This window comes from Macrotis lagotis, chromosome 4 (genome assembly GCF_037893015.1).
Source record: "Macrotis lagotis isolate mMagLag1 chromosome 4, bilby.v1.9.chrom.fasta, whole genome shotgun sequence".
Classification (NCBI taxonomy): domain Eukaryota; kingdom Metazoa; phylum Chordata; class Mammalia; order Peramelemorphia; family Peramelidae; genus Macrotis; species Macrotis lagotis.
This window is the reverse complement of record NC_133661.1, coordinates 8,775,999-9,064,356: the sequence shown is the minus strand read 5'-3', so window position 1 is coordinate 9,064,356 and position 288,358 is coordinate 8,775,999. Positions and strand designations below refer to the sequence as shown.

Genomic DNA, 288,358 nt, shown 5'->3' with positions numbered 1-288,358 from the left:
TGCTAAATTGTTAAATTTTCAGTTGGATCTTGAGGCCTTGAGAATCAGCAAACAAAACAAATCAAGGCTTGATTTATTGTTCTGCTGATTGTTGAGACTTATGAAAGTGATGGAGAAAATGTTAATACAGACATCAAACTGAGGAGTAGGTCTTGCATACTTTGTTATGCAAATGTTGTTTTCCTTGCTGCTTTGGAAAGATAATTGTTAAACATTTGCCAACACACCACTACCTTTGGGCCATCTCCAGTCCTGATTCACATCTGACCATTGGACCCAGATGACTCTGGAGGAGAAAGTGAGGCTGGTGACTTAGTACAGCATCCCTTCACTACAATCCAATTCATGTGCTTGTCATGGTATCAGCTCCCTGATGTCGTGGTCTTCTTCGATAACAAAGGACATACATGGGCAGCTAGGTGGTGCAGTGGATATGAGTTCAAATTTGACCTCACACACTTAATAATTACTTAGCTGTGTGGCCTTGGGCAAGTCACTTAACCCTACTGCCTAACTTAAATACAAAAGACAACCAAAAATCGAAGGACAAATATCATCAAGGAAGAGACAGCTTCCCTATGCTCTAAGAGACATATGATGCCACTACCCCTCATTCTGGTAATGACCCAACCCTATCTGCATTGGAGTCTCAACCATGTCTTCCCATAAGTTTGACCTCCATAGTCCAAATCAGGTTTTGAGGGTCTTGTTCATACTCTGTTTATATTGAGAGGAGACGAATGGAGCCCCTCTAGAACACAGACTATTGATCAGTCATGCCTTACTCTTGCCATGTGACCACTCATCTTTTATTTCTTTGATTACACCACCTCCATAATTTCATCTCATCTTTACCTCAAAGACAAAATCCTAATGGACAGAAACAAAATAATGGGGCTAAAGGAGCCAAGGATAGGTTGGGGGGGGGTAAAGGAATCTTGTTTGAGATTTGAATTGAGAGACCACAAATTGTTTAGTTTCTTAGGTATTTTCCTCTAAGATACAAGGTATTTTATGGAATCCTTAAAAAATTGCATTTTGCTGAGTCTGACAATAAACTGAAAGTGTATCAACAGGATTCTTGATTTCAAATCAAGAAAATATTGTTGAGGACATTTGATAATGTTATCAGGAATCAAGTAAGGAAGTAGTTTATTTCTAATACCAGCTTAGGAGCGGTTTGTCCTCAGTCGACTTTCTGAAATAATATCCTGTTATTTCACAAAGATCACTAGATAACCCTCTCTTCTTTGGAAACTGTCTGTATACTTCTTGCAAAGTTGTATAAAGTAAATGCTCAATTATCTGGGGGATGGATAGCTCTGTTACTACTAATCCATGGCAAATCTCATTTCAACTTCTTATTAACATTCTGACCTACTCTATTTAGATACCCTGTTGACATAAACAGTATCTCTATTTACTCAAGTCCAGTCGGAGCTGGGAATGAATGATGGGTTTTTTAAATCAAAACAATTACCATGCCAGCACAAAGAAGGGGCCACCCAACAAATTCTCTGAGCTAGGTCAGCTTTAATTTTAGACTACTGCTCTGAGAAGTGATATGATCTATTTCCTACATGGATGGAGGAGCAAGGATAGAGATGCGGCAAAGGCAGAGTTTTTGAGCTCCTCCAAAGTCAAGTAGAATTGATTTTACTACCTGGACTAGATTACATCAGGTTTTGGTATATGCAGTAATGGTAAAATATGTAAATTATAGGCTATGAAGTGCTTGGATACCATATGTAAAAGTGAGCACCAAAAAAAAAAAATCCCAAAGAATAAATGATTAATGAATTACCTATAATTTGAGATAATCTATATTAAACCAACCTATAGTCTTGGGTAGTTATGTGGCATAGTAGAAAGGGTGTTAGGCTTGGAATCAGGAAGATTCATTGTCCTAAATTAAAATCCATTCTCAGACACTTACTACCTATATGACCTTGGGTAAATCAGTTGTTTTGGGGCTTTTTAAAAACAAGGTAATGGGGTTAAGTGACTTGCCCAAGGTCACACAGCTAGGTAATTATTAACTACTTGAGTCTGGATTTGAATGTAGGTCCGCCTGACTCCAGGGCTGGTGCTCTGTCCACTGCACCATTGAATTGCCCCTGGGCAAATCAATTCTTTTTTTTTTTTAAGGTTTTTGTAAGGCAAATGGGGTTAAGTGGCTTGCCCAAGGCCACACAGTTAGGTAATTATTAAGTGTCTGAGGCCTCATTTGAACTCAGGTACTCCTGACTCCAGGGCCCGTGCTCTATTCACTGTACCACCTAGCTGCCTGCAAATCAATTCTTGAAGAAAACCATGACATCAGGGAGGTGATGTCATGACAAGCACATGGATTAGATTTGAATGGGGGCTGTGCTAAGTTACCTGCCTCACTTTCTTCTCCAGAATCTAGATCCAGTGGCCAAATAGGAATCAGGACAACTGAAGATGGCCCTTGATGCAAGGCAATCAGGAAGATAAAGTGACTTGCTCAAGGTCACACAGCTAGTCAAGTGACTGGGTGGATTCGAACTCTTGTCCTCCTGATTCCAAGACCATCACTCTATCCACTGTGCCATCTAGCTGCCACAAAGAGTTGGATATGACTGAAACAACTGAACAACTAAAACTGAATAAATGAGAACTGATTCCGTCAATTAAAGATGGCCAGATAGAGGAATACTTCCTTAAAACTGTGATGGTAGGCTTAGAGTATCATTATTATTCCCTTGATCAATGAGACTATCTCCATCAAGGAGGATCAAATCTATTCAGATCAATCAATAAACATTTATCTATCATGTAGTAGGTACTTTGTTAAATTCTGGGGATACACAAAAAATGTCACGTACAGCATAGACCCTGCCCTCAGGCAGCTGCCAGTCTAAGGGAGAATAACAACCAGCTTCGATTCAGCCCTTAGGCTTGCAATACACTTTTGATGTTATCTTTGATCCTTATCTGGGGGTAGGTGCTATTAAATAGCCTCATTTTATATGCCAGGAAACCGAGACTGACCAAGGTTAAGGGCCTTATCCAGGGCCATCCAACTGGTGTCAGAGGCAGAACTTGAGCACAGTGCTCTACCCACTAAACCACCTAATGAAGACAAATCCAAGACTGGTTATGATGCTAGAACCTTGGGGGCTATGAGGGAGGAGAGGGCAGGAGTGGCAGGAAGGAAGGGGAGTACTAGCAGGAAAAAGAATGAGAACATTCGGCCCCCAAAGCTGCCCTTAGACATGACTCTCCTTTCAGAAGATGGGATTCATCTATGCCAAAGTCATGGTTTGGGCTGGCAACAGTGGAAACTCCAAAGGGTCTCATCTTTCAAGCCAAAGAGTAAGAATGAAATATTGCCTTCAAGTGATCTTAGAAATAACTTGATCCCTCTCCAGGACTAACTAAATGCTTCAACCTCCAGACTTGGCTTTCATGGGGTACATTCATGCATGAGACACATTCATTGCTCTGAATGTTTAGAGACCATCTTGATTACCCATTGAATATTAGTGCTCTGTGCCAATGCTGGGAAGAAACACACTCCTCAGCATCCAGAGGAGATACACCAGGGATAATGATGGCACCTGTAGCCAAGATGGCAGGTACATGTCTGGCCTGGTGCTTGTTAGGGGGCCTTTTAGGGACTACTTAAACCATTAATATACATATTCATAAATCATAGAGAATTTTTGATTGGTAGGAAAACATTGGAAAGAAGAAGTAAAAAATAAACAAAAAAGAGTAAAGTACTTTCACTAGGAAAAACTACCTTTGTAAGAGGCACAATGTATCTGAATGCCACTTTGTTAAGCTTTAGGGTTTAATTTCTTTGTAAATAATTCTCATTTAATTTAATTCAGTTCTATCCAGTTAGCCTAGGAAGGCCAGATAGCACTCTCCTGAGTCATGGAGTGACTCTCTCTCTACCCAGATTCCTTGTTATAATAATAATAATAATAATAATAGTAATAATAATAATAATCATTTGTTTTTCATTCTTAAAGAAGACCACAACATCAGGGAAGTGATGTCATGACAAGTACAAGAATTGGATTCCAGTGAGGGGATGCTATACTAAGTCACCCACCTCATTTTCTCTTTCAGAGCCATCTGGGTCCAGTGGCCAGATATGAATCAGGATGACTGGCAATGGCTCTGGATGTAAGGCAATCAGGGTGAAATGACTTGTTCAAGATCATACAACTAATGAGAGTCAAGTGTCTGAGGCTGAATTTGAACTCCTGACTCCAAGGCCTGTGCTTTATCCATGGCACCACCGAGCAACCCACAAGAAGAGGCAGGTTTGAAAGCATGGAAGTGACCCAGATTAAGAAAGACAGAGAGAGAAGGTGTTTATGAGATCAGGGACTGCTTCTCTTTAGAGTTTGGCTCTGGGCAGAAGTTGATGTCTCCTTGCTCTGTATGGACTCCAAACATATACACATCTAGATTCTTTTTTGTATTTCTTCTTTTTTTTTCCTTTTTTCTTTTAAGGCAATGGGGTTAAAGTAACTTGCCCAAGGTCACACAGCTAAGTGTCTGAGACAGGATTTGAACTCAGGTACTCCTGAATCCAGGGCCAGTGCTCGATCCAACACATCTAGATTCTACAAGCATTTCTGGGAAAATTCTTCCCAGGGGTGTTTGCTGGGTGTTCCTATGCTCTATACTTTCTGAGAGAGGTCTGACTGTTTCATCTCTTTCAGGGGGCCAGCCATCCTTAAATTGCATGTCCGAGAGTTTTGAGATTTTCCTTTCCATTAGTACTATAATATTTTGATACACCCTGTTTTTCAAAACCATATGAAAGTGAGTCTTTCGGTAGTTTAGAACTCTATCACGATTGAAACCTGTGGCTGATCTGAGGATCCGGGATCTCAGGGGTCATCTAGTGCAACCCACCCTAAAACAAGTATCTCATGTCAACAGTCCTGAGAAGTGATCATTCAATCTTGCTTGCAGACTTCCAGGATTGGGAGGGGCTATGTGCTACAGTAAGTAAAGAAAATGTATAAGGAATAGAATGCTGGTCTTAGAGTCAGGAAAACCTGATTTCAAGTCTTATCTTGTCCTCTATTGGCTATATGACCCTGGGCTTCAGCTCTGAAGTTATGTCATTTTTTTAGTATTCTAAATAATTTTTTAAGACTGTCTGTAGCATTTGAACAAAGACCAAAGACTATTACCTTTAATTTAAAAAAAATTATCTTATTATATAATTTTGCTATCTCTAATACTTTTTTTCCCCTTAAGGATATGATTTCTCTTTCATCACACTCAATTTAGATCAATGTATATGGTGGAAACAATGCAGAGACTTCTGTGGGGGATGGGGGAGGGAAGCAAGATTAGGGGAAAAATTGTAAAATTCAAAATAAATACATTTAGAAATTAAAAAATGACTGTCTATAGCAGAAAAGATGCTGATCTGCCTTGGGAGAAGGGCTTTCCTCATCCAGGACTTCCTTATTATTTATCATACATATCTAAATGTTTTAAAAAAGATAAAAACTCTCCCATTTCTCTACACTATGAAGTTTACAAAGTGTCTTCCTGGCAAATATTGTGGTAGGGAATGATGGAGATTTTGTTTGTTTATTTGACCAGGACCTATGATTTCATTTGTGTGAGAATTTCTAATGGGGAAAAGCCCTCATAGAAGATGAACTGAATACTGAGATGGGAAATGATTTATCCAGAGTAAGACAAATATGGGAAATTGCCTTGGGTCTTCCTGCTTTCAAGGTTGACCCTCTTCTCACTACCCCACCTTGGAAGGCTATCTGATGCAAGGATGATTATTTCCATTTCACAAATGAGCAAACTGAATCTTGAAGACAATGAGTGACTTACCCATAATTACCTAGTTATTGAGTTCTGTGGTCAGTATTCAGAGTCAACTAACTCTCCATAAGAATATACTGTCTCTCTGAGCAGAATGCTAGGACATTAATCTATGAATTAGGCATCCACCAGGGATACTTTTCTCAATACATAATCTCTCTCTCACACACAGATAAAGGTAGATATCAGCCATCCTTTCTTAATAACAGTAATAATAATAATAATAATAATAACCAAGAATGTGGTTTTCAATTGGGCATTTTATTTTACCTCGATCTAATTTAATTCTGGAAATATTCATTCTTCCACTTCATTTGCAACCACTTTTTCCAAGCTGTCATTCAACAAAGTTAAAGCCAAAGTCTCCCACTGGTTTGCATGCACATGATCACTCAGAGAGGAAAGCCCTTTCCCTTGTTTACTAAACTGTTTCTAAAGTATAATCTATAATCTCTTTCAAATAAACACAACCTAAATGCAATAAACACTTGAAAACATAATCATCTTCTGTATCGCAGAGATACAAGTTAAGCCATTGTATCCCAAACAAAGGCTCAGTTACAAATGAAAATTTAATGTAGCAAACAGAATTATAGCTAAAGCTTCCATTTCATTTTCAATTCCCATGCAAATTATCCCCTGAAAATGTATGTCCTGTGTCTAAACAACTCTTTACTGGTAGGATGTACTGACATATGAGAAACAGTTAACAGAAACAACAAATCTCTGTACATCCCAGAACGTTTGGGTTATTTGGGACATACGTAAACTTAAATACTCAACCCAGAAGGCACTAGACAAAGCAAATACCAAATAATATCACAAAAATAAAATAGATCATACTTTTAATGGACAGGAAATGCCTCATTACTTCTGTGGGAACCATTCCTGAATCAACTATAGTCAGACCACTGACTTGTTGGGACAAAGCTCAAAATAAGGACAAAACAAAAAAAAAACACAAAGAAAAATGATATCGTATGGTATTTAAACCACTTCAAACTGACCTGTTCAATCACATTTCTGATATGAAAAAAAGATATAGTCAGAAGGTTTTCTACACCATTTAGAATAACTTCATGTGGATGCTTAAATGGGAGAAACATAACAAATAGATCCAAGGCCTAAAACATGACTTAGTCAACAAACTCTTGACCTTGTGACATACTCACCAAACAGAGAAATTTAACAGCCAAGGGCAACACAGCCTTAGAATATAAATTTTGCAAAATCTTACAGTGAAGGATAGTGGGAGATTTTAAGTACTAAAACAGAAGGAAACAACAGAAGATAAAACCAATTTTAAGAAAACTTAATGAAAAACAAACTGGAATGAGGACAATGAATAGACAAAAGAATGAAAAGATCTGCAAAGATTTTTACAAGAAATTCTTTTCTCCATAAAGAGTAGAGCCATCACATTTGGCCTCTAAACCCAAGTCTTGAATGAGTTTATAAAGAAGGTAGAAATGCCATTAAAGAGAACAAAGATGGGGAAATATTTCAATTAGATCAAGTAAGTACATATAGGGAAGATCTTTACTGGGGATGATATAATTGTGTAGACACTGAAGAATATATTCACAAATTCTCTGAAGAAAGGGAATACACACACACACACACACACACACACACACACATACATACATGCAAGCCATCCAACCCCAGACATCTTGTCCTCTGCCCTGAGAATGCTGTCCTCCTAGTCTTACTACAAATAATAGCCTCTACCCTGTTTGGGGATTCTGCCATTGAGTGGAGTTGCACTGATTAGGAAACTCTAGCCATGATTTATTTCATTCTCTCTTCTCTGGCCACCACCTCCCCAACTGCTAGGCCATGTCCTAAAGGAACTTCTGCTCAGCAGTTCTATTCTCCTACATGATAAATTCCTACCCCAAACTCCATTTCAGAAAAGGTCCCGCCTTCTTCAAGTTATCTGATCCATAATGGCTGCAGCCTTGTCACTATTTATAACATAGCCTTCCTCCTCCTCCTCCTCTCCAGATCTAAACTATGAATCTTTTTTTTTGATAATAAACTAATATTTATGTGTGACTTTCATAGAGTATATCTCATTTACAGATGATGACATAGAAATTAAGTTATTCACCTAGAGTCACAGAGCTAGTGTTTGGAATATGACCTCAGTTCTCTCTGAAGTGCACTCTTGTCCAAGGAGGTTGACCAGGATAAGGGAAAAAAAATGGGAGACTATGTTACAAAAACATCAAATGAGAAAGCTAGAACTGGTTAGCCCAGAGAAGAGAGAACAGGTGATAACTGTTGGAGTATCTTCAGAGATGTCATTATAGTAGAGGATTTGTTCTTCTTGGCCCAATCAAAAGTAGAGTCAGGAGAAGTGGGTAGAAGGTGCAAGCATAGTTTCTTCTCCTTGTAAGGAAACTTTTTTTTTAAGCTTTGGAATGTGGAATGGGCTGCTTCACATGGCAGAGGGCTCTCCCACAATGGAAGTCTTCAATCATCAACTAGATGGCTAATTGGCAGAGAGGATTCTGGTTCAGGGACAGGTTGGAATAGATGATTTCTGATGTTTCCTCCAATTCTGAGATCCTATGATTCTGCTTAAAAACATTTAGGAGGTTGTTGTTTGTCCTTCATTTTCTAAGAGGTGATGTTGTGACATGCAAATGAATTGGATTTGAGTGGTGCAAAGTCACCAGCCTCACTTTCTCCTCCAGAGCCATCTGGGTCCAGTGGCCAGACATGAATCAGAACGACTGAAGGTAGCCCTGGATGCAATGGGAGATCTTGGCCTTTTGAAGCTAACAAGTTTCAGTTTAACTGAGGCAGGACTTATTCAGTGAGGTTGCTAAGTTTTAGGGGAAATCCTGGATGCGCTCTCTTTTCCCCCATCTCCAGGCTCCTGATTTGCTCCCCAAGGCCATCCAGGTCCCTCTGGGGCCCGTGCAGGCCTGGAATGCCCAGAAAGCCAGGCTAGGACAAGCCGCCGGGGCTGGGGCCGGGGCTGGGGCCACTAAACCATGAATCTTGATCAAATCAGCTCTACCACTGATACTCCCTTATGGCCCTACTCAACATCCCTGTAAATTCGGAGACCAAAGTGATTCTCCCTGGACATCACAACAGTTGCCTCTGATTTTATATTTGGATCTCCAATACTTAGCATAGGGCTTGACACACAGAAATGGTTTAATATATGGTTTTATTTTCTTTTATCAGTTAATCCCAAAGTCATGGGACGAAAAAACACTGACCTCAATAATAATGATAATACTATTAGTAGCTGTCATATAAAGTGCTTTTTCTTGCAGCATTTCATTTAAACTTCATGACAATACTATGAACAAGGAAGTACAGGTATTATTACCCTCATTTTACATGAGAAAAGAGAGGCTCAGAGAGTTTACATGCCAAGCCCACTAATAAGTGTCTGAGGCAGGATTTGAACCCAGTTTTCCTGATTATAGTTCTAGTATTCTGTCTGTTACTAAGTGAAGGTCAGTTGCCTTTTAAAATAAATGGAAGCATACAATGCTTTCATTGTATGCTACATTGGCAAAGAAAAAGGTCCTTACAGAAACAAAAAAAACCCCATAGGTAAATCAAGGTCAAAAGACTAGAAAAATGAAAAGCTGTGCGATGGGCTTAGTTCACTTGACCCCACATGCTACTTCCTCTCTCTTCTGATATTCTCTCTCTCTCTCTCTCTCCCCCCAGATTAAGAAAATATTTCTAACAAGCTCATCTTTGGCACATCCCCCACATGCCTCCCTCCACCACTTCCTAACTCTATAACTTCAATATTCACACTGTATCTGAAGAAGAAAACAAGAGTTAGTTCCCAGAAATCTCTCTCAAATGCTCTCAATCATGAACAATTATCTGTATAAAGAAAGATCATCTTTGCTGTCAGTCTCTTTAAAAACTATTTTTTCCACCACCACATCCAGAGAGACAGTTTCCTCAAACAAACTTTTCTCTGCATAGTCTTAGAAGTGTGCTATCTGAGAAAATCTTCAGGATGAAGGAGAAGCAGGAAGATGACTCTTTTTCTCCAACCCAGACAGTGAGAGAGAAGGTAGCCTCCCCATCTGATGTGAGGAACCACATGTTCCCAGACTGAGGGCAAAGGAGGAGGTTGGCTAGTTTACATTTTTCATCCTTGGGCAAGCCACAGATAGATAGACCTCAGTCTGGTACAATGAGTCCAAATCCTTGGCAGGTAGTTTATGTCAAAAGAAGAGAAGAGAAAGAACAAGGGCAGATGGCCATCTCTTTTTTAGAAATCACTAGGATCTCTGCCAAAATCGGGGCCAGAGCATTCCAAAAAATGCCAGTGTTAGATGTTAAATGTGTTAGATGAATAAAGGCCTAGGTCACAAATTTAACTCTTTCAAATAAATGAATTTGAATTTCTGAGCTCAGAGCCTATTTCAATATTGATGAATGCAAGACTTTAAGTTCAGTAGAGAGGAAGATTGGCAATGAAAGTGCTAAGCACTTTTAAATTATTATCTCATCTGATCCTCACAACAACCCTTGAGGGTAGATACCATCATATTTCCACTTTACAAATGAAAAAAACTAAGTTAGACACCAGGTGGAAATGATTTGAACAGTTAGTTGCACAACCAGTTAAATGTCTGAGGCCAGATTTGAATTTAGGCTCCACTGCCTCTTAATCCAAGAATCCCACCTAATTTATAAAAAGGAAATCTGAATATCACTTCTGAAATTTAGATAGGTCTTTAGAGGTCTAGCCCAGCTTCCCCCTCAATTCAGAAATACTCTGAATTACCAGCAAAGAGCAACAACAAAGACTTGCCATTCCATTTTGAAATAACTCCAATTCTAAGGGAGGTCTTCCTTTTTTCACAACATAATGAAGTATTCTGCAATATCTACCTGATGATCAAAGTTATGCCTAATTTATTATTTACATGGCCACCCTTAGCTCATTTAGAGTCATGATACAGTGAGCAAAGAATGACTTCTGAATTCCAAAGACCTGGAATCTGTCCTCCCTCTCTTGTCAATTTGGGCACCCTCCAGCAGGGTCTTCATTTTCCCATCTCTAAACTCAAGGGCTACAAGAGATGCCCTCAGGTCATTTCAGCTCTAATCAATTCATTCTCCTGCCATCTTACAGTCAAGCATTTTCTAAATCTCTCTCCAGACTAAATATTCCTCATTCCACCAACTATTCCTCACATGGGATGGTTTCCTGACATTGGACACAGCCAGAGAACCTTGCCCAAGTTCAAGCTGCTAATTATATGATGTACAATGACTGCCTTCTCATCTAAAATGGAGGAGTGGATGAGATGATCTTAAGGGTCTTCTGCAGCTTTCAGCCCTATAATAGTATGAAAGACAATGAGTACAGAGAGGCTCAGCACTAGTATGGTGACCACCAAGGGATACTTGTTTTTTTTAACTGCAGAAATTCATGAAACAAAGAAAATCAGTCGACAGCAAAAATATTTAAAGTGCCCTTTGTTCTAGGTGCTGGGAATGAAAAAACAAAACGAAAATAAAAAATGACCTTCAGCCCAGTCTTCTATGTGCACAGTCACAGGGTTGGAATGGCGGAAATGGGGGAAAGGATGTTAAGAATTAGTTATCATCAAGTTAATCAAGCATTGATTTCAGATCAAAAGTGTGTCAGGCACTATGAGAAGTCCTGGGTATAAAAAGAAAATGGAAACAATCTCTTAAGTAAATGATCTTAGATTCTAGTGTGGAGACAACATGAACCCATATAAATACATATAAAAGAGACAGGAGGTAATTAGTGGGGGTGGGGCAGGGAAGGATGGTTAGATGAACTATCAAAATACTCTGAACTCTAGATTTTACCTATTCAAATTGTGAGATTTTTGTGTAATAATCTAAGAATTTGTGTACTCCTGAAAGAAATCAACTATTTCACTGGTATTCACATGAAAAAAGAAATCAAATTAGAAGAAAAAGAAAAATCAAATAAAAATGAAAGGATAAGACTTTTTGGTCATGAGACCAATACTGTAGCAGATGAAACACTTTTGCCATATTTTCAACACACACACACACACACACACACACACACACACACACACAGAGAGAAAATGATACACTAGATAAAGAACATTTCAGCTGGATCCACAGGATAAAAATGGAGACTCCGGATAAGATAAAATCTTGATGAATTAACACTGTCAAAACATTGAGCCTCAAGGCAAATTATCCCAAAGAATCTTCCTGCTTGTGGCTGCTCCAGACTTGGGCGTGGAATCCATGTTGGGATTGCCCCTGCTTCTTCAGAGACTTTGTTGGAACAGTTCTAATCTCCCAGCCCTATAATAATTGGCAGGAACCAACTTGGTCCAGCCAAAGAAAGAGAGCCAAAAGGAAAACTGGAATAGATGGCCAATATGAGTGACTAAAGCAAGCAAGAAAAAATACAAGAAAATGGCCCAGAATTTCTGAATATGGAAAACAAAATATCAATTGAAAGAATCTACACTTTGCCTTCAGGGGAAAAAAGAAATAAAAAAAATCTTATTTCAAACTCCAAGCTACAAGTCATTAAATTGAAGAATTCTGATAACAAAAAATGAATTTTCAAAGTTTCTTGAAGAAATTCCTTCAAATATAACAATCTATCGGAATGTTACCAAGATGGAATTTTATGACCCCAAAGCAAAGGGGTTCAAGAAGCAAACTCAAATGCCAAACTCTGAAAACCTGGGCTTAAACATCAGCAAAAAGATGACAATAAAAAAGAATAAAATCTTCACCCCCCAAAAAATCTGTGTGAAAAATATTCAATTTGCAAACCTGAAATTCAAGAAAGGTATATAAATACAATTCCCAAGGAAAGAATAAATTTTGAAATAAAGTGCCAATATGTGGAAGTTATTTTTAAAAGAAAGAACATTGTTAGAAATGGTTTTTTTAAAAAAGGAATCCCCATGTTTTCTATCTCCAGCTTTGAAAACAATAATCAATTCAAATCACAAGGGTGTTACCATGCCCTGATTCACCATTCCCTTGGAGCTTCCTTCTAAAATATCCCTTTCTGGCCACCATTTCCCTAAATGTTCTCTCTTCTCTTATTAGTATGCAAGTTCTACAAGGGTAGACATTGAATTCTCATGTCATATTTGTATTTTGAGGATTTAGCACGGTTAGAGAAATAGTAAATGATTATTAAATTGAATTAAAGCAAATTACTCTCAACTTCAGATAGAAAATGTGGATAATGGTTTTCTTTTTTTTTTACTTTAAACACAAATGACCTCCTAGCCATCCTATATGATAGGTGATATGTCTCAAAGGACAATTCAAGTAGATTCTGCTATATTTCCAATGAGTCATGTAGCCATTTGACAATTATTTAAGCATCCTCTATGTGACAGTTACTGTGATAAAAGCTGGAGATATAAAGAGGCAAAAAATAGTCCCTTCTCTTAAGGAGCTCACAATTGAATAATGGAGTCAACACACAAACTGTTATATATAAACAAGATACATATGCAAGGACAATTGGGCATAGAATGGGAAAAAAATGATAGGTTTATCATGTATTTTTTCCATTTTATTTTAGTTTTTTTCCAATTATATGCAAGGTCATCATGTATTAAGAGAAAGGGATCATAATGATCTTTCCTAAGAGCTTTTTTGACACTCACAAAATGGAAAAAATGAAGAGTGCTCTATAAGCCTTTTGGTTGGATCCTCTTTATAGGCAATCATGGAAGAACAAGAATAAGGTCCTCACAGAAAAAGGTCCAGATGGGTTGTAACCAGCCTTGACTGAGGGAAAATTCATGTTAAAAGCTCATGAAATCTATTCAAATGGAAATCCAAAAGTTCTCTGGATGCTAGAAGCGATAGGAAAATTGGTTGATTTAAGCTGAGAAAGCTTTTTAAGGCCTGTCTTCAAGTCTGGCTTAATGAAAGAAAAGGTATTATCAAGTGAGATGATATAAACAAAACATTTTGGACATCTTAAAATGGTACCTAAATGTTATTATTATTATTATTATTATCATTATTACATTGTGATTTTTGTCAAGGAAAAAGAGTATTCCATAAAGTTGGATCAGTTTTGACCAGGTTGTGCAAAGGGTGGAGTAAGGTGGTGAGGGGAAGGAACAACCAAGATGAATGGGATGAAGTGCAGAAAAGGGGGAGATTTGCCCAACATGGAAAGTGTGCTTGCAAGATAACTGCAGAAAAGGCAGGTGAAGCCAGCTGGCACCAAGATAGAAAAGCAATGGTCATGAGTTTGTATTTGATCCTAGAGTGATGAAAAGGCATGGACATTTTATAAGTCTATGGAGAGAAATTCCAATGATAAAAACACAGTCGTCCATGAATACTCATCCAAATTGCTGCTTTGTTTGCCTTTTCCAAAGGCGATTCCATTTTCCTGTGTTTGCAAACTTCAAGGAGAATGTCATACTCTCCACATCCACTCATCCTCAACCCAGCACCCTTGAAACTTCAGTTTGCATATTGGGACAGAGCTTTAATCTCTTGGCTTGGTCTTCATATTTTAAGAACTTCCAATTGAAATGATTGCAGAATACATATGGCTAGAATAACTTGTGACCTTGGGACTGAGTGAGCAATTTCGACATCTTTCCCATCCAGATAAATGTGCAGCAACATCCTGGGTTTATCGAAAAGTCCCACATGCTCTGGAGGCCCCCGACCTCTCCAGAGGGATTCTCGGGGTCATCCAGTTTTGATGTTTAAATGAAATAATTATTTGGCTTCAACTCTCGTATTGTTCCCCCCACCCCCAATTAGGCCCTTAATCCTTCCAAGTTGTTCAGGCTGTTGTACTTCAGGGAAAGTTCTCAGGCCAAACTCTTTAAGTTAATCTCTCAGGCTTCTGAGCATCCTTCTATAAGATGGGGGCTCTGATGAAATCTCCTTTGCTAATTTGTTATTGTAATCACAGATGTGTTTCTGGAACCATGCTCCCCTTGCATGCAAACTAACAGAATCCAGGCCAGAAGCAAACAGTCAGCATCTTTTCCACTATAATTGGTCTTTTATGATATTTTGTACATGATAAATGAGTTTCAGCAAAAAAAATATTATAATTGGATGGAAAAAACTAATAGATGGGGAGAAGTCATCTGTGGTCCCAAGACATTTACAGTAGCCTATAAATGGTTCGAAGATACCATTTCTTAGCTAAGTAAAACATTTTGATTTTATGGAACAACTCTTTAAAAACCTTGAAGATTTTATTTTTTATTTAAGATCATCCTAGGGATAATTTTAACTGATTTTTTCAAATAATAAAAGCAAAAAAATGTGGCCTTTTCTTTCTGCTAGGGTTGGAGGAAGATTGTGTTTACTTTTGCAACATGCCTCTTGCAGTAATGAATTTCATGGCTACACATTTTTAACCTACACCAAGTAACTTGATTTCTCAATTGGGGGAGTAGAATAGGAGGAAGGGAGAGAATTTGAAACTCAAGGTTTTGGAATAAATGTTAAAACTTGCCTTTGCATGTAGCAGGGGTAAAATTTTAAATAAAATAAATAATAGAATATATATATATATATATATATATATATATATTAAGCACTTTGCTTGTGTCAGGCATGGTGATAATAGAAACTTCTTAAGAGTAAGGAGGGTTTCATCCTTGTATGGCACAATGACTGGCATACAGGAGGCACTTAATAATAATAAAAAATGATAGATAATTTCAATTCTATCTCTTTGAGTTCTAGAATGATGATGATCCTGGGGATGGAATTGGATATTTTTCAGTTATTTCCAAACCATTTTCCTACAAATTACTCTAAGGCCCTAGAAAGCTCCAGCATACAAATGATTCCCAGGCAATTTTCAACCCTCCTCCCTCCATATGAATAAAAGGCATGAGAAATTGTGAGTAAAGTGCAACATGGAATCCAGAGGCCTGTGCTCAAATCCTGATGCAGATACTTAATAGTAATGTGACCATGGGAAAGTCCTATGGCCTCCAAGCCTCAGTTTCCTCATCTGTAAATGGTAGCTACCTCTGTCACATGGCTCTTGTCAGGATAGGGTTCTGCAAATCTTAAAGCAATATATAAATGTGATTTCTTATTATCTAGCTTCTTTGTCTCTTTGTGGATCTAGTGTTTTATAATTATTAGGCACATATAAAAAATTACAATGAAAGCATTTTTAAGGTCTGTGAGACTGTATCTCTGTGACCCCACGGAAGGAGCTTTCTATTTGGATTCAGAAGGCCCAAGTCCATATCTTAACTCTTCTATTACTACCTGATGACTCCTACCTCTCAGCCTCAATTTCCTACTTTGTCAATTGATAGTCATCATGGGCAATCTTAGCCCGTGATTGTGAAGAACAGGATTCCAAGTCAGAAGTTGTGCTCTCGGTCTAATCTCTGTCACCTCACTGGGTGACTTTGGACAAGCTTCTTGATCTTCCTCTTCCTCAGTTACTTCCTCTGAAAAGTGAGGGGACTGGACTCCATCACATCTGAGGTCTCTTCCAGGTCAAGTATGTTGGTGAAGTATGTGGTAAAGTGTCCTGGATTCAGAGTTGATGGGCACAGACTGTAGTCCCAGGTTTGTGACTACTACAGACTAGGTGACCTTGAGATAGTCAATCTATTTTTCTGGTTTTCCTCAACTATAAAGTAAAAGGGTTAGACTTGGGGGATCTCTCAGGTCTCTGGCTATGCTATGACTTCATGACTCCAACAAATTCCTCTTCTGATGCCCCTTTACAATGGGAAGGTGGAGGTGACCCAAGGAAACAAATGCCAGTCCAGTCAAAGAATACTGCAGACTGTCTTTTCAGAGTTGAAACCCTATGTTACTCTCCCCTAAAGCTGTTAGCATGAAAAATCATCAATGTCTCTGTTATTGACAAAAAGCTCTACTTTGAATAATGTTTTTCATATAAATTTTAACTAAATTGTTTAATGCTGCTCACCAGTGCATTCACCAAATGAAAAATAATGGGATTTGAGCAAGTATAAAGCCTTCTTCAAGAGGAAGTATATGGTCTACCTTTCTAACAAAGATAATTGGAAATGGGCTTTTTCTTCTGTTTTATTGCCCAATTCGGACTCATTTAAAAATAATTATTCTTCTACATGAGTGCTGAAGGCTGGTTGTATGAGAATTTTTTGAGATCTATCTTCTCCAATCTTCAGTCTGTTGGCATTCCATGAATGTTATTATTTTTATTAGCCATATAGCTCATGATAATCTAGTGCCAACTTAGTGGCAGTGAAGGCCCTCTTGGCCAAGGCTACTACAGGAAGCTACTGTTAAAATATAAATCTCCAGATGAGAGATTTGCTGTTTAGGCTCCTCCTTGGTGCTGACTCTCAGATCAGAAAGTTCTCTCATGGCATCTAATCCATCTCTGCCTGAAGAATCCCCACTTCTTTTTTTTAAAGACATGATTATCTGGTCTCTAACTGAAGTCCTCCAATGGGGAGGGTGGAGATGTGCTGCTCCCCAACATTTTCTTGGAAAGTTCTAATGGCTTGTGATCTCACCTGAATATTGAAATGAAATTATTTCACTTCTGCTCTCCTTTCTTGCCCTCTTCCCTTTATCTCCTTGAATACAGACATCAGCATCACACCTTTCCCCCCACTGAGTTAACTCCTTTCCCCCAGACTCTTGGGACATATGGTCTGATAGCAGGGTAGGGGTTAGGCATTGACTCAATCAATCCCCTCTCCAACTCTTAGTCATATTCTAGCCCATTCCAGTGGTTGCTTCACCATTATAATCCTCTTCTGGACACACTTCTTAGAGTAAGAAGAATTGGTTTGAATCCTAGTTCTGTTCACTGCAAACTGCATGACCTTGGAAAAGTCACATATCTTCTCTGAGTCTCAGTTTCCTCATCCATAAAATGAGTGACCTGGACTAGATGACATCTAAGGTTCCTCCCAGTTCTCAACCCAAAGACCCAACATGGTACCTTTTAAAGAAGTGGCACCTACTTAAGCCTGATTGAAATGGGCTGAATGAACTTCCAATTCTGTTTCCCTCTACTTCCTCTGTTTTTTGAATCTTCAAGCACTGAAGTAACATCTTCTCTGACAGTACATCACATTTAATCATAATCTCTCAGCTGAACAGACACATTATCACTGAAGGAGGGCAAAAGGCGATGTGGTTACAAGATTTCACTGCAGCCCATAGGGATCATGAGCACTATTTCCCTGTGGTGGACTGGCATGACATTGAATAGAATGTATTAGATCAGATGTCTTGATGTGAGTCTTAGCTAATCTGATCACAAGATCTTGGGCAACCCTGATCTTCAGTTTTATCAAATGTAAGAGGAGGGGTGACAGATTTAATGAACTTTAAGACTTCTGACTATCCTGATGAGCCCAAGGCTACTGTGGCTATCCTAAACAGAAGCATATTTGGGTCAAAGTCAATGAAGTCTTGGAATGGAATGTTGAATTTTTTTCTGAATTTCTCATGAGACCAAAGATCAGATTTTAATTTGAGGAATAAAATATTTTAGAATGAGGTAATCCTGACATGTCAAATAATTAAGATAAAGATTCATAGCTAAAAAGCATCTATTTTAATATCATAAAAAGCATAGCCAAGATTTGAACCAAGGTTTAAATTGAAGGTAACAGCAGATTCTTAAATGGAGATTTTCTTGGTAGAGGTGGCTTTCTCTCTCTGTCTCTCTGTCTCTCTCTCTCTCTCTGTCTCTCTCTCTCTCTTTCTCTCTCTCTCTCTCTCTGTTTTTGCAAGGCAATGGAGTTAAGTGACTTGCCCAAGATCACACAGCTAGTAATTATTTAGTCTCTGAGACCAGATTTGAACTCAGGTCTTCTTGACTCCAGGGCCAATGTTCTATGTAGTGTACCACCTAGCTGCCCCCTTACACAACAGATTCTAAAAATCAAAGAAACATAGGCTACTGAAACAGACCTCTGAAACTCCAACAAGAAAAGTTTCTTGTTTTCTCTCCTACAAAGAATCCCTACAATATCCCCTGGATCTGCAATCTCTTCCATGTGGATGTTGCCTCCAATGATGCAGATATCAATCCCTCCTTGACTGTCCAGTTCTTGAGATTCTTTGTCTAAGATCTCTCATATGTTCACCATAGGAGTACAACTAAAATTTTGGATACCTTCTTAACATCCCAGCACCCATGACCTGCCCATTGGTTTTCCCTGAATCCTACCCTTGAATGTTCTTTTTCAATTGTAGAGTTCTTTGATAACATGCTTTTTTTTCTTGTCTTTCTTCATAGTTCTCTATTTATTTTACACTAACTGTGTATCTATCTTCTTTGACCTTCTGGTTGGTATGCATTTTCAATTCTTTAAAATAACTCATCATCACACAACAATACTGGCAGATTATTGGTGTCATGGTAACACTCCTTCCTATAGTTGCGTGCTACCATGTTATAGTAATTAGTTTGCTCAAGTCAAGAGGATAGTATCAAGACTTGAACTCAATTCTAAGATCACATCGGCCCCTTCCCCTTCCCTTTCGCCTTCCTTAAGCTGTTTACCTAAAATCTCATCCCCATGCAGATCATCTCAGGTTTTGACCCTTAACACTTGTTTAATTCAAACCTTCTTTGATAGCGGGCTCTCACCCTTCCTGGCAACTCCACTTTTCATCAGCAGCTAGGTTTTGGTTTGACTCTATGGAAATATCATGTCCCCTTACCAGGTACCCACCAAGGTTTTCACTTTTCAGCTTCCTTTTCTGTGTTTTTGTCCCATAAGATTGTAAGCTCCTTGAGGACAGGGATTATCTCTTTCTTTTTTGTTTCCCCAGTATTTGGCATTGTATCTGACATATCATAGTCGTAATTAAAAAGTTCAAACTTGAATTGTTCCGCCTTCTTTAGTTTTAGGGAGTTTATTTTTGGCAAAAACTTGTAAGTCTTGTGATAGTTCTGTAGCCCCAATTAGCACAGTTCCTAACATTTAGGCAGAGGTTGTTCTTTCTGCCTAACTTTATGTTTTAAGTCTGATCTGTGTGTTATCTGATCTATTAACCCTGGTCTATTTGTTATTGCTTGTGTAAACTCATGGGTCATAAACGGTAAATGATATTATAGCATCTATGGATAGAAAGGCACTAGGAGGGGGAAGTTCAAGAAGGAGCAGCTTTTTTTTCTTGAGACATCTCCTATTGGGTCTTTTACTCTGAGATCTCTGTAAAGACCTTCTCTGTTGCAGCTTTGCTCCTCAGAGATGTGTTAGAAAATCTTATACTCCAATTCTCAGATTTTCTCTCCTTTCTTGACTTAATTGACCCTTGATCAATGATCCTTGGAGGCAGGATCACATTTCCCAGTCTGTTAAACAGATTTGCTCTCTGAAATCCTTCTACTTCATCCAGTGCTTCAAAAAGTTGTTTCCTACCCTTAATCTAGATGAATTTCCTTCTAGTAAAATATTAGGGCTAAAATGGAGTAATTTCCACCCCATTCTTCTGCTTTCTAAGCCAGACAGACCAAAGTACTTCTAGAAGGCTAGTAATTAATTAGCCCCTCAAACACCCAAGGGACATTTGTTTACTTTTTCAATAGCAGAACTACAAAGATTGCTGGAATTTTCAAAGGAATTTTTAAAGCAAAATTGGTGAGACTTTAAAAAAATCATATTTCAAAATTGAGAGGTCAAGGAAATCTGTCCTAGAAGGAGGTAGGTAGAACACTAGGCTGAAAGTGAGGAAAACTTAAGTTCAAATGTGACCTCACTCAGTTACTGGTTGTGTGATTCCAGATCAAGTCACTTTACCCTGCTTGCCTCAGTTTCCTCAGCTGTAAATTAGGATAAAATAGCACATATTTTGCAGGGTTGTTATGAGTTAAAAATGAGATAACCTTTTTTTTTTTCCTAAAAAGTACTTGGTCCATATAAATGCTTCTTCCTTCCCTCTTCTCTACAGCTCATCTCTTTGAAGAGTCCACGTAATTACTCCTAGAAGCATTAGAAGACTGTTTCACTGACATCCCACAAAGCCTCGGTGGGTCACGGAGGTGATCCTGACTCTCAAAGGTTCTGCCAATAGGCTCTGATTCCTCCTGATAAGTTGGGAAAGGTTTTGTGAACTGTCTTCTCCTGTATGTGTAGGTAGATCTCGATAGATAGTGATTAGATGATACCTATGGATTGTATATATGTTAGCTAAGGGCCAGCTCAGCTATGTTCAGGGAGACCCTATATCAAATCAGCCACAGTAATTCAAGAAACCCAAGGGGTTGGGGTCTGCTCTAGTGGGAGGATGACCCACACCCCTGCAATCTCTGGTTTTTCCTCAGAGTTTCGTGGAGAAAGATAACCCTCAGGAGAGATAAACTCATGGTGTAGGGAGACTGAGGATCCCCATGATGATCAATGTCCATGTGCTCAGTTTATAGGGTCAGAGACTTAAAGCTGCAAGAGATCTTCACATCTAACCCCACTCATTTTTAAAGATGAGAAAACTGAGGCCAGATGTCATTAAGTGATACAAGGCATTTTATGCAAATACTATTTTCTCAGTAGAATTGACTTTTCTTGATTATTCAGTGAGATGAGACTTACTAAACAGAGGAGGCCCAGTGGGTGTCTATTCCCTAAAGATCCTGGGTGAGTTGTCAATTTAAAAACTTGGAACATGTTTTCGTATAGGAAAACTTGTTGCGAATGATTGTGAGGTTTGAGTCCCTGACGAGCCCACAGGTTCTTGCTTGAGTCTTGTTGAGGCTAAGGGTCAGGAGCAGTGAAGCCTGGGTCTCTACCTGGGGTGGGGGGGGGGAATGTTAGCCCACCCTTCCTGAAGCAGATTCAGCAGAATCATCAAAAAGACCTTAGAGGAGACTGAGGCAGGACCCTCACTTTAAAGAGAATAGTGAGGCCCAGAGTTTGATTGACTTGCTTGGGTTTACAACAGTAGCGACTGTCTAAAGTAGAATTTGAACCCATGTTTCTGGCTCCAAACCTAATATTTTGTTCACTACCCCTCTGGTTATTGGTTAGTCCATCTTCCTCTGACTCACCTTTTAACCCTCTTATGGGAAAACACAAACCGAGTGTCTAAGGAGACAAGTCACCCATGAACTTTAGGGAACAGAAACTCTTCATTAATTGGGCACAATCTGCATAATAGCGCTCACCTGAATCAAAAGGGATTGAGACTAAAGTCCATTGTTTATTTCCAGTCACTTAAAACCCAAGGACCTGAGGGAGATGTCTGCTCACCAAACTAGTTATGAAAAAGATCTTTTCATAGGTCACATTCTTCACATCTAAATAGGAAACCACAACTCTACAGCACGTTTTGTGAAATAAAAGCAAATGACATAGAAACACAGAATAAAATAACAACTTAAGTGATATTTAAATAAGAGCAAGAAGCAGGAGAGGCAGCCAGTGCTCTGGGGCTGAGTCCTCAGGTTTTCATAAAAACTGACTTCTCAGAGTGGCCGAGCTCCAGTTCTATCTGAAGTCTATCTGGAGGATCCAGCTTGGGGAGCTGCCTAAAAAATCATCAAGGCTATGGGATGAGGGCTCAGATGTCTCGGAGGCAGGATTGGAACCCAGGGCTTTGTGGGTCCTAGTCCTGCAACCCCCCACCCACCCATGACAGCATGCAGTGGAGAATAAGATTTGTCAGAAGTCCAAGTCTCATGAAGTCAAAAGCACTAACATGTACACAAGTAATTAGGGAACCCAAAGCAATTTCTTCCAATCAAAAACAAAGACTCCTAGATTAGAAGGGACCTCAGAGGTCTAAAAAGGGGGAAATGACTTGACCAAGGTCACACAGGAAGTAAGCATCAGGTAATATTGAACTCAGGGCCCTTGACTTTAGAAGCACTATTCTTTATCCTATACCATTTACCTCCTCAACTCTGCACCCAGCTAACGGTTCATTTGCATCATTTATCTAAGGAGAGAGAATGAAAAGGAGGAAGAGAAAAACAGGCAGAGAGACTGAAAGAGAGACAGAGAGAAAGAAGGGGGGGGGAGACACAGTGGTAGAGATAGAGCAGAGAGCAGACAAAGAGACAGACAGAGAGAAGAGAGAAGAGGGAGGGGAGAGGAAAGGAAGAGGGAAAGAGAGAATGAGGGTATCTGAGAGATGTAGAGCTAGTTTGTTTTGTTTATTTTTTGTTCTTCCCATTTGTTTTTCTCGTGTACATAGTTATCTTCATCTCTTCAGAATCATGATGAATTTCTCTAAGGAGGCTTTGTTGTATCTTGGGGTGCCATGGAATTAGTACCTTGTCATCTCCCAAGGGGAACATTTGGAGACGTTTAGCACTGACAGGAAATCCTGGTTGGATGGAGCCCTGGGATTCTCCACGTTATCCCTGTTATGTCTCATGTCTGATTGGTTATTGAACAAAGCTCTTAAGGGCCACAGCGGTGAAGATCATCTCTGGGAATTCCTGGAAGAGCTGAGTCTGCAAAGTGAGAGGTCAGAAGCTGTCTTGCAGCAAGTAAAGAATGATTTGTGTAGGTAGGCTCCAGAGAAGGGAGGCTTTGTAGTGGCACTTTAGGAGATGGGAGAGTATGTGTGAGAATGCGTAAGTGTGGATGAGAGTGTATGAGTGTGTGTGTGTGTGTGTGTGTGTGTGTGTGTGTGTGTGAGAGAGAGAGAGAGAGAGAGAGAGAGAGAGAGAGAGAGAGAGAGAGAGAGAGAGAGAGAGAGTGTCCTTTTAGGCAATGGGAGATTAAGCATGTGTGTAGAGCAAAAATGAGGGAAAGACTGAAGATGCAAGGGATGGAACTGGATGTGGGAAGGGAAGGGAGAGAAATGGACACTGGCTTCTTAAGAAGAAAGAAGAGGAAGGAAGAGAATCTCTCAACTTTAATAATAAGTCCCAACGCTAATCAGCACTGGGAGAGAGCTTCCTCATCAGTTATGGCTGAGCCATGTTTTTTTTTCCTGCTGTATTTTGCCATTTTACCAAGCTCACATGATTCCACATCATAAGGACTTCAAATACCCAGGAAGCCCCATTTGAGTGGGCTGCTGAGAAGATGCTTCAGTAAGACTGCGAGTAGTTTTCCATGGGCACCATCTTTTAAAGAAGTAGGAATGATATGAAATAGGAAACAGAAAGAAGCTTTTTACTCCAGAGAAGAGGAATTAGCTTTCCACTAGAAACAGAGATAAAATGGAAGAGATAAATTGAGAGGAAATATCAGAAAACACTTTCCTAACATTTAGCTTTCTTAACACTAAGCTTAAGTAGACCAGGAACCTTGGAAGGTTGTGAGCTCCCCTCCCTGGAGGACTTCAAGCAAAGGTACAGCTGGGTGGTGCCATAGCTAGTGAACTGGACTTGGAATCAGGAAGACCTGAGTTCAAATCTGAAAAGTCACTGTATGACCCTGAGCAAGTCACTTCTCCTCTGTTTGCCCTAGTTTCCTCAGTTGTAAAATGGGACTAACGATGGTACCTACTTCTTAAGGTTTACTGTGAGGGTCAAAAGAAGATAATAATTATAAATAGCAGTTTGCCAGTTGGCCCATAGTAGGCATTTCATCGATATTGGCTGTGATTATTATACAGGAGGGCTTATCTTTGGGATAGAGATGGGGTTAGCTGGTCCAACTCTGCAATTCTGGGGTTCCATAAAAATGCTCCTCGGGGGACTTTGTCCCTTTCCCTGAACCACCTTCCCAGGACAGAGAAACTGAACCCCAGGTGGGAAGTGGTCTCCTTGAATGTTCTCTGAGCACATGAAGAACTGGCTCACTGCCTGCTGGTGTCGAGGCCCACCCCAGTCCCTCTGGGAGCCCATGGGTAAAGGGGGTCCAGAGGCGGTCAAGAAGAGGTGACCTGGTCACCCATCACCCAGCTGGGCCACTCCTGTGCCTCTCAACTTGGCCTGGACCAAGGACATGGCCCAGCGAGTGTCTTATGTGTGCTCATTAGAACTCGCAACAGAAATACAGACGGAACAGGAGCCCCAGGAGAAAACTCTTCAAGCATTTCCCACAAAATAGTTCAATTCATTTGCTGTCAGGGGCCAGAGGAATTTCTTGAAAGGAGTTTCCTTGCAAGTTAATGAATGTAATAGGCCGGATTTCAGTGGGATCCAATTCTCCATGTTTGTTGAAATTCTTGGAATTGGAGGCCACGGGCTGTTGTAGCCATTCAAATTTCATGGAAAAATGCACATTTGTTGTCCTTTAAGAGTATTTACTTAATGGAAGATGTACATTTATACAGCTTCTGGGCATTTATTTTATAGAAAAATAGCTTTAAATCTTCTCCAATTCGTTTCTCCACCTGCCAACTTTCCTCGTAATACCCACAAGGGCCAAAGAAATGTCTCAATGTTTCTGTCTGTTATAACCAAGGAAAACGGATTAAATGTTACATGTTTGATTTAAGAATACAGTTCTTGTCCTTCCTAACTGACAGCGTGTCCTAACTCTGTCTGGGCAGGGGAAGTATGTGTCTCCAAACCTGAATAGGAGGCCCCTGGAACAGAGAGGACGGCCAGACTGAGCCGGGCCCATTACAGGCCTTTCCTGTGACAGCTGCATTCCCAGAAACCTTTCCAGACTGAACCAGACAGGGTTCCATACCTGCCAATGAAAGAGTAGGCTGGAAAACTCAGCTGCGAATATTCCACTGAGACCTTTCTGGGTGATGAACCTCCAGGGCTGCATTCTGTTAGCCCCTAAAGAATGGAGTGGGGACGCCTAGAAGGTGGAAGCCCAGGCAAACCCATCCCATAGATGGGAAGACTGATTCACCAAGAGCTGCTAAAACAGGAACACAGAGAGAGAGATGTGCGTCTACCCATCTCCAGGACAGAACTTCTGGGCATCCTGGCCCCTTGGGCTGGCAGGCTGGTAAAGCCTCTGGGCCCCTTCGCAGAATCATCTTGTTAATACATAAAATAAACACAAAGGAAGCCAATAATGCCAAAGTCCCAGACCCCAAAGACATGCTAGTGAAGCAATGGGTGTAATGCTCAAAGGAAAACCTGGTCACACACTGCCTGGGTAGCCCTGGACAGATCACTTTACCTTGAGAGAGACTCCCAGGATAAAAAGTGCAGAATAATTGCTAATCTGTATTGATAGATGAAGTTTCATGGAATCACAAGTTTAGTTCAGAGGGACATCAGAGGATATCCAGGCTAATCCTTCCTTTTATAGTTGAAGAAACTGAGGCTCAGAGGGATTACCTGATTCGTCCAGAACATAGAGCTGGTAAGGGTCTAAAAAAATCAGGATTTGCACCCCTCCCCCAGGGCTTTGCCCTACACCATCATGTTTGCCCTTCAGGGTTTCCTCCTAAGACTTTGCAATATCAATAAAATCACAAATCTTGTACAAAAATTAAAAATGCATACATCCTATGTCCCCATGCCTAGAAAAGCTGGGCTTAGTCAATGTATGTGCAAATAAATATTCACAAGTCTTCATATTTAGAGGGTGAGGGGTATACGTATATGTGTGTCTGTGTGTCTGTGTATGTGAGTGTATGTGCACGTCTATGCGTGTGTGTGTGTGTGTGTGTGTGTGTGTGTGTGTGTGTATGGGGGCCTCTCTACCAGTAAGAAGCCAAGAGGGCTGCAGACAGCAGACCTTACAGAGCGTGAGGGAGCCATTCCACCTGGGCCACGTTAGGGACTTTTCTGTGTTAAGGAATACACCAATGGGTAATAACCTTTGGCAACAGCAGCACATTCCTATTAGCTGAATAGGAACGACGTGAGATCATGGGCCCCACGGGTCTTATTTGGAACTACAAAAGGAGAGCGGCTTGGGTTTCAAAAGGCCGGTGATAAAATTCTCAACTACTGCTCTGCTCCCCTCTCTTCCTTTAGCCCTGCCTGCTGCAGGAGGGGGCTGTTCTCTCTCCCATGCTGTCTAGCGAAGGGTTCAAAGGCATTGTGAAATGAGAGGAACTTCAACATACGCCGGGCTTCAAATGCACCCAGACCAACGCTTCGTGCAAAGAGAAGCCAAGTGGAAAAGACCAAGAGGGAGATTTTGTTCCCCTACTTCAATTTTCAGAGCACATGGATTTAATTATCACATAAGGTGGGAAACAGGGCAGTCAGAGTGGCAGAATCCCTAGAAGCTTGGGAGTGGCTTCAGGGTCCGAGGGCCTGTTTCAAATCCTGCTGCAGACACTTTTTATGTGTGTGATCTTGGACAAGTCACCAGCAAACCTCCCTGGTCCTCCGTTTCCTCCTCTGTAAAGGGAGGAGTGGTCAAATTCAGTTGAATATTATTTAGAAAACAAGTTAACGTAATTTTTGTTGTTTTGTAATTTTACTTATTTTGTTAATCATTCCTCAATGCCATTTTAATCTGAGGAGTTCTGAGGGTTGGGATCTGGAAATATGATACTTCTGGACTATATAACCACCATGGTTCCTTCCAACCCTCAACCTATAATCCAATGTACTGGCATCAGAGAAAGGAAAACTTGGGTTCAAATCCTCCCTCCCTGGGAGGATTTTTTAAATAAAAATGTTTTCTTTAAGTTTAGGGAATAAAATAAGCATTTTTATAACATAGTATAATAAAAAAGGATGACTGCTCATGGAATTACATTTCCATTATATCCAACTCGCTATTCCTTTGAAATAGGTAATAAAGTTATCATGTGGATTTTTTCCCCCCTAGGGATGGTTCTACACCCTCTTTAGACAAAGTTGGCATCGTCATCAGGAGAGATCTTAGATACTGTTTTCCCTCGTCATCTGGTGATGGATTCCTATGCTCCAGTCACAGTCTGCTCTGGCTGCCCATATAAGACCGTTGGCTTGGACTAGGCTGTCAGTCTGAAGTCATGCATGATCTGGGAACAATAACTGAATCTGTGACCTCAGCCTCATTAGTTCCAAACTCAGAAAAGCATGGAGCTTCAGGTTACTAACCATCTCTTCCAAGGGAATTCTGGGCAGGCCAGTAGAGTCTATCAAAAATAAGACACACAATGTCTCCTCTAGGTCACAATGGAATACAAGGATTTCTCTAACTGATCCTAAGTTTTTCCATGTCTCTTTGGAAAGAAGATAAGTGAATACTGTGAAAGGACCTGAGAAAAGAAGATTCAAGGAGGAAGACTAGGTAGGTTCAGGTATCTGAAAGGTCACCATAGAGAGAGAGATTAGCCTGGTGTCCTTATCCCCACAGGAGGATAAGAAACAGTGAATGGGTTGAAGTAGAAAAGAGGCAAATGGAGATTGACCATTTTGGGGGGGATGAAATAGCTGACAATGAGCTATCCTGAGGCAGAGTGGCTTGCCCCACGAGTTAGGGGGTTTGTCTTTGCCAGATCTTCAAGCAAAGGCTGGATGACTACTCATCCCATATGTTATAGAGAGCATTTTGGAGGGATGGGAAGGATGTGGGTGGGTTAAACTAGACGGCCATGGCTAAATCTCTGGGAAATGGATTTCAAGCAATTACCTGAAATGAGACTGGAGGAACAGATCTGCTCAGGTAATGTAAAGTTATCAAGCTGAGGAAGTTTCTGGAAAATTGAGATTTAAGAAACAGTTCACTTTTTAATCAAGCCTCAGGGGGCAGGACCAGAAACACCTGGTTTGGCAATCAATATGTTGAACTCTCTTCTCAGCTTTGCTCAGTGAGACCCTGTCATCAGAGCCAAGGCCATGGCATCCATCCTAAGGTAACCTCATTGCTACCCTCCTCTTCATCCCAGTGCCCATTTTGAAAAAAAAAAAAGCACTTTCCGCAAAATACTATGCAAGTCAGGATATATTTGTGGTCTTATTCCTTCTCTTAGTATTGTTCCTACTTCTGAGAGGCAACTGAGTGAGAGGCAAGAGAACCCACTAGACTTGGAGAGCTCAAGGATCCCATCCCTACACTGCCCCTACACAGCTGTGTGGTCTTGGGTAGATCATTGGCCCTCTGCCCTCATCTGCAAAACTGGATGCAATGATCTCAAAGGTCTTTCCCACTCTGTCTCAGGGTGAGGTTGAGGGCCCTCCTTTATAGACCTGGGCTGAGAACCCAGGTTTCTGTCTGAGAGTCTTTGTTCTTTCCATGACATCTTTCTGTAATTCTGGGAACAAGGTGCAACTTTTCATAAAAAGTAATGACTGGGAAAGGGGAAGCCTTAAGTCAGCTATGATTTGTAAAACATGTTCCAGGGAAAGTTGGGATGAGGGTTGGGATGTATATCAAAGAGAGGATGAGGAACCTCTACCAGAGTAGACAAAACTGTTTTTTCCCCAGGAAGCCCAGACATCCATCTTTTGCCCCTATTGCCACAAAAGAGGCATTTGGAAAGAAATTATACTTGTCCTTTGGGGTCATACTGAGGGAGATCACATGTTCACATCTGGGCTTTTTGTAAACAACATAAATACACATCTGAACCCAATAAAAACCTGGATCTTACCCTCTTGAGAACTTCCAATCAATGGGGAAGTAAAGAGCAAGCCAAGTCAATGTATTATGAAAAATATGTGATCCTAAGTAAGTTTATTTTCTACATTTAAAAATATTATGTGGAGTAGGGGTCATCCTTGGGTTTCAGAAAAGATGGGGCAGTGGATATAGAGCCTGGAGTCAGGAAGACCTAAGTTCAAATTCAGCTCCAGATACCTAGCATCTGTGTTACCCTAGACAAGTCATTTAACCTCTTTTTACCTACATTTTTTCATCTATAAAATGGGTCTGACAATAACACTTACCTCCCAGGATTGTTGTGTGGATAAAATGAGATAATTATAAAGGTGCTTAGCACAGAGTAGGGACTCTATGAATGCTTATTCCCTACCCCTTTTGTGTTCCTCTTTCAAAGGTTTGCTGTGGAAATCAAATGAGATGGTCTATGTAAAATTCTTTGTAGCTCTGAAAGTGCCATTTAAACATCGCCAAATATACTTAAGAGTAACTTGTGACTAAACCGTGATATTATCACCAACTTCTGACATGACAGCCAAAGACTTGAAAGGCATCTTTAAAGGACCACTTGGTGACTTTAAGATTTACTTTGTTTCCCTTCACATCTTTGGCTGTCACCTGATGGGATTATTCCAGGTCTTCTGACTTAGTTCCAGGCTCTCCTTGTAATAAGATTCCATATTGACTTGTCTAATCTTTAATCTCCCCATATACTGGTTCATTCCCTACTACCTACAAACACTTCCAGATCTCCTCCAAACTTAAAAAAAAAAATACACCCTTAATTTGACCCTACCATGCCCTCCAATTTCTTATAGGAGTGTCTAATGACATCTTCCTCTTCTTTCTCAGTCATACTGTTAGAAAAAGTTGTCTATACCTATTGCTTCTATTTCCCCTTCTCTCATTCTTTAATCTTCTAGCCAGCTTTTGGCCTCATTGATCAACTGAAATTGCCCTCTTATCAGTGATTTCTTAATTATCAAATATGATTGTCTTTTCTCAATCCTTCTCCTGATGGCCTTTGACGCTCTTGACCATTTTCTCCTGCTTGATCTTCTCCTCTTTCTGAGCTTTCCTGGTTCCATTCTTTCCATTCCCTTTCTGTGTGATCTGATTGTTCTTTTCTCCTTCACTGGTAGATTGCCACTTGCCAACAGACTCACCAGCAATAAATGCCAGTGGTGGCATATGAAGCTAGGGTTTCTACCTCCAAAACCAGGAAAAAAGACAAAAAAATGTCCAGGAGAATACAGATTGAAACAACATGCTGAAGTAACAATTCCATCCAAGCAAGTTCTAACACTGAATACCTGGTCTCAGGGGATATTGCCAGTTGACTTGCTACTTCATGATGCCATCTCCCACTACATATAAAGGATGCTACATCCACAGTTTATCAGTGGCAGTTTCCTGTAGTGATGATGGATCACATTCTTTCTCCCTCCACCACCATGCCCATCCCTGTCAGGGCCCTGGTTCCCACTTCTATGGATTTGCAAGTTGCCTAACTGGAGTCGAGGCTATATCTATGGCCATTAAAATAGAGACCATCTTGTGTGGTCTCCACAAGAAACAGACCCATGACCTTGGCATCAGGAGCAATGTGTGTTACCCAACAATACCAGTATGACTAACAATAGCTTCTTGTCATCCAGTGGTAACCTCAAAGACATGTGGTAAAAATCACCATTGAGACATCATCTCAATGGGATTTCAAGCCTTTCCTTACCAAGAAGTTGTCAAAACAGCCAACCTGTATGTCCCCTTGCCAAGGTCGGCATGGGAAAATGTCTCTAAAATATCAAGGGAATGTTTCTCCCAAGCTGGGCTGATATGACTATTATTATAGCCATACCTGATTTGTACATTATGAATTCAATTTGCAAGAGTTTGAATGAAACAAAGTGCCAATCATGCAGTTGGATTTTTGTAGCTAGCAACCCATCCTTCTTAAAGCTTGCTTTAGGTCACAAGACTATCTGGGAACCAAATTAACAGCATCCACCCCATTCTTGTTCCTCATGTGAAGGTGCTTTAGTGGAGCCCCTTCAGAAAGAGGCCCCTAGTTTTGGTAATCTCAAGTCCTTAGTGAGGAGAATGCCTGGTTTTAATTAAGGGCCCATTCTAAAAATAACTCCTCAGAAACAAGGGGCAAAGCCATCTGGGCTATCTCGACAAGGATCTCATGTTCTGAGAGATTCCTTGACACATCCCATGGGCTAGGTCAGTTAGGAACACTTAGCCCAAACCACATGAACAGGAATTGGAAAAGTCTAAGCAAAATCCATCTAGATAGGAAATTTCAACATATACTTGAAATGCTCATGAATAAACTGATACTATGTTTTTAATATTAACGTTCCCCAAAGGGCAACAGAAGGACATATGGCAGACGTGAGCAATATGTTACCACTGAAAAATTCCAGGAGAAGTAACCCAAAAAGCTTTTGCAAAGGAGATGTATGAATGGAAAAGAAGGCTGGCTGTGCCTGTCACTGGTGCCAGGAATAACTGGTCCATGTCTCCAGTTCCTTATGTGGGACCAGGAAGATGTAACATTCTTCCCTTGATCAAATAGCAAGGATGGGTGTGCTGCCAAGAGTTCTAGAACAGGGCTTCTTAACTGTTTTTATTCACAATCTCCGAGGTAGACCAGTGAAGTCTGCAGACCCTTACTCAAAATCATGTTCTTAAATGTTTTAAACTGTTTTAAAGCAAAATAGGCAGGATGGCAAAGGAACCCAATCACATGGAAATAAAGATGTAATTCCCATCCATATTCATTTACTCATTAAAAGTCTATCCATGGTTAAGAAGGTCAGATCTAGAGGAAAGCCTCAGTAGATCCTATAATGGAAGATTATAGAAGACTATGGACAAGAGTTATTCATGATGAGGAAGGTGACTTACAACCCAAACTGCTAAAATGAAAGTTCATGTATGAGAATATAGGTCTGTAGATAAATCAAAGTATCAAATATTAATTAATCTGAATTGAATGAAAGAAAATAAAAACCTATATGTGAAAGATTTTTTTAGAGAAGAAATGACATAAGAATTCCTTTATAAAAGATGTTTTCAGTTTAAGATATTGGTAAATCTATCAGTAAAAGCTAAACATTAATGAAATCAACAAAAATGGAATATTTTAAATGAAAAAAATTATCATTTTTCTACATGAAAAATTCAGAGCTCTTCTATCTAACTATATAATAACTGGCTGTCTGACAAAAATGAATGTTTAGCAAATGTGAAGAATGCTGTAATCTCATGGTCTCACAGAAATTATAATATAATACCAAAACAATATGGACTCTATCTTCTAACAAATAAAGCCTTCAACATAGCCGAGGAAAACAATCTTAAAATGTACAGGAAAGTGAACCAAAAAATTCAGAAAATATTTAGAACTGACCTTAGGTGGGATGCTACTGAGTGGATTCCATGATTCTCCATTCAGAAGGGAGGGGCTGACGATCTTGTAACTGTCAGGATGGTCTCTAGATTTTGTTGACAGTCCAGAGATTCCCAAGGGGTTCTCCATGCTTACATCTGTAAAGACAAACAGTCCACAGGTTTATATCTTATTGAAGGACAGAATGGCAGCTTACTACTGAAATGACTTGATTTCCCAAGATTTATAAAATTACAATGAGAAGGAAATTCAACCTCATTTTACAGCAAAGTAAACTGACATCCGTAAGAGCTAGGTTACTTGACCTAAAATGGCATTTTGGGGATTCCAAGCTGTTCTCTGGCTCCAAGTCCCATTTTCCTTTCATTAGCCTGTCCTTGCCTCCCCCATGGTGCCTAAACTGAACCTTGAAGGAAGGGAAGAATTTCAACCATCAAAAGACAAGGAGAGAAACATGTTCCAGTCACAAGGGGCAGCCCACACAAATTTGTAGATGGAGAGGGAAGGGAACTATGCCACCCAAAGCATTAACTTGTACACCCCTTTTCACCTAGTAATATGTATCTACTAGCCCTAAACCCTGAAGAAATGTCATGGTCTTCTAAAATAAAGGGCAAATATCACATTCTTTCTTACCACAAAAAGATCTGATGTGAATATTTTTGTCCATGGAGGTCCTTTCCCTCTTTCTTTAATTTCTGCAGGTTAGGGCAGCTAGGTGGCACAGTGGATAGAGTACTGACCCTGAAGCCAGAAGGACCTGAATACAAATTCAACCTCAGATACTTGCCACATTTTAGCTGTGTGATCTTGGGCAAGTCACATAACTCTGATTGCCTCATTTCCAGGACCATCTCCAGTCATCCTGATTCATATCTAGCCACTGGACTCTGATGGCTCTGGAGGAGAAAGTGAGGCTGGTGACTTGGCACAATACCCCACTCACTTAAATCCAGTTCATGTGCTGGCCATCATCATTCACATCAGCTCTTTTTGTGGTAAGAAAGAACTAGAAACTGGGGAGATGTCTTTCAATTAAAGAATGGCTGAACCCATAAAGTTGTATGAATGTAATGGAATGCTATAGCACCATAAGGAATGACAACAGAGATGGTTTCAGAGAAACCTCAAAGACTTGCATGAACTAATGCAGAAGGAAATGAGCAGAACCAGGAAACAATTTGCACACTAATAATGTTTGTAAAGACAAACAACACTGAATTCTCTAAGAACTCTGATTAGTGCAATGAAAAACCATGTTTCCAAAGGACCAATGATGAAGTCTGAGAAAGATTATAGACTGAAGATATAGAAAAAATTGACTTTTAAAATTTTTTTTTGACATGGTTGAGGTGGAATTTGTTTTGGTTGACATTGTATATTTGGGTTTTTTTGTGTTTTTTAAATTTTTTTGCAAGGCATAAATGTTAAGTGATTTGCCCAAGGTCACACAGCTAGGTGTCTTAAGCTGGTTTTGAACTCAGGTCCTCCTGACTCCAGGGCCAGTGCTCTATCCACTGCACCGAAAATGTAGATTTGTTGCAAACATTCTTTTCTTTTTCTTTTTTAAATGGAGAGGTAAGGTGGGTAAGAAAGAAAATAAATGCCTATTAATTGAAAAAAAAAGTTGAATTCAAGCTTTTAAAAAATTATACAATGGATCCATCAGGTTGGAATGTAGAGGGCCAGAAGGGGAGTTGAGCTCAACAGCCCTGGAAAGATAAGAAGGAACCACGTTGGGACGGGCAGGCTCTAAAGGCCAGGCCAGGAATGTACATTTTCCCCACTGGGGAGCAGGCAGCCAATATGAGGCTAATTCCCTTTGGCCACACTTTGCTGAGACTAATTTGAGCCGCTTCAATGAGTCACTTACATTCAGGGTGAGTCTCCTCCCCTCCTTGGTCTTGGCTGCTCGGCGGCCAGGCAAGGCATGGCCAGAGCATGAGGTCCACCCAGAGGGACCCTGCTTTCTGTTCCCCCAGCTGATGTGGAGTTCAGTCTTCACCAATCAAGACACCCTGTGTTTCACCCCATCTCTATAAAAATATCCACAGAACCTTTTTCTTTCCTCGAGAGTGCCCCTATCTTTTTTTTCTTCACCAAATCCAGTGCGAGCTTTTAAACAAATGCTGCTGATGAGGTCAGCTCCTGGCTTTTTCATTAGATCCTATTCTATCCCATAAGGTAAAGGATGATCCCAGACTTCCTCTTCTGCAAGCTCCATTTCTTCAGCTGGTCCTCATCATTTTTCGGGTCTGACTCATAATCATGCAGTTTTAAGTTACTAAGGACTGCACATTTATTGGGCACAAATGGTATTGAAATTTTAATCCTAGACATTTTACAGGTCCCCAAATACTTTTAAAGCCACACCATTGTATCATACTTTTGGTGGAAGTCTGCAGTTAGAATTCAGTTTAACAAGTTAGACCAAGATTTTACAAAGGATTAATACTCAAAACTGTTGGCGGTCGGAAATTAATTGTCTCTCCAGAAACTCAACTAGGTATTGGATGACTCATCAGAAGGCTCCAGAAACAGAAAAAAGCAGAGACCCAAGACAGAGCTGGGGTCACACACCCCAAAGGGCAGACCCCTCCAACCATTCCCTCTTTGACATATTTATACGTGGATGATTAAAGAAGAGAGCCTTTCATTACAGAGGTGACATTTATCACTAAATGATTCTGAAGGCAAAATTAGGCCTAACATCTAGTCAGATGTGAACAGAATTATCTGACTTTCCCTCTTAGCTACAGTCTCCTGCCATCTGGAATACTAGAGAGAGTATTAGATTAGAAGGGAGAACCTGGATTCAAATCTTCTCTGGTCACTTTAGTAAAAAGAATGTATCTGAAGTCTGAGGACTTGCCTCCATCTCTTAGACCCAAGTGACCTTGGGCAGGACACCTAATCTCACTCAATTTAAGTTCCTCATCTGTAAAATGAGAGGGATAGAACAGATGACCTTTAAAGTTCCATCCAGCTTCTTCTACTTTCTGAGCCTCGGTTTCCTCATCTGTAAAATGAGAGGATTGGACTGGATGTTAGCTGAGGTCTTTCTAGTCTAAACAGAACTTTTGTGTAGACTTTGTGTCAGTTTTCAACATAGGTTTTTGGGAGAAGAGAATTCTTATTAGTGATTAAGTGAAAGTTAACAAGGATTTGCTAACCCTAAGTCAGAGCTGTTTAATGCAGTAGGGTTTGAATCAGCACAAGACATGGGCAGACACAAGGACAGACAACCTTAGCACTCTGGCTTTTGTTTGCCCCCACTTAGGGAGTTCTGGGGTACTCATTGCTCCTGTAGCTATGTCCTGAAAAAGGTGAGAGCTGTATTTATTAGGGAGAGGCTTAATGGTACTCACTCATTTGGGAACACACATAGAGGGTGAATGAGGACTTATGTATTTATGATTCACCCACATACAAATACATGGATTTGTATATGTGTAGCACTTGGGTTTTAGCCTTCTCTATCCTATCTATCTCTGATCATCATACTTAGAACTTCAATAGTCATGTTGATGTCCTTTCTGTCACCTTCTCAACTCCTATGAAATAAGAATTCCCATTCTTCAAGAAGTGGGGTTTGCCACATCTTATCCCTCATCATCCTTGGAAACAAATACATCACACCCTATTCTATCCTATAATGTAAAGGATGATCCCGGCTCTCAGGGTTTCTTTTCTTCAGCTGGTCCTCAGAATTTGTGGGGAGACTGTCTCATATTCAGTCAGGTAAAGGCTGCCCATACTAGCCCCCAAAGTCGTCTTTTCTGCTCAGAGATGCTGTGATGGACTACTTATGAACTCAGGAAGAAGCAGATGGTTCTGTGGCTGGCTGAGTATTTCCAAAGAATACTCAAATTCAAACTCAGTCTGGAAAGTCCTTGAATACTGTCTAATTCTTCTCTTTGCTAGAAGGTCATAGGAAAAGTTAAAGGGAGTTGCATTGGATTTAACTAAGGCTGCCTCTATATACCTAATGCCAAAAAACAGTCTGTTAATCATATAGGTCATATACAAATATCCAAATATTTAGAGAAAATATGCAGATGGTGAAATACTTTAGTTCTATGATCCCTAAGGGCAGAACAAACAACAATACATTTGAGACTACACATAGGTTATAGTGCTGGAGATACAAAGAAGAGAAAAAATGTGGTCGCTGCCCCCTCCAGTCCCATTAAAGAAGTGGGAAGAGCTGTAAGACTGGCTGGAGTCAGAGAACTGGGGTTTGAATCCTGCCTCTACCCCCTCATTACCTCTGAGATCCTGGGCAAGTCACTCAACCTCTCTTGGCCTTAGTTGTCTCCTCATAAAATGAGAGAGCAGTTGGTGGTACAGTGGACAGAGCAGTGACCCTGGACTCAGTAAGTCCCGGGTTCAAATTCGTCCTTGACACTTACTAGCTGTATAACCCTGGGCAAGTCACTTAATGCTGACTGCCTCACCAAAAAGAAGAAATGAGGAAGGCTTACCTAGATAGCCTCAGAGGTCTATTATAGCTCCAGCCCTATGATCCTTGAAGATGCTTTTGTTTCTAATTTCCACAGTGAACTTACTGAGGAGACAGTGATGGTCTTTGTCAGACTTTAGAGACTGAGGCAGGGTGAGCTTTCTTTATCCTCAATGTATACCATTCCTGAAGCCATGTCTGATCTCTCAGAGTAATACAATATCCTCCTGGAGGTGTTTGCCATCACAATCTCTCTTGTGATAAGGTTTGCTTATGTATTTATACACTGAGTATTTCTTTAACATGATGCAAATAAAAATGTTATTTGTGCAACATGGCTAGACAGAATGGATTCCACACAGCTGGGAGATATCAGGGTTTATTTTATAGAGTCATCTCAGTGACAAACCATAAAAGCAAATCTTGAATGATTTGTACATAGTCCGAGATAACCAGGCAAACAAAAGAAAATATGACCTGATAAAATATACAGTTTGCATACATTTTATATTTTACAATATTTGGGCACCAACAGAACACAGTTGGCTCAACAAAGACAGAAACAGTTTACATTAGCAAAGAAGACACACTTTGTCCCTATTTACAGAAATATCCTCTCTCTTGCACTTCTCATTTTTTAAATATTTTATTCTTTTGAGCTTCATAAAGGAAACAGCCTTTTAAATATTTTTATTTTTAATGTTGATGACTTCTGGAGTAATCAGCTCTCTCTTCTTTATGAGTAGCATGACTCTTTTTTCCCCTATTCATCCTCTCTTATATGACTGCTTCTCTTTAGATAGAAGGGAAAGGCCAAGGCCATTTACATCTTCAAACATGGTGGCTTGTTGTAAATCAACTGGAAAGTTGAGGTGGGGGAGGCTGGGGTGGGGGGAGAGGCTGTGCGGGTTGACCTTGGGAATGACTATAAGTTTCCTTGAACCCTATAACCATATCCCAGCTCTTCTGTTCATTCTTATTTTTGGTAATTCCTGGATCCTTTATGGATCTCTTTCCTAGTTCTCATTTCTCTATTGTTTCTGTTGTTGCTTACCTATCCCTGCATCATGAAATGTCAACAGTCAACAGTCCTGATCCATCTGTGCCCTGATTCACTTTCCAGCTTGACTATCAGGTCCCAGAGCATGCTCACAGGGATATCTGTTTTCCATCCTGCTCCTTCCCTGTTTTCTACCCAGAACTCATCAGTGCAAGCTTCCACCCAAGCAAATGGGGAACTTCTCCTAAAAGATCATTCATTTGAAGTTAGAGAATCCTTAGAGAGCACAGACAAAATGAACAGAATGAGATGCAGAGAAGGGAGTTAGAAGAGACTGAATTTGAACTTGGTCATCTGACACCAAACCTGTTGCTTTTCCTATTAAACTGAAGGGAAAGGGGAAGTGAGCCCTGCCCCTCATTTTGCTATGTTCCCCAGTGCCTTAGGTCCAATTCTATAAAACCTCTGAAGACTGGCCCAGATTTAATACTTAGGTAAAAAATATTAAAACTGAAAAAGTCACAAAGAAGACCATCATGGAGTTTCCATTCCTGTTAAGTCAGACCTCAGTGGATGTCTGAAGGCCACGGGGGAACATGGGTACCAGGAGATCTTCAGGGAGGACAAGATTGCCATCAACTTAGGATGACATTAAGAAGAAAAATCACCAACAACATAATCTGCCCATATGGTTGAACAGGAAGTGGGTCCAATCCAAGAGTCGAGGAAGAGCTGAACAGAGAAAGGGCCTGGCCACCTTCCCCTTTGGAGGGACGGCCTCTTGGTCAGGCCAGAAGAGAAGCAGGATGACCTTTGCTCTAAACTTCAAATTATCTTTAAATTGCTAACAAAAAAAGAATGGCCTAAGAAACTCATTCATCAGGTAGTCTAACTCAATGCTGGCCCAAAATCCTGTGGATCAAACAAGGGGGCTCATTTTTTCAAGGCAATGCCAGGGTAAAGACAGGCCAGCTGACAACAAAAGAACTCTTAAAATGCCCCACTTTTTCAGATTCCTATCTGGACCCTCAGCAAGATAACACTGGCAAGTTTCAATCCATCTCTGACAGTTACTCAAGTTGAAATTTATAGAGAGATAGAGTTAAAGAGAAGAGATAAAGGTTAAAGAGAAGAACAAAATGAGAAAAGGTTAATGAAGCAAGATCATGAGGCCAACAGGTTTGGGAAACTCAACTGTTTAATGTATTCTCAGGTGACTGGAAGGTGTGTCAGTGAAGTTTCCTGCACCAAATCTTAGGTGCAGTGAATAAGGTGACTCATGGGATCAAGACCCAGAGGGACCTTTAGAGGTTAGGCAGTCAGACCCCTTCATTCACAGATAAGGCAACTGAAGCACAGAAGTAGTTCAGTAACTTACTCAAGGTCCCATGGGAATGAGAGCCATCATCTTCTCTAACCCCATTACACAGATGTGGACCCCGAGGTCCAAGATTAAGTGAATGACTCACCCAAATTGGCACAAATGAGGAAATGACAAAGCCAGGATTTGACTACTTGGGTTCAAGATGCAGGAAAACAAGCAAATGTAATACACATTGTTGGTTTTTGTCCTTTGTCTTCAAAGAGGACTGATGACATCCCAAGGGCATGTCTTCAGTTATGTGTGAATTAAACTTAATTAAGTCACAAAATCATCAACTTCACTGCCTCTTCTAGAGTCATCAAAGTCCAATGGTAGGTCAAAAACCAAGATGACAACTGCAATGGAAAATTAAATGTAATAAAGGGCCATGGAAAGATAGATTAAAAAGCAATTGGAAACTAAATAATCTAATTCTAAGGAATCAGTGAATCATACAACAAATCATTGAAACAATAATTTCTTCAAAGAGAATAACAATGAGACAATATACCAAAATTTATGGGATGCAGTCAAAAGCAGCACTTGGGGAAATTTTATATTTCTAAATGCTTATATGAATAAAATAAAGGGGAGATCAATGAAATGGTCATGTAACTAAAAAAGTTTTAAAAAGGACAAATTAAAAATCCCCAATTATATGATGAAGTTGTGAAATTCAAAAGAGAAATTAAAAAAACTTAAAGTAGTAAAATTATTTAAGGCAATGGGGTTAAATGACTTGCCCAAGGTCACACAGCATGGCATTTATTAAGTGTCTGAGGTCAGATTTGAATTCAGGTACTCCTGACTCCAGGGCACTCTATCCACACTGGGCTACCTAGCTGACCCAAAAGTAGGAAAATTATTGAAATAATAAATAAAACCAAGAGTTTATTTTATGAAAAAATAAAATAAAATAGATAAACCTTTGGCTAATTTGATTTAAGGAAGAAAGAAGAAAAACAAATTACCAGTATCAAAAATGAAAATGATGAATTCACTATCAAAGAAGAAACTAAAGAAATATTTAGGAGCTATTTTGCTCAACTGTATGATAAAAAATCTAATAATTTTAATGACATGGACAAATATTTATAAAAATATAAGTTTTCTAGATAATAGAAGAGGAAATAAAAAATTTAAATTACCCCACTTTAGAAAAAGAAGTTGAACAAGCAATCAATGAACTCCCTAAGGAAAAAAACTCCAGGGTCAAATGGATTTACAAGTAAATTTTACAAAATATTTAAAGAACAATTTATTCCAAAACTATATAAACTGTTTGGAAAAATAGGGGAAGGGGTCCTGCCAAATTCCTTTTATGACATAAACATGGTGCTGATACCTAAACAAGGAAGAGCCAAAATAGAGAAAGAAAATTAGAGATCAATTTCCCTAATGAATATTGATGCAAAAGTTTTGAATAAAATATTAGCAAAGAGATTACAGCAATTTATCATGAGGATAATTTGCCATAACCAGATGTGATTTATACCAGGTAGGCAGGGATGGTTCAATATTAGTAAAACACTCCAGATAATTGACCATATCATTAACAAAATAGAAAAGGAATTATATGATATCTCAATAGATGCAGAAAATGCTTTTGAGAAAATACATCACCCATTCCTTTTAAAAACACCAGAGAACATAGGAATAAATGGAGCTCTCCTTAAAAAGAGAAGTAGTATCTATTTAAAACCCATCAACAAACATTATCTACAATAGGGATAAACTGAAAACTTTTCCAATAAGATCAGGGGTGAAACAAGAATGTTCATTATCACAAGTATTATTCAATATTGTATTAGAAATTTGAGCTTTAATAATAAGAAGAAATTGAAGGAATCAGAATAGACAATGAGGAAACAAAACTGTTATTCTTTGCAGATGATGAATCCTAGATAATTAACTAAAAACAACTTGAAATAATTAACAACTTTAGCGAAGTTACAAAATATGAAACAAACTCACATAAATCATCAGTATTCCTCTATCTAATCAACAAAGCCCAGCAGCAAAAGAAAGAAAGAGAAATTCCATTTAAAATAACTGGACAATAGAAAATATTTGGGATTCTATCTGCCAAGCAAACCTAGGAACTATATGAACAAAATTACAGAACACTTCACACAAATAAAATCAGATCTAAAAATTTGGAAAATTATCAATTGTCCATGGGGAGATGAAGCTAATATAATAAAAATGACAATTTATTCAATGTCATACCATCAAACTACCAAAAATTATTTTATAGAGCTAGAAAAAAATAGTAACAAAATTAATCCAGATGTATAAAAAGTCAAGAATATCAAGGGAAAATACTTTTTAAAAATGCAGAGGAAGGTAGTTTAGTCATATCAGATCTAAAATTAAATCATAAAATGGTAATAATCAAAACTATTTGGTAGTGGCTAAGAAATAGAGTGGTGGATCAGTGGAATAGATTAAAGTAAACAAAACAAAAAATAATAAATGACTACAGTAACTATGTATGTGTAGATATAATCCAAAGACTAGTTTCTGGGATAAGTACTTACCAAATGACAAAAATTGCTGGGAAAACTGGAAAATGATATATCAGAAACTAGGCATAGACCAACGTCAAGACAAGGTCAAAATGGGTACATGATTTAGTCATAAAGGATGATACCATAAGCAAATTTGTAGAGCAAGGAATAGTTTACCTGTCAGATCCTTGGAGAAGGCAAGAATTTATGATAAAACAAGATATATAGAACATTATGAAATGCAAAGTAGATATTTTTGATTACAATAAATTCAAAAGGTTTTGTGAAGCCAAGATTATAAGGAAAGCAGAAAAGTGGAGGGGGGGGTGGTGGTGGAAATTTATAGCAAATGTCTTGATAAAAACTTCATTTCTCAAATTATATGGAAAAGTGAGTCACATTTACAAGAATAAAAATCACTCCCCAATTGATAAATAGTCAAAGGATATGAATAGGTGGTTTTCAGACAAAGAAATCATGGCTATATATAATAATAAAAGTAATTAATAATATAAAAAGGCACTAAATCACTATTGTTTAGGGAAAGTCAAATTAAAATATGCCACTTTATACCTATAAAATTAGCTAATATGACACAAAAGAAAAATGAAAAATGGTAGAGGAGATGTAGGAAATTTGGGATACTAATACATCATTGGTGGAGTTGTAACCTGATCCAGTCTTTCTGGAGAGCAATTTGGAAACATGCCCAAAAGGTTATAAACTGGGCATATCCTTTGATCTAGCACTACTAGGTCTGCATCCCACAGAGATCATACAAAAGAAAAAAGAACCCACAAATACAAAAATATTTCTATAATTCTTTTTGTGATGGGAAAGAATTGGAAATTGAGGAAATGCCCTTCAACTGAGGAATGTCTGAACAAATTGTGGTATACGAATGTATGGAATCCTGCAGTGCTATCGGAAAGGATGAGCAGATGACTTTCACAAAAACCTGGAAAGACAGATTAAATAATTCTGAATGAAGTGAACTGAACACAGAACACTTCACAGCAGCATATTGTGTGATAAGACTTAGCTCTTCTCAGCAATACAAAGGTCCAAGGCAATTCCAAAAGACCCATGATGGAAGATGTTGTCTACATCTAGAGAAAGAATGATGGAGTCTAAATCAGATTGATGTATACTATTTTCACTTTTTTTGTTTTATCTTTCTTGTGCTTTTTTCCCTTCTGTTCTGATTCTTCTTTCACTACATAATTCCAGGGGAAATCTATTTAACATAACCTGTATCAGATTACTTTGCTATCTTGTGGAGTGGGAAGGGAGGAAGGGAGGGAGAAAAAGTTGGAACTCAAAATCTGAAAAAAATGAATAGCTATATTTCCATGTAAATGGAAAAAATAAAATACTATTTGTCAAGAAAAATTAAAGAGGCCTGGTGATGACCTGGATGTAGTGGATGATTTTGGTATTTCTGATGCCTAACTAGGTTCTAATGCTTCAGTTGCCTTCATGGTCAGTGGAACAATTGTTCTCCTCTTCTCATTCCATTGAGGAAGTTTTTCCATATTTGGGGTAGACATTCCTCTAAGTTACATTCAGGTTTGAGGCCTGTTGGTAAACCTCAACCTGACTTAGGTCACCTGTGGAGATGGATTTCCCTCAGTGTAGCTACTGCACATGCTTCCATTTCATGAGAGTTGGGTGGTAGGTGAAAACCAATGGTGGATGAGCAACCCTGAAAAGGACTTGGCAGCTCTCACACCAGAGGTACTAGTCCTCCCTGAACACCCCATGTAATCCAAATAGAAGTAGATATAATGACCACATTTCTTAGAGACCAAAACAAAAACTCAAAATTTGTGGACAATTAATTGTTCAGGTTTCGTTATGGAAAGATCATTGGTTCATAGGTTTAAAGCTAAAAAGGTTATCCAGGTCTCTAGGAATTCTTAACCTGGGGTCTTGTGTTTAAAATATTTTTCTTTAATTTTATTTCCATATGATTGGCTTTCTTTGTAATTAATTTATTCTACATATATATATATATATATATATATATATATATATTTGCATTAAGAAACATTATTCTCAGAAAGGATTCTATGTTTTGCCAGACTGATAGTCATAGGGTCACATTACAGAAAAAATTGTCATAATGCTTGAGCTAATCCAATAGCCTCATTTTACAGATGAGGCAACTGGGGTCTGTGAACACAGAGTAACCGCATCCAAGGACACACAGGTGTCAGAGTTAGAAAATCAAAAGTCAAAATCTGAAGGAAAAAGGAGAGATTCATCTGCCAGCTTCTCTTAGAGATCCAAGGTTCAGTTTATGAAATAAGCAGTTGTTTTAATTTTTTAAAAAATTTTAGATTCAAAGACTTGGAACCATAGCAAAAAGATGATTGTTGGAGAGTATGTTTTGGGAGGCTGTGAGGGGTAGCAGCTTGAGTGTTGGGCTTGGCATTGGAAAAATATGGGCTCCAATCCCAGTTCTACAACTGACTGTGTAACATTTAGCAAATCATAGGATTCCTCCGAACCTCAGTTTTCTCTATTTAAATTGTGATGATCATTTTTGCCTGTCCTACATCACAGGTCTCTTAAGAGGGAAAGCCCTCTTAGATGGAGGATTAGAGGCACCTCAGCTGAACTTCTCAACATTCTCCTCCAAACACTTTAAAATCATTCCTCAAATTATGGAGTGGCAGAGCCAACAAAAGTTAAGGTGAAACATCTTTCCAGGCAAAGAGCATTCAGGAGGTTAGCTGGAGAAGTCTGAGATATTAGGATGGAACCCAACCACAAGGTGGACAATAGGAGCTGTCAGCCCAAACACCAGAAGGGGAGCCCATAAAGATTAAAGGGAATTCTTTACCACTGGTGCTGACTGCCAACTCTACTGCCCATATGCAGGGATTGATCAGAAAGGAAAAAGAGACTTGGTTAGACTCTCAGGGAAAAGTGGTGCAGGGGACCAGGACCCTACCTAAAGACCAGAGTGCAAACCAAAAGAGCCATGATCACCCCTCTCCCCAGATCAGACCACATTGGAAGCACAAAAAATTTAAAGAGCTCCCCCTAACCCCCCAAAATTAGCTCTGAATACAAAGGCACAAAGAAGTTTGAAGCTTGGGTCAGTGTCTCACCACTCCCCAGAGAGCAGAGTACAACTATAACATAAAATTCAAAGTCAAGAAATAGGTTGGAAAATGAACACACCACAACAGCAAAAAAAGAATTTGAACAACAACAACAAAAAAATACACTACTGTGACAGGGAAAACCAAGACATAAATTTAGGAGACAATAATAGTGAAAACAGCTACAAACAAATACTCAAAAATGTTGATTGGTCCTAAGCCCAACAAAAATTATTGGAAGAGTTAAAGAAAGAGAAAAGAGTGGTAGAGGAAAACTTGGGAAAATAAAAGTAATGCAAGAAAATTATATAAATAGAATTAAAAATTAGATTACAAAAAAAGGCCCCAAAAGTCCTGAAGAAAATAACACATTCAAAAACAGAATTGACTTATGGGTAAAATAGGCACAAAAAAAATCACTAAAGAAAATAAAAAAGCAGAATAAGCCAAATGTAAAAGGATATATAAAAATTCCACTGAAGAAAGAAACAAACAAAATTGGTCAAATGGGAGAAAATACAAAATTTCTCTAAAAAAATAATTACTTAAAAATTAGAACTAGGCAAGTAGGTGCTAATGAGAAATCAAGAAACAATAAAACAAAGTGAATAGAAAAGAAGAAAATGGGAAATGAGTCATCAAAAAAATAGCTGACCTGAAAAATAGATCAAGGAGAAAACATTTAAGAATCATTGGACTACTTGAAAACCATGGTCAAAGAAAGAGCTTAGATATCATATTTCAAGAAATTATTGAGCTAATTGCCCCCAAATTTTAGATCCAGGTGGTAAAATAGAAATTGAAGTCATATACCAATCACCTACTAAAAGAGATTCCAAGGGGTGGCTAGGTAGCACAATGGGGCAGCTAGGTGGTGCTGTGGATAGAGCACCAACCCTGGAGTCAGGAGTACCTGGGTTCAAATCTGGTCTCAGACACTTAATAATTACCTAGCTGTGTGGCCTTGGGCAAGTCACTTAACCCCATTTGCCTTGCAAAAACCTAAAAAAAAATCCCAAGTTGCAATCTTCCAGGAATGTTGTAGCCAATTTCAGAGCTCTCAGCACAACGAGAAAAATACTTCAAGCAGTCATTATTTTTTTATTGTGAAGTCACAATGAGGATCATACAAGATCAAGTAGCTTCCACATTAAAAGATCAGAGGGCATGGAATATGATATTCCAGAGTGCAAAGAAGAGAAGATTATAACCAAGAAAAACCCACCCAGCAAAACTGGGTACAATTCTTCAATGGGAAAAAAATTAAGATTTAATGGAAGGTAAGAGAAGCATTAAAATGTGAACATGAAAGAGCAAGATCATGTTAAACTGTTACATTCCTCAATGGGAAGATGATGCATGTAACTCCTATAACTTTATCATTACTAGGGCAGTTTAAAAGAATTTAATAGAGGGCATGGGTGTGAGTTGATTATGTTAGCATGATCTACAAAAAATATGAAGGAGTGAGAAAGAGGGATGCACCGGGAGAAGGAGGAAGAGAGCAGGAGAATGAGGAAACACACAAGGAATAGGTTTTATAGTGGAAGGGGAAATGGTGGTGAAAGGCAAGCTGGGCAATGCTTAAATCTCACTCAGTAGAATTGGTTCAAAAGTGAAGAATATATGTATATTTACATATATGTACACACATAATACACACACACACAAACATAAAAACCCAAAGTATGTATGTGGGCATATATGGGCATATTATACACTCACACATACATACACACAGAGTTATGTATAGAAATGTAACTTGCCCAATACAGAAATAGGAGGGGAAGGAGACAAGAGAAGGGGAAGGCGATAAAGGGGAGGGCAGATTAAAGGAGGTGGTAGTTAGAAGCAAAATAAACTTTTGAGGAGGAACAGGTGAAAAAGAGAGAAGAAGAAACAGAAGAAAATTGGATGGAGGGAAATATATAGTCAGTAATCATAATAATCAATGTTACTGGGATGACCTCACCCATAAAATGAGAGGTGCATAGCAGAATGGATTAGAAAATAGACTTTAACAGTGTGTTGTTTACAAGAGACATACGTATGATAAAAAAAAAACCACACAATAGAGTTAAAATGAAGGACTGGAGCAGAATCTGAAATAGCTGAAAAAGGCAAGGTACCAATCTTAATCTTGGACAAAGTAAAAAGCAAAATTAGGCCTAATTCAAAGGAAAATCAGGGGAAATATATTTTTCTAAAAGGTATCATAGACAAATATAGAAAAAATTTACAAGAAGTTTCTCTGATAAAGGCATCATTCTTCATATATATACATACATATATATATATATATATATAATAATGAAGAGAGAGAATAAAAAAATAAAAGGCATTCCCCAATCAATAAATGGCCAAAGGATATAAACAGGTATAATTTAGAAAAAGATATCAAAGCTCTCTATAATCATATAAAAAATGTTTAAATCGCTATTGATTAGAGAAAGGCAAATTAAAACAACCCTGAGGTATCACCTTACACCTCCCATAAATGATAAATGTTGGAGGGGATGAGGGAAAATAGGTACACTGATGAACTGTTGATGGTACGTATATGTGTATATGTGTGTAAATACAAATGCTCATACATACATAAACACAGAATCATGTATAGAAATGTAATTTACCCAATAGAGAAATAGAAGGGGAAGGAGACAAGAGAAGGGGGGGGGGTGAAATGGTCCAACTATTCTCAAGAATGATTTGGAACTATGCCTAAAGGGCTCTAAAACTGTGCCTAGACACTACTAGACACTACAGACCACTACTTGGTCTGTATACCAAAGAGATCAATGACAAAGAAAAAGGAACTATTTGTTCAGAAAATAATTATAGCAGTTTTTTTTTGTGGTAGCAAAGAATTGGAAATCGAGGGGGTGCCCATTCACTGGGGAAATGGTTGAACAAGTTGTGGTATATGATTACGATGGATTACTATGTTGCCATGAGAAATGTTGAGGGTGGTGGTTTCAGAAAAAAACATGGTAAAATTTATTTGAACTGATGCAAAATGACATGAGAAGCACAGGGAGATCATTGTCCACAATAACAGTGATGTTCTAATGATTAGCTGTGAAAGACTTGGCTGCTCTAATGAATACGATAATCCAAGACAATTCCAAAGGACTCATGATGAAAAAATGCTATCTACCTCCAGAGAGAGAACTGATGAAATCTGAGTGCAAATTGAAGTATAATATTCCTCACTTTATTTTTCTTGCTTTCTTTTTGAAATAAGGCTAATATGGAAATATGTTTTGCATGATTTCACATGTATAATTGATATCATATTACTTGCCTTCTCAGTGGGTGTGGGAGGAAGTTGGACTGAGGGAGAGAATTGGAATAAAAATTTTAAAGAATGTTTAAAAATAAATAATAATTTAAAAAAAAATTTAAAAGAGGAAAGCATTCAAGAAATGTGAGTTATTGTTATATATTTCAAATCAGCTTTTGGGCATTGTGTGGTTGTAGCTCCCAGCACCTGGCTCAGGACTCTGCAGAGAGCAGACAATTTACAAATATCTGCTGGGTCAGTTGAATTTTATTTAATCCAGAGGTTTGTAAACTGGAGTCAATGGTCATATTGAGGAGGGTGGGGTTTGTCAACCTGAGTGGAGAAAAATAGGATGTCTTCTATTTACTACAATCTTTGTATTTTATTTTATGCACTTCCTCAACTAGGCAACAAACATTTATGAAGTACCTACTGCCTGTGCTAAGTGTAGGAGATACACAGAAAGACAAAAGAGAGCCCCTGCTCTCCGGGCTCACCTCATCCCATAGGAAGCCCAGGCTTTTTCAGACTGACAGCCAGAGGGGCCCAGGACTCAAAGAAGGTTGAAGACATTCTGGTTGGACCAAGCCAGGCTTGGCTTCATCGTATGATGGGGATCAAAGGCCAACCTCAATTTTTCTCCTTTAAAAAGGAGGTCCAGGTCTTGGAGACACCTGGGAGAGAGCAGGCTTAGGTACTGGCCTCTCCTTTAATCAGTGCAAGGTGAAACAGTGACTCCACCATGCAGGATCTTACCTTTCTCTAGGTGAAGTCTTTGGGAGCTGCCTAGGACACTGAGAGCAGAAGCAACTGGCCCAGAGGTTGGAGATTGAGGTCTGAAGGGGATCTCTGAAGTCAAACTATTCAACCCTCTCATCTAATACTTGGCACAAAAGATCACACAGGTAAGAAGTACAGTAAGTTGATTTGAACCCTGGCCTTTTGACTTTAAAATGCATTGCTCTTTCCCCATCCCATTTATCAAAAAATGGACTGGAGTTGTCATCTGGAGTCAAGGGATAACTATAATTTTGGAAGCACCAATATGAGGAGAACTAAAACCATTCCCTATGAAAATAGGGAAGAAACAGAGACTGGAAAAATAGTCTTAGGGAAATACAATCACCTTCCAGAATTGGAAGGTTTTCATGCATAAGAGGGAGAAAACCCATGTGGCTTTTCCAACGGGACCATTCTAGGAGGTCAGCCTCTGTTTAGGTCCTATCTAACTCTAATGATCTTATGAACTCCCTGTCCTGGCCCTCCAAAAATCCCACCATTACCTGGCTTCAGTGACATCCCAGGAATTCAAGAGTAAGCCTACCTCAGAGAAGCAGCTCCCGATGTACAGACTGAACTGGAAGGATGATGTCAGTGGGCAGTTAGGGTAATTTTGGCCCCCAACAAGTATTTCTGAGAGGAGGAGCTGAAGAATTACACTAAAGTCTTGAGCTTGTTTATAGTAGATCTGACCTCCTGAGATGTCAAGAGCGGGGAATTTCAGTTTGGGAACTTTCAAACAATTTGCTGTCAACAATTTCCTGCCTTATCAGGAGCTCTCCCTCATCTCTCTGGGCTTGCTCAACCCCACACCAAAGAGCAGAATGAACCTATCAAATGCCGATCTCAAGCCAACGGTTTCCAGAGCTGTCTTTGGCACAGCCTGCATTGATGATGAAGTCATTGCGCTAATGAATTCCGCTGATATGTCATCCAAATGTTAGATATTGTGCAATAACCATCTTCAGGAGCTGTCACTTGGTCCTTCTCTTTGGCTAATCCAATTTCTAATCCTATCCTTGAAAGGCCCTGGGTTAGAGAGTGAGGCCCAAAGGAGCTGTTACAGGATTTAGGGAAGGTTGGTGGAGTGAGAAGGTATGGGGATTCTTGGGATAATAAGGGATTTGGATTGAAATAGCCATGAATGCTTCAAAAGGAGTGACCAGAAATTGGTGGGATTTCAATACAAATTGGTTTTACATTGGACATAAATTAGTCTAGGTATGCTTCTCTAAGACAGTGCTATCTTGATGTGAATCTCAGAACCCTATCATCTTTGACAGATAACCCCAAAGGGCAACCCAGAGATTGTGGAGGGTGTGAGCAGGCTACAACATCTGTGTCCAAGAAGTAGAGCAAGGGAGATGTTTGAATGCAACGAGGAAAGAGGGTGGGTCCATCTTCTCAGGAGGCATGGGATTCAATACTCATACCAGCACCCGCGAAATGGAGGAAAAAATAAAGCACTCCAAGAATATGGAGGAGGCTGCTGGGATCACCCATCTAGAGTTGAAAGGGAGACCCTCTCATTTTACAAACAAGGAAACTGAAGTTCCAGAGAGGAAGTGATCCATAGTAAGTGAGAGGGCTAGGATTGGAGGCCAGACAACAGATCAGAGGGTCCCAGATCTATTCAATTCAATTCAATAAATACTAATTAAGTATCTACTATGTGCCAGTCACTGTGGGAAGCCCTAAGGATTCAAAAAGAGACAAAAGACAATTCTTGTCCTCAAGGAGCTTTCTATCTAATGAAGAGACAATGTTCAAACAAATATATATTATACAAAGCTACGCAGCAATATTTTTCTGTATCTATGTGACTCTACTATAGATTTAGATAGCTATACATAGCTTTAGCTACATATATATGTATATATATGTTTATATATTCATACATACATATACAGGATAGATAGGAAATCATTAACAGAGGAAATAAGAGGGATGGGGAAGGCTTCCTATAGAAGGTAGAATTTTGGCTGGGACTTAAAGGAAGCTAGGGAGGTCAGTGGTCAGAGTGGAAAGAACCACTGAGTCCAACTCTTTTTAAATTTATTTATTTTGAATTTTACAATTTTTCCCCTAATCTTACTTCCCTCCCTCCACCCCCCCCCCCCCACACACAGAAGGCAGTCTGTTAGTCTTGAGTCCAACTCTTTCATTTTACAGATGAAGAGGCTGAGAATGGGGAGGGTGACTTGCCAAATAGAAGCTCCAGAATTTTATCTGGGTGCTTGGACACATTATTTTTTTTCCATTATCCTATATTGTTGCAATTCCCATGTGATACAGTCCTGGACAGCGGAGTCAACTGGTTTTATCCCACCTTTGATGCTTACTATTGGTGTGACATTGGGCAAACCATCAGCTGGGTCTTAGTTTCCTCATCTGTGGGATGAGGAAATGATGATGAGTGGGGAGGAGAGGCATCTAGTGGCCCTTTTAGCTATGGAATTCAGATCTTGAGAGATGATGGATATCAGCCTAAGCAGATGGAAGAACGACTCATGCCCATGAGAACCCAAAACTCCATTAGTACGTTCCTGTCATCCTGTGACGTGACGAAGACAAAGGCACACATACACTCATGTTTTATTTGTTATAGCAAAATGAGAACTGGATTTGGAATGTCTCCTAGTCAGAATCTTAATCTGTGTTTCCCAGACAGTTTCCAGGCAATACCATTAATCAAAGCTCCATGTGAACATTTTGATATTATTTAGTTCTATCTCTAAAGTATTTAATCACATATGTAAAAATGCATTGCCAATTCATGGCCCTCATTAAGAGGCCACATGGGGGGGGTCCAATAGCAATCAGCACTCTGCCAAAAGTAAATGGGAGAATCTGCAGGAGCTCAATGGTTGGAAAGGAAGACAAGGAAGGCTTCTTGGACATGGGTCTCTGCACCAGGAGAAGGGTGAACCCCTTTGAAGCAGGGCCCCCCACTCTGTTGGGTTCTCAAGTGATGAGAGGAACCAAGAGGTCCTCAAAGCCTGCTCTACCATGCAGACTTTCAAGAAATAATTTGCAATGAATGGGCCAAGCCCAGAGCTCACCCATCTTGGACAGAAACCTCAGGGAGACTAGTAGCCGGTCCCAAAACTCAACAAGGGAAGGCATAGGCTGGATTCCCTTTAGGAAATTACAAACTCCAAGCTCAAAGTCTCAGCCCCAATTGGTATTTTTTTTTAGGTTTTTGCAAGGCAAATGGGGCCCAAGGCCACACAGCTAGGTCATTATTAAGTGTCTGAGTCCGGATTTGAACCCAAGTACTCCTGACTCCAGGGCCTCCTAGCCGCCCCTACCCAGTATTCTTTAGGGAATCTTGGAATTGAATTTCTAAAGACCTGAAGCTAAGTCACACAAAGGGCTACTTAGAAGTGTGGGGTTAGGGGGGAAAAAGCTATAGGACATTATAAATAAAAGATTATGCAGAAGTGGTATAAAAGATGTCATCCAAGAAATATCTGAAGAGAAAACAAGGTGGGGAATCATAGAAAGCAAAGGGGGATCCCTGAAGGTCCAAAAGAATAGAGGGATCCCCATACAGCAAACTAATGGTGGCCTAAGGGTAAGATAAGAAGAGCAGAGTATCAGGGTTGAAATGAAAGGGTTGAAATCTGTACCTTTGGATGGATAGTTAATGACAGACCAACCCACTGAAGTTGTGCCTGCATGGTTCTGTTATTAACTAGTTATGGAATCCTTCACCTCTCTCAGACTTTAAAATGATGGGGTTGGACTCAGTGATCTCAGAGTCCTTTCCACTCTAAATTCATCCATCCCATGACCTTATACATATCCTGCTAGAGCATCATGATGCCAGTTGGCAATTCGTTGGTTCCAAGCATTGTATGTATATTATCTCCTTTGATCCCAGAGACTAGAAACACATGGCTGGTGATTGGAGTAATAAAAGTCAGTCAGTTGACACTGTGTCTGCCCAACACTTGAAAGGGAGCAAAACTGGAAAAGTGAATTCAACTCAGAGATAGAAAGGAAGATTTGTTATATTGATAGGAACAACTAACATTTCCAGGGAGGTGGGTGGGGATTAAGGATTGTAAAGACTTTTCAGGCTTTATCTCATTAGTTTCAAGATTCTTGGGGTAATTTAAGTTTGATCATCCCTACTGGACAGAGGATGAAACTGAATTTAGGAGGATTTAAATGTCTTGCCTTCAGTCATTCAGTCAGAGGTGAGGTTCAAATCCAGCACCTGCAGCCTTCATGGTCAGCCTCCACTTCATGGGATCCTTTCACTTTCTCAATCTTTCTTACCAGTCTTTTCAAGGACCCAATCTCTGCAGCCATAAACTAACTTGGGACACAATTTTCCTTTGAAGGTGAGCAGCACCCAATGGCCAGATGGACCAACAGAATCAAAGATTTGGAGCTGGAAGAAGCCACAGAAGCTTCATTTTGCTGATGAGGAAATTAAGTAGGGTTTTACAAATCTCAGGCACTGGAAGCTTGGTTCCAAGCTCCAAAATTCTAGCAATTTCTAGGAGAACCCTTACCCCCATTTTACCAGCTCCTAAGAAAGGTAGATTGTGTCCTGGTAACCTGAACCATCCAGAGCCCAAGCAAGGGAAAAAGTTGAAAGAACAAAAACCCCTTTCTCCTAGATAATGTGTCATTCAGAGAATCTCTTCCCTAAGCAGGGGGATCATCTTCACCTTTGGCTTCTGAAGAACAACAGCAGCAAGATGATGCTGGGCTGAGAAAAGCCTTCATGAAGGAAGCCACCTGCCTCCTTATATTCATCCTAGAACCTATGTCTGGCACTGCCAAAAGCCCCAGACAGAATCAAAAACATTTCATAATAGAACTTCTCTCTAGCACATGGTTTCTATGTGGGAGGAAAAGAAAGGATACCTCTGGAGCTCTGGGCCTGGCCTGGCTTCCCCACATATGATCACCACCGCTGCTGCTGCTGCTACATCACGCGGTGAGGCGGTGGAGGCGTGGATGTGGTGTGTGTGTGTGTGTGTGTGTGTGTGTGTGTGTGGACATGAAGCTTGCCAGTGATGCCTGCTCAAATATGCAACTGCTGTAAAATACGGGACGGGGAGCCAAGCGCTCCTGCGGAGAGCCAAGCATGTGAGTAATGCTCCTCCCCAAAAGGAGGCCAGCCTCCCAAACCCTGGCTTCCAAAGGCACCGGGCAGTGGTTGTGAAGGACAGCAAGAGAGCCCCTCCAAGCCTTTACCAGACAAGCATCCACTAGACTCCTACTAGAATAAAGGATTCCAGGCCAGAGTATGAGAGGTCTATGGTTGAGAGGGATACAGAAGCATCTGATCTAACCCCTTCCAATTTTACAAATGAAGAAGCTGAGGCTCAGCAGGTTGCCCAAGGTCACACAGGTCACAAGCACCTAAGGCTAGATTTAAACCCAAAGTCCTCACACTAGATACCGAGGATACCAAGACCCACACTGGGGAGAAGTCAGCACATATATAGATAAATAAATGGAAATGACATTCCAAACAAAGAAAAGGAATTATCTGGACACACTTTGAGAAAGATGAGAAGTCCTAGGAGGCTCTGCTGAGAAGACAGTGGGGAAAGTCAAGGTGCAGGGAGACAGGTGGGGAGCAGCCAGTAAGTCACAGATACATTGAGTAAATCAGCCCAAAAAAGACAGGGTGGATTCAAACCCGGAAGGCTTTCCAAGCTATTTGCATTCTATCCTAGGGGCATTAGATGAGCAGGTGTGTGATTCACAAGGAAGTCTCTCTGAGCCTCACTGCCCAAATCTGTAAGATGAGGCCCCCCCACCATGCTTGGGGGTAGTAAGCAGCCCTAGGATTCTAATTTGATCCAGAACTCTCTAACTCTATGTTATCAGTGCAAATTAAGGCCACATTGACAGAATTATCAGCAGCCCTTTCCCTCCATGTTCCTAGACTATTTGTAATTCCATATGGAAAGGGGTTAGATTTGTTTTTTCAGTCCATTATCACCCTTGTAGACTTGGATTGGCAATTTGAGATTTGAATCTAGGACCTGAATGGAAAACTTCCTTATCAATGATGAGTCAACAAGATCAGTGACTAGTCTGTGCTTGGATGCTTTCTTGGCTTATTTAAGATACTTCCCTGGAATTCACCTCCCTAAGGAAAGGACAAGACTCCCTGAAAGAAGGCTAGAGGGTTCCTGGGCCATACATTCAGGCTTCCCCAGAAGCCAGGCTGGCTACCCATTACCAGTGCTTTATTTTGGACCCTATTGTCATTCAGTCATGTCCAACTCTTTCTAACTCTATTTGGGGTTTTTCTGGCAAAGATACTGAAGACATTTATTCTCCAGTTCATTTTACAGATGAGGAAACTGAAGCAAACAGGGGAAAGTGACTTGACCAGGATCACCTAGTTAGTGTCTGAGGTTGGATTTGAACTCTGCTCTTTGGATTTAAACTCTAAGTCTTAAACTCTATCCACTGCACCAACTCATTATATCTTTGTCATTTAAAAGCCAATATCCTTCGGGGTGATCTCTCTCTGCCTTTAGCCCAAGGTCCAGGATATCAAAGTCCTGATATGGAAGTAGCTTAGCATGGAGGTGGTGCAATGGATAGTTTGGAAGCACTGAGTTCAAATCCTGTCCGAGACACTTGCTAACTGAGTGACCCTAGCCAAGTCCCAACCCCTCTTTCCCCAGTTTCCCCATCCCAAATATGGACCAAACAATAGCCCCTACCCCTCAAGGTTATTGTGAGCATGCAATGAGATGACAGATACAAAGCCCTTGCAAGCCTTAGAGAAAAGCGTGTGATTATTCCTCTTGGGAATCAAAGAAACCATGCTGCAGTGCTAGCTCAGCTCTCATGGCCCGGAGTGAGTCTCTCTGCTTCTATTTCCTCATTTGCAAACTGAGTCCTTGGGCTAGATGCTGAGCGGAAGGGTGAGGCTTGGTCAGCTGGGCCCCACGGACAAGGGACCAATTGTGGTCTGACATCGGGAAGAATATCCTAATAATAAAAGCTATTCCCAAGTGGGGATGCTAGGAGAAGGGACTGCTTGGAGGGGGAGGGGGAGAGGCTGTCCAAAGAGGAGGGGATAGGGGCTGCCAGTCCTCCAGAGGTCTTCAGGCAGGGGAGAGCTGCCCATAGAACAAGGATGTTGAAAAGAAGATCTTATTTCAGGTAAGGTCTAGACATTGTGGTCCCTCCCTTCCTGGCACCGTATAATCTAGGCTGTCTCTTTCAGTTCTAACATTCTGTGAATTAAGTCCTTCACCTTGTCTGAGAACTTTATTGAGAAATTCATATATGACAAGGATCCAAGTTTGACTACTGGTTTCCACACTACTAATGAGGAAGGAAAGCAAAGAGGACCAGGGGCCATTAGGGCAGGGGACATAGGACCTGGGATCATCCCCTGGGCAGTCTATAAATTCCAACCACTTGGACAAGACCCTAAATGACTGTCTTCCATTATGTCTCCATCAGTCAATGTGCTCCCTGCTGGGGATAGGGGGACTAAAATGGTGACTGTCCCGACTACTGACAGATTCACAAGTATCATGGGTACATTCTGAAGGCATGGTCATGGAATCATTGAGAGCTGCCCAGCATGGCCGTGGTCTAGGTCTGTGCCATAGGAGAGGTTCAGTGGCCTGGCCCCGTCAAGCTCTCTTAATCACCTGCAACGGGCCCCATTGGATAAAGTCAACTCTATTGAGAATTTACAGTGTGACACCAATGAGGGGGATTTTTTTATGGCTTCTTTCTGAATAGCTGGTCTTGTTTAGCACGTTCTCCGATGCAGCTCTGGCTTATGCTTTAAACCAACTTTATGTGAAGAAGATAAAACATATTTCTCAGTCACAAATTACCCCCATAAGCCAGGCCTTATTAGCTGTGTTTAGGAGGTGTAAGTTTGGGTTTTAACTTCCACTAACAATTTATTACCACTATTTCCTTAGCCTGAAAAACTGGGAAAATGAGAATAATGGCTCACATTACAACAGACTGCATTGTGATACTGGGTAGATTAATTACGTGACGTTTTTAAGATGCCTTGGAAATAGAAGGCATTATCCACTAATAGCTTAAATTTATAGAAGCTTTCTGGTTTCCCAAGCCCCCCTTACATGCATTATCCAATTGGATAATCACAATTACTCTGTGAAGTAGATGATATACCTATTATCTTTGATTTGCAAATTATTAAATAATAGATCAGAGAAATTAAGTGACTTGCCCAAGATCTTGCCTCCCTGTCGCAGAAGGGCCATGGCTGGATAAGGTAGGCCCATCCTGAAGCCAAGGTGGCATGGGGGGATAGGGGCACGGATGAGTCAGAAGTCTAGTCCAATCTCCCTGGAAGCATCTGACCTCCTGACCCATTAAAGACCAGCTCTCTCCCCTGACTTGAACTGCCAGACCTACAACTGGTTTCCCACTTCTGTCTCCCTTCCTTGGATACTGACACAATGAAAACCAAATAAAGCTTGATATCAACTCTAACTGACTTTTTGGTTTACCCTTGCTCAAAATTCACTTTGGTCCTTTCCCTTCCCTTCACCAAAAGTTGCAGAAGTGGATATGGTATGTAGTTGTATGGGGGTAGGTGGTATGTGGCATGTGTCTCCATGTATGTGTATGTAAGTGCATATGTGTATATGCATGTGTGTCTCTGTGGGTAACCATGGACCAGAGTCAAGAGATGCAGCACCAGACTGAAGAGTCTATGTTAAGGAGTAAAGCAGGAGGGGACTGGGTCAAGGGCTTTGAATGACAAACAACATCTTGTATCTCATCCTGAAGACAATAGGGAGTCAGTGGAGTGACTGAGGAGAAAGGTGACATGATTGGATCTGGAAAATCAAGAACCAAGATGGTGGCATAACCAGAAGTACAGCCAAAGGGGCTGAGTGGGAGATAAGTGGAGTGGGGAGAGACCGTGGTTATGAGCCCCAGGGTCTGGGATGATGGTAGAACCTTTTCCAGTATGAGAGAAGATAGGAGGGTGAGAAGGGTCTAGGGAGAAAGAGAATATGTTTTGTTTTGGATATGCTGAGTTTAAGATATCTACTTATACATCCAGTTTGAGATGTTTCTAAGGCAATTGGAGTTTTGAGATTGGAGGTCAGCAGAGAGACTGGGACAAGATAATTAAATTAGAGAATCGTCAGCATAGAGATTGTAATTAAATCCATGAGAACTACTGAGATGACCAAGTGAAATAGGGAGAAGAGAAGAGGAACAAGGACAGAACCCTGAGGGACACCTAAGATTAGAGAGTATGATCTGGAAGAGGATTCAGCAAAGGAGACAGAATAGACAGAATATAAATCAGGATGACTGGAGATGGCCCTGGATGGGAGGCAGTCAGGGTGAAGTGACTTGCTCAAGGTCACACAGCCAGTAAGGTCAGAGGCTGGATTTGAACGACCATCCTCCTGATGGTCAAGGGTCAAGATGGGAAGAAGAGCAGTTAGTGCTAGGGAGAAGGGGTCCAGGGACCCCCATCACCCAAGGTTGATAGCACATAAGAACATGGTTTGGTCAGCCAGTGAGTGACAGAGAGTGAACCAGACCCCTGACTCTAAGACTAGCTCTCTAGCCACAAATCTCCTGAAGTGAAATAAATAATAATAAGGGAGTTGAATGCTTGCTAGAACTTAGACCTAGGGATAAGCCTCAGGTGTCACTGGCACCTGAGGGCCCTGGACTCAGTTTTGACCTCAGCTAGGTAAATTTCTTAAGCACAGGTTGCCTCAGTTTTCTCATTTGTAAAATATGGATAATAGTAGCCCCTCCCCTTCCCAGAGTTGTTCTAAGGATCACAGTATCCCTAGTGCCTGACCAAGGGATGCTCTATACATTTTTATTTCCCTCCTTTCCTCTTCTATATCTCTCAGGTGACATAGAAGGAAACTGAGGCCCAGCGAGGGGAAGTGATTTGAGAGCGTCAAATAAGGAGAAGCAGAATTTGAACTCATGGCCCCTGGTTCAAGTGTTCCCACCTACTTTGGCAAGCCTCGTTTCAAAATAATCTTTATTGGATAAAGGGCTGCCCTTCTCCTTAAGGAAAATCCAAAAAATAATCACCCAGAGGGTTGCTAGAAGGCGTTTCACATCCATGTAAACTTCAGGAAGAAATAGAGCCCCAGCCCACAGCAGAGTTGTCCTTCATAAAGGTGACGACATTTTATGGCTCATGGATTCACTCCAGGTCCAGCAGCTAGCAACATTGGTATTAAAATAAAAATTAAATTACCATCATTCCTTTAAAAGGAGATTCTTATCTAGACTCATGTAATTAAAGTCATATTGACCTCTCAGGGTAGAACAGATTCCGGGTTGCCATTTGAAAAGAAAATTATGTCGTTATAATTTCTTAGATTTTATCGATTACAAAAACATGTCTACTGTTACTATTTTCAATTTGGAAGTGAATCTCAATTATAAACATTAGAAGTTTGTGCTGGCGACCAACCTCTATTGAATTGCTGTTTGGGTAGGAGGTAAAATACCACATTCAGGGATGGTGACTGCCCTCCAATCTCAATCCCTTCTATTGTTTTATGTGCCATGAAAACAAGGAGATCAAGGCTGTTCAGAACCACCTGGATGCCTCAAGGTTCTGGAGCTGATTGCACCTTCCTCAGGCAGGGGCCGTTACTTTTCATTGGTAAGTCAACAGTCTTCCATTGAGCAAGAAGAAATGTCAAACTGCAGACAGACAACTTTTCGAATACCATCAGGATCAGCTCTTGGGCATGTAGTTGGTGGGAATGTTTCCTAATGGTGGCTGGCTCCTTGGTTTCCATTAACAAACATCCTCCAGAATTAACCAGCTAATGATATTCTCCGACAAGTTTTACATCCAGTTTTCCCTGACTCTATGTATAGTACGATCCAGCCATGGCTAACAGGCTTTGAAATGTTCACTTGTTGCCATATGTACTCAATTGGGGAGGGGCAGTGAGGAGAGACCAGGCGGTTCAGGTGTCCATCCTTCTGAGAAGTTTCTCAATGGGTCAAGAGCGAGCAAACCCACATCTCATTTTCAGGGGTGTTTCCAAAGTAGAATCCTTTCACAGCTAGAGTCAGACGAGTTGGGAAAGGCATACTGAGGAAGGAAATGAAGAGGAAGCCAACAAAGTTGATGAAAATGAGTGAAACTGAACCAGTGTTAGCATATTATTCCCTGTGTGAAAATGACCCTAAGTCATCTCAACAGATGGAAATTTAGATTCTCAGAAGAGAAAAATGAAGGGGTGATCATTCATTTTTTTCAAAATAAGTCACCCTGGGATTTAGTCAGTAAAGTACAAGTTTTCTGATGGAATTAAAATAAGTATCAAACTTAGGTAAATCTCTTTCCAAATTTCTTGAAAATGAAGTGGCTGAATCACACTTCCCATCTCTTAGAAGAAGGTACAGAACAAGATATAACAGCCAACAGGTTTATTTGTTTACTCAACTATACTCAGAGGCAATGGAAAAAAAAAACTAGAAATACATAAAAGGACAAAAGAACTTTAGTAAAATATTTAAAATTCATAAAAAAGAGGAAAATGAACTAAGGAGAAGCCAAGGAGGTTGAACCAAGATGGTTCCCCACCCCTGTGAAACATATCTAAACAATGCACCAGACCAAGTCATGCCTAGGAAGGCCCAAAGAAAATCCTGATGAGTCATTTTCCAGCCTAGGTAAGCACAGGGAGACCCAGAGATCTGTAGACACTGGATGGAATAACAGTCACACCGAACATTCTAGTAGAGAGAGAGGCTGTGTACCACATCAAGAAGTGGCCCTAGATCCAACATAAGGGACCCCACCGAGCAGGGTATAGAAACAGTTCTCAGTTGGCAGCTGTGACTTGCTACCTGTTCTGCAGCCCAGATCTAGGGCTGACAGAGAAGAGGACCAGGTCTTAGGAAGGTATTTGAAAATAAGGAATAGCCACTGGACCCAGACCATATGCCAACAAGGAAAGTGTTCAGAGGCAAATGGCTGTACTGGGACCTGCATCTTAGGAACAGAGTGGCTTTCTGCCCAAACTGAAGCCTTCAACAAATAACCAGTGTAAAACTCCCCAGAGGAACTTGCAGCTTTGTCTCTGAACTGGCAGAACTTTTCAATAGTGACTGAGCCCAGTGGCAGTCTATTAAATCCTAATTAGAGCAAAACTATAATTGTGTTGCTCAGACTTAAAACCCAGGAACTTTCAAAGCTCACAGACTTTGACCTGGATCAGAATACTCTAGAACAAAGAAGCTTCCAAGTCCTCAGTCTGAGCTGTCCCTTGGGGTCCTGGAATAACTTAACACTCAATATTCTAGGAAAGTAACAGCCGAATCAGCCCAGACATTCCTTCCAGTTAGTGTGCAAAACTCATCTTTAACATAAGGTCCAGGGGCAGCTAAGTGGCATAGTTGACAGAGCCCCGGCCCTGGAGTCGGGAGGACCCAAGTTCAAATCCAGCCTCAGATAATAATTACCTGTGTGATGTTGGACAAGTCACTTAACCCTATTGCCTTGTTAAAAAACAAAACAAAACAAAACAAAAAACCCCATAAAAGGTGCATCGTGGCATAATAAATCATTTCATACAGATTGAAAGAAAATTTAGAGATCATTGGACTACCTACAATCCATGACCATAAAAAGAGCCTCAACATTATATTTGAAGAAATTTTAAAAGAAAATCACCCAGAAAGTATTTCCCAGGCACTTCTTGAAAGAAACCCAAAATGAAATCCCCACATAACATTAAAAACCAACATTCAGAATCTCCAGGTCAAAGGAAAAAAATACTTCAAACAAATGTAGAGAAAGAATTTAAGGACTAAGAAGTCAAAGTCAGGCTTATACAAGATATAGCAGCTACATGCATAAAAGAGAGAAGAACTTGGAATAAAATATTTTTATGGATATATACATATATATGTATACATATATGTAGGTATACAACCAAGAACAACTTTCCAAATAAAACTTAGTAAAATTCTAGGAGGGAAAAAAAAATTGAATATTAATGAAATTAAGAATTTCCAAGTATTCCTGATGAAAAGACCAAAGCTAGATGCAACTTTTAAGTGAAAAACATGAGTTGAGAAACTTAAAAAGGTAAACATGAATGAAGAATCAGAATAGACTAAACATTTCACATTCTAATAGGAAGAGATAATCCATGCATCCCCTCTGAGCACTTTTATCAAGGGTCATAAAGGGAGTCTATTAAAACAAAAGACTTTGAAGAGTAGAACACTTGGGGAAGTAAGGGAGAGGAAGGATGGGGAAAATTATCTCACAAAATCAGGTGTACAAGCAAAAATTGATACAGTGAGGAAGAGGAGAAAACACACGTAACCTGAAGTCCAAAGATGAGGCTCCAGTCCCAGCTCCAACTTTGCCTTGCTGAACGGTGGTGACAAAATTGCTTCCCACTTCTGAACTTCAGTCTCCTAAAAGACCTACATCATGAAATTCCACATCAATGTGAGCTGATACTATCAGGCACTTGATGTGCAATAGAGGAAAAGAGAGGAAAGACTCATTACATGGTCTTGACCTCCAGAAGCATGCCATTGGGCTAGGAACTTGAGGTCAGAGGCCATAAGAAAGTCAGTGAATAGGAGGGTATCGAGTTTAGCCCATGTCTAAATGCTAGGTACAGGTTCCACAGTTTGTAATGAAGGAGCTGAGGCTGGGTGAGGGGAATCAGGAAGGTCTGAATATTAAAAGAAGCAGGTGGGTGGTTTAGTGAATCGAGGGCTGGACCTACAGTTGGGAAGACCTAAATTAAAATCCAGCCTCTTATACTCACCGGCTTGACCTTGGGCAAGGCATTTAATCTTTGCTCTAATCCACTGGAGAAGGAAAGGGCAAAGCACAGTATCTCGGTCAGGAAAACCCCATCTGAGGTCACAAAGAATCACACAACTGAACAGCAACAAAAGCATCAAGGACAAAGCTATTGGTCCTTTGGCTGTATGGAGGAAGTATGGAGGATGACAATGGCTACTAATGGGTAAACATGGTTGCGGAGGGCAAGGTTATGAAGGCCAGACCAAGGAAATTAGAAACTGATAAAGTAAGAAACTAGCAAGCGCTAAAGGTTTTTAATATAGAAGAGAACTTGGTGTCTCTTCCACCATGGTGAGGCCCATATTCTGACCATAACATATGGTGTACATAATGGACTATGACAAGAGTTTCCTAATGTCTTTCTGCAAGGCTCCCTCCATTCCAGTCCATCTGCCACCCAGTTGCCAAAGTGATATTTTTAAATATTATTAAGAATATTAAAAATGATATTCTTACATATTGTAGATCTGACATCAATTCTACTCAATAAATCCCAGTGACTTCCTAGTACCTTTAGAATCAAATATAAATTCCCACCTTAGGCTTTCAATACCCCTCTCAACCTGGTATCAACCTATTGTCCTGTCCTCTTTATCCATGACTCCCCTTCCTCCTGTCTATGGTCCAGCTTGGAGAGAGTTTTCTCTTTGCTTTTCACACATCTCCCATCTTGCTGCTTAACCTTGAGCAGCCCTTAAGTCTGGAATGCCCTCCTTTCTCACTTCTACTTCTTGGAAGCCCTACCCACCTTTGTCACAAAACCTTTCCAGATCCCCTTACCTTCTAGCACCCCCTTTCCTAACCACCTTGCATTTATGTTCTGTAAAGTATTTATTCTCTGTTTCATGCCATGGACACACTAGCTATGGGACCCTGGGCAAATTCAATTCAATTAAAAATATTTATTGAGCACTTAGATATTGGGCTAAGTGGTAGGTATACAAATAAAAACAATTGACAACTCCTGCCCTCAAAGAGCTTACAATCTACTGCAGGGAAACCATACAAAATGGTAGCTGGGAAACAGGGATGGAAGGCACCAGGGAGCATCCTGTTCTGTGAAGCCCAAAGCAAGCAGAGCTGCAGATGAGAAGTGAAGAGGTAGTTGGAGAGTCCAGATCCTACTTTCTCTAAAGGAAAATCTTGGGAGGAGTTTGGAGCTCCCCCCTTCACAGTCTGGAGGCAGTTAGGAAGGGGTTGACTATCCAAAGTGATGAGATTTCAGGTGATCAATTTATCTCAAAATTAAGCAAGTCACTTAACTTGTCTGCCTCAGGTTCCTCATCTTTTTTTTGAAAGATTTTATTTATTTTGAGTTTTACAATTTTTCCCCTAGTCTTGCTTCCCTCCCCCCACCCCCACAGAAGGCAATCTGTTAGTCTTTACATTGTTTCCATGGTATGCATTGATCTAAGTTGAATGTGATGAGAGAGAAATCATATCCTTAAGAAAGAAAAATAAAGTATAAGAGATAGCAAAATTATATAATGAGATAACAGGTTTTTTTAAGTTAAAGGTAATAGTCTTTGGTCTTTGTTCAAACTCCACAGTTCTTTCTCTGGATACAGATGGTATTCTCCATCACAGATAGTGCAAAAATGTCCCTGATTGTTGCAAGTCCATCAAGGTGGATCATCACCCCATGTTGCTGTTAGGGTCTACAATGTTCTTCTGGTTCTGCTCATCTCGCTCAGTTCATGCAGATCCCTCCAGGTTTCTCTGAATTCCCATCCCCTCCTGGTTTCTAATAGAACAATAGTGTTCCATGACATACATAGACCAGTTTTGTACAAGTGATGTTTTTACTCAGGTTCCTCATCTTAAAATGGGAATAATGAGGATGAGGATGAGGATGATGATGTTTGTCCTTTGTTTTCCAAGAAAACCATGACAACAGAGAGGTGATGTCATGACAAGAACATGAACTGGATTGGAGTGAGGAGGAATTGGCTAAGTCACCCGCCTCACTTTCTTTCCTGAAGTCAACTTGGTCCAGCTATGGATCAGGACCCCTGGAGATGGCCCTGGATGTGAGGTATATAGGATTAAGTGACCTGTCCAAGGTCACAGTTAGTAAGTATATGAGGCCAGATTTGAATTTAGGTCCTCCTGACTTCAGTATTAGCACTCTACCCACTATGCCACCTAATGGCCCCCCCCCAGGGCTGCCACCACCACCTCCACTGCTTCCCAGGGGAGTTGTGAGGAGGAAATTTGTAAAATGCTTCCGAAACCTTCAAGTAAAAAAATAATAGCTTGAAAAGCTCACTGTTATCATGGCGCATCAAAGCAAATGGTTTAATTGTGTAATCAGACAAGAGGACATAGTATTCTTTTTCCTGGTAAATAAAAACCATATAGTGGTGGTTCAAAATATTGGGGAAAAAGAAAGGATGAACAAAGGAAGGAATGAAAAAGTGCTTATTAAGCACCACTATGTGTCTCAAATATACAAGAAAATCATGTAAATTATAAAGTGAGGGAACATGTAGCAGGCTAGAAATAGGGCTAGCCCAGGACTCAGACTCGGCTGTTCATATTGTGAACAGACAAAGGCCTTTCCACACTGAAAGCAGCAGGCAACCCGAGTTTGTGACCACTGGCCTAGGTTCCCCGAGGATTTTGCCTAACTCAGTCTACCCCTCTGAACTTCTATTTATATAAAAAGTTCTTCAGGTCGAGAAATTCTAGAACTTCCCTAGAGGAAAATACATGACAAAATCCTCCCCACTTCTTTCTGTCATTTCTAAAATGTTTCAGGACCCCGTGTAACAGACACCATGGACCCCATACTCAGAGTGATCCAGGTTGAGAGCAGCCGGCTGGGCAGGAGCCAATTTTCTTCTCCTTACTGGAGCGTCAGCATCATGCTATCCAATGTTTACAAGGTTACAATTAGTTCTAAGTCAAACAAAGGCTTTTCTTCATCCCCTCCAAGGCCTTAGCATCCTGCCAACAGGAGGAAAGGGGTCACCAGTGTGAGCTGTAGAGAATCCTCATCAGGGAGAGTTGTGTTTTTCAACTGCCTTTCCCTTTCAGATGATCTCCATTGACCCAAGTGTTAACTGTATTTCAGCACTTGAAGACAAGGTCTGTTTTTGCCTTTCTTGATATACGCAGCCATATCCCATACAAAGTAAATGCTTGGCTGATGCTTGTGGACTGACCCCACAGATTCGTAAGTGTATAATTAATTTCCTTGGTCAGACTGTCCAATTATACTCTGATCAACTAAGAACTGGAAGGGGCTTTGCAGGTCTAATCCAGACCTCAAGATCTAGTCTATCATCTTGGACTAGAAACCAAACAGAGCTGGAAAGAATCTAAGAATTCTATTCCAGACCTCAAGATCTAGTTCAATTTCCTATTTTTACAAAAAGAGATAGTGAGGTTCATAGAGGTCCTAGGATGATAAGACCAATCTCCTCATTTGATACAGGTGAAAACTTGGGACCCAGAGAGGGAAATGGTTTTGCCCAAAGCCACAGCACTGGTAAGTTCTAGCATGAAGGATCAAACCTACTCCTCTGGCTCCAAATCACAGATATTCCCGCTACACTACTGCCCCCTCCCAATCCCCTTCTCTCTAAAATGCAGATCTCAAGTAAAATCAGCTTTCAGGTGTTTTCTTGCTCATAAATTCTACACTTGTCTTTTCCTTCACTTTTATAGCCAAGAAACTTAAAACATCAGTGGATGGTTCGTTAATCTTTTTTTTTTTTTTCTTTAAGGAAAATAGTAGAAAGTTGAAGTCATTTTACTCCATGGTCAAGTTTTGACTCATTTGGATAAAATGTATTTTAAACAAATCACATTCAGTTCTTGTTCTTTGGGTAAATTTAGTACAAAAAGGAAGTCACTTTAGTAAGAGACTCCCATCTACTTTTTGAATGGCATAGTAGCAAAATTCGGCAACCAAAAAATTCATAGAAAAATTTCAAAGATTTTCACCAGTTTGTAAATATACTTTTTCTAAGGGACCCTAAAAGGACTTTGATGATATTTCACAGAAATTGGAGGAAAATGTCCTTCTTAGGAAGTGGCCCCAGCTCATAGGTTACCACACACACACACACACACACACACACACACACACACACAAACACACAATTGGGGATACACACACACAAAGATGAGGATAGAACCTTTGTGGTAACAATGAGAGTTTCTATTTCTACATCTTTATAAGAAATAAAGGAATGAGGGGGCGGCTAGGTGGCACAGAGGATAGAGCACCGGCCCTGGAGTCAGGAGTATCTGAGTTCAAATTCAGCCTCAGATAATAATTACCTAGCTGTGTGGCCTTGGGCAAGCCATTTAACCCCAATTTCCTTGAAAAAACCTAAAAAAAAGTCCTACAGAAATAAAGGAATGTCCCTAAATCCCTCATTTCATCTTCCAGTTAATCTGGAGAGCAAAGATACATTCTTATTTTGTGAAATGAGGAAACTGAGGTCCAAAAGGCTTGGCCAAGGTCCAATGGTAAGGCCATGTGTCAGCAGTCCACATTCAAAGTTCTTCTTGCAGGAGCATATACTTGAAGTCCATATGCCACAGAATTAACTCATGATACTTCTCCATTCATTGAGCAGCTACATTCAGGATTCTGTAGTACCCATCCATGGTCCAGTGCCCAACCAAGAGAACTGGGCTCTTCTACTTGACCCCAGAAGAGAGGACAAAGAATGATGGACAGAAGCTTTAAAAGCCAGGAGAAACTTGGCTGCACCACAGGACGGAACCCAGGTGACTTCACTGCTCTTCTTGTGTATTTAAGGACAGGAGAGGCAGTAAAAGTCTGTAATTCATGGGCCAGAGGGGTCCTTCTGAGAGTGGGAATGAAGTCAGAGAAGCCAGAGCAAACCAACTAGCCGGACAGTCATGGCCATCTCAGAAGTCCAAACAAAACAAACATAACCCACAGCTTTTCCAACCATGGTAGGGTCTATGTGCTTTGAAGAAATATTAGGGGGAAAAAAGAATGAGTCACCAATGGAGGGGGAAACCAAACAGATGGATGTCAAGCTGGGTAAAATCAACTTCACCCAAAGGCATCTGTCTTAGTTCTATAGAGATGGCAGGAAACTCGGAGTGCCTTCATCTCTGAGACTCCGAGGGCCTAGATTCTAGTCCATCCAAGTGTGAACATGTAATGACTCCATTTTCTCTTGCTAACTTTGTCCATTATAATCAAGGATAATTCTATCTGCTAGGAAGCTCTTCTTTATATCCGCTCCAAATCAGCCTCTCTATTATCCCAAATTCTGCACTCTGAAGCCAAGTAGGACAAGTCTCTGCCTGTTATTCGGTCCCCTTAAGCCTAGTACCCCAGGACAGATCCTCATGGATCCAAAGGGAAGTAACAAGTTCCCCTGCTCTTTGACCTAGAGATGACAGGGAAGCAAGGAGTTAAGAGTTGAGACTGGTTGCCATTGGGATGTTCATTTCACAAATGACAAGGATGTTTAGAGGAAGGTTCCTTTCCAGGTGAGCTCCATTTTGATGTCCTTCCTTCCTTTCTGAAGAGGACCAATGACATCATGGCGTGATAGTTTGACCCCCTCATAATATAATTCAACCGAATAGGGTGAGAAAGATACAGGAGGGGGAAGAGAGCCCCGAGGAGCAGGCTGGTGGGGTGGTGCAAGGGCTCCCATCCCAGCCATGGAGTTCAAAGTCTGCCTTCAATGCCCATTAGCTGTGTGATCCTCAGAAAGCACCCATTTCCCTAACTGTGAAATGGGAATAATCAGGAAAGCTAGTATTTACATTGTGTTTAAGTCTAACAAATGAATTCTCATTTCACCCATACAATAACTCTTATTATTATTATTATTATTATTATTATTCCTTTTTCAAATTAGGAAACTGAGGCTTAGAGAAAAGGGACTAGGCTAGCATTCCACAGCTAGTAAATGTCTGAGGCAAGATTGGAACTCAGGTTTTCCTACTTCAGTGCTCTCGTCACCATATCTCCTAGAAGCTTCAACATTACCTCACAGGGCGGTTGTGGGGGTCAAAGGTAAAGTGCTCTGCAATCACAAAATGGTTTGGAGGCTAGCCATCAGAATTCTTTCAAACCACCATCATTTCCTTGCTGTGGTCAAAGATCTGGCCCTTCAGAATTAATCTGCCGTAGAACCTAGCAAGGTGGAGAGGTCGGGTTTCTGCCAGACAGCAGGCTCGCACTCCACTCACCGTCTGGTGCCATCTTGTTTGCCTTTCTCACTCGGTTGGAGTGTTGGAGTCTCTGATCATGAGCCACCTCAATAGCCCAGCGAGGTATCAGAGGAGGATTGTAAAGGGGCCTGAAAGACCCCCCCATTAATCAAGTTCAGACAGCACTTTAGCTGGCAAGCAAGTGGCTTCCAGAATGCGGCTCAGATTCCTTCTCCAGCTGTTTCTGTCTCTCTGCCTCCAAGGACACATGGACCCTAATCCTTGCACCCTCTCCCCAACCCATTTAGCCAGACTGTCCTCATCCCAGCAGCTGCCATGGCAGAGATTAGGTCGGCCTGCAGGGAAGGCAGCTGTCTGGTGGCATTTCTGGGGTGTAGAAGCCCCAGATCTGGGGACAAGGAGGCTCAGTATGCAGGTCTTCTGAAGAAACTTGATTTACAGAAATTCATTTTACTCATAGTATTTCCCAAGGGCATCTGTGTAGTCTATAACTAGAAGTGGATTTGAGTGTTGCTTAAATGTAATGTAATATTTCCCAGACTCACGGGAGCCATATTGAACCCAATTGTCCCACATATTAACATCACCTATGGATGGCATGTTGCATTTTTCTCATTTTTGTTAAAATAGTTCCCAGGTCCATTTTAATCTGGTTCAGAGCCTCTCAGGAGAGGTGTACACCTCTGCTCTACAGTTTCCTCACAAGGACCCTCTCTGATTCTCCACCTGTAATGTTTCTCCCAACTCCAGTTAGAGGTTGGAGCTGAAAAGAACCTGTGAGATCATCCAGAACAACCCCTTGAAAAGCCTTCAACTTAGAGAAAGAGCCAGACCCAGACCAGAGCCTAGGACCTCCAATTTCATATACATGTGCTACTGCACCACTGCCTTCCATTAGAAAGCAACAGAAACAGGATTTGAATCCAGCTCCCCAAATAGTATTACACCATGATGAAGACAAAAAAAAGTCCTGACTTTGAGTTAAAGGACTTAGTTCAAATCCCCACCCCCACTCTTTTTCCCTGTTAGCCTCTGCTGCTCAGATTCCCCCATAGTAAAAGGATCTCTAAGCAGCCTTCCAGCTCTCAAGCTTATGATTCTCCTATTTGTATTCTGTATGTTATTGCCATCTGGGTCTAGGGCTTCTCCCTTCTAAACCATACCCTCGACAGGCATTGTATCGTAGTGTCTTCCACCATCCAGTACCATCCAACAGACATTTAAGAAATATCAGTTGAATGAAGGAAAGATTCAAATGCACTAAACCATCCATGGACTGAAAATGAAATAAGACATGACCCAGTCATGAAGAGACAAGCTGGGCAGAAGCAATAAAGAAATTCAATAAAATGTCATTAAATGTCCAAAGGAAAGCCATGAAATGTTGTAAATGGGAGTTTGTTAAGGATGAGATCATCCACATAGACAAGTCAGTATGTGGATGAAATGGTCATTTGAAGCAAGAATTCAGTGTAGGTAAAGCAACACTATTCACATATTCTTTTAAGGCATCCTGGGTGAGTGGTTCTAAATTGTACTGCCCCCCCCCCCCCCAGTTATTTCCCCTCAACAATCCCATCGGAACCCACTGTCTGAATATTCTTTCTGCAGAGGATAGCCCTTATAAAAGGAAGTCTTTGAAAAAACTGGTGTGCTAATGGACAGAAACCACTTTCTAAAATGTTCCCAGTCCATCCTATCATTTTTCACCTTCTCAGCCCATGAGAGCTGATAGAAGAGAGCCTGGACATGGAATACTGGCTCACTCGACTCCCGAGGGAGGGCAGCCTGAGAGCCTCCCTATCAGACACTTGCTATAAATGAAACATCTCAAAATGTTCCCCACACCTGCTCGTCTTGTCTTCACAAATGACTGCTCAGGCAAGAACCACTTAACTCCAGAAGGACTCACTTCTAGGAATCAGATACAGAAAGTCCAGTTGTCTTTATTAAATAGCCTAATCGGGACCAATAGCTCATTAAGTGACTCAATAAAAATATTCTTTCCTTCTTCCTTCAATGACATGGCTCGATGAACACAACATGCATCCTCTAGGGCTACAAATCTGACCAATAATCAATTGCATTTCCACAGTTCCAGATGGCCCGACAGCCATGATGACAAGCTCACATAGAAGTGGGGCCATGAAGCTGGACGGTCACAGAGTGACTTAGGAAACCACACATTAACCTATGGATGGTATGTTGCGTTTTTATCATTTTTGTTAAAATAGTTCCCGGGTTCATTTTAATCTGGTTCAGGGCCTCTCGGGAGTGGTGTAGACCTCTGCTCTCCAGTTTCCTCACAAGGACCCTCTCTGATTCTCCATCTGTAATGTTTCCTCTGGCCTCCAGGGTCACTCTCTTTTGAAATGTTGTATAGAAGAGCCATTCTTATGGGTGTGCTCACACCCTACTGAGACTGAGCTCTGTGAGGCCAGGGATAATAACCTAGCTACACTTAGTCTCTCCGCTAGTATGCTGTGTTGCATGCAGCAGGAGCTTAATAAATGTTTCTTGTTTACACAGTAGATTTATAATGATCCTCACTTTTCAGAAGAGGAAACTGAGATTCCAAAAGGGTCAGTCAGCAAAGGTCTGAGTTGCTTCTTCCTGCCTCCTGAGGTTCTTTCTGTTCTACTCGGAACTGCCTCAATGAGAGTGGATATACGAATTCTGTGGGGAGTTTCTTTAAACTTCAGACCAGAATCCTTAACCTAGGGTCATGGACACCCAAGGGGTCCATAAATTTGGATGGAAAAGGGATAATTTTATTTCCACCAATTTTTGGTTTCCTTTGGCATCTGGTGTATTTTATTTTATATATTTAAACTATGATTCTGTGGAGTCCAAAGACTTCACCAGGCTGCCAAAGGCTCCATGAGACAAACCAGGTCCAGAGTTCCTGCTCTAGGCGGGGCACAGGGTTAGGCCTTAAGTGTCCCCCCAGTTAAGGCAGAAGTAGAACATAAATGCACAATGGAGAATAGAAACGTGCGTCATTAGAGAGCGGGTGATTTGTGGGGCTGGAAACTTCAGGGTGGGTGTGCTTCCTCCATGAAGCAGATCACCATCCATTTACGCAGCTCACATAGCCTGTGCAGGTCCCCACAGCTAGGAACTACTAGAAGCCAGTCTGTGTCCACTCCACTGATTCCACTCAAGATTGGGGGAGCAAATAAACTCTCACTAGACTTCTGGACGTTTACTTCATCTCCCCTCCCAAGGGGTGGGATCAAAGGCCTTGATTTTGCCTCAGTGAAGGACAGACCTCCCCATGCTTTGGTGGCCAAGGGCCCAACATCTAAAGACGAGACATATTTATCTTATCGGTTAGGTTATTTATAATTTAGGGGGAGGAGAAAATTAAAAGAGTTACAAAATGAGCACATTTGGCAAATCCTGGGGTCACAAGATTGAGGGAAGACCCTCCAGGGTTATGCCAAAAACCTCTCTGGAGAGGAGCTCTCAGCCAGGTTCTTCCTTTCTCTATAAAATGGGGCGGGGGTCATCTACATAGACCCTAGGGCCCCTGACAGCTTCCTCCCTGGGACGGGATTTAGAACTGCAGAGATGATCTATCCACCATTTTGCAGATGGAGAAACTGAGGCTTAGAATGTTTTCCTCGAGGTCACACGAGTTATAGTAAGGGGAGGCCAGGGATCCAAGCCCAAGTTCTCCCACACCAGGAGGTACCATGGCCTCCCATTTACAGGTCAAATCTCAAATGGACAGATTCAAAAAGGAAGGAGAGTTTGGGGGGCTCTCATGTCCGCTGGTGCGCCGTCTGGGCACGAGCTGTTTAAGGACAGATTCTCCCAGGACGTCTTCCTTCTGGGGGATCTGAAGCGCCGGCTTTCCGGAGGCCGAGGCCGAGGCCTGTCCTGAGACATCCCAGAGCTGCCCCTCTAGGAAAGGGCCATCTGGGATGCCTCCCTGGGGGTCTCTTCATCTGTGTCTCTCGGTGGCACGCACACACACACACAGATACTCTCACACACATGCACACACACATGCACACACATGCAGACTTCCCGGGCTGATGGTGCCCCTAGTGGCGGTGAGGCCCCGGGGCACTGGGAAGGCCGAGTCTCTGCCCACACCTGTTGTGGGGGGCCTCCCTCCCTCCCTCCCTGCCGGTGCTCCAGGTGGGTCCATAGGGATGCCCCCACCCCCCGTATTCGCATCCTGCCTCCCGGACCAGCCTCCCCACAGGCCTTTGGGGCTGGCGCTGGGTGTGCGGATCCAAGATTGGGGGGCATTCCCCGGAGGAGCCTCTGGGCAGCGTGGGTGACGCGCCCAAGGTCACACGGCTCTGAAGCCGGTGCCCCCTCCCCAGCCAGCTGACGCGGCCCCCCGAGAGCGCCCCCTCCCCAAGGGGCAGAGGAGCGGAGGCGCGGAGGGAGCGCGCGGGCCGGGGTCCCCCCGCAGCGTTGGGGTTCACAGGCGGCTCCCTCCCAGGCCCCTCTGGCCCTGGCTCCCCCGCACCGGCCGGGGCCGCCGGGTGGGCAGCTCCGGCCCGAGGGGCAGGGATTCTAGAGGGGAAAAGCCCCTGGGGCCCGGCCCGGCCCCGGCCCGGCCCGGCCTGACAGGTGGCCCCGGCCCGGCCCGGCCCGGCCCCGCGGAGGAGACTGAGGCCGGCGCGGGGTCGGGTCCGAGGCTCCGCGGCCCCGGCCCGGGCGGGCTTACCTCGGGCGGCGCGGGCGGCCGGGAGCAGCAGCAGCAGCGGCAGCAGCAGCGGCGGGGGCCCGCGCGGGCTCCGGCCCCGGGTCCGAGCGCCGGGGGCCCGGGCCGGCGGCCGCATCGTCGGGGCGCGCGTCCGGCCGGCTCAGAGGGCGGGGGGCGCCATGGGGCGCCGGGGGCGGGCGCCGGGGCGCGGGCGGGAGCCGGGGCGCGGGCGGGGGCCGGGGCGCGTGCGGAGCCCTGGGCCGGCCCGGCCCGTCGGGGAAGGAGCGGGGCTGGGGATGGGGCCGGGAGGGGCGCGGGGCGCGGGGGCGGAGCCCGAGGCCCCGCCCCCGCCCCGCCCCCGCCCCGCCTCTCCGCCGCGGAGCGAATGAGCGGCCCCGGGCTGCGGCGCAGGCCCCGCCCCCGGCCCCCGCCCCCCCCCCGCCCCGGGGCCCGCGGCGGCTGCTCCGAACAACGCCCCCTCCTCCGCCCGCGCGCCGCCCCGCCCCCGCCCGGGCCCCGCCCCAGGCCCCGCCCCAGGCCCCGCCCCCGCGGGGCGCTCGCCGAGCTGATGTGGCTGCGGGGCGGGGGAGGGGCTCCGCCGCCGCCCCCCTCCGCCCCGGCCCCGCCCCTCCCCTCTTCTTCTCCTCCTCCTCCTCCTCCTCCTCATCTCCTTTTTCTTCTTCCTCTTCTTCCCTCTTCTTCCTCTGCTTCCTTCTTCTTCTTCCTCCCCTCCTCCCCCGTCCTTTTACAGGTGAAGAGACTGAGGCTCATGGAGATGGCACCCCGTCCCCCTCACTAGCACACATGTATAGGAAGAGGTGGCACCACGGGCTGTAGATGTAAAGACAGAAAGAACCCAAGAGGTCACTGATGCCAAAGCCCCCATTTGGGGAAGGGGGAAACTGAGGCCCGGGGAAGTGACTCACCCAACGTGGCCCTTGAACCCAAGGCTTTGAACTCCACATTCAATACTCCCTCTGCTGTTTCCAGTTGGATTAGATCATTTGAGATCCAAGAATCCCATTTTCTCCTGTTTGAAGCCGCCTCTCATAGTTTGCGCTGGATTTCATCCCTCCCGGAGGTCTCTGTTGCATTTGGATGGTTTTGCCCAACAGACTCCATCCTGAACATTCGAGGACCAGGGATGTTGTTTCCAGACACACTCCCTCTAAAGTCTGTAGGTAAGAGCACGTCTGACTTTACATGACAGATCTAAATAGAAGGACCTGATCAATATTAGACTGAGAGCTCCACGAGGCCAGGCATTCCCTCCATCATCCCGTCTTCCCAGCTTTCGGTGTGGCCTCTGGCACATCAATGCTTTGGGAGATGATGGAAAGATTGTCTTTGGGAAATGCCTCCTATCTCAAAGGCCCATCTTTATTATCATCCAGGCTCTTAGAGGGGGGCATCCTCTTTATGAAGAACTGACGTTGGGGGTCACCTTAAAGACAGTGGCAGAAGTAGCAGGGCATGGGGTGGCCTGGGTGGGCTACTTCAGGCCAAGCTATGACATGGCAGCCACTGCATCTGAGATGGAAGACAATGATGTGGGAAGTTGGAACTTTTGATTGGCCAGGTCACACTCTTCACTGGCATCCCTGGAATGCCAAGAGGGTTTTAGGAAGACCCTTCCCCCTCCCTGTCTTAGCTAGGACTAGATAACCCCTTCCCCTCCCTCAGTGAGTTAGGACTCCCCCTCCTTGTGTTGATTAGCACTGGGAAGCCCCTTCTCCCTGGGTGAGCTAGAATTAGGAAGACCCTCCCCCTCCTTGTGTTAGCTGGCACTCAGAAGCCCCTTCCTCTCCCTACGTGACCTAAAACTGGGAAACACCTCTCCCTCCTTGTGTTAGTCCCTTTCCCTCCCTGTAAGAGCCAGAACTAGGAAGCCCCCTCCCCCTCCCTGTGTGAGCTAGAACTCCTATAGTGTAGTCAAAGAGGCGAAAGATAACCACCACCTGCTTCTTTGGAGAAAATACAGCAAGGTGCTGATTAGCAGGGAATGATCAATCTACATGCATTCCAATGCACCCTATTGGAAGTGACAATTATATAAAATATGGCCATGAGTTCCAGCCCAGTGGTAATGTGCAATGTAATTCAATCAATAATCATTCATTAAGCTCCTACTGTGGGCCAGGCCCTGTGGTGACAACTTCAGGGCATTCCTATTTTCAGTACTGCTCTGCCCACAGACATTTGCACAGGACTGCCCAGCATGATGTGTCCTCATCAGAGAAGATGCTAGGCTCTATGAGTAAGGCAGAATGGAAGCATCTTAAAGGAAACATGACATATCTAAGTTCAGGGTAACTCTCCCCCCCCCCCCCAAGGTGTTCCCATGGACCACTTGTACCCAACCTGTGCTAGAGCATTCCAAGCTCATATGGCTGATCAGCCACAGTTGGACTCACTATAACTCATCTCTAACATAGTAAAGTCAATTTTGTTCATCTTTGATAACAAGGAACTAGAACCAACCAGCCAACCAGCTCACATCAACGAGATCCTTGATTCACCCATGTTATCAGGGTACTAGTTCCAGTTCCACTGACCATATCAGCATCACTTTCAAGAATCTGTCATTTCATCATTGTGAGCACTCTATTCATAGAGCAGATTGCAGCCCATATGCTACTTTTCTTCTTGGGTGATTCTTGTCTGTGCCCTTTGAGGACCCATTCAGAGACCTTGAGTACTCTATTCACTAGTGTTGATTGCAGCCCACCCCCCACTTCCCTTCTGGGTCAGTTCTTGTCTGTGTCCTTCCAGGACCCATTCTAGAAGCCTCTGAGTTACTTAGACCTTTCTTAGGTACCAGTGCTGCTCTTGGTTGTCCACATTGTGCTCTCTCAGGTACATTTTCTGGGTGGAATGTCTTAGCTCACTTTTCCAGTACGTATTATTATGGGCATGTTACACACACCATGTGACTCTCCAATGACTTTTTGTATCATTGCCCTGATATTCTGGGGTTCCATGCTGTACAGTCATCTGGTCTCAGTGGGAGAATTCTGGTCTTAATGAGAATAGTTTGGAGTCGAGGAGTAGCTTAGGATGGTTGACAACACAATCCAGTTTCCCAAAGGCCACCCAGCCTGTCCACTCCATCTCACCCAGTTTCCATCCATCACACTTGTTTAAGAAACAGATGTACAGATGGGCTCACTCAGTGGGGCACCTCTCTGAAGTGCACAGGGAAACTGAGTGATAAACGTTCTTCATCCACTTGCTTTTCTTGTGTGGATTGCAAGGAGAATTCCTTTTAAGAGTCTGTGCTTCTCATTGAGAAAGTCTGGAATATTCTGTAACTTGGAGCTCCTCTCTCCCCTTCTCTCAGTAAAAATTGGACACTATGAAAATAATTCACATTTTTCTAGAGTTTTAAGGTTCATAAAGGATATCCGTAGTGATGAGTTGTGATAGACATAGAGATATTATCATCTCCATTGTACAGATGAAGGAACCGGTGCTCAGAAGAGCTGGAAAACTCACCCAAAGACATGTAGAACCTCAGTAACAGGCCCATGCTTCCACATAGAAATCTGAAACCCAGGAATGGTAAATGCTCCATTATAGGTCCAGTTCAAGTGCCAACTCCTCAATGAGGTCTTTCCAGTTGTCCAGCCCACCTAGGGGAACTCTCCTTTCATCCCATTTATTTTGTTATCCCCTATGTAACAATAGACCTGGTGGAACTCTATTTTGGGGCAGCCATGTTCTCTTTTCCACTAATGGGCCCTTCCTCTGGGCTTAGTCAGCAAGCATTTGTTAAGGACCTACTATGTGCCTTACTATATATATTATATAATAATATAATAATTATATATATAAATATTATATAATTATATAATTTGGAGATAATTAGCAGAGTAGAGGTACTAATTAACATTAAAAAGGGCTTTTTGTGGCAGATAGGATTTTAGTCATGGCCAACTCTTCTCTAAAGAGCTCTCTAATTCATTTAATCAATGTCTGTCTCAGTTTCATCATCTATAAAATTGTGGGGCATGCCAAAGTATTGGAACCATTGATTGAGCAAGTCAAGATGTTTCAGATTCCCTCAGTAACCTCTACCCAAAAATCTATCTCTCATGATCAATGTTTAGTCACCCATGTTTAGACAAAAAAAAACACAAAAGAAAAGAGAAAAGAAAGAGTCCAACATTGTTTACCAACCAATTAGTCTACCCATCAACAAATATATATAAATGATTACTAACTAAAATTTTTTTAAAATTATTTTCAATTTTTAAACATTTTTATTTGAAGTTCCAAATTCTATCCCCCCCTTCCCTCATCCCAATGGTAAGCAATCAGATATAGGTTATACATGTGCTATTATCTAAAACATTTCCATTTTAGTCATTTAATACAAAAGATTCAAAAAGAAAAAGACTGAAAGAAAGGAAGTGAAAAATAGCCTACTTCAATCTGTTATTATTCAATATTAGTTTTTTCTCTGGAATCAGATAATGTGTTTCTTCATTTGTCCTTTGGCAATCTCTTGGATCATTGTATTGCTGAGATTGGCTAGGTCATTCACAGTTCTTCATCAAACAATATTGCTGCTGCTATGTACAACTTTCACTTCACTCTGCATCAGTTCATGTAAATCTTTCCAGGTTTTTCTGAAATATTCCTACTTGCCATTTCTCATAGTGAGATAATATTCCATTACAATCATATACCACAACTTGTTCAGCCATTCCCCTCCAAGAGCAGCTCTTTGCTTTCCAATTCTTTGCCATCCCAAAAAGAGTTGCTATAAATATTTTTTGTTCAAATAGACCCTTTCCCCTTTTTATTGGACATCTTTCAACAAATATTTATTATGATCTTCCTATATACCAGAGCTAGGGATACAAGGAAAAAGGAGAAACTTTTTCTGTCTTTAAAGAAGTTATATTCTAATGAACACCCTCTCCACACACACTCACACACATATATTATTCATGCACACAGAGGAGATGGAAGGATGTTGCAGAATATAGGACATTAGAAAAGGCAACAAATGTGCCTACTGCCACATGGGAACCTCTACCACGGACGCCAGGGTGGAGGAGAAGAAGAGTGGACTGTCCCACCCTCCTCTCTACCAAGGGAAGTGCCAGAGATCATTCCAGACCACATGAATTTGATATTCAGAGAGAGGAAGGAGAGATTAGGGCACATGGGCTCTTTCTGGATTCACTGGTTGATACAGCCCCTCACCCAGCTGTCATTCCAAGGATGGAGGGACATTTTATATGACTCTCAAAGCACTGAGCTGTCCCAGAGAACTGCCTGGGAGTATTTAAGGCATGGAACTCCCTTATTTGGGCACATATGGTTTTATCTCTCCACTCCCAACTTAGAGATTGAAAGATCCTTGTGGGTAGAAACTGTTTCTGTTTTCCTTTGGTATACCCTTCCTGGGACTTAGTAGGTATTTAAAATTTGATTCCTGAGTAGGATGGAATAGCTTAAAATTCCTCACCAGGAGCACCTGAGTCCCTAGCCAGTCTGGTGCCAGGAGAGGGCCATGCATGAATGCGCATCCTGTCTCCTCATTCACAGGATGTAGCCATGCCATCTCATTCAGGACTGAATTGTTAGGTAATGCTGAAGGGTCAGGGGCCAGGCCCCATTCACTGAAGTCTCATTCTATTTTCAGAGAGAAGCTCTGTTGTTCCTGCCGGTTAAGAAGCAATGACCTCCAGAATGCCACGTCCTGTGTGCTCTTTTGGCCCAATCCCTTCCTGGACCTTCACAATGAACAAGGCTCTGCTTGTCCAAAGCCCCGCTCTGCTGAACACAGATCCAGCTCACTGGGATGGAACATGAATAGGCTACTTCCTACCCAAGTATTCCATAGGGAGAGGCACCGATGTCAGAGCTGGGGGACATTAGAGGAGTATGAGATCACTGGATCAAAGGGTCAGGGAATTCCAAGCAGATGGGACCTCAGAGATCATCTGGTTCAATAGCCATCCTGTTACAGACAAGGAAACTGAGGGGGAGAGAGAGGAAATGCTTGACCAGGGTCCCCTGGGCTCCAGAGCCGTCCTGCAGTGAGGCAGTACACTGACTAGACCAAACCAGAGCTCCCCAAACTACCCAGGAAAAAAACAGCTGTGGTTGGGGATCTTTGTGATTCTAAGGGATCTCAAGGAAGGAACCTTATCCATGACTCTATGATCATAAATACTTCTATATCATTTCATTTTCAATGGGGACCACTGCAGAAGTTTTCCAACCACCTGTTTGGATGTATAATCATGTCTAGATATGGATATGTACTATGTTTAAATTTGGGGGTGAAGGAATACAGCTGTAAATTTGGGGGTGAAGGAATACATCTGTAATTTCAACCCTCCAGTGTGGGAACTCTTCCATGATGTAGACTGACCACTTTTCTGTAATTCTGGAACTTAAACAGTTGCCTGGGACTCTAAGAGGTTAAATCCCATGGCAAGCATTTGTCAGTGGCAAGACCTGAATCCATAGTTCAAGATTTGAAACCATAGTTTCCTAATTGCAGATTTAGCACTCTTTCCACACTGGTCCATTTCCTCATCTGTTAAATAGACAGATTGAACTAGGAAATGTCTAAAATCCTTGCTGATCAGGGAGTCCCAAAGAGAGCATGGTGATCTTGTGTCCTGACTTTGTCCTTACATGATGTCTGAGGTGACCTGTCCCTGTTCTCCTTTCAGTAACATTTCCTTTGGCCTCTGACAGGGGCTACAGCTGGCCTTTAGGGGGATGTTCCACCCATGGTATGTTGGATCTGGAGCTGGGAGACACCTGGGAAGGCACACACAAGCAGTCCTTCATCTGGCAGAGTAGGAAGTGATGCCATCTCCCGAAATACCCAAAGGGACCAGTGCTAGCTGGAAGCACATAATGTAGATTCTTCCTTTTCAACAGCCAACTTCTAAAAAGAAAACAAAACAAACCCCTTATAATCCAACCAAAGACTGACTAGTCTGTGTGCCTCACTCTACTGGGTAATCTACAGCAGAATTAAGCATCTAAGAGGGGACTCCTGCCAATGAGACAAGGATGACATAGACACAGACAGGGCTTCAATCTATTCAGAAGATTGTGAGAGTAATATCCCAGCTAGAATAATAGGAAAAAGGAAATCATCTTAAGACCCCATGGTTCGTCCCCTTCATTTTACAGGTGAGGATGAACTCAGAGACACTAAAGTCCTAACTGTTCATTGTATCACCCAACTGCCTTGAAATGGACCTCCCCACCTTAATCAATGACCTTCAAATCTGGCAAAGAATCTGAAATCTAAATTTGAACCCACACCTCAGGGAGAGTCCAGGAGCAGGCTGGCAAGGTTTCAGATGATGGAAAACCAATTTCAAGTGATTTGATTAGGTTGGATATAGTAAGGGGGCTGGAGAGAAGATTAGAGCATTTAGGCTTCAAAATTCTCCTTTGTGAAAAGGTACAGAAATTCCCCAGGTATGATTTCTCCATTTCCCTCCAATACAATGCCAGGGACTGCTCTTCATCTTTTGCTTAGCTTGCATCTGTGAACCAAGTGCTCTCATTACAACTAGGTCAGCCTTTGGGGAGGGAAAATCATCTATAATATAATGGCATCTTATCTGCCTGAAGAGAAGTACATTCACATAATTAGAATTCTGTTAAGAATTGTCTTCCCAGTTTCAATAGGCATATAACAGCAAAACCCATTCTTAAATGGTCAAGTGGTTAAACATATGCAGAAACCATTTATAAAAGAAGAAATATAAAACATCAACAGCCACTGGGAAAAGATTCAAATATCTAAAACCTCTAATCAGAGAAATGCAAAAATACCCTTGGACAATGATTCTTCCTGCCTGTCAAGCAAGTGAAGATACCAAAAGACTCTTTGTTGGGGCAGTGGTGGAAGGGCAACTTCATTGCAGGAAAAACTGTAAATGTTTTCAACAGTTCTGGAAATTACAGAATCCAAGGAAGAAAAAAATGAGTCATTTACAAATTCTTTAAAGGGACCTTAAGCAGTAAACAATGGTAAAGTTTATTATTAATAGCATATTAATTTAACCTGGTGGTTCACAACACCTATTTGTCATTGTTGTTGAAAAGGGAATGGAGAACAAAATCACGGGGAAACAATGTCCTAAGAAACCTTGATTATAACACATCTAACAAGAGTTCATCTAGTCTCTAATGTGAAGATTTCCAGGGAGGGGAAATTGTGTGCTAAATACTGTGCTATAAGAAATATTGGACCAGATAGTTTCAGAAAAACCTGGAAAGACTTACATGAACTGATGAAATTGCAGAACTAGGACCAGAAGAACATTGTACAGAGTAACAGCAAAATTGTAACGATGATCAATGATGAAAACTTAGCTCCTCTGATCTAAGACAATTTTGAAGGACTCATGATGAAAAGTGCTATCAACCTCCAGAGAGAGAAATGTTCGACTCTGAATATAAACTGAAGCATTTCTTTTTACTTTATTTTTTTTAACTTTTTTAAATTTTTTTTTGTAACATGGCTAATATAGAAATAGGTTTTACATGATTTCCCAAGTTTAATTGATGTCACATTTCTTGCCTTCTCAATGGATGGGGGAGGGGTGGATTGGGGGTTGAGAATTTGGAACTTCATTAAAAAAAGTTATAAATAAATCTGTAAAAATAATTTTAAGAGGAACAAATTAGTCTCCGTAAGGCTCCCCCTCATTACTCTTGGGGCTGCCCTCTGGGGCCAAACAGAACAAGTATACCCCTTCCTCTGCACAGTAACAAATACTTCAAGATAGCCATTATGTGCCTTGGGAACTTCCTTTTTTTAGTCAATTTTGAATAATGCTTGAAAAGTGATGAAGTTGTTCAAAAACTCTAACCCTGAGATTCAAGAAATATACAGGAGGTGAGGATTTTGGAAGTTTGTCGGAAAGTATTTTCTGTATCAAAACAAAATGCAAGACTAAGTTTGCTAGCTTTATGTGTCACTTCAGAGATTTACATGTTCGTACGGAGTTAGAGATTCCCTTGGAAGTATTAATGGATTGGATGGAGATGATAAAAAGGATGATGAACATGATGATGAAGGTATCCAGCTATGTCTTGAAATCCATGATCACAAAATTAAATATTAATTCAGTTCTCAAGGTAGCAGTCCCCTCAGGAGGAGGACTGGGAAAAAAAGGTAGAAATAAAAGGCCCTTGCACGGTCACATTTCAAACAATTATAAACCAGAGACTTTAGAGCTACCTGGCACTCATTAAAAGTAAGATCAAACAGAGAAGTAGTCTGTCTTTCACACATTTGAGGACATGAGTCTGGCAGGATCCCTTGGACAGTCTAGTGAAACAACAATGCCTTCTCAGAATCATCTTTTTCCCCTCCGAATTGTTGGTTTACCTTGGTAGCAGAGGCGTGTGGTGTATTTCCATGACTGAACAGTAGTTGTTGCAGTGAATCTTAATGTTCTAGGTCACACGCTGAGGGAATATTCACTAATGACTCAGAAACCCCAATCTTGCAAAGGAGCTGGGCCTTCAGTTATGGGCCAGGCAATAGCACCTGAGGAAAAGCAGGGCAGGAATGGACCACGGGGTTAAAGGGCTGAGTAGGAGCTCAAGATCTTTACAGATTGAGGACTGACATGGCCAAAGTAGGGTATCTTTTACTGGTGAGTCATACAGGTGTGAGACAACCAAGATTCCATTAACAGCCATGGATACAGGAAAAGAAGACAATGGAAATACTTGTGTTTCCAACAGGTCGCTAAGTGTCAGGATCCTTCTGAATGGAATAGAATATCCACCCACCTTTTCTTGCAGTGGCAGAAGGAAATAGAATGACTTGTTTCCAGGAGGTCTCTAAGAGTCAGGGTCCTTTTGATTAGAATAAAATATTCATCAACCTTCTCTTGTAGTGGGTCACACTCCCAGGGTTGACTAAGACTAAACCCAATCCATCATCAAGACAAGGACTGGTTGCTCTGGGTGACTAGGGTCATAACTGGCTGGAGGTTCAGGCATGTCTTCTTCAAAACATACACTTCCTGAATCTACCAAGTCTTTTTTTTCCCCTATCCACTGTTATTCTAAAGCAAAGACACTGTTTGTAGCAGCTCTGTCTGCCTAAGGATCAGAGATTCAACTAGGCAAGGAAACCAGGGCTCTGTTCCAGACCATCAAAGGGCAGGCTCTTACAGACCCTCAGCTGCACAGAAGCAAAAGAATTTAGCCCCCAGTTAGCAAAAAATCTAAATAAATGGCTTAGTTCCTAGAGGGGGTGAGTTCTTTTCCTGCTATATATACCCTTTCTCCACCCTCACCTACTTTGACCACCTGATTCTGCTCTCCCAGGAACCCTGTCTTTTCTCCATGGAAGAGAATTGTGTTGGTACAATGGCTGGTCTGCCCCAGGGGCAGAGAATTCTATGACTTTGCTAAGTCATCATCAACAGACCATAAATATGAAATCAAAGAGTACATGAGAGGTCATTGAGTCTGACCTCCTTTTATGAACAAGCAATGTGAAGGGGTCTGCCCAGAGCTACACAGCTGTGAACTATCTAAGGTGGAATCTGAGCTGACTTGATGTACAGCACTCTACCTCAGTTTCCTTAACTGTAAATGAGGATAATAATAGCACCTACCTCCCCTCTCAGGGTTATTGTGAAGTTTAAATGAGATAATATTTAGTAACTGGCTCATAGTAGAGGCTTAATAAATACTTGTCTTCTACCCTATCCACCACAATACATTGCTTCATGACAGACCTGTCCACAGAAAGCGGCTATCATCTGACACTTCTCCTCACGATGCTTTTAACTATCCAGTGCCCCAAGGAGAGTGATACTAAATAAATATATTTATGCATATGGTGCCAGGAAATGAGTGGGAAATAGAACATTTCTTCCACGGTCCATTCCCCCAGTAAGTCTCCCAATGATTCATGGTAGGGCCCATTACCATCACAAATAAAGCTAGGAATGGTTTCCATATAAGCAACATTCCTTATTTTGGGCATATTTCATTTTCTAAAATTGTCCTTTTACTGAGGTTGCTAATTTTGGTAACATTTTAAAGTAGAAAACAGAAAAACATCCAAGGAAGAAAGAGGGGCGGGAGTGGGAAGAGGACAGGCTACATTTTTTAAAAAATGCTCACACTTGCTTTGTCACAATGTGCAGGCAGCAGTTGTGTGGTATGGTTTCTGGAGGTGTTTCCAACATTGAGGGAGAAAAAAGAAAAACATGAATCAGAAGAAGTGGAAAATAGAAATACCAGTTAGTAATAATTCAAAAAGTCATTTAGAAGAGCCTTCATCACAAAATAAAATTGGATCATTTTAAAAAATGACATTTCCTATTGTAGTAAGTCCTGCTTTGTAGGATACCAAACATTCCTGAACAAAACCTAATCCTATCAAAATCCATTTCCATCATATTTGTCCATCATTGGAGGAAAGAGTGAGAAAGAACCCAGTGAAAAATGAGCTGGCCTTGGAGTCAAAAGCCCTGAGTCTGAATTCTGGCTCAAGCACTGACAATGGACTTCAATGAATTTCAATTTCTTCATTTGTGAAAGAGATAATTGGCTACATGATCCCTGAGGTCTCTTTCCATTATGCGTTCTGTGTATGTTTAATTCTATCATCACAGAATTGGAGGTGGAAGGGACCTTGGTGATCATGAATTTCAAGACATAGCTGGATACCTTCATCATCATGTTCACCATCCTTTTCATTATCTCCATCTTCATCATCATCATCATCACCATCACCATCATCATCTTCAGCCCAATTGTCCTGATAACTTCTGACATTGTTCCATGATTTTATTCAATGACAAAATCAATCATTTCATACTTCTGTACAATTGTTAAGCTGAATAGGAAGCATAACAATGACAGGAGGGCAGCCCAGCCCAGAAACCTTGATCTGAGCTCCAAGAACATCAAGTTGAGTAGAGCAAAGTCATGATAATAAGGACTCGCATTTATCTCACCCTGAAAAGATTTAACTGCTTGTGTACAAAACACTTGACCAAGGCTGACAAATGGTCAAGCAGACTGTTGGGAAGACCTCTGGGGAGGAGAAGCTGCCCCTTCTCAAGGGATATCACCATGTTTGGGGATATCTCTAAATTGTGAGATGGTCTTCTCCCAAAAAAATCAAGCTAAAAGTTGCCTCTAAGGAACTTGTACCATACCTATTTTCCCTAGGTTTGCCCCTGATGAAAGAAGGAAGGGAAGAAATGAACATTTATTAAAGCCTGGGTTATGCACTTTACAAATATATCATTAGATTCTCCCAACAATCTTAAGAGGTAGGTAATTCTATTATCTTCATTTTACAGTTGAGGATACTGAGGTAGACAGTATCCTGAGGTCAAAGGACTTGCCCAGGGGTCACAAAGCTAGTAATTGTCCCAGGCCAAATTTGAACTAAGCTCTCCCTCCACTTTCTCATGTAGATGATGACAATCAGAGCCAAATTACCTCTCCTTCACATTTCAACCCTTCAAATACTTCAGTTTATATGCCCCCGGTGAATCTTGTCTTCTCTGTTAGCTGAACACCCCCAGTTCCTTCAATTTCTATGGCCCTATGCCACCCTGATTGCTCTCCTCTGGACATTTTTCCATTTGATCATCGCCCTTCTTAAATTAGTGCCAAGGTTGATCATAACACACCACATTGTGGTCAGATGTAAGATGGCAGTATAAGGAGAACTAATGTCTTTCTTATCTCTGGGAGCTCTGCTACTCTTAAGTGGTTCAAATTCACATTTGATTTCCAGGCTGTCTAATTGCACTGTTGATTCAGTCCAAGCTTGAAGAACATTGACATGCAGGGCAAGTTTCCTCATAATGAGAGCTGCCCCACTTCATGGTGGGTCACCTTTAGAACTCTTCTTTGGTTGTCTCCAAATGGAGACTCAATGCCTATTCATTGGGTATATGGCAGTGAGGATTCCTTCCATCTGTGAATGGGACCAGGTCGCCTGTGGGTTCCTTTCCAGCTCTCAGATTCTGTGAATGTAAGACCATACTCTGTATGAGGAAGTGCCTATTTTTATAAAGAGAGATATGGGATGAATAAAATGTCATCATCTCAACCAAAACTGGATGCAGACATATATTGAAACCCTTTTTGACCTGCCATGTCTCAAGGTTGGGAATATATCAAAGGTTAGACAAGAAGGAAACCATTCTTCTTGAAGAGGTCCTGAGCTTATGGGACATCAGTTGGTGTGAGGTCAGGAGACAGCAATAAATACTGGAGTGCTTGCAGACCCAGAAAACCTTACTTGGGACTCACTGGGCCAAAACGATGATATTGTAGGAGAGGAAAATTGGACTGGAGACAATAGTGAAGAGGGTAAACTGTACCATCCCCCTCAACCTTCAGGAGGCCAAAAAAGTGGGAAGAGGAACAAGTGAAGGTACCGCAAGGTTAGTCAAGAAGTGATGGCCAGAAGGAATAAGTGTAAACTCACTGGAAAGTGAGCAAGTTGGGGGAAGAGGAGCCAAAAGAGTCGTCTGGTGACTAACAGTTCTTGACAGAACTAGTTAAGTCAGGGATGGAAGTAGGAAATGGTTGTCTTAAAGGAGTAAGTGCAAAGAAAGCTTTGTCCTAGGGCTGCTTCACCATTACAAGGTGTTCAGAGGTCATTAGCTCAACTCCTCCAGTAACCAGCAACTGCCCCAATCTGAGTCCACAGGTCTCCTAGGCAAAGAAAACTTGGTATTTTGCGTCCAAGAGACATCCTCCCAGGACTCACATCCTTGCAATTCTTCTCAGTTCTGCTCTAGAGATAGAAGAAAAACAAGCCTTTTTGCATAAACAAGGGTTAAGAAGGACATGAACACCGGAGAAACTGGAGATACAAATGATTTTCTATAATCCCTAATAGTTCAAAGTCAGGTTAACCTCCCTACAGAGAGCTCAGTCCCACCACCACCTCAGGAGCTAAGTATGGTGGCGCTGAGTCCATTTGGTCAGAGTTCTAGTTGATCCTACCCAAGGACAGTCAGCCTGACTCTATCCCACTAGGAAGAGGGATCCCTGTAGACTTTTTAGGTTGTACTTGAAGGGAGGATGGATAGATTAGGTGGTCAGAGTGAGATGGGGAAGGATCCGTGACTTGACCTCAAGTCGTTAGGTCTTGGCTAGGTCCCTCAGGTTCTGTGGGACCATGGTCAAGTCTTTCTCCTTCTATAGTCCTCCAATAATTTATTTCTAAAAGAAAGGAGTTGATGGTCCCTTCTAGTATGACATGTTGAGCTAGGAAGGGTTTTGTAAATATGAATTAGAGATTTTCCTTTGTTTCATTTTAAGAGTTGAGGAAGTCATGATTTCAATCCTTGTCCGTTGATTTTTCACAAATTGATAATCAGTTATGTGTCTGAGCAGGGGCTGACATGTTTGTTGGCTGCTGAGGAGCAACTTAGCTAAATCTACAGTTTCAGCATGAATTTTATGACCCAGTTAAGAAGTTTTTGGCATCACAACTCTCAAGATCCACCTACTTCACCATAGAAAAGAAATCTGAATAGCTTCAGAGAGGAGGAGATTATACATTCCTCCTGAGCAAAGTACTGAGACCTAAAGTGTGGATGGATGGAGAACTTCCCTTCTGTGCCCTTGGGCCCAATGATCAAGAAACAGATTTGTCTAGTGGATGATGTAGAGAACATGAGCTGGACAGCCGGTCCAGTATGCTTTCCACTGTATCATGCAGTGCCTCAAAATGTAAAGCTTTACCTGCTATAGAAATATTGTTAATTGAAATTCAGTGATGAACTGGATATAAAGCAATTAGGAACTCAAACTGTTCATTATAACCCTAGTAATCATCCAGATATTTATGCACCAATAACTGCTTGTGACTTTTCCAGTGGTTCTCCATTTTAGGAACAGTCATGCTTGAATTAGATAGACGAGGCTTCAGAACTTAATAAGAGGTGAGAAAACAAAAGTAATGACACAATCATTGTATTCGGCTAGGAAAGGAAAGGATTGCACATATATAAATAAATAAATATAATATAGGAATATATTATATAAATGTTAATATATTATAGGATCATAGTTTGAGGGGAGGATAGAATCAAATGAATTTTTCTTTTATTTTTTTCAGGGAAATCTAAGTGTGTGAGTGGGCAGTAGGGAAGGAAACAGTGAATAGAGCAAGGCAGAGGAATGTGGAATGAAAAGTGCTGGGTTTCAAAGCAGGAGAAACCTAGATTGGAATCTTACCTGTAATATTTATAAGTTGTGAGGACATGGGCAAGTCCCTTAATCTCTTTGAGTATTATTTTCTTTGTCAGTAAAAGGGAAATAATACCACTGGTGGAACTCTAAGGGCTATTGTGAGATGCGTAGGAAACAAATCAGGTCAAGTGGTTTGTAAATCCCAGAGTCATAGAACATGTTAGCTTTCCAGAAAGTAGACCAGATGAGAGCATTTCTAGGTATAGCCTGAATGACTTGGGCTTCCATTTTCACAGTCTGAACACACACACACACACACACACACACACACACACACACACACACACACGGAAATCTAGAGAACTCCTAGCTTTGTTAGAATTCAGGAAACATTTTCCATCTCTGTAGGTTTTATTTCCAATAGGCAAGAAAGAAGAGAGAATCTGCAAGTTGGCAGTCATTAGCCAGGAATATTGATGGGCATTCAGTCTCGCTTTGCAGATCTGCCCCTTTTTGAAAATTTCCTATCTCTCCCTCTGGCCACCCTGTACTGTGATCTCTCCAAATCACATTTACACTATCAAAATACTCTTATCATTCCAGAACCAACAGGGGTCCCTGAGCCTGCTCTGGTTGGATGCAGATGGAATGCTCGCCCCAGCCCGGTTGTTGCCCTTATGAAATCCCCACTGGGCACAATAACCCTAATGGAGTAGCCCAGCCTAAGATTTGCAAAGAGATTTGGGATTTTTCAATCATCTCTAAAGGAGCTGCTCACCTAAGAGATGGTCCTTATGTAAACTGGGAATGAAGATTAGATGCCAGAATAAAGAGAATGCTGATTCTACATCAAAACTGAAGATGCTCCAAACTTAGGGGTAGATTTATAATTATTATTATGAGCAATTATTCAGAGAAACCTGCCCAGGGTGCTAATGTTTGACCGTAACCCAGACCATCAACAAAATAGCCATGTGGATCTCAGGTAGCACATTTGCCTCATGGGCATTTATGTTGAAAAGGTACTGGAAGAAAGTCTTGAAAATAATTCTGGACTGCAGGAAAGGATCCCATGGGAAGACCAAAAGGCACATAATCCTGGAACTGGACTGAAAACTGAGAATCAAGGACTTTCATCAGTGATCTGAGGCCTCAGAGGGCTCATGTCACAGAGCATGAAACTTGGACCTCTGACTTGCCGAAGGTCAAGGCAGGGAGCTGGAGTCCCTCTAGCCTATGTCCAGAATACCACTGGAGTTGTGAGCACAGGAACTGTAGGGGCGAGATGTCATGACTCAGAGCTGGAAGGGACCTCAGAAGCCACCCAGCTTCAGAAACGGGAAGTAACTTACCAAGATTAGACAGGATAGAAGGCAGAGGAGCCAAAACTGCCTTCTCTCCCCTTTCTCAGGATGCCATTCCTCTTGGTGACCTCAGGGAAATCTAGAGAAGCTGAATTCAAATACTGTCTCACACATTTTTCTTGTGTGAATTTTGGGGCAAAAAAGTTAACTTTTCTGTGCCTCAGTTTTCTCATCTGTAAAATGAGAGGTTTGGACCTGACTTTTAAGATCCCTTCTGGCTCAGAATCTATGTCTTTTTTTTTGTTTGTTTCTGAAATCCCATTCCACAAAAGAGCTATTATCTTTTGATATATATAGTCTATTACTGTTCTTGCCTGAACCAGCTGAGGTGACTGTAGCTCAGATGGATCTGAGACAGATTAGGGAAAAACTAAGAAGTAATACAATTCTTATTCCTCCATTTACTGAAGTAGGAATTCTTGGTTTTTGTAATACAGATAACTGATTCATTCTATATATCCCATTTATGTTTGCCTGTTTGTGTCTTATTTCCCCAATTAGATTGCTCCCCACCCACCCACCCCAGCACTGCCTGTACCTCAATGAAGATGCACCCAAGGTCTTGTAACTAACTAAAATTGAAAGCAGGATACTCCAGAATCAGAGAGCAGGAAGAATTTGCTTTGTTTTAGTGCCTCACTGAGTTTCAGCTTCCAAATCTTTAGATGGTCCCAGAGATTCCTTTGAACCATCATTCTCTAAGGTACACATCATGGAATTTACTGCCCCCACCTCCCACCATTTCACAGAGGAGTCCAAGAGGAGGAAAGTGACTTGGCCAAGGTCACATTATAATTTGTGCATCCAGGATATAGTCTGACCAGAGTCTGCCTTCTGCTGTCTTCCACAATTTGGTCCTTTCTGACTTTTCAAGTGGTCTTACATCTTACCTCCCTCCTCCTTTCATCCAGTGACACTAGCCCCATTGCACTTCCTCAAATATAACACTCTCCCAAGTCCAAGTATTGCAGGATCTATTCAGGAATGCTCTCCCTTCTCATCTTCCCCTCCCAGCTTCCCTGGATTCCTTCCAATCCCATCTCAAATCTCTCCTACAAGAAGCCTTGTTCAATCTCTGGTAATGGTCCTGCTTTCCCTGGGTTGCCTCTCACCAAATTATTTTATCAGTGGCCTATTTGTACAGTCACTTGTACACTATTTACCCCATCAGACCCTCAGCTATGTGAAAGACTGTCTTTTATATCCCCAGAACTTAGTGTACTGACTGACTGGCAATCATAGGAGCTTAATAAATGATTGTTGGCTAATTAAAACAAAGGTATTAACATGAGGGAGGTCACAGTTGCAGTCCATAATACTCTCAACTGGCCCCAGCAAGATAAAATATCATTGGGAAATACTGACTAAAATAAATAAAAATCCAACAGAACCCAGAGGACCCCCCACTCTGTGGGGTTCTAAAGTCAATCTGCAACCCCAGGGATCTTTCGGGTTGGAGTCATGGTTCCCTTTCTATTTGTATTTGACACCACTGGTCTAGGGCAGGAATTCTTGTCTTTTGAGGTACAGATAACTGATTCATTCAATATATTCCATTTATCTTTGCCTGTTTGTGGCTTATTTCCCCAAATTAGATTGTTCCATCCCTCAGCACTGCCTGTAGTTCCCTGCACATTGTTGATGCTCCATAGACATTTGTTGCATGAATGAATGAATGAATGGATGAATGAATGAAACATTCCACCAGCATCTTCCAAACATTGATCTGGGGATATCAAAGTGTCTGGAAAAAAAAATCAGAAATAATTAACTGAAAATGGGCTGAATTCTCTGGCCACTGGCTGCCCTTTTAATGATCTTTGTAAAGTCCTGGACCATCTATTAGCTTACCTCAGTCTGATCCCTGTTAACAATCCAACAAAGAATGAATCAGGGACATTCCTTCTGGAGAAATTGAGGAGAGAGACAAGTTTCTTGCTTGTAGTTTTTTAATGAGTTAGAAATTCCAAGCCTGGCTGTTGTCTCTTGGCCGCTATCTTCCCCAGGCTTGATTCCATTAGGTGGGGCCTCATGGCCCTCTCTTCCTTGTCTAAACCTCACCAGATTCCCCTGACCATAGACCACAGAGGGATGGAAGCCCTTTCTATCTCGGAAATGTGACTCAGGCTGCCATTTTCCACTCAGCCTCTCCAGTGGTGCCTAGAGGTGAGCAGGACCTGCCAAGCTAGAGAAACTTCTAGTGAGTGGCCAGGATGGCCAGCAGAGTTGTGGTCTCAGTTCCACTCCTTGTCTGCCTATACTTTGAATGTTTTATTTTAGTCTTAAATCTAATATTCCATTAGCTCAAAAATCTATTAATTTCTACTTGATTCCATTCTTGTTGACCTTCTTTCAAGAACGGTGTTTACGTGATAATGTAGTATCATTTTCTGTTTTGTGTATGTGTTCCCTTTGGTCAGCAATTTGGAGGGATACTATTTTGTTTTCCTCTCCCTCATTTGTGCCTTTGCCCAAGTGGTACCCCAGTCTGGTGCATCCTCTCTTCTTGCTTCACAGAAACCCTCACTTCCATCAATGCACTTGGCAATCATTAGCCAGGAATATGGATGGGTATTCAGTCTCACTTTGCAGATCTGCCCCTTTTGTGAAAATTTCCTCTCTCTCCCTCCGGTCACCCAGTACTGTGATCTTTGCAAGCACATTTACACTACCAGTGTCCTCTTATCATGCCAGTACTAACAAGGTTCCCTGAGCCTGCTCTGGCTGGATGCAGATGGAATGTTCACCCCAGCCCAGTTGTTGTCCTTCTGAAAATCCCACTGGGACATACTAACCCCAATGGAACAACCCAGCCTAAGATGTGCAAAGAGACTTGGAATCTTGTCCTGCACAAGAAACTTTCTGAAAGGTGTAAGCTGGCTCTCTCCCCAGTTATTAGTACCCAATCGCCTTGTTTAAAAAATGTATGTGTTTTTTTAAGTGATTAGGGCTTTTTCCATTACTCTATTCCTCCCACTACATCATCACCTCCTTTTGCTATTGCATCTTCATTTTTTTAAATTGTAGTTTCTTTCAAAGAGGAAGCACTTAAGTCTTGTTGATGAACTGATTCACAGATACAGCACCTTTTCCTCTCTTTCTTGAGTCATCCCCAGCAATAAATATATTAAAACATGGATGAAAACAAAAACCACCTGGACAAAGTAAACTCGACAGGATTACGTTTTTTGTCTTCTGCATCGACTTCCCTTATCATATGTTATCTTTCTACATAGAATGGACACATCTTGAGGGCAGCAATTGTTTTGTTTTGCATTTGTACCCCCAGGGTCTAGCTCAACCACTTATATATAGTAGATGCTCAATAAATGTTTGGTTTTTTGAGGGTTTTAATGGCCTCCTCTCATTGAATGAGGTTTATTTTACGAGGTGGGAGAAAGGATGTTGTGCCATGAACCTAAGGTCATTACCCCCAGCTCCAAACTACAGAGGAATTCCTCATCAGACATCCAGTGATGAAGAACTATCAGATGTCTTTAAAGTATGCATCACTCATAGTTAAAAGAGCACTGACTTTAGTCAGAAGACCCACATTCAAATTCCACCTCTGATGTTTACTTACCTGAATGTTTTAGACTAGACCCTTGACATCCCTGGGACTCAACTTCCTCATCTGTAAGATGAAGGACCTAGACTTAGTTTTCTGAGGTACATTTCAGCTCAGAATCTATGATCCATCATCATTTTGTGTCCTAATACCCCCTATGGCCATCCTAGTCTGACCATGGCTACTTTGAGTCTTGTAACTGCCTTCATGTTAACAGACTGAGGACTCATTTTCTAAACAATAGCCATCTCAGCCTCTTCATCAGGGCTCCATTGTTGGCTCCTTAGAGGTATTTTTATTTTTGACAACTGCCTTATGATTTATCTTTCAAAGACTGCAATGTTCCCAACTTCAGGAGAGAATGGTACAAACCATATTTTCTTATTACAGTGATAGAACACCATAAAATCACTTTTACATTTAAATAGTTTTGGCAGAGTCATTACCTGGAAATTATTTATGAAAAAAAAAAGAGGTCCATTGATTTTCATCTTTTGACAAGGACCTGTTGCAAAACTAGAACTCATTTGGAAATAGAATCAACCCATTTGATTAGTTCCAATTACATAAGCATTTATTTTGCATTTATCTATTTCTATGCAAAGGGTCATAGATTAGAGTTAGAAAGGACCAGAGAGACCACTGAATCCAACCTTCTCTTTTCCAAAGAAGTGACTTACCCAGGGTTCCATAGGTATTTAAATACAATCAGTTCAACCAGCATTTTAAAGTCTCTTCTATGGGCCAGACTGTGAGCATGCAAACACTTCAGAATTAGAGTTAAGAGGGAATATGAGATAATGAGACCGTATCCAAAAGAGCTTTGCACAGTCACTAGCATTTAGTGAGGCTTAATAAATGGTTATTCCATTCTATTCTATTGCATTGTGAAATAAAAACAATCCCTGCCTTCAGGGAGTTTACATCCTATTGGAGGAATAGGTCATATATGTGGAAGAGCAAATGCAAGAGAACAGAACACCAGCCAAGGCTTCTTGGAGTAGGAGGTTCTTGAGCTGAAATTAGAATTTATCCACAATGTTTTTTCTCCATGGGAAGTAAGGAGACACCAGGATCCTTATTTCTTTGCTCCCTGAGTGGGCTGAAAATCGTGTGTGTGTGTGTGTGTGTGTGTGTGTGTGTGTGTGTACGCTCACATGCATGTATTTGCGGGTGTATATTAATGGGGAGGCCTCTATTCTTTTCTCATAGGATGCTGGAACATTTCCTTATCTCCATCCTGTTTACTTTTTAGCAGCTCCGACCTACTTCATTATTGCCTTGAATTCACCCACTTGTAATGGAAGTCCACTTCTCTTGTTCTTCCTGCACCATGGGTTGGGTTGTAGCTGGTCACTGCTTTCACTGTGAGGTCTTCAGATCTGCTAACCTTGGACCTCAATCCCTCCCAGTGTCCCACTTCCCATTGCAGATATTCTCACATGACAAACAATACCACCAATAAGGTGGTTCTCTAGAGTGCTCACCCTTGTTTCGGTTACTGTGATTTCAGTCTCTCTTTAGAACCAGGGCACACTTTTCTTTCCAGCCTTGATGGTCCTTAACTGTCTTCACATCAAATCTGGACCATTGATGAGGGATTTTTCTCTCCCTTATTCACTATATGGGCATTTCAGGACTCCCCTGATTGCTTCCAAAGGGCACCTCTGTCTGCTAACCTTTAAGAAACAATAGATCATGATCATTTTTGTTACTTATGCAGGATTCTGACCTGTTAAATGTCACATCCCTTTTAAAATTCTCTTTTTTATAAATTCAGATTTTATCTGCATTGATCAGCTTGCTTCTGGGAACTTTATTATCTATTAACTTTATCATCTATTTCAGGCCTCACCTTGCCCATGTTAGCAAAGGTTTGTTCAAAGGAATTGAAATGAATAGTCTAAAATTCAATTCAACAAATATTTATAAAATACCTTTGTTGAAAGATAATACAAAATTCCTTGGCACAAATTTCTTCTGATCTTGAAGACCCTCATTTTGTTTTACAGCAGATCTTCATTTTAAGAGGTATTCCCATCAATCAATAAGACTTGCATACCTTACAGGTAATGACTTGGAGCAGGAATGAGGAACCATTTTTTCCATCAAAGGTCATTTGGATATTTATAACATCATTGGTGGATACAATAATATTAACTTAAATAAATATTAACTTAAAATTAGCTTGCTATATTTGGTCAAACATTTAATTAATTCACTCCTGATAAAATCCTAGATTTATTGAATTTGGGGTCCTGCTGTTCCCCCCCCCATGGTTGTCATGGCAGTGCCAGCCCATGGACTGGACATTCCCCACCAAGAGTGTTGGCCAGGGAGCCAGGAGACCTAGTTTCAACTACTACCTCTCCTTTTTAATAAGCTATCTGACTTTGTGCAGGTCATGTAGACTCTCTGGGCCTCAGTGACTTCATCCATTCTCCTTGTACTACATCTTCTTGAGGAGTGGGTTGAAGATTCCTTGTAAACTCTCAGTCCAAAAGACTTGTCCCTTCTTAGATTCAAACCCTCCAGAACAGTAAGCTTGCTAAATGTTCCCATCAGTGCCACAGATCCCAGTCCATTCAGGCTGGTCCCCCCACCCCCACCCCAAGGGGTCCTAATGTGCTGAGGAACTGGTAGGTTGAGATTCCTTTAATTAAATTATTTAACTAATTAAAAGAGCTAATTGTTCTTGATTTTGCTGAACTTTGGCTGGAGGAATAGATAGGCAGGTCATTCCTTGGTTTTTCTCCCCCCAGGTTTCCAACCTCACCTCTTTTTGGATCTGACAGAAATTTGATGATTCTCTCCTTCCAACTGCTACTGTTCTATCCCTTTCCTCTAAGTCATTTTGTATTTATTTTGTAGGTTAGAGGCAGCTAAATGGTGCCCTGGATAGAGCTCTGGACATAGCATCAAGAAGAGAAAAGACATGCATTAGCTGTGTTGACCCTGAGCAATAATCTCTCTGCCTCAGTTTCCTTATCTGTAAAATGATAGTAATAATAACAATAATAATAATAATAATAATAATAAACAACACCCAGGTAGTTGTAAGGATCAAATGAGATAATATTTGTCAAGTACTTTGCAAACCTTAAAGTTATATATATATATATCTATAGATATAACTATGTCTCTATCAAAACAACTAAGTATCAAATATCTATAATACTAATATATATTTAGCTATTTTGTATGTACTTATATTTATATTTCTCTTCTGAGCCAATCTCCTTCAAAAGTCATCTATGTTTATAGATTCCATTTTCTCTCCTCTCTTGTAACCCCTTTGCTGTCTGTCTTTTGACCTCATGACCCAACTGCCCTCCTGAGACACCATTGATCTTAGTTGCCAAATCTAATGACCTTTTCTCAGGCCTCATCTGTTTGAACTCTCTGAAGCAATCAACAGTATTGACCATTTTCTCTTCTGGAATATTCTTTTCTCTCTGGATTTTTGTGACCCTATTCTCTCCCGAGTCTCTCCTCTCTAATTCTCTCTCTTCTTTGCTGGATCTTCAATAGGATTACACCCACACTCTGTTGTTGTCTCTCAAGGTTCTGCCCTGGGCCTTCTTCTCTTCTACCTCTAGACTCACTTGATGATTCATCAGCTCCCCTGGGTTCAATGACTATTTCTATGTAAACAATTCGCAGGTCTATCTTTCCAGATTCAGTGTCTCTCCTTTGCTCCTCTCCCAAATCACACTCCATCTAGTGAACATTTTGAGCTGGATATCCCATTGGTACCTTACATTCAATGTGACCAAATTCATTGTCTTTCTCCCTATTGGGAAGGGTATCACCATCCTCCCAGTCACTCAGCTTCTCAACCCAAGTGCATTCTCAATTGCTTGATGTAAATCACCCATTTATCTCATTATTTCCCAAGACTTGTTTCTATCTATACAATATTTCTTCCATCCATTCCTTTCACTGCACCCACAGGGTCACCTCTGGCTCAGGGTTTCATCACTTCTCATCTACACTTTTCCAACAGTTTTCTGATTGGTCTCCTTGCATCCAGTCTCTCCATGCTCTTCCAGCCTCACTAGCGATTTTCTAAAATGTAGACCTAACCATGTCATATCCATCCATCTCACTTACAGACCCCAGTGCCTTCTTGTTATCTTTAAGTTCAAATACAAACTTCTATGTCTGGCATTGAAAACTCCTCACAACCTGGACCTTTAAGCCTTTCCAAGCTTCTCACATGGATGACACTGAGTATTCTATGGATGATTCAGTCTAACTCCTTCGTGAATAAATATCCTAGCCATCTGACATATAGGCATCCAGCCTCTGTTTGCAAACTTCTAGTGAAGACAGAGCCACTGTTTCTCAAGACAGTTTTTCAGTTCACTCTGGATGGCTCTCATTCATTTTTAAAATTATTATTTATTTATTTTTGACATTCATTAAAAAGATTTTGAGTTCCAAGTTTTCTTTCTCCCTCCATCCTCTCACCCACTCACCAAGAAGGCAAGCAATATGATATCAATTATACATGTGAAAACATGCAAAATCTACTTTCATATTAACTGTGTTGCAAAAAAAAGCAAAAAAAAATAAGAAAGAGAAAAGATATACTTTATTATACTATTTGTTCTCAAAGTTGATCCCTTCTTTCTCTGGAGAGAGATAGCATTTTTAAAAACATAAACATATTTATTTATTTATTTTTACAACTATATGAAAATATAGTTTTCAACATTCTATTTTTTTTGGTAAGACTTTGAGTTCCACATTTTTCTCCCTCTCTCCCTCTCTCCCTTCCCTCCCCTCTCCCCTTGACAGTGAGCAATCTGATATAAGTTATACATGGATAACTATGTTAAACATATTTCCATATTCATTATGTTGTGAAAGAAGAATTAGAATAAAAGGGGAAAAAGCATGAGAAGGACAAAAACAAACCAAAAAACAAAAGGATTGATTTATGCACATTTTTTAAAATGGAAAATAGTATGCTTTGGTCTGAATTCAGACTTGGATAGCATTTTTTTTATCTTGGTTCACTATATTGATGGAGGAGCTTAGTCTTTCAAAGGTGATCACCATTACAATATTATTCTTACTCTCTACATTATTCTCCTTGTTCTGTTCATTCAAATTGGTATCAATGCATATATCTTCTCAGTCTTTTCTGAAGCTATCTCTTTTGTCATTTCTTCTATGTCACATTCATGAACCATAACCTACTCAGTCAATTCCCAATCTCTGGGTCTCTTCCAAATTTTCAATTCTTTGACACTATAAAAAGAACTGCTGAGGGAAGTTTTGTTTAAACAGATCTTTTTCCTTTTATCTATTTGGGACAGAGATCTTGTAGTGGTCTTGTTGGGTCAAGTGTATGACTGGTTTTATAACCCTGTGGGTATCCAAATTATTCTCCAAAATGGTGGAACTAGTGCACAGATCCACCATGTGTCATTAGTGCCTTGATTTTCCACATCATATACAAAGAAAGGCAAAAAAAAATCCCTGCCTTCAAGGGCTTCACAGTCTGGGGAGACACTATGTAAATAACTTTATAATAAAAGATATGTGCAGATTAGGTAGGTAAAGCCTCCACCTAGTTTTACATTCTTGTTTTAATTTTATTTTCCCCTGACATTCCTTCAATTACTTTAACACAGTTTTCATGTCCCCTCCTTCATCCAGCTTCTCTGTTCTGACTAAAGGCACTAGATATCGTCAGAATGCCTACTGTTGTTGGACCTGGAATCAAGAATCAGGAAGAGCTGAGTGAAATCATACCTCAGAAACTTATTGGCAATATGACCTTGTTAACTAACTGGCAAATTGCTTCCCTGCCTCAGTTTCCTCACTTATAAAAAAGAGAACAATAGCACTTCCCTTCCTGGGTTGTTTTTGGGATCTCATGAGATGGTATTTCTAAAGCACTTGGTCCAGTAAATGTTAAAACAAATGCTTCCTCTTCAACCCCTTTTCCAGACTAAATATCCCCAGTTCCTCAATTATTCTGCATATGGCATAACCTCTGGTCAATTTTTCATTAGATAGCACAAAATCATAGACATTTGAAATATTAATGTATTCAAATGAACACTTCACTACAGTAATTAGTATCTCCAGAAAGTTCATTCTAATATGGATTAAATATTTTTCAGGCCTAGGAGAATAGGGAATCTCCCAGACCCTTCTGTTACTATCACCCCATTCAGAGCATTAATTAACTGCCCTCCTAGACATCAAGAGAATCGACCCCAGGTAATGAGATATGAGGTTAGAAGAAGTCAGATGAAGGAAGCAGGGCAATGGTTATCCCATCCTTCCCTTGAGTAGCCTGTACAGAAGGTAAATGGTCAAACAGACCAGTGACTGAGGAAAGGAGCTTCCCATGGACACTGGGCAGGAGGGATAGAGGGGGAGAACTCTAGTTCAAACTCTCCTTTCTTCCAATGTGATTATTTCTTGTTAATATGCTGTCATCCCCGCCCCCCAGGTACCACCTTCAAGGATCACTTTGGTGAAGTATCCCATTTAGGAACTTCTGGAGCTCAAAACCACAAGGGTTCCAGAAGATGGCAACCCCTAGACTAATGATAAAGGGATCAGTAGACAGAGAAGAGGACCATTGGGAGAAGATGGCATTAGAAAGCCTGGGTAAGGGCACTGCAAATTCTCTTTAATGGTTTAATGACTTTGGAAAATTATTTGCAGGGCTGTAAATGACTATCGGCATAGTAATTGACTAAATGGTACCCTAGTGACACTTGCAGGATATGGCTAATTGAATAGAAACCATATGCCAAGGCCCCACTGGGCAAGGAGTTAGTCATGGTCTGTCCCAGAGATGGAGTTACATTGAGGGTGGAGGTAACAGAGCGATTCCCAGAGCCCTAGGTTCTCATAACAAGATGGAATGAAGATTGAAGATGGCACTTTCCTTGTCTCTTTCAAATAATTTGAATAATGAGGTGCACCTTCCAGTGTGTCAAGCCTCTGAAAAGTGTTCTCCAAGGTCCTCAGGGTGTTCGTCAACATTGTGAAAGAAGTCAAAGAGCTACTTCAGAAGAGTCATTGGTTTTACTCTTCCCTAATTCACTTATCATGCAATAGTGGGCATTAACTCTATTTGGTTTGCTGTCTACTTTCTCCTAGACTGGAGGCTTCCTGAAGGTGGGCACTAAGGCAGCGCTTTTGTATTATGTATTCTTTTGGAAGGAAAAGAAGATCTAGACCTACTACTTCATTGCCATGAGGAACTCTTAGTAAGAAAATTCCTTCCCATTGAGTAAGGTTGATAGCTGGTCCATAACTTATTATCTTAAGGAGGGACACTGAGTCCCTGGGACACTGAGAGGTTGAATCTTTCCCATAGTCACACAGTAGATGTATGTCAATGGCTAGGCTTGAATCCAGGTCTTCCTGATCCAAGGCTTGCCCTCTGTCATCTATTCCGCATGGCTCCTTCCATCACCACACTGTATTGTAGAATCTTAAAAAGGATTTTAAAGGCGTGTTGAATTAGAAAAACAGGAATGACTCTTTTATAAGGTGATTGGCAGAAGGTGGAGTTCTTTTTCCAATTCGAGACACACTATGCATTCTTGAACAAACAACTTAGAGAATTTTTCTACTTTTCTCTGATCTGGTGAGAGCATCTTTCATTCTGAATTCTGCCCTTTTAGCTTCAGCTGCTGATTCTAGGCTGTCACCATGACGAAGCACCTGAACCTTCTTGCTCATAGCACTGGGACTCTTGTAGTGCTGCTTCTTTCTACTTATTGCAAGAATAAATGTCTCTTCAATAATGCATGATACCCATAGACAGTCCACATATGTATTGTATGGCTCATGTCTTCAGTAACATGTTTTTAGACCAAGTAAATATTTTATAGGTTATAAATCATAGATGTGTTTAGGAGAGTATAAATATTTTAGAGATGGTGGAGGAGCTGAAAAGTTTGGAATTTCCTTCTTTGTATCGTAGTGTAGTTGTGACCTAAGATTGACCAGTCCTATATAAACAGATCTTAGGGTCAAACTCATGGTATGGCATTATGGGAGCCTTGGAATTCACAGTTTTGTCCTGCCTTATGTGTTTGTAGCAACATCCACATTCCTGCCTGTGTCTGTGTCTATGTCTAAGTCTGTATCTATGTTCATGCCCATGCCCATGCCCATGCCCCTACTCCATTTGTGATAATGTCAATGGCTATGTTGATGTTTATGTCCATGTTCCTTTCCCTCCAAGACCCTCAAGTCACCATTTTGGACTCTGACAATGATGGAGCATCTACCTCTCAAAGTCAAACTAGGACACATAAATAAACCCATATGGCAAGAGAGCTGATCAGAAACAAATGTAAGAAATAGCTAACAAGGTCCAGATGGAACAAAAAAAATTAATCCTAGGTGGCTGGTGATGTTGCTCCTTAATTTTTCCTAATTATGTACTGTCTGACAGATTAATGACTAAGGGGGGGGATCCCCAAGCAAATTTCCATCACACTTATGCTCGATATTCCTTTATGATATAGAGGAACAGTCTTCAATCGGTAGGTTAGGACTAACAAGCAGATCTCAAAGCTTTAGTTCATTGAATTGTGGAATTTTAGAGCAGGAAGGGACTTAAGAAACTTTTTTATTTAATGAATATAACAGAAATGCTCACTGAAACTCATTCCACAAATGGTCATCTAGTCTCTCCTTGAAGACCTGTAAGGAAAGGGAACCTACAAACTCTCAAGATACCCTAAACTGTTCTTGGACTGATCTAATTGTGGAGAAATTTCTTCTGGTCTGGTGTTGGTAGTGAAACAAAGTACGTACAATTCTTCCTTCATGAGACAATCCAAAGGTAACTAGTTATGAATTTTCTCTTCTCTAGGTTAAACAAGTCCAGTTTCTTCAACTAATGTTCATTTGACATGGACTCAAGGTCCTTCCCCTTCTTGGTTGCTCTTCTTTATAGGTGACCAGTATCCATTTAAACAGGGCTTCTCAGAATTGAACCCAATACCCTAGATGTGACTGGACAATAGGACTATCCCCTTGTTACTCCTGCAGGTTGGATTTCTCATTCTATAGACCATGGGCACATGACATTGATCACTCTTATTGAGTTTGCATTCACTAAAACACCCCAATTATTTTCCCAAAAAATAAATGTATTTTGTTGTACTTCTGAAGTTTATTTATTTGTCACAAGTGTGACTTTGATGATTCCTATTCAATTTTATCATATAGTGGCTCTCCAAATGGACTGTTACTGCTGTGTTCTTAATCTACCCATTTGGGGCAGTCTTAGGAGAGAGAGAGAGCCTCAACACCACCACTTGGCACACAGGTCCTCTAGTCTGGAATTACTGACTGGAGAGATTATTGGCCTTAGTATCAGAAAGTCCAAGGTTCAAATACTACATGTGTGACCCTGGAGAAGTGACAGCCTATCAGAGCTCCAAATCCTTCATTTGTAGAATGGAGATTTGACAAAATGACAGCTAAGTTCACTTTCGGTTTAAATCTATGGTCTTCCCTCTCTTCATAATGATCTTAAGGTTTTGGAGAAAGGTAAACTAGTTTCTTCTGATCACCTTCCTACTTAAGGACTATTATAAAAGATCTGCCTCAGATAGGTAAGGCCACTAATGGAAGAGTAGAGTGTCGAGAATTTCATGCCCTTCTCTTCCTTTCAAAGACCAAAGAGGAGGAGAGTTTGGAAGAGGACTGTAGTTGATTTTTCTCATTTTGATTCCAGCCTCTTTGGAATATGTCCCTGGAAAGTTTCAATGAAACACAGGCAATGGAAGGAATGGGCAGTACCCTAGGGAGCACCATGAGAGGCAGGACAGTAGATAGAGAATTGAACCTGGAGTATGGAAAACCTGAGCCCAAATCCATCCTTAAACTTTTATGAGCTGTGTGACCCTGGACAAGTCACTTAATCCTTGGCTTCTCCAGTTTCTTCAGTTGGAACTGAGGATAATAATAGAACCCATTCTAAGGGTTGTTATAAGGACCAAATGAGATGATAATAATAATAAAGTGTTTTAGCACATAGTAGATACCTAAGAAAGTCTTGTTTCATTCCACGTGCTCTGTGGAATGTCTCCCAAAGGTAGCATGGGGTGGGCAAGCCGATCAGCATTAGATATTGTATTCCAAACTCTATGGCATATAAGCATTTTACTGTGTCTTTGTCTCTGACACAGAAGAAGTCTGAGGGGGCTCCCCTCATGTGTCATCAACTAGTTGCCTGGATCTTACTATCAGTGCAAGACAGGCAAAGGGGGCCCAGGCCAGACCCACTTCCCAAATACTCTTTTTGTTTAAATTGAGTTTCCATCCCTTGCTTAGATGTAGGCATCTTTGGACTTCCAGGGAAGGGGATCAAGGGCAAGACTTGGCAGAATTTGGTCAGGAACCAAAGTTAAGCTTTTTTTTAATAACCTGTTTCCCTTTTCCATATTGCCCTTCACTCCCCTCTCCCCTTCTTCCCTCTCTTCCTATCTCTGTCTTTCCCTCTCCCCCTTTCTGTCTCAAAACTGAGATATTTGGACTTTGGGGGGGTATCTGTTCCACTCTCCACAATCTTTATTTTTAATTGAAATTTTATTTCCTTTTCCAGTGACACGCAGAGATCAGTTTTCAACATCCATCCATTTACAAATTCATGAGTTCCTTGTTTTTTCTGCTTCCCTTTCCTCCCCCTCCCCATGGCATCAGACAGTTTCATAAACGTTATTCAGGTATAGTCGTCTTTACCATCTTTTCACATTAGTCGTGCTGTAAAAGAGAAATTAGGACAAAGGGAAAGCAAAAAAAATCATGAGAAAGGGAGGAAAAATGAAAAGAAATTTGGAAAAAAGTGAACGGAGCATGCATTTATTCTGCAAGTGTAGGTCAGGACCTTGCCCCCATTCCTGAGTCATCCATCCCATTTCTTCTCCTCCCTAGGAAAGAGAGAGGACAATCTCCTCAGTCCTGGAGCCCTCCCCAACTGCCTTTGACTGAGTTATGGACTTCATGGCTTTTATCTCTGGGTGTGATGGAATTGTCCATAGCAGGGCTCTCAGGGCTGTCCTTGATCTCTGAACTTCTGAGAAGAGCCACCTCCAACCTAGTTGGTCATCTCACAATGTTGTTAATCTGCACACTCTTAAAGCCCAGTGGCTCAACCTAACCTGTTGGGGAAGAGGGGGCTGGTTGCCTGAACTTCATTAAGAGCAGCTGCACCCTTTCTTCCCACCTCTCCTTAATTATCTCAGGTAACTGTTGCCTGCAGAACATTGTTTTCCCCCTAAGCTTTGTAGAAAGAGCTTGCTCCTGGGGAGAGAAAATGAGAACTGAGTCACTGTATCTGAGATTAGAAGATCAAGGGCTGGGGTGGACTTTCAGGATTATCACGTTTCACCTTTCATTTAAAAATAAGAAAATAAGGGGCAGCTAGGTGGTGCAATGGATAGAGCTCCAATGCTGGAGGACCCGAGTTCAAATATGACCTCAGACACTTAGTACTTACCTATCTGTGTGACCTTGAACAAGTCACTTAACTCCATTACCTTGCCAAAATAAAATAAAAATAAGGAAATCAAGTCCCCCAAAGGTTAGCTGTCTTGTCCAGGGTTCCATGGCTACTAAATATCCGAATCAGGGCACTGATTTTCCTGATTCCAAATCTAGTTCCCTACTCTCTCATTAAGTTCCATCTTTTCCTTGTTGTTCTGCTCTTCCCAAGTAAAGTCAATCCAAACCAACACGCCACCCCCTTTGCTATCTTTCCTTCAGGGTTTCAGTGATTTCTGAACATTCTTGCCACTGTCTTTGCTAGGTTTTTCCTTCTCACTTTCATAAAGCTATTGGTCTCACTTTTATAAAGCTATTTTTTAAAGGCAAATTGGTTGGTGTTTCAGCCCCTTTCATTGTCATTTGGAGACTTCACATTTCCAGAGGAAGCAAATCAGTTAATAATACTAAAAACATTGGGCCTTCATTTGATGTTTCCCAGGCCAGAAGGGAAGACTTGTGGAGGGCCAAGGAGAGAAGAGAGAAAGAGGGCTGCTAGGTCACAGTCACTCAAGAGGCAGGGGCACACTCAGTCTTCAGAATGGCAAGCCACATTTTTAACTTAGTCAACTCAGTTGAGGAGAGGTCTAGGCCTTAGGAGAGATCATCCTCCATCTTTCATTGGGGGGGGGAGAAGAAAAAGAATGGGTGACCCAGGAATGGGGGCAAGGTCCTGACCTACATTTGCAGAATCCTGCAAAACAAGGATTCTGGCCAGGAGTGTCATGTAGAGTGGCATAGGGAGGAAACAAAGGACTCTGAGTCGAAGGACCTGGGTTGTTTTTCTTACTGCCTATGAGGCAGAGCTGGGAATCAGGAAGATGTGAATTCAAATCCAGCATCGGATGCTGACCCACCTGGAGAAGGCACTTTGTTTATGGGGACAATGATAGTACCTATCTCAAAGAGTGGTTGTCTTGGTTAGGAGAGATCATGTTTTGAAAGCCCTTAGCACAATAACCCTAGTACATAGGAGAACCTTTAAAAATGTGATGGTTGAGACTGATCCTCACTAGGTCTCAATTTCCTTATCTGTAAAATGAAGGGTTTAAACAGACAGATTTGGAGATACATTACAGTTTTAAACTTATGGTCCTCTGAAATTTGGTTCCCAGTATGGTGTGGTGGAAAGAATCATGATTTTGGAGTGAGATCATGAGTCTTCATCCTAACTCTAATACTTTGAATCTGTATAACTTTGAACAAGTGACTAACTCCCCCTGGTCCCTAGGTTCCCCATCTGTAAACTGTTGAATGAGATACCTCATGGGTCCCTCCCCATTCTAAATCAATGGTACTATATTTGAGATGGTTTTACAGGGAAGGGAAGAGTCTTCTGGATGATTTCCCATTTCTGAGATCACCACGAGAAAGATGACCCATTAGGGAATCTGGAAAGGCAATAGAAAGGCAAATTAAACAACTATGACATACAACTTCACACCTATCAGATTGGTTAAGAGGATAAAAAAGGAAAATATCAATGTAGGAGAGGTTGTGGGGAACTTGGAACATTAAAGATTACTGGTGGAGTTGTGAACTGATCCAGCCATTTGGAAGAGCAATCTGGAACTATACCTGAAAAGCAATAAAACTAATCATACCCTTTGATCCATAAAAACAATACCAGGCCTATATTCCAAAGAAATAATTAAAAAATAGGAAAAGTCTCACAGGTTCAAAAATATTTAGAACAGCTCTTTTTGTGGTAGTGAAGAATTGGAAATTGAGGGGGTGCTCATCCACTGGGGAATGCTATTGTTCTATAAGAAATATTGGACTTTAGAGAAGCATGGAAAAATTTGCAAGAACTGGTGCTGAATGAAGAGAACCAAGAGAACATTATACACATGAGCAACAACATTGTAGGATGATCCACTAGGATGGATGCAGCTCCTCTCAATAGTTCAGAGATCAAGGACAACCCCGAGAGACCTGCTATGGATAGTATCATCCACTTCAGAGGAAAAAAACTATGGAGTCTGAATGCAAGGCATACGATGTTCACTCTTCACAGATGCTATACCTAGAAAAATCACCTAAGGAATGACTTCAACCAATTTACTTCAGCAAAGGAGCAGGATATAAAATAAACCAACATGAATCATCAGCATTTCTATATATGAACAATAAAGCCCCAAGGGCAGAGATAGAAAGAGAATTTCCAGTTAAAGTAACTGCAGACAACATAAAATACTTAGGATTCTAACTCCCAAGGCAAACCCAGAAATATGAACATGATTCTAAAATACCTTTCACACAAAGTCAAAACTCAACAATTGGGAAAATGTCAATTGCTCATGGTTAGGCAGAGCTAATATAATAAAAATGACAATTTTACTTAAATTACTTATTCTGTGCCATACCAATGAAACTATCCAAAAACTGTCTTATAGAACCAGAAAAAAGAGCAACAAAATTCATCTGGGGCAGCAAAAGGTCAAGAATATTAAGGGAACTGATGAAAAAATGTAAAGGCAGGTGGCCTAGCTGTATCAGATGTAAAACTATATTATAAAGCATCAATCATCACAACTGCCTAGCCCCAGATCAGATATAGAGTAATGGACCAGTGGATTAAAATAGGTACCAAAGAGGCAGTAGTAAATGACTCTCTATATAGAAATCTACTGTTTGACAAACCCAAAGACATTAGTTTCTAGGATAAGAACTCACTATTTGACAAAAACTTCCAGGAAACTGAAAATAGTATAGAAAAAACTAGGCAGGGACCCACATCCCACATCCTATACCAAAATAGGGTCAAAATGGGTGTAGGGTTTAGACATAAAAGGAAATACCATAGACCCATTAAGAGAACAAGAAATACTCTGTCGAAACTATGGAAAGGGAGAGGGGAGAAATTTATGACAAAACAAGAAATAGAGAACATTATAAATTGCAAAATAGATGATTTTGACTATTTAAATTAAAAAGGTTTTGCATTAATAAAACCAATGCAGTCAAGATTAGAAGGAAGACAGAAAGCTGGGAAACAATTTTCACAACTGGTGTTTCTGATAAAGGTCTCCTTTCTAAAATACAGAGAACTGAATCTACTTTATATGGTCATTCCCTAGCTGATAAATGGACAAAGGATATGAACAGGCAGTTTTCAGAAAAAGAAATTGAAGCTATACATAGTCATATGGAAAAAATGCTCCAAATCATTATTGATTATATAAATTATGCTCTATTCCTTGCTTTTCACTTCCATATTTTAAATTAGGCTCTAGAAATATGCATGGAAAGTGCAGAAAAGGAACCCAATAAACAACCTTGTCCAAACTCTCTCCTTACCTTCCTTTCTCTCTCTCTCTCTCTCTCTCTCTCTCTCTCTCTCTCTCTCTCTCTCTCTCTCTCTCTGTCCATCTCTCTGTCTGTCCCTGTCTGTCTGTCTTTCCCCATTGCTAATCTACATGAAAGCTTTAACCTGTTCCATTTCTGCTCCAGGCCACTTGGACCCTTCTTAGCTTGGTGCCCCTTGCTCCCAGGGGCTCATCATCTCTTTTTGTGCCTGTTCTTGGGCATTAGCAGGGCTGTACACGAGAACTCCTGAACTAAGAAAATCTCCCAACCTCAGCCTTCTAGGGTGGCAGAGATTAGGGGCCTGGACCACCATGTCTGAGGCAGCAAGGCAATCTAGTGGATAGTGGAGTCAGGAAGATCTGAGTTCAAATCTAACCTCAGACACTGTGTGAGCCTGGGCAAGTCACTTCACCCTGCTTGCCTCACTTTCCTCATCTGTAGAATGACTTGGAGAAGGGAATGGCAAACTCCACTATCTCTACCAAAAAAATCCCTATGGATAGTACTGAGTCCACAGGGTCATGAAAAACACCAAAAGGCACCCCATCTGGCCTCCACCATTTCAGAGACCAGGAAACGAAGGTCCATGTAGAGACAGTGCTAGGCCAGTGCTCCAGAGTTGCTCCTCGGTTTGTCTTGTTAATGTCTCTTAAATGAAATTTGCTCCTTAAATGTCAATCAGGATTGACAAAGTATAAATAGGAGCAAAGCAATAGTGAGGACAGGATGAGCAGTGCTGAGTTCCACCAAGGGGGAGCCTCCCCTCTGCCTCCTCCCCCAAGCACTGCCCTGGCTCCCGCTCCCCCTCACCCTCTCTGGCTTCCCCTCCCTCACTCCTCTAGTCCTCGTTTCTGGTGTCCTCTCTGCGGACCTCCCTCCTCAAGTGAACATGCTCTGGACTTGAGAAATCCTTCTTCTGGCTCCAAGTAGGGGTCCACTCAAGAAGCAGTTCATCACAGCTCTTGAATGAAGCATCCACGCCATCCACACCCAAGGAAAACCCCATGAAGAAAGATCTCACTGGCCAACCTTTGCTCCCCAGTTGGAAACCTGAGGCCACTTCCCCTGTATTTACTTCTTGCCAAGGTCCTTGTTACCAGGGTGTGGGCCTGACAGTCATTGGCAATGAAAGATGCCACATACAATGAAGAAGACTGAACTCTTACTTCCACTGAAATCACAATGGAACATCAATATATAATTAAGTCTAGACAGCCATCACTCTGTAGTTTTAGAAAAAAACTAACCGTGAGAATCTTATCTGTGAGCTTGCCACAGTGGCATTTTATTCATGTGGCAATGAAGTAGGCATGGCCACCAATTCCTTTGTGTCCTCTATAATGGCATTAGTCATGGATAGTGATCATGTTCCTGGTAGAGAAGGGTAGCCCTGATTCTTTGTCCCTCAGCTTCTAGGAGCAAATGCACCCCCTCTGCCTGGCATCCCTGGGCAGGTGCAGCTGGAGGAACTCTGGGGGTTTCCATGGAAGTATCTGCTTTTGAATCAGAGGAGTCAAGTACTTCAGAAGTATCTGGAAGCCTAGATGCTCCTTTTCTAAAAAAACAACTATCAGTACTGTTTAATAAAGTGATTCCATCCATCCACACTTCCTTCCCAATATCCTCTTATTAGCCAGAGCTTCACTGAGCAGTTTGCATCCCCAGAGAAGGTGGCCTGGAATGCATCCTGCAGAGGCCATGATGGGGCAGACTGAGGCAGACTCACCTGGGCTATCCCTGCTGGGGGAAGGGAGTGTTCACCATCTGGTAGCTTCCCTTTTCAAATTAATTATCCTTCATGGTGAATGCAGCAATTGGTTTTGCTTGACTATACATGTTTGCAACGGGTTTTGCTTTTCTTGTTTTCTTTGTTGGAAGAGAAAGAGAGGGAGAGAATGTGGACCTGAAAACAAAATTGGATTTCAAAAAGTAAAATAAAATTATCCTTGCTTACTAATTAGGTGCTAAGCTCTATCCCTGAGTTAGTCTGCAGCTGGGAGTGGCCTATTTAAAATCAGTACCTAGGTCAAAACTCTGGTGATCCAGCCTGAATGACAGATATCACTTACATTGTCATTGCTCCTCTTCAGGAAAGGATCATCATCATCATCAATAAAAAGAACAACAGCATGATATTAACTCTATTCCCAAGTTTGAAATATAGAACAATGTCTCTTCCTGGGGCTATGAAGGCTAGACAAGCTTCCTTTCCACAGCAGTTCATACAGATTGAGAATAAGCTCACCCTTGCTGGAAACCTTGTTCCCTATTGCCCAGATGTGGTCAGTAGGAAATCTAGTGAATTTTCATGGAGATAGATAATAGAAAAATCTGAGGTAGCAGAGAAGGAAATAGAAGATGGCCCTCTCAGTCCTCTTTCTTGTCCTACCATATTTTAAGGGGCAAGATTATTTCTGGAGTTGCCATCCATGAACACTTGTAAGCTGACTGAGAACCCCCAATCATGAAAGCAAAGACATATGGCCAAGCTCATCTACCCAAGGTCATCTACCACATTAGTCATAGCCATGACCCTCTGAGGGCTTATGTGGTTGGTGACCACTGAGGCAGAAGCACATTCTAGAAACATCCTCTTCCTGTGGCAATCTCTCTCCTTTCCCTGCAAAGTCAATGAATGAAATATGTAAACTATATGTGAGGGAGAAGCAGACAAATAGGGAACAGTTTCTGCCTTCAGGGAGCTTACACTCTATTGGGGCAAGCAATACAGAGAGGGGAGTGGGAACCAAGGATTTGAAGGGTCACAGGGTTGGTGAGTGGTGATCTTAGGGCCCTTAATTGGCACATCCTTTCAGGAAGCAAAGTAGCATTGATTTCATTGTGTTAAGAATAAGCTGCAAAGGGGGAAAGTGGTGAAGAGATGGTAAGTGGTGGCTATGGGGCAGGGCCGAATGGATGGCAAGGTGGTATAGAAAGCATGTTCTAGGGCGAGATAGATGGATGGGATTCTTGCCTATTATGACTCACCAAGCAGGACAGCTCAGTCCCAGAGTGATGTGGCACAGTTGAGAAGATTCCTAAGGAGTATTCCTCCTTCTCTGGGAGTTTCCCCACATGGGGAGAAGGGGAGCATCAGCAAGGCAGATGGTAAGATACTTGGGATGAGAGGTTATCTCCTTATAACCTGTGTGGCACCATGAACCAGACCCATTACTGAATAGAAAGGGAATGGAGCCAGTTCCAGGATTGAGTAACAAGATGGAGGCAATTCCCTCACCTTGGTTCGTTAAGTCATCCAATCACCATATGCATTATGTGGACGATCCCTCCATTGTCTGGATTCCAATTTCTCTTTATCTGTGAACATGAGACATAATTCTTTTCCTTCCTTTCCATTTCCTAGGTCCTCTGCATGGATGATCATGAGATGACTGACAGAACACAAGTGAGTGTAAATTCAGCAAGTCAAGACCATGCCTCAAATTTGAAATTAGAAAAGCATTTGGTCATTGATACACATAGAATTGGGGCAATAGACATCTGTGAGCTCAAGAGGACCCATGGCTTTAACACCAACAATGCAGAGATCAAGAAAAAACCTATGGTTTATGTGTAAGAAATAGTCTGAATTGTAAAAACAGCAACATTCTGATCACTTTAATTTTCTCTTCCCTGTCTGTCAAATAATGGACTTTCATATACCTTTCTGTCACAGCTACCCCATCTTGGCCTTCTCTCCCCTTTCTTCTTTGTTCCTTGATATGTATCTGGTACACTGCATTCTCAGTCTGTTGGTCAGCTTTAACGGTCATCTTCAACTGCCAGAGTCCATAGTCATTTCCTCTTGCCTCCATCCCAACCAGTGTGGATATGGGAATGTCTCAACTCTTAACCAATGGGATTTCATCCAACCACTTTTGAACCCCTGGCTCTTTCACAAAGAGTATTTTGACATCTGAGTAAGGAAGCATGTGCTGACTCAGGCTCTGGGAGTACAGAGCTTCCAGGAAGTTTGGTTGGCAGAAGATGTTGGCTGGAAAAGCCAATTGTTTTTCCATGATTCCATTACTAACTGGTGGAAAGGACAAATAACCAAATTAGGAATTTCTCTTTCAAAATGAAGCCACAGAGATGCACAGCACATCAACTTCACATTGCCGTGGCTTATATATCTCAAACTTAGCCAGTTGCTTAGCTTATAACTGTGGGCATTTGAAAATAATGTTCTGGCTATCTCCATTGGTTTAGGAAGGTTGTGGTCACTTTGGATTCAACATATTCAAAGTCTTTTTTCAGCTAGGGAACAGATACAAAGACCAAAGTGATAAAGAATGTATGACTTCATGCTCAAGGTTCTACAGAGCAGAAGCAACAGGTGCACAACTCAGTAGACAGCAGCTCTAGACAGAGGAAAAGAGTGATTGATACTCATTAGAGAGATCAAGAAAGACCAAGTACAGTGAGGAACATTCGAACAGAACTTTAAGAGAACTGGGCTATGTGATACAGTGCCTAGAACCTGGGCCTTGGAATCCCAAAGACTCATCTTCCTGAGTTCAAAGTCAGCCACAGATATCACCTGCATGGTCCTGTGCAAGTCACTTGATCTGTTTGCCTCAGTTTCCTCATCTCTAAAATGATTGGGAAAAGGAAATGGCCAACCACTCCAGTGTCTTTGCCAAGAACACCCCAAATGAGGTCACAAAGAGTGAGACATGATTGAAATGATTCAATAAGAAACATTAGTCAGGAAGGGGAATACTCCAGACATGGAGGCAGGAGATGAATGACCTTCTGAGTCTTGAAAGAAGCCAGTGGTTGCCTCTCAGAAGTCATGTGGTCTCCAAAACCACAGCATCAGAAAATTAGAATCAGTCTAGTCCAAGCCCTTCATTTTTACAGGTGAGATCCCTGAGTGTTAGAGCAGTGAAAGGGCCTGCCCATAGTCCTGGGAGTCACAGGGGGCAGATCTGGGGCTTCTGACTCAATACCCAGGAGCTGAATTTGAAATCCTGCAGCTGAGGCTCCTAGTAGTCTACCAGGTTCCTTCTCTGTAAAATAAAGGATCTAGACTGGTCTATCCCTAAGAAGCCCTCCAGCTCTACTGTTGTGATGCTATGACAATGCTAGAAGGGCAATAAAGGTCAGCTGGTCCATCTCTACCATGTAACAGATGAGGCAATTGAGATCCAAAGAAAATTTAAATATTTTATTATTTTCCAACCACATGCAACAGTAGTTTTCAATAATCATTTTTTCTTTATATACATATATATGCATGTATATATATATATATTTCATTTGTTTTTCTAACTACATGCAGTGATAGTTTTTAGCAATCTTATTTTTGCAAGGTTTTGAGTTTTACAATTTTTCTCCCTCCTTCCCTTCCTTCCCCCACCCCATCACTTCCCTGGGCAGAAAGCAATCCCAAATGGACTCTACATGTGTAACTATGCTAAACAGAGATCAAAATCGAATGTGTTGTGAGAAGAATTGGATCCAAAAGGAAGAAAGAAAACATTAGAGATAAAAAATTACAGCACATAAAACAGCTTTTAAAAGTTGAAGATAATCTGCTTTGGTCTTCATTTAAACTCCACAGTTCTTTCTATGGATAGGGATGGTATTTTCCATCATAAGTCCTTTAGAATTGACTTTGATTATTTTACTACTGAAATGAACAAGTCCATCATGGTTCATCATCACCCTGTGTTCTTAGTTCTCATCGTTTTTAGGTTTTTGCAAGGCAATGGGGTTAAGTGGCTTGCCCAAGGCCACACAGCTAGGTCATTATTAAGTGTCTGAGGCTGTATTTGAACTCAGGTCCTCCTGACTCCAGGGCCAGTGCTCTATCCACTGTACCACCTAGCTGCCCCAATTCACATAAATCTTTTCAGGCTTTCTGAAATCCCATCCCTCATGGTTTCTTATAGAATAATAGTATTCCATCACATTTATAAACCACAGCTTGCTCACTCATTTTCCAGTTGATGAACATCCCCTCAATTTCCAATTCTTTGCCATAAGAAAAAAGCTGCAGGATTTTTACCCTTTTTCGTGATCTTTCAGGATACAGATCCAGTAGCGGTATTGATGGGTTAAAGGGTCTGGACAGTTTGATTGTCCTTTGGGCATAATTCTACATTGCTTTCCAGAAAGGTTGAGATCCAAGTGTTCTTTATGCTAGATACAAATAGGCATAACTTGAAAATACTTCACTTTCAACATTAAGATTAAAATGAATAGAAAACTGAGCTTAAAACTTGCACAATTCTCCAGGCTTTTGCAGGAGGAAGGATCCCGGCCATCAGGAATAAAATCCCCCAAAGGCTGGGTCTAGTGTACCAGTTCAGACTTTCCCTAGGCCTGGATTTCAGGATTGAGTTTAACTTCACCTGAGACACACAAGATGGACACCAGACTTACTCACTGGTTAGCCAATATTTACTCCTTGGCATGACAAGCAGAAACCCAAAAAGACAATCACCGTTCCATGGATTTTTGAGAGGAAAGGGCTGTGGAAAAGAATCCTCAAACCAACATTCCGCATCTCATCTTTTTTTTCTCTTTTTGCCTCAGGCATCTCAGTTAATAACTTTGCTTGGAAAAAAAATCTCACTAAAATTTTCTTCTCGGATTGACATTATTTATTCTTAGATTATGCTTTCCTCATTCTTTTTTAGATTAATTTTTTTCAATGAACAAAACCCTCTTTTCTTTCCACTCACCAAGACTTGCCCACTGGGGAAAAAGGAAAACAAACTCCTTGTAACAAATATACATAATCAAGCATTCCCACGTTAAAGGCCACCATATTTCATGAAAACTGGTGGTTGTGTTTGTAAAGAAAGGGGTTAGGCCATTACTGGCAGATCTGAATGTTTTTGACTAGGCACCAGTGAGAATCTTGATGTTTGTCATGTAATAGATAGCACTCCCTGATTTTCCAAAAGGGAAGACAAAGACCAAGAGTCAAGTGGCCCCTTGGAAAGAGTAGCTTTCACTCTTCCTCTCCCGGATGCCGCTCTTGGCTCAGGCCCCATGTTTGGAATTTGGGCTTTGTCTTCCAATGGAAGACAGGGACATTTTAGTTTTTGTCTCTAGTATCTCCTGGGGCACACCTGGAACTCATGAATACTGAGCAGAACTGAAGGTTCTTCCCTCCCTCCCTTATCCAAGTACCAATCCATCAGTTTCCACATCTGTCCAAGCCAAACCTCCCTTGCTAATGTCATTAATAGGAGAGCTTCTCATCATTGTCTCCCTGGACTATTACAATAAGCACCTTAATGGGTCTTCCTACTTCAAAACTCTGCCTTCCCCAATTGTATCCTTAAACCACTTCCAGACTGAAAAGTGGACTATATAGAACCAATGATGATACGCATGCTAAACACTCTTCAATGGCTTCCTAGTGCCTCCTGAGTCAAATTCATATACTTTTGTCAACTTTTGAGGCCTTCTCAAATCTGATACCACCTACCTGCTTTTCTAGACTTTTTCAAATGATTTCTGCCTCTGTAGCTTCAATGAAAGGGGATGAGCCAACCAGACAGTCAAAAAGCAGTTAAGTTTTTTCTGTGAACTATCCACTCTCCCCGGTGACCCCCAGAGCAAGCCCTTTACTTTCTCACCTCTGTTCTTTGCTCCTGCTGCTTTCTGTATGTGGACTAGCCTTTCTTCTCTTTGCTACTTATGAAGTTCCTTCCCATCCGTTAGACTCCAGCTGAAATGCCAGCCCTCCTAGGAAGTCTTTTGTCAGTTCCCATCAATGCCAAGGTTTCCCTTCTAGGACGTTACACAACGCTTTGTTGTACATCAGCCTCTAGGAGTGAGGTTACCTTCCTACGGTTCTTTGGTGATGCCTCACTGTGGTATAGAGGGGCTCCTCTGTCTGGGAAGGCTTTGGCAGTGAAACACAAACATGATGGACTTCCTACCACATTGGAATGCTTCCATGCATAGTCCTGGGGATGGTGTCTGTGGCTGCCTGGGTTCTTCATCAGCTCAGCCTCTAGATCAGGGCTTTACACTACCACAATGAAGTTGGGGGGTGATGCAAGGACCAAGATTTCTGTTGGAGGAGGGAGTGTAGAACTGACATTAATGAGATTTGGACATTGCAAGCTCCTCCTATGCAGGATGATACCATCTCTAGAACCTGCATCTCCTCCAGCACTGAGGACAGGGCTCTGGAGAAGTAAATACTGTTTCTCACACATAATATCCCATTTTCAGGTTCATTTAGAACTGTGTTCTGGAGCTTTCACTCTGGGCCACTCTCTGCCAAAGCTCCAGCCTACATTTGAGACTGAGGGAGACTCTAGTCTGAGGATGTCTGAGGGACTTGAGATATTCTGGTGATTTCTATACATGCAGCTATTATCAGATTTCAGGTTTCCCCTAGTCCTCCTTCTTCCTTTCCTTTCTTCATCCTATAGTTTTACTTCTTCTGTTTCTCCTTACATCTCACCTCAGGTAAAGTCAATCCTGTTTGGGGAAGGGAGACCCTCAGTTGTCACCTGTGTGTAGGAGGGGGAGGGAGAGGGAGGCCTTGAATCTTCTCTGGCTACGTGATTCTCCCCATCTGCAAACTTAATTAGGGCAGGCATTCCTTCCATACCCAATGACTGGCACCTATTAGATCTGCTCTTTAAAAAATCTGTGGTGGATTATATTGTATCGCATTGCACTCCCTCCACTAGACACCTGGAGAAATGAACTATTACCCACTATAGCATTCTGTAGAGAGAATTCCAGGATCAAAAATTCCAAGGGGCATGTGATCTCAGAGGTCTCTACTCTGACTCCCTTCATTTCTTAGAGGAGTAGAATGAGTCTTGGGAGGGGGAACTAGATTTTCTAAGCTTGGAGCCATGAATAGCAGAGCCCAGGGGACCTTCACTTGCAAAGTCAAGGCTCTCTTTCCAATTCCATCTCTTTTTTTTAGGTTTTTGCAAGGCAAATGGGGTTAAGTGGATTGCCCAAGGCCACACAGCTAGGTAATTATTAAGTGTCTGAGGCCGGATTTGAACCCAGGTACTCCTGACTCCAAGGCCTGTGCTTTACCCACTACACCACCTAGCCACCCCTAAATTCCATCTTTTTAAAAAAAAATAAAGGCAATGAGATTGAGTGACTTGCCCAGGGTCACACAGCTTGGCATATATTAAGTGTATGAGGCTGCATTTGAACTCAGGTCCTTCTGACTCCAGGTCCAGTGCTATATCCACTGTGCCACCTGGCTGCCCCTCCAATTCCATCTTTACCTAAGAATCATTGGTAGAAGGTAAGGGAGCTGACAGGAAGACCTTGGGAGAATGTCTAACAAATATTTTGTATAATTTATGATGGAAACTTCACTTTTAATCAGAGAAAAATTAAAAAAACAAAACAAAAAACACCCAAAACACTGAGATTTTTAAAATCTTTATTTCCATTTTGTTTTAAAAACTAGCTTGCCTTATAACTTCCAAAATATACATGTATAAATAAAGAAATCTGGAACAATCTGGAAGGACAATATAACAATTCTGTAAGTAGCCTTTTTTTGAAAACAAAGATTTATGGGGTAGAAAACACTGGTTTTGCCCCTAGCTGTACATAGACTATTTCTGTCCACGAAACTGATACTTGCTCCAACTAAGGTGTCTCATATTGATAGAGGGAAATGATAAGGCATAGGTCGTCAATGAAATGTCACCTCTAGGGTACTGAAGACAGCTCAACCTGGATTAGGCTGCTCTCTGCGGGGCATGCTAACCCACCTTGAAAGACTGCTGCTGTGGCTGGTGGTGTCATTGGGCAAGCAGGCTACTCGGAAGGGCTCCTCAACAGGACTGAGGAAGAGCCAGTTGGGGGTGGAGGAGGTGAGATTGGGGTGGGGGCAGGTAAGGTGGCAATGCTTCTAAGAAAGGATAGTCTTAGTTCCCAAGAAGTTAATGAAAACAACTCAGACAAGAATCGAGGGCCCCTGTATTTTTTATATACCAGAAAGATCCTAAAATCTTCCTGGGTCAGAAGGAGCAGACAGTGAGATTCCAAGGGGAAAACACCTCATGAGCACCCAAGCTATTTTGCTGCCTTGGTCATTCCTCTCGGTGCTTGTTTTGTTGCTCACTTGGTAATTCAAGGGGGGGGGGGTCTTCCACAATGAAAAGTCTCTAGGCTAAATCAGGGTTTTGGGGTGATGGAGATAAGGCTTTAATTGACTTTAATTGGCTATGCAACTTTTTTAGGTCATTCCAGATCCCTGGAGTCGCAGCTGTGGGGCTGGTAGGTCAATCTGTGCTTCTCTGAAGGATCTGATCCAGTAGTTGCTAGAGAGGGTGAAGGGAAAGGAGAGGTCACAATTCTGAGGCAGGATCCTCAGAGACTGGGTGTGGCCAAGCCTAGCAACTTCTCCGGGATCCCTTACCTTTTTAAAGACTTCAGCACGTAGTCGGTTACTCTGCAAAATCACCCTTTTCTTTTGTTCTTCCTTCTTCTTTTTCACTTCAGGCAAATTATTATAGATTCTGGAAGGTGGACAGAGAATGGGTGACTAGACATGAGAACAGGTCTCCTTGGCATGGCAGTCACAAAGGCAATAGGGCAGCCCATCCAAGTTGGTGATGTCATCTGCAGGCTTCCCCTATCAACCCATACATATTGCTACTGATTTATGACTCGGAGCCATACAACTGATACTGGGAGAGGTCTCAGAGATATTCCAGTCTAACCCCTCATTGTGCCTATGGGGCTACTGAAGCCTAGAGAGAAGAAATGAGTTTCTTAAGTAGCCGGCATGAATAGTGATGTAGGGATTGGAATCTCAAGTCCTCAAGCTCCAAACCCAGCATGAATAAATATTTTAGGATCCTAGATTTAAAGTTGGAAGGGACCTTAGCAGCACAAATCTAATTGGCACATTTTACATGTGAGGAAACTGAGGCATAGAGAGGTTGAGACTTGCCTAGGAGAAAACAGTTACAAAATATCTGAGATAGGTCCAAATTCATCTCTTGCAGACTCCAAGTCCAGATCTGATTCACTAGGTGACATTTCTGCCATCATGGTACCTTGGAGAAGAGGCACCATAGGGGATTAAACACTGAACTTGGAATCAGGAAGACTCATCTCCATGAGTTCAAATCTAGTCTCAGACACTTATTTTCTGTGTGATCCTGGCCAAGTCACTTAACCCTATCAAATGAGCTGGAGAAGGACATGGCAAATCACTCTAGGATCTTTGCCCCGCCCCCCCCAAAAAAATGCCAACATGGGATCATGGAGAGTTTGACATGACTGATCAATATTGCCTTGAGAAAAGACTTGTCCAAGGGACCACAGCTACTAGAGACCAACTTGAACCCATTTCTTGATTCAATGTCTACCAAGGTATTGCCTCTTACAATCAGCAATAATCTGCAATTTAAAGGGAAAACACATTTTCACTGGCTAACCACAAACTGCGGAAGTAAGAAATTCTATGAAAGTTATTAGTGTTATGACAAGCAACAGCCAGATTCAGTGCAACGTGGTGGGGGTGGGGAGGGAGGAGGACTTGGGCTCAAATCTCGTTCCTGTTATTTAGTACTGAGTGATCTTGACCAAGTCACTGATGTCTCTGAGACTCAGGTTTCTCATCTATAAAAACGGGATTAGATTCACTTCAAGGTTTCTTTCATCTCTGGAGATATGTTCCTCTGTGTCTGATTTTCCTTGGTACAGATACTCCCAGAGGACTACACATGTCAGCCAAGCAACCCATCCTTCCACTTTAATATGTTCTAGGTACCATGGATAGACTTTAAGGATACAAATCTCAAGAGTGAGGAAAAACAACCTACTTCCCAAGAAGCTTATGCTCTGATAGAAACAGCAACAAAAGGACACGTGTCTGTTTACATACACACAAATCCACATATACATGTATGTGAGTGTCTATAGGTACAAATGAATATAGACATCTATGTGGCTATATAGACATTTATACTGTACATATGAAGGAAAAACCCCAAATAAATGCAAATATATGGATGAATTATTCAGAGTACCAGAGAAAGTTGAAGAGATGGATGAAAGGGTTTATTTAATGTGAGAGGAAATTAATTTATGTGCTCCCAATATTCACTAAAAGAGAGTTAGAGGTTCTATAGTAGAAATAACACTGGACTTAAAGTCACAAGAGAACTGAGTTCAAATCCTGATTCCTGCTCTCCTGATCATATGCCCTAATCTCTCTGAAGCTGATTTTAATTAACCTTTAGTGGGAATTAGAATCTATGTAAGCCCTCTACCTATAGGAGTGCTGTGAGAAACTGCTTTTGAAGCTTCATGTTCTAGAAAAAATAAGATTTAATGATATTAGACAGAAGGAGGGATTCAAGAGATATTTATTTCCTTTCCTAAAGCTTTCTAGAGAGTTTAGGGATTTGAGCTAATAAAGGTCTGAAAAATCACCTAGTCCAAATCAAAGCCAAGGAGGGTTATCACTCACCAGAGTTACACAGTGACTTCGGCAGAAAATCCTAGAATCTCAGAATTAGTGGGACCATTAAAAATCATCCAGTCCAACCTGGGACCGAATAAAGAAATCAGGTTCCCACCTCAAACAATAACATCAAGCTTTCCCTGGAAGGTCCAAGTGACCAATCCTAATTCTCTAGGAGGGACAAACCCACCCTGTCCCAAGTGAGCCTATTCCAGTTTGGGGAGGCTCAAAGTATTCTCATTATTTTTCTTTACTTTTAGCTGGGACGATAATAGGTAGTGTTAAGTAATGCAATAAATCTTGCAAAATTAGTCTTTTTCTGTCCCAGTTTTTTTTTGTCTCACACACACACACACACACACACACACACACACACTGACAAACTCGCACTATCTCTTCTGATCTTTACAACCATCTAAAACTGTATTTACTTAATAGTATTTCCATTTTACAGAGGGGAAAACTGAGGCTCAGAGAGGATGACTGGTCCAGGGCCACAACTATTAATGTCAGAGGCAATATTCTAAGCCAACATACTATACCATCTTTTACTTTTTCCTGGTGAATACTCATTTAGCTTCACTTGATGAACCATAGGTACAGAGATATCCCTGCTGCATACTTCTCCCACAAAACACACACACGCACGCACGCACACACACACACACACACACACAACACTTATGGCAGCTCAAACCACTCAAATTGTTAGAAGAAGCAATGGGGTGGAGTGGAGCAAGCTATGTACTTGAAGGCAAGATAATTTGGTTTGGACTCTTCTTTCATTTTGCCTATATTTTGTATCTACTCACCTAGGTACATGTTTTGTCTCCAGAGATAGAGTTATTTTATTCTGTCTTTGTATCATCAGTACTTGGCATAATACTTGGCCAATATTAGGCATTTAATAAATACTTATTTGGTTGGTTGATTGAATTTGGTAGATTCCCTTTTGTCTTACTTTCCTCATATATAATAGGGAAAATAACCCTCCCCCACAAGGTTAGGGAAAGAGCTTCGTAAATCTTAGAGGGTTATAAATATTAGTTGTTGCTATCAGAAGGTATTTTTGATAGGTTGAGTCAAAATATGCCTCTCAGTAATGTTTATCATTGCTTCTTATTCAATGAGTCACAGATATCACAATGGAAATGGCACACAGATGCCATCCAGCCTAATCTATACTAAACAGGACTAAGCAATAGATCCCCAAATGCTCATTCATATTTGTTTGTGTGACTCCACTGATGGGGGCTCCACCACCTCCTGAAGTTTAAGAGAGTTCTCATCCTGGGAGACCTGTGATAGACAATGCCATCCATATTTGGAGGGGAAAACACATGGAATCTGAAATGCATACTATGTTCCCTTTTATAAACTTCTCTTATGTTTTCCCTTCCTATCTCATGATTTTTTCTTTCCCTTTAGCCTTAAATTCCTCTTGCACAAAATGACGAAGATGCAAATATGTTCAACACAAATGTAGAGAAGTACAACTTTTACAGACTGTTCACTGCCAAAGGGAGGAGTGAGGAAAGGAAGGGTGTTAGAAAAATGTTTAACTCTGAACAGATGCTGAGTGAAGGGAGAAGAACCAAGAGGATATTGTCCATGTTAGCAACAAGCTTGATGGATGCAACTCATCTCAGCAGTTCAGAGAGTAGGACAACCTTGGGAGACCTGAGATGGATAATATCCAGACAAGGAAAATCAAAACAAAACAAAACAAACTACAAAATCTGAATTCACTTTTTAAAAATTTCTTTTATGTTTTTCCTTCCTATGCCATGGTTTTCTTTCTTTTCCCTTAGTCTTAATTCCTCATACAGAAAATGACTATTATATGAACGTGTCAAACACAAATGTACATGGATAACGTTCACTAGACTGTTTGCCGCTGAGGGGAGGGTGGAAGAAAATTGCATAATTTATAAATATGCAATGATGGTGGATGAATGTAGAAAAACTTTTATAACATATAATTGAAAAAATAAAATCAATAAAACAAAAGTTACAACAAAAAACTGTATAACAAATGAATGAAGGCAAATGAAGATTGAAAAACGATTACAGCATGCAATTGGAAAAATAAAATAAACTACCAATAAAAAGAGAAGTTCTTCCTGACATTAGGCCTAAATTTGAATCTCTAACTTACTTCTGCTACTCTCTGGGCCCCAAAGAGCAAGTCTTCTCTTACTAATCATATAAAATCAGCTTTCTGTTGGGCTATACAATATAGTCTTATTCCCATCTTCTGACCAGAAACTATCTGGCAAAGATAGTTGCAAAGATTTTGTCTTTGGTAATTGGAACAAGTGAAACAATATGAATGTCTTGTCCGAGATTATTTTTCAACCCTTGTCATATCCAAGTCTCTGCTTAATTCGTTGTTGCTGTTGTTCAGTTGTTTCAGTTATCTTTGACTCCTGACCACATTTGGGGGGTTTTCTTGGCAAATATACTGGAGTTGTTGCCCCATTTTCTTCTCCAGCTCATTTTACAGATGAAGAAACTAAGGCAAACAGGTTCACAAAGTTCATAAATGTATGAGGCCAGATATGACCTCATTAAAGTGAGTCTTCCAAATTTCAAGCCTAGTACTCGATTCACTTTGTCATCTCTCTCTCGAATAGTCTTCCATAATTTTATACCACATGGGAACTAGAAGGTACCAAGTAAGATGGACTGATTGCCCAGGCTTTGCCTCTCAGAATAGCCAGATCAGTCTGGGCTATTAGGATAGCCCATGTTCTTCCACTTGGGAGAAATCTCTCTAGGCCACCTGGGAAGAGTCATCACATCATGGAAATTATTCTTTTAAGGATTTATGGCAGGAAGAAAAGCAAACTGAATCATTTGGCTCCATAGAGTGACTTTGTTTTTTCAGGTTATGTCTGTAAGAGGACCTTGAAAACAGCCTATCTCAGTGGCCAGAGGTCAAGAAGCCCTTGAGTCAAAGCCCACATCTGACATTAATTGGCTGTTGGATCATGGGCAAGTCACAGTCTCTGCGCCTTAGTATTCTCCTCTGTAAAATGACTCAGTAGTACATCCAGCTCACAGGGTATGGTGATGATCAAATGGGAGAGCAAATGGAGAGCGCTTTGCCATCCTCATTGTACTCTGTACTTGTGAGTTATTATTAAGTGAAGGCAATCCACTTTGGAAAGAATAGTTGCTTTGTCCAGTACTCAGTACTCTTGGTCCCTGGTACGTAGAAGGCTCTCAAATTTGATAACCAATGGACTGGTTCTAACTAGCTAGGTGATATGAGGTAAGTGAATTGTCCTTTGAGAGCCTCAGTTTACTCAAGTGGAAAAGATGTGCTCAGAGAATAATTCAAAAGTCTAGAAGGATTTGTATGAACTGATGCTGAGCGAGATGAGCAGAACCAGAACATTGTGCACCCTAACAGCAACATGGGGGCAATGATCCACCTTCATGGACTTGCTCATTCCATCAGTGCAACAATCAGAGACAATTTGGGGCTGTCTGTGATGAAGAATACCATCTGTATCCTGAGAAAGAATTGTGGAGTTTGAACAAAGACAAAAGACTATTACCTTTATTTTTTATTACCTATAATTAAAAAAAACTGTCTTATATAATTCTGCTATATCTCATACTATATGTTTCTTCCTTAAGGATATGATTTCTCTCTCATCACATTCAACTTAGATCAATGTATACTATGGGAATGATGTAAAGACTAACAGAATGCCTTCTGTGGGGGCTGGGGGAGGGAAGCAAGATTGGGGGGAAAATTGTAAAACTCAAAATAAATAAAACCTTTCTAAAATTAAAAAAGAGAATAATTCAAATACAACAAATTTGGGGTTTTAATGGACCAGAAGTTCAATGAAAGCTAACATTGGGATGTGGCAGTTACCCAAGGGAATGTGAGTTAAATGTAGACCTGTGACTTTATCAGTGAAATATATGGAATTATTCTCTATTGATATAGAATAATACTCCCATCTCCAACCTTCTTATGAAGTAGTTGGAAGGCAATTAGGAGTTACTTGACTTGGTCTGAGTTATACCAGTCAGTTTGTGTCAGAAGGAGAACTTGAACCCAGGTCTTGACTTCAAGATTCAGTCTCCTTCCAGTACACTACACTGCCACTGGGTGCTTTCTTAGACTGTATTAATAGAGGCATCAAAATTCTCATGAAGAGTGCACCAATCACCCTGGCCACATCTGGAATATGATTTCAGCTTATACAAAGGGCAGAGACCAGAATGGGAATGGTGCTATTGAGAACAGGTGGAAAAACCCAAGACAGCACTAAAGGAGAATATGGCTTCACTTACAATGAAAATGAGCTAGTTGGCTAAGATTTGTGGGATGTTTTCTACCCTGGGAGGTAGATCTTGATAGTGTTATCATTCTCATTTTGCTAGAGACCATGAAGCTCAATTCAGAGAGGCTGTGACTTGATAATAAGAATCTGGGACAGGAATGCTAACCTAGGTTCCTCCTGATTCCCAGTTTAGGACTTTGCCCATTCTATCTGCTGTGCCACTGCAAGCCTTTGAAGATTGTTCTGGTAAAGAAGGGTAAGCCTTGTTCCGTTTGACCCTAGAAGGCAGAACCATGAGAAATGACTCAATCTTATCTGGCGGTCTCTTCCATCTCTATGATTCTAACTAATTTTAATTTTGATTTGTCTTCAAAACGAGAGATGACTGATTTTTCCACTGAATCTACAGGGAGTGGTTCAACCTGGAGAAGCAGCATGGTATCATCAGCAGGAAGGTCTCAGAGATAGAAAGATCATCTCTGATATCTTGGCTTCAAAATCACTTAGCCTCCTGGCATTCTGGGAAATTCTCTGAGCTGTTACCTTAATATAAATTTCCTGGGAATTCATATTACCAATGATGTCACATATCTACTATCTATCCAATTTGGAGATGGTTTTGAGAGTAATGGTTCCCTCAAGAGCTCTTCTTCTTTGTCCTCCCATCCACAAGCAAACTCCTAGGAAATGAGGTCACTTAAATGCAGGCACTGCTCCTATTTCCTCATTCCCCCCCCCAAAAAAAAACCGTCTCAATTCCTTATAATCTGACTTGACCTCTTGACTCTCCAGAAAGGCTTTTTGCTCAAAATTAGGAAAGTTTTCTTCAGTCTTCATCCTTCTTTTTCTTCTGAGACTTCTCAAATGCTCTCCTTCCTTGGCTGCCATAATGCTGTACTTTGTCTTTCTTCTGCGGTCTCTGTCTGATGTTTCCTTCACTGACTTCCTCATTGTCATTCTCCTCTTTTCCTCCCTCACTCCAGCACAAGGGGCCCCCAGCTTCTGTCCTCGGCCTTTTATCCACATCCTATATTTTATTTCTTGGGGATCATCTTTACTCCCAGAAGCTAAAAGCTCATTCTTCCATGAATGACTCCCAAATCTACAATGCTTGACAGTACCAATGGCCTTTGGGCATTTCCACCAGGATGTCCATCGGGCTTCTCAAGCTTAGCAAATCCAAAATATCTTCTTCAACTCATACTTCTTCCACACTCCCCTGACCTATTGAGGACCCCAGATTTCACCAGTTGAGAGTCATCCTTGACTCCCCCTTCTGCTTTACCCATCCTATCCAGTCAGTTACTAAGTCTTGATTCTACACCTCTCCCATCCCTCCCTTTCTCTCCAATCACTAGAATATCACACATTGGTACAAGATTTCATTCCATGACACACAGGCGCACACACACACACAGACACATCTCCCCCTCCTTGTTGTCTCACCGATTAGTCTCTCTCCTCCCATCTATCCTCCACAAAGCTGTGAAAAGTATCTTTGAAAACAGTAATCTGTCCAAAGGACCTTCCTTCTCCCTACTGTAAATAGTATTCATTAGAAATCCCTCCGACTGACATTTAAAGGCTCTCACAGTTTGGCTCCTGCCTACCTTTCTAGGCTGATTTCTGGCCAGAACTTTCTCTGATGCTCCATCAGGCTGTCTTTGATCTGAAGTGACCTGAGTGTCAGGTGTCACTAAAGATGGCAGCACACCTGGGAGGATGGTCCTTCATGCATTTTCATACTCCAGACGAACCAGTCTCTCTGCTCTTTCGGCATTCCATCTCTAGTTTCTCCATCTTTGTACAGGCTCTCCCTCTCGTCACCTGTTTCTTCAAGTTTTAGATCATGGGACCTCCCATGTCAAGCTTTTCTCGATCTTCACAGTGGTCATTGATTTCCCTTTCCTCAAATGACCTCGGAATTATTTATCTATGGGCCTTCCCCATCTGCCCAGTAGAATTTAAATTCTAGAGAAGGTAGGCACTGTTTCATTTCTATCTTTGTATTCCAAGTGCCTAGTACAGTGCCTGGTCCACAGGAGTTTAATAAATGCTTGTTGGATTGGACTGAAAAATGACATTCCCACCTCAGATCAGGCAGGATTGCTATAAGACAAATACTCTCTAACTTCCAGAGTGCTGGAGAAATGAAGGCTTTGACTGTTGTCATCATCCTCTTCGTCATCATCGTCATCATTGACATCATGACTTGTTGTTATCGCCTTGACAAATGGAAGTGTTTCCAATCCGGCGGCACTTTGGAGGCAGATGCCAGCTCACTGTGACTCACACTGCTAATGGAACAGGTAAGTTTATCCTCCCTCTCAGTTAATTACCCGCAGCCTCACTGCAGATGATCAAATTTCACCAATTACCAAGTAAACAATTTAATTCGATCAAAATCAAAGGGCGGTACCTGGAAAAGTGTGTTCATTTTTATTAATGCAGATCAGTGCACTATGGATTAGGGATAATTATTATAATTTCTCATATTACTGCATATTTTGTCAGACTAATGAAATTTCAGTCACAAGAGCTTTCCCTTTGGTGTTCTGTTATTTAATCCTCACTCGGAGGTAGCCTGAACACCAGGCGTTAGGAAAGATGGTGGCAGAACTGGGTGGATTCCTAAGGTGAAACTCCTGGGAAAGTACCTGGGACCACAGACCCAGCGGGATCTTAATCTGTTTCCCCAGCTTGGCATGATAGAACAGGGAAAGTGTCAAAGTAACCTGCCTTCCATATAGACCAGACTTCACGGAACACTAGGCAACTGGGTGGCACAGTGAACAGGGTAGTGGATCTAGAGTCAGAAAGATTGGAGTTCAAATCTAGCCTCAGACACTTATGTGACCCCCAAGCAAGTCACCTAATTTTTGTTTGACTCAGTTTCCTCATCTGTAAAAGAGGGATAATAAGAAGTGTAACTGTGAGCTGATATTTCTAAAACACATTGCAAGCCTTAAGGCATACTATAAATGCTGCTGCTATCATTAAAATTCGGATTATTTTGGTCCTTCTATTTGCACCAAACTTCAAAAATTAATTTTCAAGAGCTGGTCCTTAGCTGATGTAGAGAACAAAAGATGATTATCAATTGTGTAATGTGCCATCAAGATAATGGAAGGGACTGGGAACAATGAAACAGGAGGCAACATGGGTAGCTACCTCCAATGAGGCTGTCCGCCACATGGAAAGGGAATTGTCTTCTCTGCCTCTGCAGGCAGGAGTAGCAGCATGTGTGGAGGCTGCAGAGGCAGATTCTGACTTGGTGTAGGAAGAACCTCCTAATAATTAATTATCTGGAAGAGGAATGAAGGGTCTTGGGGCCAAGAGGGCTTCCTGTCATTGGAGGGACACCCTTGGGAGGTAAAGGAGTGACTCAGTGGCTTCTAACTGTTTCACGGCCAAACAGAAATATTGGCCCAGAATTCTAATTCTGGATCAGACAGAAGCAGATTCTGGTTCTTAAAAGTCCAAGTCTGATCAAAGCCTTTTCCTGCCCAAGATACTTCTGTAGCTCACTACTGTCTCTTTGTCAATTAATATCCACCCCAAATCATTTTGTATATATTTTACACTTGCTTATCTGTGTGGTATCTTCCAAGTAGAAGGGAAGCTGGTAGAGGGCAGGGGCTGGTTCATTTTTATCACCATCATCCAGTACAGAACCTGGTTCATAGCAGAGGCTTAATCAAACTTGGTGAATGGAACCTGAGTGTGAGTTATGAGAGGAATTTCCCAGAGCCCAAGGGTGGGCTCCAAGTTCCTATAAAGCCTCTCTCATTCTTCAGATTTGTTTTGGAGTTCCTTGGACCCCAGCCCCATCACTGCCTCTTGCTATGACCAGACTCAGTTTAACTGATAGATGTAACCCTGACCCAACTGGCTTGGTAGTTCTGGGAGGCAGTGAGGTCCCTCATCCTCCTGCCCACCCAGGCTGGGAAGGAAAAGCTCTCTTGTTAGCAGTTGTTTAAAATACAGGTCCACCCTCTCTAAGGATCACCCAAAGTAGGACCTGCTTCATGCAGAAAGAAGTCTAAGTACAAGTCACTCGGTACCTTTTAGATCTCATATGCATCTCCTTCTCTGATATACACCTCTCCTTTGGCTTGAACAAGTTATCTGCAAATAAACACACAAAGGAAGGACCAATTAATATCACCAGGGATTGGATCATCCACAGAACCGACCCCCTAGAAGGCTAATCTGATCTTGTTCTTTCTTGTTTCTAATGTATAGTACCAGCTGGCTCACTGGCAGGCCGATTGTCATGACCAGAAGAGCCAAGAGGGCTCATTCACCCTGATACCCTTCCACAGAACTCCCCTTTGGCACACCACCCTAAGATGAATGGAAAACCCCTCCCTCAACTTCCCACTTAGGGAGAAAAAAAGTAGGGCTTGCTATTGTGGTAAGGGTCCAACCATGGGAGAACATGAGGGTTATATGGAATATCCAACTGGGTTCTGCTATTTTGAAGCACTTGCATCCTTTGCCCTTGCAGACCTCTCTGGATCTTGGTTTTCTTCTCTGTAAAATAATGATTTGGACTGTTGGTGGAGCTGTAAGTTGTTCCAACTATTCTAGAGAACTACTTGGAATGACGTGGGGACTAGGAGTTCTGCCAGGGCACAGAACCCCCAATGGAGTCAAGAGCAGAAAAAAAGACACAAAAGGGACAAGTCAATGGCAGAAAAAAGACACAATGCAGCAAAATTGTGATAGGAACTTTTTGAGGTTGCAAAGAATTGGAAACAGAGCAGGTCTCCATTGATTGGAGAAGGTGGGTATTCTATATGGAACTATTAGTGCCTCATAAACATGGGCAAATCTGAAGAATTCAGAGATACAGGGGAAGACTTGTATGAACAGAAACAAAATGGATAGAAAACAATATATGCAGGGATCTTAACCATGCAAATGGAAAAAATACTGAGAAGGTAGAAATCTGTGTGTGTGTGTGTGTGTGTGTGTGTGTGTGTGTGTGTGTGAGAGAGAGAGAGAGAGAGAGATATCGATCATAGGAATACCAAAACCTAAATCTCTGAATCAACAGTGGTGAAAACAGTGTGCCAGTATCATTTGGTGCACGTCTGCATGCATGTAGATATGTCTATTATTACATGTATGAACACAAAGCTGAATAGACACGTGTGAATGCACACATGTGTGTATATGTGTATCTATCATGATTCTGGTCATTATACAAAGCCATTAGGACAGTTGAGAACTCCTAGGACAGAAGCTTCCTGCAGAAAATTATATTCATCCACTAAAACAGAAATGGAGACAGACATTACTATTCCTTCCGAGCTCACATTAAAGTGAAACCCAAGTTGGACAGTGTTCCCAAGAGATAAAAACCAACATGGAAAATTGCAGTTGTGGAATTAGCATAATTTCAATTGAATTGCAAGCAGGGATCATTGGAAAAGTAAAAAGTCGGATACCAGATTCAGTGCTTTTGTTTTATTTTCAAGAGGGGAAAAAGTAAATAGGAGCTATTTCGTCCTTGCCTGGCCTGCTGAAAACTGGTCTCCAATCTGAATTCTGTCTCCAAATGAGACTTGCTGAGAGAGCCTTTTAGCCTTTTCTTAATGGCCCCATAACTTGGAGGAGCTTGGTGGGGTGGAGGGCTCCTCTTTCAGCACACCCTTCCCCAAGCTCTGTGGGGAACACACTTCTTGAGAGGGTGTTTACCCTTTGGCAGCTGCTGAACTTGGACCTTGCTGAGAATCCCAGGCCCACCAGGGATGGGTCTGTGGAATTCCAAGCTGCCAGAGGAAGACACAGGGGGTGTTTCCGTTTCTCCCACGGTGGTTCGGCTGTAACACTAGTTACTCTATATTTGAACATATTTTATAAACCACAGAAAATCACAACAGAGGGGAAAGTATGTTCCCAGGTTGAGAGATTATTTGGCATTCAGAGTTATCGAAAACATTTGTCTTGGAGACCTTGGGTACGATCCCTAAAGGGAAATGATTTGCAATGAAATGACCCAATCCAATCCAAGAAACTTTCATTAAGTGCCTGCAACTATGCTTAGCCACTGGGGACATCAGAGAAAATAAAAAGAGACCCCACCCTCAAGAAACTTACATTCAACTAATAATATGGATAATCAATTTAGTAAATATTTTAAAGGCTCCTACTGGGTGATAGGCACAGTGCAAAGACAAGACACAAGCCTTGCTTGGAAGTTCCATTTTAATAGTGAGTTAACATTCCACTATTCTTGGGTAGAACAAAGAAGGTCAACCCTAAGATCTTTAAAAATACTCCCCAGAGTCTCAGTTTCCTCTTCTGGAAAATGAGAGTTTGGTTCAGATGATTCCTCAATTATAGATTACTGATCTTATGATTGAATGTATCTCTCTGAGAATTTGGTTTAGGGTATGGTGGGGAGATGGTCCCATTTAATACATTATAAACTTGACCTCTATTCAAGACAGACTTGCTTTTAAATGTCCATTTGGGTGCTTATTAGGTGACCCTGGGCAATACTTCACCTGAGCCTCAGTTTCTTTTAACTGTAAAGTACTTTAGGAACCTTAAGGTGTTATGGATGCCATATGAGATAGCTGTCTGATTCCCCTTGGCCAAGGTTTTAAAGGAATAGCCCAATTTATAGAAATAGCACATTCTTATTTAGCCAGGACCTAGAACATGGTGTTCACTAAATAAAATAAACCTAAGAGATATCTTTATGAAATTAAAATACCAGATGAAGGAAGACTTTCAGAAGTGTATACCAATCAGTTAACCAGCTTATTAAGCATTTTCTACATGCTGAGTTCTGGGGATACAAAGAAAGCTAAAAGAAGTCATTAACACATTTTTCAAAGGAGATTCATGTGTCCAAATTCAGTGAAAAAGAGAGAGGGAAATGTCTTGCCAGGCTATACTTCCCCTTATTATTCCAGGCTGATGGAATCTCCTTTTCATAATATTAGTGGAGTAAATGACCAATTTTTGTTTTTCTGCAAAATCCATTTTTATAGCATGACCTTGGTCTCAAGCCCACTACTGCATGAAAAAATATAGTCCCCATCATTAATTCTGCTTGGCAAGGTTCTCTTTATTTATGACTTAGTCTACAACTCAGCCCAAGTAAACAGCCAAGAGTCAAGGCTCAGGGTCCCTCTGGCTGGCCAAGGACACCAGAAGAGAAAGAAAAACGAATGAAAGTGATGTGAGAAGGAAGGATTGACAAATAGTGGAGAGCACTCTGGACTTGGAGTTAGCAAGCCCTAGATTCAAATCCTGCTTTAAACATTGACTAACTAATGTCAAGCAAGTCACTTGAACCCTGTGAGCTATAGTTTCCTTATCCATAAAATCAGAATCATAATAATCCCTATCCAAAGGGCTGATTCTGAGATTCAAATAAAATGTTGGTAAATTAATCTGTAAAGACCCTATGTTATTGTGATAGCGATTGAGGTGGCATTGCGAATTGTACAGAGATATTCAGACATAGAATTTGAAGGCCAGAACCTTGGTCTGATGTAATCCATCTCTAATAGGAAGAGGGATGGTACATTCTGGCTGGTCATCCTGTCCCTTCGTCATTGAAATTCCTGGGCCAGGGTCTAGACTCACGTTCACAACCCATAAGCTTGGCAGGTCAAGCCACCCAAACTAGCTAATGAAGTTTTTTTATTAAGGGTTTACCAGTTGGGAGGTGCTGTGGCAAGCCACCGGCTACAAAAACATGGAGATGAACCGTATCTAGCTCCATCTACCTTTAAGGTTCTAGGTTAACCTAAAAGTACTGGATGTGGTTTTCTAGTATTTCTATAGCTCACAAGACCCCACCGGTATTCTTCCCCATTTATCTGTTATATCATTTAGCCAACCAAACTCCCAAAATGAATATTTAATAAGTCAGAAGAACTCGACTTCAAACTGGAGTTATGCTAGCCTACAAGTCCAATGCCTGGGGGTCCAAGCTTAAGACTCCTCTTAATTCTAGTGTCTTCTTTCTATTAATTATTTTCTCTTTGTGCTGTATAGAACTTTTTTTATATATTTACTCATTTGTGTGTTATCTTGTCCATTAGACTATAATAAGGGAGGGACCACATGTGGTGAAGGAAGATGGAAGAGAATAAAAATAAGATGAAATGAGGAGGAAGAGGAGGCGGCGGGGAAGAAGGGAGGAGGAAGGTTCCTTGAGGGTAAAAACTATCTTTTTCCTCTTTTTCTATTTCTAGGGTTTGGTACTTGTTAGGCATATTAGTAATAATTGATTGTTGATGAGGCAAAGCTCCTGGAATCCTTTCTTTCCTGTTCATGGGGCCCTCCTGAAGTTCCTCTTCAACATGGCAGCTCTTTTTGCTTGGCTTTTCATGGAATTCTGAAGCTTCCTTTCCTCAGGGAATAGATCCATTGGTCCTCAGCACTGTCTTCAGCTGGTCTGGGGATGCCATTAACTGAACTCTCCAAATTCCCAAGGTGACCTGGTCAAGTGGAAGGAAAAGAGAGAGGCCTCCCAAGGGATATCCTCCCAAGTCCTTGCCTGGAATGCTGTCCTTCCTGAGTGGGCCTGATCAGAAGGGCTGGAATCTGAATGGGCTGGTATTTCTTGCCAGCCCCACAGAGCTGGCATGGCAGCCTCTTCTTCACCAGTTCCAACATACTTCCTAGGAGATATTATTGCACTTCACCCAATGGCCTGGCACACTCTATGACTTCCCAACTTGATTAACTTGGTTAATTCACACTAGTTTAATGCCCTTTATTTTCTGATTCAGGAGTTTTCACTTGATTAAGGTAGTGATTCGTTTTTTTTTAATTTAAAAAATTTTTTTTAGAGTTTTATAATTTTTCCCCCTACTCTTACTTCCCTCCCCCCACCCCCCACAGAAGGTGATTTGCCAGTCTTTACATTGTTTCCATGGTATACATTGATCCAAATTGAATGTGATGAGAGAGAAATCATATCCTTAAAGGAAGAAACATGAAGTATAAGAGACAGCAAGATCTGACAATAAGATATCAGTTTTTTTTCCCTAAATTAAAGGTAATAGTCCTTGGTCTTTCTTCAATCCCCACAGTTGTTTCTCTGGATACAGATGGGATTCTCCATTGCAGATACCCCCAAATTGTCCCTGATTGTTGAACTGATGGAATGAACAAGTCTATCAAGGTGGATCATCACCCCCATGTTGCTGTTAGGGTTTACAGTGATTTTTTTGGTTCTGCTCATCTCACTCAGAATCAGCTCATGCAAATCCCTCCAGGCTTCCCTGAATTCCCATCCCTCCTGGTTTCTAATAAAACAATAGTGTTCCATGGCATACATATACCATAGTTTGCTAAGCCATTCCCCACTTGAAGGACATTCACTTGATTTCCAATTCTTTGCTACCACAAACAGGGCTGCTATGAATATTTTTGTACAAGTGATGATTTTACCCCTTTTCAAGGGTATAGAACCAGTAATGGTATTGCTGGATTAAAGGCTATGCACATTTTTGTTGCCCTTTGGGCATAGTTCCAGACTGTTCTCCAGAGAGGTTGGATGAGTTCACAGCTCCACCAACAATGTAGTAGTGCCCCAGATTTCCCACAACCCTTCCAACATTGATCATTGTCCTTTCTGGTCATATTGGTCAGTCTGAAATGTGTGAGGTGGTACCTCAGAGAAGCTTTAATTTGCATTTCTCTAATAAGTAATGATTTAGAGCAATTTTTCATATGGCTATGGATTGCTTTGATTTCCTCATCTGTAAAATGCCTTTGTATATCCTTTGACCATTTGTCAATTGGGGAATTTTTTTTTAATTTGACTCAGTTCTCTGTATATTTTAGAAATTAGTCCTTTGTCAGAAACATTAGTTGTAAAGATTGTTTCGCAGTTTATTACATTTCTTTCCATCTTGGTTACAGTGGTTTTGTCTGTGCAAAAGCCTTTTAATGTAATCAAAATCATCTTGATTGTTTTTGGTGATGTTCTCCATCTCTTCCTTAGTCATAAACTGCTCCCTTTTCCATAGATCTGATAGGCAAACTAGTCCTTGATCTTCTAGTTTGCTTATAATATTGTTTTTATGTTGAAATCCCGTATCCATTTGGATCTTATCTACAAGTTTCTGCCATACTGCCAATTTTCTCAACAGTTTTTATCAAAGAGAGAGTTTTTATCCCAGTAGCTGGACTCTTTGGGTTTATCAAACAGCACATTACTATAATCATTTCCTGCTATTGAACCTCATCTATTCCACTGATCCCCCACTCTCTTTCTGAGCCAATACCAGACAGTTTTGAGGACCGATGCTTTATAATAGAATTTTAGATCAGGTCGGGCTAAGCCATTAAGGTGGTGATTCTAAGGAGGATAGGATGAGCAGTCCAATTGACTTTTAATTTCTCTGTCCCAGAGCTTCAAGAATGAGCTCAGGTCCCATATCCTATGCGGCCTTTCCCTACCCTGTCATCAGTGCTCTCCTCTCACCCCCAACCTGCTTCTCAGAGGCCATGTTAGGTCGTCCCAGAAATTCACAAGGACTGGTCCAGTTTTGCCTTGGTATCTTTTGGGTCTATAGCACAGTGCTCGGGTTATATTAGGGAACACCTGTGGAACTGAATTGAATTAGCCATCCTCCCCAACACTGGTTTGGATGTTATAAAAAATACTTCACACAACTTCCAAATGCAGATGCCGCCAGATGGCTCTTTTTGTGATTCAGCTCCTAGGAGACAGTTTAGAGGAGGGATGGGAATGTGAGGCTTCTTTGAAATACTCTTACTGTGAAGCCACCATGGTTATGGTGTCTAAACCCAGATAATCTTGATCTGCCATATTCTACCTGTTTTACCATAGGCCAATTGCTTTTTCCCCCTTTTTGGTCTTCTATCTCAACGGATCTTCACCTTTACATGTGTGTCATGGAGCCCTCTGGCAATCTAATGAACTATTCTCAGAACAATGTTTTAAAGGGCATAAATACATGGACTTATCAAGGAAACCAGCTATATGGAAATATAGTTATAAAAATATTTTTTAAAGTATGTTTACAGAAACCAGATTAAGATATGCAGATGTCACTTCCTCATTTGTAAAATGATGTGTTTGGACCAGATGATTTTAAGAGAGTCAGAGCCATCAGGAATAAGAAGTGATAATATCCATCCCCAATCAAGCCCCTATTCTTTTTCCTGGTGAGAATATCTCTAGAGTATCGTGGTCAGTTCTAGGCATCTCAGTTTATAAAGAACATGGTGAAGGAGGCTTGTGCACAGATGAAGCATTCAGGAAGGTGAAAGGACCATAAGTCCTTGCTTGTAAAGATCGGTTGAAGGAATAGGATGAGAGAAGAGAGACTCCAAGGAGTAGAGTGGGGGATGTGAGATTGGTCTTCAAGTCCAAGAAGGGCTGATGTGGCCGAGAGTTCAGAATTGTTTTGCTTGGCAGAATTGGGGTCAGTGACTGGAAACTAAAAGGGAAGTTTAAACCTGATATCAGAACATCCGTTCTAACCCATAGAGCTGTGATTCAGGGAGAATAGGTTTGAGGGAGTAGAGGGACCTCATCTTTAGGACGTCTCCAAGAAGGGTCTGGATGGACTCTGGTTAGATTGGATGTCAGCCAAGGTTCCTTTGGACTCTCTTCCTTTGAGACCCTTTCTAGTTCTAAATCTGGTATTCACCCCACAAAGGAAAGAAAATAGGACACCCCTTTCAAAGAAAAAAACCAAACATTCTTGTGGATTTTCTTTTCCTAAAAAGAAAATCCCCAAGTGCTTGTGTGCTTGAAGATCACCAGGCTGTTCATTAGGAGGATTTAAAGGCCCATAAACAGCTGGCGGCCTTCTCGCTCCAATAATTCCATCATGGTTTTCAAGATTTAAATCCAGTTTGGGGGGCATTGTTTCCATTTGCCTCCTCACAGTCGGGTCTCCCATTTGCTCTGTGTTGTCAACAACCAAGGAGTCGATTCTGTACTAATTAGCTCTCTTGAAACGAAATAGTGCACGTTGGCCAGGCTGGGAGGCTGCTTGCCTCCAAAGGACTGGTGATCAGCAAATGTTTTGCTGGGTAAACATTCTCATTTTCCCCAAATCACTTGCAGCCCTTGGTGAAATCCTGAGCTCTCCGATGACAATGACAAATGATAAACAAGTTGTTTGAGAAGCTGAGAAGGTAAAGGGATGCTGTGCAGATGTCTGGATTTAGATGGAAATGATGCTGCCTACCAATTATCTTCTTGACATATGCCAAACATTGAAGATGCAGCAGCGGGCTCTTGGCAATTCTAGGCCAGGTCTCAAGGGATTTGACCTTCTTCCCAAATCATCCTTTTCCTAGGGAGCAGGAGAATGGATAGAGAACTGCAAAGCAAAGATCTCTCCCATGACACTGAAGGTTGGCCTTCTTGGAGAGTGTTTCATTTTTGTCTTTGAATGCCCACAGCCTAGTTCATGATGGATTTCTAATAAAAAAAATTGCCTGAATGATTGGTGAGGCTGGTATAAATCATTGCCATTTAGGAGAGATGAGTCTACTTATATACATGTCTATCCATGGAAGAGACCCAGAGTGGGTATCTCAAGCTCAAATTTAAGAAAATTTCTGACCTAGAGCTGAAAGGGATGGCAGAAGTCATCTAGATTGACTGATCATTTCCCAGATGCTGAAGGTCATACAATGAGTAAGTGACTGAAAGACTATCGAACCCAAGATTTCTGACTCCAGATCTTCCCCCTCACCTTTTTCAACTATGCTATGAATTTGACTAAGTAATTAATATTAATGATATTAACAGATTGCATTTGCCAAGTAATTTTAAAGTGGTATCCATATATCATCTTATTTGCTTTCCCCAATATCTTTAGGAAGTGGGTGCCATTATTATTCTCATTTTAAAGATGAGGAAATTGAGATTCAGAGACATTAGAATTGAGGATCACTCAGATCATAAATGTCAAAGTCAGAATTTAAACGGTGGTTTCTTCTGACCCAACCATGCTTACTGCCACAAAATGATCATTGGATTGAAATTAGAATTAACACACAGAGAAGTCTGGGGAGGGGTTGGTTGAGGAGTGGGGAAGGGAAGTGATAAAGCAGAATCTACTCAAGATCTTCAAATGAATGGTATGGTCAGAAGCCTGAGGATTCCCCTAGAGACAAGAGTACCAGATAAAGTATATGAAAAACAGCAATAATCAGTGATGGTTTTGTATCAAAATGATAGGAACTACAGATTGAAAAAAATGAGCATCTACTCTAGACCCGATAAACAGCACAAAGTGGCTAGAATTACAGACCAGAACCAAAACAGATGGCGAAACAACTCTTTCCAAAACAGATGACAAATGCTTGTACTGAAGGTATAAATTCCAAAATATTCTCTAGGATTCAATGAATGTTTTGGGACTAGAATATCCTCCCAGACAGACCCATTAGCCTAAGCCTCCAGACAAAAGAGTGAGCCATAAAATTTTAAGAACAATATTTTGAATTGATGTCACCATGCCTTGTACTCATGATCCCCAAGATACATGGAATGAAAAAGCTTTCAAAACAGATAGCTGAAAAAATCAAAACCACATGGGAAGAGGAGACAAACATGTCATCATCAGGGAATCTGATCCAAGGATGCTTCAAGTGAGCCCACACACTCTAGTCTATGGCATAGAGGATGACTTTTGGGGGGAGGGATTTTGCAAGGCAAATGGGGTTAAGTGGCTTGCCCAAGGCCACACAGCTAGGTCATTATTAAGTGTCTGAGGTCGGATTTGAACTCAGGACCTCCTGACTCCAGGGCCCGAGCTCTATCCACTGTGCCACCTAGCCGTCCCTGTAGAGGATGACTTTACAATCAAATATAAAGAAGTCATCTTATCTACCTGTGTAATAAACTGCAGAATATCTAATAGAAAAGATTAGGAGGAAGATGGTCACTCATAGCAGGATTTGATCTCCTATTTGATCCCCCTCAGAAGAGATGGAAGTGAGAGATAACAGGGATGGTGATACATAACAGTTTACACATAGATTTTCAAGCACCTTATACATATTGTTTTGTTCCATTTTCACAAGAAGCCTTTGATGCAGCAGTGCAAATATTATCCACAATTTTCAAAAGAAGAAATTGAGGTTCAAAGATTTTACATGGGTTATTAAAGGTAAATCAACTGAAAACTAGCCTTCTCTGGTTTCAGGCATACTTACTCACAATTAACTTTTATTTTCATTACACTACAGTGACTTCACAAACCACTCTTCTTTCTCCATTTTGAGAGGTTGCAATTAGGCCTTGACTGCTACTCCTTATCATCCCCTCAAAAGAGCCCCAAATCTGACACATAAAGCAACAAAAAAAGGCAATAAGAACATGAGAAAAAGATTATTCCTACATGCTTATTTTTAACAGAAATTTTTAAAAACCAGAATACTGTGATCCTGACCAATAGACAGTTACTTCCCCAGTTTTCAGGGGAAGGACTTTGACTGGGAAAACTGAATAGGGGAGGGGTGGAAATTAGGTTTAGACTAACACATCACACCACATGCCAAGACAAGCTTTAAATAAATATGTCCTTGATATAAAATATATTACAAACCAAAAGAAACAAGGATTAAATGACTTTTCAGATCTATGGGATAGGAGAGTTTTGCTTAAAGGAAGTAAAGGAGGAAAGCACACAAAATAAAATGGACAACTTTATTTATATACAAGGAAAAAGAAGTTTCACAAAAATAAAAAATGGTTACTGGAATTAGAAGCGAAGCAGGTAACTGGGAAGATGAATCTTTGTAGTAGTAGCTATTATTGTAGTACCTAGTTTAATAGATAGGGCTATAATAATAATAATAATAAAATAATAACCCCAGGAGGCAGATTTCAGTAGAATTTCAACTTTACAGATGAAGAAACTGAGAGACAACAGATAAGTGAATTCCTCAGAGTCATAAAACTATATTAAGTGTCTTAGGTAAGATTTGAATTAAGGTCTTCTGAACTAGGTTCAGGGCTCTATTTATTATACCATCTAGTCATTCCTATAATGATAAATAGGATAAAATTTTCTATATTTGCATATATATTCATATAAAAAGATATTCATTCATATATGTATATAAATACAGGCAAATACAAGCACATTGAATTTTTTACGTTTCTAAGACTGAAGGCCAATGCACAAAAAACGTGAAGTGGCAGTTTTCAGAGGATGATGTTGACTATCATATTTTTATAAAGACTCTACATATCTAATCATTAGAGAAATGCAAATAAGGAAACTTTGAAGTTTCCTATCAGGCTCATCAGACTGACAAAAAGGAAAACAGGCACATTAAGGCCCTATTGGTCCAGCCATTCTGGAAAACAATTTAGAACCCCCCCCCCCCCCCAAAGACATTAATCTACCTTGTCTTTGTTCTAGCAACATCTCTACCAGGTCTATATCCCAAAGAGATGAAAGGAAAAAGGAAAAGGATCTCTAAGCACAAATTTATTTACAACAATTCTTTCCTTTTTTTTAGTCACCCCAAATTGGGAATTAAAGAAGAGTCCATATATTGGGAAATAGCCAAACACATTATGGAATATGAATAGAATGATATGTATTGTGCCCTTAAAAATGGCAAAATGGTTAATTTCAGAGGAAAGTGGAAAGACCTCTATGAAGTAATGCAGAATCAAGTGAGAAGAAGGAGAAAAGCAGTTTACGAAACCAGAGAAAAGCACCATTAAAGGACTTAGCCTTTATCAGTATAATGATAAACCAAAGGTCCAGGAGACTGAAGATGAAAGACGATACAATAAAAGTAAACTCAGGGATTTGGGCCAGGACAGGAAGCAGGAAGGGCCTGGGAGAAGACTCATTAAATTAGTGTAAACAAAACAAATCACAGGCACTAAGTCCTGTCTTAAAAGATCAGAAAAAAAATCAATACAAATGAATTAAATGGAGGAAAACTGATACACAATTATAACCTTAAATGCAAATGAATTAAACTCCTTAAAAAATAAGAGAATGGCCTAATGAATAAAAACTTCCAACACGTTTGCAGAAAAATTCACATTTATACCATAAAGAAACAGTGAAAAGGTAGTGCTAGAAGAAAGTTTATTATGTTTCATGAGCTTGCCCCAAAGCAGCGTTTGCAAGTCTGATTTCAGTTAAAGTAACAATAAAAACTGATGATTCCAAGAGACATAAACAGGAAAATTGCATCATGTATAAAGGTACCCTAGACAATGAAACTATCGTCGCCAAATTCTACACGTATCAAATGATGGAGTATTTAAAATCTTAAAGGAAAAAATATTGATAGCAATGTACTCATTGTAGAGAACTTTAATATTTCTCTTTCAAAACTGTCTAAATTTAAAAAGCGAAAGAAACAAGGGAGAAAATACAGGGTCGAAAAACTGCTGGAAAAATTCTATTTGAAAAACCAAGGGGAACTTTTAAATGGGAATAATAAATAATACTCATATTTCTCAGAATCACTAGCACCTTAACAAAAATGATAATTGTCATAATGATCGATGTTATAAAAAATGATGTGGAAAAGTAAATAAATGTAGAAAAGCAAGAGATAGCAAACCCATTTGTAGGAACCATGACACAATAAGAATAATAAAGGAAATGTGAGCAAGAAATATAGACCTAAAATGAAGGCTGAGAATGACATCCTGAATAATTGGTGAGTCAAAAACAGAATCAGAGAAGCAAAAAAGAGGCACTAAAGAATACTTTGGGGAAAATTTTTGTCAGAACACAGATATTAAAGTAGAAAAATGAGCTAAATTGAGCGAGTTATTTAAAAAACCTAGAAAATCATCCAATATTCTCAAAATCACTACAAAGGAAATCTTAGTTTAGAGAAATAGAACCATAAACGATAAAATACTTTAGATCTGATGAATAAAATAACTATTTTTCTGAAAAGATTAACAAAATCAAGCATTTGTTAATTAGAGAAAGGATAGGACAATTAAATTACTAAACTAAAAATAAGATAAAGTCATGGTAAATAACCAAAAAATCCAGATAAATAATACGAAATATATAATTAGAGAAATAGTCATTTATAAAATAAATCATTTTGTTGGATTAAAGGGCAATCTGTATCCCAAGAATGGATCAGAAAAGGGGATCGGCATTGAATAAGGAAAAGAAAAACTTGGAAGTGATCTAAGAAGACTAAACTTGGGAAGGAAAAATAGGGGACAACACATTCAACTGAGATCAACGTGTACCATGGAAGCAACAGACCGCCTTCTGGGGGTGGGGTGGGGGAGGGAAGTGAGATTAGGGGGAAATTGCAAAATTCAAAAATAAATAAATAAATAACTTAAAAAATAAAGGAAAAGAAAAATAGGAGATAACTTCCAGAATGTTTGAAAGACAGTCCCTTGATTGTCAATCTGAAGGAGGAAAATGATGGCAAAACTAAATCCTGAAGAAACAAGGCATTCAAGAAGAAAGAAGTTAAAATAAGGTAAGTTAAGTAAACAAAATTGGTAAAATAGACTAAAAGATCAGCAAGTGGTAATAATATAATTATAGTAATAATATTTATATAGAACCTACATGCCAGATATTTGGTTAAGTATTTTATAATGATGATTTCTTGGATCTCACAACAACCCAAGGAAGGTAGGTGGTATCATTCCCATTTTATAGATGAGGAAACTGATAAGTGATTCATCCAGTGTCATGGGTAGTGAGTATTTAAGGCTGAATTTGAATTCAGCCCTTCTTGACTCTGGATGCAGTGCTGCATGTCCTCTGGCTCGGCCGAATTTCAAGGAAAAGGAGGTGAGAGTTTCTGTCAAACTGTTAATGCAATCTTTTCATTGTTGCCAAGTAACTGATTTCTCTGTTCAAATTTAAGTCTCCTTAGAAGAATGAAGGGGATCAAACAATGCTTCCTAAATTGCAGATTATCAAGGCAAATGAAGTAATTTGGACTTGAAGAATGTAAAATTTTTTTGGCAAGGCAGTGGGGTTAAGTGACTTGCCCAAGGCCACATAGCTAGGTCATTATTAAGTGTTTGAGGCTGGATTTGAACCCAGGTACTCCTGACTCCAGGGCTGGTGCTCTATCCAATGTACCACCTAGCTGCCCTGAATGTAAAATTCGTAACTCATTTCAAGGAAAGAATAGACAGAAGACTCTGAGCTTGACTCTGGAAGCCAAATTGAACCTATGGAGAAAGGTGATCCTGACAAACAGCTTGGTCTCTCCTTCCAGAAAATCACACAGAGTGGAAAGCTATGGAAGAGAGTTATTGGTGAATATACTGGGACTTCCAGTCATCTTGGAATCCAAGTTGAATGAAAATACATTTTCAACAAACGGTCCCTATTTTAACATTTGTTTTGGGAAATGTGAAATGGACTCTGACAGATTTGGAAAGTGAGCCTAACCAGAACCACAGTATTAATGAAACATAGCACCCATCACCTGAAGAAAATTATAGAAAGATTCACCATTTCTCACTGAGGAGGAAGAGGATTGAGAGACATTCTCAGAGCACAGGATAAATGAGTCGAAAATCTACAGAAAATGCTACCAGTATAAACGGATAGAACTTCGCCAAGCCACTGGAAAGGCTGATCACAAGTACAAACCCTAAGATTTGTCAACTGTAACTGAAAGCACAACCATCCAGATGGAGCCCATTCAAGAGTGCAATCCAAAGACCCATCTCAAGACAAATTCAGCCAAAAATATGTCAACAACAAAGCACAGAACAAATGGTGAAATCATACGGAATTTGTTTGTTGAAATGGAAGAGTTTTATGAGGGTAATTGGGAATCGGGTCATCACAGAAAGCAATTATGGAAGGGGACCCTCCTTGGTTAAGCTCATCACTCCTAATCTCATCATCACACCATTATCTCCAGCCTTGACTTACCCCTCTACTCTCAGCCTTCTCTACTCTCTTGGTTGGAGGGCTTGGAAAGTAAACTACCAACTCCTCTCAATATCTTCCTTTATAGGAGGCAGAAACTGGTCCTATGGCCCCCTCCATTCTGTACTTGTCTTTCAGCTCCTTGGTATCCTTGGAAAAGGACATCTTCCCCCTTCCCTTTAGGTTGTCTTTTATGCTTTGTCTCCCTTCATCAGAACACACGTTTCTAGAAGGCAGAGACCATCTTTCTTATTAATTGTATCCACAGTTCTTAGCCCAAGGACCTGATACACAGTAGATGTTGAATAAATGTCAACCAATGAATTGGATTGGTGATTCAAGAAGAGATATCTTTAAGGATACAGGACTTAGGGGTGGATGCAGATTACATCAAGAAACAGTAGAAACTAGGCAATACAGCATTGCAGAATGAATATTTCATATTGCAGAATACACATTGAATACACACTGCATGTCTAACAAGCATGACCCATTGCTAAGAATCAGACATTAGAAACTCACTTTCTTTCATGGAGTGACATGCAAGTCCTCAATTCTACAGGCCTTAAAGTAGTTTTGAGGACTCAAAGGATAGACCATATTCTTGTGGGATCATTATTACATACCAAATTGCTCCCCATAATCTCTTTTATATAATACTATGCATAAAGGAACTTAAAATGGATCATAGTCCATTGAAATACTTTAAAATAGCATCTTTATAGGAAAAGAAAACAGAGAGAGTCTGGCATGCCTCCCAAAGTTTTGAGAGAGCAGATTTTCATGATAGGTAGGTTTCCATGAACCAAAACTCTATAGGGAAAGCAATTCCCCAGGTAACAGGGCCCCTTAAGAATAAAATGCTGAAGAAACAAAGAGAAATAATTCTGGAAAAGAGGAGCCTTTGAATTCTCCTTATAGAGTTGAATAGAGGAAGTGGAGATAAGGGTTTTACTCTACCTTGCAACAAGAACCATTGTTTTATTGGCTATAGGGGTCATCTCACCTTGTAGGGTTTGTGATGAACATAAATACACAGACTGCCATGAAGATAATTAGAGCTTATGCATCAAGATATGTTGCAGACAGTAACTAAGTAAACATATACCTTGATTCTCAGTGACTTCAATGAAACAGTGGTCACAGGGGAGAGAGGTGAAAAATATGCTGGAAAATATAGTTTGACAGGCTAGAACATTGGGCAGAATCTAATAAGGTGAAAATTAATCAGGATAAATGCAAAGGCAGAGAATTTCAGAGCCATGTCTCCCCCCTCTATTCTCTTCCCACCCCTACCAGTGTTATATTGGACAGTGATACGACTCCTTCTAACTTTGAGATTATGTTATTCTGTAATTCTCTTTGCTTCATTTGAGCATAAAAATATAAAAACACCAACAAAAAGGTTTGTTCATTTTTCAGAAGTCTTATGTAGGCATATCATAAGAGTCAGAAGCTACTGAACCTGATCAGCCCTGAATGGTATCATATGAAATGAAAACAACTCTGTCTTAACAGATGGGAAATGGCCAGGCCCCCAGAATGCCATTTCAGGCTCAGATACCTGAGCAGGGGTAAAATGACATCTGCTTAGAGTAACAGACAAAGTCGATGCTGAAAAAAAAGGATGAAAGTGAGAAAAAAATTACTTATTAAAATACAGCAGTTTGGGATGGCTAGGTGGCGCAGTGGATAGAGTACCGGCCCTGGAGTCAGGAGTACCTGAGTTCAAATCCAACCTCAGACACTTAATAATTACTAGCTGCGTGGCCTTGGGAAAGCCACTTAGCCCCATTGCCTTGTAGAAACCTATAAAAAAGTAGAGCAGCTCTAAAACTTCCCTTTTAAACAAACTCTTGACTGAAAAATGGGAAATGGATACAAGCCAAGGTGTTGACTACTATAATCACTAATTTTTTTAGACTAATCATTAGTTTGGGGAACTTCTAGCATAGAAACTCCATTCACTACTGTATTATAAGGTTTGAACCTAAATAGTTCTGAATCCAAAGCCACACTGATCTTCCATTCCCTACAACAGAGGCTTTGTCTCTTTAGAGACAACTGATCGATTTAAAATGCCACAAGGGGGAGATCCAAAGAGCCCAGAAACTATCTTCATCAACAGTCCTTCAAATGGGGAAGTCAAGGGTATCACTGTTTTAATGTATGAGTTCATTTGCAAAATATTAAGTAGATGGAGGCGGAAAGATTACAGTAAAGTTTCATTCAACAGTGAAATATTTGAACCTGGGAAAAAAAGTGTTGTGTGACACTGAATTAATTCAAATGATCACCAAAGGATTTATTGTTGACACTTTATATAAAGACAATACATGGACTAAGAGAATCATTTTGCTGGAATTTCTAAAATAATCTATGCTCATCATTAAACCAGAATGATGTGCTGCTATCTACAAATAGTGACTAGATAAACCAGTAGGCAATTCATTGGGTAGCTTGTTTTTGAAGAAAACCAAATTATTAAATGTATAGAGGAGAATAACACTGGAGAGAATGTATGGATGGGCTGCGATATATACTGGCGAAGGACCATTCATATCATTGCAATTATATCTAAGTTTTCCCCTGCACCTAACAAAAAGGTATTTATGCAGGGTCTTGATTATATATGCTAAAGTGAATTAAATTGTACTAATAAGTGATATCATGGGGGGGGTATTGTTATTGAAGGTCTTTGCCAGTGTTTTTCCTATATAAAAGTCCAAAGAAGAGGAAAGGTTTTTTTTTAACTTATGGATGACATTGGATGCCTTGAAACATCCTTTAGAATACCACTAAAACGCAAGTCAAGATCATCTACAACAAGGGGAAGAGAATGGAGCTGCCAATAGGACGTTGTGCCTATTTCCCAGACTGTGAGATGTGGTTGGACAGAAAGGTCACGGTATCTGTTCATCAGTGCATTACAGACATATACTGCATGCACCTGGACAATGAGCTGGACCTAGAGTTGTTCAGTAGGAACAATCTTGGCTGGATTATATTTGAGGAACTACAGAGGTCTCTCGTGGATGTGAAGAAGCTTCCTGTTATCAAAGCCCATTTTTTAACATTCATCTTCTCACGGGGAAAATTGTGGATATAGCACATTTTTAGGTGATTCAAAGGGCAATGTAAAGAAACACAAGAGGTCTAAGGAGATTGTGGCCAATAACCAAGGATGACTTCCAGGAAAGGTAGAAGTCCACAAACTGGAAAGTCCGAAAGAAGTTGAGCTGCTGAAGGGACTTGAATCCACGTTACATGAAGATTGATGGAAGAAGTCAGGCACGTGTGGTTTGGAAAAGAAAGACTTGGAGACATGAGAGCTGTCTTCAAGTATTTGAAGAGATGACAAGCGGAAGAATTAGCGCCATTCTGTTTAGCCCCAGAAGACAGAACCAGTGCTAGTGGGCGGAAGTTCTGCACAGTCACATCTAGATTGGATGTCAGGCAAAACTTCATAGCCATTGAAGCTCTCCAAAAGTAGAATGGGTCAGGTGGAGTCTAGATGGCGGGGTGCTCAGGTTAGCCAATGCACCCCCTCCTAGGAAATGGTCAAGATCCAATTCTGATTAAGGAAATCCAGAGAAAGTCATAGCAAGTTATTTTGCTAGCCTAGAGCAGTTCAAGAGGAGGAGGAGGAGGAGGATGAGAGAGCGAGAGAGACAGAGCAAGATGGAGATAGAGAGACTGAGACAGAGAGACAGAGGGAGAGACAGAGAGAAAGGAGGAGCAGGAGGGAGTGAGGGAGAAATAGAAGTAGAGACAGAAACAAAGAGAGGTCTGCAGATGACACCAGGGCGAGGACGTACCAGGAGCCCAGTATAGCGGCAGCGGAGGGGAACATTCTAACACCCAGGGAAGGGAAGGGTACTGAGATCGAATCTCATTGCAGGAAGCCCCAGAGCAGTACACATTCCCAGAGGCCTATTGAGCCAGTGCTGGGATCAGGAAGAAGGGCTCCCTGGCAGTGCCATTCATGACCCCATGCTGGGTCCCAGGGCCGGTGATCACCAGTGAAGGAAGCCCCAGATGGATATGGAGCAAGGAACAAGAAGAGCCACCAAATCTCTTCTATAGCACAAACATGACCTTGATATCTAAACTCGTGAGAGTTCAAACAAAGAATGCTACAGACCAATTTTCCTCATGAATATTGAGGCACAAATTTTAAATAAAATACCAGCAAGGAGCTTATAGCAATATAGCACAAATATCCTACCCCACGATCATGTTGGATTTATTCCAGGAAGGCAATGTTGGCTCAATATTAAGAAAACTGTAAGCGTAATTGAGCACATCAATAACAAAAACAGCCCCAAAATCATATGATTATTTCATAGATGCAGAAAAGGCTTTTGAAAAAATACAACTCTCGTTTCTGTTAAAAAACACTCGAGAGCACAGGAACAAATGGAGCTTTCCTTAAAATGGTAAATACTGTCTATCTCAAACTGAGAACACGTCTTCTCTGTAATGAGGAGGAAGTTAAAGCCTTCCCAAGAAGATCGGGACTCAGGCAAAGACGACCATTGCCACCGCTATTATTCAACCTTGCATTAGAAATGCTAGCTATAGAAATAAGACAAGAAAACTAAATTGAAGGAATAAACAGTCAGTGAGGGAGCCAAGCTATCACTTAGTGTAGATGATAGGATGATACAGTTAGAAAAGCCTAGTCAAAACAAGGAACAACTTTAGTAAAGTTTCAAAGTATAAAGCAAACCCACATTTAGTCACCAGCATTTCTATATAATTCCAACAAACCCCCGTAGGAAGAGGGAGAAAGAACAATTACATTTAAAATAACTGCAGACCATATCAACTAATTTGGAGTCTGCTTGCCAAAACATCCATAGGAACCATATGAACACAAAACGTTTACAGTTACAAAACATTTCACAAGGGGCAGCTAGGTGGCACAGTGGATAGAGCACTGGCCCTGGAGTCAGGAGGACCTGAGTTCTAATCCAGCCTCAGACACTTAATAATGACCTAGCTGTGTGGCCTTGGGCAAGCCACTTAACCCCATTGTCTTGCAAAAAAAATTAAACAAAAACATTTCACACGCACAAAATAGAAATTTAAATGGGTGGATAAATGTTCATTACTTGGGTTGAGCCAATGTGTTAAAAATGACAATTCTACTTAATTTACTTGGACAGTTCTATACCAATCAAGCTATCAAATAGAATAGAAAAAGTAATAATAAAATTCATCTGTAGGAATAAAATGTCAAGAACATCAAGGAAATCAGTGAAAAAATGGGAAGGAAGAGTGTCTAGAAATATCAGATAGCAAACCATACTACAGAACTTTAGTTATCAAAACAATTTGGTAATGGGTCATAAATGGAGAGTTCATCAGTGTAGCAAATTAGGCAGGTAATGTATAAAAACAGACAAGTACTGTCGCCTAGTATTTGATAAAACCAAGGATTCTAACTTCGGGCAAAATATTACCTATTTAATAAAAATTGTTGGGAAACTGGGAAGTAATTTGGCAGAAATTAACGTGGACTGACATCTAGCACTGTTATCAGGATAAACTCAGGAGGGGTTCATGATTTTTACAGAAATTATGATATAATAAACAAATTAATGGAGCAGAGAAGAAAACTGCCAATTCTGTGGATAAAGAGATTGTGGCACAGACAATACCATCAAGATATAGACAGGTTCACAGGAAGAAGAATAGATAATTTTGATTATATAAATTAAAAGGGTTTTACATAAAAAAAACCAAATGCAGCTAAAATTCAAAGGAAATCAGGAACCTGGGAAAACCATCAACAGCAAGGTCCTCTAATAAAGGTTTCATTTCTCAAATATATTCTGAATTTAGAATAAGAACCATTGTCTACCTGATAAATGGTTAAAGGATATGAATAAATAGCTTTTAGAGGAAGAAGTCAAATGTTATCAATAGCCATATTGTGGGAAATAGCCATCTCACAAATAATTGAGAAATTAAAAATAAAAGCCTAAGAAAATAAAACTAAAAACTCAAAACCCTAAGGTACCCACCATACTCATCATATTGGTTAAGCTGACAAAAAAGGAAGATGACAAATGCTAGAAAGGATTTGGAAGAAAAACAATACTAATACACTGTCGGTGGAGCTGTGAACTAGTCCAGTCATTCTGAAAGACAGTTTTGGAACTGTGTATATATCCTTTGACCCAGTGATACTGCTTCCATAGCCCCAAGAGATTTTTAAAAAGAGAGAATAAAGAAAAAAATCTATAGGTGCTAATATATTGGTAGCAACTCTTTTTTTTTGTGGTGGCACACAATTAGAAATGGGGAGGGTGCCCATTAATTGGGGGAATGGATGAATAAGCTACACTATATGAATATGATGGAATACTATTGTGCATAAAATAATGATAATATTGTAAAGATAATTAAGTTAGAAAGACAAGTATTCTGATCAACATAAAAACCAAGCACAATTCCAAAGGAATTCCAATGAAAAATTCTATCCAAATAGAAAACTGATGGACTTGAGTACAGGTAGAGAATACTGTCTTTTCCTTCCTTCCTTCCTTCCTTCCTTCCTTCCTTCCTTCCTTCCTTCCTTCCTTCCTTCCTTCCTTCCTTCCTTCCTTCCTCCCTCCCTCCCTTCCTTCCTTCCTTCCTTCCCTTCCTTCCCTCTTTTCCCTTCTTTCCTTCCCTCCCTCCTTCCTTTCCTTCCTTGTTTTCTTTTCTTCCTCCTTCCCTCTTTCCTTACTTTTTTTTCTTTCTTGGACATGACTGATATGTTTTATATGATTAATCAATTTTCAATAAGTTTTCTTTTTCTTGCTTTCTCATTGGATGAGAGGTCAAAGAAAATTTAGAACTGAAAAAAGTAAAAAAAGCCTCAGGTATAAAAACAAAACCTCCAAAGGCCCTGGATGTCTTGGGATAGAGTAGTTCTCTACACTTCTCTGACTTGGCATTCTTCAGAGAGTCTGGAAGAGCACTTTTCACATCAGTTGGAGAGTGGATTCTTGTCCAGGATGGCTTTAGACTGGGACTGAATTTCTTTCCATCTCTGAATGTGATCTGTTTCTGTGACTTTCCGTATGTAGATGGCGATGTCAAATCAAACACATCTCTAAGCACATGTAGGACTCAAAAAGGTGAACTTGAGGCAGCTAGGTGGCACAGTGGATAGAGCACCGGCCCTGGAATCAAGAGTACCTGAGTTCAAATCCAGCCTCAGACACTTAATAATGACCCAGCTGTGTGGCCTTGGGCAAGCCACTTAACCCCATTGCCTTGCAAAAAAAAAAAAAAGGTGAACTCATCAGCAGCAAAATGGAGGGATTATAGAGGAATCTGAGTGATGCCCTGGTACCTATGGCATGTGAAAGACTCCAGCATATTGGGTGGTTTCATAGAAGGACATAGACAGAATTTCTCAGTAAGAAAAATCCTGTGACTGCTGCTACCTGTACTGGTGAAGGAATGCCCACATGGAGTAGGTCCTAAATCCATCAAAGTATCAAAGACAGGCATCAGAAACTTCAAAAAAATGAAATGTGACTGACTGTACAGCTACACAGAGTGAGTTCACTCTTCTAATGAAAGATTCTGATTCACTGAGAAGACTAAAATGTATATTGTCACCCTCAGTACTAATAAATATTAATGACAGTGTCCTCACTCTAAGATAAGAAAAAAGCAAAGAAATTCAATCAGGGATGCGTCATATGGAAATCCCTAGGGCCACTTCTGAAAGGAATAAAACTTGAATCTTGTTAGGGTTTATGTTAAAATGAGAATCTTCTCAAAACTCTTAAAATCTAATGACCCAAATTCTTGGTATGCAGCTGTAAGAAGTATACATCTCGAAAATTGTGTTCTGTTCTTGGTGTCACATTTTCAGGAGAATTAAAGGGAGTTCAGAGAAGGGCAGCTGAACCTTTCCTTCTATGAATCACAGGTGCCAATGTGAGGAAAAGCCCTGGCAGGTGTTGGTTTCCCCACTCCCTTCTCCACCCTTTGCAAAAGCACTGGGGTGGGGAGAAAGTTTTCATAATCAGACCCATCTGTCCCAAAGGAAGATGAAAATTCATACTGGAAAAAAGTGGGGGTGCCTTTATGAACCTTAAACAAGATGGTGCTAAGAAGGTTGGGAGACACAGTGCAGGTGCTGGGAGAGCAGAAGAGATAAGACAGATTCATAATGAGGGCGCCAGGAGAGGAAAACAGAAAGTCAGGAGATCATCTAAGAAAGAGGTATCCCCAGTGACTGAAAAAATTCTTTTGTGAGAAGGTGGACCTATAGAATCTGAGTGTCAAACAGAAAAGGGGTACAAAACCAGAAGCACATTTTGACTTGGAGGTGAGAAAGAATTGTCAGGCTCCTACCTGGGGTTCCTGTGTCCCTGCACTACCAACAAACTGTTAGAGAGCTAAAACCTAGAACCAGCTGCTAGAGGCAGATTGAGATGTAAGGAGCAGCGAGTCTAGGAGAACTCACCAAAGAGTGATGGAGTGTGGAGTGTGGATGACCCAAGTCCCTCCTGGACAACACTGTTGGACGACTTTTGGAGGGATGTTCATCTATTTAAAGGTGAGGGAACTTATATCTGAATCGTTTCTTTGTTCTTTACTAGAAAATAGAATGGTTCTATATTCCGAAGTGAGTGGAAGTGAGTTGGAACACTTATAAGGGGAGTTGGAATACTTATAAGGAAGGTTGGAATGCTTACAAGGGGGGCTCATGGTCACCTCTGGAAGAAGAAAGGTTTCGCATGCTATGGAACTTTCACCTAAGTTACGTGGGTAAAATTCTATTAACTGAGAGGAGAAGGGAATGGGAAGGGATACTGGGGAGAAGGTTGCATTTGAGTTGGGACATGCCAAGAAAGAAGGCTTAGAATAGATGAACATACAGTTATGTTCTAAAGAGAGAGATTTGCTTTCTCATTTATGAATTTTTCACCAGTAAAAGATGAAATCAAATGAAACAAGATAGCTCCTCCCAATAAGAAATCTATCGTCTGATGGTATGACTGAAATACAAATCACTGACCGGCAACCCCAATGGAAAAAGCAATCCCAAGACACTTTTGCAAGAGAAACTGATGAGCTGGTATCCAGTCCCAAGATGCAGGTGCTCTGAGCATGAGAATACTCAATGAGCATTTCCAGAGGCAGCATCACTTTTTTTTGTAGGGCTCCTGCCAAGGGCCTGGCTCTGCTGACAAGTTTATTAGTTCACAGTTCTGTTTGTTCTTCTGTTGCCTCAGTCATGCCTTTCGGCTTATTTGTATGGGTCAAGTCATCCCTTCCTCATCTCCCTGTCTTTGCTATTTTCCCCGGTTATTTCAGACTGTGACATCTGCTCGGCATATTCCAGAGTAGACATGACTGGGCTTTCTTTTTTAGGTTTGTTCTTTTTCCATGTGCCAACACTGCGGCATCCTAACAGATGTCAAAAAGAATGGACTCCACTCCTGGAAAGGGAAGCAGACCTCTAAGCCACTCTAGCAAGGCATATCCTGCCATATACTATCAAATCTTTAGGAAGGACCCTTGGTTGAGGAATGTGCCCTAGAGAATTGCCTTCATATCTCTTCAGGGCTCTGCCAGCCTAAAGAGACATCCCTTCAGGGTTCATATCTTTTGTGACAGTCCTAGAAGCCTAGGAAAAAATTGTAGTTTGTATAACTAGTTTGGTTTTCGATATAATATTCTTGTTGCTAGATGTTGAGACCAGCATACAGCCACATATCCAAAATGTAAAAAGGAAAGCTGTCTCTATAAGAAATGGCGCCCCAAATCCGTTATGCAAATCCAGTTCTTGATGGAATATTCACAGATGATCCTTAATGGAATATTCACAAATTATCAATGACCTCTTAAAAAGCTGTTCAAGCTAGTCAGTCATCAGATGAATATAAATCAGAACCCGCATGAAGTGCTCCCTTTCCTCTTTCCAATTTGCAAAGATGTTTTAAAATGATCAAATTCAATGATGGTAGGGCTGTGGGGAAACAGGCACACTAAAGCTAACATTTCTAACAGGACTCTAAACTGCTCCAGTCTTTCTGGAAAGGCATCTGACATTAAGTAATAACAGTGACAAATTTTATACCCATGGACCCAGGAATGCCACTATTCAGACTATACTCTTAAGGATGCTAAAAATGAGAAAAAGATCAATATTTACAATTCCTCCTAATGTTAAAAATAGATGAAAACCCTTGTTTCAAATGATTTGAGAATGGCTGAACAAACTGTAGTATGCTAATGTGATAGAATCCGATATTTCTATAAGAGGTTGGTTGCTTCTTGTCTTTCCTTATCAAAGAAGACCATGATGACATCACTATGTTTGAGACAAAAGACAGTGTGTCCGACTGTGACTGATCAGACTGATGCGTGCTCAGAATGCTCTACCACAGGTCGGGCACAGATAGTCCATGGGAACATCTGGGGTGGGCACTCACAATTTACGGAAGTCCCATTTTCTTTGAGCTGCTTCAGTTCTGCCTTCCTCATAAAGTGCAACCCTGTCGCTGATGAGGGCATGCCATGCTGGGTGGGCTTGGCCCAGGGTCCCCCAAGCTGAACAGTCAGTTCTAAACTTCTTCAATGTGACCTTCAGGGTGTCGTGGTATTTCTTCTTCTGACCCCCTTGTGAATGCTTGCCCTGTTGGAGTTCTATATAAAATAAGTTTTTTGGGGGCAAGCGTACACCTGGCATTCTAACAATGTGTCCAGCCCATCATAGTTGTCCTCTCTGTAGTAATAGTGGAATGCCTGGCCATTTAGCCGAGAAAGGCCCTCAGTGTCTGGGACCTTCTCCTGTCAGGGGGTCTTCAGAGTCTTCCAGACAATTTAAATGGAAGTGATTCCAATTCCTGACATGGCGCTGGTAGACTGTCCAGGTTTCACAGGGTATAGCAATGAGGTCAGCACAATGGACTTGTAGACCTTCAGTTTGGTGGTCAATGGCCCTCAGTGTCTGGGACCTTCTCCTGTCAGGGGATCTTCAGAGTCTTCCAGACAATTTAAATGGAAGTGATTCCAATTCCTGACATGGTGCTGGTAGACTGTCCAGGTTTCACAGGGTATAGCAATGAGGTCAGCACAATGGACTTGTAGACCTTCAGTTTGGTGGTCAATCCATTAACAGGGGAGGAGAAGAAGAGATACAGAAAGATTTCATTGTGCTTGGCAGAGAACAGGTTCTTAATATGAACCTGTGGAACTGCATTGAAGTCTAGGGAAGAAAGCTCCATGATGAGCCTCTCCCTTTACAGGGGATCCTTGGTCAGGAACCATAAAATTCCTAGCTGAGGAATCATCACCTTTGAGAACTCAGGGGAACTCCAACAGAGCCCACAACTCCAGTGTCAGCCCCTATCAAAAGCTTTCCCCTTGGTTTTTGTTCAGTCAGTTCAGTTGAGTCCAACTCTTCATGACCCCATATGGATTGTTGGTTTTTTTTTTTTGTCAGAGATACCAGACTGGTTTTCCATTTCATTTTACAAATGAATAAACTGAGGCAAGCAGAGTTAAATGGCTTTCCCAGAGTCACAAGTGAGTAAGCATCTGAGGCTAGATTTAAACTCAGGTCTTCTTGTCTCCAGGTCTGTACCACCTAGCTGCCCCAAGCATTCCCTCTAACTCCCAAATGTTAGCATTCTCTCTGTCTCCAGTGATCATGGACACATCTATCTGTTCACCTGTTACATTCACCCCAACATACATATGAGTTTCTTGACAGCAAGGACTGTTTCTCATTTGATCTTTGGGCTGCCAGAAGTCAGAACTCAGTATGTATTTAATAAATGATTGGAATAGAAAAAATAGATACCAAAAATGAGATGGGAAAAGGAAATGGCATCCAACGAGATGCTTTTGCTTAATATAAAGACAAGATTAAAACATATGAATAACTTGTAGCTTATGATTTTATGTATGACTTAATTTTTATCATGTTTATGTAAATATTTACTTTTATTGATGATTACTAGGGTTATAATAAAAGCCTTCATGACGTTTTTATTTTTTGGAGACATGCAATGACTTTGAAGTATGCTTTGGTTAAAGGGCATTGCTTCAGGGGGAGAGAGGTTGGTTAAAAAGCCCATTTGCTTTGTTCTGAAAGTCAGTCATTCCATAATTTAGAACTGAAGGGACCTTAGCATTCAAGTTTGCCCAGTGTCCCCATTTCAACTGAGAGAACTGAGGCCTGGAAAGGCTTCACACTTCCTGAAGTCCATGTAGTTGGTAATTCAACAGATGAACCTTTTTTTATATAATATGGCTCATGAATCAATTGGACTCAAGGTGCCCAGTGGCCAAATCACACACCCATGGAGGTATAACATGGGACAGAGGAATGACCATTTACTAAGACCTGAGTTCAAATTCTGATTCCACTACTACCTGAAAGCCCCTGGACAAGGGCTCAGTTCTCTTTCTTGGATGGGATACACTCTAAAGCGGCTTCCAACCTTAAATGACATAATCTGGGTTTAAGCTCAGGTCCTTTGACCCCCTACTCCACAGGTCCTTCCCCTAATTTACCACTGGACATAGAAATGATCATCTCATTCATGCCATTGTATCCTGGAATGATTATGGCAAAAGAACACTGGGTAAGGAAGATTGGAGTTGCAATCTGGCCTCAAACATTTATTCAAACATATGCTTCACCTCTGCCTGACTCAGTTTCCTCTTCTGTAAAATGGGAATCACAATAGTAATGATTATTGTTGTTGTCATTGTAAGGGTGCTGTTGTCATTGCTCGTTAGAATGTCATCTCCCCGAGGGCAGCTGACGTTTTTCTCTTTGCTTGTCTTTGCACCATTGATCTTTCCGATAGCTTAGTACAGAGCCCTCAGTAGCTATGCGTTTTGCTTCCCTTCCTCGGCATGCCAGGTAGGAAAAAAATCATTGGCAACTTGGTCTTGTCTTGATAGAACCATCCCATAGTTTGTTCTCATTTCCTTCTGCCCCTAGGACCACAGGCTATTTAAACTAAACCCTTCAGTTGTCCAAGGAGAAAACTGAGGCTCAGAGAGATTTCAGTGGCTGGATTCAAAGATGAGAAAGGCCCTCAGCATCTGGGATCTTCTCCTGTCAGGTGATCTCCAGAATCTTCCAGACAGTTTAAATGGAAGCGATCCCAATTCAAAGATGGCAACTGGGCAAGGATTCATGAATCCCCCTTGTGTCCATGTCAACTGTGAGACTAGAATTGATGCTTCTCCCCCTCATCAGCCAATGGGACGTTAGGCATAGTGGAGAGATCCTTGGGTTTGGAGTCAGATGAATTCAAAATGGATTCAAATACTCCTAACTTCCACACTAGCAACCACCCCAAGGACTCCAGTTGGTGTTCCCTGCCTGCCACACTCTCCCTGTGTACCCCAGCCCAGCTCTGGGGGCTCTGCCATGGCCATGACAAGCTAGTACCCTCTTTCAAGAATATTTTCCTTTTTTTAAAGAAACAGATAACAACCCAAAAGCCTCCTTGACACCATGGCCAGGGGTCGCTTGAACATTCAGGCTACTAATGAAGTATGCATGTAAAGAAAACATGGAATTTGGCTGCTCTCCTGTGTCTGGAAGACACGTGGAAGACAAAAATCTTTCTTGTCTGTTCATTTAATGTGACCTTCCGTCTTCTACTCATCCAAGGCTAAAGATTCGGATGTTTCCTTGTTTAGCTGATCTCCAAAAAGAGACAGGAAGGGAAAGTCAACCAACTCTCCTCCAGGAGAGAGACATTCAAAGGGACGGTCAGAAGCAGAACAGGACAGGTCTGATGGAGCCAGTTGCTACTGTTTTTTGACTGCACTGGACATTCACCGGGCCCTTGACGATCTCCTTTAACAGCGGCAATCATTATAATGATGATGATGATAAGAATAACGGACGATTATTCGGCACGGTCAGGTTTGCAAAGGATATTATCCCATTTGATTCTCATCAATTCTATGAGATGGGAGCAATGGTTATGCCCATTTTACAGATGACAATAGAGCTCAGAGAGAAGGAGGGATTCTCCCAGAGTCATGCAGCCAGTATCCAAGGCAAGATTCAAAATCAAGTCTTCCCGACTCCAAGTCACTTCATATCAACAAGCATGTTTTAAGGGTCTACTGTCATGGGGTGGGGGCAGGGAATAAGTATATAAATGGCCCCTGTCAGGGTCATTTAGTGTTAGGGACTTAAATGCTATCTCATTGGATCCTCACAACAACTCACTGCCATGACCATTTCCATTTTACAGGTGAGGGAACTAAGGCAGACAGAGACTGAGTGACTTGCCCAGGGTCACACAGCTAATAGTGTCTGAGGCTGGATTTGAACCCAGGCCTTCCTGACTCCATGCCAGCCCTCTGTGTACTAAGGTATCATTTAGCTGCTTCTAGTTAATTCATCTCTTTCAGCCTCAGTTTCTTCATCTGTAAAATGAGTCGGGCTCTATGACCTCTCAGGTACCTTCCATCTCTATAACTATGATCCTAGGAACTGGACTGAGGTGGGATTAATAAAAGCCTTGTATACGAGGTGGCATGTGGTCTGAACCTTGACAGGAACAAAGAATTCTAAAAGTTGAGGTTAAGGAGGGAAAGTCCTGGAAAGTGGGACTTCCTGTAGGGGGAGGCAGGAACCAGTAGACTGGTTGAACTGGAATGCAGCTGTGTGACATTGGCAAGTCACTTAACCCCATGACCTTAAATTAAAAAAAATAAAGGCTAACTCTTCCCTCCTGGAAAGAGGTGGGGGACTCTGAAGCAAAATACACAACAGGTGTATTCCCTGTAAACAAGGATGAGCTTTGGCTGGGGAAGGAGAGAGGACGATTGTATTCTGGAACCCAAACCAAATGTATCTTGAGTGTCTAGAAGCTTGGGCTGTTCTTGGAGGAAGACAGAGCCTGGGTTCAGGTTCTGCCCCTGCCTCTCCTGCCTATGAGACCCTGATGCCATAGGTCAGCCAACCTCTCTCTGCCCTGGACAACTTCCTCATTTCAAAAAGATTTGCTGAACTTCAGTGATAGAGGGAGTCTTCTCACTGGGAGTGACCTAGACCAATGAAATCTAGTGAAAGATTTAGTAAAAATGCATTAATAAATCTCTAAATTTCCAAGGAAAGAACGATGAGAGAAGTGATAGCTAGAAAGGAGGCAAGCCTTGTGGCTCTGCCTTAATTCCCATGACTGTCCAATTTTATCTGCATTTCTAGAGAGCTCTTCATGTGCTTAATCCACCCATCGAAGGGCATTTATTAGGCACCTATTGTATACTGTATTATATGAAGGCCTGGGGATTCCAGGGAAGAGCTCTTTGTTCTTGACTGGTAAGATGCTCATTTTCCAAGGTGGGCTCTTGGTGATACACAGCCCATAGGTCAGGCTCCCTGAGTGGCCTTTTTTAACAGCTTCCTGCTCCTGTTAACCACTTCGAGAATCCCAAGAATATTTTCTGGGTTGTGTCTCAGGTCTCTTTGCTCTCCCTGGATTCTCACTATCACACACACACATCTCAGGTTGCACCCTGAAGGGTCACAGCAATCTCCTAGAAGGTGGTGGGCTTGAGGTCCAAGCATGGGATGCCAAAGTGTCCAGGCTTAAATCTGGTGGATTCCCATCAGAGCTATCTGAGCATTCTGAGGGGTCTGTAAAGTGCCCAGAGCTCAGAGAGGGCGGAGAAACAGCCTGGGATCTTGTGCCAGAGTGCCCAGATCTGAATCCTGCCTGGCTAAGGCTCCTGAACCTCAACTTCCTCATGTGCAAGAAGGGGATCACAAGCCTTCTGCTGGGCTCCCAGGCCTGGACTGGAGCCTGATGACCCTTGAGTGCAAGCCAGGAGCGCTCCCTGGAGATTTCAGGAGTGGGCTTCTGGCCTGGGCACCTCCCTGGAGGGGGGGAACGAGCCCCTTCCACTGGGCATCAGGAAGTCTCCCTCTGTCTCAAGCCCAGATCTACCTCTTGTACCTTCTTCTTTCTCCTCCACTGGGCCATGACGAGGCGGCAGCTCCGAGTGTGCCCAGCTCCTCCCACTGGCCCTCGTACGGAATGCCCTCAAGGCTCATGAACTTCTTAGATGTCCTTCTCTGGCTAATCTCCAGCTGATCCAGGTCCTTCTTGCCCTTGGGTCTAAGAATTGAACAGTCCAGCCCTATGCCTAGAAACCATACCATCATAACATAGATGTAGTCTCATTCAGACAAGCCAATCCGTCAACAAACATGGGTACGTACATGGTTGAGGACCTTTATTTAGATCTTTTTATTTAGCTTTTTTGATTTTGTTTTTTGTTTTCTGGTGGAGCAATGGTGTTAAGTGACTTGCCCAAGGTCACATAGATAGGAATTTTCAAGTGTCTGAGACTGGATTTGAAGTCAGGTCCTCCTGACTCCAGGGCCAGTGCAGTGAATAGAACACTGGCTAAGGAGAATGGAAGTTGGAATCTAGTCTCAATCACTTGCATTTACTAGCAGTGTGACCTTGGACAAGTCACTTCACCCTAGTTGCCTTGCATCCAGGGCCATCTCCAGTCATACTGATTCCTATCTGGTCACTGGACCCAGCTGGTTCTGGAGGAGAAAGTGAGGCTAGGGGCATAGCACAGTCCCCCTCACTCCAATCCAGTTCATGTGCTTGTCACAGCCTTATAGGAAAAACATCAATTAAGTACTCACTGGTTACCAAGCTCATACAAAAGCTGATCCCTGCCCTGAGGGAGCGCCTGGGCCCATTTTGATGTGTATGGTCACTCCAGTTCTGAGACCAGTTCATCTGGGCCTCATCTAGCCTGGACTTTGGAAGGGAATTTTGGACCTCCTGAATTTCAGCCCAATCTCAAGGGTGCCAAGATCTGCCGGGGGTGGGAGCCTGGCATCTGGTATGTTTGCTATTACTCCCAGCTTGTCTCCTTCCCTGAAAACTGGACCAGTGCGTGAACCTGCTTTCATCCAGTATGTTTTATCCAACATTATTTATTGTTAACATAAAGACGCTCAGTAGCACAAAGCCTTGCCCCAGTGGCCTCATCCAGGAATCCCCAACCAGGTTGGGGTTGGACCATTGACAATTTTATTGTCAGTTATCAGCGCAATCTGTCCATATTTCCAAGGCCCAGAACAACTGAAGGAAAGGCCATATCCAAAGAACCACGCCATTGTAGACAAGTTGGGTCTACAATGTTGGTTGATATCTACCCCCACCACTTTCTTCTCCCTGGTTACCCCACAACTGGTCCAAGGCCCTCCCAGAGCTCCTGCCCGATGTTTCACAGCTAAGAGGAGGAGATGGTCAGGCCAGGCCATGGAAGCCCTGCTGCCTTCTCTCAGGATGGAGAGGCTTAGCCAACAGTCCTGGTGACAGACAACAACAGAACGGCAACTCCTCACATAGGGTAAATCCCATTTGTGTTTGAGGGCAAGGGGCAGAGGCAGAAGGATAGGCATTGGTGGAGCAGGGAAAGGGTGGCCTGACTGTCAAGGATTGCAATGAGGAAGGAGAGTAGGCCTTGGAGAGGGGCACCATAGTGATCAGTGTTCCAGTCCAGAGGGGCACCACAGTGATCAGAGGATGCCAGCCCAAAGGGGCACCACAGTGAACAGAGGGTGCTGGCCCAGAGGACACCACAGTGATCAGAGGGTGCCAGCCCATAGGTGGTTGCCTTGTGGATAAGACTCAAGAGGCCCCCAAGAAATGGTGGTGGCTCCAAGGAAGAAGGCCCCTTGGTGGCTGCCCCAGACTTGGTGACCTGTGCCAGTGACAGCTCAAGGACATGTCTGCTTCCCTCTGCTTCCCAGAGGGACATATTTCATAAGGAAGAGAAAAGCTCCCCGGCTCTAGGAGCAGCCCATGGAGCAATGACAGGGAGGCTTTGCTGCTGGGATGCTCTGGCCGGGGAGGGTGGGGTCTCCAGGAAGTATCCCCTCTGGGTGGCCCAGGTCCATACATGGCTTGGCAACCCCAAAGGTGAGAATACAGTCCTGCTTTTCTCTCCCCAGAAGTGTCTGGTCCGGATCTGGCCCTGCTTCAGGAGGGGCGTCTCCCCAACCTGTTATCTCGGGTTTCTGGAAATGGGTGTTGGGCAGGACCCCTAGCCAGCGGGGAGGACTCACCACTGAGAGGATGAGGGATGGTGTACTGCTTCTTCTTTGTTGTCCGCAGGGGCAGCGGGCTTGGCTTCCTCCTGGGGCTTTCACCTTGTTGGGCTTTCCTCTGTTGGGCCATACTTTCGAGCTTTCTCAGCCGTTCTTGTGAGCGAGAGATAAACTGAGGTTTGTGGACCTCAAGAGCTTCCTGGGGGCAACAGAGAGGAGGTTTTATATGGGAAAAGGCCCGGAGAGACAGGCTGGCCAGCCACCTGTGCTAAGGGGAAGTCTGGAGAGGGCATGGTTCAAGGGCTGAACAGTACGCCCCAGCCTCACCACTAGGCCACGGCCATTGGGGGCAGCCAGCAGAGCCTTCGTGGTGGCTGTGGGGGCCGAAGGGGGCTTGCATCTGGCCCAGCAGGGAGAGAGAGAGTACCAATTGCCACCCCATTAATTTCAAACACATTTATCATCCACAATGGATGAAGCCTGGGTGGTCCTTGATGTTTATGACAATGAGGGAAGGGTGGAGAAAGAAGGGAGGTATCTGGAGTCCTCCTGGGCTGGAGTGGGTGGAAGAGGCCTAAGAAAACATGCCGATTATTGGGAAAAGAAGAAACTGGAGCACGTGCGAGACATAGCATTGTGTCCACACGTGAGGGAATGAGCTCATCTTTTCAAGGGGGAAACCCAAATACTTCTCCAACAGATAAGAGGCTATACTGGTTGTGGAGGGCTGTACTTGGAGCCAGAGAAAATCTGGGTTCAGATCCCAGCTCTTCCATTTACTGCTTGGTGATTCAGAAGGAGTCATTAGCCCTCTTTGGGTCTGTTTCCTTATCTTTGAAATAAAATTGGGGGAAGGGGTTGGAATGAACCCATTGCCCATTGTCAACTCCATCATTAGTACCAGAGGGCACAAGATCAAACAGGAAACCGTAATGATCATTAGATATGATGCCTTCATTGGGACAGATTTGCCCAAGATGACCAGAAAATGGTCAGAGTGGGCAGGGTCTCTTTCTCCCAATGCAAGGACCCTCTTGGTGGTCATCCTGGGTGTGACCCTGTCTAATAGTCTACCAGGAAAAATGAATGGAATGGCAGAAGTCCCCTCTAAGGCTTCCCCTCCCCACTATGTCATGGGATGAGCACATCCAAGGAAGACCAAGGAGAGGAGCCTGGGAAAGAACCATCAGATGTGCTTCCCAGTGACTTCCTGGGAAACATTTCTCTTCCCCCAGAAAGAGGCATGGTGGCTTTTACCCTTAGAGTCAGGGAGTGGGCAGGAAAGACACTGATCTCGGGTTCCAGGTGCGCCTCCTGTTCCGGGGGTAGCTCTGCCTTCTCCGGGCTCATGGGCTCTGAGGGGGCCTCTGGGGCTGCTGGGGATGCCGGGGCCATCCCTCCTTCTTCGCTGGGACTCCGGCAGGCCTTGAGTTTCACAACCAGGTCACAGCATCTATAATCCCCTACAAGAGAAAGGCACAAATCCATTTAGGGCCCCCTGGGTGGGGCTGCCCCAGGCCTGAGCATATTAGACACCGAAAGCTGGCAGATCCTTAGTGGTCTTGCCAAGCAGAAGGCTCCTGCCTAATCACTGCCCTTCTCCACTGCCCTGGGTCCCAGGAATCACCACTCACGTTAAGCTAGATTCTGGGGTCTACTAATGAGACTTTTCTGGTATCTCCCTCAATTTCTGCCTCTTCAGTCTCTCCGAAAAATGCATCATTCTATTCTGTGCTCCATTCTCAAAGCATCCTTCCTAATTATTCCAGTTCAGTGCGGGGGACAGCGTATTAATCTCTCTTCTGTTTGCTGCTCTAATGGCAGAAGACAGCAAGGGGAATTGGATTATTCTTCCTTCTCCTTGACTTGTCCCAAATCATCCCCGACTTTACATGTTCATTGGAAGGTTTTCTTCTGCAGTATTGTTAATGACCTTTCTGAGATCTAGACTGGCATCACGATAGGAAAATGTCCAAGAAATCAGGGCATCCCTACAAGTGAGGCACTGGGATTGGGCTTGAGCCCGGTCTCTGTCCCCAGGGGGAGGAGGAGGGTATCACTCACCAATAACTATGTAAAGGGTGCCCAATAAGAGGGACATGGTGGAGAAGAGAACCGGACTTGGAGTCAGGAAGAGATGGGTTCAGATCCTGCTAATGGACACAAGCTGGCAAGTCACTTAATCTCTTAGTAGCCAGGCAGCTCTGACTGACAGGACAGGTCCTGACCTGCCCACACCTGCCCCAGACTACAGACCTGATGAGAGGCCATGATGGAGCAACTTCCCTTGGAGAGGAAAGGGACAGGGAAGGGCTAGATGGGAACCATCTAGTCCAATCTTGCCTCCTGTTGAATCTCCAATCCTTAACAAAACACCGGATACACAGTAGGAGCTTAATAAATGTTAATTGATTGATTGATTGATTGATTTGTGCAGGGAAAACCTGCAGACTTGAAGGCAGCCTTGGGTTTAGAGCAGGGAAAAGCTCAGAAAAGTTTTGCTCATGAGCCAGTGGAATGGGGCATGAACAAACAACCTCCCACCATCTTAATTGCCTGCCATAGCTTCTCCACTTTCCTTCCAAAGGGCAGCCATGATCCCCGCATCAAAAAATGGGATTCCAGAAGCAAGGAAGAAAGCTCCAGTTTCTACTCAGCACCCACTCAGAACCCTTGCCCCTTGCCACAGGCTCTCATCTATGGCCTTTGTACTAAGACATTTGCGGCCCCTCACATAAGTTGGGTGATGGGCTTTGAGACTAACTGTGGCCAAAAACCTCAAGGGACCATCTTTGGAGAGCTTCTCAGAGCTCAGCTGGGTCCACCCCATCTCTGGGACTAAACCAGAAGTCTTTCCACTCCTCTAGGACCTACTTGAGCTGCTAGAATGGCCTTTGAAGCTCCAGAGTCACCTGTATACCACAAAGAGGCATAGGGGTAGGGAGAGAATGAGAGAGAAAAAGGGATAGAGATAGAAGGAAAGAATGAGGGGGAGTGGAGGAAGGAGAAAGGAAACGAAGAAGATGGAGAGGGATAGGGAGAAAATGGGTGAAGGAGAGAGGGAAGAGAGAATGAAAGAAATTGGAGAAGAAAGGGAGAATGAGAGCAAAAGGGAGAGGAAGAGAAGGAAGTGAGGGGGGAAGGGAGATAAAGAGAGCAAAAGAGGAAGAGAGTAAGGGAGAGAGAGACAGGGAAGGGGAGTAAAAGGGAGAGGGAAAGGGAAAGAGCAAGTGAAAGGGAGGAGTCACAAGGAGAGAGGGGAAGAGAGAGGAGAGAGAGAAAGAGACAAAGACAGAGAAAGAGAGAGGAGAAAGAGACAGAGGGAAAGAGAAAGACCGACAGAGACCGAGAGAGAGAGAGAGAGAGAGAGAGAGAGAGAGAGAGAGAGAGAGAGAGAGAAAGTTAATCTATAGTTTAAATGCTCTATTTTGAGCTCCATGAAGCTTCTTGGCCCTTCCCTGTCCCCTTTGCTGTAGTCCTTCCCCTCTGAGATGGCTTTTCTTCCATTCTGTAGAGATCCTGGCCATTCTTGGGTTGCCTCTGGGGTAGCTCCCATCACCTGCAGCTGGCTCCAGTGCCCCTAGTCCCCAGACCTTTGAGAGCAGGTGGGTGCCATCTGCTTCCTAAGCCTCATGGAGAGGCCTTGGATTCCACCTGGGTTACCTGCACAGGGGGCTGTGGCTCAAGCTGAGTCCTTCGCCAGGTTGTCCCAGTGATACCCAAGCTAGACTGAGCATCTCCCCCTCTCGTTTACCTCTTAATAGCTATGTTATGGACAGGAAAAGTCTACTGCCTACCTTCTTGGCTGCTTACCTTGAGGAAAATGACTTTTTATTGGTGCCTCAATCTTTTCCTGTGCAGAGGGAGGCAAAGCTTTTAGGGGGCAGAGATAATCAGGTAAGGGGGCTTGGGATTTCAGAAGGGGCTGTGGTTGGCTCTCTGGAGATTCCAAAGACTTGCTAGACTGATAATCATCATTTGGAGAGCCAAGAACATCGGGAACAAACTTGTTTGTGGGTGACAGTCCCACTGGGGATGCAGACAAAGCCACACACTCCTCTCCTTCTGGTATCATGGTACTTCCAGAAAAATGCTTTTTTTTTTCCTACCAAAAATAAAATAAATAATGCTAAAAACCCCAAACCAGATGGAGATCCCCTTGTCTTGTACGTTGAATTCTAATGACTCTCCACAGATGCCTCAGAGGTGGGCACCAGGGACCTCTGCTGCGACTCTAAGGTACCTGGCAATCAGTAGGCAGCTCTGTGACCCCCAACCCATTTCCCCCTTCCATTGTCTACACAGCTACAGGGCCTGTCTCTGAAGTTCTGTAAGGGCAGAAGGGAGGGGAACAACACTCCAATGAGGTGATGGAGGTGAAGCCTTCAGTTTTCCTATTATTCCGACTCCCAAGACACAGGGTGAACCTCAGAGCTTAAACACAAACTCGGGGTGGGGGAGATGGAGTGTGTTGGAATTGGGGGGGGTTGTTTTCTCCACCATTGTCTTTATAGCTGGGGAAGGATACACAACTTCCTGGCAGATGGGGTCCAATCTTGTCAAATGCTTGGGAAGAATAGTTAGCAAAATTTGTTTTTTTGACTATTATGAACATGAAAATTGACAAAACACTATCCCATTGGACTACATCAGAGAGAGTGGGTGTTTTCCAAAGAGCTCTAAAGAACCAGGAAATACCTGGGGGTGAAACCTGTCCCCAGCCCTCAACGTTACTATGAAAAATCACAGGAAATCCATTAGCCTTTTTCAGTTTCCTCATTTATAAAACAGGGATATTTATATATAATTCTATATAGGTATTTCTATATCTCTGTAAGTCCAGTGACATATTTGGACCTATGGGAGCTCAGACCAGTCACCTCTCCTGAACTCAGTGGCCAAGAGCCAGTTCTATGGTTCCATCTCATAGGATGAGAAAGCAGAGACTTAGGAGGGTGGGGGCGATTCCCCCCCAAAGGGACACAATCTTCAGACAGTCTCCAAATCCATGATTCTTTGATCCTCATACTTTCAGTGTGCACCCCCCCCCCCAAGGACAGGGGTGAGGCTCATGCCCAACTGACAAGGTAGGCATTTAAAAGTCTGAAAACCTGGGAATCCCACAATCAAATGTTCTAGAGAAATGCCAGCCAGGGTTGTTCTTGTATTTGGCCCAGACCCATCATTTTATCAGTATAAGGTATTCCCAGGTAAGGACATTTTCTCCATCAATGCAAATGAGCCCCCTTTCTGCAACTCGACCATAGAGATTTGTCTGGGATTCTGAGAAGGTCAGAAACTTACCCAGGGTCACTCAGATAGTATGTGTTGGAGGCAGGATTCAAACCCAGACCTTCCTCATGCTGAGGTCAGTTGCTTAACCACTTTCCTAAGCTGCTTTTCTATTATTATCTCCTTTCAACATCTGCAGCTCTTCCATATAGGACACCACTGGATTCACATGACCTGGCTCCTCCTGGGCTGTGCCCGTCTGTCTGTTCCCTGGGCAGTGGAATGGTCCTGAGAACTTTTCTCCTTGAGTCGACTCCTTCTGCTCCTCTCACAGTTACAAATTAATGACAGGACTTGAACCCAGATCTTCTTCACTTCCTGGCCAGCCCTCTATTTCAAGGCACTATAGACAGACAATTCTTTGGCACAGATTAATGCTCGGAGAACCAGCTGTGGAGTCAGGAAGGCATGGGCTAGCTTCCCCACTCTATACCACCCCTGCCTCCAACATATACCAGGCAGGTGCAAGTCACTTTACCTCTCAATGAGTGCCCTGGCAATTTTAGAAAAGATGCCAATCTGCCTTGGTAGAGGCTGTTCCCTCACCTGGGAGTTTCCTATATCAAGGAAAACACAGGTTCTGCCTTGCTCTCATGGGCTCTGCATCTTATAGGCTCCCAGCAGTAGTTGAGAAAGACTTTGGAAAGATTCCATTCCTTCTTTTTACAGAAGGGGAAACTGAGGCACAGAGAGGTTATGCCTCTCTGGCAGAGGGGGTCCAAAACTTGTCAAATCCTTGGAAAGAATAGTTAGTAAAATTCATTTTTTTGACTAATATGAACATGAAAAGTTCCCAAAACACTATCCCATTGGACTTTAGGTATACTATACATCAGAGACAATGGGTCATCAGGGTCTTTCAGGTCTTTTCTTTTTAATGTGAACTTTCTAACACAATATGTTTACATCCCAACTCTCAAAACCCTTAGAACATGGGCTGCTGTAGATATTGAGTTTGGATTGTCCGTAAGAGTTAAGCTTCTCAAGTCCCAACTTTTATATTAAAAATGTAAACTGCTTGATGAAAAGAACAAAAATAATGACAATAAAACCCCAAACCATGGAGCTGAATATGGTGTAGTTACAACAATAGAGATAGGTCTCAGACAAAGAGGGACCCGCTGCCTCTCTTCATTGTGGAGGGGGAGAACCGTGGAGGGGAGAACTATGGATGTGAATCACTTGTATACATACTGGCAGACTCAGTTGCTGTGGTGTGATATATTGGTTAGTTTTGCTGAAATGTTTTTTTTCTCTCTCTTATTTTAAAGGGACAAATGTCAGGAAGAGGGAGGATATGAATATTTTTTTAAATCTTAAAAGCCAAACAAAACACACTTGAAACTCCTGGAGAGAGAAGTCTTCCTAATCTGCCCCACCTCCTTCCTATCCCCATAATTCAGCCTGATAGTAGGGAAGAAGTCCATGAAAGGGAATTCATGAGATCTCCAAGTGCGAGTGGAGTGAGAAGAGTCCAGGATGGACCTTAAGTTCCAAGAAAGGTTCACTTACAATTCAAACAGCATTGGATCCCTGTTGTTCAAGGCCATGGGGGAGCAGAATCAGCTCAAGGGTAGAGATGGGCAGGAGTTACCCACTGAAAACTAGCACAAGTGGCTACAAAGGAGGCTAGAAAAGAGATGCCTGGGCAGGACAGTCAGGAGGAGCAAGAACTAGCTTCAGGGGGCGGCTAGGTGGAGCAGTGGCCAGAGCACCAGCCCTGGAGTCAGGAGGACTTGAGTTCAAATCCGAGCTCAGACACTTAATAATTTTCTAGCTATGTGACCCCATGCCCTTAAATAAAAATAAAAGAAGCAGCTTCAGATCTTTTGAAGACTTTTGTGAGGAGGGGGTCCTGACTTATTCCCCAGAGGGCAGAACAAGGAACAATGGCTGAAGATGACAAAGAGGTCAGGCTAATTTGGATGTCCAGAATAAAACTGTTGGCTGCCCAGAAGAGCTCCTTCAATGGGTGGGAGGTCCCTCCTCCTCAGGGGTCTTCAGGTGAAAGCTGGATGACTACTTCTTGGAATATACAGATGTCTTTCCTTTAAGAATGAGACTAAAGATTCTTCAACCCCTTTCTAAACTCTGGATGATTCTGGGATTTGGTGTCTACAAGAGGAAAAATAGAAAAAAAACTATGAAAAGCAGACATGAGAAGTCTAAAACCACATTCCTCCAGGGGGCAATTCAACATGGAAGCCAAGAGACATGTGTTTCTCAATAGCCCCTGAAGGTTTCACTGCCTCACAGAAAAAGACAGGAATATGACTGATGCTTTTGTCCTATCACAGAATTTGGGATTTGGAAGAAACCTCAGAGGTTACTTATACCTCACTTATATCTCCTTTCCCATACACCTCATCCAGCCCATGACTGAACACTTTCCAAGTAAGGTAAGAGGAGACAATTTTTCACAGACATTAAGCCTCAGTTTCTCTTTGCCACTTCTATCAGTGCTTCTGGTTCTGACTTCTGGGTCAAACAGAGCAAGGGGGTTCTATACTATTGAAGACTATAGTTAATTTGGGGGCTGGAACCTTTTGGGGGTCATAGACCTGAGAGTTTGGTGACATTCAAGGCTTTAAAATTCATAATATAAATTTTGTAATATTATAAAGGAAACCTATTATATGGAAATATAATTACCAAGTTGCTTTTTTAAAAGAAGTTTGGAGTCTCTAGGTGAAGAACCCCAGACTAGAAGGACAACTCTAACATAGTGGTGGCTCCTCTGTAAGGGAGCCCCAGAGGAGGGAGTGCTAATGGGGCAGCTTCCACACTGAGAGAAGAGGGATGTTCCTATATCAATGGGAAAGATGCAGTGAAGGACTTGGACCATGAAGAATGTAATTTGATTATAATTATGACCAAAGAGTTAACATAAAATAGATCGTAAAGGAAAGGTCCAACCAGAAAGGGGAAGGGAGGTTGACTGTTTCACCTGGGTGAGAAAGGATAGAAGGATGGATAGTTCAGCAACTGAGACGCCAAGAGAACGAGAAGAGGGGGATGTTGGGCAGATGGGAGAGGTGATTCACGGAAGGACTTGGACAAGGGTAAATAAGATGGGACTGTGGGAAGGGATTGCCATCTCTACCATATGGTGATCAAAATTTCCTTAAAGTTCTGAAATGTGATTAGGTTTGGGGAGTCTATTTAGCATTTCTAATTAAATTTCTTCCTTTTTGAGAAGAGATATTGGTAGGAAATGAAAGTTTAAAAAAATTGGTTGGGAGTTAGAGTCTGTGATCATCAGTGCAAGAGCCTGCCCTGCTCAGCCTGGACACTTTCCCTCCAAAGACCCACAAATGTGTCTTTTGCAGGGGCTCTGCACGTGTGCTGGGAGGGAGGAAGCCACAGAGCACACCTGGCTGGCCAATTCCTCTACTTTCCAACTGGTCCAATCATGAGCCAGCCTATCTGGCAGCATGGCCCCATGGCTTTTCAGCTCACTCCCTGATGCTTGAGTCAATTGGGGGAAGTCCTTTCCCCTCTTTGGGTCTTGTCTTCCCCCTCTATAAAACCAGAGGGTTGGTTCAGATGATCCCTCTAGCATGGAATCTATGAGCTTCTTCCCCAAGCGATGTTGGGCAAGTCACATTCCCGTCCTGGCCTCAGTTTCCTCATCGGTAGAATAGGAGAATTAGGTCAGAGGATCTCTAAGGCCTGTTACAGATTTAAAGCCTCTGGAATCAGTGAAGATTTGACCTGCCTCCATGAAGCATCAGTTCAGGATCCCCACTGCTTACCCCCAAACTAATTCTTAATGAAACAGAGATCTTGATTGTTTTGACTTTCCTATCGGGGTTCAACTTTTGAAATAGCCCAATAGGAGCAGATCATCCAAAATTGGAAGCAAATGAGCAGAGGAAGGCAGAAATGGGGGTGTCCTCAGGGAGGGGTCTGCCAATAGGATGTGTTGGATTTTCAAAGACTGGCTGCTTGTTTACCCTGGGGGTCCTAGACAGTGAGCCGCACAGTAAAGGCCGAGGGACAAGAGAAACATGGCAGACATTGAGGGCATCCAGGCCACTGGTCACTCCATCCGTAAGGGAGCCATGGGATGGAGGAGCACTGCCCGCCAAGAAAAGCCAACAATGAGGCAGAGCTTCTCTGACTCGTGACAGATGGGAGATAGGGCAGACCCGATGGCCCAGCCTTTATCCCCTTCCTGGAAGAAGAGGTTTGGCTGAGGAGCAGGGCTACCCTTCCCTGGAAGAGAAATCTATTCCCTGGGGTTTTCCAGGATAAGAAGGGTCTCCTTTGGGCTGAGGGAGGGAAGTCAGGACTTGGTGTAAACAAAACAACCAGCCTCCCCCCCAGACTCCCACCAGCCAGCCCAGCCTCCAACGCTAGGAGCCTCCCAGGCTCACACCCCACACAAAGATGAGGGAAAGACCGGATGGAGACGAGAGACTCACTTTTCCTGTTCTGGGGTAAATTTCCAGGATACTGTATGGGGAATAAGGCAGGCGGCTCTCCCTGACAATGCTGGGCTTGCACAGTGAATTCCCAGCAAAGTGGAAATCCACAAAGCCCTGGGAGAATATCCACGGCAGTAATTGGGCCAGGAGTCGGCGCTGCTTTTTCTATTATGTGGATGCAGAGCCTGGAGGTGGAGGGAGAGACAACGCCACATGATGGGGTGCAGGGGCCCAATAAAACTGTGTGTGTGTGTGTGTGTGTGTGTGTGTGTAGGCATCCATTCACCCACACACTCAAACACTCACCCAGACCCACACATACATGGACACACACACATTGACGCTCAGACCCTCACACTCACCCACACCCACATATACATCCACACCCCACATCCACACTCACACCCAGACCCCCAGACCCACCCCCACACGGAGGAATCTGTTCCTAAGAACCAGATGCATCTTAAACCTAGCTGTAAAGCCATCTGGAAGAGAATGAGACTGCAATAATTGAAGGTATGCAAAGCAACCTCCCATCTCCCAGCTCTGGGAGCTCAGGTCTTTTATCTTGATTCAGATCCAATTGGCAAACAAACGAAAAGAAAAGTTCTGCCCAATCTCAAAAATGAGTGCTCTGTTTCCACAAGAGGCAATGCAGCCTAGTGGTTAGGGTACAAGCCATGGAGTCAAGAAGCCTCAGACCATCTGGAAGAAAAGATGGATGGGTTGGTTCCTTTGACACTGAATCCTAGAAGATCTTGGGCAAGTCACTGCTTCTCTGGGCTTCGGTTTCCTCATCTGTAAATTGAGTTGGCTGAGCTGCCTCAAGTCTCATCCGGTTCTAAAGCTGGTCCCAAGTCCCTAGCACATGTCTGGTGTGTCACTTCCCCCCTTGGCATCCCTTCTGCATAATGAGGTGCAGATGAGGAACCAAACTTCATCAGACAATGGCGTTTTCCCATTGGGAATTCTCCAAACCCTAAATAACTCTTCCCAGTGGAATAAGATTATTCCTTATCACAATTTTTTCATCCTAGCACAGTTCACTTTAGTTTTATTCATTATATGGACACACATATATATATATATACATATATATACACACAGACACATGTATGTCTTCATATATACATGCATATACATAAAATAAAGAGGTATAATATAAAATATATAAAAATATAAATATAAAAATAAAGATATGTTAATCTATGTATATATCATATATATTATATATATATATATATATATATATGTGTGTGTGTGTGTGTGTGTGTGTCTGTTATTGCTGGGTCATTTTTCATTGTGTTGGACTAGCCATGCCCCCATTTAGGGTTTTCTTAGCAAAGATACTGCAGTGACTTGCCATTTCCTTCTCCAACTTATTTTAGAGGTGGGGAAATTAAGGCAGGGTTAAGGGACTTGCCCAGGGTCAGACAGCTAGGAATGTTTGAGGCAGGATTGGAACTCAAGAAGAGGAGTCTTTCTGACTCCAGGTCCATCACTCTATCCACTGCTCTCTATGTCTATGTCTTATGTACAGAGAGAAGGCATGCATTTATTTGTCTTTTTTTCCCCACAGGAAAGTAGTGCATGCGAGATGGACTCCAAGCTACAGTAGTTTCTGCCTTTGTGAAGGGCTGAGGCAGGGGATCAAATGGAAGTTCCATTCTCTTTTGCTTGCATTTGGTGCTTTTGATTCTATTAAACCCAATTCAATTAAACTGCTCACTAAAAGGGTGAATGGAGCCCTGATCGATGGGTGCTCAGAAGGGAAGGGGAGTGGCCAGTAGGTGGTGGCGTGAGCCTAAGAAATCATTGACTTCCTTTGCCATCCTCATCCCAACCCAATCAAACTTCCTTTCTCTTCTGAAACTCTTGCCTTCCTTCAGCTGCAGTGATGGAAAGATCACCTGAATTGGCTCCTCAAGTCTTTTGGTCCCCGCCCCCCCGGATGTTTTAATCCTCCAAAGGATTACCTAGTTTCTTCTGACCCTTGTGCCCATATGAATCCCTGCATGGGTAGAGTCTTCTTTTATCTCTCTCACCATCTTCTGCCATCGTCATTGTTATGGTCAAGTCAACAGAGAGCTGCCCAGCCCCTCTGAATAGGCCACCACTACCTATCTACCCCATCTTTGTCTCTTCTTTCTCTAGGAGCCCCTGGGGTTCCACATCATCCTTCCTTGCGGGATGGTGGCTCTTCTTGTTCAGAGTGACCCACTCCCCTCCTGTTCCAGGAAAACTGGTCGTGTTCCTTAGCTTCGAGTGTTCAGTGTTCCTTCTCCTTTGTCCACTCCAGGTAACACTCTTCCCCCATCCAGACTCTCGGAACCCATCAGAACCCTTTGTAGAATTCTTCTTCAGATGCCATCCTTCAATGCTTTTTTTTGTTGAAACTCTTCTGGACCTTGTTAAGGAGAACAACCTATTTCCCCCAGCAAGCAGAGAGTGCAGAGTCATTCTTTTTTATGTTGCAAAAATGATTTTTTATTCCAATATGTACTGGACTAAATGACCTCTGAAGTTCATTCCAATTTTGTAACTCTGTGAATATTTTCTTTTTTTAATTTTGCATTTTTTCACATTACAACAATAGGCTCGTAAAAGTAAATCTAATTCCTCCTTCCCCCCACAAAGATAGAGAAACCTCAAGAAAAATAAAGGGAGAGAGAAAAAAAAGTGTGCTTAGGTCGTCTGTATTCAGAGGCCATCAGTTCTGTCTTTGGGATGGGTTGCATGTGTTATCATAAGTCCATCAGAGAAGTGGGCAGAGTCATTCCTACAAGTCTTCACTCTTGATAGATCAGCCAGCTCCTTGGTCAGGGCTCAGAGATGTGATGATTCCTACAATGTCTCCATATTCTTGCTAAGATGGCTCTTCTGTCAGTCCCTAAACATTCTTGTGGCCAACTTCCCTGGGAATGTTGCACTAAGGAATAGGTCAACTTTCATTCAGTTAAGCAATTATTTATAAGATGGGGTGGGATACAGAAATGGAAACCAAACAGATTTTGTCCTCCTGTCCCCACCCCAGTACCTACCATTCCATCGAGAAACTATATTCTATATATAAATGGAAATAAATATGTCGATATAAATGAAAAAATTATTCCAAAAGCCAGAAATCATCCAAGATGGGAAGGGGGTGGGGTGGGGAGGGATGGAGAACACCCCTGAAATGCAGCTTAGAAATATCATTTTGTGATGTTTCTCCTGGAATTCTGCAGCAGGACTCAAGGGGAAAGAGAAGAGGACATTCCAGAAAAAAGACAAGACAAAACAAAAAGAAAGGCTGCAGAGTGGACAAGGGTATTGTTGACTGCTAAAGATGCTATGGGTTCACTAGACCCCATCCATCACTTCAGGTTATTTCCAGGACTTTCTAGAGGACCAAGTGAGATGTGCCTGGATTTCCTGACCAAGGTCTGAAGGGGTCACACCTGAGCCTCCCAAGAGGGTTGAGGCAGAGGATCAGAAATTTAAGGGACTTCCACAATGCCTTATCCAGGCTCTTACTTTGCCCAAGAGGCAAGTGAAGCACAGAAGGATGTAGTGAATTATCCACAGTCTCTCAGTTGGTTAGAAGAATTGGGATTTGAACTTGGGGCTTTCAGTCAAAATCCAATACTCTTGGTTATGATAGTAGATTTCTTGAGAAAATGGCAAACACCTCATGTTCATCAGTTTGAATCTACTGTCCTTTATGATGAGCATTATTGGACTTCCATTGACCCTTTGGGCAATAGGATCCACCCTGGATTTAGTCTGGCTACACATCTGGATCATCCAGTCTCCACTCAGAGAGATGTCTTGGTAAGGTGGAAGCAGGATGAATGTAGAGTCCAAGGGCCTAGATTCAAATCCTAACTTCGGTAAAAATGATGATAATGATCAACTTAGCAATTCAATAGTACTTAAGGTTTATAAAACCCTTTAAACACATTATCTCTAAATATCCTTACAATGAATAAATGCTGTTTTCATCATCCTCATTTTTACACCTGAGGGAATTGAGTCAAACAGACAAGTTCAGTGACTTGCCCAGAGTCACAGAACTAATTAAGCATCTGAGATTAGCTTTGAATTCAGGTCTTGCTGACTCTAGGTTCAATACTTTATCTAGTTAGGACTAGATATTTGCTGCCTGTTTGACCTCAGTTTCCTTATCTACAACATGGAGTTGGCTGGCTGACTGATAAGGCTAGCTTCCAGTTTGAAATTCTCTATCAATTGCTTTTTGGGCTTCAGTTGGGTAAACTGTTCATCTCCTGGCTCTGTCCCAATGACATTTCTGGATCATTGTATAGCATTTAGCTCACTGATTCCTGGGCACCGATGTGTGTCACCAGCCTTGCACATCCCAGGTCCAACTCTACCTTCTGTCCATGGGCCACCTGGAACCCAATCCTGCTAAACCAGAAAAGTGTTGTCCTGCCCTTCACATTCCATTAAAGTGGCTGGCACAGCCGAAACCCAGTGGCATCTTGTCATTCTGGGCTCTATTCTTCTGTGGTTGTGCCAACTGGGGCATGGTCATGACCTTGTTTGAACTTGATACTCAACAGGAGAGTTAGTTCCACTACTTTGCCTCAGTTAGACCATTTTTTAAGACCAAATTCCACCCTCAGTCATATATGACAGAAGGAGCAAATCTGTTGGGGTGGAATCCCACTGTCTCGAGTTGATTTTTCTGAGGACTGCTGACATCCAGGCTTTTTTGGTTAACTTTGGGCCAGGACAGTTAAGATCATCTGCCTGAATATAAATGAAAGAGGAGCCAACCCCAAAGTTAAGAGAGGAAGGAATAAAAAGGATAGAGAGGCATAGCATTCTATCTAAAAGAAGAGAAGCCAAGGACTAATGCAGCTGCAACCATGACCAGGGCCCCTTCTCTGGTCCTGGGGCTGAAAGGCAGCAGATTCAGCTGCAAGAGTCATCATTGCTGCCCTAATGAGTCAAGGAAGTAGAGGGAATCTTGCCGCCAATTGAGATGTATGCACCATATTTCTGTAATCATTTGAGTGATTTGTTATTACTAATGGTTGGTTTGGGTTTGGGTTTTGTCTTCTGTTGGTTTGTTTATTTGAAATACAAGTTGTTGCCAGTGGATGGTACAAAAATAAGCTATCAGAAAGAGCTAGAAGTCAAAGGGACCCTACCATTATTCTATGTGTGGGATGTGGGTGGGGAGCAGGGGTTTAATAATTGCTTTTCCTGGAACATTTCCAACAGAAAACACTGAACAAAGCACAAGTCAAATACACACACACACACACACACACACACACGTATAACTATACATATATATATATATATATATTAGCAATTAAAATATTTCTTTAGATGTTCGAGTTTTCTCTTCAGCGATGTGGTAAAGTGTGAGGGATGACTGGAGGTCTGGTGAGTTAACTTGAACTTTGATGGCTCTATGTGACCTTTAAATGGGAAAACCCCAAAATTCCCCAACTTATTTCAATTGATGGAGGCTGACTGAGGGCCTGCTGCAGAGAGCCTAGTGCAATCCCACATGAACAGTAATTTCACTGACAAACGATGAAAAAGCCCAAGCACACTGGATGGTTTGTTTCTCTATAATTTGCCCTGCAAGATGCATCCGTTGTTTAGGAGAGGAAATTTTAAAGGGCAGTGACCTCCGCCTCCTCTCCTCACCATGCCCCCTAACACCTCTAGAGCATGCATTCCACCTCAGTAGAATTGCTCAAAGAACTAAAATTATATTATCAAACAAAAATCGGTGACCGAGTGGATATTCTCTTGGTGTCAGAGTTCTGTCATGGCCTCCTCCAGCCCAGGGAGGCCCCCTTCTTTGCAACTTACATTCTCATGACAATTGCCTTGGCCATTGAAAAGTGAAGGAACTTGCCCAAGGTCACACAGCATGGCAAAAACCTGCAACTTCTCGCTCAAAGTCTCAGCTCTCTAGCCATTAACCTCTCTGCTTCTCACGTCCTGTAATTTTCCAGATTTCTCTGTTCTTGAAAATAACTTTGCAAGTATCCAGTTGATTGAACTGTAAGGTCCAAAAGTTATCCATAGGAACTTTGGAAATTTCCAAGAAACCCTGGGGTCCCTAATGATCCATATTTACAGGTCTTATCTCATGTGACCCTTCCAAGGACCCAGGAAGTCAGGTACCATGGTTATCTACATTTCCCAGATGTGGAAAAAGCGAAGAGAATAAGCCAGATGTGCCAGACCCTGAGCTGAGCTCTTTATAAATACAATTTCATCGGATCCCCATGACAACCCTGCAAGGTAACTACTATGATGATCCTCATTTTACAGTTGAGGAAACTGAGGCAAATAGAGATTAAGTGAGTTGTCCAAGTTCTACATCTAGTAAGTGTTTGAGGTTCCATTTGAACTCAAATCTTCCTGCCTCTAGTCCCAGCACTCTATCTGCTCTACCGCCAACACTGCTCCCCAAGAAAGGCTGAGTGGTCTGACCCGATTTACCCAGCTATGTAGTGTAAGCAAGATCTGGGACTAGGTCTGAGATTTAAAGATTAGAAGAGACATTGGGTGGCATTGAGACCAACTCCCTCATTTGACAGATAAAGAAATTGAGGCAGAGTGGTTAGGTGATGTGTCCAAGGCCTCACAGAAAAGGAGGTCTGTCTTTTGATTCTGATTCTGGGACCCTTTTGGACCACTCGCCACTGGGTATGTAACCCATGTTTCTGTCTTTTAGATAGACTCTCCAGCTGTCCCTTGGGGGGGGCATGCCCATACTCCTGCCCTCAGGCCTCAAAACCAGTCCAAGATGCTCAAACCCCTTGGAGCTAACTTGCCATTATGCTCCCCTCCCATCTCCAGCTCCCCCCTTACACACTCATACTTGTTGTCTCCCCTATTAGAATATAAGCTCCTTGAGAGAGTAGGGGTTGTTTCGTTCTTTGTACTTGTTCCCCATTGCCCGACATTACCTGGATGGTTCTTTCCTTCTGTCTAGACAATATTTATTTTCTTTTGTTCTCTCCCTTTTCTCTTCCTCCTAATAATAATAATAGTTATAATAATAAAATTTTGGTTGAACTTTAAGTCTTATAAAGTATTTTTTCTGGCCAATCAATAATTTATTTAGAATCTATTGATCAATGACTATTGGCCAGGCCCACTACTGGGCTCTGGGAATAAGTAAAAAGAATGGAACTATCTCTCCTGGCAAAGGGCTTATGTTTTTATGGGGAAGGTCATGAAGATGCATAAAAAGGCATGTTCCCCAAGTAGAAATCTATTAAATTCAAATAACAAAGTAGACACAAAGCAGCTGGAGAAGCCAGGGGCTGCCATTTTGGGGACCAGACTATGCTTCATGCAATAGAACCACATCAGGTAAGGAGGGAGGAAGGGCATTCCAAGCAAGAGAGATGTCTGGGGCAAAGACATGGAGATGAAAGAGGGGATGGCAGAAGAGAAAGGACACTGGCTAGATTGCAGGGGCCCCTGTTGGAATGTGGGGGAAAAGAGGGAGAGAGCAACAGGCAATGCGACTGGAACACTAAGAGAGGCTCACACTGTGAAGGGTTTACAAGATAAATAGATGGAATGCTATTTTACCTACAGCAAGCCATTGCAGTTAATTAAAAGAATCACATGGTTGGATCTATATTTAAGGAAAATAATTTTGGTAACAGTGTGAGTCTGGGGCACACCAAGAAGCTCTAGAAAGAGAAGTTTTATCCCAATAGCCTGTGGATTAATCTCTCTAAGACCAAGGAGATGTGGAAAACACTGCGCTGAAGAATCTGTCAGACGGTGAAGGGAGAATCAAAAGTGTCAATAGCTCCATCTCCTTAGGACAGGCACTGAGCAACACAAGTACTTGGGAGAGAATACGGCAGAAGAAAAATAGCATCCTGGGAAAATGCCAGGAGATACGAACATCCCTGTGTGTTGAGGAGGTGCAGCTGTAGAGTCATCCAGCTTCAGGATGCCGCTTTCTATGGTGCCTGGAGCTGAAGAAGCTTAGCCCGGGTACCATGGATGGGAACAAGACAAAAACCACTGGGGGGGGGGGGGAGATGGTGCTTTTCTAGCATAGACAGAAGGTTATCTGGTTATTTGGTCGTAGAGGAAGGCAGGTTTGGACTTATGCTAATAAGGATTTGATTTGAGCACTGATTCTTGTGACTTCTGTGCTATTTATATGTTTAATGAATTGTCTGTCAGAAGGCTTGCCTGGCCCATGCCCAGGCTTCCTAACATGGAGGCACTTCTGCTGGGCTGGATGGTTGCCTTTCCCACCACCTTGACTTCCAAGGTCCCCAGGGCTCAAACTCTGGAGACCTTTAGAGATTGCTGCCTGCCTCTGGAATAGAAAGAGACAAACCAAATAGAAGAGAAGCCCACCACTGCCAGGCCCATTTCTAGGATTAGAAAAAAAGTGGGTGAAGAAATTATTCTCCCTTCTGTTTTAGTTCATGGTGCCTGCATTGTGAAGCAATGGTGCTCTTTGCCCCCTAGATCCAGCAAAGGGGGACATACTGTCCCCGTTGTAAGGGCTTTGAAGACCCAGGCTGATCAGTTTATGCATCCATGCAAAGGAGTGAGGAACACTGGGAAGCAAGCTGCTGCCACATTAGATGAACTGGGCATGCCCAGGGCAAGTCAACTTAGATCTGCTTAAAGAAACAGGTGATGGGCAGACAACACAAAATTAGGAGTGGGGAAGGTTGGAAGGCTAGAACATTGAGCCAAACTAAATATGAGGAAATATAATAAGGATAAAGGGAAAATCTCATACTTCAGTCACAGAATTCAACTCCACAAGTACCAGATCAAGGAGACATGGCTAGACAACACCTCATCGACCAGTCCATTGGCTAGGCAAGCTTCCAGCAAGATCTACTCTGTTCATTCCTTATGCTAGGGACATACAGGTAACAAAAGGAAAAGGTCCTGCCCTCAAGGAACTTCCATTCTATTGTCTTCCAGTCCAGTTCTTCCCGTGCTTCCCTGCTGTACCTCCCCAGGTAAGAGCCCAGGTCTTTTTCCATTCTTGGTCTTGAGGAGCATCAGAAAGAAATGATTGAACACCAGCCCTGGAGTCAGGAGGACCTGAGTTCAAATCCGACCTTAGACACTTAATAATTGCCTAGCTGTGTGACCTTGGGCAAGTCACTTAACCCCATTGCCTTAAATAAAAAAGAAGAAGAAGAAATAGGGAAGGGGGAGCTCTGAGCTGTATCAGGTCCTGGTGATACAAAGTTAGGTATAACCCAGGGTTCTTTTAGAAGTTACAATCTCTTACACACCTACAAATACAGAATATAGACAAAATATATACAAGGTCATTTGGATGGTGTCAGGCACTAGCAGGTATAAGGGAGGTGATATTTGAGTCTAGCCAACTATCTGAAAAAATCTGGTGCTATTAGAGTCCAGAGTAACATAGCCATGGGAGTTGATGAGCTCTGGGGCTCCTTCAGTCCTCCTGGCTCCCAGGGCTAGAGAAGGTCAGTTCTGATGAATTCTGTCCTCATCAGTCCACTCTGGAAGTAATATGTTCCCTTCTGTTTGCCTCTTTTTAGGAGAGATGTTAAGGAGGGTAGCCACCATGGGGAATGGCTGCATGTTTGGACCACATAGGGACTGGCGTAAAAGATGGAGCCTGGAAAAGACTCAGAGGGGATGCCAAGGCTGTGTTCGAGACCCTGAAAGCCTATTACCACAAGGGAAAACCAGACTTGTTTGGCCCCAGGAGAGGATGAGGATTACAAGGGGGAGGGGAAACCAGAAGGAACTAATGATGACTTGGTCAACATTTCTTCACAATTTACTGTCCCAAATGGGGTGACAATCTTGGAGAGTTCAAAGAGGAGGCTGATTAATTACTACTTGTCTCAGAAGTGTTTAAAGGGAACTTTTTCCTTTCCTGGCATCCGTTGGACTTGATGGTTCCAAATATAGCGAATCCAAAGAGAAGCTGAGTTCCAAGCCCCGTTCTAGACGGCTGTGGGGGCTTCCCTCCGTGTCCTTCAGGAGAATTACGGAGGTGGACTGAACAATCTTCCAGATCTCAATCAAGTGGTCAAATGCTGTAACGGAATGGATGGCTAACTTGTCTAGGTCAGGTACTGCTGCCCCCCAACTGAGACTGGGACCCAGAAGGCAAGGCAGCTCAAGGTGAGAAGCTGACAGAGAAAGACAAAAACAGCCCCTGCCCTCAAGAAGCTTACCATCCAGTGGGGATATCATTTGCAAACAACTCTATGCCCACAAGATTCAGACCCAGGACAATTAACTGAGACCTAAAGGAAGATGGGAAACCAGGAGGAGGTAGCCTTGCCGATATGGGGGAAGAGCTCCAGAGAGGGCAGATCCTGTATGACAGCAGCAAGGACGCAGTCACGGGCTCTCAGGGTGTGTAGAAGGGAATGAGGTCTAAGATAACTGGAAAGGGTGCAGGGGGTCAGATTTTCAAGGACTTTAGGAGTCAAATAGCGGGTTTTGTATTTGTTCCTGGAGCCAGGAGGGGAATTGAATGGGGTCAGCAGATGACACGGTTGGCCCTGTGTTTTATTACTTTAGTGACTGAATGGAGGAGGGAATGTAGTGGGGAGACCCCGAAGCAGAAAGACCCCCCTGCAGCTATTACAGCAGAGCAGGTGTGAGAGGAATGGGATCTGGGGACATCATCAGAAGAGAGAAGGGGGAATCATGGAGAGATGTTAAAAAGACAGAATCATTAGGGCTTGAGAAAAGACATTAGAAAAAAAATTAATGGGCTATGGGGATGACAGGTGAGTGGGCTAGCATTTCCATCAGAGGACTGGGGGATACCCTGCTACAAGGAGGGCCCTGGTCAGATCATGCATGTATCCTTGACATGGCAGTCATAAAGGAGGCAGAATGGCACAGTACAAGGGATCCTAAACTTGGAATTATGGGATCTGAGTTCCAGTTCTGCTTCTTCCTCACCTTGATGCCACTGGACAAGTCAGATGCTTTTCTCCCCACAGACCTCAGTGTTATCTCTCTGTTGAGATGACCTCTGAGGTCCCTTCTAGCTCTGCTATAGGACTGGGAAGCTAAGTGACTTTCTCATCCTTTCAAGATGGCCATTCTGTTGCCAATGGAAGCCCACCTTCAACTCTGAAATAGTCGAGTTTGGAACTACTTTCTTTGGCAGTGAGTTATACAAGTTTCCCATGTGCTGGGTAAAGGCTTTGCTTTCTAATTTGAAAAAAAAGAAGAAAGAAAGAGAGAGAATCCTCAGTGTGGCTTCTTTTGCTCTGAACATTCATTCATTTTTCGCATTTTGGAACAAGATAAAAAGAAGGGTTGGTGTTTTCCCCAGGCCTTTCAGAACTCTGAATACCTCAATCAAGTTTTCTCTACAGCTTTTCCGTGCAAGGGAAATGGGCCTGGGCTCTAGTGGTAATGCCTCACTCTACCTTGAACCATCCCTCTTTCCTGGCTTGGATGTTTTCAAAGTTGTTTTGTGTTCAGGAGGCAGAGAAAAGCCCAGGGCCTTTAAAAAATAGGCAGCTGGGGCTTCTGTAGAATTGATGCCTCTTATTTTGTCAAATAAAAACGGTCTCATGATATATGGATAAACATTTTTAAAAGATTGTTATACCATAGCAACCCCCCCAAAAACAACAAAAGCCTATGCACAAGAAGTATTCCCAGGACCTCTGGAGGGGCATTGGCTTCTCAGCATCATCGTCTCTTGCTGATATGAGAGAGAATAGAACCCCAGGAAAATGGTCCTCAAACTGGAGGAGCCCTCAGAGGCCATTAAATCCAAGCCCCATTTTTTTTTATGGATGAGAGAAATGAGGGAGACTAGAGAACTTCTGTGATTTGCCTCAGGGTACACAAGAACCAAGTATTTGAGGCTTGATTTGAATCCAGATCCTTTCATGCCAGAGTTAGCGCTGTGCAGATTTTCCAGACTTTAAAGTATATGTATGAGGGGGAAGGGAAGACAACTTCAGAAACGCATGCCTCTTGGACGATCTTTGAAACTCCCAGATTCCCTCCAGAGGGGTTGGTTTGTGGTTTCGATGGTGCCAAGGGTGAAGAAAGACAGTTAATCAGTTCCATGGTCTGATTCCCCAAACTGGAGCTGCTGTGGTGGGAGCAGAGGAGGGGAGAGACCCATCCGGGTCGCCACCTCCCCCCCAGGCATGATGAGCCACCCAGGCAGAGGAGTTAAGTGACCGAATGCCACAGGACAGATTGGCCCTCCAGAAATGCTTCCGGGGACTCACCAGATAGAAGCACTACCTCTTTCCCCTGGCCCAATCCAAGGGACCCTGATGGACAGAGCCCTCCGTCATAAGTCCCAAAGCCTGAATCCTTGTTCATATGAGGTCTCCCCCCATTAGAGAACATTCTCAGGACTGAGTCCAGGGCCCAGCAGGTAGTAGGTGCTAATTGACCTACTGAAAAGAGAATGAGGGAAGGTTCCCTCCTATCTGAAGCCATGCTCAGCTGGGGACCCACTCCTCTTTGATCCACAACCTGAAAGCCAGTCAAGACCAACCATTCTCTTGCTCCTCAAATGTCTCTTATTCTCTCACTGCCAGACCTTGGCTCAAACTGATGTCTGCGTGTGGGGCCTCTCCCCTTCCTTTTTGTCTTTTGAAGTCACAAAGTCCCATTCACATTCTTTCTCCTCCAGGAAGCCTACTTTGATCTCCTGAGAGGGGGTTGGGGACCATAAACCCCTTCAGACTTTATTTCCCTTTGTTTGTATTGATCTAATACAGCTGATGGAATGCTCTGGCTTAGTGCTATCCTGTGCTTTGGGAGAGTGTGGGCTCCATGGGGGCAGGAGTCATGTTTTATCTAAACTGTATCTATACATACAGTAGGTGCTCAAGACTTGTTGAATGATCTGCCAGCTGTGTGTACTGGGGCCATTCACTTACTCCTCTCTGAAAATAATATCAGAGTGATGCAGCGGATAAAGAGGCACACTTGGAGCTAGGGAGAGCTGGGTTCAAAGCCTGTCTCCACCTCGCTGTGTGATTCCGGGCAAGTCACTGAGCTTCTCCAAGACTCATTTCCATTGTGAAATGGAGGTAATAAGAACACCAAGATTGTCGAAAGGATCAAAATGTATGAACATAACAAACTTAGACTTTTATAATACTGACTATTCTTGTGCTTAGTTCCTCAAATCTCAAGTGAGGTAGGTGAAAATTCTTGGAAAAGTATGAAATTCTTTAGGATGTAAGAAATAATGATGATGCTCTTAGTCTGATGTTCACTATGGACTTGAGAAAGTTCATATGTAATTTGGTCCATCCAAAGAACATTTACTGGGCTTAAGCATTCAAGGGAGAAGAATGCCAGCTGGCACACCCTAGGAACCCTGGAATAAAATGCACACAAGGCAAGCCTGGGACTGGCTGGATGCACGTCCTATCCAGTGACCCTCTTCCATACCAGCCAGAAAACTGATTCCTATGCTCATGTGGATTTCCCTGGTGGTGTCTCTCCATCATCGATGCATTCTATCATTCTAATTGAATGTCACAACAAGAGGCATTCAAGACAAGTAGAAAGTCCTATACCACCTCTGCCTCAGGTTCCCTACTCACAAAGTATGAGCTCATTTTACAGATGAGGAAACTGAGGCAAACAGCATAAAGTGACTTGCCCAGGCTCACACAGTTAGGAAGTGATTGAGGCTGGATTTTCACTCAAGAAGAGGAGTCTTCCTGGCTCCAAGACTCCAAGATAGAGATTCACTGTGCCATTTTGCTTTCCTTCCGCAGCTATAAAAGGTAGAAAAAAAGGTAGAAAAATAGCAATACACACCGCCCATTGCTACGAGGACCCACTGGAATAATATTTGTAATATTTGCCCCATGTACAGTAAGCACTAAATAAACAGCTTTTTCTTCCTTCTTTCCTACAAAAGACCAACCCCAAGACTCACTCGAGTATTCAACAACCAACTTGTCTGGACACAGAGAAAGATGACAAACAAAACACTTGCCCGCATCACCCAGTCATAGAAGCAATCAATACAAATCCAAGAACAATCTTTATAATAGATGTGACCATCCTGCATCTTCGCAAGCCTTGATCCTTGTAATAATACACAATGAAACCTTTTCAAAACAGACTTGACAGAAGAAATCTGGGCCATGTGAGAACAGGAAGGGATCCATTCACATCATCTCTAGCCTTGAGCCCGTGAAAGAGAAGGCTGCATTGCCAAACTTGTACTCACTTACAAAAAACCAAAGTAAAACAATCACTTTGCCCATCCTCACAAGTTTGCCAAACATCCCAGAAGGACAATAGGCTCAATTCTGTCCCAGCTCTGTTTCAGAGTTACAAGTATAAAGATCATCAGAATAAGGCAATGATAAGCATGGCCTAGTAGAAGCATTTGAATCCAGGGAGATCTGGGTTCAAATCCTGCCTCTCTCTCTCTCTATTACCCTGCTCCTTGATTCCGGGTAGGTCCTTTACTTTAGGATAGGAGTGTCAAACTTAAATAGATACTGATCTCTACAGGCTGGTACTGACTTAGAAAACTACAAATGAACATTATCAAGGCTGTATTGTATTCTTATCTAATTAAACATTTCCCAGTGACATTTTCATCCAGTTGGGGCCCAGTATTTCCAGGCTAGAGGGCGCCACCTCTGCTCAAGGTAGCTCTCTGAGAGTAGAAGTGATATAGGAGCTCCCTGGGTAAGGGGAATCAATCCCCTCACAAACACCATCACCACCCCCATGATCCACAAATAAGTAAGTTGACCTTGACGATGCAACGTTTTACTAACTCCCCAAAGTCATTAGTATACATATCATTATCCCCATTTTATAGATGAGACTCCAGAGGGGAAAGTATCCTATTGAAGAAAGATTCAATAAATGCTCTTTGCCCACTAGCTCTGGCACTTTTTGAAATGAAAATCCATTCCTCAAGCTTTCTTCAAAACTTTGCAAAGGAAGGTTAAAAGGCATGCCCCCCATGCACTTCAGGAATGGCCCAGACCACTGGAATCACAGGATCTGGAGCTACAAAGGATGCAACAGATATTTGTTTGGCAGCCTCTGTGCAAAAGACACAGAGACCAAAGTGAGAGCCCCTGCCTCATTCCAGAGGATGCATGTGGACATACAGAAACAGTATGCCAATAACCCAGAGGCCTGTTGTAGGAGGGAACACCTAGGCTCTTCTTGAAGGGGGTGCCCCAAGGCAGGGGAACAAAGCTGCTTCTAAACATGTGAGACCTCCCGTGCAAAAGCGTGGAGATGGGAGATTGCCTGGATAGGAACAGCTGGCAGATACATCGACTAGAATAGAAAATGCATTCAATGGAGGCAAAGGGGGTGGGCTGGGGCTGTTTTAAAATTCTTGACTGAGGAGTTTGTATTTTATCATTAGGACCAGTTAGGGAGCCTTCAGAGGTCTGGTCCAGGCCCATCATTCGTTTTTCTGTGGTCCCTGGGTGGGAAGCCAGAAAACCCTGGGCCTTTTAAAGGAGAGTCTTGGGCTCCTTCCATAGCCCTGCTGGGTCCATCGAGGCAGTCCCAGTGTGGTGGGCCACTTCACCCAGGTGCAGACAGATCTGCTGGAAGTAGCTGAGGAGTTGAAGTGGGGGTGGGGGGCCGACCAGCCATTGTCTGGGTCTGCAAGATGAGTTTTTGACTTCCCACAGCTGTCTTTCTCTCCTCGTGGCTAATAGGAGTCATGTGCCCAAGTTGAGATACATGTGATTTTCCAGATTTTTCTAAAAATAAAGCACAAAGGAGGAAAATGCTTTCCCCCCCCTCTATTTAGGACTATAAAAAATGAGAAGAGGATGCTCCACCCACTGGATCTCCTTAAAAAGAAGCAAAGGATCTTCTCCTCCATGTTGTTATAACTGACAATGTCGCTGTCCATCTCCCTCTCCTTTCTTCCCATGAAAGAGTCTGAAGTCTGAGGTCTTCTTCAGGCCCACCCAGGGGACCCCTGTCAGCACATCCTCCCATCACACCTCCTGTCTTCTGTTTGCCACAAGATCGGAAATTGGCTCATCAGAGTTTTTCAGTAGTCTTTGGATCTCATATTTAACTAACAAGTTGTGTTTCAGTAAAGGGCACTGGAAAGTCAGTTTCTGTTACAGAATCCTCACTTCTCCCTGGGAATCCTGGACAGGTTCTCCTGGGAAAAACACAGCCCTGGATGGAGCAAGCTCGAAATTAAGAAAGGAGGAATTCATTTAAAGGGAAAAAATAGCTCTCTGCTGAAACATTAATGATGTTATTCAAAATGTGGATGCTATTGACCTGAATTTGGTTTGTTTTGGTTTGGAAAGAAAGTGATTAAAGGGCCACAGACATTGTGCTGGGAGAACCAGCAGGGGTCCTAGTTGAAGGCTGTAGAAATGCAGAGGACTCCAAGAAATCAGAAATTCGATTTAGTTGGCCTGGGCCTACAGAACAGAACTGGTATAATAAGTGCAAGTTATAGGGAGGAAGGGTTCAGTTCTGTGAGAGACAATCAGAGGGACAGAAGATGGGGGGCCAGGAGGAGGCAGGGAAAAAAGAAGAGAGAGAGAATGATTAATGACTCTATGAAATCCTCCTCTGTCCATCTCACCTCAGTCTCTTGAAATTTCTCATTCCCTTCAGGGCTCTATTTCATTGAGTGTTATCTCCTACATGAAGCCTTTCAGAACCCCCATCACCACCCCCTTTTGAATATTTAGTTCCTCCCCCCACCCAAACGGTCTATATTTTCTAAATTCACAGCTAATACTTCTCAGCATCAAGATTTTTTTTCCTTCAGTAAAAATGGAAACTCCATGATTCAGGGATTCAGTTTTTTTTTTTGTCTTTTGTGTCTTCATTGTTTTGAAAATAGTAGCTGCCTAAGGAAGTCTTTTTGAGACATAACCAAAATAGAACGATCACAGGATGTGCTTGGTCACCTTCCTGACCCTGCAGAAGCTGAGTTATGGCCTCTGTATTGGTGAATGGACTGATCCTCTGAGGAGGGCTCAGGCTACTTGACCTCAGAGTTCTTTTCAAACTCTAAGAGTCTGTAAAATTAGAATCTATTCAATAAAATCTTGTGGTACTAAAAAAATAAATCTTAGATCTGTCCACAGCTAATTAATTCAATGGAAACCTCAGAGAAGGGCGAGGCTATCTAGATTTCTATAGGCATAACCCACCCTCCCCCTGCCACTGGGACCCATTCACGTTCTGACCACGTGCTTTTCAAACTCCTCCTTTGGCATTTCAAGGCCTTTACCATTGAGGGTCAGGAAATCTTTTCTAGACTGATCAGATCTTGACCTCTCCTACATTTATACAATTCATTAGATATCTATTAAGCCTCTGATAGAGGCTAGGCCCTGTGCTGGATCAGCCAAGCCGTACTCTTTCTGGCTCAGACCCCACACACAATAGTTCATCTTTCGTTTTACTGTCCTTCTCACCTCTCCTCCAGTCTCAGGATTCAGCTGAGGTGACAAGTCCCCTAACAGACCTTTCCTGATTTCCCCTTTTGTTATCATTCCTAATTATAATGCTTTGCCTTTATCTTCTTTATAGGTTGTATATGCCTATTTGTATCCCTATATTTCCCTCTAGATTATAAACAGAGGGTAGGGGATATTATATTGTCTTTGTATTCTTAGTGCCTATTATTTTTAGGATCTGACACACAGAAGCCTCATGTTGAATTGAAATAATTGAATTGAATTGTCAACCCCATAAGGACAGGAATAATGTCTTTTCTCCTCCTCCCCCTCTCCTCAGTTGCTGAGGTCTGTAGAGCAAACATGGTCAATGCAGGTTTCTAATCAGGAATCAGGCTGGGGAGGAAAAAAAGAGAGAATAAAGAAGGGAAGGGAGAAATGACTGAAATGATTCAACAATAAAATTCTTGAAAAGGAAATGCTGGTCTTTGTTGTTATTCTTTGCTTAGCAATCCGTGCCAGCTTGTCCTAATGTCTGTTGAGATATCCTGGGAAGAGTTCGACTTGCCAAGAAAAAGGTCCATAGGTTCTCAAAAATCTTTTTTGTTGAGACATGGTAAACATTCTGTTTCAATGTCTCCAGCACTCTATTCTAAAATCAAATCATCAAGTTTTATACTATATGCTAAGTATGTATATATATGTATATGTATATGTATATGTATATGTATATACATACTACTATATGTGAAGCCCTGAAGATATAAAGAAGGGCAAAACCCACCAAAACCACTTCCTCACATCTTATTTGGGGGGAAACATTCAACCTACTATGTACAATTTATGTTTTGGGGTAGTCTCAGGGGGAAAAACACTAAGATAAAGGAGGACTGAAAAAAATTATTTTGCATTAAATGAAATGTTAACTGAGTCTTGAAGGATACGAGATAAGCCAAGAGGCAGAGGTGAAGAGGGAGAAAATTTCAAGCTTGGGGCACAGCCAATGAAAATAACTGGAGCTGGGTCATGGAAGACTGTACAAGTGACTGCAAAAAGACCAGAGTCATTTGCAGAGTAACCCAAGTTAACGATATGGAAAGATGATACACCATCATTTTCCAACAGAAGCATGAGAGGACATCCTATAGATGTTCTTGGAAGGGATTGTCTGGTTAAGGGCATCATTTCTTTTTTTGTTTTTGAATTCTGCCAAATATATTTGTTTAAATAAAAAGGACCTGTAAGTTGAATATACAGATAAACCAGAGAAATGTGTTGACTACAGGGACTTGAGTTCAAGTCATTTTGAATCAATTCAACATTTACTGAGAGCATATTAATGTTGGTGATACAAAACGGAAAAAATAGTCCCTGCCCTCAAGACATTTATATTCTACCAGTGTAAATAACTCATAAGTCAGTAAGAGAATACAAAACAATTTTGAGACGAAAGTACTGACAACAAAGAGCTCAGTTATGACCTCACAAAGGATGTGACAGTTGAACTGTGTTTGGGAAGATCCTCAGGTACCATGATTTTTCAACATTAGATTTTTTTTTCATTTATAAAACAAGGTAGTTGGAACTGATGACTTCTCAGGTACCTTCCTGTCTCTAAAAACCCCATTGTCCTCTGACTGAGTCTGGAGTAACAAGGTCAACAAAGACCAGGATTGATCTATATTGATGCCACCCCTTCCTGATCAAGGTGAACATCGATGCTTAGATTCCTCTTGTTTATAGAATGTTTCCCTTGTCTAGACCCAAGAGGTCAGCAAATACCACTCTCTCAAATTGTTTTCCAGTTCCCAAGTCCTGTTCTAGAAGGAAGTTGGGGATTCTTTGAGCAGAAGTGAGAAGGGAGAGAAGTCTAGGCATGGGGACCATGTTCTCATCACCCACTCTCTCTAGCTGATTTCCCTGCAATGGCACAGGTCGGTTTTCTGAGCTCTATGGCATTATTTCCATGGCTCATTAATTAGAGTTAGCTGCTGAGGAGGTGTCTTAGAGTAGATGAGGACTATCACTGCATAGAATACTTAGGTAAATCTCTACAGTTTAGGGGGGAAAGCATTTCTGTGAAAAGGCAGTGAGGAATAGAAAATATTTGTTTTTCAGGGTCCTTAAGTTTAAAGCCATTTGGAGTGGGAATGAGGAAACAATAAACCTGAATAGTCTATAATTTTGTTGTTCAGTCATTTCAGTCATGTCCAATTTTTTTGTTATTCCATTTGGGGTTTTCTTGGCAGTGATATTGGAGTGGATTGCCATTTTCTTCTCCAGTTCATTTTACAGATGAGGAACTGAGGCAAACAGGGTTAAGTGACTTTCTCAGGGTCACACAGCTAGTAAATATCTGAGGTCATATTTGAACTCAAGGAGATGAGTCTTCCTGATACCAGGCCTGTCATTCTATCCACTGTGCCATCTAGGTCATTATTATGATCTATAATGATACATGATATTTAGAGTCCCAGGCCAATTTCGAGTTACATGTCTGCCAGCTGAAGTCAGGAAAAAAAATTCCTGTCCTCATGCAGTTGGGCATCTGGCTGGCATGTTCAGAACAAGGTAGCAGCAGCTGGTCATTGCCAACAGTCATTAGGTGCATTGCCTTGGAAGCAGGTGCATCACCAGAAGAGAGCATCTGCTCTCAACTCAGTACTCAGGCTACCCCACCATTACCCACACACATGGACACACACACACACACACACACACACACACACACACAATCACACACTCACACCCTTCTGATTCTGGCTCCTCCACTCAGGAACAACTTCAACTTAGTCCAAGTACCCAGTTCAGGTAATGAGACTCATGTTCTAATGAACAGTCTACCACATTTCACATCTTTTCATTCCTTTCTCCACAGATCACAGTCTGAAGCCTTTGGTGCTGACTTCATCACAGCTCAAGAGGAAAGGAGAAGTTTCTCTTTGCATAAATTATTTCTGCTATGAAACAATCAAGGATTTTGATCCGTCTGATGAAAATCAATCTATTAAGTACCCATGTAGAGGGAAGTGACATGAATCTCTAAGATCAAAGGCCATTCCCCAAGAAAGAATGGGTGAAAGAGCATGAGAAGAGAGTTCTCAGAAGATGAAATGTGAATGATTAACCTCCATGAGAAAAAATGCTCCCAATCATCGAGAGAAATGCAAATTACATCACTGAAATTCATCCCATAACCAGAAAATTGGCAAAAATGATAAAACATGCAGACAGATAGTGCTAGAGGGGACTATGTGAAAAGAGACATATTGCTTCCATCTTGGTGAAGCTGTCAGCTAATTGGTCTAAACATTCCAAGCTTCAGTCTTATGTCTAAAAGGAAGGTGTTAGATGAGACCAACCCTGAGGTCTTATCATTAGTCTTATCAACTACAGATTTTGCCAGAGAACTGTGCTAGTCACTGGGAAAGAGCAAAAGATTTACTAAGCCATGGTCCCTGTCTTCACAGAGCTTCCAGTCCAGTAGCAGATGAAACCCAAAGTCAAGATTCTAAGCCAGAGGAAATGTGGAGGAGTGGAAGAAGACACTGGCTATGTGAACACTTATGGCCCTCTGCATCTCTTGGAAGGAATGCTAATAACCTGCAGTGTGTCATCTTCACAGGATGGTTGTTAAGGATCAGAGGAAATTCATTTATTTGACTCCAGAGGGCAAAACTTGGAACTGGGTAAAAATTGAGAAAGAGGTCCATCAAGGCTTGGTGTGAGGCCAAAGTTTTTAATAATCAGAGCCATCCCAAATGCAGTGTTCTGCTTGGAAAGGTAGTGAGGTCACCTTTCATAGACTCTATCTCCCATGATGTTTCTGAAGGGATATTCCCAAAGGACAAATCTAACCCAAGCCCCCCACACACACACACACTCATTAACCTTCTGGCTGACACAGACAGACCCTGTAGGCCAGATTAAAGAAATTGGAATTAGCAAAATCTGTTAAAATGATATTGTAAGAGGAGAGGGGTCATGAGACCATGAGCTGGATAATTGCTACTGAGTTCTCTTCCAATTCTGAGATTCTGTGAAAACACAATGCACTTGTGGGAGAAAGGTGAGTGGACTCTGCTCCTAGTCATATATCACAAGGTGATGAAAGACAGGAGCAAAGATCCAATCCAAAACAAAATATTCATAAAAATCCAGAAAGAAAATAAGTATCCAAAAGTAGGGAATGGCTGACTGTGGAGAATTCAGAGAAACTTGGGAAGATTTGTATGAATCAAGGCATAAAGTGAGTAATAAACAGAAAAAACTATAATAAAAAATGGTGACCTCAAAAGCAAAAGGATTGCTTACCATTTGGGCTGGGGGGAAGGAGAGATTGAGAGATAGAATTTGAAACTCAAAACTTACGAAAATGTTAAAAAATTATTTTAATATGTAATTGGGAAGAATAAAATGTTTTAAATCAAATCAGAAAAAAAGAAAAGTGACATATAGAGTGAAAATAAATGGGTTGAGATATTTTAATAAAGGCTGAATGAGTGAAGTGGGTAAAGCCATCAGATTCTGATGGGGTGCCATGAACAATTTCATTCCTGGAGACACTCTCTAATAAGTCAAAGGAGAAGGATTAGCCATACAAAGTCAGACACAAGCGGATGACTCTCAGATTTCCTATTCCAGTCCTAACCTCTCTCCTGACTTCCAACTTCCTATTAGACACTTCTAACTGGATGAATAATAGACATCCCACATTCAGCATGTCTAAAACTGAATTCATTGACTTTCCCATAAACTCTACCTTTTCCAAATGTCCGATTCCTTTAAGGGCACCTTCATCTTTTCAGTCACTTTACAATCAAAGTAGGTGCCATTCTTGATTTCTCACTATTTCTCAGTCTTCACATATCTAATCAGCTGCCAAGTTCAAGTTGATTTCATCTTTGTGACATCTCTCAACTAATTCCCTTTCTTTCCTCTGACACTGATACTACCCTATCACTTCACACTTGGATTAATGCAATAACCTGATAGTTGACTACCTGCCTCAGGTCTTCATTTAGTCATCAAACTGAACTTCCTAAAATGAAGACCCATTCAAATCCATTTGCTCCTTATTGCCTCTTTTGCCTTATTGCCACAATAAAATCCTCTGTCCCTGGAATCTGATTCCTTTCTACTACTTCAGCTTTTCTATACCTTGCTCTTCTTAAAGTAGTCCAGAATCCAATGACCCCAGGCATCTTGCTGTTCTTACAATATGATGACTCAAAGGTCTTTGGAGGCTATCCCATATTCACAGTTCCCTCCTCATCATTGCCTTGTGGCTTTCTTTGAAGTTTCACCTGCTACAAAAAGAGCCTTTATTGCTCCCCCCTTAATTGCCCTCCCTCTGTTGATTATCTCCAATTTATCTTTTATGCAGATCTGGTTGGTCACAACTATTCACATGATGCCTTACCCATTAGACTGTGAGCTCCTTTAGGGCCTAGACTGAGTTTTTTCTAAAAAATTCTACTTTTTTTGTATCCCCAGCTTAGCACAGGGCCTGACTCATAGTTGAATGTTTAAGAAATGATTGCTGACTTGACTTAAATCACTTATTAAGTGTTTACTAGGATCAGGCGCTGTCCTAGGTGCTGGAGAGTCCCCCAGACTGAAAAAAATCTCAGATGCTTCCCAGGCATACGTTGCACATATAAAACATATGCTTAAAAATCATATTCAAATATATATTTTCCTAATCATTATAGTATTGGGGACTAGCTAACAAAGCAAAACGAGGTGTACATATCTATCTATCTATCTATCTATATATATATATATATATATATATATATGAATAATACACAGCTTTTTTAAAGCTGTGGCACAATTTTAAATTGTGATTTGAGTTCAGTTCTGTTTGTGTGAGTTGGAGTGAGTAAAAGAGAATATGTTTGCTTGTGTATAAAGAAAGACTGGAAAAGTATGTCTCCAAAAACTGATGCAATGATCCTTAGTTTCCTTTTATGTAAGGTGAAATCAGTTGATGTAAATGGCCTTGAAGATTATTTCTAGCTTGAGATGGAGGATCTCTGAGTGCCCCATCTCTTCCTAGTTCTCTAGCATACGTGATAATATATATTTCCACCCTAATATAATCCTAATATATCCTAATATATTCCTAATATATCTCTACCCTCAGGGAATTTCCTCTTATAATAAAAGGCAATTAAATGGCTGGCATAGTCATTGACTTTGGCTGATAGCACAGACAGCATTCTATGCCTACAGGTATCCACCAAGAGGAGGGGAGGAGGTTTCATTAGTGAAATATTTCCCATAAACCCAACTTTTCTCACAAGTCCTCTCTAATACCCACTCAGTGGGACAAAATAACACAGAAACTGATGGTTCCCTTCACCTTTAGCCCATGTTCTGTCCTATAAGGGTAAAAGTCACCTTCAATTACCAATTAACCAATGATGGAAAGGTCACCATTTTCTAACATTTAGAAATAAGACTGTGTCCGCTTCTGCCTATTTTCTTATTCTATCCATGAGGACATGAGCAAATTAATCATTCACCTTTAGTTGTACTTAGAACAATGACAGATTATGGGTGCTTTGAGCGATATTACAAAGAGGAACCATTTGTTTATACACTGGGGAATTAGTTGGTTTTTATTTATTTTGTAAAAGATCTGAAGTCTATGTGAGGACTATTTAGAAAAGGCTAAAAGAAAGAGAGAAAATCATGAAACTTTTTCAAAGCTATGAAAGGAAAAATCCTTAAAAATCTATTTTTCCTACAATCTATTTTATCGCATTTGTTTTTAACTCAATTTGTTAGTTGGAGATGTTGAATATTATACCCAAGCTACCGATCAGGTCTCTGGTCTCTATGAAAGAAAGAGCCCCCCCCCCCCCATCAAGGATTTTAAAACTAATTTCCATCAGGTATATGGCCTAAATAGTTTTCTTCTTCTTTCCTACCACCTACCTTGTTATTAGGAATCTTACATAGCAATATACAGTTCGCTGGTACAAAAGTATTTCAGGTGGAAGCTGGAAAATAAGAAAAGAAGACTGGAGGAAGGGGTTTAGAGCGAGTCAAAAACAGGTTGAGGACATAAGCCCTGGGCTTTGTTACATCATCAGAGGTGTGAAGGGTTCACAGTTTCCCTGGGTGTCCTGGACAGTGAAGTAACCCATAGGGGATAGATTTGAACAAAGCCAGACTGAAGCAAGCTAATTAATAATCTGGCATCCAGGATCACAGAGAGATAAATATAGGTTGCCCCCAAGATCTAAAATGCCTTCCTTCCTCACTTCTAGCTTCTAGGATGCTCCTCCAAAGCTCAGTTCGAGTGCCACCCTTGAACCTGGTCTTTTCTCACTTCCCTAACTGTAATGCTCTCTCCATCTTGGAATTATTATTCTTTGTCACTTTGCACATGTTTGGCCAAAGTCATCTATCAAGGTACCTGTCCTATCTCCCCAGTAAAATCTAAGCTCTTTGAGGCTAGGAACTCTTTTCTTTCTAATCTTTATAACTTCACCACTTACTTCATAAATTCCAATTGAAACCCTAAAGTTTCACCTTATGTTCTGCAAATGGACAAAAATGACAAAGAAGTTAATGTTGGTGGCATTATGGGAAGATAAACACCCTTGTGCATTGGGGTTTATTTTGTTTTTTAGTTTTTGCAAGGCAATGGGGTTAAGTGGCTTGCCCAAGGCCACACAGCTAGGTCATTATTAAGTGTCTGAGATCTGATTTGAACTCAGGTCCTCCTGACTCCAGGGCCAGTGCTCTATCCACTATGCCACCTAGCTGCCCCTACCCTTGTGCATTGTTAGTGGAATTTTGAATCTGTATAACCATTTCAGAAAACAATTTGGAATTATGCAAATAAAATGATTAAACATCCAAACCCTTGGATTCTACCACAAGGCTTGTATCCCAAGGAGATCATTGATCAGAAGAAAGTTCCCCCAAATAATAAAATCCTTACAGAAGCAACAGAAGCACTTTTTGTGACAGCAAAGAATTAGAAACAAAGTAGATGCCTGTCACTGGAGATCTGGCTAAAGAAGGTAAATGAATGTGATAGAATATTATTATTTTATAAGAAATGACAAAAATGATAAACATATGTAGAAAGATTGTCATGAATTGGTGCAGAGTGGGATAAACAGAGCCAAGAAAACAATATGTATTGTGAGGATGGCAGGGCATTGTTGGTCTTCACAGGGTGGGGGTGGGGGTCCTTTGAAATCCATTACAAAGGGGGAATGGGCCCAGTCAATCACAAAACTGGGAGAATTCTCCTAATCCCGTTCCAAAGGTGACAAACTCAAGATTAGAAGAAACTAGTCCTCAGCTGGTCAAAAATGACCTAGAGATCTTGACCTAGTACACTGGAGTTTGCACAATTAGGTAATTGAATATTATCCCACACACCCCCTCTGACAATTGGGGTTCATCAGTATATCATGTGTCATATGATGTGGGGGGATCATATTAGGGGCATATCATGGAATGGGTGAACCTCTTAGATTGTAACTCAAGTTTTGAGAGCCTATGAAAATCCAAGAGGGAGGGGAGTTTCTAAAGACTATAAATTATCTGATGTTCAAATGTGACCTCATGCATCATGCTAGGTGAAGTACCCATATCCTTCAGGATTCATGAATAAAATCTACTATTTTCTCTCACTCTAGCAGGTTTTCCTTTCATTCATTTATAACAGTATGATTATACAAAAATGCAAAAGGAAAGAATTACTACAAAATAATCAAAAATGACTCAAAAAAAAGTCACAAAATTGGGAAGAATTCAGAAGACATCCCTAGCCCACCCCCCACCCCTTTGCAGAGTCACATGTGTGGTACATTGTACATAATTTCAGATTTGTCTTTTGATGTATTGATCAGAATAGCTGAATTTTTTCATAAAAATATTTGTTTTTATTATATGGTTCTCTAAAAGGGGAAAAGTGCGTGAGGTATACTGAGGAAATTTTTGATGCTTAAAAGGTTTCAATGCTTTATGAAAAAACACAGTTACTGATGACTAAATTCATGAATAACAATATCCATCTATCTATCTGAAATCATTGATATCTGTATTTGTCTACATAAGGATAAAATGCCAGGTTTGGAAAGGACCTCAGTGAAATGCTATCTATCATCATCACCTGATCTCAGATTAGCCTTAAACTGAGACTTGGGACAGCCGAGGTCTGACGATTAGACAATGGCAAAGACAAGACTATCACTCCAGACTTAGACATAAAGCACCGGCAATCATAGGAGCCTAGATTTAAAGATGCAAGGGAGTTAGTCTTCAGGGTCTAAGCTCAGCACTCTATTCATGCTACTACACTAGCTTTTGGTGTGATTCACAGGTAAAAGTGGAGAAGAATTTCATCTTCCCCCTGGGAAGAAAGCAACTTCTACAGTGAAATTAGGAACCACTTTCCTGCATTAGTTCACATATAAATTAAGATGATGAGGATGTTTGGCAAAGGTTCCTTGCCCATTTACACAAATCTCCTGTCATTTATAATGAGCAGTTTTATTGAAATCCATCCTATCATTCTCAATCTACCTGGAAATTGCAAATGAAACTCACTATTGGGGAGAAAAGGGTATGTCCAATGACATCTACCTTCTGAACAAACCACCAATTAAGATTTATTCCCTAAGGTCATCTCATTTTTCTCTCCATATAGGGTAAGGGTGGGGGGGGATTTGAAACAGATAGAGGAAACTCAGCTACTAATGTAAGGATGGGAATAGAGGGGAATAAATTTCTGAAGGAAAATGACTATAAGTAATACTAAAATCAATGTGTCTCCAAGTCCATAAAAGAGAATAGACTAATGATTATTATAAACCTGGGAGGAGCAATGGATAGACCAATTGTTCTAGTCAGGAAGACTGAGTTCAAATTTGATCTTAGATACTTCTTAGCTGTGCAAGGCTTAGCAAGCCATTTAGCCTTTATCTGCTTCAGTTTTCTCACCTGTAAAATGGGGATTAATAATAGCACCTATCTTCAGGATTGTTACTGAGATAACATTTAGAAGGCGCTTTTGCAATTTAGCATTTATATAAATGCTAAAATCTATTATTATTATTATTATTATTATTATTATTATTATTACAGCTATGTGACTATAGGCAAGTCATGGAATTTCCCAGCAGTCAACTCAGCAATAGCATAACCTGCAGAATAGCTACCCTTTGGGATGGTTTCAGAAAAAACTTAGAAAGTTTTCTCTGAACTAATGAAATAAAGTGAGCAGAACCAGGAAAATATACACAGTAACAGCAGTATCTAACAATCATCGCCTGGTAAAGACTTGACTACTCTAATCAATATAATGATCCAAGATGATTCCAAAGGACTCATGATGAAAAATCTTATTCTATATCCAGAAAGAGAGAGAAAACTGAGGAACATTGGAGAATGAACATTTTTTACTTTATTTTCCCTGTGTTTTTTTTGCAATGTGCCTAATATGAAAATAAATGTTTTAGGACTTCATGTGTGTAACATACATTGCTTGCCTTCTCAGTGGATGGGTCTAAGGCTGAATGGAGGGAACGAATTTGCAGCTTAAATTTTTTATAAGAATGGGGAAAATAAATATAAATTTGAAAAAGTTAGCTAGCCTTTACCAATTAAGGAAATTTCTTTAGTAGCCATTTCCTACACCACTGGGATCATATGTTTAGTCAGGAAATAAACAAAATCTTTAATAAAATGTATAATACTGTTATTTTTGTTCAGTCATTCAGTCATGTCTTCATGACTCCATGGACCATAGCATGCCTGACCCTTCTCTCCTCCACTATCTCTTTGAAGTTCATGTTTATTGTCTCCTTGGCACTGTCTATCCATCTCAATCTCTGCTGTTCCCTTTTTCTATGGGCTTCAATCCTTCCCAACACCGGGGTTTTTCTCTAACAAGTTTCATCTTGTCATTATGTGGCCACAGCATTTAAGCTTAAGCTTAAGTATTAATCCTTCCAGAGAATAGTCTGGATTATTTTCTTTAAGTTTTGAACAATTGGTTGATTTTACCTTCTTGTTGTCCAAACAACTCTCAAAAGTCCTCTCCAGCACTACACACACACACACACACACACACACAGACACACACACACACAGACACACACACACACACACACACACACACACACACAATAATAGTAGTGATAATTCACTTGTGGCTTGTTCTATAAGATCTCCTAAGGTCTTCCCTTTCATGACAATCCTGTGGATGGAGGGAGCTGACCCCTCTAGAAAACTTTAAGACTTGCGAAGGATCTCTCCACATTTCAGTTGTTCTCTTACATATTTTACAGATGAGGATATTAAGATTCAGAGACACATACTGACAAATCTGACCATCAATCAGCATTTCTTAAATACCTACCATATGCCCACTGATATACTAGGTGCTCAGGATACAAGGATGAAGGATGAAACAATATCTCCTCATAGGAGTTTGCATTCAAATGATGAGGAAGTGGGGAGGGGAGACCGAGGACAAAGGTCAGAAGATATTACAGAAGTGCAGAAATTCAAATTTCAGTACAAAGAAATTAAAGCCATGGTTGTTTTCAAGGAAGAACACTAGGGGGTTGGGGTGGGCTGAAGAAGATGGTGATTGAGCCAGGTCATGAGGAAAGCAGACTTTAGGTGGAAGGGCACGCTAGGCTTGGCATACGGCTAGTGCCATCTCTGTGATGGGATATGGGAGATGACAGATCAGGTGTGAGGAATAAAGAGAAGACCAATCTGACTATCAAAGAGTTTGGGAGGGTGAGTAATATCTAAAAAGACTGGAAAGGAAGGTCAAGATCACTTTATAGAGAGCTTGTAAAGTCAAATAGAGGAGTTCCTATTTTATCTGAGGCAATAGGAAGTCACTGGTGTTGGCTGGGGCATCACAGGGCCAAGCCTCTACCTTAAGGAGTGCATATGTAAGTCATATTTGTGAGTCATCTGCATAGAGATGATAGTTAAACCTATAGGATCTGATGAGGTCACTGAGAAGAGTACGTAGAGGGAGGATGGTCCAAGACAGAATCTTTTTTTTTTCAGTTTTTGCAAGGCAATGGAGTGAAGTGGCTTGCCCAAGGCCACACAGCTAGGTCATTATGAAGTGTCTGAAACTGGATGTGAACTCAAGTACTCCTGACTCCAGGGCTGGTGCTCTATCCACTGCGCCACTTAGCCGCCCCCAAGACAGAATCTTGGGGAACATCCAGTTAGGGATAGTGTTGTGGCTGATAAGTGATCAAAGAACATGGAGGAGTAATTAGTCATGTGATAAGAACTAGCAAGGAATACTGTCACTAAAACCCAGGAAAGAATATCTCGGACAAAAGGGTGATCAACGGTGCCGATAACTGTGGAAGGTCAAAAAACAGTGAGGATAGCAAAGCAATCTGAAGATTTGGAAATTCAGAGCTTTCAATTCTGATGAGTTCAGAAGCCAGAATTCTAAGAGCTGTGTGTGTGTGTGTGTGTGTGTGTGTGTGCAAGAGAGAGATAAGAAGAGGGAGGGAGGGAAAGAGGAGAAGGAGAAGGAGAAGAAGAAGGAGAAGAAGAAGGAGAAGAAGAAGAAGAAGGAGAAGGAGAAGAAGAAGAAGAAGAAGAAGAAGAAGAAGAAGAAGAAGAAGAAGAAAAGAGATGAGATGAGATGAAGAGCAGAGGAGAGGGAAAGAGAACAGAGCAGAGGAGAAGAGAGGAGAGGTTTGCATGGGAAAGACAAGGAGGATCAAGAACAATATTTTGAAAGAAGGGTTGGATCTAGGGAAGGTTTTTCCCTTTTTTAGCCTAGAGGAGACTTGGGAATATTTGAAGTCTATAGGTTATTAGATAGGAAGAGGTTGAAGATTAGGGCAGAGATGACTGATGCTGTAATCTGATGGTAAAGATGGAGGCCATGGGATCAGACACCCGGGTGATGGAGATGGTCTTGGAAAGGAGAAAGCAATGGAAAAGACGAGCAGATGATGAACTTTCTGAGAAAGGAAGGGGGAAGATATGGGGTCAGGATACGAATTACCATTATTTGGATTGGGTGAAAAATCAGATTAATTGTACTTCAAAATAGGAGACGTTATTGGGTTAATGGAAGTAAAGAGAAAATTTGGAAGTGGCCGTGGAGAGAGAGGAATTTCCCAAGTTCCCCTTTGGGGCTAGGAGGAGAGGGGTAGGAGAGAAGGTGCTGGAGATGGCTGCTTTTCCTCCAAGGTGCTGGAGGGAGGCCGTGGGAGACAATAGTGGTTAACCCACAATCAATCGCCAGGCTATTAAGTGTCTGAAGCTGGATTTGAAATACACAGACCACAAAGAAACCTGGAAAATTCTTTAAGAAATCATGGAAAATGAAGAAGGGAGAAGCAGTAGGGGAGACATGCTGAAGGAGACAAGATGGAGAAAATGGAATGAGGATGAATGGATGGATAGAGTTCTGATAGGCTCTTGGTGGGAAAGAAGGATTAAAGAAATGTCAGGATATTTGGTGCACTGAAAGAAGAAAGGAACAGGTACACAGTGACCATGGATCAAGATTTCTAGGTCTCTTTCTACTAAAAGCTGGCTGCATGACCTTGGGCAAGTAATTGAACTCCTCGGGTTTCAGGAAACTCTCAGATTATAAACTGAGAAGCAGGTTTTTTTTCATAGTTAGCACTCAACAACCTTAACTTGGAAGGGATATCAGAGCATCTTCGAGGTCAACTCCTTCATTTGGTGGATGAGGAAACTGAGAACCAAGGAGGTATGAAGTGATTTACCCAAGATACTAGATTTGGAAATAGATGGAACTTCAGAAGTCATTTGGAGTCAGGAGGACCTGATTGAAATATGACCTCAGAGGCTTAATATTTACGTAGCTCTGTGACCTTGGGCAAGTCACTTAACCCCATGGTCTCACAAAAAAAAAAACAAACCCAAAATGGGCAAACTGATACCTATGGAGGTTAAAGGATACCACAAGTTGGTAAATGACAAAGGAAGGATTTGATTCATAGGAAGTTCCTTTCATAGATGACATTTCAGGCATGTACCCTCCCTGCTTACAAAGTAAGAAATTAAATAAAATATAAACAGCTAGTAAGCATAGTAGTTTGTATTGGTGTTGGAGGTTAAATTTCTAATAAGACAGTTAAAAAACCAGCCTAAGCAAGCTGACTAGGAAATTAGATTTGAAGGGGGGGAAAAAAAAGAATACCTTCTAAGGCTGAATCTGCATACTTATCAGTGGGCCTATTGTTTGCCAAAGGTATTTGAAGTGGGATTGGGTTCATTTCTCCAGAGTCTTTGACATAAAGTATGATAAAGAAAAATGTTTATAATTCACTATCATACAAGTTGGTTTTTTGAGAATTAATTAAGTTTAAATAAACAATAAAAAAATGAGGCAGATGGATTTTTGGAATTTTGCTTCTCTAATAACCAAGGTAACATATTTGGCTTGACCCATTTCTTGATAAATGAAGTGGGGTGGGCTGTCACTGGCAAACTGACAACAAGTCCTGTTCCCTCTTGTCAATAAAGCTACAGAATTCTCACTCCTTGCATTGGATGCCATGAAAAACAAAACCTGTCAGCATCTTCATAAAATGTCTCCAAGCATTCAACATGCATACTCCTGTCAAACTTAATTATGTTTTTAAACATTTCTAGGGCATATTATCATTTCTGAGTGTTTTACAATCAGTTTTATTACTTAATAAAGCTTTTAATGTACAGTAAAAATTATTACACATATGCAGCTTTTAAATTTTTACTACCGTTATCTTTACATAATTTTCCCAAGTGGAGGGAAAGAAATAGTAACTTGTTTTGAGGTCCTCCAAATTCAAAACTTTCCACCAAAGTTTACAGATGGGAAGCAAGGTAGATAAGTCTCTGTTCTAGCCCATGAAGGCCAAGGACAAAGTTCAGGCGAGTCATGCCCCCTAGGCACAGCCAGGATGGCCTAGCTCAACCAAAGTCTGTCAGCACAAGAGAATGAGAAAGGAAAAGCTCCAAATAGTTTGCCCATTAGTGCGTGTCTACCTCTTCCCTTCCTGGGCAAAAATGAGAAACATGCTCATTATTTCTAGAAGCACCAACAAAAAAATCACTCTTATTCCCATCAAGCTTTAAGTTTGCAATGGACTTTTCTATCAGTTATCCAAGAATCTGTCCTCCTACAGTCCAGTTGGGTGTACCTTCCTTCCCTCAGGATACACCCAATCCTTCTCTGCCAGAGCAGAATATTCTCCAGTGGCTGTGGCTGAAAAATATTCATAGGCTCATAGACTTAGAATCTTAGAAGCCATTGAGTCCATTCTCCTCATTTTATAAATGAGGAAATTGAGGCATAGAGTATCACTCAGCTAGTGATTGTCTGAGGAAGGAAGGGTATTACCCATTAAACCATACTGCCTCTTCAGTTCATCACTTGGTGGTCAACCTCTTTGAGATGAACTACTTGAATGTTCTAAGATAACAGATGCCCACTTCTTTACCAAGTCCAAATACCAAACTTTTCCACATTCCTAAGCTCTGTCAGGGTCTGTCATCTGCTGGCATCATTTTTGGGAACCCTGGACTAACCCCCATCCCATGACATGAAGTAGGAGAAAATCAGGAAGAAAAGATTAAAAACAATCATCAATCATGGCTTCTCCATCTGGCTTCCATGGTCACATATGTGGCTAATGGAAGAATAGCAAATCCAGCCCCCCATTCAGATTCTTCCACAAAGCCAGATGTATTATCTCCCTAGTGCCAGATATGCAGATGGTAAACTGAACATTACCTTTCCATACCCATGTTTAATCTTGTATCAAGTCAGCACACAATACTCTTTGTTTTGGTCTATTGTTTTGACCCTGCTGTAGACATTCAAGAATTATTTTATGATATATAAACCATGGGATGGCACTAAGTTTCAACCTCCAATACTGGCCCATCAGCACTGTTTTTGATTATGAATTAAGGATCTAACTATTTAAAGGCTTATGGGATTCTGAAAAAAAAAAAAGATCGACACGTGTGTATTCTGAAGAGTCATCCATCAACCTGGAAGGTTCTACTTAGATTCTGCCAAAGGTGAACAAATGTGTCTGCCACTCACCTGCTGCGTAACTCCAGCCTGGGATGTGAATGGACAGTTTGTTGGGGTGGCTAATGGTGTGGTACAAGGCCATACTTTCTCCTTTCATCTTCCCCACTGTTAAGTGATTAGTTCCTTTCTCAGTGTCTGAAAACTCTTGGCTTCCTAGGGGACGTGTGCTGCTCCAAGAACACGAGTAATTCCTCGAAGAGATTCTCTGCCAAGGTGGGCTTTCCTTTAGGCATCTGTCTTTGAAGTCTGTGGCCCAGGTTGTTGGGGCTCTCTTCTCACTTTGCTCTGCGAGTTTCTGGCTCAGTACATTGTCTCCCATCTCGTCCTCCTCTGTATTAGTCATGCGATCTACTCCATCTGGTGTTATTCCATGAGAACTACAATTCAGGTTGAGAGACAGAACAGATCTGTGCCTTTTGGAGCCTGTGATGGGAGGCTGCTCCAGAGGAATAGAGAGAGATCTGTCCAAGTAATGGACAGTGTTTGCACATGGTTGAGACACTTGCAGGTGAACACAAGAACTAAACATAAGAGGAACTTTCTCCCCATGACTTGGGATGGCTGGAGGGATCATCACATTCTCTTTATTCTCAGGGTTCAAAATCCAACACAACTGCCTATGAGAGTCAGAGGCCTTGAATGGACTTGCCAACCTATTTTCAGAAGCCTCGTGACCATGGAAGAGTTTGTGGGGATGTCCCGGTTCCCGATCATTGCCCAAAGTCGTTTTGTCCCTGAGTCCATCCTTGGCCCCGCATGTGGAGCACAGGGGGTCAACAGTGGTACCCCACATCAGGGTGTCGGTTGGAGGACTAACACGTCTGGCTGTGATGGTGATGGAGGAAAACCCTCTTCTTGGGTTAGGATCCGGATTTTCCTCTTGGGGAGGCAGCTTGGTTCCAGATACAGTCTCCTTGGAGGACATTGTGATTCCCATTCTGCCAGGAAGCAAGGAGAAGGCTTGGTCAATGTTAGCTGGACTGGGACTAGCCAAAGACTGGTTCATAGGATGAATTTTAGGCTGAACCATCATGCACTGCCCTGGCAAGGCTGGGGCATTCTTTTGCAGTCTCTGTTCATCAATCATTTGGGAAATGAGGAGGGATGAAATCATTTTTGTTTTCTGTGATGCCAGAGTCTCCTGTGAAGGACAAGATACCCAGATTATTATTTAAACCCTTCACTGTAGCAAAGCCTCAAATCCATCTTTCCTAAGCCAGCATGATGCCCCAGAGCACTGATCCATTCCTAATTTCTCTTGCCTTGTTTTCTGTCCAAGCAAGAACATGGATCTAAAACCCTATCTCCCAAATTACCCAAAGTGTTTTGGGGAAAGAAATTGAAGAGTTTGGTGCAGAAATTCAGTATGCCTCAACCACGGTGACTGGCTTTCTCAGCTGGGCAGCTTGGGGGTTTTTAAGGTTGACTGTCAGCTTTCATTGTCAGACTCCAACACCACCACCCCCTCAGCCCCTTGGCCTGGAGACATCTGTGTTGATCTTCTGCAATATTAAAATGTTTCTGCCTGGGAGCAGAGTGAGTAGATGGTGATTCTGTGTTAAGTTGGTTAAGTGATTCTGTGGGAGTCAACTCAATACTCCTGCCAGCCAGGTCGGCTATGGTGATGGAGAAAACCCTCAGCTCCTATGCCTGCCCCTTCCCCCACAGATCCAGGGAAACAGAGAGGCTGTAGTATCCTGGGTCTCCAGGCTCATACCCTAGCCAGATCGCCATGGCTTAGCGGCCCCAGAATCTCTGGCTTCTGGAGAAGCTCAAGGCAGTCATTGAACAGGAGTGATTGACAATGGCTAGAGCCTAATTTTTTCTGACCCAAACAATTATATTATCTATCGGGTTAGATGAGAAATGGGTTACTCTGACAAGACAAATACAGTGTGCTCCAGTGAAATGAGGGCTTGCAGAAGGAAGGATTTTGGATCTGTCGACTTTAATAATATAGATGATGGGCTATATTCTACTTTTAATCAACAGATGGTACATTCTGGGGCTCGGGTGCTGGGGAGGCTCAGAGGAAGCACTGAGATTGTTACCTAGAAGGCCTAATCTGGCCAGGGCAGGTCTGCTGAGAGCAGACAGCTCTCTTCCTTATCTGAGTTTATTTAGTCTGTTTATTTAGAAAGCAATGCAGAGGGGCATGGCAAAAGCCAACCCTGCCACCTACGTTTCTGGAATGCTCACTGTCGACAGAGCTCCATTTTCACAGTCATTACACTGTTTTCTTGTAAAACTCTCTATGCAACTATCCACCATCCAGAATTATGTAGCTGAATTTATTGACCACCCACTGAGTGCAGAGATGCTCGGGCTCAGGAAGCTGGGAGGGATGATTGATGGATGATGAAGTGTGGAACAGCACAAAGCAGACAGGGAGGATTGGATATCACAGGTGGCCCTTTGGGGAGGAGAAAGAGGAGGAGAAAGAGGAGGAAGTAAGCTCATATATGAGATGAAGATATTCAAAAATTCAGGGGGAAGGGAAAAGATGGATGGGTTGGGAGTAAGAGGACCAGGATTCAGATTCTTAAATCTTCCATTTACTGAAGCCCCAGCTTAGGCGCCATCTCCTAGACAGGGTCTTCCCTGCTTATTCTCAGTTGCTGCTACTCACTAGGCTCTGTGAAATGGGATCATTGATGCAGAGCTGGCAGAGCCCTCCTGACCAAGAAGGGAGGAAAAGGCCAGGGAGGTCAGCTAGCTTGCCCCAAATCACCCAACTAGTGGGGTTTGGGGCCAGGAATCAATCTCAGGTTCCCTGATTAGAAACTCTTTGAATAATCCTAAGAACTAATGATAATAAATAGCAGTCATCGAAAATTTACAAAGCACCCCACATGCATTATCTCGGTTGATCTTCACAACCACCCCTGGGAAATAGGTATTTGTTACTTGTTGTTATACACAGTTGAAGAAACTGAGGCAGGCATAAATGAAATGACTTGCTTAGGGTCACACAGCTAGGAAGTAGCTGGGACTGGATTTGAATTCAGGTCTCCCTGCAGTGGAAAGAATGTTGGGCCTAGTGTCAGGAACACTGATCTTCCTGAATTCCTAGCTGTGTGATCTCAGACAAGTCACTTTATGCTGTTTGTCTCAGTTTCCTCATCTGTAAACTGAGTTGAAGAAGGAAATGGCAAACCACTCTAGTATCTTTGCCAAGAAAACCCCAAAAGGGGTCACAAAGAATTGGACACAATTGAAAACCAACTCCACAACAACCATCTCAGCACATTTCCTGACTCCAGTCCTAGCCTTGGCATTCACTGGGCCATCCAGGTGTCTCCTTATTATTCCTCTTCCCTCATTTAGTTCAGGTGAAGAAACTCAAGTCTCTCCATGAGCCAGTGAGAGCATTTTGAGAAGTTCTATTACTCTCAACTATAGAGACGTTACCCAGAGAAACAGGTAGGTGTGAGGCTGTGAGTTTCTATTTGGAAAGGATTGTAGAGGCATCTGGCCAACTTCCTACATTTTACTTTCAAAGCAGAATCTAAGACCTCCTGTATGCTAAGGGCCCGGGTGCCTGGATCTAGAATTGAAAAGGATATCAGAGACCATATGGTTCAAACTCCTCTTTTTAGGAAAGAGAAAACTGATGTTTGGAGAAATGAAGTGATTTGCCCAAGATCTTATGGTAAGAGGCAGAATTTGAAGCCAGGTCCTCTGATTTCAGAGCCACATTCTCTCTGAGGTTCTTTCTACTGCTTTCCAATTATTTTGTATTTGCTTTGTTGATGCTTAGTATTTAGCTGTTGGGTTTCTCCTTGAGGCAGGTAAATGGTATAATGGAGGAAGCCCTGGATCTGGAGTCAGGAAGTCTTGAGTTCAAATTCATTGTATTACTAGCTGTGTAACCCTGAGAGATCACAACAGCTCCTACCTGTTGTGAGGATCTCTTAGATCACTTCTAGTCTTAGATCTATGACCCTGCTGCCCTATGAGAGGTCTTTGATCCTATCTTGGAACTAAAGTGACGAGCTTGGACTAATAGGCCTCTTAGTATCCTACCACCTCCAGCCCCAGGATCCTACTTGGGTGAAATTATGCCTCTTTTCCTCATCTAAAAATACATGGGTAGGGGAGGTAAATGATGACCCCTAAGAACCTTTTTTAGGCCTAAATCTATAATTTGAAGGTGGATAAATTAATTAAAAAGATGCAAAAGGATAAGTTCAGAGCAATAGTTCTCTCAAGTGATTCCTGACTTTCTCTGAGACCTGTTGTAGTTTGTGTTCCCCGTTTAATAAAAGGAACTCCCTGGGACTTGAGGAATGCTGTTGATACTACATCAACAAATATTGGGACCTACAAGACCACCAACTCTAACCCCTACCTGACCAAGGCCCAAACAACCTCTTGGAGAGCCATCAACCCCCTCTCTGCTGGAGACCTCCAGGAAGGATTTATCTACCATCTACCATGGCAGCACATTTCACTTTAGGAACTGTTCTCATGGAAGGAAGATGGTGGGTGGGGGTTGTGATTGATTGATTGTGATTGATTTCCTAACATCACATTCCAAGTTATAGGTATTATCCCAAGTTTTGGAGGCTTTCCTTTCTTTCTCTTACTGTCATGGGGCCTTGGGGTTGTTCATTTAGTATAACAATTAAAACAGTTAGCATTTATATAGCAATTGATGTAGAGAAATACTTTACATTTATTTATTATGTATTAATTCCTTTGACCTTCACAATTGTCCTGTGAGGTAGGTACCATTGTCCCCATTTTACATATGAGGAGCTGAGACAAAAAGAGATAAAGGGACTTGCCCAGGGTCTGGATTTGAACTCAGATGTTCTTGATTCTAATTCCCATGTCTTATTCAGAGCATCATCTAGGTCCCTAACTCCCACATTATGACTAGATTATTTCCTTCTCTCATCATCCATATCACCAAATCAGGATGTAGATTGGAGCTACCCATTGCATTTTATAATGCAGAATCCATTGTCTCGCATGGTCTGATGAATGGCCATTCATTCATTCAGTCATCTCTACTTGGAGGCTGCCAGGGAAAGGAAGCACTGCTTTTTGAGGCAGCCCATTCTGCCTTGGGGCAGCTCCAATAAGATGGATGATTTTCTCTACATCAAGCCTAAATCTGTTTCACCACCTACCTCCTGGTCTTGATTCTTTCCTCTAGAACTAAGAACAACAAATCACATATCTTCAAAGAGAGGGCCATTGAGTCCAAACCCTACCTAAGCAAGAGGCCCCTCTAAACCTTCCTGACAAGGTGAGCTGAATGGTCCTAGGCTTGATGACCTTCAGTCTTGGTGGACTCACTACACTTGGAGACAACTCATTGCACTTTTGGACAGCTCCCACTGTTATAGGTGTCCAGAATTTGCTCATTACAACTTCTGGTCATTGCACTCAAAAAGGAAAAAAAAAGCTGATGGCTACCCTTCCTCTATACATCATTACCATTTCCTACTGCTCCCAACTATAGCCTGAACCTTCCCTGGTGACATAGTAGCCAGTATGAAGACCACATGTGAACATGGATGCAGTCTTCTAGCTTGCTTAGAAGCCCACCCATCTCCAGGTGCTGCAGGACATCATTTTGTTTATCTCTTTTCTAAAAGTTTCAATGTTTTATTTTTTCTGTTTAACTTTCTTTTTGGCAGCTTTTCATGTGCATTATAGTCATTGTAGAGATGGCTCCAGTTTCATTTCATTCACTCTGCATTAATTCATCCTGATCCCCCCGTTTAGCTCATGTCTTCTTATTCATTATTGCTTATTACACAATAACATTCTAGGACATTTCTTCGTCCTAACTTTGCCGCCATTCCCTAGTCAATGGCCAGTCACTTTCTTTGCTGTGCTTTGCTGTCACCAACAGGACCGCCAAAAGTCTCCTGAGACGCTGGACCTTGGTTTCTATCTTGGAGTCTATATACACAGCACTAAATGTTCCGGGTCAAAGAATAGTGAAGATTTAGTTACTGTTTTTCGTAATTCCCAACTGGAACCCAGAATGGTTACGTTACTTCACCATCAGTGAGACAACATATCTGTGTTCCTATAGTCCCTGCAACGTTGCTTCTCATCTTTTTTTTCTCCTTTGCTGATCTACACAGTGCAAGGTGAGTTCCTAGGGGTTTTCATTTATAGTTTTATTATTAATATTGACTAATAGTATTAATATTAATATTTTAATGTGGCCATTTATGAAAGGAAAATCTTTTAAAAACTTATCTATCAGATAATGAATGGCCTGTGGAATTACAAATTTGTCAGTCCCACTCCCTATTTCTGGCCCTGCTCTTTGGAGGCAAGCACCATAGCCTTTCAAATATTTGAAAACATTTGAGATCAAGCTAAATAGTGCTACTACTGACCTAAATGGTAATTAATGTGCATCAAGAGACCTCAAAGCTGGAGCTGATGAGATGTCAGCTTTAGTATATATGTACCACAAGAAAGGACAATGGGAAACCCTTTCCAGGTATTATTCTTATTAGATGTGAACCCAGGCATTAAATCTTAACTTAGAAGCAAAACTAGACAAGGTTCTTTCTTCTTTGGGAAGAAATGACTAAGTCTGAGGTGTACTATATCTCTACTCATATCCCCAAGAGCTATTCGGTATATTTCTTAACAGAATTATGCTTTAATTACATCATAAAAACTTTTCTCAAATGTGACATGCACCTGAGTAGAGTTGGAGAGGATTGTAAGACAGGAACCTCAAAGACCATATATCCTACCAGGCAGAACGATTTCTCCTCAGTGGAGACCAGGGAGGGCAACCTGGCCATGGGCAGTTACAGGGAAGGTGAGCAGAGTCACAGGGCACAAGTGTCATTTCCTCTCCAGGAACGATAGTTTTGATTTGATCGACAATTCCAGAGAAGACAGAAATGGAATAGAATATATTAAATATCAAATATCGTATATTCCCCAGATAATGACAGAGTATGTAGAAGACATACTTATTGAATCTTTGACCCTGAATCAGTTTTGAGGCTCTCTGTGACTCAGTGTCTTCATCTGTAGAACTTGTACTTGATTGTTTCTAAGGTTCCTTACACCAACAAAACTATGATTCTGTGAAATGAATTTAAGGGGAATACTTGGAATATTGGAAATACTTGGAAGCAAACACAGATGATCTCAATGGGGGTCAATGGATGGAATGCTACTCTTTTTAAAGTTGTTTAGACTTAAAACTGAGGGAAAAAACCTAACCCAGTGAATGATGGCAGCTAATGGGAAAGGCCCTGCTATTCTCTGCTTGGGTCTTCTTTTCCTTCACCATGGGTAAAAATCTGGATAAGTCATATGTACTGGATCTTTGTTCTGACTTCCATTATCTTCTTGGACTTGGATTCTCTCAGAGGGTATCCAAATGATCAATTTTTCAACAAATATTAAGTGCCTTTTATGGAAGATTCAAAGATAAATGAGTACTGCCTTTCTCCTGAAGAAAGTGAAGCCAAAAGAGAAAGGAGAAAGGCAGAGAGAGAGAGAGAGAGAGAGAGAGAGAGAGAAAAGAGGCAACAGGAGACAGTGACTAATCTGGTGCCACCCGGATTCTTAGGCCACTCAGTGCTCCAGCAGGATGGTTTTTATAAACAAGAATTCCTTCCATGTATATTTGATCTCCTCCCAAACCATCCATATGGTATCATTTCTATAGTGTAAACTACTGAAACATACACATTATTTTCTCAGTGCAGATGTCTAGGTCAAGGTCTAAAAAAAAAGACCTCCACTGACACAGGGCAGCAGTGTAACCGTAAAGTGATCTTTGAGATTTGTCAAGGGTATTGAGAGGTAAAGGGGCTTGCCCATGGCCACCCAGTCATTGGATAAGATTCGGATCAGGAATCCAGGTTGCTCCACTCCACCACATTGCCCCTGGTTCAAGTGGAGGATGAACAGGGATATTCTATCCATCAAAGGAGCTGTGATGTCAAGGACCATGGTTCCCTTCTCCAAGAATAAAAGTTTTAAGAATTTATGTGGCTCCATTACTCATCACCTTGTAGCCATTCTAGAGAAGAACCTTTCTGGATTAGCCAAGCTGGAAATCAGATGGGAGTTCAGTCCTCCTCAGCATGTGCTACCCTCTTTGACCCAGGAGTGGAGAGCCCAGAGTCACTGAGCAGCACCTCCCAGGATGATGTTAACCTTGCTTAACTAAGCTTTGTTTGGAAAATGTCCCCTTCCAACTGACAGAATTGGAATAACTGAGATGGGCCCAGAAAAAGAAGAGAAGATGGGGTTGGATGTCGCAGTTTATATTCCTTGCTCTGCCCTTTTGAAGTGCAGAGAATGCCTTGTCTGTAGGCAATCCAAGGTCCTGTAAAACTCATTTTACATTTCCTTTCTCTTAGAAGCTTCGTTAAGATATTGACCTTTGTTAAGGCATTTCAAACATGATCTTGTCCAGATGGTAATAGTATTTATGCTTTTATGTATTTTATTGAATGTTTTTTAACTTTATACTGATACCCTCAGGCATTTCTGAGGAAGGACACAATTTTATAAATTGAAATAGAGAATCAACAGATGCAGGATAACAGGATAAAAAGAAAATTCCAAATCTCCCTAGATATCAACAATTCCTCCTTCCTACAATGATCTCTAGACACCTGCCAATATCATCTTCCAAGTGCTCATGTCTGACCAGGTCATTCCTCTGTTCAAATACCTTCAGACTCCCTACTGCCCCCTGACTGAGTCCTTCACATTTCACTTTACATCCCTTTAGGCTCTATAAACCAACATCTGGTGCCTTGATGACATTGTAAAGGTACTGCGATCCATAACCTCTTCACCTGTGCCTTTTGGAATCCCAAGCACATTTCAGGTGCCCCCTCCTAGGAGAAGCCCTTCCTGACATCCTCAGTCATCATTCCTCAATCCTCTCTCAAATGCTTTTGTAAATATGGATCTGATAATATGTGGCATCCCTCCAGTAAAGTAAATGCTCCTGGAGGGCAGGGGCTACTTTTGGGATAGTCTTGTATTCCTGTTGTCTGGCAAATAGGAAGCATTTATTAAACCACTGTTGCATTTGCCAGTTGAAATGAACTTTTTCAATGAATCAAACACTGTGCTTTTGCATTGAAATGCTTTAAAATGTCAACATCAGCCTGGATTTCTAACAGAGAAGGTTGACCAAATGGAAGATCCTCTCCTCCTGGAGACTCTTCCTTTGAGGTTCTCTCTTAGTTCTCCTCCTCACTCTATGACCTGTCCTTCTCAGCTTCCTTTTCTGATTCTCCTCCAGACTGTTGACTTTTAAATGGAGTTGTCTCTCAGGGCTCTGTCCTGGGCCCTCTGCTCTTCTTCCTCTTTCTTGCTTCACTGGGTGATCCCAACAACTTCCATGGATTTAATGACCATCTGTATGCTTATAATTCTCAAATTTACCTATCCTTCCATAACTTCTCTGCTGATGTCTGCCTCACACCTCCAATTGCCTTTCAGACATTACTAAATGGATATCAGCAGACATCTTAAACTCACCAAGACCAGAATAGAATCCATTATCTTCCCTAAAGCTTCCCCATCCTTCCTTATAACTGTAGAGGTCACCATCTTCTTGCCAGTCCCTTAGGGTTCCAATCCTGGACTCCTTACTCTCTTTCATCCAACAAATCTGCTCCCTAAGACCTGTCAATTCAACCACTGCAGAATTTCTCCAGTACACCCCCTTCTCTGACACTGTCCTTGCCTGGTTCAGACCCTCATCACCTCATAATTGGACCACTGTAATAGCTTCATGGGGGTCTGTCTGTCTCAAATCTCTCCCTACTCCATTGTATCTTCCACTCAATTGTCTTCTGAAAGTGAAGAGCTGACCAGTCCCTCACTCAATAAACTCGGTGGCTCCCTATTGTCTCTAGGATCAAATACAAAATCCTCTTGTTTTCAATCTTTTTTTTTGCAAGGCAATGGGGTCAAGTGGCTTGCCCAAGGCCACACAGCTAGGCAATTATGAAGTGTCTGAGGCCAGATTTGAACTCAGGTACTCCTGACTCCAGGGCCAGTGCTCTATCCACTGAGCCACTTAGCTGCCCCTTTTCCAGTCTTTTTATACTTTGTCCCTGATATGTACAATTATGTTGACTCAGTAACACTGACTTCCTTGCTGGTCCATCAACAAGACCTTACATCTCTAACTCTGACTGTCCCCTATGTCTGGACCACTCTCTGACCACTGACTTCCCTGACTTCCTAAAAATACCACCTTCTCCAGGAACCCTTCCCCAATCCCTCTTCATTCTAGACCTTCTCTCTGTTTATACTTTTCTAATTATCTCCTATCTCACTTGTCAATATATAATTACGTACTAGCTGGCCTTCCTCTTCTATTCTTCTTTCTTCTTTTTCTTCAGAGCAGGATTGTCTTGTGTTTTTTAATTGTATCCTCAGTCTGTAGATCCATGTCTTATACATAGTAGGCACTTAATGAATGCTTATTGTCCAACCAAGGCTAGGTGAAATAAGATATAACATCTCTCTACCCTACAGAGAAAGGTATTGTAGAATCCATCCTTCAATGCATTGTCATAGTACTGAAGTAGTACCTGGGCCTCCAGAGATCAGAGAGCACTATTTTAGAATGAGAAGGGACTTCAGAAACCATCCAGGTCACCCCTGTCATTTTCTAGGTAAAGACAGTGAGACCCAGCATGGTTAGGTGACCTGTCCAGCTCACAAGGATAATGGCAAAGTGAAGAATTGAACCCTATGGGATAGCTATTCTGGCAAGTTTGGTCAGAAGTTTTCTGGGCATTTGTCCTGGACTGTAACCACTATCTGAAGACCGATGTACGCTTGGAGAGTTTCATCTATGAATGGAGCTACATGGGAAAAGAGAAGAGAGAGTGAGTATTAGAGAGGAGGTATGGAAGAAAGACTAGGGTCACAGTGAAGATGAAAAGTGATGGGACATAATTATTAATTCTCTTGCCAAGAGAAGAGTCACTGTTCCCTCAGAGAATGGACCAATGGAGAAGAGAATGGATTATGAAACTGAGGGAATCTATAATATTGAACTTGGAAAAAGAGGAAGTTCATCCTTAATAATCTCAATTTTTCCAGGGAGTATGGAAGTGAAAAGTAGTCATTAGGCACTCACATATTTGGGTTGAGCATTGAGAGTAAAATTAATTCAAAAATGAAGCTAATCTTCAAAGAGTTTATATTCTAACTGGGAGAGACAGCTCATATAGGACATTTGAGCAGCAAGGTGAAGAGAATGGCTTGGTGGCCCTTAGGGCACAGCATGAGACCTGGTGTTCAGGGACATTAAAGTATATTGTTGGGGAGAAGAGATCTTGAGGAATAATGGGAATGGGTGGGAAGGATTGTGGCAGGAGATCATTGGGAGGATAAGCAGACTCTCTTCTACCCAGTGGTCACAAATTCTGCTGAGAGGAAGGAGGAAGGGAATGATAAAACATATATAGGTTCAAAACATAGACAGGAGGGCATGTGATAAGGAGTCAAGTCAGAATAAAAGGATTGCCCTGCCACTTTCAATTCCCTTTGTGATGGACCCAGTCAGTCTGGTTGGGTGACTTCTTGCATTTCTATCCAGCAGTTTGTGGATTGGAGGGAAGAAGGCAGACATTGGGGGGGGGGGGGGCGGTCATCGAAGGTTGGAGTTTAGAAAGTAATGAGCCAAAATTGAAAAAAAAAGAAAGGGGAGCCAAAGGCAAAAGCCAGGAAATGGTTGAACTAGTTCTTCCAGGATCCAAGTCTTAAAGAGAAGGAAGTAAAGCCACACCAGGGAGAATGAGTGAGGAAGTCAGGGACACCCAGGAACAGAGAATAGATTTAAACATGGCCAGGCAAAGGGCAAGGAGAGAAGCCTATAGTTAGTTAGAGAGGTTACAGAGCTCTGGAACTGTGGAGGGAAGTATCTGAACATCCCTGTGTGTGACTGTGGTCATGTAAACGTTGTGGGAGCTGGGAAGGGAGATGAACTGGAAAACCAGCATGTTTGAAGGGCATCAGCATCAACAAGATTTCTGCATACACAGACATACACAGAGCACCAGGCCAACATCCCATTATCTATGTGATTTCTTTTGACTAAGGCACACCGGTCCTAAGTAGTCACCTTCCAGTCATTCTTCCATCCCGCTAGTCTCTGTGGTATTTAGGAGGTCAAATTTACCTCTTTCTTTCAGGAGCTGTTTCCTGTTTACTGCCCATATGGTGTACATCTGCATCTAGACATCTGAGTCCATGAGCTTTACTGTTGGCTCTCCTCTCGTGGAGTATTGCCTTTTTGTGAATTACCGACTCTCCGGTTCTTTTTTTCTTTGTTCTATCGGCTACTCTCTGGGGTATAAAGCTTGAAAGATTTAAGTTTTCTCCTTTCTGGATCCCCTTTTAATTCAAAGGCCTTCTGATCAAATTCACAAGACTCCAGGCCAATATGGTTTTTATTGGCCCTTGTTAGATGTACTCCATTCTTGGCCAAGAGTCCAGATTTGTTTTTAATAGTTTATGTTGTGTTCCAGGATTTCAAATCATGTTCCTCTGACTCTCCCTCCCTGGTGACCCAAGTGTCCTTGACCATGCTCTCCTGGAATAAATTATGAATGATGTCACACTGTTCACTAAGGTCTTGATCGAGACAGTGCGAACAGTCAAGAAGAAAAGCTTAGGGGCGGGAATGGCAATCATTCTCCATCATTTGGGACATCAAGGGACCCAGTATTTACTAAGAAAAGTTCACATTTTATTAAATCCAAGTTGAATAGGAGTCCATCGAGCACCTAAACTAATCAATCGACCGTCCGTTAAATCTGAGTCAACATTGGAAGGAAATGTCCAACATTTAATGTTATGAATCCTTCATGTACTTTAATAATTTAAATTCTTTCAACTTCACTTTCCCTTTGGACAGCAAAAGCTGGAGGACAATATCCCATCTATAAAAGGAAGTCAGTGTTTTGTGAACTCTTATAGCTGGGCTTTTATTTTAATGCTGAGAATATTTTCTTATAATTTTGTGAAACTGCTTAGTTTTAATACAAATATCCTCAATCTAGTCTTTTTGCATGCTGGATCTGTATCCAATAATTTTTTGATCAGATCATTTAATGGAATTGTGTGTTTATATATTTTTCTGCAAAGGTATAGACTAGCATGATTCCCAGTCTTCAGATGCTGTTATCTTTCCATTGTCATTTAAAGTGATTAGAACTCTCTCCTTCAGCATCCACAACCAGAATCACATTTGTAATGGAACTCTTTTTTTTGACACAAACTAACCTATTTTCTTCTGGAATATTCATGAGTCAATTGGGATAATTAGATAATCTCTATGAAGTTACAAAACCCAAACTTGTTGGTATAACCAAAGGGTCAAATGCAAAAAGAAACTCCTGCAGGCTGCATCTCAGCTTAGAAAACCACAAATTAACATTACCTATGTTGTATTTTATTTTTATTTTTTTTGGTAAACATTTCCCAATTACATTTTAATTTGGTTTGGGCATTTAATACCTTTGGTGCTAAAGACCATAAAGAATACATGTCTATCTGCCTAACACATAAGCTCACACTGTTCACAATTTCCATTGCATAAATTCAGTTCAGATTAGACAAAGTAAAATTCAGGCACCACAACTGGTTGTTCCATTTGAAAGCTGAATGTGTTTTGTGTCTAGAAATTAGACCCATGTGTTACCTTGGCAAAGTCAGATTTCTTCTCTGCGACCTCGGACTGAAGGTTTCTAAGTGAAAGCTGTTTGCTCTCATTATATGGGCTTGCCTGTAGACCTAGGAGGAAGAAGGTGCATTGCTTTAGAACACATGCAAGACAGGCTCAAATAGCATAGATAGCAGCCTACAAAAGCTGTTGGCACTAGCTCACATTTTATACCAACGGACAGAGAAAAGGGTTTCTTTTTCCCGTTAAGGATAAATCCTTTCAATTACTTCATTTCTCTCTTCAATAGTCAAATTCACAGGCATGGCAACTTATAAGGACACTTACAAGGTACATTCTTACTTGGGTGGAAGCAATTCCAATGCATGGTCATTATTTCCAAATAAATTCCTCCCCACTGTAGAGACTGCACCCTGGGGATACAAGTGGTGCTAAAGGAAATAGACAGTGATGCCCAAGATCCATCTCCTATCAGAAATGGTTCCTTAATGGGGCCAGGCATAATCAGCCTCTTGTCTTCAAGGATGATTATATTCTCTTTGAGGGAAGGAATTATTTCACTTTTCTGTGCTTTCCCCATCTCTTATCATTGTTTAGGTAGTTAATGTTTACTAATTGATGCTTAAAGATGCAAAAAAGGTTCAATAAATGTTGGATTCTGGGATGATGACAGGTAAAAAATGAAATAGTCTCTGCCTTCAATAAGCCTAGATTCTACTGGGTCAATAATATAGACATAGGTAAGTCCATCAGTCAGTCAATAAATATTTGTTAAATGACCAAAAACCAATCAGCAAAGGAGACTGAGTAGGGACAGTTATATAGTAAGAGAATTGATCGTCTCAAAAACCAAGAGAGGCAAGGGTCTTCAGGAGAGCAAGATAAATAGTGTCTAATACGCCAGAGAGCCCGAGGAGGATGAAGGTTGTGAGAAACCATCAGATTGTTAAGTCCATCACAGGTAATTTTGGAGAGAAGAGTTTCAGATGGGAGGTGAGTTAGCAATAAGACGACAAGGGATAGAGATGTGTGTGAAAAGAGAGGGAGTGGAAAAGCGACCACCAGAGCTTCTTCCAGAGTCTGACTGTGAATGAGAGATCAGGATAGTGGGATGTGGCAGGGAGGATAGGGCTCAGTGAGAGGTTCTGTTTAAAGATGGTGGAGACCTTGGAGTGTTTGTAGACATCAAGCTAGTGAATAGAGAGAGATTGAAAATTAGAGGGGAGAGATGATGCTGGAGAAAATCTGCCAAAGAAGGCTGACTTTAGTAAGGAGAAAGAAGCAGCATCGGGCCACTACAAGAGAAGGAAAGATTCACCTTGTTGTTCTGTTATTCTGTTGACTGGACTGAGTAGAGTCAACTTTAGACTGCATGTCAGAAAGGTCATGTCAACCACTGGAAATGACGCAAAGTGAATTAAGGGGACTGTGTGATTCCCCACTGGAGGTCTTCCAAAAGAGACCAAACCACCACTTGTTGGGGATATCATAGCAATAGCCTTCTCCCACTCGCCCATTCTGCCTTGTGCAGTTTGTCATGTGGCTCTTATTCTATGATGAGGATTGGAGTGACCATGATGAGCTCTACCCTCATTTTACTGCCAATAGCCAAAGGCAGTGTAGATAAATATTGTATAAGGGCCAACTTATCTCTTCCCCAATGATTAGATGATAGGAGTTTTGAACCTCAGTATTTACAAATTCAATAAAGATGCAGAAAATCAGCCTATTGGTGTCTGATGCATTACAGAAGAAAGTAGGGCTGGCAAAACCCAGAATGCTTGATTATATCTTTGTCTCATAGTAAAGAAGACCGTAGATTTTCTCTTTCTCTACTGAGGTCTTAACATAGGGAAACAAGGCAGCTCTCAGACTGGGCCTGGAGCCCACTTCTTCCTCTTCCTCAGTGCCCCCCACTTCTCTTCTCTCTATCTGCTACTGATCAATAGTCCTGCGGCTCCCTTTACGTTGGAAACTGGCCTGCAAAGCACCTATTTTCTTTCCACATTCAAATGATTCACCTGCATCTTTTAAAACCATGGATTTGAAATGTCTTTTCCACACAGTTGGGATTGTTTCTAGGGAAGAATCTGACCCTCAGTGGGGAGTCCAAAGTCACATTCCTTTCCTCCTTATTAAATAGGAACTCCCATTGATAGAGTACTTTCCTTACAACAATCCTGTAGGGAAGGTGGGGTGAGGACTATTTTTCTCATCCCTGACTGAGAAACCTGAGGTTAAAGAGAGGTCAGAGGATTTTGCCCAATTCTCCAAAATAGAGATGGAAAGGATGAAGGAAGAGAGTTGAAGGAAGGGAGAAAAGGAAGGAAGGAGGGTAAGTGGGAAAAAGTAAGGCGGAGAGAGTGAAAGGAGGGGAATAAAAGAAGGCAGGAGGGAAGTGGGGAGAAGGAAGGGATGGCAGGAGGGAAGAAGGAAGAGAAGGACCATTGGAAGGAAGAAGGAAAGGAGGGAGGAAGAATGGAAGAAAGAAGTAAAAATAGGAGGAAAAGAGATTGAAATGGAGAGACAGTAGAAGGAAGGGGAAAGTGGGAAGGATGGAGGGGTGAATCTTAAAATATGAGACCACATTCTGTCCCTACCAGATAGGTATCTGAGAAACAGTGTGAATAGAGTTAAGACCCGGTTTCCAGAAGACCTGGGTTCAAATCCTACCTCAGACACTTATGCCTTGTATGACCCTGAGCAGGCTGCTTTCTCCTACTGAGGCTTAGTTTCCTCATCTGTAGAGTGGGCACAATAAGATTACGTCTTATAGGACTGATGGGAGGCTCCATCATCATGATGATTAACCACTGCCTTATGTATTCAAAGGCTGGTGATTCGTCTCTGGCCACTGTTGTGGCCTTCTCTAAGATGAGAGCATTAAAAAGAAGTCAGAGCTACAGCTGACAGATGGACGATGGGCCACACAGGGACTTTCCCTGAGAGGGTCCAGGGGCCTGTTAGAATCTGGAACTCACCAGAGGGGTATGGCTTCTTTTAAGTGGTTTAAATAAGGCCAAAGTGAGTGAGAATGCAAGCATCAAGAAAAGTGAATGCAGTGACTGGTCGACAAGTGGACCTCAATTTTAAAATGGATTAAAAATGATATTAACTCCCCCAAGTGATTCAGGATTTATGGGTTAATCCAGTGTCCACAGCTTGTCCAGGGTAGAAGGTCAGCCCAAGGACAGGATCTCAGGGCTTTTCCCCCTGAACTCCCCACTGAGCCAGCTCCTACTCCAGCCAATCACAGGGCTGAACTCCATGCCATCCAAGACTGCTAACCTCCATGTCTATCCAGTCTTCATTCCCATAGGTGAGCATGAGAATCCCAAATTTGGGGCTAGAAGGGTTTGGAAGCCACCTAGACCAACTGCCTCATTGTACAGAGGAGAAAACTAAAGGTCAGAAGAGAAAGGGATTTGTTCAAGGTCATTCATCTGGGAAGTCTGAGATGGCATGGCCCACATTCTCTGTCTCCAAACCTAGAGCTTGGGGCTCTCAGGACCCCTATCAATGTCAATGGCATGGATGCCTGCTCTTGGGGGAAAACTGAAGTGTATGAGGTCACTGAACCAGGTGACATTCAGATTCTGGATTCCTAAGTCAGAGAGGGATGAATCATTAGTCAGGAAACGTAAAGTCAAAGGCTTGTTCTAATAGACTGCATGAGGACCAGTAAGCAGGATTCTCTGCATGTGATTGCTGGGCAATTTGGGGTACAGCCTTAACCTTTCTGGGTTTCAGATGAGTTTATGCTTCCCCTCCTCCCAACCCTAAATTCCTGGTCCCTGCCATCTGCCTTGACAAGACACCCTGAAAGTATTCAGGGCATTGAATGAATCTCATTCCCACATCTCTTCAGAGTTCAATGAGAGCGATGATAATGGATGTTGCTGTGGGTGTTTAAGGTTGGCTGAATGTCCACATCTGGTGTCTCAGATGATCATCACTGACTCCACGAGAAAGGTCTTCTCTTCTACTAGCCCAGTCTTCTTACCTGTTCCTTCTCTCCCCACCCTGGCCTACAAGACCTTCCTCACAGGGAATGCTCTTTCTCCAGTGACGTTGTCCTGGCTCTCCCTCCTCTCTCTATTTCTGAGAATCTCTGGTTTGGGGTTAGGTAGGTGGTGCAGTGGAGAGAGCACTGGCCTTGGAGCCAGAAGGATCTGAGTTCAAATCTGACCTCAGAATCTTGACTCTTACTAGCTGAGTGACCTTGGACAAGTCACTTCCAGGACTATCTCCAGTCATCCTGGTTCAAATCTGGCCACTGGACCCAGATGACTCAAGAGGAGAAAGTGAGTCTGGTGCCTTAGACAGCCCCCCTCACTCAAGTCCAATTCACACATTTGTCATGGCATCACCTCCATGATATCATGGTTTTCTTCAAGACTGAAAGATAAAAATCATTATAACATAAGGATGATACCCCTATATTCTCACTGGAGAATTAGGTAAGGTAATAAAACAGGAATGAATTACCTAAGTTTTCTAATTGGATGAAATGGTAAATTTTGAGAAAGCAACATGATTAAACTTTTTCCAAATATGTCTAGCTTAGAAACATTCAGGCTTTGAGTATATTTTAGTTATAAGTTGAATTAAGGATTTTATATATAATGTTCTATTGATGACTATAAAGAAAGTGAAGTTATTTTTCCATTTTTAAAGGAAAATGCTCATTTTTCTGATCATTTTGAAAGTCAGAAGAATTTGTTTTACCAGTTAGACCCATGAATTTTTCAAGATTCTTAAATCAGATAAAGGATTTAAGTAATAATAGAAACAGCAAGTGGTATATAAAAAACAGAAATTCTCTGATGTTTTAGTTTGAAGAATCAAATTTAAGAGATTGTAATAAATTGTATTGTCTTGCTGCCCGCAGATTTTAGCAGGACTCTCTGGGAATGAAGCAGAGAGGCAGAGTCCCCTTCCTAGCTATTCTGAGGATGAAGCCTAGTCCGGAATTTCTAAGAGAAGCTTTTTAGGAACCAGACGACTGCATGGGACATCTGGGACTCAAAATGTGCTGATTAAATGAACACTGGGAGAAGGTTACTAGGATACAAGGAGTCTTGATGTTAGTTAATATTGATGATCATTATTGTATTGCTTTGCCCTTTTGTTTCATAGTGTTTGTGTTTATGTCTAAGTTTCTTGGTTACCTTGGTGACATGGAAATCTCCCTTCTCAAAATTAGTCCATTGTGAGTCCTCTAAGTAGTTTGATTGGTAATTTGATTTCTGAAATTCTGATGATGAATATATGAAAAACCCCATAGATTTGGTTCGGAGATCAGTGATCCATAAGGGCAGGGGGCTTCCCACTCCCCCATGAATCAAAAGGGGGAAATGGAAGGGATCAGGACAGCAAGTGGTTAATTGTGGATCCTGATTTAATCACATGGATGCCATCTTGTGACCCAATTCTGGAGCTGGTCTCATTCCCTTTCTATTCAATTTTGGGTCTAGTCCAATTTTTGAACTGTGAGAAAACTTTTTTTCAATTGTGGGAATTGGAAGAAAACCTTACTTTATTGTTTGAAGCTGTTGCTGTGTGGTTAGAAAGCTGGACCACCCCACCTGCTGCTTAGAGACCCCTGGATTGTGCTGGCCAGAAACTCAGATCCAAATAATGATGCAAGGAGTTTTCTCACGATTTTATATCTCAGGCAACCCATATGTCTTATCTGAAAGCTGGCCCCATACTGATCAATCAGTTACTATTTCACATTCCTTTGGGAGATTTCAGGGTGGGGTGGGACACTGTCTTTTCTGATTTCAGGGACTTGCTCCTGTTTGCTCTTCCCCTCCCAACTGGAAAAGTCCCAAATCTTTCCTCCAATTAGAAATCAGACCACCTAAGTTTGTATTCTAGTTAATTTATTGATGATATTTGATTCACTATTTTTAATGCCTAAACATCAAACTCCCCTATATTTGGGTTCCAGTGCCAAGGCTGAGGAAGGGGCCTCACTCCAATTTGTTGGGCAATTGGCATGCATTGTTTAATAAAACAATATAATCAGAAATTCAAATCTTTCTTTCCTCAGCCATTTCATCTTGCCCCTGCCACAATTCAGGGTCACTGTTTTTATTTTATGTCCTTAGGACTGATAACTAGAGGGTTTGATGCCTAGTTAGAATTCATAAATATTTGTGACTTGGAAGTGGCAACGAATATTTATGTGGGATGTCCCAAAAATCTGTGGGCATTTTAAAGTTTTAATAGTCTAAGACTGAAGAAAGACTTTAAGGAAACCCTCCATATCTCAGTTCCCACATTAAGCTTCACAATCGCCCCCATGAAATGAATGCTACAAGTATTATTATGACCCCCATTTTACAAATGAGGGATCTGAGACAGGCAGAGGAGAAGTGACTTGACTAAGGTCATATAGCTAGAATGTGACTGAGGTTGGATTTGAACTCAGTCCCACTGACTTCAAGACCAGAGTTCTACAGGCCACCCCATACATTTCTAGAAAGGATACTTTCCCATCCAACCTGGATTCCTTCCCCACAGACCTGTATTTAAGTTCTTTAAGTTATAGCACCCAAAACTTTGCTCTATGCACTTGTATTAGACCTAAAAGAAACAAACAAACAAAAAAAAACAAACCCAAAACCCTCATCCTTAGGAATCTGGATGCTTTGTGACCTGGGGTGAAGTCATATTGCTTTTCTGTGCCTCAATGTCCTCATCTGTAAAATAAGGACACTGGACCTGATGACCCCCAAGTCCTGTCCAGCTCCCAGTCTCTGAACCTGATGGTCTCTCCTCACCTCCGCCATTCTCTGGTCAGAGGGGAGTGTGGGGGAGAAGTCACACCATACCTGCCTCGAGTAGGCTGAACATACTCTACTGATGTTTCAAAGACCTTGGCTTGGCTTTCAGATGGAAGGAAGAGTGAGGCTGAACAAAGACCAGGAGGAGCCATTTAAATCTCACTAAACTCAACCACTTCTCTCAGAGGGACTCTAGCTCCAACCCTACTGGGGGGCTGGAGTGTGGCACTGGGCTCTCCAGGGAGATGGCGGACTTAGAATGTTTACATGGTGACCAGACCGGGATGGTGGGATTCCACCTTCCAAGGAGGAAGTTAAGAAGCAGCCCAGGGCAACTCTGCACATGGCAAGAGTGTCCAAGCATGAAGGGCAACTGGATGGGCACAGTGGATGGAGAACTGGGCCTAGAGTCAGAAAGACCCAAGCTCAAATCTAGCTTCAGTCCCTGGTCCAATCACTTTACCCTGTTTGCCTTAATTTCCTCATCTGTAAAATGAGCTGAAGAAGAAAATGGCAGACTACTCCAGGATCTTTGCCAAGAAAATCCCCCAAATGGAATTCATGAAATAATTGAACAACAAACAGGCATGTCTGGTGCAGACAAGATTGCTCAGAAGCCCCCTTTTGACTTTTCCTGCATTTGCTGCCCAGTGAGAATGAGTCATTTTTTGTTCCTTTCTTACCAGGCTGCTCATTTTCCAATCCTGGGGCATTCTGAGCCAGTTTTATTTACAGGCAGATTTCTTCTTTCCTATGTTTAAATACTGTATTAAGACTTCTTCAGATAATTCCAGTGTAACTTGCAGTCATTAAAGGCTGATTTGAAATTCCACTTTTTTTTTAGGTTGTTTTTTTTTTTTTTTTTTTGCAAGGCAAATGGGGTTAAGTGGCTTGCCCAAGGCCACACAGCTAGGTAATTATTAAGTGTCTGAAACCGGATTAGAAACCAGGTACTCCTGACTCCAGGGCCAGTGCTTTATCCACTATGCCACCTAGCTGCCCCTAAATTCCACTTTTGATATTTAAAAGTTGAGTGACTGAGAATCACTTCACCTTTGCTTCTTCATCTCTAAAATGAGAATAATAATGACGCACCAAATGCACCAGGTTCTCGTGGTACTCAAATGAGATCATGCCTGTTAAACAGTCACAAGTTTAAATCTTGGTTGTAGCACACAGACTTCCTTCCCTTTGTTTTCCTTCCTTCATTCTTTCCTTCCCTCCCTCCTACCTACCTTCCCCAGTCCCATCACTGGCTCCCTTCTCTCTTTCCACCCCCATGAGAAAAAAATCAACAGAACCTTTGGAATGATGATACAAATAATCAAACAAAACAAATTCTCACTGTGTCTTTCCCAAAACCTTTGGGAAAGGGGAGAGACATTGTGAGTCGTCTTCTAGGCCCAGCTTGTGCAAACCTGTGATCTCATCCCTGTGGGCTTTGGTTCAATGGATATGCTTCCTCTAGGTTTGGCAGACTGCCTCTGAGGAGCCTCATGCCCAAACCCCTGGGTGCTAAACCTTTCTGAATTGGGATGGGCTGGACACATGTCATTGGCAGATTGGAGCTCAAGTCTTTCTGGCCTGGTGCCCACACACCACTGGAACCTTCAGGAATCCTGGGGTCACCTCCATTCTACCATGTGGCACCTGAGGAGGGCTTTCCAGGGTGAGCCTTGGTTCAGACCTATGATTTTATCAGTGCAGGGACTCCCCATGGTGGACCCTCCCTCTTCCCTGAAGAGTGGGGCAACCAAGTCAAGGGGCAATGGTGGGCCCATTGGAGCCACAGAGAATGGAGTTCTGGCCCCCATTAGAAGTTCACTACTGTTTTGCCCAAACTGTCCCCCCAAGGCCGGAATGCTCTCTGTTTTTCTCTCCAAAGCCCAGAATTCATTCAAGCCTTGATTCAATGGCTACCTTTTATACAACACTTTTCCTCCTACTTCCAGTTATGATTTATTTTCCTCACCAAAATGTTACTCTATTTACTTTTTGTAAAGGGGCTGGTCAGGTAGATCAGAGGTAGAGTATTGAACCTGAGGTCAAGAAGACCTGAATTCAAATTCAGACTCAGACTTCTTCTAGTGCCTCAGTTTCCTCATCTGTAAAATAAGGACACTGGACCTCATGACCTCCAAGTCCTGTCCAGCTCCCAATTTCTGAACCTGATGGTCTCTCCTCACCCCTGCCATTCTCTGGTCAGAGGGGAGTTTGGGGGAGAAGTCACACCATATCTGCCTCAAGTAGGCTGAACATACTCTACCAATGTTTCAAAGACCTTGACTTGGCTTTCAACTGGAAGGAAGAATGAGGCTGAACAAAGACTAGGAGGAGCCTTAAATCTCACCAAACTCAACTGCTTCTCTCAGAGGGACTCTAGCTCCAACCCTACTGTGAGGCTAGAGTGTGGCACATTTTAGGTACATTTTACCCTGTGCACATTGCTTAATCTCTGTCTGCCTCGATGAGAATAATTAAAAGCCCTTCTCTCCCAGGATTGATAAAAGGATCCAATGAAAAAAAAGAATTGTAAAGCAGTCATCACGGAGCCTGGTCCTTAGCAAGCTCTATATAAATGTGAGCCATCATCATCCTCCTTTAAGTTTTCTATTCACTTATATGTGTCTGTGATGTTTCCCCTTAGAAGAATGCAAGCTTTTGGAGGGTAGGGCCCATTGCATTTCTGTCTCTAGCACCCAGGAAAGGAATGCAGAATGTAGTAGGTGCTTATTTAAAAGTTTGTTGCTTGACTTCCCTGACCAATCTTGCCCCCCCACCCAATGGATGCTCCCAGAGGGAGCCCCCAGTATACTCCTTGCACACACTGGAGACCCTAAATAAATGCTCATTGTATGAATTTTTAGTGGCCCAAGCAGAGAAAGGAGGTCTCATTTTTAGGGCAGAGCTAGAGGACAACAAACAAATAGACAAACAAGGAAAAGATAATTGTGTTTGGAAGCTTGCTAAAGTTGGCCCAGGTTCTACAGGCGAATTTCAGAGGAAGGGGGCCATGAAGCCCAAGAGCTCCTGGCAGCCCCAGAAATCATTGTTGAAATGAAGGCACAGACATTCTTGCAACATTTTGGGATGGCTTTCCTCTATTTAGCCAGAGCTTGGTTTGTTTGGGGGTTGGTTTTTCCCTCTGAATTATTGGTCAGGGCCTGTGCAGGCAGGTGGGTGGGTGACTGCCTGCCTGCCGAGTCGATTACCAGCTCCTCCACGAGCTGGACAAATGGAGCTCATCCTCTCTGGAGAGCCCCTGGTCATCATTCTCTCATTATGAGAGCCATTAGGCACAGGGCTCCCATCAGGGGGCTGTGGGGAGCAGAGTAGCCCCAAGGACCTGAGTCGCTCAGGGAAGAAAACACCAACATAAGGCCGAGTCCTCTTTTTCCATGAGCTTGCACCATGTGGTGATTCTCCTTTATCTCTAACTTAACAAACTCCAGCATCCTCTCAGAGGAGGCAGAGGATGGCTCATCAGCTGAGCAGGACCATGATACCTGGGGCAGCATCAATCTAGGGCTGAAAGGGACCTTAGAAGTCAACTAACCCAACCCTTGCAGGTTACAGAGGAAGAAACTGAAGCATACATAAATCATAAGTCTCAGAGGCAGGATTTTCACCGGGGTCCTCTGATGACAGAATCAGAGTTCTCTCCACTGCAGCATCCTAAGTCTGGTTTTTTGAGCACAAGTTCAAGTGTGGCCCTACATTTGGGTTTTCTCCTTTACTGTAGCCTACACCAGACCTTGGAATCAGGAGGATGGAAGTTCAAATCCAGCCTCTGACACTTTTTTTAGCTTGTGTGACCTTGGACAAGTCACTTATCCCTGATTGCCCCACATCCAGGGCCATCTCCAGTCATCCTGGTTCATATCTGGGCACTGGACTCAGATGACTCTGGAGGAGAAAGTGAGGCTGGTGACATAGCCCAGCCCCACCTAACTCAAATCCCATTCATGTGCTTGCCATGGCATCAGCTCCTGATGTCATCGTCTTCTTTGAGAATGAAGGACAAACAAGCTGGAAGAGATCCTAGGGATCGCAAAGTCCAAGCCTCTCACTTCCTAGCTGGGGAAAGTGAGGCAGGAGGATGTGAAGTGACTTGACCAAGCTCACTCAGCTAGTGTCACAGCTGGGAGCTGGTGCTGCCCCATGGCTCTCTGCTTGGAAGTGTTCTTGTCCAGAGGCTGAACCTGCTTCTTGGAGCTCAACTCCCATGTTTCTGGTTCCCTGGGGGTCTACAACTTTTCTGATAATGGCCTTCCAAATTCTCAAAGGCAATCATGAATGGCATACCCTACTAGTCCTTCTTTTAGGATAAACATCCACTGTCTCTTCTTCCATTTCTCAGCTAGCATGCCCACAATGCCCTCGACCATCCTGGCCCCCCTTGTCTGGATGGTCATGGACTGCAACCCCTCACTTGACAAAGCAGCCATGTGAGGGCCATGACTCTTGACTAAGGTCACAGATACTCCATGAAAACTCCAGAACTAGAATCTAGAGCTCTGGACTCATATTCTCCACTTTTCCCCACTATAAAGCACAGAGTTCTATTTGTTGTGCAATTAGTTCAGTCATCTCTGTGACTCTTTGTGACTCTATTTGGTCAAGATACTAGAATAGTTTACCCTTTCCTTCTCTAGGTCATTGTGCAGATGAAGAAACTGAGACAAACAGGATCAAGTGATTTGACCAGAGCCACACAGCTAAGTGTCTGAGACTGGATTTGATCTCAGAAAAATGGGTCTTCTTGATTCTATGGTTGGCATTCTATCCAGTACTGTCTACATGTCCTGATTCTTACTTGGGTCATTTCTAAAATGATTTGGACATCTTTTTGTTTGTTTTTGCTACAGATGAAAAGAGATATTTAATCAAAGAACATTTCTCTAGTTCCTTAATAAATATAACCACAGACATGACTTTGATGAACAAAATAAGGACTATAAGATGGAGAACAGTCATTCACTAGTCCAAGGTCTTTGCCATTGAGGATGGTCTAGGTGACATCAAGATTCCTTATAGATATTGAGGTGCTCCATGTCGGTGACACTTAGTACTTTTGGACCAAGGACAAGCTACAACCTTTTGGGACCTTGGATTCTTCAATGGGAAGGCTGGACAACATCTGTGGTCTCCCAAGCTGGAGTCTGGGACAGAAATCATCCAATTGGAAACAGGAAAGATATACTACATTCATCCCTCCCCATGATAGGCAATTGTAGGGCTCATCTCCAACACAAACACTATTTATTTCATATCCATTCCTGCCCAGGAATGTCCTACACTCTATTCCCTTCACTAAGGATTCCAATCTTTCCCTTCTAGAATCAATTATTGACCCCACAGGTAGTTAAAAACTGACTTTAACCCACATACCCACAGCAGTAGCTTCACATATATCCCTGGAAAAATTCTCCTGCACCCCCAACTAGCATGTCTATTTGGGAAAAAATTACTGACAAAGGTAGGTGATTAAAAGTTTGAAGACTTCTGGACCAGATAAACTCTTGAGATCTCTTCTAAGTTCTAAATCTGTGATTCTTTTATTCAGGGTGGTATAATGTTGACTTCATCAAACCTTAGGGCTTTTTAATGGTGCCATAATAAGACCCATGTCCATGAAAACAAGACTGACCTAGCAATCCACACGAAAAAGACCAAGTGGATAACAAATGCCAATTTGTGCTTTCTGAGATATGGTTGGCTAGACAATTCAGTGAGTGAGTGAATGCATTGGCAGAGATGTCTTGAAGAAGCATGCTTAGGTTGATCAGCTAGCCCCAGAAATGACCAAGAGAAGACTACCAGGCAGGTCAAGATTTAGGAAAGAAAGCTTAAAAGTTGCTCCCTGCAACCAAAGACTGTGATTGGAATATTGAATTATAGAATGCCATGAGTACAGAAGATCCAAGATTGCAGGTGACCCAAAGGGCAGCAGAAAGAGGAGAAGTGGAAAGGAGTGTTGGTGTCACCAGTAGTGATGCACCTGTAAGAAACTGCATAAAAAATGTCATCAAGGACCAGGGAGGTCGATTGGTCATGTGCCAAGAATGGGAGATGATGGCCTAGGTGCCACTGACAAACTTGAAATATTAAAATATCTAAAGTAAGACACACATTACCTTTGGTCAAATCCTTCATGAGAACTATAAGGAAGAACTGCCTTGAGTGCAAGGCTACCTGGAAAGAGCATTCATACTCATGCCAGACTTATCAAAATCATCTTTGAATTCATTGAGTTTATATTGATTCATATCCCCCAACCCAGAAGGAAGGAGTAGGAGCAATAGATAAAAGGAATGAAATAGGAGGCCTAAATTCCCTCCCAGTGAGGGCTGTCCCAAAGGGGAGTGGGCTACCTTGGGATGAAACAGGATCTCCATCATTGGAGGTCTTCACAAAAGGTTAGATTAACAACCTGGCTGCCATATTGGAAAAGTGATTCTTATGGGAGTATGGGTTAGGGCTAGATAGTTGCTGGGATCCTTTTTGATTTTAACATTCTGTCATTCTGTGGATACCAATCCCTAGAATGGGGTGGGAAGCCATTCCATTTGCTCATTGAAATCTCTTTTCCTTGCCCAATTTGGGAACAAGAGATAAGTTGGCTTTGCCTCCATTCATCCTGATAGGACCAACACCATATCAAGTTTGTCCTTGAGTGGGAAGTAAGAGTCCATCCGTACAAATCCTTCAAACTAGAAAAACAAGAATGAAACTTTGGCCTGTGAACCTGAAGCTTAGGTAAGGAGTTACCAGCCAAGGTGTGCTGAGGAAGGGGAAGCTTTCCCTGCAGGCTCGTTAGCACACGTTTCTTCCTGCCTCATTCTAATTATAATCTGGATGTCAGACATACAAAACACACAGCAGCTGAAAAGGCACCTGTCATCAGTCTGCCACATCTCAGGAATGTAGCAAGGGAGGGGTCAGGGGGATCGACCTTCTCCAGGTGAGGGGGAGGCAGAAAGGGAGGGATCAAAGATAACCAGGCTGGAGAGTTTGAGGGAGGCAAGAGAATACCCTTCAATGAAGAGGAAATGGTAAATGAGCAAAAGAAAAATGGAATGAAGGGTGGCTTCTGTCACCACTTATTTGGTACCTGATGGGCCAGGACCAAATTAGGTAGCTCTGAATAGAGAAGAGAGTTTCTAGGGGAATAGGAAGATACCTTCTGGAAGGTTTTTCTTTGCGCTAGTGCCTAGAGCTGCCCAAGTCAGTTAGCTCATAGTCTTGACTCAAGAGAATGGAGACTGGAAAGAAGGAAATGGTTCAAAGAGAATTACATGCCATTTTGTACAGTTCACCAGTGTCCTTGTGGGTGGTTGTTAAGAGTCAGGGACCTTGAGACTACTTCTGTATCCACAGCTTCTAGCCCCAGGTCTGTATATGGCACAAAACTAGATATGTGTTGCCTAACAAAATGGGAATTCAAAAAGAGATGACAAATGAATAACCAAGAAGCGTGGGAAGACTTCTGTCAACTGATGATGCAAAGTGAAGTAAGCAGAACCAGGAAAACTATACATGTACACAACTACAGAAATAGAAAGAACAGTAGACACTCATTAATCAAAAAGGAAAATTAAAAATAGCAAAGACCAAGCTTGGCCCCAGTGAAGGGGTGTGAGAGGAGCTTTCCTCTCACTTCTCTGCAGAAGTAGGGACCATGCACATAACATCAGGTGTTTCACTGAATTTTTTAGGTTTTCTCTTCTTTCCCCCACCCCTTATTCCTTGGTATAAGGGATAGTTCACTATGAGGTATGAGAGGGAGAAATATGGGGGCAATGTAGGAAATATCAATATGAAAGATATCAATAAAAAGTAAATGATGATTTTTTCACACTCTTGACAAGCCAGCTGTACAGAAGAGAATTTCACATCCAGTCTTCTTTTTCTACTCTACTTCATATATGGAAATACTTGTTTTGTTTGGTGCTTGAATTCAGAATAAAAAATTGCATTAAAAAAATGTGAGATTGTTTCCTGCCATGGGGAGGGAGGAGAGAAGGGAGAGTGATAGAAAAATGTGGAACTCATAAACTTGCAAATGGATGATTGTTGAAAATTACCTTTGCATGTAATTGGAAAAAATAAAATTAAAATTAAAAAATAATGAGTCCCTCTAGACCAGGGGCCATTGTATCTCCTGAATTCCATAGTAGCATTAAAGGTACAAGACAATTGCTGATTGATTTATTGGCCACACAGTAGGAATGCAGGAAAGACTAAAAATGAAAGTATACTGGCAAAAAAATGCAAAATTCTGGCATGTGAAGGGATGTGATATTGAGGGTCTACCAAGGCACTGTTGAGCAGCAGAAAGAGCCTGGTATCACAGTTATCATGGGAGAGCCGAGTTCAAAGTCTACCTGTACAAATTGGAGATGACAAAAATGTGTGTCTGGCACTGAGGAATTTAATCTGTAATCTCTTAAAGTATTACATTCAATTCAATTCAACAGCTACCCACCAAATTCTGTGTTAAGCCCTAGAATACAGGCAGTGATGAAACATTGCCTGCCCTCAAGCAGCTTCCATTCTACTGTAATGCATAAATGTGAGTTATTTATTCCTCAGCCTCAGTGGGTACATGGCTATCTATACAATTTATCTCAAGGAGTTGTGAGGTAAAGATTAGAAAAATGAGGATTACTCCTCACACAGGGAGCCACCTGCTTCTCTAGACATAGGACCCAGCTTGTGGTAAGATTGGGGGCCTGGACCAAAGGATGGACTGTGGATCTTAAATTTAGAGTGAGATGGAGATTTAGAGGTCATCTGGTCCTATCTCCTCTGTTTCACAGATGACAAAACTAAAACTGGCAAATGGCAAGTGACTTAGTCAAGGTCACCCAGGGAGCAGGTTGAAGAAGCAGGATTGACATGCAGGTCCTCCAGGCCCCCCAGCCTAAGTCACCTTTCCATGACCATGAGTTCCTCAAACTGAATTGCTCTGAGTCACCTGAAAGCTCATTGAATTGTTTGCCAGTTCTCTCCATATCTCTGCCAGTCTATTCCCTTCTGGGAGAGTTGAAGGTGGAATGGCTTCAAGCTGTGTTGGTGTGCAGCTCTTACACTGGCCTCAATGTATTGGCAACTACCTTAGGTCTCTGTGAAAATTAGCTTGAAAACAGGATAAAAGACGATGAAGGAATCTTGAAGTCTGACAGCAAGAAAGGCCTTTAAAGTAACTGAGGCTATACTCCTTAAATATAAGTGAAGAATAGACTGGCCTGTGGCAGTCACAAAGCAAAGGTAATCTTCAACAATCATCCATTTGCAAGTTTATGAGTTCCACAGTTTTCTACTACTCTCCCTTCTCCCTCCCCATGGCAGAAAACATGGCAGAGGACCTGGTTTCAAATACTATCTTTATCACATATCGACTATCTGACCTTGTCTTCCCAGCAACTCTCCATCATATAAAGTTACAATCTGCATTGATTCCCTATACTCCCCAGCATAATCCAACCTTTTCGAACACTTAAGAGAGGTGAACCAATAAGCAAGTGTCTTGTATGCTAAATAATGCTATGGGATTCAGGAGATACAATGGCCTCTGACCTAGAGGGACTCATATGATTATTTTTTAATTTTTGTTTCATTTAAGAATGGGCAACCCACCAATCACATGGACATCCTGCTCTAATTATTGGGATATTATTTGTTATGGAGAGGCAGAACTGCCCTCACCTCTCTGTGACTGACACTATTGATTGGTCCCATTTTCACCTTTCATGGTAAAATAGAATGATGGCACAAGAGAGCCCTGGTTAATATGGTGATGACCAGTGGTTTCCCTTTGTTTCCCCACCACCACCACATCCTCTCTTGAGTTTTCCCCATCATGATGAGGTTTAGCTTCTTCACCATCCTGGGCACTCTCTGAGAAGAGAGTCACAATATGGAGAAGAGCATAGAATGGTGCTCTTGGAGCCAGAACACCTGAGTTCAAGAGCTGCCTCTGATCCTTCTTAGCTCTGTGACAACAAACATGTAAATTCTCTGAGCTGCTACAGCTCAGGACAGTGGGGAAAGCAAGAACTTCGGTCAGAGGCCCTAGCTCGCATTCTTGGTTCTACCACCATGGCCAAGTCACTGGACATCTTTGGATATCAATTTTGTATCCAGGAAATGAAATGGCCCCTGAGGTTGCTTCCAGTGTGAGAGAGACCTGGGATCCTGGGTCACAAAGAGTCATCAAGAGTGGGATGGACCAGACACAGAAGAGCCCTTGGGCTGAGATGAGGATCGGGGAAGTTTCAAGAAGAAATGATTCCAGAGTCACATTATGGTGGGGTGGCAGCCCCTTAGAGAAGGTCAGGAGAGGGTGCTTCTCCCTGCCTCTACCTCCCTTGGTTGTAGTCAAGGTCTGGGGGAGTAGGGAGGTCTGGAGCAGTGGTTTGACAAAGGACTTCCTCCAGAATGTTTGGGACCCTTGTCTTTGGCAGGAAATCATCACTGGTTGTCACTGATCATAGGAACAAAACAACTGGCTGGAGGCAGAGCAGAAGTGGAGTTGATCTTGCCAAGGGGCTCCATCTTCAAAATAATCTTAGCCTAGCCAAGAGATAGATGCTAAATAGACTCAACCATGGCAATTAGAAAGACTGGCCATCTGGTACCCAGGCCACTCCCTATGACTGGAATGGTCTCATGGTCTTGCCAGGGCTACCAATCAGCAAAAAACGTGTATGAACTAACTCACGATCCTTGGGAGAATATACTGGCAAGCTCTGTTTCTCTGTAGCAGGAAGGGGAACACATAGGGGCAAAGATTTGTCACACGTATCTCCTTTCCAAAGTAAAAAAATAGAATGAATAAATGAAAAAAAATTAACTATTTAACTCTGTACCAAACACTTTAAACACTGGAATGTGTTGTTGTTGGGTATTCTTCATACTGCCATGGGACCAAAAACATTACAATGTACAGGAATAGGCAGTAGGGACACAAAGCTTGTCCCATTGCCCTCCCACTCAAACACACAGAGAAAACAGAGTTTAGTTATAGAGAGGAAGACCAAGGCCAAAAGTCCAGAGTGTTCAGCAAAAGAGCAGATGGCAAAGACCGAAGGCCTTCAGTGATGAAAGCAAATGAGATGCCAGAACCAGAGACCTGGAGCTGGTGGGGCAGATGGTAAAACCCAGTAGTGCTCTGGGAGTCTCCAAGAGAGATGTTGATTCCCAAACTTTGTGAATAGTCAAGTATCAAGGGGAGAGCATCCTATTGATGGCTACAAGTCATCCCTGACTGGTCTATGTCACCAAAGGATTCACAGGAGGCACTCAACAAGCTAGAGACACAAAGATAAAAGTTAATAGTCCCTGCCCTCCAGGAACTTCCATCATAACCAGGGAAACAGCATGTGGCTACAGAGAGGTATGAATGAGACACATACAAGAGCAGATGGGCACTCTTAGGAGCTCATTTTTCAAAGGCAAATATCATTTTTCTATTTTGCTTTTTAAGTTCATTCCATATGACAATCTAGGATATCTGGCTTGGGAAGAAGAGACAAATGAGCATAAGTGGGCTATGAAATATTAAAATCTGGTGAACGAATTGGTATTTCCTCGCATTTTCTGTGCCCACACTGTACCTCTAGGGCCATGGAATCTTCCTGGAGCTCAGCAGGAGGGTTGAGTTCCAGAGACTGAGTGAGTAGAGAGGAAGAAGACAAATGGGTCATCTCAGCAGAGATGAGGGGGAGGGAGCAGGCAGGAATGTGCAGCTGTTCATCAACTTTTTCAGATTTCTTTTTAGTAGATGAGCAATAAGAGGGATGAAGAAACAAACGCAATTTAAAAAAATCATAGTGCCGGATACCCAAAGGACTACTGAATATGGACTCAAAGACATGGGTTTGAATGCTGCCTCTGAAATGTAATAGCAGGGCCAGTTAGGGCAGGTCATTCACTAGCTCTGGGGAAGTTGTTTTAGTCTGCAAAGGATGAGGGTTATGAAAGATGATCTTTGGGATCTCTTCTGGAGTCTATGATATACAAAGTGACATAATGTAGGTTCTATCATATACAAAAAGGCGCTAAGCATAGGTTAGAGCAAGATGCTGAAAAATAGTCATTTTCATTATGCAATTTTAAATATCAAGCTTACATTCCATATCAGTTTTCTGTTATTCACACAGCACCTGATGGAGTCTTTCAAATCTGATTTTTCACAGAATCTTAGAGTTGAAGAGAATTTATTTAGTCAACTCTTAGCCAAAGTGGGAATTCTTCCCAGGATTTCTCCGACACACAGTCACCCAGTCTTTGAACATTTCCATTGGATGGGGAGCTCACTACTTTACTAGGTAGCTCATTCTACTTGGGGTGAGTTCTTACTCTCCCCCTTGAAATCTGGCTTCCTAGAGTATTCATACACTGATGCCAGTTCCACTCTCTGGAGCTACTGAATGTTCTTTTACTAAATGGCTGCCAAATAACTGAAGATAGTTATTTGTTCATTCATTCATTCATTCATCAGACTTTACTCTATATATACACAGATAAGTAAACCCAAAATCCATACAAAGTCAATCCAAAATAAGTTGGCAGCTGTTAGGTGATAAATATGGTGGATTCTAGCTAGTTATCACACTCCTTCCGACCCTTATTATCCATCCACTCCCCAGTTGCCATTTTCAAACGCTTCTCGGTGATAGTGTTTGCTCTATGGATGCACCCCATTTGTCAATATCCCTCATCAGATATGACAACCAGACCTGGACTCGGCCCTCCACAAATGGGCTCATATACCATGCAGCCCAGGGAGACTATGACTCCATTTCATCTGGACGTTGCTTCTAGCACGGCAGACTCAAGTGGCATTATCCTTTCTTTGACAAGCGAGTCACACACTGCTGGCTAATATTGAGCTTGCAGTCACCCAGAACCCCAGGTCTTTGTCATATTAGTTGCTAAGGCATGTCTTGTCAGCACCCACAGCAATTCTTGGGTAAGTATCAGAAGTCTAGGGAGTTTAAGTCAAAACCCTAATCAAAAACAATAGTCTATTCATGAGAAAGTACCCAAAAGGCTAAGGCCACTTTAAAGAGATGGCATCCCAAGGGATGTACTGAAAATAGCAGAGGCATCAGTCAATCTGAGGGACATAAGCAAGAGGCCATGAAGTGAGCAATGCTAAGGCTGGCAGTCAAGAACCCAAGATCACATTTAAGAGACCATTCACGTAAAGTGAGAAGCTCAACAGTGAGATATCAGGCAGAGGTGATGAGATTTGCTTGCTCAGGATACTTTTGTTCTCTTGCTAGCTTTTATCTGTATCTGGTCACACCAGCTAAAGAACCAAAAGAGGTCCCTCAGTGTAATCCAGCAGTTAACTTAGAACCTATTGTATACAAAGAATTTTACTGGGTCTTGGGGAAAGCATGACAAAATGAGAAGTTGTCCTTATCTTCAAGGAGCAGATTCCTTTGTCTTGATCCTAAAAAAAAGACTCTATCTCTATATTGTCTTACTTCTCAATTGCCCTAGAATTTTAGGCCTTCAGGATCATTTGAACTGTCCTGTCATCTCTTTGCTGTCCTGCCAATGCTGCGTAATGTGCAGATATAATATGTATCCTTTTGATGAGACATATTATTCAGATTTTCCTTCTAGCTTGACATGAATACATCAACAATCTTTTCTCAACATTCAATTGTGACTGCATACCAATTCACCAAAGAGTTTTCCAAATATATTGTCGTCTTCTCCCTTGTCAATAGGTCTGGAACATTTGCATATCATCACATCCCTTTTGGTCTTTCTTCCCTTGATGTTTCCACCAATATTCTCCATCATCCTCTACCCAATCCCATCGCCCACCAGGTTTATACATTTTCATTCAGGTATGCATCTTGCATGACAATACTTCTATCTCACACAAAAATGGACACTCTGCCCCTCCACCTCTATATATTCCAGTCATGAGTTCTACCCACCAAGGCTTGGTCTTATCTTTGAGAATGCAATTCTATCAAAGGTTCAAGTCCCTTCCTTTACTACTCATACTTTGTTCCCTGAATCATTATTTTTTCTTTATAGCTGGCTGACCTCTACCTACTCCCCTAGTTGCAGTGATGAAGCATATTTACCCTGTATCATCCTTGGAATGACTGGCTACCAGTGGTTTTTCTTCTTTCAGGGAGATCTGATTGACCACCTCCAGACCATACATTCTGAAGATGGCTGACAGGAAAACATTGAAATTTGTGCAGAATCTTTTCCACTTGTCGTCGATGCCTACAGGAATTACCTGGATAGGTGAGTGAGTGGATTCCTCTGTTCAGCACAAAGGCTTCCTAGAGATCTGTGATTTGGAAGTAGTCATGATTGTTGTTCAGTAATTCAGTCAAGTCTGACTCTATATGACCCCATAGAATTTTATCTTTGGGGTTTTCTGTGCAAAGATACTGGAGTAGTTTCCCATTTCCTTCTCTAGTGTTTGTTTTATTTTGTTTTACATTTTGCATATAAAGAAATGAGGCAAATAGAGATTAAATGAATTAAATGATTGAGCCTCGATTTGAACTCAAATATTCTCAACTCCAAGGTCCATGCTCTATCCACTGTACCACCCAGCTGCCCATTTGGAAGTAGACTAAATTGTTTTGAGGGCAATGTTGGCTATTTCTTATCTATACTAGGGTGGTCTCCAGTCCCTTGTTAATGGTCACTTGTGGTGGGGATTGCACCAGCTCCTGAGTCAGCCTGAGGACTTCTCCTCCAGATCTATAGAATACAACTGTGCCAATTATAGGACAGCAATTGCTTTCATAGCACCACTAGCAGGGAGGGGGACTGAACACCTCACCATTCTTTCACACTCAAATCACATCATCCCTTCCATGAAGTCTTCCTTAATCACCCCATCCCCTCCATAATTTCCTTTGCCCTCTATCTCACATGGTCCCATTTTGTGTAGGAATGAGCTATCTAGTTCTGGACCAGAGTATCCAGATGCAAGGTAATGCTGAGCCTAAGGAAGACATCTAAAAGATTTGGGATTCAAATGAGAGGGTTGGACTAGATTACCTCTAATGGAGGTCAAATGACAATAACAAAAGCTCTGGAGTCTATGAACCTGGGTTCAAATCCCATGTCAGGCATTTACTACATGTGTGACTTTGTTTAGGTCCTTTCCCCTTCCTAGGCTTCAGCTTCCTCAACAGTAAAAAGATGACTCCATGTAGGATTGTGATGAAATACTATTGTGCTATAAGAAATGACAACCAAGATGATCAGAAAAAATCTGAGTAGACTTTCATGAACTGATACATAGTGAAGTGAACTTCCTACACAGTAACAGCAATATTGTACAAAGGATCAGGCATGGAAGACTTAGCTATTTTCAGCAAGACAAGATAATCCCAAAGGACAAATGAGGAAGCACACTATCAGCTCCCAGAGAAAGGTTCACTGAATAATAGACTGAAGCTATTTTCCCTTTCTCTCATTTTTTTTCTTTTACTCGAGTCTTTTTTACTAAATGACCATGTGGAAATAAAGCTTTAAATAGAAATGGGATAACATGTAATTGGGGAGAAAATAAAATCTATTTTTTATAAATGATGACCGTAAGATCTATGAATCCTGACTATTGGTCCTATAATATTACCTAGACTTGGGTTCTATCCCCTACTAGACTGCACATTCCATGAAAGCAGGTGCCACATCTTGGTTGAACAGTCTGTTAGGAAATATAACATATTCTATTCATGAGGCAGATTCCTATTATGCAGACTGTAGTAGGTATTGGTAGAGATTCCAAGACAAAAATGAAACATCTCCCACCCTCAATGAGCTTACATTCTACTGAATAATGAATGAATGAATGGATACAAGCCTAATAAACTCTGAAATTCCTGAGATTCTCTGGGAAGGAGCCCAACAGCAACAACAGCAGCCAGGGAGAGGAAAAGTACCTGATAAATGCTTGCTGATTGACAACTCCTAAGTCTTAGGCAAAATTTTCCTCTCTGAACTCAGACCCCTCATTTGCTGATTATGGTAAATTCAACTCATTTCACACTGACCAACATTTACTGAGGTAGTGGGAGGTACAGTGGGTAGAATGCTGCCTCCAACTCCTAATAGCTGTGTGACCTTGGGAAAGACCCAGCCTCACTGAGGCTCAGTTTCTTCTTTTTAAAAAATTAGTGGATCAAACTTGATGACTTCTAAAGTCTATGATCCTATCAAATGCTTATGGTTTGACAGGCACTATCCAACAGAAACTAGTTTTTTTTTAATCCCGCCCCTAAAAATATCCATGGTTTCTTCACTCAGGAAGGCAGAATAATATTTAGCATTTTTGAGCCCTTTAAGGTTTACAAAATGCTTTTCTGATAACAGAATGTAGTTCAAGAATGATTAGCCCTATTTTACACAAGGGGAGACTGAGGCTCTGAAGGGTCATTCATTCAATGTCACAGAATAGGAACGGCATCTGGGTTTCAAACTCAGGTTTCCTGCTTCTGTGTCCTAATTCCAATCATTTGGCATTATACCACTGGCTATAAACAAGGAATGGTGTGTTTTTAATGGACCAATTTATTCTTGAATCCAGGGTAGATTTCTATAAAAATCCCCATAAACAGTATAAAAAATTATGAAAATGCAATACTAAAGACAAGAAAACTACAAAGCAGAGTTAAAAAATTAAACCAACAAACCCAAACCTTCAAGATTTTGAAAGCACACTTTAGCAGAAACCTTCTTTGTACAAACCAGAGCTTTAATTTGTTGGGTTTTCAAAAATCACTTATTCCCTCCATCCTGCCTCCTTAGGACCTGGACCAAAAAGATGTTGATGACCTTAAGATCAGACAAACACAACAATACAAAACTCTAGCCCTTTATAAGAAGAGTCTCTGCTTATCTTCACTTCCAACAAAAGATTGCAGGTAATTACTTTTTTTTTTTTAATCTTGGGGATTTGAAGAGGAAGCCCAGGGCAGAAGCAAAGTCTGATATCATGGCTTAACTGAAAGACCCCCACATCCTTCACAGTCTGTTTTTTCAGTAAGTACCAGGAAGCAAAATAGCCTGACCCCCAAACAGGGAACTGAGGGAGAAAGGTTCCAACAAAGGGAAGCCAGCATGGCCTATTACCAACAGTCAACAGTTGAACCTTTAAGAACAATAGAAAGTTCTAAACTGTTATCAAACTGGTTTCTAGGGCAGATCCCTAAGCAGGAAATTCTGGAAGGGGTGTCTCAACAAGGCCTTTGCCAGAAATGAGAAGTCTGGTGTCAAGAAACCAGAAATTCTATCAAGAACCTTCCTGATGGGATATAGAAAGAGGAAAGACTTAGTGCCTAAAGGCACTATGGGTCACAAAGCCCCCAAATCTGGAAGCCAGAAGGAAGAGAACAGGACCTTTTGCTTTTATCTTCCATCATGTTGCCTGGTGACATTTCTTCACTGGTTACCTTCTCCTCATCCTTTCCTTTGGCTTTCAGATCATCAGACTCTACCCTGGCAATTCAGAAAATCTTTTTTCTTCTCAAACATAGGTTTTCTGTAATGGATAAAAAAGACTAATACCACCTGAGAGGTTTTACAATCTCAAAAACACAAAATTTGTGGCTTGGAAGGAATTGTAGAGGAAATTGAGTCATAGAAGCATTGACTGCTAAGGCTGGGCCTTGACCACCTAGTCAGATCCCATTGTTTTACAGACTAAGTTAGGATTCAGAGTCAGGAAGATCAGGGTTCAGATTCCACCTCTGCCCCTTACTCACCATATTAACATAGGGGTAAATCACTTTTGGCTGCCTCAGTTTCTAAAAGGAAAGGGCTAAAAGAGAGGGGGAAATTATCTTTAAAAATAGAAGTGTAGTGATAACCTTAAAATGGATCTTTCCAGCTGTTGGATAGTACAACCTTCCCCCCCCCCTCCAAAAAGCTACCTTGCATTTTTTTATGTTCATTCATGTACAACTGCTCATAAATTTAAATGTAGAGGGGACATTGACAGTCAATAAAACTAATCCCTTCATTGTACTAGTAAGGAAACTGAAACGTAGAGAGGTGAGGGACTTTCCCAAGATCCCCTAGGTAGAAGGTCAGAAACCCAGAATTTTTGACTGTGGAATCCTTGCTCTTTCCACAACTATAAATTTCTTGAAGGCAGGGGCTGTTTTATTTTGTCTTATATCCTCATTCCCCTCAATTCTATGGGGTACATTCATGAAACTCTCACAACATAAGGAGGGGTGCAAGCTGAGTGTAACAACTCATGCCAAGCTAGCTTCAATCTAAACAGAAACCCCGACCAGCCAATGGATTATGAAATATTTAACATGTTGATGGAAGGCATATTACCAGCTGAAGCAACAGACATCTTGGCTGGTTGCCCAGAGGCTGTGAGTAAAATTAACTCTGAAGTTCATTAAACCTCTGTGACCCAGGCTTCCAGTGGAGAAAAGACTGGGGTCCTCTTGGAGTCACTGGATAGGGAAGAGAAGCAACCCTCCCTGGTCCAGTAGGCTGAAAGGATGCATTTTTGCCTCCAGAGGTCTTAAGTATTCCCCAACCCTTTCTATGTTGCTAACGAGAAGAAGGTGGGCCACTAATGGTTTCTCCAGCTGAACAGGACTGAGGTTTTCAAAGGAGGGGGAAGACATGTGTGTATATATATATATATATATATATATATATATATATATATATATCTATATATATATATCTATGAATGACTGGGGGTGAGTGCACCCCACATGTGGGGATATACAACACAATCCTTTGTTATAGGAGGCAGAAAGTCCCTATGGTCCAACTATCTCTTACCAAGATAGGGAAACAAAATGGTGGAAACACGAAAGCAGTCATATTTACTGAGCAATATGGAAAAGAGAAAGCTGCCACAAACCACACTTCCAAGACTATATTATAAATAATAATTGCTGACATCTTTACAGTAATTTACATCCATATTCACATTTAGGCCTCAAAAGAATCCCAAGAAGAAGTTTTTATTATTAGCTTCATTTTAGAAATAAGGAAACTGAGGCTCCGAGATTTTCTGACTTTCCCAGGTCACACAGTGCATATTAGAAAGTAGAATCTGGACCAGGTCTTTTAATTAATTGGATTGAATTAACAAGTCCTTAAGAAGTTTCTACTGAATCCTAAGACCTGTGTTAGGTAAAACAGACTTTGTCTTCAAGAGGCTTGAGTTCTATTGAGGATGACAACCCATAAATGAGAGATCTCAGGGTAGATGGAAAGACCCAGAAGTGCTAGGGCTGATGGGGTTACCCTTCTGGGCTACAGGCCAAGGAGACAGGATGAGTGACCCATGACTTGGAGGACTCCTACTACAAGTCTCCTGGTAAGATGAAAAACCATTGGACCTTGCCATCTGCTTGGCTACTGCACATTCAGGATCCAAGACACTGCCATCTGAGCTGACAATGCATCCCTAAGGAATGCTTTGATGTATACACATCTCTCCTTCTAAATGTTTATTTCAAAGATAGTTTTTATTGCTAAGTATCATCAATAATGTCATGACTAGATAGCTAAACTCAAAGCTCAGGGTTCAGGTCCTGCCTCTGACAGACACTGGCTGGTTCATTTGTTATTACTCTAGGCAACCCCTTGGAACAGCAGAGAAGGTGCCCGTCTCAACTGACCCGACTGGAAGCTCCCTATCCCAATGACAGAACATGGAAGTCAAACAAGTAGATAGTGGACATTCTGGGCCTGATGAACAGCCCCCTGCAAAGGCACACTACTCACAGGAAACAAGAAGAGGGTCATTGGAGCTGGAAAATGGTGTAACATGGGTGTAATCAGCCAGGAAAGACAGGCTGAATTCAGAATGCAAAGGGCTTTTATCCAAAAGTCAACAGAGAGGCCCTGGAGACACTTCTTAAACAGTCTCTTAAATGGGTATGGTCCCTTTCAATTTGACTGCTCTATGAAGGCTGGGCTGGAGAGGCAGCTATGGGACAGCTTCTTCTCAAAAAAGGCTCAACCACCCTTGGATTTAGATAGCTGCCTCTCACCTGGTTGTCCATCTACTGCAGTGGATTCCCAGAAACTGGTTATCTATTCTGAAATGCTAGGAGGAACATGCTTAGAGCTTCTCAAGTATACCTCGAGACTTTAAAAAAATGAACGAAATGTCAGTAATAAGAGTCATTCTACACACACACACACACACACACACCATACTCCTACCTTTAAAGCTAAGGACTCTTTTTTTCATTTTCAGTAGTAAAACAGCATGACATTGTATGTCTACCTTGTTCTTCCACTTCTGAGAAAGATGATTATAAATGCACAAAGGGAAATAGAGATGGAGACTTTTATGCCCCAAAAGGTATTTCTTAAGGGCTACATGCAAGATACTGTGCTAAGTTCAACAAGAAAGAATTGCCTGGTCCTCAAAGAATTTACATTCTAGTAGAGGAAGCCACCACGCAAAAAGGAGCTGATGAGGAATGAGGTGGGGGGACTTGGCAGGGCAGAGGGTGCCCACAAGGACTCTTGGTGGCAAAATCCAAAGGGTTAGACACTCAGTCAGACCCTGCTTTCCCTGAATTCATTTCTTTTTCCATTTCAATCACATAGTAGTATCCCATTCAATTCACCATAATTTATTCAAGTTGACGGGTATCCACTTTATTTACAACTCTTCTATAAGTACTCCTAGAAATAGTTTTGTAATATGGATTCTTCCCTTCTGCTTTTTTACATTTTAAAAATGTTTTTTATTTTCAAATGCAGATATTCTACCTTCTTTCTGTCCTACCTTCCCTCCCTCCTCCTTCCTTCCTTACCCCTACATTGAGAAAGCAAAGGGTGGAAAAACCCTGTTAAAAAGTTATGTTCAAAACAAATTCATGCCTTGGCTATGACCAAAAAATGTCAGTCTTCTCTGAATGCATCAGCTTTTATTAGGAGGCCTATAGCAGAGTTCATCACGAATCCTCTGAAACTGTGGTCGGTAATTGTGTTGATCAAGGTTCTCAAGTCTTTCAAGGTTGTTTGTCTTTATAATGTTCTTATTGTTTAAATTGTTCTGGTTCTGCTCAGTTGACTTTGCTTCAGTTCATGTAAGTCTTCCCAGGTTTCTCTGAAACCAACCCCTTCATCATTGCTTATAGCACAATAGTATTTCATCACATTCATATGCTTGTTGAGTCATTCTCCAGTCAATGTACATCCCCTTGTTTTCCATTTCTTTACCACCACAAAAAGAACAGCTATTAATATTTTTATTCATATTGTTCCTTTTTCTCTTGTTTTGATTCTTTGGTAATAGTATTGATAGGTCAGGGGCTATGCAGAGTTTAATAGATTTTTGGGTGGAGTTCCAAATTGCTTTCCAAAATGACTAGACTGGTTCATAGTTTCACCAAAAGGACATTAAAGGACATTAAAATTGTTTTCTTACAGCATTTGTCATTTCCTTTTTTGTCATCTTAGACAATCTGATGGGAGTGAGGTGGCATCTCAAAGTATTTTTAATTTGCATTTTTCTACTTAGTGATTTTTTTCCATGTAGCAATTGATAGCTTAGATTTCTTCCCCTGACAACTATCTATTCATATCTTATGACCATTTATCATTTGCCCTCTCCCCTTTTAGATGCTCAAATGAACTCATGCAAACGAGTCACCAAGATTTGTTAATGAAAATGTCCCTGAAGGATGCTCCCATCTCCCAGGGCTCTGAGTATGTGTTGTATTACAAGCAAATAGACATACTTTGCCCCAAAGTGTTTATATTCTAATGGGGAAAGACAGTGTGTTCTATAATTTACATCCTCTCCAGAAGTGGAAGGAAGCAGAGTCATAATGTGGCTGTGAGCATTCACTCAGTAGGAAATGGAGAAACCAATTCTGTGCCATCAGTGGCTAGTAAACAGAACCAAGAGAAACCATTTGTACAATGATCACGGCAAAACTCTGGTCAGTGTTAGAAGCTACTGTCAAAGTGAAAAAGACCCATTCCTCCTTTCTGTTCTTAATAAAAAAATTTAACTTTTTGGGGTGGGGAAGGGGGGATATTTGGGGATTTATTCAGAAAATTTCTATTGTGTCAAAATAAAAATGAATCATTAACTTTTTAAGTCTGGGAATTGTTTGGGCTTTAGCTATAGTAAGGGCCATCTGCTGGTCTATGGAGAAAGAAATCCCAATAATGGCTCTCTCTTAAATGCTATCAGTATGCCAGTACCTTACAACCAATACATTAAATAGAGGTGACTAGAACAAAGTATCATTTCCCCAGGTCTGATTCCAGGAGCTCCCATTTCCATCTTAAAATTTACAAAGGATTAATGACCTTATGGAGCAAGTCTTATTATCCTCATTTTACAGGGGAGGAAATTGAGGCTCAGAGAGAGGAAATGACTCATCCCTAGACATTCACTGAACATCAGCAGTATTCAAACCAAAATCTTTCCTGACTATAGCAAATCCTACCATATCAACTGACTTCTTTAAAAAAATCTCACCTGCATCAAAAGTGAACTATGAAAGCTTCAGATCAAGTGGGTTGCTGCTCTCTGACCATGAGGGGTAGGAGGGTTGATGAATAAAATCTAAAACTCATCATAATTCAGCGTCTCTAGCCGAGGTCTAAGCTGACTCATTTATTTTCTCTTCTCATCACTCTGTTTAAAACCAGCTAATTAAACTTTCTCCAGCTCCCATTGGGGGCAATGCAGAGTGAAATTAGTCTTACCCAGCTATGTGGATGCCTGTCTCCCTGAATGGTCTGGCACATGTCAGGAGTCACCCATCCTTAGTCAGGTAGAGAAATCATATTTCACAGAGGAATAACTGCATCTGCCTGAATGTATTTCACATTTTAATCCACCATAACACTGGGGCGAAATTAGTATTGGTGGAGGCCCGAGAGACTGTGAAGCAGGGCTTCCATATAGACCTGGAACTGATGGGAGGGCAGCCTTGGTGAGACATGAAGAAATCTCCGCTACAATGACTTTCCCATAAAGTCACCAAAACCAACTGAGGTAGGCAACTTCTCTGGGTCTGTCCCCTCCTGCAGCCACTTTCCTAGGGCAAACCCTTCTCATCTCTTCTACTTGGTCTCCATGCTTAATCTTTTTCTTCTCCTCTTCTTCCTTCACAAGCTGCCAACGTAACCTTCCTCAAGCCATATCTCTCCTCCCAACACTCTGCCTTAGCCTTGGCTGTTCCCCATGCTGAGAGTACCCACCCTCCTCACCTCAACCTCTTAGCATTCCTAGGTTCTTTCAAAGCCCAGCTCTGGGGTCACCTTATACATGAAGCCTTTGTGTTTCCTCTCTCTGGAATGACTTTGCAAATACTTCTCTGTGTCTATACTGTTTCCTCCTAGGAAGACCATAGAAGATAATTTCCATTTATTTCTACGTATCTTCAACCCCCAACCCAGTGTCCAACACATAACAGATATTTAATAAATATTTGTGCGATTGAGTTGACACACACATTCACCAAAAGACACACTTTTTTGGCTTAAGTAGATGACTCATGTTTGTGTTTTGAGGGTCCCTCACCCAGTGAGGAGATGGCACTTTCCTGGTGATCTTACAGAGCATAGGAAGAAGGGAAGTGTGAATGTGGGCATCAGAGAGTCCCATCACAGGAGTTGCCTCTGCTGTTGCTGGCGAAGTGACACCGTCCTGTTCAGAGCAGGGAGAACATTTACACTTTCTCCTTCTGCTTATCAAGCCAAGACATTTTTGGCCTTTTTTTTCCTAGTGACAAACTAGAGAAATGATCCTTGAAATTCTATTACGAGGAAGAATTTTCCTTCATTGCTTATTTTGATATAATTTCAATAAATGTACAGTAGGTGAAATTATTCCCCCATTTCATCCTAGTTCTGAAAATGAAATCCAATTTCTGAAGCAGGCAGTGGAAATCCAACTGAGCACACCACACTGACAGGCTCAACAGAGATATTAGCTGCCAAGTCAGGGCCAGGTTTCCCCAGTATTTCCTCCCCTTCTTGGGGGCAAAACCAGATTTAAATTCCCATCTAATGAGAAGCCTCATTGATCTCTTTAATCCTGATCACTATTTGCATCCTGAAAGGCCATTTTTTTCCCCTATCAGTTTCATGACCTTTGAAAGAAGGTTCGAAAGAATTAGTTGCACAAGAGTTGAACAAGCTGTCTGATGACAAGCCCAGAGGATTCTGGATAGATGCTGGGCCTGCTACCTCCTAGATGTCCAAAGAGCCTCCTTGGAGTAATCAGAATAACAAAATCAATCAGCTAATCAGCAATACTTAACTTCATGCTGACTCTACCATGCACTGGGGTGCTTGCTGAGGACCCAGAGACAAAAAGAAAAGAGGCCTGTCCTCAAAAAGCTTACAGTCTATTGGAGGAAAAAAAATGTGCATCTGTGTCACCAAATGGAAGGAAGATTATATCGCATTTTTTATGCAGTTCGTTTTTATTTATCTGAATAGATGCTATCCAGTAGAATAGACCAGACAAAGGCATGGATTATCTTGCTTTTGTATTCTTATCCTGCATGGGGTATGTCTAGAGCAGGTCATTATAAAACCATTTGTGATCATTGTCTCCTTTGATGCCCACATTATCTCTGTGTAGGGGATGGCAGGAATAATATTTTATTTTTTTACAGATAAAGAAACTGAACAGGCGAAATGAGCTGTCCAGCATCACAGAGTAAATGAGCAGGAGAGTCACAAACTTCCACTTTTTTGCTGCCAAATGAATGATCTTTGTCTTTCTCAAGAAGCTGAACTCTTCCGAATTTTGATATTATTTCTCTGCTCCCTCTCCCCCCATCTTCAGTTTCCTTGATGTGTTGTCTTCTCCATTAGATAGTGAGTTCTTTGAGGGCTGGCGCTCTCTCTCTCTCTCTCTCTCTCTCTCTCTCTCTCTCTCTCTCTCTCTCTCTCTCTCTCTCTCTCTCTCTGTATTCTCAGCTTTCCCACAAACTCCAGGGCCATCTTCAGTTGTCCTATGTCTTGCCATGGGACCCCGATAACTCTGCAGAAGAATTTTGCAGAGCTCTGCCTCACTGAATTCCAATTCCCTTTCAGCTCGAGATATCACCCTCCTGATGTCATTAGTCCTCTTCAAAAACATGAGCAACAATAACCACATCCCTCCCCTGGACTGTTGCCTCCGGACTCATAACTGGATCCAGCCTCTCCTATTTGTAATCCAAGGTGATGTAGCTAAATACGGGTCTGCCCATGTCATTCCCCTCTTCAAAGAATTGCAGTAGCTCCCTATTACCCGTAGAATAAAATAGAAACCTTTCTGGTAGTTCCCTACTTCTCAGAACCTACCCTTACTCACTGGTAACAAATTACTCACCCGCATGCATTGAGCATCCTAGCAAATACATCTGATTTCTTCCTATACAACAATCCATCATCCCTCTCCTGGTCTTTTGTACAGATGATTTGCCATTCCTGAAATATATTCCCTCCTCACTCCCTCTTGCAGGAACCATTCCCTTTTACCATAATATAATTCCATCTTCCACTAAACCCCAGTGGAATTTTGGCTCATCCCTCCCCCTTCCACAAGGAAGCTCCCTGACCCCGCTATTTCAATGACCTTTTTTTTTCTCTCAGCAAATATACATTCTTCTGTTTGTAAGAATAATCAAGGTTAGAAATGGGATCAGAACCAAGGTCTTCCTAAGCCCAAGCCTAGCACTCCTTCCACCATGCCAGGCAGTCTCCTTAATTTTTCCCATTTCATAGACTAGCAACCTGAGGCACTGAGACTTGCCCAAAGCTAGCAGGAGCTGCAGCATATGGCCCACCCCAAATTCTCTGATTCCAAGACAGTCTGCTCTCTTGGCTTTTCAATTCTCCCCCCCCCCCCAATGTTGTGGTGAGGGTCTTTTTCATGGAAATACCTTCCCTCTTCCCTCAGTCCTGGGAGGTGACTAGAAAAAGTCAAAGCCCCCACTCCTTCTCTCCAGTGTGTTATCTTCCGACTTGGTAGAGAAAAGGCATCCCCAACCGCAGAGCTTCAGTCTGACCTCCAGCAGGCAGGACCCCAAACAGACCGGCTGCTCTTAGCCAGGGGTATCAGAGGGAATGAAAAATGAGGCGGGGGAGCATCCTTCACCAGCAACTACTAAAACTCAGTTCATACTTGGAGACTGTAGTGGATGCTCCCTGGGAACTGCATCCAGAATCAGATGCCCCAGCTTCCACTTTTGCTCCTCATGCTTCTGACCAATGTGATCTTGGGAAAGGCACAAAGGACTCCTGGGCCTCAGTTTCCACATCTCTAAAGTGGCCTCTGAAGTCCCTTCCCATGCTAGAGCTAGGATGCCAGGAGTCTCGGACCCTGCCCCGGGAGGAAAGGGCAGCTCGGGCCCCTCCATTCACCTCAATGGGTACGGACCGGGAGGAGTGGGCAGCCTGTGGAAATCCACCAAGCATCTCCCCTCCACTGGTGGGTGATTCCATGGTGATGAGACTGCAGAACGCCGAGCTTCCCAGAACACTCCGAACACCGAGGACAACGTGGGTGGGAAATTGTACCAATTATGTTTGATCATGGCTCCATACAGGCTGCTCTGCAGAATTCATTAAAACTCCTCTCAACGTGAATTTGAGGAGCCCGGGCCCTTGATGCCAACGGCAAATTGTTCCTTCCTCCCCACCCCACCCCTGGAGTCATCGGCCACACCAGATGATGCCCAATCAAAGAAATGGTCTGAGCTAGGGATCTCAAAGCATAGCTAACCAAAACACTGAAGAAGAGCAAGGGGGAAAGAGCAAGGCAAAGGAGATGGAGAGGGAAAGGGAAGAGGAGAAGAAGGGAGAGGAAGGGAAGGAAGGCAGAGAAAGGGAGGAGAAAAAGAACAGGGAAAGGGAAGAGAAGAAAAGGGGGGAGAGAAAGGAAGAGGGATAAAGGAGAAAAAAAGATCAGGGAAGAGGAGGGGGAGGAAAAGGGGGAAGAGGAGGAGTAGGTGGGGAAGAGGAAGGAAAAGAGAAGGAAGGGGAGGAGGGAAAGGAGAAGGAAAAAGGAGGCAAGGGGGGGGAGAAGGAGAGAGAACAAAGAGAAAGGGCTTCAGCAAACTGTGGGAGGCAGAAGCCAGGCAGCAGCCAAACACATTTAAGCTCCAAAGAGAAAACACAACTCCCAGACCAAACCTCCCCACACTGGGTCTCCCCCACCCCCACTGATAGTCTGCTAATGGCCTCTATCAGCACTTAGCCAATCCATCGACCTGGGGAGAGCCCAGCTCAGAGCAAGCAACTTTGAAGCTGAGTGGGAAGGAAACCCTACCAAGAGCTGAATGAGGGGAGCCAGATCGGGGCCCTGGGAGGTCCTGACAATTAGGAACAGCTGATGAGAGGGGGAGCATGGAAGGGAAGCTCCTGCTCATTCCAGAGGCTCCTCTGGGCCCCCAGACTGGGAGAGCCACTCTCAGAGCCGCAGGAGCCTGGGGATCATGGGCAGCCTGCTCCTGGGGTACCAGCGGCCCTCTGGATCACATTATGGACAAGCCACTGGAGGGGGCCCCTGCCTCTCTGGAACAGACCCCCAGCGCATACACCCCAAAGTCAGGAATACCTGTGGAGGTGAGCTCTCTAAATGGGCATGAAGGCCAGGAGCCAGGGGTCCACTAGGAGCGCCTGCTTCTGAACCAGCTGAGGCAAGTGGTTTGCTGAAGCTGGAGAGTTCTGAGTTGCAGGAGGGTGAAGCTGAGTAGGCATCACCGTGAAGTCGAGCACCCCAATGAAGGGGGGGCCAGCAGGATGCCTGGGGAGGGGTCAGAAGAGAGCAAAGCTCCCGGGCCAACTTGGGTCTGTGGGTGCTTGATGGCAGACTACTCGTGCAGGTGGAAAGATTCGGCCTCAAAAACGATTGTGATGTTTGTCCTTCATTCTCAAAGATCATGACATCAGGGAGGTGAGGCCATGCCAAGCATGGGACTTGGATGGGGGCGCTGTACTGTGTCACCAGCCTCACTTTCTCCTCCAGAGCCATCTGGGACCAGTGGAGGATGATTGGAGAGGGCCCTGGATGTGAGGCGACCAGGGTGAAGTGACTTGGCCAAGGTCACATAGTTAATGGTGTCGGAGATCAGCTTCAGACTCTCAATCTGATTCCAAGGCCAGCGCTCTAGTCACCTAGCTGCCAAAAATACAGTGCTGAAGAGGGAGGGGGAGCACGGAGGGTGGCGGGGAGTGAGGAGGAGGAGGAGGCACAGGGAGTGGGGAGCAGGGGGGAGCCGGATGAGCGGGGAGAAGGTGTGTGAGTCGTGGCTCTGACTCCAATAAAGCCTCTTCATCGATGCTAACACAGGTGGTAAGGATCCGATCTCCAATCCGGGCCACTCCCTTCTACAGTTAGTGCTCTTTGCCCTGGGCCAGGGCCATCCTCACGGTGGCCTTACAGAGGAACACTGGATTTTGTATCGTTAGGGTCAATAAATGTAAACAGAAGGGGGGAGGGAACAATGGAAGAGGGAAAGGAGGCAGGTGGAAGGGAAGAGGGAAAAAGAGAAGAAAAGGGGGAAAGAGAAGAGAGGAGAGAAAGATAAAGGGAGGGAAGAAGGGTGGAAGGAATGGAAGGAAGAAGACAGAAGGGAAAAGAGATAGAGAGGGCACTGAAACCTCTTTTCAACAAGCTTGCTGCGTACTTGGTAGCTTCACCCTAGTTTGCAGCAAGAAGGAAAATGAAGGGCCTGGAGATCTTAGATGACAGAAACCATGGCAACCTCCTCAGTGTACTGGAGGAAACAGCATTGTTCTCTATCTATTGTAAGACGGGAATGCCCCCCACCTCTATCTTATTCTACCTTTCCCTTTGGCAGAGCATAGTTGTTCAATGGTTCCATGCTCATCATCATCTTCCTCACCTGATTCAGTGTTTGCAGGTGCTGAGATTTACGTAGCTTCCCCAAACAAAGCACAATCCCTCTCCAATTTAGGCCACAGTCTTTCATCTCCATATCCCCAGATTCACCTGGCTCTAGCCTCTCTCTTCCATTAGTCCCCTCCCCCCAACACACTCACTGTACATCCCAGCCCAGCTGGCCCACTCCCTGAGCCATAATAGACTTGCTTCCCAGGCTGGCAATGCTCTCCATCCTTCCTTCCTTCCTTCCCATTTTGGAATTTTGGGCTCTTTTGAAGACTCAGATACGTCTTGCCTCCATGAGGGTTTTTCCTAATGCAACCCCCCATTACTCACTCTGTCCATTTACTTTACTCATCTGTGTATATTTAGGTATGGATGCTCCCCCAGGGGATTGTAAGCTCTCTGAGGGTTGACCCTGTTTTTCCAGCATTTTCTTTGCATCCTGAGGGCTTAGCATAGTGCTAGCCTCAAAGTAAGATTCTATAACTGCTTTATTCATCCACTCATCCCATCACTTTGTCACCCTTAGGTGACTCTTAGGCCAGGTCCAGTCTGGTTGACAACCTCCACACAACCAATAAAACCAACCAAATCTCACCAGGAAGATGGCCCTGTACCATCCCATTTAGAAAAGTGACAATAATGAAATTTTCCAAAGCAACTTTTGATGTCAGTGCATTGAAGATGGACTGCTCACACTGGAGGAAGGAAGGCCAGCACCTCCAACCACCTCCCAGTGGAGCCCTCCTCTCAGAAATTGAAGAGCTTCCCCATGAAATACAAACCTCCCTTCTTTCCCCACTGAGAGGTCTGACACAAGGCTAGTTAAAAAGTTTCAGGCATGTTTGAACAAAGAAGAAATAAAACAAAAATTCAGGCAGTTAAAGACAAAACTCCACACCCACCACAAAGGAGCAGGGAACCAAAGTCCTGTCCCTCTTATATCTCCCCTTTGCCACCATCTGCCTTCAAATCTGCCAGATAGAAATGCCATCCTCATTACACTCAAAGGACAATAAAACTGTGCATGCCCTATGACCCACCATTACCACTACTTGGTCTGTAACCCACAGAGATCATGAAAAAGGGTAAAAACCCCACGTAGACAAAAATATTCAAAGCATCTCTTTTCATGATGGCAAAGAATTGGAAATTGAGGGGATGCCCATCCATTAGGTAATAACTGAACAGGTTGTGGCATATGGATGTGATAGAACACTATTGTTCTAGAAGAAATCATAAGGGATGGGACTTCAGAAAAGCGTGGAAAGACTTACATGAACTGATACAGAGTGAAATGAGCAAAACCAGAAGAATATTCTCCACACTAACAGCAACATGGAGTGATGGTCGACCAGGATGGACTTGATCATTTCAGCAGAATAGTAATCAAAGACAATTTTAAAAGACTGTGATGGAAAATACTATCCATATGCAAAGAGGGAACTATGAAATCTGAATGCAGATCAAAGTTTACTATCTTCAGGTTTTAAAAGTTGTCTTATGTATTGTCATTTTTTCTCTCTCTAATATTTTTCCTTCTGTTTGGATTGGATTCTTCTTTTACAACAAGACTAATATGATTCTATGTTTAGCATAATTATACATGTAGAGTCTATATTAAGTTGCTTTTTGTTTGGAGGGGGAAGGAAGGGAGGGAGAGAGAGAAAAATTCAGAACCTTGCAAAAAATGGTGAAAACTATTGTTGCATGTACTTGGAAAAAACAAATACAAAAATTTTTTAAAACTATTTTAAGGGGCAGCTAGGTGGTGCCATGGATAGAGCACTGGCCCTGGAGTCAGGAGCACCTGAGTTCAAATGTGGCCTCAGTCATTTAATAATTACCTAGCTGTGTGGCCTTGGGCAAATCACTTAACCCCATTTGCCTTTCAAAATACTAAAAAAAAAATTTAAAAAGAAAGAAATGCCATCCTCACTGGTCTGTGGGAAGACACCAGAGATCTAAATCACCAAGGTGACATGATGTGATACAAGCAGGTAGAGTTGAGAGACTTGAGGGGGCCCAAAGGAGGAGGATGGCCACATGAAGTATTATGTTGGCATGAATTTTGCTTCAACATTTCTATTGCATCTTCAGTCCAAAGAGGGCCATGAGATCTGTCTTCAAGTATTTTATGGGTCCCGAGCCTTGCAAGCTGGACTGGGCTCATTTTGCTTGAGCCCAGAAAGTACAACTAGAAACTAAGGGGGTCCCAGGGGAGTTGCTAAGATACAAATTAAACTGGATGAAAGAAAGAACTCCCTAGCCTTCAAAGCTGCTGTAGAGTGGGCTGGGGGCTTTGGAAAGCTCGCCGTCCCTGGAGGTCTGCCAGCCAAGGCTCCAGGACCCTTCATTCAGATACCCATTCAGTTATTTTGGGGGCTGGAGGCAGTGACTCAGGGTGATTTCTTCATCCCTTCACACTCCTTGGTAGCCCCAGCTGCCTCATCATCCTACAAGATCACATTCACCTCACTTCTCACAACCCATCAGCACCCTGTGCTGATTTGAACCCAGGTTTTCCTGATAAAAAGTCCAGCCCTTTCTTCACTAGAGCTCATTGTCTGGCATATTCTAATCTAATAAGTATCTTCCTGAAGGCTTTCAAAATATAACCAAGTTATTTCTTCCTCCTGTCCTCCAAGATCCCAATTTTCTGGCCCTCTTGCCTCCTTCCCTACCTGATTTTTTATCGAGCAACTTTGGGGATGGAAGATGACTGAGAACTTGCGACATCCCACGGGGATAAAAGCCCTGTTAGTTCAGCAGGGATTCTCTGAACACCAGTGTCTTGCAGAGAGAGGGATGCCACCATCTTTGACCTCAAAATAACATCTCTGCAGCTGACTAGGGAAGAAAGATCTGGGATCAGGTAAAGGGCCATCCTCAGATCGAACTTCCCCTGCTGTGCCCTCACTCTTGTTTTTAACTAACAGACTCCTTGACTAGAGCCAGCTCACCAAACAAGTGATGGTCAGAGAGAATCATAAATTATGAAGAAAACCCAAGTTCATGGAAACCCATTTCTAGAAAGTTCTATCTTTCAATATAACCAGCATAGACCTGAAACAAATGCAAAGATCTTTAATGTTTGCAAGGAAAGGAGGGACAGCCTCATACACAACTTTTTGGACCAGATTTGAGATTTAATCAGTGCTGGGACCTACCAGGAGGAAACTTCTCCTAATGTAGATTAACATCTGTTTCACAATTCACAGGCTTAAAGCGTTAACTAGGACACATGGAGGTTAAGAGACTCAACCAAGATCATATGGCCAGCATGAGTACGAGGCAAAACTAGAACACAGGACTTCCTACCTCAAAGGCTAGATTTTCGTTCACTATGCAATGTCACCTCTCACCTGTACAACCTATGTAAGGCTTAGGACTCAAGAATTCTTTGCATAATTAAGAAGAGCTAGGGCAGTGCAAGGTAAACATTAGCATGATGACATATGATTATCTAAATTTTCACATGGAAGAAGCTATTGGGTGTGTCTAGGCTGTTTATGCTAATAGTTCTGAAACCAGGACAGGTACAGACCTGGATGGCAGAGGGTCCTGAAAGTTCAGGGAATGTGAATTCTAGAGAAGAGAAGGCTCGGGGGACAAGGGAGATTTCCTCAGGGGTGTCAAAGTGGTGTTTCTGCTTGACCCCAGGAAAAAAATCCTTGTAACCATTTGGGCCAGTCCAGTGGGGAATAGGCTGTCTTGGAAAGGAGGGGGACCTGCTGCTGGGGATCTTTAGGCAAAGACCGGATGGATGGCCACTTGTTTGAGGTAGTGTAGAGAGAATGGGTGCAGATCAAAGAGATCTAGGTGACTGACTAGTCCAAGTCCCACCTTTCAAAAATGAGGAAGCCAAGGCCCAGAGACTTGAAGTAATTGTTGGTAAGGTTGAGTAAGTAGTAAGTAGCAGAGGGGAAAATGGAAATGAACTTCTCTGACCCAGTGTTCCTTCTATTGGCCTTTCTACTTCAAGTTATGTGATGGGCTGGAAGGTTTCCTGGAGGCCCTCTAGAACTGAGGTTCTGTGAGAACCCAACAAATCACTGTAATTCCGGTTTCCTTGGTCATGATTTACCTGGAGTGGACACTCCTTCCACATGCACAGACAGCAGCCCCTATACTCCTTGGTCAGTAGCCTCCAAGGATTGTCATGACAAAGGAATATATCTCTTTAGAGTCAACTTTCTGGGACTGAACCTCAGCTCTTAGCTAATAGCTGAGTCTACTCAGTAGGACCTATGAGAGTGTGGGTTCTTCCACTAAGGACTTTGAAACTTGGGTGTCCTCCACTGAAATAATACTCAGAAAGTCTAAATTATTTCAGCCCCTGGAGTCTGTCTGTGGCGTGAAGACAGCAGACAAAGACATGAGGCAAACCCAAAAATTAAAAACAAAACAAAAAAAGAAATCAAAACACTAAATTGGAAAAAAATAACCATGGAAGTTCCCAGCCTCCTCCAGACTTCCCACGTCCCCAGAACAAGGTCTCTTTCTCCTTCCCTTCTTACAAAGGGGACCCTTCTTTTGAGGCAGAGCTATTGAATGATGCATTTTCACCTTTCTAAACTGGGAGTAGCAGCAACATGCATCTAAAAGATAGTGGACCTTGAAAGTTAAATCAAGGCAAACCCCTCTTCCCAGTCCCACCCTCACCCCAAGCATACATCCTGGGGGTCTAATAATTCTCTGGTCCTTCATGATTGACCTGCGTTCTCTTCTCATTCTACTGTCAAGTAGAGTGTAACTTCCACGTGGAGCCCAGCAGACTCTTACAGCAGGGCCTTGATTATGATTTTGTCCATCAGCCAAGGATTATATGCTTTTTCAAGACACTGGCACATCATGGTCACTGAGCCCCACAGCCTGCTGCCCATCATTTACCCAAGGTAGAAGTAGCTCAGCCAAGAGACTGAAGACCTCAAGGTCATTGAAACCCTGCAAGGTAAGTTCAAATCACATTATCACCCCATGCCATTGCTACCTTTGATCTTCATGGAAGCTTTTATTGCTTTGAGGGCTAATGAGTAAACTTCTAAGACCCGGCTTCAGTTCTTACCTCTGATCCAAGTATGTGATCCTAAGGAAGTCACTTAGTTTCTCAATGAAGACATTAAGTCAGAGTTTGTAAATAGTCATGGGGCAGACCCATCCATGGGTCGGGGAGTGCAGGCCAACAGAAGCTACCAATGTGGCCTTGTTTGGGTGTGATCTTGGTGGGACTCATACTATAAAGGGAGCCTAGTCCACCTCTCCTCCTCAGAGACTGGGCAGGGGGATGGTGGAGACTATGCCTCTAAGGGGCCAGGGGAAGATCCTTGTTTCTTCCTGCTGTATCTGTGAAGTAAATGTCAACTGATATCAAGTGATGAGCTAGAACCAGAGCTGGTCATTAGCTTCCTAAAATGGGGAGGACACAGCTGGTGGTCACTTGGATCAGCAAAGGGAACTTCTGCCTTGGGGATGCCCATTATGGATGAAATCACAGGTCTAGACCTGCCCTGCCCCCTCCCGATCCCAGGACAGGAAGCTGGATCATGAAGTTTCTGTTACTGAGTCTTCCCACAAACATGCAACCGTCTCTTCCCCAAAGCTACTTCTCAGGAAACATCAGAAAATCCCTTTTCCCATCCCTTAGACCATTCTGAAAGCCCAAAGAGACAAGTCTTAGCCTCCCACCTTTGACAGAAATCCTTCCAGGGGCAAAAAGCCTCTAGCTGTGAGTCCTGCAGGGTAGGGGCATGGCTGCTGGGACATGGGAGTTTTGGGGAAAGCCTCCTCATTTTTGTTTCTACTTCCAGCCTCTTCCTCCTCCAACTTAGCCTCCCACACTGCCCCAGAAATAAGAACCCTTCTAAAGTACCGGACTGTCAAGAGCTTGCTTGTGTTCTCTCTCTCTCTGATATCTTTGTCTTCTTCTGTCTGTCTGGGTGTGTGTGTGTTTGTGTGTGTGTGTGTGTGTGTGCCTGTCTCTCTCTTTCTCATACACACACACACACACACACACACACACACACACCATCTCCAGGAACCTTCCATCTGTCCTTGTTGCCTTTGAGATAAAAGGCAGATGCTTCAGGTGGAGTTTAGGAGTTTAAAGTCATCCTTAACCCTAAGGTCTGTTACTCCCCTCCATGTCCTTACAGCCAGCTTCAGTCTCCCACTCCCAAGCCTTTGCCCAGACTCTCTGTCCTCCCAAGAGCTCCCCTTCCCTCACTTGCACCACCTGGCCCTTAGTGCTTCAAGGTTGGGCTCCAGCAGCATCATGGATGGGAAAACCTTCCTGGCCCCCCAGCTGTTATAATTCTCCTTATTGTTGGGGACAAGCACTAAGGACCAGGGTACAAACACAGGCCAACAAGCCAGTCCTGTGCTCAAGAATACTGGAGTGCAGAGGAGAGAGGCCTCAGGAAAGACTGCAGAGAGGAGCACGTGCACGCACACACGTATCTGTATGTTTTCCATAAGATAAGGCACAATCTAGCTCCTAGCTGGGGGCTGCAGAGTGCAGGGAGTGGCCCCTTCACTGTTGGCTTGGCAGGTTGTGTCCTGTCCTGGCAGGGAAGAATCCATTCCCAGGTTCCCAGTTTCCTGGGTTGGGGTTGATGCCTTTGGGCAGCTGGGCCCATAAAGAAGGGCATTAGGAGCAAACACTTTGGACTCACAGGAACTGGGTTGGAAGTCAGTGAACTCTAGGAGGGCAGGGGCCAGATTTTGTCCGTGTCCCCAGGCCTAGCAGTCATTCTGGAAGGACTCAAGCCTCAGGCACTGTCCTTTTCTTGGAAGTTTCCTCATCTATAAAATGAGGGCCACATGAGACAGTTTTTAAGGTGGTTCCAGCTCTGTTTGAAAACCTCAACTCACCCAAGAAAATAATAACGTGTGTTTATTTGTCTGCCACCTCATCGTAAACACAATGGATTGGGACTGGAGTCAAGAAGACTTGGGTTCAAATTCATTCTCAGATACTTATTAACTACATGACCCTGGGCAAGTCACTTAACCTTGGCTTCAGTTTCCTGGCATATGCAGACAGTTCTTATATAAGCGCAGCCCTCTATGGAAAGCAATTTTACACAATGCAAATTTGCCTTTGGCCTTGAGGAAGGGAGGGAGGAAGGACTGGCCCCACATCTGGGGAGGGAAGGGTCCCCTTCACCTCACTCCCTACCCCGTCGCATGATCCAAGGACTCATGGGGGGAAAGAGAAGAGAGAGCAGGGGCAAGTTCCCATGGAGCCCCTCCTAGTCAGGGAACCTGGCCAGAGCCAGAGGAAGAGCCCCTGGGACCTGGCACATGGAGGCTGATCAGGAGAGTCCTGGAGACCCTTGGGTGACAGGGACAGACCTCCAGCACAGCTGTCCATGGGCACGGGAGAGGGAGGAGGCGGGTGAGCAGAGTGAGGCCAGGTGGGCTCCCACCAAGGCCCCAGTGGGGCAGCCCATCCTTCTGCTTTCACTTGGAGGGGTTTCTTGGGGGGGGGCAGGGGAATGGGAGACCACAGAGAGCCAGGCGGTAGGAAGAGAGAGAGCACAGAGTTGAACAGTCAAGTTCACAGGGGTTATTTTGGGGGGGAGGGGAAATGTGGATTTCTTTCACAATTCTTTACATAAAGTCTAATTTGTGTGCAAAAAATGGTCTGGAATAGGGGTGATCCTGCCTTCTTTCTTCTTTTTATGCCCATTACACAGATGAGTAGTTGAGGCTGGCAGAGGAAATGGGGGATTCAAACCCAGATCTTCCAAGCCCTGGCTCCCTCCCGCACCTCCCCCACGCATGTTCAGTGACCCCCTCTCACCTGCTCCCAGCCCAGATTCTCCATCCCGGCTGGTAGAAGAGGGAGGGGTGAGCCTGGCCCAGCCCTAGGAAGGGGCCCAGGGAGAAGGAAAGGAGGCTGGAAGGACTTACCCTGACTGGCTGTGCTCTGGAAGCAGGTTTCCATGCCAAAGGCCAGGCCTCTCACAGCCCCCTGGCCTCCACACACAGCTCGGGAGTCCCCAGGGACTTCTGCAGAGCCCCTCCGGAGGCCGGGGATGTGGGCTGGGGAGGAGGGCATCTTGGCAAGGGGAAGGGCTTTGGCCAGGAGCACTTACAGTTCTGGAGGAAACACCTACGGCTCCAGGGAAGGACGGAACCTGAGGCAATGAGGGCTCAGCTCCCGGGCTGCCTCTCCTTGCCTGGGCTGGGCTGGGCTGGGCCTGGCTGGGCCGGGCTGAGTGGGGTGGGGCCAGCCCAGCTGGGAACCTCCCCCAGGTGGCTTGCTCAGCTCTCTCCTTAGCATTCCCTGCTCTCATCTCCTTGGAAGGCCCAGGAGCTGCTTCCTGGACTCATGAGGGCTCTGTGTGAAGGGAAACCTGGCCCTGCTCCTGAAGGGCCTCCTAGCCTGGTGGGGGGTCTCTCCTGCTTGCCTTCCTGCCGTTTCCATTCTGAGCACAGACCTTCATAGTCCTGGAGCTGGCAGGGATCTCCGGTTAGCCTCACCCCCTCATTTTACAGTAGAGGAAACTGAGGCTCAGAGAGGTTTAGGATTTTGCTTTGCTCTGCCACAACGAATAAATGTCAGTGTCTCCCTGGCTCTGCCTCCAGAGCACAAAGTTGGCCCTCCCTTAGCCCGGTAAGAAATGTCCCCTTGATCCCCTAGACCCATAACTTCTTGCCTTTTTAGGGCAGAATGACATGCTTAGTTCCTTTCTTTCTCCTGCTCCGAGATTCAGGCCCTGGAGACTTGGGGGGGGGCTGTCTTCAGTGACAAGGGTCTCAGGGGAATGGCACCCACACATGGCCTCTGTTTTGGAGTGGCCCAGGCTCCTCACTTCTAGCTGATGGGAGTTTCCCACAGGTGCTCCAGGAAGAGCGTGCTTGGGAATTTGGCCAAAGCTGGATATGATCTCAGATGTCCAGCCAAATTTGAGAAAAATCCTCTTCAGTCATGAGCATTTGTTAGGAGTTTGTGATGGACCAAACTGGATGGCTCCGTGGATAGAGCACCAGGCCTGGCGTCAGAAAGATCTGACTTTGGACACTTATGAACCGGGTGACCCCGGGCAAGTCACTTCTCCTCTGTATGCCTCAGTTTCCTCATCTGTAAAATGAGCTGGAGTAGGAAATGACAACTCCAGTATCTTTTCCAGGAAACTCCTCCAATAAAAAGAAGTAATAGGGTCTGCCCTCAATGACTTGCCTTCCACCAGGACACGTCAATCGTGCAGATAAATAAGTAAAATAGTAAGTAAAATAAAAGCTTTACAAGAACTAGAGAGTGCTAAGCATTCGGGGAGGTCAGGAAAGGCCTCTCTAGGGGGCTCTTGAGCAGGGCTGAGAGGAAACTGGGATGTTAGAGGGCAGGTTTTCAAAGTTCCCCACTAATGGGGGAGATGACACCTAAATAACTGGTAGATAAGTGACCTTAGAGCAGAAGTCCTGGGGGGTGCAGATTAGAGGGCTGAAGGCAGGAGACGGAATGACATGTGGGAGAAACTAAGAGAAGTTTCATGATAATGGCGAGGAAGATATCAGGAGCCAGGACCGGTCAGTTAGGGAGCTGATGAGGAAGAGCGTTGAGCTCCTTGGTCCAAGTAGATGGGTTTAAGTTTAACTCTGCAGATAATGAGTCAGTAGACCTCACTGCTAAGAGCTGGGGTTACAAAGAAAAGCCAGCTGGTGCCTGCTCTCAAAGAGCTCCCACACTAATAGAGGGGGAGGGAGGGGTCACAAAAAGAAAGATTTCAGATTTAAACCAGGTGGAAAATTCCCATGATTCTCAAGGACATTAGCTAGGCTATGGTAATACCTCTTCTTTAAGACCATTTATACAGAAGATATAATTTCCATTTCTGATCCTGGATCACTGAGCAGTGCTGAGGACTTCGGTGGCAAGAATGTCCATCTGGTGGACTTCAAAAGATGTGGCTGCCACACCTACAGGAACGGTTGCCATCCTGCATCTCCATAGGAGTTGCTTTCCTGGATGATGGTTGAGGGCACTGGAAATATTGCTATTCTCAAGGCTCTTGGGTTCAGTATCAGGGCCTTTCTCCATCAGAGTTTGACAGAGATGGTAATCAAGGCGGTACTGATGGTTGGACTTGCCTGGCACATGCTGTCTTCTACCCAGGAGGGGGGCAGTTGGTTGGTAGTTGGTGGGGATGTCTGACCCCTTCTCCATCTTGCTTCTCAAGATGATGGTTCCAAGGGCTAATGTGGCCAGACCTGTCTTTTGAGATCTTTCTGCCATCTGATCAGAGAATAGCTTGGACTTGAGGCAAGGAGAGTAATTAAGAAGTGGTTGCAATAGCTGAGGTGAGAGATAATGAGGGTCTGCATGAGGGCAGACCGTGTGAGTAGAGAAAGGAGAACATAGAAGGGAAAATATTGTAAAGTCAGAAATGATCAGATGGACTGGGTATGTGGCTACTGGACCAATCTGGAAAGTGGCAGAAGATACACAGTGCAACCCGAGACAGGACGGTTGGTTGGTTGGTGGTTTTAAAAGCCAAGCTGAGGAGTTTGCACTTTTTCTTAATTGTGACAGAGCCACTAAAAATTGGGGAGTAGAGATAAGGATCCAAGAATCAGTCCTGCATTTTAGGAACCACAATTTGGCAGCCAGAAGGATAGGGGAGTAGACAAAAGAAAGACTTTACTGGAAGCCAAAGAGTTGAATAACTTAGCAGACTGGTGCAATAGTTCAAGGCAGAAACTCTTTTCTGGGACAGAATTCATTGTTTTTAAAGGTGTAAATATTTTCAGGGCTGCTAGGTGGTGCAGTAGATAGAGCACTAGCCCTGGAGTCAGGAGGACCTGAGTTCAAATCCAGCCTCAGACACTTAACAGTTACCTAGCTGTGTGGCCTTGGGCAAGGCACTTAACCCCATTGCCTTGCAAAAACCTAAAAAATAAAAAAATTTAAAAAGATATAAATATTTTCAATGTAACCAGTTGACAATGTCTGAAGTCATCTTCAGTGCATCTATCTCACTGAGCCAGCTGTGGAGAATAAAGGAATTCCTTGGGGCGAGTGAGAAGGATGAGTAGGGTGGTTGCTGGGAGAGGGTTAACTAAAGGGCTTTATTTCATCCCATCTCTGGACACCCCTTCTTGTGTTATGTTGACTTTTACAACACGTATGGTCTTAGTCAAGTTACATGTTGTCTCCCTCCCCTCCCATCCTCACCATTGTCCATGTACTGGAGAGCAATGTACCCAACTGGGAGTATGTTTAACAGTCACTGCTGACAAACACAGAAACAGATACAGAACGAGAGACCCTTGGGGGGGGGGACAGTTTCAAGGATCCTGACCCCTTTGCACCAAAGAAAATGTCATATGGAGGGGTATGAATATGTGTATGTGTATTTATGCATTTTATATGTTCGATATTATATGGAACATGTTGGTTGATGTATCATTATATATCTGTATATGATAGTGATAGTCATATGACTCAATGCCACTCAACTCTAAATTTCAGCCCACTTTTCCTCTGGGCAATAGTATTATTGTGGGAAAATGCATCCCAGGTTTTTTGGTTTCCATATTCTGTCCTAACTGGCCCTTTCTTTGCTACCTAAGTAAATAAATACTTGCTTGAAAAAAAAAAAGCTAATGGACTAATTAGTGATAGGAAGCATGCTGGTGGGGATGTGTAAATAATGGTTCTAGAAACCCATATCCCTCCAGGTTACTCCAGACCCCAGTGGGTAGTACCCTCAAACTGGCAGCTGCCCTTTGGGGAGTCAGTCTGTCCTGGCAAGTCTAAGTTAGAGGGAGCAACCCCCAAAGGTGGGACTGCACTATGATTGATAGCTGTCAAGGCCATTCAGGTTCCTTGTTCTGGAGCTCTCCTGCGGTTTTGAACCCTTGATGATGACCAGGCTTGGGATCCAGCATCCTGGGATCCTGGAAGCCTGTCCATCTGCAGAAGCCCTCCTTCTAAAGCTTTTCCTTCCCCATAGTTTTCAGCTCCTGGCTCTCCTCTTCCCCTAATGCAGCTAACCAACTGCCTCCAGGGTTCTCCTGGGGCTATTCATTCTCTAACTGATCAAATGCAAAATGCTTAGTGTTGGTGCCCATGGTGAATAACTGCCAAGTGTTCACCCTCCTTCCCTCTGCTAGGTTTGCTGTCCAGGCAATAAGCATGGGCCCCATTCTCCCACCCTCCTTTCTCCTGCCCATGCAAATCTTAGGTTGATTTTCTCCCCAGACTTTCTTTCTTGCCTAAGTCACCCTGATAGATCTGCTTCATCTTCTTTCTTTATCTCAACAATTCAGGCTAAAGCTAAAGTCATTTATTATGCTGGAACAGGGTGAAAAACTCGGAAGGTTGGATGGGTGCATCAGCCTCAAGTGAGAAAACACTCGTTTTCTCTTGTGGGTATCTCCTGCGATCTTGTAAAGCTGAAAAGGGTGACCTCAAAGGGAGGTGCCATTTTATTTCTCGTGGTTAAGATGCCAGAGAAGGCTGAAGGTTTCTTTTGGGGAAATATATATGTGTCAGAGACTTGGAGTTAGAAGATATTGGATTTGATTTTATTACCATTTTGCCCCCAGAAGAATGCATTTATGGCCATAACAATTCTGAAAAACCATCAATAAGACATGGAAAGGTTGTGATTTTCAGGGGTGTCTGAGATCATTGAGTAAAACCTGTATATTTTCAATTTTAGGAAACTGAGACTAAGATCTGTTCATTGATTTGTACCTAGTCATCCAAACACAGGGCAGACCACATCATACCCCCATTCACTAATCACTCCCTAGGCCATGAACAAAATCCTCCCGCACAGCCTTCCTCTCCAGTCTTTTCTCACTTTTTCCATTTCTCTTCCCCACCACCCAGCTCTGTGATCCACTGACACCAGCCTCCTTGCTAGTCCCCGAACAAGGTAATCCTGCATCGAAGCATTTCCACAAGCAGTCCTCCATGTCTGGACTTTTCTTCCTCATCTTTGTCCTGGATTCTTGGCTTCATCCAAGGCTCAGTTTCTCTAGGAAGTCTTTCTCATCTCTCTTAAAATTTATCGTGTAAACATCTTTTTTGTACAAGATGTGGATATATAATAGATCTATATTTATAAGATTAACATGCAACTTGCGTATAGCTTCTCCCATTAGACTGCAAGCTCCTTGAAGACAGGGACTGTCTAGTGCCCTTCTTTGTGACTATCCCATAGTGACTAGGGATAGTGGCTGCTCTACACAAGTATGTTGATTAAGTCTGACGGACTCTCTTAGTAGGTCATAAAACAAAGAAGCAAAACTGGGTTTTCTGACTTCAAATATCATGACCATTGTTATTATTATGCACACTTTTGATTGATTCTAATATGATCTGAGTTCAAGACTCATCATTATCCTGGTTCCTCTATGGATATTCTCCAATTTATCCACTCCTCAGCAGGAGCAGACATAATTCTCCATTTGTCATCTAACAAGAGAAGGATTGAGCAAGACAATTGGCTCACTGGGCCATACAAAGACATGAAAGGGATTTTATTTTTCTCTTTATTTGTTGTTTAGTCATTGCAGTGATGCCTAACTCTCCATAACTCTTGTCAGAGTTTTCTTGCAAAGATACTGGAGTTTACTATTTTACTTCTCTCATTCATTTTATAGATGAGGAAACTGAGGCAATCAGGGTGAAGTGACTTGCCAGGCTCACACAGCTAGTAAGTGTCTGAAGTTGTATTTGAATCATCCAGGACGCTGAGTCTTTCTGACTTTAGTTGGACCACCCAGCTCCCCTGTCATTAAAGGGAACTTTTTTTTAGGTTTTTTTCAAGGCAAATGGGGTGAAGTGGCTTGCCCAAGGCCACACGGCTAGGTCATTATTAAGTGTCTGAGACCGGATTTGAACCCAGGTACTCCTGACTCCAGGGCCGGTGCTTTATCCACTGCGCCACCTAGCCGCCCCAAAAGGGAACTCTTAATGTGTAAATTCCTTCACCAATACAGATTGCCACTATGATTTAGTAGGCAAGTTCAACCTAGATAATAAGAAATTATCTTGTTACAAGAGAGGTGAAATGGGCCTTACAAAAACCCTGTGGAGTGGGAAGCACAAATACAATTGTCCCCTTTTTATAAATGAGAAAACTGAGGCTAAAAGAAATTAAGTGGCATAGTCCCTGCTGCTTAAGTGTCAGAATAACGACTTTGACTCCAGCCCATTCATTTCAAGCTCTGCTTCCAGAAACACGTGATCTCTTAAGGGAGATCCCAAATCTCTCAGTTGTCTTGTTTCTTAACAGGCTGCTGACTTATCTGAGGCTTCTAATCCACTAAGACTGAGTGATCTTTTTCAGATGGAACTGCAGTTCCCTCCCATACATTTATGATGTTTTTATCAATATACATGAAACGTATTCAAAACAAAAAATTGTTTTTTAAACATACACCATACATTACAATATTTTTAGGAAGGGCGAGGAAGTAGCAAAAACTCCATCAGAGCTGGGTGGAAATGGGTTGGTGTGGGAATTCACAACTCCCTTTACATTTCTCTTGTTTCTGGGGACAGAACCAAGAGAGAAAATTAGAGGCAGCAACACAGCCAAACAAACTCTCCCTAAATTTTCCTCCAAAAAACAGGAACATAACACCTCAAATTGAATTTTGGAGTGGTAGAGCAAACAAAAGGTCAGAGTGAAACATTTTTCCAGCCTAAGACAAATTAGGATATTGGCAGGTGGCAACACCAGTAATAGGTCTTGGAGGCAGCATTGATAGACATGGCATGGTAGTGGTAGCAGCAATAGCAGAAGTTTTGGATGCCCTCAGCTCAGAGACAGTAAGGGGGTCAGGTCAGGTAACTGGTTAGCAAAGATTACAGGTGACCCTTTGCTGCCATGGAGTGCAGCTGGCATTGGTTGGCAACACTTTTGCTCTTATGCAGTTCTAGATCAGAGTTCCATGGCAGAGAGGAGCACTTGTAGCTGGTCACAAGGGAGCAGGGGCCTGGTCACAGTTGGAAAGCAAAGAGTACTGGTGCTTGTGACTGCAGAGTAGGAGGTTAGAAGGATGATTGGTAACTCTCTTGTATTAATAACTAATTATTCAATCAGAACCAAGGTTTTCCGCCTTTTCCAATTCCTCATTCAGAAATCAACCAGGGAAATCTTTCTAAAAGACTTTCTCATTTGGGATAACTGAGAACTAACTAATGATAGTAAAAGAAATTCTGTATTTGGGCTAATGGGTGTATTCTAGACACCAGATGCTTACTAGTTGTGTGGACTCTGGGCAAGTCACTTCACCCTGATCGCCTCACATCCAGGGCCATTTCCAATTGTCCTGATTCCTATCTGGCCACTGGACTCGGATGGCTCTGGAGGAGAAAGTGAGGCTGCCCTTTGCACCACCTCCCCTCACTCAAATCCAATTCATGTGCTCATCATGGCATCACCTCCCTGATGTCATGTCTTCTTCAAGAATGAAAAACAAACATCATCATCATAACTATCACCATCTACTCAGACAAGTCTGGGAAAGTGGTGATCCTCCCTTTTGTCAGACAGGTGATAGGGACATTGAAAAGACTCTTTGACCAAGATTTGGGTGATCCATATTATGTACCCCTAGACTCTCATTGTAATATAGCCCAGCCCGCATTGTCACATGCTCACTGACTGTGTGAACCCAGGGGCTCTGCTTCGCATTTTCCTCATTTCTTCTTCTAGGGCTCACTCTCTCCTTGAAGACTATTCAGTCTGGCATGTATATAATCACCCTCCAGTCAGAGCCGGCTGGACTGAGAGCTGAGACCCAAATAGGCTAAGTGACTTGCCCTTGATAGTGTTGCAAGTGAGCCAGGGGCAGGGTTTGAATCCAGGTCCTTGGACTTTGGAGTCAGTTCTCTTTGAGGCCTTATCCTGAGGCTCTGAAAAGTGAGCATTTACCATATCTTGCTCAGAAACAGGCCTCCACTTCACTTCTCCGTCACTTCCAAACCAGGCTACCATGTTTGTAGGCAGTCCAGTTCCCAGATCTCCTTCCCTTTTTGTTTTCCCTAGTTAGAATGTAAATTTCCTGTGGATAATATCTGTCTTGCTTATATTCTCCTTCTCAGTACTTATCCCAATGCTGGTGAAATATACATATATATATATATATATATATATATATATATATATATATATATATATATATATAAAGAATATACCTATTTTACAGGTAGATAAACTGAGGCTCAGAGAGGTTGCATCACATAGCTACATAGTAAAAGTCTGAGGCAGAATTGTGTCCCTATCCCTATTATAAATAAGGTGTTTTGACTGCTGGAACAGCTAGTCCTTTTTTTGACATCCCAACAGCCACTGACAGTTACCTTTAGTCACTTGAGAACCATCATGGAAATGTAGAACAGACATAGCTTTAGAGTAGGGAAGACCTTAGAGATCACTAAATTTAATACTTTCAGGGCAGAGTGTTAAATGGATGGTGAAAAGTTGGTTCTACCTTGTAGTAGAATAAACACAACTAAGGGGGAATTTATCCCAGAGAAGGAACCAAACACAACAGATAAACATTTAAATCCCCAAGTCCTTGTGCACTAGTGACCAAGATCCATAGAGGTTGCCATGCAAGGAGCAAACCACTGGGATGCCAAGCCATCCAAAAATTGCTTTTTGAGAAATTAGAAGTGTTGAAAATGTTTTTGCTTGTGTTCCTGTCACTGATCCCTTACCACATTATGCATTCACCTGCACTTCTGGATTTAAATTAAGTCAAGAGAATACAAAATGTCTTTAGAAACCCCAACGGATCAGGAGGATGTCATCTTGAATTTTGGAGAGTTTTAAAAAACCCTAATTGAGATCCATGAAACTGACCCCTCTGCCCCCTGATAGATAGAGCTGCAGATGGGGCTCAGAGTCCTTGGACAACTGCCATTACTTCTGACAAATTCATCTTTTATCTCTCTTACCAGTGACAGCCTCAGAAAAGCCTCTAAATCATTTATCTCCATGGGTCATGCAATTTCCATGTTTCAAATGATGAAGAGGAATTGAGGGACACAAAGAAGGTGAGTTTTGAAGGATGGACAGTGGTCCTCTACAAAATAAAGGCACCCACCTGAAAACCGACATATTCTTTGCCTGGAACTTGGGTGCCTGGGGTGAGCTGGATTTCCCAGGAAGACTGATGTCTAGCTTCCTGACTGTTCAGTCATCATTCTGGAAAATGATGGAAGACTGTCTTCCCATAGCAAAGCAGGATGCCAGTTCCATATAGACCAGACATCCATTTCTGAAGGATGAGACCTTTTAGGAAGTCAATGATCAGTGACTCCGGAACACCGGTCAGTCAAAAGGAGAAACAACTCTGAGTGTTGTGTGATACCAGAAGTGTGATGCCTGCTTCCAGCCCCACTAGTAATTCAAGAATCAATCTGGCACCAATGACATCATCTCTCTGGGGTTCTGGGTTCTCATTCAAGAAATGAAGCTGACTTCATTTGCTAATTCTCTCCTTCCCCTGAGTGTTGTGGTGAGTCCTAAGGCTACCTAACCTGGGTGGAAATATTTTCCCCCCTTAATTATTTGGTGTAGATGGATTGAGAAAATAACATTTTAAGCATTAAAAAAAGAGGAGAAAGCAATGCTTTCACCAAGAAAGCAAAGTAGTTTGCATTCTTTCTATTTTGTGAATATAATCAACCTTTCTACCAAAGCTCTGCAGGTTTTGAGCCCCTTCTCCACCCACACAGATTTACAGAGATTTTATTTGGGACCTTCATCTGCTGCTTATCAAATATAAGATGTTTTGTACTTATGAATATTCATGTCATTTTCCTTCCTAGAGTCCATCTACCCATTCGTTCTCACAAATTTCAACTCAACTCTAATGGATCAGTGATCCCATTGATTTGTATTTTTTTAATTCTTATTCAAAAACATTCATTAATATTGCAAGGAGCAAACCATCCTTTAGCACCTCTAAGTTCAAACCAGTCTGCTAGACTTTGGGGAAATTTGAGTAGGGAAAGGGCTGGCGAGGAATAGCTTGGGTGGACTGGGGGTTGGGACCCAGAGGGTCAGATCTAGAAGCAATGGACTTGAGGAAATTCTTCCTAAGAATGAAAACTCTGCCAAGGTAGAACAAGCTATGTCAGGGGATACAGGGGCTTCTCTGCCTTAGAGTTCCCAAACAACCTGGTTGTAGGTATGTTAAAATGAGTATTTTTCCCTTTGTGTATGGCCACTGAGGTGGCTGGGTATGAATACCACAGGGCTTTGTTGTGGTCCTGGAGGTGAGAGGGAACCTTGGAATCCTGCCCTGTAGGAAGATTACTGTAGCAACTGAATGAAGGAAGAGTTGGAGTGGAGAGAGGCTTGAGGCCGGGAGACTCACCGGCAGCTACTGCAGTAGTGCAAGTGTCATGGGGCGAGGGTCTGTACCAGACCGGTAGCAGTGTCAGACAGAAGGGCCATATTTTAGAGATGCTACAAAGATAAACTTATCGTGCTTTGACAAAAGATTGGGGTGAGAAATAGTGAGAAGTTGAGGCTGACTCCTAGGCAGTTAGGTGGCACAGTGGAGAGAACATCAGCAAGACCTGAGTTCAGATCCAGTTTCTGATAACTCTTCAATTTTAAATGCAGATAATAATAGCATCAACTTCCCAGGGATGTTTGAGGATCAGCTGAAATTATACCTTCTCTTCACCCTTTTCTTCCCACCTGGATTATGAATGTAGTTTATCAGGGATGGTGGGATCCTGAACAGTATTAGGGAAGGAAGGAAGGGAGTGAGGAGATGGGGGGCAGATAAATTCCATTTTAGAAATGTTGAGTTTGAGATATGTGCAAAATCTCACATTTGGTATGTGTCTGAAAGGCAGTTGGAGGTGCAAATTAGAACTGGGCCAGGAGATCTCAGACTCATCAGGCGATGACTAGAGTCAGTAACAGAATCCTCTGGAGCTGGTAGCAGCTGCCTCCACAGCCATCAAGGCTAGGGAAGAGCCAGTGGATCAGCCAAGTAGCAGAATAACCTAACTTAGCAATGCATTGAAACGGTGGGCCAAAAGACTGCTCTGCCCAAAGCTTCATCACCACCATCAATCACCAAGGCCAAGCTCAGAAACCGCCTTCTTAGGGATTCTGTGAAGAGAACTGAAGACCCCCAGGACAAGGAGTCATGGTATCTACCCCTCAGGCCCCGAGTTCCTCACATGTTGGCCTAATCAGCTCTGTGTAATACTTTGTATGTTTAAGGTAAGAGTGGAGCCTTAGTTCGGGATATGTTCCTAGAACTTTGGGCCTTGTTAGATCTCTCAACAAACACCCTTTTTGGTGAAGACTCATTCATAACAACTGATTGATTTTGAGGAGCACATCATATGGGGGCTCATGAACTGATTAGAAGCCACAACACTTCAGATTACAGAAGATGTGCCCATGGTTCTCAGAGGCCAATCTGTCCATACAGGTGTGAGCTGAGGGAGTGGCTCCAGAACTGCCCTAATGCCCAGACAGTAATGAAAGGGAAAGGGGAAAGGAACAAAAATTTATTACATCTCTTCTAGAAAGGAGCACTTTACAAACATTCTCCCATTTGATCTATCCACGTTGGAGGTCCTTTTTATGAAGCGCATCCCAAAGTTATGGAAGCAGACTGCCAGGACATAACTAGTGGCTTTGTCCGTATCTATCATGGGGGGCACGTTTGCCCAGAGATTCCATAACTCCTCTCATCACTTCAAGGAGTTGCAGTGTTCATGTGGGTCATCCCTGGACTGAGGCAAACCCTCCTCTTCTGCAACCTGGTTTTCTGGGGTTGCTGGGGTCCGAACTGCCGGCAGGGTGGCAGGTCTGGGAGCTTATGGGCTGCAGCCACCGGCAGGGCACTGGCATGGCCCTGGAGAATGCGGGCTCCCCTTCTGCCCAGAGGCCTCAAAGGAGGGCAGCAGGAGGAAGAGTTTCCCTGCCAAACCCCCACCCCACCTGCTGAGGGGCCTTAGACACTCACTGCCGCCTCCTTTTAAACAATCAGTTAATGAAGGGGTGCAGAGGTCTCCCAGCCCCCCCGCCATGTGTGTTGGTCTTTAGGAGGGAAGCGGCCAGAACTCCTAGATGGGTTATTCAGCTGGGGCGTGCTAAGTGGGCTGCAGCAGGCTGGCAGGACGGAGGAGGATTAATGAGTTTACTGTAGCTATTTGGGAGAGAGAGAGAGAGAGAGAGAGAGAGAGAGAGAGAGAGAGAGAGAGAGAGACAAAGAGAGACAAAGAGAGACAGAAAAAGAAAGTGAGACACAGAAAGAGAGAGAGAGAGAGAGAGAGAGAGAGAGAGAGAGAGAGAGAGAGAGAGAGAGACGGAGAGAGACAAAGAGAGACAGAGACAGAGAGACAGAGAGGCAGAGAGTCAGAGAGAGAGAGTGAGAGAGAGAGAGAGAGAGAGAGAGAGAGAGAGAGAGAGAGAGAGAGACAGAGACAGAGAGACAAAGAGAGAGGCAGAGAGTCAGAGAGAGAGAGAGAGAGAGAGAGAGAGAGATGTGCAAATCCTACCTAGACTCTGCACTTGTGGGATTTTTTTTTCCATTCAAATGACTGAGAGCATTTCCTTGCTTCTGATTTTCTGTAAGTCAGCTTTCCTCAAGGTCTAAGCCAGGTTACTTAGAATTCTCTTTTATGGAGGCTCATTCAGAAAGTCAGGGGAGAGGCTTTGGTGAGGAAGAGCTGCCCCCATTCCCCCACTTCTGGGTGTGCCCGCTAGAGGAGGGCTCTGGAGAACCTTCGGGGAGGTTCTTTTCGCAGGAGCTGGCCAGTGTGGCCAGCCTGATCCCCCGGTGAGCAAAGAGGCCGAGAGGCGCTGGCAGCTGGCCACTGCACCTCCTTGGAGATCCTGGAGCACTCCATCGCCTCTGGTCCTTCCTCAAGCTTTGGAGGGTTTGAAGTGGCTCCCTGAGAGCTCGGTACACAATTAGAGGTGGATTAGAGAGGCTGCTAATGGGGATTTTACCTCTAATCTCCTTCCAATTGTTCATATTAATTAAAGTGCTTTCTTCCTCCAATATGCAACAAACATTAACCACTTCTTTAAAAGGAGGGGAGACTGGAAAATTCTTCCTGAGAGTCACATTCAGTTAGACTTATGTTCAAGGAAACACTTCAAAAACCAAAGTTAGAGCAGGAACTTTGTTCATGAAAGAGAAAAAGGAGAGAGGGGCTCCAGAATTCCTCCCCACCAATCCCTCAGGGTGAAAATTCCACCTCTTCAGTGGTTCTTGGATCCCCCACATGAGTGCTCTCTCCAACAGTGCAGATTGCGACCCAGTGCGGCCTGCCCTCCCATTCCACAAAACTCTCATTCATGTCCTCCATGTGTTTGGAACAGGGGTCCACCCAACATATTGGGAACCTTCCTGGCTTTCTCTCACCATCACATAATATCAACAAAGGAATGGGTAGTCCATCCGTGATCTCTTACACTCGCAACATACTCGGCTACGGGGACTGATGAATAGATCGCTGTCATTTTGCATCCTTAAGTCTCTTCAACAAGTCTCACAAACCTATGTTGCTATCATGAAAGATTGCATGGCAGCTGCATCCAACTTGTTCAAGCATCTGCTGAGTTTCGACATCTGGCAAGGCATCACGTAGGAAGAGGGGCTCACTGAGCTGTTCCAATGCCATCAAGCATCCCCAAATTGAAGAGCCTCGCCGTCCAGGGAGAGGTGTTCCACATGTTCTCGTTTAATGCTTCACTACTAACCCCAAGCCCTTGAACACCATAGACTCTTCTTGGGGAGATCCAGGAAGTTTTCTGACCACAGCCCACACAGGAACAACAATCTGGATGAACACTGAAACTGGCTCGAGTGCCACCATGCCATGGATAGGCATTGCATCAGTTTGATCCAATAGCTCATCGATCTTGGAGAGCTACTATGAATAGGCATTGAGTTGGACCCAGAATTGAATAGAGGTGAGGGAGTCAGGGTGGGTCACATTTGGGAAACTGAGCAGCATTGTGATGATTCTAAACTGCTCCAACACCTATAGATTAGTCTTCCAATGGATACTTTGGGAAGGTGAAGCATAGAACAACAAGACTGGATTGTAATCAGCCCAAAGGACAATGACCCCAGACACCTGGTGGTTACACTAATGCTTCAACCCATTATCAAGGATGATGAGAAACGGTATTAAAGCCATCTCCTAGAGTACAAAATGAGACTAAAAAGGGTGATAGGCTGGCCATATAGTGAGAGCCAGGAGCAGCCCAAAATATACCTTGGCACCTTTATAATACTAAGAAGAGCAGAGGAGAACCCAAGAAAGAGAGGAACCACATCTCTGTAGAGGATATTTAGAAAGTGAGGGGGATTGATCAGAATGTGAAAGAATGGATGAACTTCAATTCACATTAGGAAATGAGGACCCCCCCCCACCAATGGGATAAGAGATATGTTTAATTACTCAAAAAAAATCACAACTTGAGACTTTTTCTCATTCCTGTCTGTCTCTGTGGCTATTTCCCAGTGAGAAAGAGGAGCTAAAGGACTGACCTGGAAGCTAGAACCCTTTGGATTCAAGTCCTTCCTCTGACACATACCTGTGGTATGAATCTGGGCAAATCACCTGACTTCTTGGCACTCTCAGGCTTTAAGACTGCAAGTTATAGATACCATAATATTAGAAGAGCTGCCAATGGTCATTGATGGAAGGGACTTTTCTACTGGGTTTTCATTCTCTGCCCAGTGAAATCAAAAGACAGAATATATATTTAGACAGATAAATCTGTATGTATATATGTATCTATGCATGTATTCACATACATATTGTATATATAATGGGGACCTGTGTTGGTCTTTGTCCAGATCAGGTTTTAAGCCACAAGTCAAAGTGTACAGATATTCCACAAAAACTCCATTTTTTGAGTAAATCTTTGTTTAAAGCTTTCTTTTTCCTGTGCGGAGTAACCATGCTCAGTGTAGCTCATGGTTTTATTGACGACTCAGTGATCCAGGAGGGAAATTGTCAACAATATTTCAGTAAAAAAAAAAGAATAAGTGCTTGTATTGGAAGCTGTGAATTTGCTACATTCAGCTTGTTTTAAGATATAAATATATATATATAGGCACATATATATATATCGGCATATATATATATAATCAGCATATAAAAAGGCATATATATATATAAATTTGATCATGTATTAAGAAAACACACTATTTTCTCTCTTGAATTATTTTTTCCTTTGTGCATTTAAAATATTTACATCAATGCTCATTTTTCCTGTATTGCTTTTACTACCTACCACCCCATCTCTGAGTAGTGATCCTCCCTTTTAGAAAGAAAAAACATATAGTCCAACAAAGTCGGTGCATTGGCCACATTTACATTTGCCCTTTTCTTTTGCATCAATTGTAGCCGTTACATCTCATCAAGGTGGGGAAGGGGCAGAAGTCTGTTACCTTATCAGGCTTTTGAAAGAAAGCATTGCTGTTTGTTGTGTGGATCAACTCTCTCCAAGCTATTTTTCTTCCTGTTAGTATTTCTGACAACACATAAATGATTCTGTTCTTGCTCAAATCACACACTCATTCTGCATCAGTTCTTACAAGTCTTTCCAGATTTCTCCAGATCTGTCATATTCATCAGTTCTTAGGGTATATCAGTATTCATTACATTCATGAATGGATGGTTCCACCATTCCCCAAGCAATGGAAACCTATTCCATTTCAGCTGGCCCAGCCATGGCAAACCAAGGCTCAGCAAAGTGTTTCTCAAATAATTTCTACCATTGGCAGAGAAGACAAACAAGTCAGGAAACATACCTGCCTTTGGTCCGCTTTATGAGAGGAAATCAGATGAATTTCCCAAGATCCCACAGGCCCCAGACCCTAAGAAACATTTGACTAGAGAGATGATCTCCCACAGGAACTAATCAGTCAGAAGCCCTTACTCAGGACAGACTATGGGCCTGAAAGCAGTGCTCCTCTCAGCTGCTAGGGCATCCCAGGGAGTGTGGACAGGCTGGGAAGCGGAGGGCTGTGAGGACATGGGCCACATTGATCTAGGATCCACAGCAAATCAATCGTGTGCTGGTGATACCAATTTGAAGGCTCACCACTCTAAAAGTGGATGCTTTTTTCCTCGTTTTAGAAAATACATTTCTAGGCAGGTTATCAATTCAAAGGGAATGCCATGATTCGTGTGTGTGTGTGTGTGTGTGTGTGTGTGTGTGTGTGTGTGTGTTTGTGTGTGTGTGTGTGTGTGTGTGTGTGTGTGTGTTTAAACCCAATGTGGCTTTAATTAGGAAAACAGCAGCATTGGCAGCTGGTCCTTAATTAAATATTAGAGTAGGGAGAGTTTTAAAGTTGCCCTGTAAAATTCCAGGCCAGACCTGGACAAAGTCACTTTTTCCATGTCGTAAGCTTTATTGTCAGCAGCTAAATAAGCATCTATAAAATGCCTGCTAGAAACCAGGGACTATGCTCCTCCTAACAGCTTTGTCTTTTGTTTGTGTTTCTCATTTGGTTTGTCCTTCCCTTCTTTGCATCTTCAGTGCTTAGCCCTGGTGGGGAACACAGAAGGGGTCTAAAAAATGCATGCCAATTGATTGACTGACCAGCTCCTGGGACATCAAAGACAAAAACTAGGCAGCTTGGTCTTCAACGAGTTTATGTTCCATTAAGAAGAAATGTAGATCAAGAAACATCCAGATCCCAAACATATTCAAAGTAATTTCAGGAAGGCAAATCGCTATTGATGATCAGGGAAGGACCAGAGATGAGGAATTTTAAGAGGCAGAGATGAAAAGGAAAATCATCCACAGGCCCAAGATGGGACCTGCAATGTGGACAGAGGGACCAGGGTGGAGCAGAGTCTGTGACATGAACTAATAGGAAAGGAGGCTGGGCCAGTGGACAGATACTCTTTCAGTGCATTGGAATAGCAGCTTGACTGTTAATAGAATAGTTAGTATTCCTCCTCTGCTGAGGCTGTGGACACGCTATTCCTTTGCTATTTGAGCAGGGAGGAAGGGAGGCTTTAAATCCACCCCAGGCGGGTCATGCAGGACCATTTTCAACATATATATTTCCCCTGGACAGAAAGCTATGATGACAGTGTTTGACACGGTGACTTCCCTTTGGATCCTGACCGGCCTCTGGCATTAAATATGACCAAGATGCATCCGGGGCAGGGAAGCCGTTCTAGGAAGCCTCACGACCAAGCAGAAGACATCATTCACAAGCTGCCATCCCATTAGAGGAGGGTGGGGTAGTTAGAAAACGTCATTTTTCCTAGTTACCAAGAGCTAGTGCCCAACCATGAACTGGATTCATCTCAATATGGCAGCAGATGTGCGCCTCCGAGTGAGACGCTCAGTTCCTGCTCAGGGTAAAATGTTCCTTTAATTGTCTGTTCATCTTTCAAGGTAGGCCCGTTTGATGGATGACATCGCCAAACATGTGTATTGCCTTGTACTACCAAGAGCCTTTCCCATCTCTTCTGGCTCCACTTCTGAGACGTGATGCTGTCAGTGAGCTCTTCATCTTGAACACATACACACAGGCACCGGCAAGCCAACAACTTGGGACTCAGCACAAATGAATCTCAATGTTCTGCAAATTGTCAGTAGTTTAGGTCCCAGGAATCCACTCCCTGTTTCTAAAAATTCACTGTTATTGCTACCACTTGTAGGTGGTTGGGAATAATAACCATACATGTTACCAGTCCAATTCTCCTAGCAATCCTTGGAGGTAGACTGTAAAAATAAAACTAAGACTATTTTAGAGGTAAGCCAAGGGGCTTCTCCAAAGTCAGGAACAGGGTAAACACCAGAGGCTGGCCTCAAATCTCAGCCTGCTCACCCCAAGTCCAGCATTCCTGCTATTCAACCTGTATGATTTCAAATGGTTTCTTCTGTTGGCAGAGGTGAATCCATTTATCAGAATGACGTCAATATGGCCATGAAGATTCATACCAAAAGGGCGATTTTCAAAATTCAAAATGAACCTGAGGTCAATACAGTACATGCATGTGTGTTTATAGGTATATAATGCATACCATATGTGTCAATACGTGTGTAGATATGCAGGGTGCACCAGAGATTTTCTCCTAGGCTGCCACCAACAGATTTCTTCCTTTCTCCCTCAATTTTCTTCTGTCCTCTTAATCTGGAAACAGTGCTCAAGCCAGTATTTATGGATTTTGGGGGTTGGGGGCTTTTTACAAGGCAATGGGGTTAAGTGACTTAAACTCAGGTCTTCCTGACTCCAGGGCCAGTGTTCTACCCACTGTGCCACTCAGCTGCCCCCATTTTTAAAATGCCCTTTGTCCCTCAGCCTTACATGGCTCCATTTATGATCCTTGTTGATGTCTCTGACCAAAACCCTTCTCTCTGGCTATGACTCTTTACAGGTGTCATCTCCCCTATTAGATTATAGGTTCACTGGGGACGGGGACTTTTAAAATTTGTACCCCAAACCCTTAGCACAGTTCCTGGGACATGGCAAATGCTGAATCAATGCAAGTTGATTGACAAAGGAAGTGTTGAACAAATGCTGTTTTATTCTGCCATTCCCCATCATCCTCTCTGCTCAGAAGAGAGAAAGACCCAGACAGAATAGGGGAGAGAGATAAACACAGGAGGCAGTGAGTGTAGGGAAACCGAGCTAAAGATCTGTAGCCTCGGCTGCAGGCATGCCATCACTAGGCATAACCCTCAAGGAGGCCCTACACACCCCAACATCTTTGTAGCAGAGTTTTTTGTGGGAGTAAAGAGCAAAACAACAGGGTGCCCTCCATGGCCATATGGCAGACCCTCACTGCTAAGGATTCCGAGCACATGAATGAAGCAAACGGGTTCATTTACATCACTGAAGGAACACTTATCATTTCCCCATCAGTGGCCACCTGCCTCACATAGTAAAACTTTAATGAAATTCAGAGAACAATAATTAAGGGTCTGCTATGTGGAGACACAGTGACCTTTGAGAAAGCAGATTCTTTTATCATCACAGTAACTCATATTTATATAGTACCTTAAGATTCATCAAACACAGGCATAGAGTTTTTCATTTCATACTCCCAATGTCCCTATGAAATTGTGATGGTCTCCATTTTGTAAATGGATAGAATGACTCTGAGAGGAACTAAGTGACTGGCCTAGGGTCTTACATGTCCTTCATGTCTGGGGCAGGACCTGAAGCCATTAGCTCTGACTAATCCATGTGGTTTCTATTCATTGGCAGAAGGAGCCCGAGCTGCAAGAAGGTTAGGGTTCAGTAAGCAATGAAGAAGGGGATCCATTGGGAGCACAACAAATCCCATAGGTCCTTGGGGCACAGCCAAGTCCTGGAGAGTCACAAAGGGAAACACCAGCCCCTGCTTTTGGGGAACTCAGGCTAAGGAGAAAGACAACATGAAAACTACCTGCTGCACAATCTACATCGATACAGGGTAAATTCAAGATAATCTCAGAAAGAGGGCCCTAAGGTGAAGGATGACTGGGAATGTCTCATGCAGAAGGTAATGCTTTTAGTGAAGGAAGTCAAATGATGGAGATAAAGAGGGCGAGAATTCCAGACCTGGGGGATGGCCAGAGCAATTTTAGGAAGATGGGAGATGGAAGGTCATGTGTTCAGGGGCAGCAAGGGAGTGAGGGTCCCTAGATTGCAGACTACATGAGGGTGGGGGCTGCAAATCTATTAGATTTCCAGGGGCGGCTAGGTGGCACAGTGGATAGAACACCGGCCCTGGAGTCAGGAGGACCTGAGTTCAAATGTGACCACAGACACTTAATAATGAACTAGCTGTGTGACCTTGGGCAAGTCACTTAACCCCATTGCTTTGCAAAAAATAAAAACTTAAAAAAGAGTTCTATAAGAAGACTGAACAGGTAGAAAGAGATCAGGTTATGAGGGGCTTTCACAGTCAAATAAGGGTTTGTATTTGATCCTGTAGATAATGTGGATCAACTAGAATGGAAAAGACTGGCTAGAGGCTATGAGGACTGGGGAAGGGGGATTGGAGGATCTCCCTTTCAGAGGATTTCCATCTCAGGGAAGCACACAGCTAAATCACCTGCTTTAGGCAACTATCTGGTTGTTGTGCATAGATGGAGTGCCACCTGGAGTCAGGAAGACTCATGGTTCTGAGTTCACGCTCCTTAGCTGTGTGACTGTGGGCAAGTCACTAAAACCCTATGCTTGATTTCATCATCTGTAAATGACCTTGAGGGGGAAAACAGCAAACCACTCTAGTATCTTTGCCAGAACCGCCCAAATTCTTTTATCTTATTTCTGGGGATGAAAGTTGAAGGAAGAGCTGGTGTTTGTGGAGAGAGGAAAGTCTAAGGAAGGACACAGGGGGTCAAAAACCCCCAAAATAAAAGGATTATTTTTTTTTAGGTTTTTTTTTTTTTTTTGCAAAGCAAATGGGGTTAAGTGGCTTGCCCAAGGCCACACAGCTAGGTCATTATTAAGTGTCTGAGACCAGATTTGAACCCAAGTATTCCTGACTCCAAGGCCGGTGCTTTATCCGCTACGCCACCTAGCCACCCCCCAAAATAAAAGGGTTATTGAGCTGCACTGAGGGGCCTCACAGAACGAAAGGGGATAAAATCACTTAAATATTGTGGGGGCTTGGGGGGCTTGGGGGGCCATGGGGGGAGCCTTCAGGACACTGAAGTCTGGAAATAGGAGTGGAAAAAATGGATGGTGGCTAGTGCCCAGAACTGAAGATGCGAACCAGAGGGAAGGTGAGACTGGGCAGCTGTTAATGGGCTTCTCTTCTTAGCTAAGGAGAATGACCTTGGGATCAGAAAGGGTAAGGCTAAAAATAACTAAGAAGAAAAGTAAAGAGATAAGAATAGAAGTAAGATGGTCGTACCTGGATGGAGAGACAACATTCTAAGGTAAGGAAGGAAGGAACCAACTGTTGTGGTTGTTCTGTCACTGTCAGCAATTTTGAAAGGTGATTGAGAATAGGAGAGGAACCATAGCCCTCCAATCTTCAAAAAAGGGAAAGAGAATAGAGTCTGGAAGCCAGAGAACTTAGTTTTGGTTCCTGATAAATTCTAGGACCTATTATTAAAGAGAGGACTACAGAAGATCAAGAAAAAGCTAGCCTGGCTTCACCAAGAGCAGACTGCTCAGCTAACTTGATTTCCCCTCTAAGTCCATTTACTTTGTCTGGCTCTTACATGTAGCGACATGTTATGCTGCTCCCTTATTAGACGCTAAGCGCTCTGAATGCAGAACTATTAGCTTTTTCTTTGGATCTCCAACAGCAAGAACAGCACCTGCCTGGATCAAAGTGAGCCCTTGATGCAACTAGGGTGCTTGATGGTGTGGGGGTTGTGCTGCCACGCTGGTGCTTGGGGTTCTCTGAATGTCTTTCCACTCAGTTGTGTTTCCAGGGAAGCTGATAAGTAGCGGGGTTTCTCCATCCAATTGGTGGCCCCAGATGACTGCACATCTCAGTGGTTGGTAATGTTCATAAATTCCTTGTTAAATAACAGATTTGACTAAAGTGATGATTGAAGCACACTTTCCTAGATGTTCTACTCACCTCAAATTTCTCCAACTCTGTGGCTCTCTCTTAATGAGTTCTGACAGTTTAATCAGATATGATGAGGCTCATTGTCACATGGGGGCACAAGAGGTCTACAGGTTTCCCCATAATCAATCTGAGAATTTCAGAATGTTGGCTATCTTACTGAAAATAGCCTTGGCAGTCTCTAGTCCAACACATGTTCCCCAAGAAGCCCCACTTGAACATCCCCAAGAAGGGGAGATCCAGCCTCTACCTGAAGTCTCTCAGTGCAGAAAGAAGGAACTAACAGTTCATAAACACTTTATTAAGCACTTACTGTTTGCCAGACACTCTCTTAAGTAAGTCCTGGGACACGATAGTCCCTACTCTCAAGGAGCTCATTGTCTAATAGAGAGACAAGATTCAAACAACCAGGTAAAAAAATGGATGTGTGAAGATTGGGGATACACTAAGATCAAGGAGGACTAAGAAAGCTAATTGATTCTTGGTGACTGGCTTACTCATTGATTAGCTCTTGTGCCACTTTTCAACCACCTCTTCATCTAGAAATGATAATAGCAAGATCAATTATTCCCCTTTTTATAAAAAGGGGCATAGGCCCTTGAATGGCAAGGGACCCTCCAGGATCTCTCCTCCTTTGTTGAAATGGAAGCTCCCGGAGGGCAGGGACTGTCTGTTCTTTTGCATTTGTATCACTAGCATGTGGCACAAAGTTTGGTCCACAGTTGGCTTAATTAATGACTTTTATTTAATTCCTGCAACAGTTTCTCTCCTATGAGAGACCCATTCTCCTTTTGGACAGCTCCAACTTTGAGAAGTTTCTTTATAACTAATCAAAATCTCCCTCTTTACAATTTATAGGATGAAAGCTCCGGAAGGGCCTTCAGGGGCCATCTGATGCAGTGCCTTCATTTTACAGATGAGGAAGCAAACCTTTGGGGTTAAAGTCTGCACAGTAAGACAAACTGATTCCCCCTCATAAGCCCTCTTCAAATTTACTGACTGATGACAGCTCAAAGAATATTTTCTTCGATGTGAAAAATGGCATTTCTAACTTGAGAGTTTCTATGGGAATCTGGCAGGTTTGCTCTTGGTCTGCCCAATGAAGTCTTTTGGGGTCTCTCAAGGTGACCCTACCTGTCAAAGCCTCATAGTGTCTCCACTGTGCTTCTCCCAAGGTCTGGTGAAATTTGTCTCCATGTCCTCAGACTACTGAGTCATTGAAAATAGCTACCATGCCCCCCCCCACCCCATCCTGTTCCCCTCCCTCCCAAGCCTTCCCTTCTCCTGGCTAAACATAATCTGTTGCTTTAATGACTTTCCATATGACATGATCTCAAGATGCTTGGCCATGCTGATGCATTCTTCCAGACAGTCTCCAACTTATCAAGCCACTTTCTATATATTCTGACACCCAGAGATGAACTTTCTGTCCTGGTATGGTCTGATCTGGGCCTCCTGAATAAAAAAGAAGTCCTATTGCCTTCTGAGTCCTGGTTGTTCCTCTCTTTAGATGCAGTCCCCCCAAATTCCATGACCTTTTGGGGCTGCAAATCACACTATTGGCCTATTAAGTTGACAGGTCACTAAAACCTCAGTTAATCTATAAGAACTTGCCTTGAGCTGGATACTGGGGATAGAGAGGAAAAAGCAAAGAGGCCTTGCCCTCATGAAGCTTATGTTTTAATGGGGCTGACATTTTTAATGCCAATGTCATAACTCTAAAACTTGGGGAGGGTGCAGAAAGCGACCACCCAAAGACCCAAGTTATAAATAATTTCATTTTCAAATGAATGTCATTCTGGTGATGTGGCTTCAGTAATGCAAACTGATTCCCTCTCAGAAACTCTTCAAACCTGACTGATGACAGCTCAAATAATATTTTCTTCATTGTGAAAAATGGTTTTCCTAACCTGAGAGTGTGTGGCTGGGATCTGGCAAGTTTGCTCTCGGTGTGTCTGGTAAAGCCTTTTGGGGTCTCCTGAGGTGATCCTACCAGTCAAAGCCTCATGATGCCTCCATCTTGTCTCTACTCCCAAGACTGGTTCATTGGCTATGTATTCTTTAAGTGCGCAGTACCTGGGTTTGAATTACGACTCTGTTGTTGAGGCCTGGAATGAGAAAGGCCTTAATTCAAATCTGGTTTCAGACAGTTAACAAGCTGTGTGATCCTAGGCAAGTCACTTACCCTCAGTGTCCTCATCTGGAACACTGAGATAATGAGAACACCCACCTCCCAGAGGTGAAAACTGGCAACTTGGCAAACATTCAAAAGGTCTAAAAATATGAGCTAAAAAGGAGGTGATAAGGGGTCACGTCCTGTGCTTTGGGGAGCAGTGAGCAGCAAGCAGCCTGCAGTTGGAGGGCTTGAGGTCCTCCTCCCAAAGATAAGTATGAAGCTTGGCAACATCACACGGATTTTCTTGGCATGCAAAAGCCATAAAAATGGTATCGGAATTCTGGACACTCTTGTATTTCGTGGCATCTTTAGGCCTGTGATGGTTTTTCTATTAGAAGTACATGGCTAGAGCATTAACTCTGGTGGGGAGCTCAAGGGAGGGGGTGGCTAGCATCTCTCCAAGGTCACCCTGAGCAGCTTCTGCCCGAGGAGGGAGAACCTTGGCAGAGCAGGGCTGACAGAAGAATGAGAAGAAGAATCGGCAATTCTCTCAGAAGCCTCTTGGGATGGGGCTGGTGGAGGGGTGGAGAGGTGAAGGGGAAGGGGGCCCAAAGTGTCACATACCTTTGGTTGTTTCCCATCATTGGACCCTTCAACTTGTCAATGGGAAAGCAGCCAAAAATGAGGGGCAGATTTGGGAGCAACAAGCTCATGGAAAGCATCTTAGCTCTAGGGCTAGGCAAAAGGGACTCTAATGCTTGGATTTGGGGACAGTGGTCCTCATAGTCACACAATTAAGAGTTCAAAGCATAGGTCAGGCTAAAGAATTTCAATGTGTGTGTGTGTGTGTGTGTGTGTGTGTGTGTGTGAGAGAGAGAGAGAGAGAGAGAGAGAGAGAGAGAGAGAGAGACAGACAGAGACAGAGAGAGAGACAGAGAGAGAGAGAGAGACAGACAGAGAGGAGAGAGGCAGAGACAGAAACAGAGGGGAGAGAGACAGAGACAGAAAGACAGTGAAACAGAGAAAGAGAAAGGAGAGAGAGACAGAGACAGAGAGAGAGAGAAAGGAGAGGGAGACAGAGAGAGAGAGAGACAGAGAAAGACAGAAACAAAGACAGAGAAAGACAGGAAGAGAGGCATAAAGAGAAAGAGGCAGACAGACAGACAGGCAGAACGACAGAGAGACTGAAACAAAAGATTGAGGCATATTAAATAAGATGTATGCAGACATTTGGAAATCCAGACCAATTTCCTCCCCCCTTCACATTTTTCAATCCTTCACTCTCTCTTGGCTCTCCACCTACTCATCTCGCCCACCTCCTTTGACAAATGGGAAACCAACATGCCAGCCAGGGCTCATGCCACTAATTGTAAGGCAGGCATGATGGGGTGGCATGACCTCCAGCAACCTCCCAGACCTTGGCCTCTCTCTCCACACCCACTTATCTGGAAGAATGTCTGCCCAACAGGCTATCATCTTGTGGTGCTAAAACACAAGACTGCTGCCCTTGAGGTAGGGAAAATATGAATTTAAATCCTTCTTTTAATACTTTCTGGTTGAAAGAACTCCCTTCCTCTTTCTGAGTCTT

The 288,358-nt window shown here is 42.3% G+C and overlaps 2 protein-coding genes and 2 long non-coding RNA genes across 7 annotated transcripts in view; all 4 read right to left on the bottom strand.

Annotated features, from left to right (window-relative positions):
- The window catches only part of ADAM12 (ADAM metallopeptidase domain 12), a 371,590-nt gene extending 297,611 nt beyond the window's left edge, over window positions 1-73,979 (bottom strand). The window contains exons 1-2 of the mRNA XM_074232182.1: window positions 73,865-73,979; window positions 32,647-32,783 (exon numbers count right to left, since the gene is read on the bottom strand). Coding sequence (XP_074088283.1) covers window positions 32,647-32,783; window positions 73,865-73,979 — 252 coding nt within the window. The remainder of the gene's footprint in view (window positions 1-32,646; window positions 32,784-73,864) is intronic.
- A 30,578-nt stretch (window positions 73,980-104,557) lies between these two features.
- Window positions 104,558-112,732, bottom strand: LOC141522957 (uncharacterized). The gene is made up of 5 exons (XR_012478269.1): window positions 112,490-112,732; window positions 112,065-112,144; window positions 111,815-111,971; window positions 110,553-110,729; window positions 104,558-104,737 (listed from the first exon to the last, which is right to left on the bottom strand). It is a non-coding gene; the product is annotated as an uncharacterized LOC141522957 (long non-coding RNA).
- A 6,237-nt stretch (window positions 112,733-118,969) lies between these two features.
- Window positions 118,970-263,222, bottom strand: C4H10orf90 (chromosome 4 C10orf90 homolog). Of its 4 annotated transcripts, none has more exons than XM_074232178.1 (8): window positions 263,048-263,222; window positions 219,476-219,567; window positions 205,792-206,923; window positions 163,811-164,016; window positions 162,572-162,752; window positions 129,637-129,700; window positions 119,208-119,307; window positions 118,970-119,109 (listed from the first exon to the last, which is right to left on the bottom strand). In XM_074232178.1, exons 1-8 carry the CDS (start codon window positions 263,193-263,195, stop codon window positions 119,071-119,073), a joined length of 1,962 nt encoding a protein of 653 aa, XP_074088279.1. In that variant the 5' UTR covers window positions 263,196-263,222; the 3' UTR covers window positions 118,970-119,070. The 4 variants fall into 4 exon arrangements, with proteins under 4 accessions (XP_074088279.1, XP_074088282.1, XP_074088280.1 ...); XM_074232181.1 differs by having other exon boundaries at window positions 205,792-206,720; window positions 263,048-263,136; XM_074232179.1 differs by lacking the exon at window positions 263,048-263,222 and adding an exon at window positions 226,300-226,556.
- On the bottom strand, window positions 179,219-197,295 carry LOC141520571 (uncharacterized). The gene is made up of 2 exons (XR_012477666.1): window positions 196,635-197,295; window positions 179,219-179,290 (listed from the first exon to the last, which is right to left on the bottom strand). It is a non-coding gene; the product is annotated as an uncharacterized LOC141520571 (long non-coding RNA).
- Window positions 263,223-288,358: the final 25,136 nt, after the last annotated feature.

Coding starts and splice junctions, on each gene's coding strand:
- C4H10orf90 (XM_074232178.1), bottom strand. CDS start 263,195: ATGCCCTCCTCCCCAGCCCACATCCCCGGCCTCCGGAGGGGCTCTGCA. Junction 164,017..205,791: donor AGGCTGGAGTTACGCAGCAG/GTGAGTGGCAGA, acceptor TTTCTCTTGTAG/GGGATTATAGATGCTGTGAC. Junction 129,701..162,571: donor CATCCCTCATCCTCTCAGTG/GTGAGTCCTCCC, acceptor GTTTATTTGCAG/ATAACTTGTTCAAGCCAAAG.